Genomic DNA, 288,358 nt, shown 5'->3' with positions numbered 1-288,358 from the left:
TGCTTCTTGCATTCTCCCAGCTCTACAGCAGTCGCTGTGGGGGTGGCAGCATCCCCTGGATCACAGTTTTGGGAGCCCTCCTTCACCTTTGGAGGCCAGGGATCACTGATGCCTGTGACATTTCTTGTTCATTGGTACGACAGGCAATAGTTTCATTTCACAGAACTTGGATGCCACTGTCCAGGCAGATAAATGAAGGAAGCTCATGTCTGTGATATACAATTCTTTCCTTTTTTCTTTCATTACTCCTTCTCAGCCTCCCATCACCACTGCTTGGTTTGTACTTTTATTCATTCAACAAATACCTTTTAAGCATCAAATGTGTGCCAGGGTCTGTTCTAAGTGTTGGTGGTTTATGGAATGAAAAACATAGCTCATGACTTTCTTTAAGGGCATAATTTCTAATAAACTATATACAAATGAGATAAAGGACAGGCTCTCAATTTTTTTTTCAAGTGTCAAATAAATTTGATACAAGTTTAAAACATTAAATGAAGTAAGTGACAGATTTATGGTCTAATGTTTTTTGATTGGACTTCCCTGGTGGCTCAGACAGTAAAGAATCTGCCTGCAATGCAGGAGACCCAAGTATTTGGCATGTGTTTTACAAATATTTTCCTTTATGAACCTTCTATTGTAGTAATTTCTTTCCATGTCTTAATCTTTGGGATGGATGACAACTGAAATGAGCAAGGATAAAGCAATAGAAAGAAGTCTTGGATGAGGGACATCTCTATTTGGGCCCCTAGCTCAGTCTGTTTGCCTTGGATTAAAGTCAATTTCTGTTATATCATTCAGCCAGTGAATTAGTATGTCTCCTCCCATACTAAAGTGGGGAAAAATGTACTTTAATTTTTTTCATATATTTGACACTCTTTTGGGCAAAGTACACTGGAAAGGATGCTGTACTGTGTGTTGGAAGAAGACAATTTGAGTTCTGGCTTTGTCCCTAACTAGTTACAAGACTGAGTCCATATTGTCACATTTCTGAACTTCAGTTTCCTAAAATGCAAAATGATAATAAATGTAGTAAAATTTATGAAAGTACTTTGATATAAGGATATCATTAATCATGTAAGAAAGAATTACTGTGTTTTGGGTCTTGCATTGTTTCAGGAATAATGCTTAGTCAGGGTTGTTAGCATGAAATGAGGAAGTAAGCTGCAGTTGATGGAATTCTGCACAATTCCACGTGAAACATGTTTGAATTTGTTTACAATAGCCTCCCAAAGACCTAGAATTACTTTTGCCTAATCCTGTTTAGAATTTCCAACAACTGATCTCCTGAGTATATTTAGACATCTAACTTTACCATCAGATGACTCTAATGGAGGTCACTTGTAAGTCCAGCTTGAGGTACTGTTAAAGAGAAGAGGTTATCAATATTCAGTCCCTGCTGCACACTTTTGCAATGATTTTCTATTAACATACCAGGTAGGTATGAGTGAATAGTCAAAAAAGCAACATTTAAGGTGGCTATTCTCTTTTAGATGAGCAAACTACATCTTCTTTACTAATAAATGAAAATTATTGATTAGAATTGTTCCACTGTGCATATATAATTAAGTAAAACCAATTATTATCATCTTTTAAATTTCATAATCTTGATAAAAGGGGGAAAGTACACATAAAATGAGATATTCTTCTATTTTTATCATTAAAACTCACATTTTTGTTTGTTTTTCTCCCTGTTTGTATCCTCTCAACATTATGCTAGATTGAATTGATTGACCCTTTAGGAGAGACTGGCTTAGGAATTTATTTCCAGTCTTTGCCCAATTTTACTCTTTTTTTTAATAAAAAAAATTAATATACATGACACTGCAGTCTCTGTCTCCTCAGCTCCCTCTTTCTTCATGTCTAGCCAGTCAGAACACGTCCCTGTGTTCTGTTGCTCATCTATGCAAAAAAGAAAGAAAACTAACATTATGTTTTGTTGTGCTTTTTCATTTAATCTTCAAAGCAATGCCCAGAATTATTCATAGATGAAGACATGTGAGCATGAAAAGTGAGTCTGTGATTATGCAGTTAGTGTATTCCAGACCTTGGGTTTGCCCTGAGGTTTGACTCTTGACTCCCATCATACTCCTACACTACTTATTTCTATCCTGCTGGTCTCTTTTATTTTTTATTTTTATTTTTTAGTTTTTATTTTTAAATTTTAAAATCTTTAATTCTTACATGCATTCCCAAACATGAACCCCCCTCCCACCTCCCTCCCCATAACATCTTTCTGGTCATCCCCATGCACCAGCCCCAAGCATGCTGCATCCTGCGTCAGACATAGACTGGAGATTCAATTCACATGATAGTATACATGTTAGAATGTCATTCTCCCAAATCATCCCACCCTCTCCCTCTCCCTCTGAGTCCAAAAGTCCGTTATACACAACTGTGTCTCTTTCCCTGTCTTGCCATCTTCCTAAATTCCATATATATGTGTTAGTATACTGTATTGGTGTTTTTCTTTCTGGCTTACTTCACTCTGTATGATCGGCTCCAGTTTCATCCATCTCATCAGAACTGATTCAAATGAATTCTTTTAACGGCTGAGTAATACTCCATTGTGTATATGTACCACAGCTTTCTTATCCATTCATCTTTTAAAACTAACATGTTTTTGAACAGGAAAGTCTATCATTTAAATCACAATTACTAGGAACACCACAAGTTCTAAAATGTTAAAAGTCATAATGCAAATCCCAATCAATAAGGTACTTTAGTATTTGGTAGTTATACATTACCTCTTATACATTACCTCTTGTATTTCTCTCAACAGTAGTACAAGATGAATCTGTTTTTAAAATTTTTATTTGGAGGATAATTGATTTGCAATGTTGTGTCGGTTTCTGCCATACAACAACGTGAATCAGTGATAAGTATACATATATCCCCACCCTCTTCAGCCTCCCTCCTGTCACCCCTCTACATCCCGCTTCTCTAGGTTCTCACAAAGCACTGAGCTGAGCTTCCTGTACTATACAGCAGCTTCTCAATAGCTATCTGTTTTACATACGGTAGTGTATACTCTCAGTTTGCCCCACCCACTCCTTCCCCCCAAGAATATATTTTTAAATGGGAACCAAGGTTTAGGGGGGTAACTGACTTGTGGGAGATGGCACAGTGGTGATTTTGACAGTTGTGAACCTTGGTTTTCTGGCTCCAAATCCACAATAGCTGCACGACTCTACTATGTTCAGAGTGTTTTGTTGAGGAAACATCTGTAGCTTTCTTTCCGGGGAAGAGACCATCAGAGGAAAGACAACAAAGATCTCAGTGGTCTTAACCGTGGTTTCCTTCACTAACAATTTCAAGAGTGGTCCCTCCCCCATTTCCTTTCTATTCTCCAGTGAAGGTCTAGAGTGGTAGGTAGTCACTATGGCTGATATTTGAGGTGTTTTGTTTTGTTTTTGTCTTGGAGATATGCTTCTTCTCTCCCCTTATTTCCTTATGACCATTCATTGAGAGGTTCAAACACAGTTTGCAGTGTGGGTATAAGAGTTTTAGTAAGTAAGTGTTAGATGCCCAGTCATGCCTGACTATTTGCGACACCATGGACTGCAGCCCACTAGGCTCTTCTATCCATGAGATTTTCCAGGCAAGGATACTGGAGTGGGTTGCCATTTCCTTCTCCAGTGGATGTAAGAACTTGTTACTAACTGGGGAATGGCTGAGCCAAACTATTGCAAAAACCAGTCCCACTGGCTGCCATCATTGCCAAAGTGAGAAGGCTCTTTGTCCACTCATCCGCCATTACGGGAGTTCTTGCTCTTCTTGGGTAACCTTTTCTCTCAATTTCTTTAGTTTTCTTGCAACATTATCGATGTTTGAATTCCTTTCCTTAGTACGTGGTGACCTGAGGGCTGTGTTCTTGGCTGGGTTTCTGAAGCCTGACACTGAGTTTGATAAGAACGTGAAGTTTCACAAAGGAAAAGATTGTTGGGTAAAGGGGAAATAAAACAGAATCTTTGATAAAGTGAAGTTGTGAGTCAAGTAAACCAAACAAAATATGCATTAAAAAAGGTGAGAATGTATGTCATGGGATAAGAGGCCAGGATAATGGTGAGGAGAAAGGCAAGGGCTAGCTTAGAAGTGCCTATACAGACAAAGTATGAGGAGTTTTACTGAAGCACCCAAGGTAGAGATAAAACACTTTTAATATAGGCCAGTGTCACAGCTTCTTTACCAACTGAGCTATCAGGGAAGCACTCAATATGTTAGCAAATTTGGAGACCTCAGCAGTGGCCACAGGACTGGAAAAGGTCAGTTTTCATTCCAATCCCAAAGAAAGGCAATGCCAAAGAATCTTCAAACTACCACACAATTGCACTCATCTCACACATTAGTAAAGTAATGCTCAAAATTCTCCAAGCCAGACTTCAGCAATACCTGAACTGTGAAATTCCAGATGTTCAAGGTGGTTTTAGAAAAGGCAGAGGAACCAGAGATCAAATTGTGAACATCTGCTAGATCATCAAAAAACAAGAGAGTTCCAGAAAAACATCCATCTCTGCTTTCTTGACTATGCCAAGCCTTTGACTGTGTGGATCACAATAAACTGTGGAAAATTCTGAAAGACCTGGAAATACCAGACCACCTGACCTGCCTCTTGAGAAACCTGTATGCAGGTCAAAAAGCAACAGTTAGAACTGGACATGGAACAACAGACTAGTTCCAAATAGGAAAAAGAATATGACAAGGCTGTATATTGTCACCCTGCTTATTTAACTTATATGCAGAGTACATCATGAGAAACGCTGGCCTGGAAGAAGCACAAGCTGGAACCAAGATTGCCGGGAGAAATATCAATAACTTCAGACATGCAGATGATACCACTTTATGGCAGAAAGTGAAGAACTAAAGAGCCTCTTGATGAAAGTGAAAGAGAAGAGTGAAAAAGTTGGCTTAAAGCTCAACATTCAGAAAACGTAGATCATGGCATCCGGTCCCATCACTTCATGGGAAATAGATGGGGAAACAGTGGAAACAGTAGCTGACTTTATTTTGGGGGCTCCAGAATCACTGCAGATGGTGACTGCAGCCATGAAATTAAAAGACGCTTACTCCTTGGAAGGAAAGTTATGACCAAACTAGAGAGCATAATAAAAAGCAGAGACCTTACTTTATCAACAAAAATCCATCTAGTCAAGGCTATGGTTTTTCCAGTGGTCATGTATGGATGTGAGAGTTGGACTATAAAGAAAGCTGAGCACTGAAGAATTGATGCTTTTGAACTGTGGTGTTGGAGAAGACTCTTGAGAGTCCCTTGGACTGCAAGGAGATCCAACCAGTCCATCCTAAAGGAGATCAGTCCTGAGTGTTCATTGGAAGGACTGATGTTGAAGCTGAAACTGCAATACTTTGGCCACCTGATGTGAAGAGCTGACTCATTGGAAAAGACTCTGATGCTGGGAAAGATTGAGGGCAGGAGGAGAAGGGGACAACAGAGGATGAGATGGTTGGATGGCATCACCGTCTCAATGGACATAAGTTTGTGTAAACTCCAGGAGTTGGTGATGGACAGGGAAGCCTGGCATGCTGCAGTTCATGGGGTCACAGAGTCAGACACGACTGAGCAACTGAACTGATCTGAACTGGGTCACAACTTTCATCATAATTCCTTTGCTCTTCACTTGAGAATGGCAATTCCAAGTGAAACGGAGAGGATGGAGCTTCAAGTCAGGTCAGATGCTCCATTGAGAAACTAGAGAAAAATCACCCATGGCTTAGTCAGAAGACATTTTGTGACATTTAAACAATGACACCAGGATTTACACTTAAGAATATTTATTCTCTGGGGCTTCCTTAGTGGCACAGTGGCAAAGAATCCTCCTACCAATGCAGGAGACATGGGTTTGATCACTGATCCAGGAAGCTCCCACATGCTGTGAAGCAACCAAGTCCGTACACCACAGCTGTTGAGCTTGTGCCCTGCAATAACAGAAGCCACCCCAGTGAGAAGTCTGGACCCTGCAGCTAGAGAGTAGCCCCCTGCTCGCCACAACTAGAGAAAGCCCACACAGCAACGAAGACCCAGCATGGCCGAAAATAAATAAATAAAAATTATTTTAAAAATTTGAACACAGAACTTGAAAATCCAGAGCAGACAGTTATAAGTATAACAGATATTCAGGTTTAGACAAAAATGAGAAGGATCTGTTTACCTCAGAGAAGGATGGAGTTGCATCAAGCTTCCCTCCAAGATGGTGTTGAAAGAACCATAAGACTAACAATATGGCAGAAAGAAAAAGTTACAGAAATCATTTCACTTACAAACACTATCATCAGATGCTAAGTAGAACGCAGGAACTTGTCATATAGTAGAAGCTCAATAAACATCTATTGAGTTGATAAATAAATGAATCAAAGTCATTATCATACACGCAACAGGTGTTTGGCTTTAGCAGTGAATATAACATTTGATAGTATCAAGAAAATGGGCATCTTCTTCCTATATCAAATAATATTATTTCCAAAAAGTTAGCTGAAGCTCCAGTAATTTGGCCACCTGATGCGAAGAGCCAACTCATTGAAAAAGACCCTAATGCAGGAAAAAATTGAGGGCAGGAGGAGAAGGGGATGGCAGAGGATGAGATGGTTGGATGGCATCACTGACTCAATAGACATGAATTTGAGCAAACTCTGGGAGATGGTGGAGGACAGAGAAGCTTGGTGTGCAGCAGTCCATGGATTCACAAAGAATTGGACACGGCTTAATGATTGAAACAACAATCAAGAAAAAACAAAAGTCTTAACAACTGAGCAAAAGAAATAAATGTTAAGATTGCCCTAAGAGTTTAAACAACATTGGTAGTTGACAATGATTTATTTCTTAAATTTTGTGGGGTGGATTGCGTTTTAAATATATTACTCTTTATTCTTATAAAGCCTTTCTTAATATCTTAGTTTAAAATAAATTACAAATTTCATGAATTGAAGTAAAGCTCATTATTTTGTACCCTGCCAAAATGTAGGGTCTGCAGGGTCAGGGAGGAATTGAAGCTGAAACTGACAAGGAGTGAGCAGACAAACCCCCAGAAATCTTCCCATGCTGAGGATCTAAGATTATCATGGAGTCCATTCTGCTGGCATTTGTGAGGATTTTTCTAACCAGCTCATTTCTCTATTTTTCTATCCATCATGAAGTTTTGTTTAAAAAAAAAGTCTTAATATACATAAAATATTTTTCTGAATGCCCCTTAGGATCCAAAACACTAATATGACTCTATGAAAGTTACTATGGAGCCCTTTAAACTGACTTTCTGCTGCCACTGAACTCAGTACTGAGAAGTACAGTCTACAGTAAGGAAACCATCCTTTCTCAACGTTTAAACCAGCCAGTTAGTGAACTAGATCTGAGTTCCATGTCCAAATTTCCTATTGTTTGATCAGAGTTTGACTGAGTCAGCTATAGTCCATTAATCTGCTGGCACCTCATCTAGAAGCAATGATGAGGAAGCTCAGCATTGTCTTCCAAGGAATAAAAAACTACTCCAAACCTACATTGTTTCTAATCAATGACAAATTTATACGAATTTCAGGGATGCAGAAATTCTTGGCCTTTATTCCAAGATTGCTCAGAAGTCAACCTGGAAGAAAAATATTGTACCTTAATTGTTTACCCTTATTTAAAATTAGGCATGCAAACATTCTTGAATGTTATTTTCTATTTAAATTTATAATCACCTACACATATTCTTAAAAACAGAATTCAGCTAACATGATAATAGTGAGAACCAAAACTTTCCTGAAAAGATCAGGAACAAAGCAAGAATGTCCCCTCTAACCACTCCTTTTCAAAATTTTACTGCAAGCCCTAGCTAATGCAATAAGACAAAAAACAAACAAAAAAAACAATATATATTGAGAAGAAAAAAATAAAACTGTCTTTTTTAGAAGATACCATATGTAGGCAATCAGACAGAACTGGTAAAAATTTTCCTGGGGCTAAGAAGTGATAATTACTATGTTGCAGGATTCAAGATTCATATGCAAAAGTTAATCACTTTCCTATATGCCAGCAATGAACAAGCAGAATTTGAAAATTTTTAAAAATGCCATTTCCATTATTTCCTCCCAAAGTGAAATACTTACATATAAATATAACAAAATATGTACAAGATCTATGTGAGGAAAACTACAAAACTCTGATGAAAGAGATAAAAGAACTAAATAAATGGAGACATACTCCATGTGCATGGATAGAGCCATTAATCTTAAGTTGATCTATAGATTCAGCATAATTCCAGTCAAAATTCCATGAAGTTATTTTGTAGATAGAAACAAATGGATTCTCAAGTTTATATATTCACTAGCAAAAGACCCAGAATAGTGAAGACAATACGGCCAGAGAAGAACAAAGAAGACCAACACTATCCAACTTCAAGACTTACTACAAAGCTACCACAATCAATACGCTGTGGCAGTGGCAAAAGAATAGACAAATAGATCAGTGGAACAGAATAGAGATCCCCCAAACTGGCCCCATAAACAGATTCAGGTGATCTTTGACTGAGGAGCATAGGTAACACAATAGAGCAAAGAATATAGACACAGATCTTTCACCCTTCACAGAAATGAGCTAAAAATGAACCTTGAACTTAAATATAAAATGGAAAGCTATAAAAACCCAAGAAGACAACATAGAAGAAAAATCCAGGTGATCATGAGTTTGGTGATGACTTTTCAGACACAACACAAAAGGCATGGCCCTAAAGAAATAATTGATAAGCTGGTCTTCATGAAGATAAAAAATCTTCTGCTCTTTATTGAACACAGTCAAGAGAAAGAGAAAGCAAGCCACAGACTGAGAGAAAATATTTACAAAATGCATTGCTAATAAAGGACTGTTACCCAAAATATAAGATGAACTCTCAAAACTCAACAGTCAGACTATAAACAACCCAGTTCTTTAAAAAGTCCAAAGATTTGGACTCTCAAAGACAACTCACCCAAGAGGACACACAGGTGGCAAATAAGCACCTTTATAAACAATGAGCTACCACTATACACTTATTAGAATGGCCAGAATCTGTATACAAACAACACAGATGCTGGCAAAGACGGAGCAACAAGGGCTGTCATTCATTTCCGGTGGGAATGTAAAATGCTACAGCCCCTTTGATTTCCTAAAGGAAATCAGTCCTGAAAATTCACTGGAAGGACTGATGCTGAAGCTGAAGCTCCAATGCTTTGGCCACCTGGTGCAAAGAACTGACTTATTAGAAAAGACCCTGATGCTGGGAAAGATTGAAGGCAGGAGGAGAAGGGACAACAGAGGATGAGATGGCTGGGTGGCATCACCGACTCAGTGGACATGAATTTGGGCAAACTCTGGGAGTTGGTGATGGACAGGGAAGCCTGGCTTGCTGCAGTCCATGGGGTCACAGAGTCAGACACGATTGAGCGACTGAACTGACTAACAGCCACTTTGAAAGACAGTTTGAAAGTTCCTTACAAAGTTAAACATTTTGTTAACCATACGATCCAGCAGTGGCACTCATTCATGTTTACCCCAAGGAGCTGAAAACTTAGGTCCACAGAGAAACTTGCACACGGATGTTTACAGAAGCTCTGTTTATAATTGATAAAACTTGGAAGCAATCGTGACGTCTTTGGTGAATGGAAAAACAAACTGAGGTCCACCTAGATGATGGAATATCATGCAATGCTAAAAAGAAATGAGCTATCAAGACACGAAAAGACACAGAAGACACTTAAATGTATGTTGCTAAGTAAAAGAAGTCAATATGAAAAAAGCAACACATTGTATGGTTTAAATTATATGACATTCTGGAAAAAGCAAATGTATGAAGAGAATAAAGAATCAGTGATTGCCAGGGGCTGAGGGGAAACAGGGATGAAATGGTAGAGTACATAGGATTTTTGGAGTGTGAAACTATTCTATATGATGTATACTATATATAGTGTATACAGGGCATTGTACATCTATTGAAACCCACGGAAGGTATAGCACCAGTGAAGCCTAATGTGGACTTCGGGTGATAACGATGTTTCAGTGTAGATTCTTCAACTGCAACAGATGTACCACTATAGTGCAGAATGTTGATCGTTAGGGAGGCTGTATCTGGGGAGCAGGCAAGAATGGGAAACCTCATACCTTCTGCTCAATTTTACTGTGAACCTAAAACCAAAGTCTGTTTAAAACAACAACTACACTAAAATATAAAATCTAGAGACGGTTTCATCCCTGGGTCAGGAAGATTCCCTGGAGAAGGAAATGGCAACCCACTCCAGTATTCTTGCCTGGAAAATCCCATAGACAGAAGAGCCTGGCAGGTTATAGTCCATGGGGTCACAAAGAATTGGACATACTGAGCAACTAACAGGTTTTCACGGGACACTAGTATGAAGGAAAAAAAAAAAAAAGGACTGCGAACACATCTGTGCCTTTAAAAAGATTTGCTTTACAAGTTTTCCAGAAAGCTGCCTGTTCCTCTTTTGAGTCCCTAAGGACGATCATAGGGACTTCCTTGTGCAGAAGGTGGAAAAAAAACAGTCTTCTCTGTCCCTTGGATGAACTAAAGCAGAAAATGCTGAAGAGGCCACTGAAAGAGCGTTTCACATTTCCTGTTCTCCACTCAGGCACCCACTCATATTCTCTGAGTGGCTCTTATATGAAGATACTGTTCTGGACACTGAAAATATTGGAGTGGACAAAACAGAGAGTTCACACTTGATGTAGGGGAAACAGCAAATACAGACAAAAACCCTAATCTGTAAACCAACAGATGCCTGCCAGCAGCCAAGCTCCATGTGGTTCAACCCTGGTGGCAGGAGGAGGAGGTGGGGCTTCCAGGGAGGGCCAGCAGCAGGATACACCTCTGCCTGGTTTACATTTATTCCATCTGAACATGTTTCTCCTGATCTGCTTCCTCCCATTCATGCTCTGACCCTGACCTCAGTGCAGATGGACATTCTCTGCCTATAAGGGGAAGAGGTCTGACTTGGTAGTGCTGCCTGCCAGGAAAGTTTACTAGGTTCAAAAGAGTGGAAAGGGGAAAGAGGGACAATTGAACTCTATTTACTGAGTCACAGAACTGGCACCAGGCTCTGCTGAAAGAAGCACAAATCATATTCTTATTTTCCAAAAAGGCGCTGCCCACCAAAACCCCATCAGGGAAAAGAGTCTGGAAGAAGCCAGCCAGATTCATTTTTACCATAGCAAGTATGTGAAGGTGCTTTGAAAGTGGGAAGCATATTGAAGAGGGGTTTCTTCTTCTTCTTCTTCTTAGCTGCCTCTTGCATGAGAGTGTGTGAGTGAAGTTGCTCAGTCATGTCCGATTCTTTGCGATCCCATGGGCTGTAGCCCACCAAGCTTCCCCGTCCATGGGATTCTCCAGGCAAGAATACTGGAGTGGGTTGCCATTTCCTTCTCCAGGGGATCTGCTCAACCCAGGGATCAAACCCAGGTCTCCCGCATTGCAGGCAGAAGCTTTAACCTCTGAGCCACCAGGGAAGCATAGTTTTTCCAATTAAGGGATTTTGGCATCTACCTTCCTTGGGATCCCTAATTTATTCTCTCTGCTCCATTGAGAGTGAAGTTCCACCGTCCTCTGCACACTGTTTCTCTCTCTAGCTCAGCCCCTTTCTGTCCTGGCTTTCTCTCAGCCTCACTTTCATCAAAAAGATTTTTTTTTTTTAGATCCATCTCAGACTGACAACAGTTGGCTTCTCTTTTTGATTGCATAGAGGCTTTTGTGGACAGGAAACAATACTTACAGTAGCCTGTGTTATCACTGATGTTCTATCTACTATAGTTTTAAACTGAAAACCTTGTTCTTCTCAAACTATTAAACACAATTGCAAAAACCTTGTAAATTAAGAATTTTAGATTGGAGTTAAGCACAGTATGTACTTTATTGTTAGATTAGCTTATACATTTCATGAACAAACAGTGCATAATCTTTCAGACACAACATACAAATTTATTACTTTATTTAAACATGTAATTCAACAAATGGATGCATAAAGCCATTGATTTGAATGTTTCTATATATTTGAATACATTTTAGAGACCTGGTTACTTACATTCCTATAAATATTTCCATCTATATTCACATTTCATATAGTGAATTTCCTTGTGAGCAGCTAAGAATGCAGACATGCAAATCCCATAAACAAACCCTTCCTAAACACATACACAACTATAGTAAACCTAATTATAACAAAAACTTATGCAAATAATCCTTGAATAACATAGGCTTGCCCTTCATGAGTCTATTTAGTGTGGATTTTTCTCAGTAAATACACACTGTAATACTACATGGCTGGTTGAACTATGGATTCAGAACTGAGGATAAAGTGAGTGGGGGAGGGGGTCAGCTCCCCTAATCTTGTTGTTCAGTGGCCAACTATATATTTACATGTGATTCTCACAAGCACTTCAAAATCTTAAAGCCTAATTTAGTAAACTTCTAATTTAGTAGATCAGATTATCTCAAGTATTGAAAATTGACTATAAATATAAATGGGTAAAATACTTTAAGTGTCTCAGTAAAAATCATTTTTCTACTATGTTCAGTTCAGTTGCTCAGTCGTGTCCAACTTTTTGAGACCCCATGGACTACAGCACGCTAGGCTTCCCTGTCCAACACCAACTCCCAGAGCTTGTTCAAACTCATCTCCATTAAGCCAGTGATGCCATCTAACCATCTTATCCTCTGTCATCTCCTTTTCCTCCCACCTTCCATCTTTCCCAGCATGAAGGTCTTTTCTAATGAGTCAGTTCTTTGCACCAGGTGGCCAAAGTATTGGAGCTTCAGCTTCAGCATCAGTCCTTCCAGTGAATTTTCAGGACTGATTTCCTTTATGATTGACTGGTTGGATCTCCTTGAAGTCCAAAGGACTCTCAAGAGTAGAGAGTCCCTTTTCTCTTCTCCAACACCACAGTTCAAAATCATAGTCTACTATGTTAGTTTCCTATAAACATCTTTAATATAAGTACATGCAAAACAGTAAAATGATTTTTAAAACTTGATATATTTGCATTAAAATAAAATTTTGCAGAAACAATGTCATATCTAGTTTTTCAGCATCCATGTGTTTATTTCTCGGTACAGTCCTAGATTTGCAAATCATTTATTTAAGTAGAACAGAATCATGATTCAAGGCCCATCATAGTAGCTGAAATTATTTACTCAGAGTCCTTGATCAGACATTTTCTACCATAGCTCAGTTGATAAAGAATCTGCCTGCAATGCTGGAGACCCAGGTTTGATTCCTGGGTTGGAAAGATCCCCTGGAGAAGGAAATGGCAGCCCACTCCAGTATTCTTGCCTAAAGAATCCCCATGGACAGAGGAGCCTGGCAGGCTACAGTCCATGGGGTTGCAAGAGTCAGACATGACTTAGCAACTAAACCACCACCACTATGGGTAGGGGGTTATTGGTCATTGGTCAAAGAATTAAAACCTGGAAGGTATAAGCCAATATAAAACACATACCAAAAAAAGATTCAATTCAGGTATATAGGGTAAGACTCTTTCCATGGCTTCTGCTATGTCAGTGGAGAACCCATTGCATCAGTTTCTTGTATTTTGTAAGTCCTGGTCCTCTTTTAAGTATCATCACCCTTACTCAGATTTTATCATGTTTACTTACAACATTTTATCACATTATTTAAATAAATGAATAATGTAACACATATCCAAATTTCAATCTCTCTGCTTCCTGATGGGAATAAATACAGTTGTGCAATATTGTACATTTTATTGCTTTAGCAACCACTATTATTTAAGTTGGGCAAGGCAAGAAATGAGGACATAAATGGAGTAAAGTTCAATGAAATTATGCATATTGGCTCCCTGTAGCTACTGTAACAAAGTGCCGCAAAGTGAATTGCTTATTCTCTCAAGTTCTGGAGGTTAGCAACCCAAATTTCAGTCAGCAAGGCCATACTTTCTCTGACCCCTGTAAGGAATAAGCTTTGCTGCTGCTTCTCATCTAGCTTCTGGTGGTTTGCTAGCAATCTTTGGCACTCCATGACTTGCAGATGGATCACTCTAATCCTTTGTCTTCACAGGAGGTTCTCCCTGTGGCTCTGTCTCTTCTTGGTATTCTTTTTATAAGGACACTAGTCATATTAAAATAGAGGTGCACCCTACTTCAGCATGACCCTGTCTTAACTAGTTGTATCTTTAAGGACCCTATGTCCAAATAAATTCACTTTCTGAAGGACCAGGGGTTAGGACTTTAACATACAAATTTTTTTTGGAGGACACAGTTCTTTATATCACACCATGGTAGAACCAATGGCTTGTAGATTCTGGTCATGTGAAGCAGAGTCTCTCAGTCCTGGCACTGTTGACAGTTGAACTGGATAATCCTTTGCTGTGGAGGGCCGTCTTGTGCATTATATGCTGTTTAGCAGAAGACCTCTACCTGCTAGATGCTGGTAACACTCTCCTAGCTGTGAGAACCATAAAAGTTTCCAGACATTTCCAACGTCTCCTGGAGGTTGGATGGTAGAGGTCAAATTGCCTCAGTTGAAAACCACAGATAAAGGATAATTAATGTTGGACTACTGAGAGGAAAAAGAAAAAACAGGAACAATAGGAGGCTGTCTTATGGCAGTGGGAAGTGTGAAATGGGAAAAGGAAGTCATGAAGGGTAGCAGTTTTGTGATAACAGAGATTAGGATGTGATCATAGGAGTGTGTGCCTTAAGTAGGAATGAGAACTAGGTTAGTAGAGGAGAAAAGGCCAGGGAATGAAAGAATCATCTATACATATATTGATATAATCAATAATTATGACAGAAGTAGTTTTGGAGACCAATGACTGAAACTAAAATCTTTAAAGAATGAAGGGTAGTTACTTGATAAAGGTAATGATTATATAAAAAAGGAGAGAGGTTCGTAAATTATCTGATGATTTGAGACCTAATGAAGGGGTTTTTAATGGAGCCAAAAAGGAAAGCAGCTTGGAAGTGGCAACAAGGAGCAAAAACAATACCTCCCCACATCACAGCCCAGTCCAGGGATACAAGGAGAGCAAAACCAAGGCAGAGGGCTTCAAGGAAATGCTGTTCTCAAAAGGGCACCAGGTTCAATAAGTGCAGAAGATAAAAAGAAACTTTAAAAAAACAAAGGTTGAGGATGTAGGGAAGTTTGCTGGTTATTAGTCGTATGTTCCAGGGAACAGAGTTGAAGGCTTTCAGGAGTGGGTCATTGGTAGGAGGCATGGCCAGGAAAGGGAATTCACAGAACCAGAATTTAAAGGTTAGGTACAGGAGGATGTGCTGGAAAGATAAGAGAAAATATCAAGAGCACATAGCATTATAGATGATAATAGGAGAGAAATTTTAAAGAAAAGAGAATCTAATGTGAGATACTGTGAGAAGAGGTAAAAGATATTCATTGAACTTGATGATATGAGGGTCACCAGAGTCCTTCCAGAAAGGAAAAATTTGCTGACAATTTTAGAGGATGGTAGAGTTATCTCACCATCTACCCATGAAGCCCAGGTTAAAAACGTCTACTTGTTCCAGAAACCAGTAATTGAGAAACCAAGCACCACACTCAGAGAGTTGGAGAACTCAGGTTTATTACACCAGTGGGCCCAGAGGAGTAGCACTCTAAGCTCTGAGCCCCGAACAAAAGAGTTAGAGTTTTTATACAAAGACAAGCATGATTAAGTGGGTTTGCAGGTTTGCAGGGGCTGGGAGGGCAATTGCAAAGAGCAGGACAAGGATGAGTGAGATAAGCTCCAGTTCCTAGCATTCTGAGTCCCCACTTTCTGAGACCTATGTGATCCAGACTTTGCAAGGAGCAAGCTGAGTTACAGAGGCAGAAGGAGCAGGAGGTTATGTAAAATTTTAACTTTTCCTCTTCACTATGTGGCTTCCAAAAAGTCATCTAATCAGTAATCTACATGGGCTCAAATTGTCCATGTTAATTCTTTACTATCTCAAAAATAAGGAAAATTTTTTAGTGACTTTAAGGCTAACTGTGGGGCTTCCCAGGGGGCTCAGTGGTAAAGAAACCACTTGCCAATGCAAGAGGTAAGGGTTTGATCCCTGGGTCAGGAAGTTCCCCTGGAGAAGGAAATGGCAACCCACTGTAGTATTCTTGCCTAGAGAATTCCATGGACAGAGGAGACTGGCAGGGCTATACAGTCCATGCGGTCGCAAAAGAGTTGGACCTGACTTAGTGGCTAAACAACAAGGCTAATTGCAATTATGTGAGTTTTGTGTCCTCGGGTAGCCCCGTGGCCCAAAATAAGAGGTCATAAGAAAATAAAGAAGGCGTATTTGCCTGTAAGAAAGTCTTTTCCTCTACAAGTGTAGAAAGCATCAGATGAATCAGCTTTAGGGAGATGCTTGCATAGTTATGTTGTCTGCCAGATAGTCTCAATCTATTTTCCAAGCATGATCAACATTGACTTCCTCTGGCCCTAGAAACTAATCTTCCTGTTTGTACTTAACTATATTATTCTTAACCCAAACAGAGACAATAGACAATGATCTGAATAAAAGCTGGGTATTCCTGAGAAGTGATTCCAGAAAACTGTAGTGAGAAATATGTAAATCTGACTCCCAGTTCCATTTAGTGGACTCTCTTCCTCTTGACCCTTCACCTGCTGAACCATTATTTGAATTGACCGAAGTTAAGAATTTTTTCACCCTTGACACTCTTGAGCAATTCCAGCACTTACGAAGTTCATTCTTTTACTTTCTCCAAGTTGGTTCTAGCTCTCTTCTTGGGATTTTTGTATTCTTTTCCTGCTATCACAAATGACCATAAATTCTGTAGCTTAAAACAACATAAATTGATTTTTTTGCAGTTCTGGAGGCTAAAAGTCCAAAAGCAAGTTTGCCCACAAGGCTACACTCCCTCCAAAGTGTTTGTGGGCTATATGTTATTTACCTATTCTAGCTTTTGGTGGTTCCAGGCATTCCTGGGCTTACCGCCACATTGCTCGTCTCTGCTTCCATGGCACACTGCCTTCTCTTCCCTTCTATACATATGTCTTGTGAAGGTACTTTTCATGAGATTTAGGGCATGCTGAGATAATCCAGGATGATCTCATCTCAAGGTCCTTATCTGAAATCACACTGGCACAGACTTATTTTCCAAATAATATCACATTCTTAGGTTCTAGGGACTATGATGTGAACCTTATTATCTTACAGAAGAGTGAAGCGGACTCTTTCAGAACACCAAAGGCTGGATTTAAGTAGTAATTCCTGGAGAATTTCTCCAAGTTTTGATCAAAGTGAAGTGAAGTCGCTCAGTCATGTCCAACTCTTTGTGACCACATGGACTGTAGCCTACTAGGCTTTTCCGTCCATGGGATTTTCCAGGCAAGAGTACTGGAGTGGGTTGCCATTTCCTTCTCCATTACATCAAAAATTTATATCACATCATGCTTTTTTTTCCATGTAGTTATATCTAGTTTTGCCAGTTTCTAATTGGAAAAATTACTTAGTCTTCCCAAACCTCCAGGATTTTTGTTGTAGTTGTTATTGTTGTTTTTGTGATGGTTGTTGTCATATAGAATAATGATACCCTTGCTTCCCTGGTGGCTCAGAGGTTAAAGCGTGTGCCTCCAATGCAGGAGACCCGGGTTCGATCCCTGGGTTGGGAAGATCCCCTGGAGAAGGAAATGGCAACCCACTCCAGTATTCTTGTCTGGTGAATCCCATGGACTGAGGAGCCTGGTAGGCTGCAGTCCACGGGGTCACAAAGAGTTGGACACGACTGAGTGACTTTACTTTATAAGGTTATTGTGAATATTAAATGACATAATGTATGAACATCAATCAGCACTATGCCTGGCAAAATATCACACTACTCAATGTTAATTATTATTATTATTCTTTTATAGTACTTTGAAGTTTTTAATGTGCAACCAGTGATTCTTCTGACTTAATATTATAATCCCACAGTTGGGTAGGTATTATATCAGGAGACCTAGTCGTGGCAAGATACTACCACATTAGTTTAAATATTGATTTTTACTTGTCCCTTCTCTTCCCTAAAGTGACTTGAAGCAGTTTCAAAATATATACACTTAAAAAGCAAATTGGGAAAATCAACCAAGTGAAAGGTAAGTATTCATATCAACCATGATGATAAATTCAAATTCCATCAATTGAGTGTCATAGTTGGCTCTTATAGGAATATTAGCAGGGGCTCTGGCTCTGATGGATGGCGGAATAATGGGTTAATTATTTTTTATGTCTCTCCTTCCCCTGTTTTTACTCTTCTTTCTGTACTTTATAATTTGCTATAATGAATATGTTTTTATTATTTTCATAAACAGAAAGAAGTTCTTAACTGAACTGCTTGACAGTCAAGGAAAGAGGGCACATATATAGTAAAATCAGAAAGGAGGGAGTGTGTCATTTCCTTTGGGAAAATCAGTTTTTCTAGTATTGTTTTTACTTGGAGTACTACTCAGTATAATGTACTTTTAACTCAGAATCATTTCTCCGCATCATGCCCACAGATGCTTCTTGCAGCATTGATCAAAAAGAACAAAAGGCATACATGATTCTGTAATGAAGTAAGATTATTCAGTCCTTAGATAATCACTCCTAAAGATCACTGTGAAGAGAGCCCAAGAGTAAGTGAGAAAAGTAGGTCTGGTTCATTGGTACTGAGTCTGAAAATGTGTCCAGAGCTGGCTATAACAGTTTGGAGTATCTGGGGATGATAAGTATGTGTTTAAAGTTTTGCAATAATATTGTGTGTAGTATAATTCCAGAGATGATGAAGTACCTGGTCTAGATGGGTGGCCTTTAGCCTGTAGCCACTTTAAGAGCTGGAATACTATAGTCATTGAGGGACGCTCTAGTCATTGGAAGATTAAAAGCAGAGCACTTGAGATTATATTTCCATTGATAAAGATCTAGAGTAATTCAGTGTTGTTGATTGAGGAAGATTTTATTTGGAAAATAGATGAAAATTCAGCAGAGATGAATAAACTGTGAAAATACAGATGATGATATTATTCTTGTTCAGAGGAAAGTCTTCCCTCAAGTAGCCCATTAATAGCAAAGTTGGAATCCAGTTCTTTTTAAAATTTGATTTATGAGTTTTTCAAACATATACAAAAGTAGAGAGAAGAGTATGAATAATCTCAATTTCAACAGTTTCTACATATGGCCAATCTTATTCCCTATCATCCATATCCAAGATATCATTACATATGTAATGATGTGGAATCAAAATATAAAATTGAATTATAATAAGTACATTTATAAATTTTATTTCCAATTCATGACATCATGAATTTTCATAAGTTATTTTAAATACATGCAGGAAGGTTTATTTTGTCTATCCTTAAGTTTTAAATTTCTCCAGGAAAAGAATTTTCCCCATGCTTTCCTCGGCAACTATCTCTCAGGACCCGGGACAGCTGGTTGGTTGAAACAGCGCTTAGTAAATGCTACCCACTGAAAGATACATAGTGCTGTTCTGATCACCATAAATATAACTAGCAGAATATGGATCAAATAGCAAAGATAAATGCAGTGTTTCTAACAGCTCTATGGTTAGAAAACTATACATACTTTATCAGTACAAAAGCCAATTATCACAATTGCATGTAATGACATCATCACCTTTATTCCATCTCTTTGTTCAAGAAACCAAGTCAAACACAAATCCCGAAATTGTGAAATCACTTGTTTTCTTTCTCTTCATCTTTTTACCATTTTTTGTAATGTTCTCTCTTAACATGTTTTGCTTTTGAAAATTGATGACTGGAAATTCATTCAAGTCTGACTTTATGAGTGTTAGTTTTACATGTGATTTTTGGGGCCTTTTTATTTTAAACCTGATATATCTCAAAAATTGCCCCTCCTTAGCCAAGAATTTGCATGCTTGCCCTCCGTCTCTTTGTCTGTCTTTCTCTCTTATCAACATTCACCTCCAAAATTACCTTAGCTGAAAATAATCAAAACTCTTCTAGTCAGGGGAAAAAATTTTCCAGAATTTAAGCATCAGGTCAAAACTACATATTATCTATCAAACCAGATGTTTACCTGTTCACTGCCAAAGAAGTTGGAGGAACATCAAACACCAGTGATGGGAATAGCTTCAACTCTCACGCAGATGGAGGCAATGCAGGAAAGTTTGGGTTTCCAGTAAGCTCCGCAAGCCAGCAAATATCTTTAAACTTAGGAAATGGTTTTTCTTGGATAAGCAGATTGCCTCAGGCTGTGTAAGAGCCTTTAGTCTGTAATTATAGGAGTTCCAGCTCCTGGTTCTTTCAGGTGTCCCAGTAAAGGAGTGAAACTTAGTGATTTTAGTGAATCAGGCGGCATTCTGAGGCCTGTTTCCTTATCTCTAAAAGCTCTTTTAATTCTGACTTTCCGTGATTGTCACACAATTTCTTTCAATGCCTTTTGGCATGCATCAGGAAATGTCATCTTACCCAGGGCATGTCAGTCAGTTCTTGAGGTCTCAGGAATGGTTGCTGACCTTTGTTTACACAAGATGGTGGCTACTCATGACACTTTGGGGATAGGAGCCTGTCAAATCAAATACAACTTGGTGGGCCTGGAGTTCCCTTGAGGAATACATTCTCTCTTTCCAAGGGATTTGTAGATTAAAGTTAGCTCTAAGACAAAGTAGAGAAAAGTATCTCCTCCCAAGTGGTTCCAACCAAGCCTGGGCAGCTGCAAAACTAGCTGCGTCTCTCAGCAACTCACTGGGACAAGGGAAAAGGGAGATAAAATTTTAAGCCATCTTTGAGCTGTATGCTGTATTTCATGAACACTGGCCTGGGCCAATGCTACCCACCCCTAAAGATATCAATATGTTTCCACCTAACTGATCACTGTTTCTGAAATTGTAGTGCTTCCTGATGTTTCTTAACTAGAAACCACATGTTTATTAATCAATATACTACTTAAAAGCACTTAATTAAACCCATTGATACCTACAATATTGTAAATATTTACAATATTACAATAAGAAGGGAAACCAAGGTGAATACAAGTTTAGGGGATTATTACATACAAAGCTAAATAGCAACAGCAGATCCAGAATCACATGGTATCTGAAGTGCATCATCAGGGCAGCTAGGCTTCACTGACTTTTGCCCTTGAATTACAAAGTGAAAGCTACTTTCAGGAAAACCCAACTTGCTTTTTGAGTTCCGACTCTTGGATTTGAGCACTCCCCTCTCTAGGCTCACATGATTTAGGTGAAAAGCATCTAAATATCTGTTGAATTCTCTGGAACCTTTCAAATCCTAGAAAGGTCTTTCCATCAAATCTGGTGAAGCAACATAATTCTATGGAAAGCTTTCAGGCGTATCAATTTTTGTATCCTTTTTAAGTGTTGGAGGGCTGTTAATACTCTGGAGCAATGTGGCAAAACTGTATCCAGAAAGCTGATGCCCAGTAGTAAAGATTTTAACTTTTGTGGGTTTTTATTCTTTTGGGTTTTGTTTTGTTTTAATAGAGTGCCAACATGATCAAGGGCTGGGAGGGCTTTCTCCCTGGCTTACAGAAAACCACCTTCTTACTGACCAGATGCGCTTTGCCTGAAACGCAACAAGTCAAAATGCTAAGACACTGACTTTTGTGTGTTCTATTCTTTTGGTCTCATCCTCAGCACAAAGAAAGGCCATGTCATCCTGGATGATGTATTAGGATCCCTGCTTCTCTTGAAACAAAGCCCAGTAGGTTTTCTCTCTGCTGAGCCAGCTTCTACTGCCAGCACTCCTATCCTACCCCACATCCAATTCCAGACAAGGGTGGAGCTGACTATGAGAAGGAACTAGGAGCAACTAAGGACATGAGACATGTGGTGTTTTAGTGTGGGTTTTGAGGTCACAGAGCAGACATGCTTCAGCAGTAAGCTTGCACATGTTGAGAGCCTCAGGTGAGCCTTCTCACCTGAACCTTTATAGATACTCCATAAGACAAACTTGGTGCACTCCCAATTTATAGTTGAGGACATGTAAATTCAGAGATATTAAGTGACTGGTCAAAGATCACACATTATTGACTATCAGGGATGAAATTTAAACACCATCCTTTTGGTTCTAAATCCATTATACTTGTCTCTATGCTTCATGACCATCAATTTCTTAAAGTCCTCTTCTATTCTCTAGTTCAATTGTATTCTCTCATAGGGCAGGAGGGATGCTCCAGTGCAAAGTTGTTTAAACTACTCCTCCCTCCCTCCCCTAATGTATTGTCACAAAATTGATTTGCTCAAGAAATATTCCTTGGCTGCTTATACTAAGTGCTAGGGAAAAGCAAGCCAACAGATTGAAACCTCTGCCCTCATGAAGCTTATGATCTATTGGAAGGTGACAGATAATAAAATAAATGAGGAAAGCAGGTAGCATGCTAGATAGTGATGGATGCAAGGGAGAAAAATGAGGCAGAAGAGGGAGAGAGAAAGGACTTGTTGGGGAAAAGGCTTATGTGGCCACCTTCAGCAAGAACATTCTAGGCAGAGAGGAGAGTTAAGTGCCAAGGTTTTCTGGTGGAAATCTGTCTAAATATTGGTGAAATAGCAAGAAAAGGGTAGTGTGGCTGGCAGAGTATAAACAGGAGAAAGAGCAGTAGAAGGTGATTTTAGAGTATCAGGGAGCCCAGTCGTGAAGGGCCATAAAGCCCATGTAAAGACTTTGTCTTCTCTAAATAAGATGGGAAGCACTTGGAGATTTTATGCAGAATGACAAGATCTGTCTTGACCTATATTTTAAGACAGATATGAGAATAGTCTAAAAGGGGAAAAAAGCAGAAGCAGGGAGATTAATTAGAAAGCTATGTCAATATATACACTACCATGCATGAAATAGCTAGCTAGTGGGAAGCTGTTGTATAGCACAGCTCAGTGGTCTAGGATGACTGAGAGGGGTGGGATGTGGGGGGAGAGGAGTTGGGAGGGAGGCTTAAGAAGGAGGGGATATATGTATACTTATGGCTGAGTCACATCGTGGTACAACAGAAACCAACACAACAAAGCAGTTATCCTCCAATTAAAATAAATTTTAAATTTTAAAAAAAGGAAAAAAAAAGCTATTAATATGTAAACAGTCTATGAGAACGAGAATGACACTTTGGGCCAGGTGGTAAGATTAGAGGTAAGCGTTAAATTCTAAGTATACTGATAGAGCTAATAGGAATATACTGACAAATAGGATATCGGGTGAATGAAAGTGTAAGTGGAGGGAAGAGAGAGGGCATTGGGCAGGAAGTCTGGGATTCTGAGTTGGAGTTTTAGTACCATCTTATGTCCATAGGGTCACAAAGAATTGGACATGATTTAGTGACCGAACAGCAATAACGTGTCTTCAGTGTTACCCAAAGAAAGTTACTGAAAAACTTAGGGCTTCATTTTTCATGCTTATAAAAATAGGCTTGAAAACCTTCCCCGCTTCACAAGGTTCAAATGTATATGATGTCTATGCAACAGCTGGCTTGCTTACAACTGAATCACAGCGCTGTGTGATCTTATCCAAGTTCATTAGCCTAAGTGACTGTGGTGGGGAGACTGAAGTCAAACCTGGAGCATTTTGAGAGCAAATGAAAAAAAAATTACAGTTGTCAAGAATTACTTTCAGTTAAGTTCAGTCGCTCAGTCATGTCCGACTCTTTGCGATCCCATGAATCGCAGCACGCCAGGCCTCCCTGTCCGTCACCAATTCCCGGAGTTCACTCAGACTCACGTTCATCGTGATGCCATCCAGCCATCTCATCCTCTGTCATCTTCTTCTCCTCTGTCATCTTCTTCTCCTCCTGCCCTCAATCCCTCCCAGCATCAGAGTCTTTTCCAATGAGGCAACTCTTACGCATGAGGTGGCCAAATTACTGGAGTTTCAGTTTTAGTGTCATTCCTTCCAAAGAAATCCCAGGGCTGATCTCCTTTAGGATGGACTGGTTGGATCTCCTTGCAGTCCAAGGAACTCTCAAGAGTCTTCTCCAACACCACAGTTCAAAAGCATCAATTCTTAGGAAGCTTTATTTTTAGAAAGTTATATCTCTTTCTCGATGAGCTAAATAACCATAGAAGAAAGTCGGTCTAAGAAAACTCTTTTAGCCAAAGCCTCATAGTCCCTGGACATGAGGATTTTGTATTTTTTGTATTCTTTGAACTTGTATGTGTGAAATGTTATCTAGTTGGTAGTGAAAAAGTTCCAACCCCTCCCCCTACATTCTCATCTTGAGGTTTAGTTCTATTTAAGCACAGAAAACTTCTTTTGCTTTCCCTTATCTCTGAGCTCATTTACCATCACCCTGGAAAGTTTATAAATTTTCACTGCCAAGAAAATTTTGTGATTGAGTTATTCTAAGTGACTCAAATGTTTACAACTTTCCCAACCTTGATTAAATATACAAAGCCCAAACGGTCTTTTTCTAATTCACAAATTCAGAAAAAGCTCTCCTAATTGAAAGGGTCAGGATGAGTTAAGGGGGACCTGGTGAGCCCCTCCCAAGAGCAAGAGGACAGCACTCACAGGGAAACACTGGGACTCCACTCGGACCTGCCTTCTCGGAATCAGGCACTCTGAGCTATGCCTTCCACTGTCTCTCTTCATTCTCTATGACCCTCCCAAGTCTTTCCCATCAAAGTCTATCAATTCTAAGTCCAAGTCTCTCAGTATCCTCCAAGATAACTGATTAGCCATTTAATACATGAATTTAATTATTAGGAAGAAGGGTTAGACCAAGGCTTCTTTGCGGGGGAATTCCCAGAAAGGTAATGGCCTAAATAAAATTATGTTGGAATGCTTAGGCACTGTGAAGATAGCTATTTCATAAAGGAGTGCCCTTGGGCACTCACGAAATCTCATAAGATGGTCTCCTTCTTTGCCTGTCCTTTAAGCGCACAGTTCTTAAAATTGCCCTTGATACCATTTCAGGGGCTCCACAAAGTCAAAACTACTGTCATAATCACACCAATTTCTTATTCTTGATTCTCTTACAAATGTGTTGTGGAGCTTTCCAGAAGTTACCTGATGTATAATGTTAGCATCACTCTGATGACCCAATGAAATGTATGGTTGTAGGTTTTTGTTTTGAAAATGTATTGGTTTTAATATCAAATATGGTAAATATCAACAGACATAATTTGCTATATAAGAAAGCTCTTTGGGGTCCTCAATGATATTTTTACATTGTAAAGGGGCCCTGGGACCTTTAAATGTTTGGAGCTACTGCTTTAAATTACATGATCTGATCTGGCAACTGAGATGCCAGAATATAGCAAAATCAGAAGCAGGATATTAAATCCTACCAAATTCAAAGCTGTGTGAGCTAATTCATTTGAAAAGGTTAGTATCTGAAAGCAAAATCAAAACAGCATATATAAGGAAGTGCTCCCAAACTGACTGGGTCATATCACCAAGATGAAGGAGCTCTCACTGGTCAGAAAAGGACATCTGACTTGTGATGTTGTGAGAAATTAGAAATGTCAACAGCATCTTTTAAAAGACTAAGAGAGAGAGGGGAGGGCTTCACACACAGAGGGAAAATATAAGTATTATCATTAATCTCCACATTTTCCACATTCCCCAAGAGAATATCATGAACCAAATAGTTAAACACTTTTAATTATTTAGTATGTTAATACAAATATATGAAATAATACATAATTAAATAACATACAAAAAGCTTACTAAATATATAAATATTCAATACAACAATAAAGACAACTTAAGGTTTAGTTCCTAGGTCACTGGATACAGACAAGAAAGCAAAAGATACTGAAAAAGTCACCAGCTTGGTCCAATGATGATTTAAGAGTTCAAAACTGTTCCACTAGTTAGAACAATATGTTTATGACAAAGGAGTTTGTACAGCCATACATGCTTCCTCTGCTATTGTGACAAGTTACCTTGTGAGAAAAAAAGTTGGGGGAGGCAAAGCATTTGAATTAACTGACTGCTATTCAGAAAACTTTCTAAACACTTCTTTTCATAATATATTTCATCACACTAGGTTGAATTTAGAATGATTAAAATAGGGCTGGGTCATATTATGAGACAAATGGATGAGAAATGCATGCTTTTTAAAAAATGCAAGCTGCTGTCTAAGACTAACAATATTTAGTCTGCTATAAAAGCAGATAAGCAAAGTTAAAGTTGCCAATGTTACTTCACAATAAGTTGAGTTCCACTGCCATTGTGGTAAACATCACAGAAGTACATGAGGAACAGCAGTGAAACAGACTGCTGGAAAGACCAGTTAATAGCAAAATCAGTGAGCAGGCAGTGGACAAGATACCCAGCGATGAGGAAATAGACTTATGGACCACACAAGAAGGGGAGACGAGATGGCATATCCACAGAAAGGCAAAAGGCAGTCTCAGGAAAGTTCTTTGGTCCCTACCTTCCTGTATTCTTCTTTCTTTCCTTTTTATCATTTTTTTTTCCCCCTGGAATTGCATCTTTTTTTAGAGCAGAATGGAAAATTATTTGGTCTAACTTCTTAACTTTCTGGATGCGAATGTGAAAGTTCATTGAGATATGATTAACACAGAGTTGCCACCAGTTGGAGTCAAAGTCAACCTCCGAGCAGTGGCTCCTGGCTCCAAGTCCAGCATCCTTTCAACAGCACAATACTACATCATTTTACAAAACCAAGTCCTACAACAGACCTGAGAGGTAAAATGACTTCCTCTGGGAACTCACAGAAGCACTGGGTGGCCTACGTGGCAGTGGAAAGTCTTGAAATTCTTAGGCCTTTGACTCCTGGTTGTTTTTTTTTTTTTCTTTTTTTTTGCTCTTTTAGGTTCCTTGGAGAATGATCCTCTTTCTTCTGCTTGCCTCCTGAGTCAGATTCAAGTAGACCAGGAAATAACTTTCAGGGTTCTGTGTGACTCCTCTAGGGCTCTGGGTAAAAGAAAGATCAAGATACGAACTTTGAACATCTATAATTTCTATTCTAATAGATTTTCAGAAGATCAATAAACACAGAATTCTCCAGTGCACACTTCATCAGCAAAGAGGAGGAAGTAGATACCGCTGACCCAGTGTTCTGTGAGGCACTGTGACTCTCTTTAAAAGGATATGAGTAGTTCTAGGAAATAATAGCTTACTATTCTTAAGCAATGGAGAAGGAAATGGCACCCCACTCCAGTATTCTTGCCTGGAGAATCCTGTGGATGGAGGACCCTGGTGGGCTGCTGTCTATGGGGTCGCACAGAGTCGGACACAACTGAAGCAACTTAGCATGCGTTCTTAAGCAAGATTGTACTTGCTTAATAATACATGTAAGACTACAAGTAAAAGAGCAGGCTCAAGAATTCCAAATGATCCACATGTATTTTATTTATAAGACCTTGAGCTTTGTTTCCTGTGGATACTCACTTATTGGACATCAAGGTGGGAATGGTCAGAAACTAGACAGATAGAGGCCCTTACAAGACTACTAGCTTTCTAGCCCTTAGATTGGGAGAATGTGGGCCTCCCTACAAGGCAGATAAACAGTGAAGCAAAAGATCTGGGATTTTATCTTGGCTCCAAATCTCAAATCTCACTCTCTGTGTAATCTTAAGTAATTCTTCACTGGAACCTGAAGTTTTGCATGTTTTAACTGTGTCAACATTTCTAATACCAGTAATCTGTTCCATGGTGAAAGACACAGAACAGCTCAGGCAAGAATGCCCAGACTTGCAAGTCTGTTAACCAACTACATTATGACTGGATTTTGTTATGACATTTTGATATGATGGGGGCATTGGTACCTATTCAAGCATAAAATTTTATAGACAGATAACCTTGGGATGCAAGATTTCTCCCAGAAGTTCTAACCTAGGTTGTTCAATAATAACTGCTTCACACTTTTCTCATTTAAAGCATCCCTTCTTCTGCTTGAAACTATAATTACACTGGGATGGGCTGAGAGTTACCACTCAGCCAGCCTTCATCTGGGAAGCTTAAGTACAATTATTAGTAAAGTAAAGATTTTTATTCTTTTGGAAACATGTATCTTTTATATTATTCTTGCAATTAATCTCCAATTTCAGCATCACCAATTATTTAGTGAGTACTGCTGTTATTTGATAGAGTTCTAATCTTAAAATAGGAGAAAATGACTTGATTCTACCCAGGATATAGTGTTTTGCTAACATTGCCATTATCATCATTGCAGAGAACCCATTTATAAGGTTAGGCTATTGTGAAGCAAAGCGGGGAAAATCAAGGTAATTATATAGATATGAGTTTAAATAAATCACTTTTATCTGACATAGTTAGATATTTTGAAGAAAAATGAAGTTTGGAATATGCATTTCACATGATTGTCTAAGTCTTCTATTGGTTTCCAATTCAACCATGACCCAAACAATAGAAGACTGCTACTCACAATAAAAATTTCTAAAAATTAGGTGATTATCCATGATAATATGCCCCAAAGTGAAGTTGTTTCTGAGAAGCTTGTAATCATTGGTGGTTTGGCTAATGAGAAATAAAACATTATTCTTGACCTCAAATTTAATGTTTTTGTAGTATATGTAAGGGGCAAATTTATGACATCAACTGGGCTTTAATAGAAAAAAATTATCAAGAAATTTCCCTGGGAAATTTTATTTTTTTTTTCACTTTCTATTTAGTAATACAGTCCTGATTCATAAAAGAAAAAAAAAGTTCTTTGAAAACCTATTAATCTATTATCATATTGTAGTAGTCTCATGAGAAGCAACTGTGATGATATCACTAGAAATGGTACAAAGAGAAACTGCCTCTAACTCATCACACCTTCCTCAGACAACAGCTTTACTGTTGGAAAAAAACCCAGCATAACACTCTCTGGCACTACACCAAATCACAGGAAAAGGGGCCTGACTTCTCTATGAAAATAACATCTGTCATTAGAGATTACCCCTCTGTCTACAACCTATAAATTTGCTAATGTTTTTGTGAGCAATAAATCAGTGATTTTTGTCTACAATAAATACTTTAGTCATTTATGTAACAAAGATTTGAACTGAACTTAACAGACTTTTCTTACCAGATTTGTCTTACTACCGGCAGCTCCATGGAGATGATTCTTTGTCTACTCATATTCAATAAGCTTGAAAACTAATTCACCTCTACTTTTTCTTTCCCCACAAACTGATCTCTCTCTTTCTCTCTCTCTCTCTCTCTCTCTCACACACACACACACACACACACACATACTCACTTACTCACTCACTCACTCACTCACTCACTCACTCTCAGTTCCCCCTTTCCACTTTCATTTCTGTTCACATGACCATTTTTTCAGGTCACTGAGGCCCAGAATCTTGGGGTCATTTTGACTGATCATGTTTCCCTGTCCATCTGAAAGTTTTATGTTTCAGAAGATAATAGAAAGAAAAAGAGAGGAGGAAAAAAACACAAAGTAAGGGTAAAGAAAGATATTTTGTAATAACCTAAATGGGAAAAGAATTTGAAAAAGAATAGATATATATATATAACTGAATCACTTTGCTATACGCCTGAAACTAACACAACATTGTAAATCAACTATAATCCAATATTAAATAAAAATTAAAGATGACAAGCAAATGTAGTAGGACTATTCACTTCCATCACAAATTAACAATCAAAATTTTTTACTTAAAGAAATTTTAAAAAGTCACTATATTTGATGATTTTCTTCCTTTTCTTCCAAATTTCTGGGTTACTTAAGTTTTAGTCTTAACAAACCAGTATTTTCTCAGCCTTGAGAGTTTGTCTCCAGCATAGCTAACACTTGATTTTACTAGCTATTTAAGTATATGGGGCCAAATAACCTTAAGCTGACTCTTTTTACTTCAGCAACTGAATAAGGCATTGAACAATTCTATTTCCCAGAAAATAAGAGACTTAATAAACAAAAGACAATTATTTTGCAAAAGTCCCTTTCTAGTGAAATTTACCTTGGGCTTGAATGGACTATATTATGAGATTCTTGTTCAAGGGGACATTTTAAAATGAATGTGAACATGTCCTACATTTCTGCTTATACATTTACAGAAGTATAGAGCAATATCAGCAAACACAGGTTGAAATAAACACAATTGACAACTGTGCCTTTCAAGTCTGGAAACTATAACTGGAAGAATATTCCAGCAGAGGTCAGAAGACCAGGATTTTAATTTTAGGCCTGCTGTTAACTGTGTTAGGGGAAGGAAGTCAACTTCAGTTCTTAACTGGAAAAGCAAAATGTTTGAAAAAAGTAGAGTCAACTGGCTTTCTGCCTTTGACATTTTGCAGAGAGCTAAGGGCTTCCCAGGTGGCTCAGTGGTAAAGAATCCATCTGCCAATGCAGAAGCCTCAGGAGACTGGATTCAATCCCTGATCTCTGGGTTGGGAAGATCCTCAGGGGAAAGAAATGGTAATCTACTCCACTATTCTTGCCAGGATAATCCCATGGACAGAGGAGCCTGGCAGGCTACAGTCCATGGGGTTACAAAGAGTCAGAGCTGAGTGACTGAGCACAGGGAGGTCTGTGGGCTTAAATTTATGTGCAGTAAGATTATCTGATTTGCAATCTCCTGTTCCCTACAGAACAAATTCTTTTATCTACATCTGCAAAAGGTCATTGATGGTGGTGATCTGTTGTTTTTCTTACAAAATCACAAGAATTCATCTAGTGTTTATATAAGGCTTATGCAAAATTAAATGTTCTAAAAGCTTAGAACATGAAAGATATTAGTCTATGAGATATAAAGAGAGGGAAAAAGGTAGCACATGAGTGATACGTTTAATAGAAATATAAATAACACTCAAAGTGAACATTTTTCCTCCCCTTTCTGTCAGTCATGTGAGCAGGAGAAAACTCTCACAGCACCACTTCATCCTAAAAAATTCCCACTGCATACAACATAAACTGCACCTTTTCATTAGCTTTAATAAATTATGCAGTGTCTTCAGAAACCAAAGAAATTTAATTCTTCCCCTCTGGCTGACTCCTCTTGTTTGATAGTGTCTCTTGTTTTCTATTCTTTTACAATGTTTAGACTCAGCATCTACGAGGTACTGAATTTGCAGTTTAAAAAGTGGAATAGAAAAAATCCCTTTGAAAATCCACCCTTCCATTCAGTCATTCATTCTTGTAATGAACATTTAGTGAGTATACATAAGATACTGTGATAGATGTTGTAGGAGACGGAAAGAAATTAACAGTGTATAAGGGCAGGATGACATGATGCAGTTATTATCCCCTGTGTATTGCCTAGAGTGTCTGAGCCATAGTGAGCATATAACATAGAAAACACTATTCAGTTGGTGATCACATTGGACAAGTTCACAGTCTCTTCAGTGGGATAGCTGACCTGTTGTTCAGTCGCTCAGTCATGTCTGACTCTTTATGATCCCTTGGACTGCAGCACTCCAGGCTTCCCTACCCTTCACTCTCCTGGAGTTTGCTCAAACTCATATCCATTAAGTCAGCGATGCCAACCAACCATCTCATTCTTTGTTATCCCTGTCCCTTGCCCTCAATCTTTCCCAGCATCAGGTTCTTTTCCAGTGAGCTGACTCTTCACATCAGATGGCCAAAGTATTGGGTCTTCAGCTTCAGCATCAGTCCTTGTAATGAATATTCAGGGTTGATTTCCTTTAGGAAATTGCCTGGTTTGATCTCCTTGCAATCCAAGGGACTCTCAAGCGTTTTCTCCAGCACCACAGTTTGAAAGCATCAGTTCTTTGGTGCTCAGTCTTCTTTATGGTCCAAATCTCACATCCATACATGACTACTAGAAAAATCATAACTTTGACTATACAGACCTTTGTCAGCAAAGTGATGTCTCTGCTTTTTAATACATTGTCTAGGTTCATCACAGTTTTTCTTCCAAGGAAAAAGTGTCTTTTAATTTCATGGTTATCACCCCTTATTTAGGAATTCCCTGGTGGCTCAGATGGTAAAGAATCTGCTTGCAATGCAAGAGACCCAGGTTCAATCCCTGGGTTGGGAAGATGCCCTGGAGAAGGAAATGGCAACCCACTCTAGTATTCTTGCCTTGGAGAATCCCACGGACAAAGGAGCCTGGCGGGCTACAATTCACAGGGTCACAAAGAGTTAGACATGACTAAGCACTCATCCCTTATTTATATCTTCATTTGAACCCCAGATTGTCATTAAACAATAATTTTTTCCTTCTTTTTACTTCCCATGGGACTCACCTCGATCTTGGTTCCGATGACGTTTCCAGTAGAGTAGAATTGAGATTAAGACCAGAAGAATTACCAAGGAGACGATGCTTAACAGCAGTGGAACTGAAAACCAAAAGCCTGTGGATATTGATAGGAAAAAAGGAAAAACTAGTGATAAGGGGAAGCTGTAGAGGCAAAAAAGTAATAAAGAGATAGTTGTAATGAGTTTTTACTAGAGTTGTGCTTTTGATGAAAATTATTCTTATGTATATAAAGGTCTACATTCATGACCTTATATTATTTTAATAGCATTTACATAATAATAATAAACATGTTTTATGTGGTTAATATGTAGTAAGAGCTTTGAATGTGTTACCTCCTTTAATCCTCAAAATAGCTTGAGTTAGGTATTATTAATACTATCATCTAACAGATTAAAACAACAATTGAGGCTCAGAGAAGTTGGGTAAGCCCCAAATCAGTGTAGTAATTGGTAGAACAAGGCTTGGTCAGAGGTCTGTTTGCCTTCAAAGCACATAATCTTTGCCATACTGTCCATTAAAGTAATGTGTTTATTTAGGAATTTTTGGAAAATATAGAAAAATATAAAGGAAAAATAATGACTCTCATGATTCTAGCCTCCAGGAATAATTCATCTCCATGTTTTAATTGTGTTCCTTCTAATCAATGTCTTTGTTATTCAACTTCTTTCTAGTAGTCAGTAAATGCAACTTAGCCTAAATATCAGTTCCTCAGTGTTACTGTGTAATACAAAGTCAGAAAAAGCACTGATTTGGGAGTCTCTGGCATCTTCTCCATACCTTTATAATGGGATCTGTCATGTCATAATTTAACTGAGCACCTTCAGATTGGTCTCACTAGTGCTAGACACTAGTTAAGAGTTCAGATTTGTCTTCAATAGATCTAGTACTTGACATAATGGTTTAACTGTGAAAGATTTTTAGTAAATGCTTGCAGAATAAACAAATATACAAATGATATATAAATGTTATAAATGATAATAAGTCCATTTTTCTTGGCACTCTTGGAAAAGAAGACATGTTCCTTTTCAGATTCTTGCTTTTTAGGGAAATTTACCCTTCACCTTGGCAAAATCTGAGGATCTTGTCATAAATGTCCAAATCTAACACCACAAACATCTTGACCAAATTTACTTAACGTTTACTTTTTGATTAGTTTGCTTTTTCAAGGACCCCAGAAATGACTATAGGACATGTTCATTAGAGACTATCTGGGCTTCCCAGGTGGCGCAGTGGTAAAGAATCCTCCTGCCAATGCAAGAGACATCAGGGTTTGATCCCTGAGTTGGAAAGATCCCCTGTAGCAGGAAATGACAACCTGCGCCAATATTCTTGGCTGGAAAATTCCATGGACAGAGGACCCTGGTGGGCTACAGTCCATGGGGTCGCAAAGAGTTGGACATGACTGAGCAACTGAGCACGTGACAATGAGGCATGAACTTTTCGGGGTTCACAATGTACCCTGAAAAAAGCAGCAATATCTTTCTATAGGAGGCTTGTTAACGGAGCGCCTCATCCAGAGTCAGTGCTTCAAAACTACGCAGAGAAAAGTGACTCTGGCTGCTGTCCCTGAAGTGTCTTGCCTCTAAGACCACTCCTTTTCTTATTCTCTCTCCCATCAGCTTTACCTCTTGTATCAATGAGACTCAGAGATAGCAGTTTAGATGGAAATACAAGACAGCAAAAGAGGTCCTGAGCGGGAGGCAATTTATTTTAAAATGGGGTTGGGAAAATTCAGATTGGCCTCTTTCCTGAAAGATCTATTGCCCCTTTCCCATAGTGTAGATTATGCAAAGGTTTCGCCCCAGATGTGACTGCTTCCAGGAAAACATTGTAATCCCTCTAGACTGAGCTGATGCTCCTTCTCTGCATTCTCAATCTTCCCATGTTATACCACAGAATTCTTTTTTTTTTTTTTCCCTTTTATCAGTGAATGGTTTGTTGCAGGGTCAAGTGAGGAGAATGGGTGGCCCCTACTCAAAAACCCCAAACTCCTACCATAGCTTTCTTATTGAAGCATTTAACCTGCATTTTTACAACTACCCAGCTCCTTCTGCATTCCTTCCTGGGCTAGAAGCTTCCTGTGTTTGGGGACTGAGTCCTTGCTGTCACATTTCTGGCATAACAAATACTCAGGAGCACAGAAGAATTAATCAATGGATGGATCTCAGTAAAAGCATTCAGTGTGTGAGCAACAGACCACAATTGCCAAAGCAATAAAATAGGCTATACTAGCTTCCTCAACTCCGTTTTTCTTTCCCTACTTATCCAATTCTCTGCCTTATCAGCTTCTCTGCTAAGAGGCCAACAAGCTCTGCAGAGCATGCACCACCTTGCAGGTGTATGTCCACAAACGTACCACAGAAAATCTCTCTTACCTTTGTTCACAGTTTCCCTGTAGTCGGTCACAGTCCCCAGGTGTAGCACCTGGCAGATCACATCCTTCCCCACCTGCCTCTTGGGGTCTTTGATCTGGAGGATGCTGATGACAGATGTTGTTCCATTGGGGTGTGAGACTATCTTGGTACTGTTCTCAATCCCTGACCCAGAGACTTTCCAGGAGATCATAGGGGCTGGGCGAGCATTGGCAGAGCAAGTGATATTTAGGTGATCTTCAGATAATTTATAGTGAAGAAATACTGTGGGCTGTACTGGGACAAAAAAAAAAAATGATCTGCCATCAGTTATAAAATCCAGTGTGAGTCCCACACTCTCCTCAGAGAGATGAGAGAAAGATCTTTACAGAAACACAATGGGCTAGAGAGCTAATGTGGCACATCCAGTCCAAACTAGGGCTTTCTCTTCCCGTCTAATTCTCTGAACAGCAGGGTGGAGACTGGCCTATACAACCCTGTGACAAGAATGATCCTCTATGGAGTCTGTCTCTAAGAGAATTAGCTAGATGGACAGAGGGTACCTTTCCTCCCAAACAGTGCAGAGAATAATTTTCTTTTCTCTTTTGTGGGCAATGCAGTATCTCTGCCTTCTTCTGGGTATCCCTCTCAAGTAGCTGGACAACATCTATCAATCAGCACCTCCACCCAGGTGGTCTGCACTCCTCAGAAAAGCAGAGCAGTTTCAGAACAGAGAGCCTGTAGAGGGGCTGCCACTTATAAAAAGCCTTTTTCTGTTTGGAACTGGGCCTTAGAGATGATCTATTTCACACTTATGGTGCAGATAGACAAACTCTGGCACAACATGGACAGGACTCTTCTAGGGTCACATGACTCCTAATGGCAATGCCAGGTCTGAACCATGGCACTGCTTAGGGAGAATTTATCCTCACTATGGTCCTTAGTTTACTCTTGATGACAACAGTATTCTTCAGGGCAAAGATAAGAATAAGAGGCATATATAGTATTGTAAAGTAAAATAAAGTAAAAATAAAAATTAAAAAAAAAAAAGAATAAGAGGCATGGAGAAGACTTAGAAAGTCCCTGTTTGAAATACCTATACAAAATGCAAATTATATATTCACAGTCAGTAGTCAGAAAAATTACAGAATGACAGTTGTAAGGACCTTGGAGATCACCTTACAGAGTTAACAGAAAATAAACAGCTTATGAAAAAAGGACATTTTTAGGTCAGCTGTACCCTGTTCCCTTTCAAAAGTCCCTTGACTAATGAGTTCATTTTCTTTGGAATATACAGTTTATCTCTGCTGAGCAAATGCAAACGTCTTTCTATGTCTGGCTTTGAAGCCCACAAGATAATTAAAGGACAGTGCTAAATAAAAGCTTGTCTGTGTTTAGAAGTTCAAGAGGTGGATGGGTGGGAGTAGGCTGGAGGAAATGAGCCTATAGGAGGACTATGGCTCTGTCCAAAGTGCTCAGATTACTAACATCAGTGAGCCCTGGGGGAAGAGAAATAAAAGTAAAGGAGGGCCAGTATGGCTGAAATGGCTAGCCTGTTCTCTGGTGTCTCAAAGAATTACTTGGATGAAAGCTATTCCTTATGGTGAGAAAGTGTCATTGAGGAAAAGAACTACAGAATTACCAGCTAGAAGACACAGAGGAGTCTGCGTTTCAGGCATACAAATTATTCAAAGATCAATGAGTAAAGGAAGAGAGCAAGAGAGAAAGATGAACAAAAAAGAGAAAGGAAACAACAGAAATGAGAAAAATATGACACAAGAAGGAAAAGGAAGAAAATGATGGAAAGAAGGAAATAAGGGACCGTGAAAGGAAATGAGGGAGGGAGGGAGGGAAGGAAAAAGAGCAAAAGAGGAAAAAAATGAAGAGGGAGGAAGGATTGGAGGAAGGAAGAGACACAGAAAAACAGGGAGACAGGAGACAAAGGAATGGGAGAAATAGAAATCAAGAAGAAAAGCCTGATGCAAGATCCTACAGAGACGACTCACGGACAAAATAAGTGAAAGAAACGTGTTATCTGGTGTTGTCCTACCTCCTCTGCATTCTTATTTACTGAGCCTCTCCTTATCTCTTGTCCAATATTCTTGGTGTGTTCAAACTCTCCTTTCAACATTCCCAATAACCCTAAGTTTGGCTTTTCCCTTCTAAAACCACCACCAAGTGTGCATCCTCCAAAGCTACCCCTTATTCCTAGTTCTCAGTTCTTGATCCCAGCTAAGCATCAGTTAACAGGAAAGGAATCCTGTCAAACTAAGCCTCTTAGATTTTAGAAGAATGCTTATTTTTCAGTTAAATCACTAGCAGGCATTGGATATGAAGAACCTCTCTGCTACTTGGCTGCTTATCAATTTTGCGAAAGCTCCGCTGAAGCAAAATGAGAGGGACCCCCATAACTGGCTCCAGTTTAGCCCAATCTGGCTTTGTCCTTAGGTTAAAAAATATGAAAGCTCTTAGGGACCTTAGAGATGATCTATTTCACACTTATGGTGCAGTACACCATGGACAGGACTCTTCTAGGGTCATATGACTCCTAATGGCAATGCCAGGTCTCAACCATGGCACTGCTTAGGAAGAAATTATCCTCACTATGGTCCTTAGTTTACTCTTGATGACAACAGCATTCTTCAGGGCAAAGAAAACTTCAGGCAAGGTTCAACATAGTTCTATGAACTCTCCAAAGAACCATAACCACAGTTACATAATCGGCATGAAAGGCCAAGAGTCCTCCAAAGAACCTTTCTGGGGCTAGGATCCTGAAAGACTAGGTACTACTATCACTACATTTCAAACATTCTTCAAAATAACATTTCAAGATAGAGACAATGTATTCTCAGAGACTCTCACCAAAGAGAGTGAGGCAGGCTATTCCTGAGATCTTTCCAGAACCAAAGGTATTAAAGAGGCACTTGTAACACGCCTCATCTTCCAAGGTGGTATTCCAGAAAGTAATGGTTGAGTTCATGAGTCCCAGCTGGGTGATGTTTATCTTGTCCTTGTAGGCAGGCTGGACTACAACCCCATGGTTCTCGCTGTAGGTGATCATGTTTTCTGGGCTTACAGCCTTGATTTTTTGCCATGTCACAATCAAAACTTCCTGGGGATTTTGCAGAGAGCATCTTAAAGAAGCAGGTGTGTTCAGCAGCCCTCTTACATCCTGGGTCACCACTTTCATCATGGAATCATAAAAGAACATTTATATTTTATATTTTAATACATACACAAATATACATTTTTGATTTAAAAAATGCATGTTCAAAGTCAAATTTAGAAAGAAAGAAAAATACAAAAAGTAAAACATTTACCTACCTTCCTGATGTTGCTAGAGAAATATAAGTTCAAATATGTTTGTTCAGTCTTTAAGAGTAGCAGAGTAGAAAAATAAGAAAGCAAACTCCCAGTGACCAGAATTTACATGAAGAATCCCTGTAGGCTGGAAATTAGGTGAAATGAGGTTGATGATGGAAACTGCCAGATAGGACAGAAGTATCACCAAGTGAGTTTATGCCTGGAACAGTAACAGTTAGGAATAAGAAAGGGCCAATGGACAATATGCAGTGATTAGTTTAAGTGAAGAAGTTACAGCAGCCCTATACATTCCACACACACATCTGAAAAGGAAGGGGCAACAGTAGTGATGTCTGCCGTGAGTAAGCAGTGGTAAATATAGGCACATGGACAGAGAGATGTACAAGACAATGCTCCAGGAGGCTGATAGCACCAGAGAGCTTTGACAACCAAATTACAATCTATACAGTCCCCCATTTTTACTGAATGTAGTACAGAATATTAGGTATGGCAATAATTTCTTCCCCCTCCAAGGCTGGCTACTCATATTGATAACGATGGATGACTCAATGGGAAATCTCAATACAATAATAGACAAACACTTGAGTATGCTAACCTAACACAATGATAGAGGAATAACAAATTCTACAAATGAATAAATAAACATTTTTACATGAACAAATGTGATGTCTTAAATGTGAAAAGGAACCAGCACTGTAAACAGTAGAATCCCAGGGGCGGCAGAGCCTGGTGGGCTGCCGTCTATGGGGTCGCACAGAGTCGGACACGACTGAAGCGACTTAGCAGCAGCAGCAGCAGAGATGTATAAAATGAGAAATATAACCTCTTTTCACAATCTGGCTGCCTTAGCAGAATGAGTATCACTGAAGACTAAATGAGTAAGTAGGAAGACCAGATCATAGAATTCTTCCAGAATTGGAAGGGTTAAAAATACAGAAAAGATTAAAGAAATATTGAAAGACTGATATTTCAATATTAGTCCAAGTAAGATTTTTAAAAGGAAAGAGAAGGGGAAATGGAAGACAAAAACACTGTAAGAAACAAAAATGTATTTTTCAAAATGATAAAAGGAGGAATCTGGAATAAGATATATCCCTCATGAACCTTCATGTGCCTAACAACATAACTCTGAAATATATCAAAAGCTAATAGAACTACAAAGGAAAATGCATAAATCTGTAATCATAATGGGAGAATTTTTCACTGTTCTCTCAGAATTTTCACTTCCATCTATTAAAAAATAAGTAAAGAAATCAAATACAAGGATATAGAAGACTTTAAAAACAAATATTTGTACATGTAATATGTGCATATGAGTATGTATTTATAAAACTTTACCCAAAAGAAAACATACATGTTTTTCAAACCACATGTGAAACATACCCTCAAATTAAACTTGAAGTAGTATACCAAAAAAATGACCTTGAACTCAGTCCATAATGCAATAAAATTAGAAATTTACATACTTTTGTCTCCTTAATTACACCAGAAATCATAACAAAAGTTATAAATCACTATAAATGATAATAAGAATATATTAAAATCTGTAGAGGCTTATAAAGCAGCTATCAGGGGGAAATATTTAATCCTAACTTAATTTGTTGGGAAACAGGAAAGACTGAAAAATGAATACCTACATGCATTCAAAATTCCCACACACCAAAAGTTGATAAAAGGAGTGAATTAATAAAGTTAAAAGCACAAATTAATAGTACGCAAAATACTGACTTAAAACACCAAAATCTTGCTTTTTTTAAGACTAATAATACAGATAAAATGACTAGAGTAATTAGAAAAAAAGAATATATGCTCTACAACATCAAGAATGAACATGGGCATAGCAACAAATACAAACTGACACCGCCATTCCCATTTTAGTGAGGTACACTCTTGATAGTTACAAAAAATTCTAGGGGAATAGCTGTTGTTATACGGGATTTCCTAAAGGTTTGCTAAGTGCAGAGCATAGATTTGAATAAATTGCTGCTTTTAGAATAGAGGGTAAAAAGGGGATCAAAACTAGAGTTTTAACTTCTAGGGTGATTTTTCTCTTTGACTATGCAAGACATAATTTAATGGAAAGTTTACAATTATTTGCTGCTTATATGAAATTCCATTTAGGGTACCCCAGTTGGTAAATCCTGAGCTACACATGGTGTGAAGCATCCCTTCTGCACCCCTGTGAAGGCTGATGACTATAGTACACACCACATTGTTGTGAAAGTTGCTCAGTCATATCCGACTCTTTGCAACCCCATGGAATATACAGGTCATGGACTTCTCCAGGCCTGAATACTGGAGTGGGTAGCCTTGCCCTTCTCCAGAGGATCTTCCCAACCCAGGGATTGAACCCAGGTCTCCCGCATTGCAGGCGGATTCTTTACCAGCTGAATCACGAGGGAAGTCCAAGAATACTGGAGTGGGTAGCCTATCCCTTCTGCAGCAGATCTTCCCAACCCAGGAGTTGAACTGGGGTCTCCTGCATCGCAGGCGGATTCTTTACCAACTGAGCTATCAGAGAAGCCCATAGTACACACCACGCAAAAGGTAATAAAAGGCCAGCAGTAAGTGAGGTGTGGTCTCCTATGGAACCAAGGAGAAAGGTCTGGCAGAAGTAGGAAATTCAGCAGATAAGTGGACAGCACAGGTGTGTTTTATATAATAGACTATGTGAACCCATGTAGCTTTCATATTTCACTATTTTTAATATTTTGCTGTAAGAGGGATACACCCAGTTTTAAGGCTTATTGCCAGATTACTTGCCCTAGAGGCCAAGTTCATTCTTGTTCCACCACGCATTCCCATGTCTTCACACACATAAGGAATTATTATTTTAAACATTATGCACTTTAGTAGGTGAAAAATGATGTCTTAATTCAGAAAGAATTTTTTTTCATGTCTGGTTTTATCTGTGAAAAGTTTCTTAATATTAAAGTTTTTGAAAACAAAAATTTGGAAAGCAGAAAGAACCACTCCCAGTCTTCCAAACAAATTACACGGTTAAATAATTCATGCAGACAAATGAACACAGCATAGATAAGAGTGGTCAGGTGTCCACTCCAGAAACTGTGTTTCCTGGATTCCACGCAGGGGAATTGAGTATCTTTACCTTGTGCCCTGCATAACATCAGTGCTGCCAAGAACCAAATCAGTTGGAAGGTAGACAGATGACAGACGAGCCTTCTGAACACCTGAAGACAGAGAGCAAGTACAGAAATGGGCATTTGAATGCGGACAAGCTAAGGGGGCTTCAGTCTAATTGCTGTATCAGGAAAAATAGCAGCTCAAGTTTTAACCGCTGGAAGCCTTTGGTTTTGTGGAAGCAGAACCAGGGACTATAAAATAGAAGAAATAACAGAGGGTGCTTAGGATGGGACGGGAAAAGCAGCCATGCGGTTCTTTTGTTAGGGCCATTCCTAGCAATTTAGGGCTGTGCTCCCAAAGCCACCACTGTCAAGACTGCTGAGAAAACAAACTGCCAAAAATATACCCAGAAAACACAGACTGCAAATGTTGAAGAACATTTACTCCCCAAATAATCCAAATAATATTAAAAACGTAACTCAGGTGTAACCACTTTGCAGAACATGCCTTGATATTTGCTGAGGGAGATTTTCCTGCAAATTCTGCACAATTTCTATAAATTGTACCTTTTAAAACCAGTATTTGGCTTTTTTTCTTTCCCCTTGCTTTATTTTCATGTGTCTGGGCAGAAACCCTTGGCCTTGTGTGTGTGTGTTTGTTTTTCTTTTTTTAACAAATCATTGTAGTATTTAAGAGAGTATTACTCTGGGAATCATTTTGCTATGAAATGAAGAGTGGAATGGAGACAGATTACTCCGCAGCAGTCCCACAGTCTTGGTCTACATTAGCGTGTTCATTGTAAGGTAAATTTTCCCTATATTTCTATATTTTTCTATAACTGAGGTGTTTAAGAAATGTAGATTTCCCTGTATCTTTCTTTAACTGAACTTCAGTTTTATTTCATGTTACTATTCTACTAGAGGTAGAGACTAAATTTCAGTGAATGTTACATAATCTCTGTCTGATAGTTCAATTCACTGTCACTTCAGAATTGTCCCAGTCTCTGGCACTGCATCCAGTCTTGGGACAGGACTATTAACCCTTGGTTACAACCATCTATTCATCTTGGCATTGTGCTCCCCTCAAGTCATCCTCTGGATAATCAGTTTGTGCAATTAAATCCTGCGCTTACAGGGTGTTCTCTCATGCTTCCCAATTCTCTGGATTCTGTGCCCCTGGATCCTTCCTATGCGGAACAAAGGAGAATTATACAAGGGTCTCCACCTAGACTCCTGTGTATCTATCCGTCTCTGTTTTACTGTTCCCTTGCCATGGTGGATAGGCTTGCCTCTTCCCACAGTTGCCTCTAGGAAAGCAAGGAACAGCTATTTTCTGTTCTTTGATTTCAACACCTACCTGTAAGTTCTGTTCACCATCCTCCTAAACTCCCCACTCCTGGAGCCAGGCACAGAGTATCCTTCTCAGGACACAAACCAATGCTAATCAGTCTCTCTTTGCTCTCCCAGCCTAGGGTCAGAAAAGCTGCCTCCTCCATCACCTTGTATTCTGCCCATCAGCTTTTTCTTGGATGAATGCCTGTCCTTGGTCTTTCATCATTTAGGCTTTTAAAACTCAAATGCTTAGGCTCTTGTTATTTCAAAACCTTGGCTTCTGAAACCAGAAGTTTTCTTTGGCATTCTGATTCCACACCATCACGCCACATGGAAATCCAGGTTCTAGTAAAGGCTGTGATGAGGAATGCAAATAGTTTTAGCTCTCAGAGTAAAAATCTGTATTTTAGGATAAGAGAAAAAGCAGACACACACCAAAACACAAGATGTGGGAACTGGGAGACAGTAACATTTAAGAAACAGAAGCACAGTGATTGAGGTGAAAAGAATTAGAAAGAAAGCCTTGCTATTAATTAGGCACACATTTCTTCTGGCCAATTTGAATTCAGGCTAGCACAAATACTAGGTGTGTAAGCTTAGACAAATCATTTTACCTCTTGGAGATACAGAAAAAAAATAGTACCAATCTTCTCTGTTAACAAGGTTAAATGAGATGGTATATGTAAAGTTCCTATAAAGTGACTGATACAAATAAACACTAAATCAATGTAGCCGTTATCTCATTAGGTTGCTGTCTGTATCTCACTATTTGCTAAACCCAGAGTAGGCAAGACGTGAGTGGGGAAGCTGGAAGAAGATACAAAGACCATAGGAACTGCAGACATTCTTTATTCAGCGTGGCAAGGCAGACGGGCTTTACTCTACTGGCTGACACAGCAGCAATGACCATGCAGCTCAATGCAACTCGCTTCAACTTGATTCTCCTCGAGCTTTTTAGGTGGGACTTATATAGGGCCACACCATGATGCCTGAGTGCAGCGCCACAAACAATCCCAGCTGCAGGATTTGAGCGGAGTGAGGCGAAAGCCTGATCACTGACACCTGGCCAATTGTTCACTCCCTACATTCCACCCCTTCAGGGTCTCTCGCCACACAATCTACGTGCCCATCTTCCACGATATTCCCTTGGCGAGTAACCTCCACAGGGGCGACTCTACCCCTGAGGAGTCTCTCATTTAGGACCCACAAAACCTCCCGACAGGTGCTGGGCCCACCCCTTCAAAGAGGGGATCTTTGGGATCTTCACTGCCCACCAACATGATTACACTTTCCTAAATCTGAGGACATAACCTTTACAGTACGCTGTTAGCACATCATAGGACACAGCCTTTATAGTACACTGTTCTCTGTATCTCAAGGTCATAAGCCATATCATCAGCTCATGTAACCACCCATATCTCTTGCTATCGGTGCTTAAACTGCTGCTCTGGTTTCAGTTGCCAATGGCCTTGCTAGTAAGTGGGGATAGGCAGTCTCATCAAGGCCATGCTTCTCTTACTCCAGCATATGCAGACACTGCTCTAGCTCTTCTCCTCTCTTTGAAACTTACACACTTGCACGGCATCATGGCACTATCCATATTCGCCTTCAGGGCAGTCAGGAAAAGGCACCCCACGGTGCCAGCGGCAGTCCATGCCACCTTGTCTGGCAAGTGGGAACTCATCTCCTGTAACACCTTTTCAGTGCTAGCAGGTGAACCATCCACCGCTTCCCTGCTGACTCTCCTGTGGAGCCTCAGGATCCTCTACCTGCTGGGTATCCTGCCAACTATGCCAGTTGTCTCACTGTATCTCACTATTCATTGAACCCAGGGTAGGCAAGGCATAAGTGTAGAAGCTGGAAGAAGCTGCAAGGAGTCATAGGAACTGCAGACATTCTTTATTCACCATGGCAAGGCAGACACGCTTTACTCTCTGATGGCTGACACAGCAGCAACAACCAACATTTGACTCAGTTTTACTCTCCTAGAACCTTTTAGGCGGTGCTTATATGGGGCTACACCATGAGGTATGTGTGCGGTACCACAAATGATCCCAGCTGTAGGACGCGAGTGGAGTGGGATGAGAGAGCCTGACCACCACAACCTGGCCAATTGCTCTCTCCCTAAAGCTACTCTGAGAATTAATTAAGCATTTAAAGTACTTAATACAGTGCTTAAGATATGGTAAATGCCAGTATGTGTTACATAGCTTAAAAAATTCATTAATTAGATCACACGATAATGGAAGTAGAGAAGTCCACTTATAACCCTTGACAAGAGGGCCAGAGTCTAGAGACCTGGGTCTTACCTGACAGCTGTCCATCTGGCAGCTACACTGCCCCTGCCCTGAAAATTGTAGGTTCAAATCCTGAAGCTGCCACAGTCATATGGACTTGGAAAAACTCACCTGTCTGCCTGTTTATTTGTAAAACTGGGTAATAACTCCTTTGAAGGACAGTGGTGAAGATTAAGAGTACCTGGCACTCAGTAAACACTAGCTTAGAGGCCACCATTCTTTGTTAAGGAAGACAATAACTGTGTAGTCTAGCCAATAAACCATACGCAAAAAAAATTACCTTGAGGCATTACTTGTATTTAGATTTTTTAATTATTATTTTATATCAGTTACCAGTGTAATTGAAAATCCTCTCCTTCCTTCATTTTGTCATATACCTAGATCCTGGATAACAAAATGCCTGTTTCTCACGGATACCCTGGGTTTTAACTCTGATTTATCCGATCCTTTTGACTTCCCACGGCAAAGGCCCAGAGGATGCAGAAAGAGGCTGAAGCATCACAGGGGAGCCAGCCTGATCCTGAAATTCTGCAACCCCAGCCCAGATTTCGGGACCAAAATGGAGCCAATACAGCACCCTCTATCCACGCAGCCAGCGTCCGCCTCCAGGCCCATTTCCTCTCCAAGGATGTCAGTGATCGATCGGAAAAGCGTCTCCGGAGCCTGCACCTGGCAGCATCCTGTTTCCAGTTTACCGCGACAGAATCGCACCCCTAGGAATGGAAGTATGGCCTATAAAGCCCGCTTTGGAAGGCAAGATCCGCTTCTCTGCAAGGTTCAGAACTGAGAGGAAAGCGCAAGCGGGAATCCCAGCTCTGAATCAGAGAGGGGAAAGCCGCAGCCTAGCAGTTCGCAGCCTAACATCGCCCCCAGGGCCACCGGAGAGGAGTCGCCCAACCTGCCCCTGTTTCCCTCGCCTGGCCCAGCTCACCAGACACTCCATCCTCGCTCCTGGCCGCGCAGGTTATTTGATAGCTGCTGGGAAGCCTGGAGGGATCTCACACCGGACCAGGCAGAGCCCTTCCAGTTTCGCGGAGCGACGACGCCTTGCTCCCCACGGACTCGCTGCTTAACTCCTCCTCCGCCCCGGCTCCGGCCCCGCCCCCGCTGGGCGCCTACCTCTACCCGCCCACCCCTAGTCCCCAGCGCAGAGGTATAAAGGGAGATTAAATAGTACTCATCTTTTCCGATCTTCAATGAATTCCCCATTTTTATAGGCTGCAACTGGTAAGACTGAGCAAGTGTTTGGGAAAAGATAGTTTCCATTTTCATTGTACAGACAAAGAAAGGGAAAGGAGGGGGTGGGAAGACAGGAATCGCCTCACTGCGTGGTGCTTGCAGGAATGACAGGCTGCATTGTGGACCACGCAAGCATGAAGTGATTTTTGAGAAATGTTACAGTTTCCCCAGTTACCATCTCGGAAAACTCAAATATTTTGAAGCTAAATTTAACCAATAGAAAGTTTGCAAAGCAAATGTGTATTTATTTGTATCCAGAATCAAATTATGTATTTAAACCATCAATGCTGTAATGATCGCTCCTTTATTAATGTGACGTTTTTTGTTTTTTTTTTTTTCTCTGCTGTGAGAAATTTTCTTCCACTTGCATTGATGACGACGATTTTTCTTATTTTAACAAGCTCCGGAGTTCTTGGCTCTTAAACAAAAGACAAATCAATGAAGTGTTCAATTTCTATAGCCTTTTCTGTGTTCCCGACCACCACCCCTGACCACCACACCTACGACAAGGTATTGGGACAGAGCTTCTATTATACTTAAGGCTGCAAATTCCAGGGCAGTAAATAAAATAATAACTGATTTTTTTTTCCCAGAAAAACAAACAGTGAAAGGACTAAAATATTCATGGAGTGGCAAACAAGATACATAAGAAAAAGGTAATTTATATAGCGAAATTAAAGGTCAAATTAAGGAAACTAAAAGAAAACTCTTGAAGCTTCAAACATGACAAGTAGAGACACCACCAAAAAGAATCAAAGTGACTTTAAATGTCACAAAGCAGCGCTGGATGCAAGAAGGCAATGAGTTAACTTTCACAATATGGAAGAAAAAATAACTTTGAACTCTACTTTGTCTTTTATAACAACTACCACAAAAGTATCATTTTTTTAAATACTTAAAATTTTTTTTATTAAATGTGTTGTTCACAAGGTGAAATGCATACATCATGAGCACCCAATATTTGTCATAGAGTGAACACACGTGCATAGCCAGAAGCAGATAAAAACTTACCATTCCCTGTTCATCAGAGCCCGCCCTCTCTTTGACTACCCTTTTCGTCACTGCCACCTTTCCACCACTCTCTTACTTTCAACACCATAGGCTAGACTTATCTGTTTGTGAACTTCATATAAATAGCGTCATAGACAATGTCCTCATTTGTATCTTCGTTCTTTTACTCAACAGTAGATTTGAACATTTATCCATGTTATTGCATGTAATTGTGGCTCACTCATTCTCATTGCTGTATATGATCCCATTCTTTAAATGCCACATTTATTTATCTATACTATTGTTACTAGACATTTGTTTGTTTTCCATTTTAGGGAGGGTTATTTTTAATAGTGTGCTATAAACATTCTTATATGTGACTTTTCCTAAACATATATGTACACCATTTTTAGATTATTCTTTGACGTTGCCAGTTTTATCTTTTTCCATCACTTTATTTTTAAACTTTATTTATTCTTTTTTCCTCCCAAGTACATAGATGATATTTTGTGGGTGATATTTTGCTGGACCTCAATTCTTAAAATCTACTGAAGAACTCTGTCCTAAATTTTATTAGCAAAATATTATAAAATGACAGGATGAAAACAATATTTTGTTAAGCATAGAAATTTCAGAAATTATATTGAGATTCTCCTTTAAAATATTTTCAAAAGAAGTATTCTATAAAAAAGAAAAAATTAGTCCAGGCAGATGCTTTATGGAAAGATAAGCAGAAAAGATAACTCATCAAAACTTATAACTGCCCAAAAAAAAAAAAAGCAAATTCCCCAAAATTGTATGTTTATAATTAGATAATTTAATAATTCACATCTTCATGGAAGGGATTAAGAAGATAATGAGATTTTGAGAGATAAGTGAGAATTTTGCCAAGATGTATATGTTTAGGAAATAGACATAAAAATGTAATACAAGATGGAAAAAATTCTGAAAATGACAGATTGGTCATAAGAATTTTAAAATTGACGTTTTAACAATGTAAAGCCTTTCAATTCATAAACATGGAATGTTTCATTTGTTGTGTTTTCTCTAATTTCTTTCATTAATGTTTTATAGTTTTCACTTTAACTTTCAACCAATGAAGACCTACCATATAGCACACGGAGCTACACTCAGTGTTCTGTAATGAACTCTGCATATGTGCTAAGTCAATTCAGTTGTATCTGACTCTGTGACCTCATAGACTATAGCTCACCAGGCTCCTCTGTCCACAGGATTCTTCAGGCAAGAATACTGGAGTGGGTTGTCATGCCCTCCTCCAGTAATGACCTATATGAGAATCTAAAAATGAGTGGGTATGTGTATGTGTATGATTTATCCGCTTTGCTGTACAGCCAAAACTAATACAACAGTATTTCCAATAAAATTTTTAAAAAATTATAGTTAATTTACAGTGTTGTGTTAGTTCAGGTGTCCAGCAAAGTGATTCATTTATATATACTATACTATACATACATACATACATATGTGTGGGCTTTCATAGTGGCTCAGATGGTAAAGAATCTGCCTGCATTGCAGACCAGGGTTGGATCCCTGGGTTGGAAAGATCTCCTGGAGAAGGGAATGGCAACCCACTCCAGTATCTTGCCTGGAGAATTACAAGGACAGAGAAGCCTGGAGGGCTATAGACAATGAGGGTCACAAAAAGTTGGACACAACTGAGTAACTAACATTTTCAACTTTCATACATATATGTGTGTGTGTATTTATATATACTTTTTCACATTCTTCTCCATTATAGGTTATTACAGGATTCTGAATACAGTTCCCTGAGTTACACAGTAGGTCCTTATTGTTAATCTATTTTAAACATAGTAGTGAATATATGGTAACCCCAAACTTCTAGTTTATCTCTCCCTCTCTGTCCCCGCCGTCACCTTTGGTAACCATAAGTTTGTTTTCCATGTCTGTGAGTCTAACTCTGTTTTGTAAATAAATTTACTTATATTACTTTTTTAGATTCCACATATAAGTGATCTTATATAATACCTGTTTTTCTCTGACTTAATTCACTTAATATGATAACCTACAATTCTTTAACCTCTTTAGTTAGATATATTTCTAAGAATTTTATTCCTTTTGATGCTATTGTAAATGGGATTGTTTTTCCTAATTTTCTTTTTGGAAAATAAAATAATTTGTTGTATAACTTATATGTAGAAACACCAAATTTTTGTCTATTAATTTCATATCCTATAACTATTGAATTTGTTTGTTCCAACAGGTTTTTTTTAGGCGGGGGTGGTTTCTATATGTAAGATCATGCTATCTGCAAAAGGGACAGTTTTACTTCTTCCTTATTGATTGTTATGCTTTTTATTTCTTGCCTAACTGCTCTGGCTAGGACTTCCAGTACTATAGAAGAGACATGCATGGGTCTCCTTGCTTTGTTCCTTATTTTGGAGGTAAATATTTCATTTTTTCATTGTCGAGTGGGATGTTGTCTATGGGCTTTTCACATATGCCCTTAATTATGTTGAGATACTTTCCTTCTATTCCTAGTTTGTTAAGAGTTTTTATCATGAAAGGATGATGAATTTTGTCAAATGTTTTTTCTAGTGTGTTGAGATGATCATATGATTTTTATCCTTTATTCTGTTAATGTGAAGTATCACATTATGGTATATATTACATCCCTGTTATTTATCTTATAACTGAAAATTTGTACCTTTTGACCAGCTTCATCTAATTCCCTCTTCCCCCACCTTCTTGCTGGTGGCAACCACAAATCTGATCTCTTTCACTATGAACTTGTTTGTTTGTTTTTGAAGTATAATCGACTTACAACACTATGCTGGTTCCTAGTGTGCGACATACTGATTCAATATTTCTATACATTACAAAATGTTCACCACAGTAAGTTTAGTTATCATCTAGACCATAAAAAGATTTTACATAATTATTGACTATATTCTCTATACTATGCCTTTCATACCTGTGATTGATTGGTTTATTGTGTAACTGGAAGCTTGTTCATCCTTATCTCCCTAATCTATTTCTTTCATCCTCCCACTGCATCCCCTCTGGCAACCTTCTGTATCTATCACTATTTTTATTTTGTTATGTTTGTTCCTTTGTTTTTTTTTTTCAGATTTCACATATAAATGAAATCATGTGGTATTGATATTTCTCTGTCTGACATGTCATTTAGCATAATACTATCTAAATTCACTCATGTTGTCACAGATGGAAATATTTAATTCTTTTTATGGTTGAGTAATAAATGGCAACCCACTCCAGTATTCTTGCCTGGAGAATTCAATCCAGGTTCCAGAGGAACCTGGCAGGCTAGGTCCATTGGGTTGCAAACAGTCAGACATGACTGAAGTGACTTAGCAATAGTGCATCTGTACAAATAGTACAGATTTGTACATAGTACAAAATCTGTTTTATCCATTCATCTATTAATGGGACCTTAGGTTGCTTTCATATCTTGGCTATTGTAAATAATGATGCAGTTAATGATGCAATGAACATAGGGGCACATATCTTTTCAAATTTCTGTTTTCATTTTTTTATATATACCCATGAGTAGAATTTATGGATCATATGGTAGTAGAATTTATGGATCATATGGTTCTATTTTTAATATTTTGAGAGGAGCCTACACACTATTTTCCATAGTGGCTGTACATCTCCACAAGTGTTCTCTATTACCTACATCCTCACCAACATTTTTTTGTTGTTTTTTTTTCATAATAGCCATTCTCTTGAGCCATTCTCAAGTGTGAGGTGATATTTTACTGTGGTTGTGAGTTGCATTTCCCTGATGATTAGTGATGTTGATCCCGATGTCATGTGCCTGTTGGCCATCTCTATGTCTTCTTTGGAAAAAATGTTTATTCTGGTCCTATTCTCAGTTTTAATTGGGTTGTTTTTGATGGTGAGTTACATGAGTTCTTTGTGTATTTTGGATATTTACCTCTTATCAGATATATTGTTTGAAAAGTCTTCTCCCAAACAGTAGAGAGCCTTTTCATTTGGTTAGTTTCCTTCACTGTACAAAAGCTTTTTAGTTTGATGTAGTTCCATTTGTTCATTTTTGTTTTTGTTTCTCTTGCCTGAAGAGACAGAGTCAAAAAAATATTGCTAAGACTGATGTCAAAGAGCTTACTGCCTATATATTCTTCTGGGAGTTTTATGCTGTCCAGTTTTACATTTACATCTTTAATTCATTTTGAGCTTATTTTTGTATGTGGTGTGAGAAAGTAGTCCAGTATGATTCTTTTGAATATAGCTGTCTAGCTTTTACTACCAACATAATTTATTGAAGATGCTGTCTTTTTTGCTATTGTATATTCTTGCCTCCTATGTTGTAGATTCACTGACCATACAAGTGTGAGCTCATTTCTGAATTCTGATTCTGTTCCATTAATCTATGTATCTGTTTGTAAGGTAGTACCATATTGCATTCATGACTGTAGCTTCATAGTACTGTTTGAAATAAGGGAGTATGATACTTCCAGCTTTGTTCTACTTTTTAAAGATAGATGTGGCTATTTGGGGGTTTTTTGTGCGTTTTCATACAAATTTTAGGAACATTTGTTCTAATTCTGTGAAAATGCCATTGGTATTTTGTTAGGGATTGCATTGAAACTATAGCATACCTTGGGTAGTATGGTCATTTTAACAATTTTAATTCTTCCAATCCACGAACATGGTATATCTTTCCATTTGTTTGTGTTGTTACCAATTTCTTTATCATTGTCTTGTAATTTTCCAAGTACAGGTGTTTTGCCTCCTTCAGTTCAGTTCAGTAGCTCAGTCGTGTCCAACTCTTTGCGACCCCATGGACTGCAGCACGCCATGCCTCCCTGTCCATCACCAACTCCCGGAGTTTACCCAGACTCATGTCCATTGAGTTGGTGATGCCATCCAACCATCTCATCCTCTGTTGTCCCGTTCTCCTCCTGCCTTCAATCTTTCCCAGCATCAGGGTCTTTTCGAATGAGTCAGCTCTTCGCATCAGGTGGCCAAAGTATTGGAGTTTCAGCTTCAACATCAGTCCTTCCAATGAACACTTAGGACTGATCTCCTTTAGGATGGACTGGTTTGATCTCCTTGCAGTCCAAGGGACTCTCAAGAGTCTTCTCCAACACCACAGTTCAAAAGCATCAATTTGTCGATGCTCAGCATTCTTTATACTCCAACTCTCACATCCATACATGATTACTGGAAAAACCATAGCTTTGACTAGACGGACCTTTGTTAGCAAAGTAATGTCTCTACTTTTTAATATGTTGTCTAGGTTGGTCATAACTTTCCTTCCAAGAAGTAAGCGTCTTTTAATTTCATGGCTACAGTCACCATCTGTAGTGATTTTGGAGCTCAAAAAAATAGTCAGCCACTGTTTCCACTGTTTCCCCACCTATTTGCCATGAAGTGATGGGACCAGATGCCATGATCTTCACTTTTTGAATGTTGAGCTTTAAGCCAATTTTTTCACTCTCCTCTTTCACTTTTGTCAAGAGGCTTTTTAGTTCTTCTTCACTTTCTGCCATAAGGGTGGTGTCATCTGCATATCTGAGATTACTGATATTTCTCCTGGCAATCTTGATTCTAGCTTGTGCTTCCTCCAGCCCAGCATTTCTCATGAGGTACTCTGCATATAAATTAAATAAACAGGGTGACAGGATATAGCCTTGACATACTCCTTTTCCTATTTGGAACTAGCCTGTTGTTCCATGTCCAGTTCTAACTGTTGCTTCCTGACCTGCATACAGATTTCTCAAGAGGCAGGTCAGGTGGTCTGGTATTCCCAGCTGTTTCAGAACTTTCCATAGTTCATTTGTGATCCACACAGTCAAAGGCTTTGGCATAGTCAATTAAGCAGAAATAGATGTTTTTTTCTGGAACTCTCTTGTTTTTTCGATAATCCAGTGGATGTTGGCAATTTGATCTCTGGTTCCTCTGCCTTTTCTAAAACCAGCTCGAACATAGGAAGTTCACGGTTCACGTATTGCTGAAGCCTGGCTTGGAGAATTTTGAGCATTACTTTACTAGTGTGTGAGATGAGTGCAATTGTGTGGTAGTTTGAGCTTTCTTTGGCATTGCCTTCCTTTGGGACTGGAATGAAAACTGACCTTTTCTATTCCTGTGGCCACTTCTGAGTTTTCCAAATTTGCCAGCATATTGAATACAGCACTTTCATAGCATCATCTTTTAGGATTTGAAATAGCAAACTGAAATTCCATCACCTCCACTAGCTTTTCTTCGTAGTGATGCTTCCTAAGGCCCACTTGACTTCACATTCCAGGATGTCTGGCTCTAGGTCTGGCCTCCTTAATTAGATTTATTTCTATGTATTGTATCCTTTCTAATGCAATTGTAAATAGGATTATGTCCTTAATTTTCTTTCCAATAATTCATTTTTAATGTATGGAAAAGGAACAGATTTCTATATATTAACTTTGTATACTGAAACTTTGCTGAATTCATTGATGAGTTCTAATAGTTTGTTGATGGCATCCTTAGCATTTTCTATATAGTATCATGTCATCTGCAAACAGTGACAAGTTTCCTACTTCCTTTCTAATCTCTTTTTATGTCTTTTCTTATTTAGTTGCTGTGGCTAGGACTTCCAATACTGTGTTGAATACTAGTGGCAAGAGTGGTCTTTCTTGTCTTGTTCCTCATCTTATAGAAAATGTTTTTGGCCTCTTATCATTAAGTATGATGTTAGCTGTGGGTTTTTCATATATGACCTTTATTATTTGAGGTGTGTTCTCTCTTTACTCACTTTGTTGAGAGTTTTTATCATAAAGGAATGTTGAATTTTGTAAAAGCTTTTCTGCATCTATGAGATGATCACCTGATCTTTATTTTTCAATCTGTTAATGTGATGTATCACATTTGATTGATTTGCAGGTATTGTACCATCCTTATCTCCCTGGGATAAATCCCACTTGATCATGTTATATGATCCTTTTAATGTATTGTTGAATTAGTTTGCTAATATTTTGTTGGGGAAATTTGCATCTATGTTCATCAATGATATTGACTTATAATTTCTTTTTTATGATGCTTTTGTATGCTTTGGGTATCCAAATGATGCTAGCTTCATAAATGAATTTAGAAGCATTTCTTCCTCTGAATTTTTTTGAAATAATTTGAGAAAGATATATGTTAACTGTTCTCTGAATGTTTGTTAGAATTCACCTGTGATGCTATCTAGTTCTGGTCTTTTTTTGGCTGGGATTTTCTTTAATTACTGATTTAATTTCATGTTTGGTAAATGCTCTGTTTATATTTTCAATTTCTTGTTTCAGTCTTAGGAGATTGTATTGATGCAGTGTCAGCTATAACTTCTCTTTCATTTCTGATTTTATTCATTTGAACACATCCTGTTTTTCTTATCAGTCTAATGGTTTAGCGATTCATCTTTTCAAAGAACCAGCTCTTAGTTTCATTGATCTTTTCTGTTATTTTTTAAATCTCTGTTTCATTCATTTCTGCTCTAATCTTTATGATTTCTTTCCTCCTATTAACTTTGGCATTTATTTGTTCTTCTTTTTCTAGTTGCATTAAGTGTAAAGTTAGATTGTTACCTGAGATTTTTTTTTTTTGCTTCCTGAGGTAGACTTTTATCATGTAAATTTCCCTTTTAGAACAGATTTTGCTATGTCACATATATTTTTGGATTGTGTTTTTTGCCTCGGGTATTTTTTATTTCTTCTTTAATTTTTTCTGTGATTCATTTGTTGTCTAGTGACATATTGTTCAGCCTCCACATGTTTGTGGCTTTTGCAGCTTTTTCTTACAGTTGATTTCTAGTCTCATAGCCTTGTGGATGGAAAAGTTGCTTGATAAACTTTCAATCTTCTTAAATTTCCTGAGATTTATTTTGTAGCCTAGCATGTGATCTATCCTGGAGAATGCTCTATGTGTATATGAAAAGAATGTGTATTCTGCTGCTTTAAATGGAATATTGTATATAGATCTATTAAGTCCAATGTGTTGTTTAAGGCAATTGTTTCCTTGATGTTTTTGTCTGGATAATCTGTCCAGTGATATAAATGAGGTGTTAAAGTTCCTTACTATTATCATGTAATTATTATTATATTATTGTCAATTCCTCTCTTTATGTTTGTTAATATTTGTTTTATATATTTAGGTATTCCTATGTTGAATGTGTATGTTTATAATTGTTGTATGTTCTTGATGTTTGATCTCTTTATTATTTTGTAATGTCTTTCTTTGTCTCTTATTATATCTTGGTTTTAAAATCCATTTTCTCTGATGTAAGTATTCCCTCCCCAGCTTTTTTTCTTTTGATTACCATTTGCATGGGATGCTATTTCTCTCCCCTTACTCTCAAGCTAGTGTAGATTTGGATTTGAAGTGAGTCTCTTATGGAGAGACTATATATAGGTCTTGTTTTCTTGTTTATTCAGTTACTCTTTATCTTTTGATTGGAGCATTTACTCCATTTACATTTAAAGTAATTATTGATAGGAGAGCATGGAAACCCACTCCACTACTCTTGCCTGGAGAACCTCATGGACAGAGAAGCCTGGCAGGCTACAGTCCATAGGGTCACAAAAAGTTGGACATGACTGAAGTGACCTAGCACAGACATAGACATGTGCTTACTGGGCTTCCCAGGTGACACTTGTGATAAAGAACCCACCTGCTAATGCAGGAAACGTAAGAGACATGGGTTTGATCCATGGGTCAGGAAGATCCCCTGGAGGAGGGCATGGCAACCCACTGCAGTATGTTTGTCTGGAGAATTCCCATGGACAGAGGAGCCTGGCAGGCTATATCCCATAAGGTCACAAAGAGCTAGACATGACTGAAGTGACTGAGCATGCGCACATGCTCATGTACTTATTATCATTTTGTTAGTTGTTTTCAGGTTCTTTTATGGTCCTTTTTTATTCCTTTCTCTTTTTGCTCTGTTCCCTTGAGATATGGTAACTATCTTTAGTTTTATATTTGGATTCCTTTCTCCATTCTGTAAGTGTATCTATCATAAATTTTGGTTTTTGCTTACCATGAAGTTTATATATATATATATATATATATATAAATCTAAATATAGATTATTTATATATACACGATTATTTTAGGTTGCTGATCTCTTACGTTCAAATGCATTTTAACAACCTTGTATTTTTACTCCTCCAGGTTTACTGTTTTGACATTATATCACTTGTCTCTTGTGTATCCCTTTCCAATTTATTGTGAATATAGTTGATTTCAGTACCTTTGCCTTTTAGCCTGTCTACTAAGTTTATAGTTGATCTACTCCTTTACTGTATATTTGCCTTTACGGATGAGAGTTTTCCTTTTGTAATTTTTGAGCCTCTAGTTTTTGTTCCTTTCTTTTCTGCTTAGAAAAATTCCTGTTACATTTCTTGTGAAGCTGCTTTGGTGGTGAACTCTTTTAGCTTTTGCTTACATATAAAACTTTTGCTTTCTCCATCAAATCTGAATGAAAGCCTTGCCAGATAAAGTGTTCTTGTTTGTATATAGTACCACTCCCTCTGGCTTGCAGAGTTTTTTCTGAATAGTGAGCTGACAGTATTTTGGGAGTTCCCTTGTGTATAACTTGTTACTTTCTCCTTGATGCTTTTAATATTCTCTTTATTTTTATCATTTTAATTACAATATATCTCTTTGTGTTTCTATTTGGGTTGATTCTATTTGGGACTCTGTTCCCCCTGGACCTAGATGTCTGTTTTCTTTCTCAACTTAGGGAAGTTTTCAGCCAATATGTCTTCAAATATGTTCTCTGTCTTTTTCTCTCTTCTCCTTCTAGACCCTTATAATGACATTAGTGTATTTGATGTTGTCCCAGAAGTCTCTTAAACTGTCCTTATTTATTAAAATGCTTTTTTTCTGCTTAGCTTGAGTGATTTCCATACTCCTTTAAATTACTGCTTCTTCCCCAGGTCTCTGTTGAGTGAAATTTTGTGTGTACCTTTAGCAATGAAGTCTCTACTTCCTACAACCCTTAGGCTCTCCTGAAAGCACATCCCACTGGCCTTCAAATCCAGATTTTCTAGGGCTCATCTTCCTGGTGCAGGACCCCCAGGGTGGATTGTTCGATATGGAACTTGTACCACTCACTCTTGGGGAGAACCTCTGCAATTGTGACTCTCCTGCTATTTGTGGGTCATCTACCTGGGATATGGGCCTTGATTATAGTGAGTCTCCACTTTCCCATCCATCTTCTTGTGGTTCCATTTTTATATCTTTAGCTGTAGAAGATCTTCTCTGCTAGTCTTTGGGTTGTCCTCATTGATAGTTGCTCTGAAGATTATAATTTTGGTGTGCTTATCGGAGGAGGTGAGCTCAGGGCCTTTCTCCTCTACTATATTGGCCAAGTTCAAGCCTGTGTGAGCCTTTTAATGTGCCATTGAATTTAACTTTCTGGTATTTTATCAAGGTCTTTTCCATATATTTCTGCTGTTACTGGTCAGCTGTTCAGTCATATCTGACTCTTTGCGACCTGATGGACTGTAGCCCACCAGGCTTTTCTGTCTATGGGATTCTCCAGGCAAAATACTGGATTGAGTTGCCATTCCCTTCTCCAGGGGATCTTCCCTACCCAGGAATCAAACCCTGGTCTCCCACATTGCAGGCAGATTCTTTACCATCTGAGCCACCAGGGAAGCCCTTCCATATATTATGTTGGTGTAAAAGTAATTGTGGTTTTGCAATATTGAACTTTACTGTTTGATATTGGAATACATTCTTAAATAAATGTGGTTATATTACATATCATTTTAATTCACCTTTCTCGCCTTATGCCTTTTTCTTTTTTCTAATGACATTACTTGCTGTGTATTGTATATTTATTTTAGACTAGGGAAATGATGTTTTTTAGACAAACAGCAAATTTAAGTGATTTTCATACTCAAGTTCAAAATGGGTTGTAAAGCAGCAGAGACAACTCACAACATCAACAATGCATTTGTTCCAGAAACTGCTGGAGATAAGAACCTTGAAGATGATGAATGCAGTGGCTGGCCATTGGAAGTTGACAACAACAAATTGAGAGTGGTCATCGAAGCTGATCCTCTTACAACTGCATGAGAAGTTGCTGCACAATTCAACATCAACCATTCTATGGTCATTTGGCATTTGAAGCAAATTGGAAAGTTCAATAAGTGGGTGCCTCATGAGCCCACTGAAAATAAAATAAACTGTCGTTTTTGAAATGTGATTATATGCAACAACAACAAAACATTTCTCAATCGGATTGTGATGTGCAATGAACAGTGGACTTTATATGACAACTGGTGATGGCCAGCTCAGTGGTTGGACCGAGAAGAAGCTCCAAAGCACTTTCCAACACCAAACTTGCACCAAAAACTGGTCATGGTCACCGTTGGGCAGTCTGCTGTCTGTCTGATCCACTACAGCTTTCTAAATTCCAGTGGAAACTTTCCATCTGAGAAGTGTGATCAGAAAATCAATGAGATGCACCCAAACTGCAATGTGTGCAGCTGGCGTCGGTCAACAGAAAGGGCGCAATTCTTCTGTATGACAACACTCAACCACACGTCTCACAACCAACGCTTCAAAAGTTGAACGAACTGGGCTATGAAGTTTGGCCTCATCTGCCATGTTCACCTCATCTCTCGCCAGCCGACTATCATTTCTTCAAGCATCTTGACAACTTTTTGCAGGGAAAACAGTTCCACAAACCAGCAGGAGGCAGAAACTGTTTTCCAAGAGTTCACTGAATCCTGAAGAATGGATTTTTACATTACAGGAATATTGGCTAAAATGTGTTGATTTTAATGGTTCCTATTTTGATTAATAAAGATGTGTTTGAGCCTAGTTATAATGATTTAAAATTCGCAGTCCAAAACCATAATTACATTGCACCAACCTAATATATTTGTTATATAGTACATTTCTGTTCTTGTGTTGTCTTTACCTTTGGTATCAGGTAAATCTGGTCTAATAAAATGAGATTGGAACTATTTTCTCCTTTTTAATTTCTTGAAAGAGTTTAAGAAACATTGGCATTGATTCTTGTTTAAATGTCTGGTAGAATTTGCTGCCTGTTTGGTAGAATTTATATGTTTGGTATACTGAAGTCATTTTAGTCATGTTCAACTCTTTGCAACCCTATGGACCATGGCCTGCCAGGCTCCTATGTCCATGGGGTTCTCCAGGCAGGAATGCTGGAATGGGTTGCTATGCCCTCCTCCTGGGAATCTTCCCAACCCAGGGATCAAACCGACCTCTCTTTCCTCGCCTGCATTGGCAGGTGAGTTCTTACCACTAGCACCACCTGGGAAGCCCCAGGGAATGTACTGGAGTGGGTAGCTGGTCCCTTCTCCAGGGGATCTTCCTGACCCAGGGACTAAACCTGGGTCTTTCGCATTGCAGGCAGATTATTTACCATCTGAGCCACCAGGGAAGTAGTGAAGCCATCTTATCCAGAACTTTTCTTTATTAGAAAGTTTTTGGTTACTGATTCAATTTACATACTAGTTATAGATCTGTTCAGACTTTCTATTTCTTCTTAGTTTTGATAAGGTTGTGTTTTTAGGAATTTATTTCTTCTAGATTATCTAGTTTGTGGCATATAATATCTCACAGTGGTCTCTTATGATCCTTTTTATTTCTTTCATCAATCATAATGTTTCTTTCTTCGTTTCTGATTTTATTTATTTGTCTTCTTTCTGTTTTTCTTAGTCTAGTTAATGGCTTGTCAATATTTTTATCTCTTCAAAAACCAACTTATAGTTTTGTTGTTTTTTTATAAATGTTTTTCTATTTCTTCAGTCTTTGTAACTTCCTTCCTTGTGCTAACTTTAGGCTCAGTTTTTTCTTCTTTTCTAGCTCCTTAAGGAGTAGAATTAGGTTTTTTACATAATGACTATGAGAATTCCCATAGCATTTTTTACGTAAACAGAAAAAAAACAAATCTATAATTCATATGGAATACAAAAAGCCATAATAGCCAAATCAATCTTGAGAAAGAAGAATGAACCTGGAGGTATAGTAGTTCCTGATTTTAGAGTATAAGTACCAAAGTTACAGTAATTAAAACTTCAGAACTGTGGTAATGACAGACATATGAATAAATGAAATAGAGAACTCAGATATAAATCCATATATACACAGTTGATTGATTTTTGACAAGGGTACCAAGCATGCACGCTAGGAAAAGAATTGTCTCTTGAACCAATGATAATGTTAAAACTGGAGCTTCACATGCAAAAGACTGAAATTGAATCTTTACTTTATACCATATAGAAAAGTCAACTCAAAATCAACAAAAGACTTAAAACTTAAAATCCTAGAAAAAATAGAGGTGAAAGACTTCATGACATTGGACTCAGCAATGATTTCAAGTATGTACACCAAAAGCACAGGCCTCAAAAGCAAAAGTAAGCACAAACAAAAGTTCAGTTCAGTTCAGTTCAGTTCAGTCACTCAGTCATATCCGACTGTTTGAGACCCCATAAATCGCAGCACGCCAGGCCTCCCTGTCCATCACCAACTCCCGGAGTTCACTCAGACTCGCGTCCATCAAGTCAGTGATGCCATCCAGCCATCTCATCCTCTGTTGTCCCTTTTCCTCCTGCCCCCAATCCCTCCCAGCATCAAAGTCTTTTCCAATGAGTCAGCTCTTCGCACGAGGTGGTCAAAGTACTGGAGTTTCAGCTTTAGTATCATTCCTTCCAAAGAAATCCCAGGGTTAGCACATGAAACTATATCAAGCTGAAAAGCTTTTGCACAACAATGGAAACAATGAACAGTGTGAAAGTGCAACCTAAAGAACCTGAGAAATACTTCCAGTAGTCTTTAACAGTCACAGAACCATCACAAGCATGCAAAGGTCTTCTGCGTCATTAACGACTTTTAAAACCATAACCCATTCATGAACGTTCCAGGTGTGGGAGAGGAAACAGTTACTCAGATACACAAGCAAATAGCTCCAGAATCAGTTCTGTTAAGTACAGTCACTCAGTCGTGTCCGACGCTTTGCGACCCCATAAATTACAGCACGCCAGACCTCCCTGTCCATCACCAGCTCCCGGAGTTCACTCAGACTCACGTCCATCAAGTCGATGATGCCATCCAAATATCTCATCCTCTGTTGTCCCCTTCTCCTGCCCCCAATCCCTCCCACCATCAGAGTCTTTTCCAATCAGTCAACTCTTCGCATTGAGGTGGCCAAAATATTGGAGTTTCAGCTTCAGCATCAGTCCCTCCAAAGAACACCCAGGACTAATCTCCTTTAGAATGGACTGGTTGGATTTCCTTGCAGTCCAAGGGACTCTCAAGAGTCTTCTCCAACAACACAATTCAAGAGCATCAGTTCTTCAGCATTCAGCTTTCTTCACAGTCCAACTCTCACATCCATACATGACCACTGGAAAAACCATAGCCTTGACTAGACAGATCTTTGTTGGCAAAGTAATGTCTCTGCTTTTGAATACGCTATCTAAGTTGGTCACAACTTTCCTTCAAAGGAGTTCAGTTCAGTCACTCAGTCGTGTCCAACTCTTTGCATCCCCATGAATTGCAGCACGCCAGGCCTCCCTGTCCATCACCAACTCTCGGAGTTCACTCAGACTCACGTTCATTGAGTCAATGATGCCATCCAGCCATCTCATCCTCTGTCGTCCCCTTCTCCTCCTGCCCCCAATCCCTCCCAGCATCAGAGTCTTTTCCAATGAGTCAACTCTTCACATGAGGTGGCCAAAGTACTGAGCTTCAGCTTTAGCATCATTCCTTCCAAAGAAATCCCAGGGCTGATCTCCTTTAGAATGGACTGGTTGGATCTCCTTGCAGTCCAAGGGACTCTCAAGAGTCTTCTCCAACACCACAGTTCAAAAGCATCGATTCTTTGGTGCTCAGCCTTCTTCACAGTCCAACTCTCACATCCATACATGACCACTGGAAAAACCATAGCCTTGACTAGATGGACCTTAGTCAGCAAAGTAATGTCTCTGCTTTTGAATATACTATCTAGGTTGGTCAGAACTTTTCTTCCAAGGAGTAAGCATCTTTTAATTTCATGGCCGCAGTCAGCATCTGCAGTGATTTTGGAGCCCAAAAAAATAAAGTCTGCCACTGTTTCCACTGTTTCCCTATCTGTTTCCCATGAAGTGATGGGACTGAATGCCATGATCTTCATTTTCCAAATGTTGAGCTTTAAGCCAACTTTTTCCACTCTCCTCTTTCACTTTCATCAAGAGGCTTTTTCATTCCTCTTCACTTTCTGCCATAAGGGTGGTGTCATCTGCATATCTGAGGTTATTGATATTTCTCCTGGCAATCTTGATTCCAGCTTGTGCTTCTTCCAGCCCAGCATTTCTCATGATGTACTCTGCATAGAAGTTAAATAAGCAGGGTGACAATATACAGCCTTGACGTACTCCTTTTCCTATTGGGAACCAGTCTGTTGTTCCATGTCCAGTTCTAACTGTTGCTTCCTGACCTGCATACAGGTTTCTCAAGAGGCAGGTCAGGTGGTCTGATATTCCCATCTCTTTCAGAATTTCCCACAGTTTATTGTGATCCACACAGCCAAAGGCTTTGGCATAGTCAATAAAGCAGAAATAGATGTTTTTCTGGAACTCTCTTGCTTTTTGATAATCCAGCAGATGTTGGCAATTTGATCTCTGTTTCCTCTCCCTTTTCTAAAACCAGCTTGAACATCAGGGAGTTCGCGGTTCACATATTGCTGAAGCCTAGCTTGGAGAATTTTGAGCATTACTTCACTAGTGTGTGAGATGAGTGCAATAGTGCGGTAGTTTGAGCATTCTTTGGCATTGCCTTTCTTTGGGATTGGAATGAAAACTGACCTTTTCCAGTCCTGTGGCAACTGCTAAGTTTTCCAAATTTGCTGGCATATTGAGTGCAGCACTTTCACAGCACCATCTTCCAGGATTTGAAATAGCTCAACTGGAATAGCATTGCTTATCAACAGGATAAGCATTGACACTTGCTCAGTGTCTCGGTTTATCATCCATTTCAATCTTAAAGCTCTTGCCTCAGAGCCAAAGTGCTTGTATAGGAAACTATCCTGAGCTTCTGCACCTTATTTCTTCCATTTATTGTCATATCACCTGTCCTAATGAGCTTCTAAAATTCGTTTTCACTTTATTTGGGATGTGTTTCTAAATATGTATTTAATCAGTGCTAGTAATAAAAGATAACATAACCCTGGAAAAAAATTTTGCAGACAATATATCCAACAAAGTTAATCTCCAAAATGTTTAAAGAGCTCCTACAACTCATAGCAACACACAACAACAATAACAAAAACCCCTAGTAACCCAATGGATAAATAGGCTGAGAATTTGAATAGATATTTCTCCAAAGAAGATACAAATGCCCAACAGGTATATGAAAAAATAGTCAGTATCACAAATTATCAGGGAAATGCAAATCAGTACCACAATGAGATATCACCTGACATCTCTCAGGATGGCTATTCTCAAAAAACAAAAGACAATACGTGTTGGTGAGAATATGGTGAAGCTGCACCCTTGCTTGTTATTAATAGGAATGCAAAATGATGCAACTGTTCTGGAAAACAGTAAAGAGGTTTCTCCAGAAATGTAAAATAGAACCATATATGATCCAGTCTCACTTCTGGGTTTTTATCTAAAACAATGGAAATCAGGATCTCAAAGTGATATTAGCACTGAAATATCAATAACCTCAGATATGCAGATGACACCACCCTTATGGCAGAAAGTGAAGAGGAACTAAAGAGCCTCTTGATGAAAGTGAAAGAGGAGAGTTAAAAAGTTGGCTTAGAGCTCAACATTCAGAAAACAAAGATCATGGCATCTGGTCCCATCACTTCATGGCAAATAGATAGGGAAACAGTGGAAATGGTGTCAGACTTTATTTTGGGGGCTCCAAAACCACTGCAGATGGTGACTGCAGCCATGAAATTAAAAGATGCTTACTCCTTGGAAGAAAAGTTCTGACCAACCTAGATAGTATATTAAAAAGTAGAGACATTACTTTGCCAACAAAGGTCTGTCTAGTCAAGGCTATGGATTTTCCAGTGGTCATGTATGGATGTGAGAGTTGGACTGTGAAGAAGGCTGAGCACCGAAGAATCGATGCTTTTGAACTGTGGTGTTGGATAAGACTCTTGAGAGTCCCTTGGACTGCAAGGAGATCCAACCAGTCCATTCTAAAGGAGATCAGCCCTGGGATTTCTTTGGAAGGAATGATGCTGAAGCTGAAACTCCAATACTTTGGCCACCTCATGTGAAGAGTTGACTCATTGGAAAAGACTCTGATGCTGGGAGGGATTAGGGGCAGTCGGGGAAGGGGATGACAGAGGATGAGATGGCTGGATGGCATCACCGACTCGAAGGACATGAGTTTGGGTAAACTCCAGGAGTTGGTGATGGACAGGGAGGCCTGGCGTGCTGCGATTCATGGGGTCGCCAAGAGTTGGACATGACTGAGCAAATGAACTGAACTGAACTGATATTAATTGTAGCATGATGCACATTAGCCAAGGTTCAGAAACAACCTAAATATTCATCTGCAGATCAATAGATAATGAAAATGTGTTATATACAGTGGAATACTATTCAGCCTTAAAAAGAAAGATTCTGCAGTATATCACAATGTGGATGAGCATCATGGGCATTATTCTAAGGGAAATAAGCCAGCCACAAAAGATAAATCCTGTGTAAGTCCACTTATGTGAATGATCTAACATAGTCAAATTCATAGAATCAGAGTGAAATGGTTGTTGCCAGGGGCTGGGGGGAAAGAAATGGGAAGTTACTGGTTAATTAGTCTAAGTTAAGCAACATGAACTAGTTCTACAGATCTGCTCTACAACATTGTAGTATTATATTGTATGCTTATAATTTTTATTAAGAGAGTAGATGTCATGTTAAATGTTCTTACCACAATGAAGTAAAATGTAAAAATAGAAATGAATTTATATACATTATAAGAAATTTAAAATTGAATAATCCAGTAACTTTGAAAGGAATTCAACTGAAATCAAATAATTCCCCTGCCAAAAAAAAACTGTAAATCCAGATGGCTGTTAAGGAATGGAAATCTCTGTCTTATACATGTTTTTAAAAGGAGAAATACTATATAACTAAGCTTTCTTTGAGTTTTAATTTCAAAACCTCAATTTGGAATTTTATTTCAAAGAAAGGAAAGATGATTCAAAAAAATAAAAGTATAGTCCAGCTTCATTTATAAAGCAGACAAAATTCCCCAAATGGTTTAACATTTCAAAATCTGTCAATGGAATTTATTGTATTCATGAACTACTTTGGAAAGTTCATGTCACTATCTCAGCAAGTACAAAAACAATTACTTAAGTTCAACAACTTATATATGGTAAAACCACATAAAATGGAAATAATGAAACTTTTCCTTAAGTTGATAATAGGCTTAAATAAAGGTCAAATACTGCAGCAGATAGTTTAGAGAAATTTTAGATGTTTTTAAACTCAGAAGTGTTTTAAAGCAAAAATGTCATTACAGGCAAGCAAGATGGTGATCTATGTGAAAAATCATTAGATCAACAGAAAAACTTTGAATAAATAAACCGTTTAGCAAGGTTTCCAGCTACAGGTTAACTCACAAAATCAATAACTGTTCCTAAACCAGTAATAACAAGCTAGAAATTTTCATTTAAAAATACGTTACTATTCATTATAGCAAACAAATGTAAAGTATCAAAGAATTAACTTAGAAAAGATCCACAAAACCTACTGAGAGAAAAATTTCAAACTTCCTTAAATAACATTCAGAAAGACTTGAATAAAGGGATAACATATTTGTAGATTGAGCAAATTACACCGTAAAGATACCAATACTTCCAAAAGTAATTAGTCTATAAATTCAATGTAGGACTAACCAAAATTCAAGCTGTATTTTTTAAAGAATTTAAGCATTTCATAATACATTTATATGTTTGTGTATCCTTCAATTGAAATATCAAGTTTGAAAAGAAAAAAGGGAAACCTCTCCCTACCGCATTTTAACACATAACAAAAGACCATAGTAATAAAAAGCAAGCATTCATGAAAAAAAAACAGTGGAACAAAAGTTCCACTTTTGAGAGAGCTGAAAATAAAGCTTATCTGTAAGGAAAGGAAAGATCATGTAGTAGATGATGTCAGGAAATGTGGATCATTATATGATGAAAATTAACCTATATTATCGAGTCTACATTAGGTATAAGTGTTTAAAGACCTAAATAGAAAATAGAAAAATAGAAAGCTAGTAAATATGATTATATTTGTGTGAGTTTAGGTAGATGAGGACTTCTTAAATAAGATTCCAAACTCAAGCTATTAGGTTAAAAAGTTATGAACTTAACAGCATTAAAGCATTAAATATTTCTTTTATTTTAATTTGAGTGATGCCAAATAGGGAGAAGTAATCAATATCTTGTAGGGACAGAATCTAGGATATAAGGAATATCTATAGATGTAGACAACAAACCCGATGTCATATGAAGATGTAGACAATAACTTCTCAGATGGGGAAACCTATATAAAGCATGTTCATACTTATTAATACTCAGGAAAAAAGAAAACCCAAAATCAGATAAGCCATTCAGTTGGTGACAGTGGGAGGTGGGAATAGACTGTGAATCAGGGAATGAATTGAAACATTCAAAGACATGATTATTACTAATTTGAAATTACTAATTCATGAAACTATATATAAACAATTTTTTTCCATTTATTTGTAAAATAACAATTGCTGCAACTAAAGGCATGATTTAATATGGAAGGTTAAGTCTTAAATTTGAAGTATACACAATGACAGCAAAAGCCACACATTCGCCAATTACCTGTGTTCGTTAAGGAGTGTGGTTCATTAGGGGTGTCTCAGCTGGAGTGTGCCTGGAGAATCCCAGGGATGGAGGAGCCTGGTGGACTGCTGTCTATGGGGTCTCACAGAGTCGGACACGACTGAGGCGACTTAGCAGCAGCAGCAGCAGCATCTGGAGTGTGGTTTCAAGCACTTTCTCAGACCTACAGATCCAGACTATGATGATACATAAGATTAATACAACCCAAACACTCCCCCTAGTGTATTGTAAAGCATACTACGAATAGAAACTGCTGCTGTTGCTGCTAAGTCGCTTCAGCCATGTCCGACTCTGTGCGACCCCATAGACGGCAGCCCACCAGGCTCCCCCATCCCTGGGATTCTCCAGGCAAGAACACTGGAGTGGGTTGCCATTTCCTTCACCATTCAAACTCTCTTGACAGATCAAAATATCTTTTCAATAATGTTTTTTATCATTGATTTTTAATAATATATTGATATGGTTTGTCTCCTTGGAGAACATGTCCTGTATACTACCAAATTTATACCTCTCCGGTCTTACATGCTCTGCAAATTCCAGACTCATAAAGCTAGATCCTTCTACTCTTTTAACTACTTCGATGGATTGTTACTGCAGACACTTAAAAGCTCAAATGCCTTTCCAGGCCTGTGGGTCTCACCTGTTCTGACCCTCACTTCTATTTCTAAGTCATTGTTCTAGTCACACTGACCTTCTCATTATTCTTTGAATACTTCAAACTCATTCCCACCTGAAGACCTATACTAATTCTTCCTTTTTTGTCTGGAACATTCTTTACTAGAACTTCACTCAACTATTTTCTTACCCAGTTCTCAGGTTAAAAGTCACCTCCTCAAAGAGACCACTCAACATAAACTGGCCCCATGATTTCTTTCAATTTTATCATTCTGTTTATTTTCTAAATAGTACTTATCGCTACCCAGTATTTTCCTATTTCCTTGTATCTTTCCTTGACTCCCTCTCCCCACTGGGACACAAGCTTCTGAAAGGCAAAGAACTTGTAGGTTTTAGCTGTGACTCTGTCTCCCACACTGAGAACAATGCATAGCAATATATAGGCATTGAGGAAGTATTTGTTGAATAACTGAATCAATATTTTATTATATTAGTCTTGTAAAGCCACACCACTCTCACCTTACTGTGGCTTTGTCAGGTAGACTTACCTCAAGTTTCGTGTCCTCACCATTTTTACCACCCAGCGGTCATCCTCCCACCAGATGTCTGAAGTCCATATGATTCTCTCCCGTCAAAATCTGTCCTCAAGAATCTTAAACTCAATTTACCGTGTGTGCCAAGTCACTTCAGCTGGGTCTGACTCTTTGCAACTCCATGGACTATAGCCCACCAGGCTCCTCTGTCCATGGGATTCTCCAGACAAGAATACTGGAGTAGGTTGCCGTGCCTTCCTCCAGGGGATCTTCCCAACCCAGGGGCTGAACTCCATCTCTAGTGTCTCCTGCATTGGCAGATGGGTTCTTTACCACTAGTGCCACCTGGGAAACCTTCTATTTACTGTAAGCATGAAAGATCACTAACAGCCTGCCCCATAACAATCCCAAGTAGCATGTCATTTTAATAAGGATAAATCCTTTGACTGCAAAAAATTACCAAGAATGTACAAAAGTTTTCCATGATGATTCTTTCCATGATTAATTTCCCAGAGCCACTGGAATTTTTTTTCAGATTTAAAACTAGCCCTTATTTAATCCACCTTTTCTATGAAAACAGGTAGTAATAATACAACTTACTTTTTCTTTCTCTGAGCAATACAGAAGATGAAAAATAAAATACATGAAACAGTAAAGAACGTACCAAATGTGCTTAGCCAATTATAAGAAAAACCAGCAGTACCTGGAAAACACAAACCAGAAACATATTCTTTGGGACTATATTTCTTTTTGTATACTATACTGACATTTTGGTACCTTTAATCTGTAATGCTCTTTTGGTTTACCATTGGTTTGTTGACATTCAAATTGATACTATAAGATTATCACATTTCATTTTGTAAAATAGTATACTAATAGTATTCAAATTGAAGACAGACAATATTTACTATCATTCTATCACTCTCAAGAATTAAAAAAATATATATAGCCACCTATATATCCACTTAGATATAACTACTTTAAAAATTATTAAGCAAAATATAATATAGTCACCTAATGAAATATTATCCTGTTACTAAAATTGAATTTCCAAAGATTCTGTAATAACCTTAGAAAATAAATTTACAAAGATAATTAGTATTTAAATTAATGTACTTAGTGATGCAATAGATACTTAATAAGGATTATGTAAGGTAGTAGTATTTGCCACCCTGAAATACATCTCTTTCACCTAAGGATTATTTCAGGCTGATTTTTTTTAAGAAGCTGAAAACACAGGATATACAACTGAAAACCAAGTAGAAGTTACTCTTTGTAAGAAAGATGTTTATAAGAAAAATAAATCTATAAGACAATCTGTAAGAGAAATCTTCATTTGTACCAGGAAGAAGAGGATGATGCTAAATGTGTAGATTCTTATCAATTGAGAAAGCAACAACTTAAATCTGCATAACAACCTTACCCATGTTTACAGTGCCTTTTCTGGTAACCTCCCATAACTGACTCCCCTAACATCTCTTTTTTTAAAAAGCTGAAGATAGTGCTTAAGGTGATGGTGTCAGTCCTTTCAAAGGCTCTGTTTTCTTGGTTCTCTCCCATGTATACATCCACTGAAATTTGTTTGTTTTTCTCCTGTTAATTTGAAATATCATTTTTTTTTACTAGACTAGACAAAGAACCTAAAAGGGAAGAAGGGAAAACTTTTCCATTCCTATAATTATTTACATCAACTGCTGCTGCTGCTGCTGCTGCTGCTGCTATGTCACTTCAGTCGTGTCTGACTCTGTGCGACCCCATAGATGGCAGCCCACCAGCTCCCCCGTCCCTGGGATTCTCCAGGCAAGAACATTGGAGTGGGTTGCCATTTCCTTCTCCAATGCATGAAAATGAAAAATGAAACTGAAGTCGTTCAGTCCTGTCTGACTCTTAGCGACCCCACGGACTTCAACCTACCAGGCTCCTCCATCCATGGGATTCTCCAGGCAAGAGTACTGGAGTGGGGTGCTATTACCTTCTCCTTACATCAACTAGGTGAGCACAATTATTCGGTACAAAATGGAAAACAGAGGCCCTAAGATGTAATAAAATTGCCCAAAACTACACACTGATTAGGTGGCAAAACTGAGAAGCAAGTGTAGTTCTCTGTCTGACTCCAGGGCCTGCATACTTAAGAAAAACACAAATGGTAAAACTTTGAGTATCAACGCTTTCTACAATAGCTGTTTTGACTACAAAGTACATACGTTGTATTATAGACTTTCCTTCTTTCTATATAGCCTTCTGAATATAATTTATATTTTATATTCAGTTTAACAAAAGACCATCATTATGATTATCAATAATAGTTCTTAGGTGTAGCATAAAAGTGAACTTGTACTTCAAGGTGGATGGATCTTAAGGAAATTTTCACTTATGTTAAGTGGGATGAACTACTGTGTATTTCGCATCTTTGTTTCTGTCCTCTTCCTGTTTGTCAGATTGATGTCGTTTGTCTGCTTATTGTGACCTCTCATTCCTTTTTAATTTGCTGCTTTAGTTTTTTATTATCATTGAAAGAAAGATAAATTCTTATTACAATTACTTCTTCCCTGAGATACTATTAGAAAATCATACATTTTAGTTGGAAAGCTTTGTGCCATTTGTTTTTGATTGGGCAAATACCACTCTGCCTCAGTTTCTATTTTTAACTCTGTTTTTTTTTTTTTTTTTCCAGTGAGATACCGCATAGCTCATTCAAATGGGTGGAGGAAGCTGAATGGAAATAATCCGGCACAAAAATGTGAACACAGACCTGAAGTCAATGGCAACAAAAATGGGGTGGGGGGAGGAAACTCTTAATAAGATTTCAGCAAAATCAGGGATTTATATCCCAAATACGTTCTATAAAGCTAGTGCTACATCGCTTCAGTCATGTCCAACTCTTTGTGACCCCATGGACTGTGGCTCACTAGGCTCCTCTGTCCATGGGATTCTCCAAGAAAAAATACTAGAGTGAGTTGTCATGCCCTCCTCCAGGGGATCTTCCTGACTCAGGGATCAAATCTGAGTCTCTTATGTCTCCAGCATTGGCAGGTGGGTTCTTTTCCACTAGCCTCACCTTAAAGATAAACATGGAAAAATCCTTTTCTGAACTGACGTTATATCTTTGAAGATATTTCTATCTCAGTTCAGTTCAGTTCAGTCTCTCAGTCATGTCCGACTCTTTGCGACCCCATGAATCGCAGCACGCCAGGCCTCCCTGTCCATCACCAACTCCCGGAGTTCACTCAGACTCACGTCCATTGAGTCAGTGGTGCCATCCAGCCATCTCATCCTCTGTCGTCCCCTTCTCCTCCTGCCCCCAATCCCTCCCAGCATCAGAGTCTTTTCCAATGAGTCAACTCTTCGCATGAGGTGGCCAAGTACTGGAGTTTCAGCTTTAGCATCATTCCTTCCAAAGAACATTGAGAAATAAAAAAAAATTTTTTAAGAAAAGAAGTGAAATTAACCATAATAATCTACTCAATAGATTGATGGGACATACATATGCCATTTAGTTGCCATAACTCAATCTCATGATTTGGGGGAAATTACCAGGAGAAAAAGGCTGATTTACTTCTGTTTGAAAGGATGCATGTAACAGAAATGCTTATCTCTACTCTTTCCTGAGACTTCATTAAAATAATAGCAACAAAACTAAAATGACTAAATGAAAAATAACAAGTAGACAGAAGAGAGACCTCCATTAATAAGAAGTGTAAACAAGCATATGAAAGATGTAAAAAGTACAAAATGGCCTATGAAGGTGCAGGATGAAAGAAGCTGCAGGCTCATGTATGTACAAAGCAGACTATTCCTGCACAGAGAGCCCTGCAGGACTTGCGGGGAGGGGCTCAGGATTCAGAAGACAAAGGAAGGAATAGTGAATCACAGAATAAAGGTTAGAGTCAAAAGCCTCACTTCCATATCCCAAAGCACAACTTTGGACAGCCAAGTGCTTACTCCTCAGGCAAAAAACATGGAGGTTCAAGTAATCATTAAACATGCAGAAATAGCCAAGGTAGAGGGGATCAGAGCAGCAGAATAAAGGCTCTCCATTCTGGCTTTCAGAGTCTTCTGGTTAATTGCTGCCTGCTCTCTACAAATAAAAATTTAGCTCTTCACAAGATGCAAAAAAGCAAATGAAGATACTTTAAACTCCCATTCAAGAATCTGTAAACTTTGAAGAAAGCCTGTAATCAAAGTAGAAATTACTGAGTAAAAATAACATAAAATCATGGTAGTGGAGGTGAGGCAGGGACTGGTAGAGATAATTAAAGACAATTAAATCACCCCTAAATTATTATTCTTAGATAGATTTGAGAGATATTATTTCTGTAAAGTAGGAAGACAATTTGTAAAATTAATTTTAAATTATAAAAGCAATTCAGAATTATAAACTTGATTGTCAAAAGAAGGAAACAGTTAATAAAGAGTTTGAAGACAAATTTTAGAAACTTTCTCAGTAGTCTGAAGAAAAGGAAAAGAGATGAATGTTAAAGAAAAAATAAAATCCAAACTAAATATTTAATGGCCACTTAATATAGTTTATCAAAAGAGAATGTTATATGAATGGGAAAGTCTCAAAGAAATGAGAAGATTGTCAGAGTTGAAGGATTTGAGTCTCTGGATTGAATGAACCTACCAAATAAATGCTCATCACATTAAAGGATTTTTTAAAAGACAACTATTAAGAAAATAGCACTAGAAAGTTTCAAAAGTCGAATAGTAGAAGAGTCTATGTTACCAATGAGAAGTAATATTTACTATCACAATCATCAGATTGACATTTGGCTTCTTATCAATAACAATTGATAATCTGCCTGCAATGCAGGCAGATCCTGGTTCAATTCCCGAGTCAGGAAAATCCCCTGGAGGAGGGATAGGCTACCCACTCCAGAATTCTTGGGCTTCCCTTGTGGTTCAGCTGGTAAAGAGTCTGCCTGCAGTGCAGGAGATCTGGGTTCAATCCCTGTTTAATGGAGAAGGCAATTGCACCCCACTCCAGTACTCTTGCCTGGAAAATCCGAGGAACCATGGGGTCGCTAAGAGTCATACACGACTGAGCAACTTCACTTTCACTTTTCACTTTCATGCATTGGAGAAGGAAATGGCAACCCATTCCAGTGTTCTTGCCTGCAGAATCCCAGGGATTGGGGAGCCTGGTAGGCTGCCGTCAATGGGGTTGCACAGAGTTGGACACTACTGAAGCAACTTAGCAGCAGCAGCAGCAATAACAATAGATGGTCAAGGTAACAGAGAAATACTCTGTTCTGAGGCCAGAACAATGCTTAAAGTTGTATAACAAGCAATATATCACATGTAAAAGCATTCTAAGACCATAGGATAGATCCTGCAGTCTTTTAGCATGACCACCAGAGTCACTAGGAAAACAGCTCCTTGTTCTAATCTACAGCATTGAGTTTTGTACTCAATTCTAGACTAGTATTCCAGCCTAGAATACTAGAGTGGGTTGCCATTTCCTTCTCCAGGGGATATTCCTGACCCAGGGGTTGAACCCACATCTCCTGAATTGGCAGGTGGACTCTTTACCACTGAGCTACCTGGGAAGCCCTGAGTCTCTTCTTAATTCAGAGATTGATGAGATTTCCTAGGCCTAAATGAGGTTATATTTAGCTTGTCCGGACTGCTTACTAGACTACTCATTTCAATACTTTTACAGTTGGTTATATACAAAACTGTTAGATTTCCAAAAATATGTCTCCTTCACTCATTCAAAATTTATGATTCAACATCACCGAAGGCTAGTGATGCTTTTGTTTCTTGGGTGGATGTGACAAATTATGTAGATTCTTTACCCTTTTCATCATTTTCTTGCATTTATAAAAACCAAAAATATAGATTATGTTAAAGATATCTTAATAAAATAGAATAAGTAGGCTAGCTAATGTGACTTACTCAATACTGTCACCAACTCTGAATATAGCATTAAGTTATACTGCAAGCTGTCCAGTCAAATAAGATTTTGGTAAAGTTATTAGCTTGGGCTTTCTGCAAATGATATGCAGAGGTGCTATAGTTTTTTTTTTTCCTAAAATAATCTGTAATAAATGACTTGCCTTCTCCATGTGTATTTTGAAGAAAGAAAATATTTCACTCATTATAAAGCCTAGGCTTTGAAGTACTACTCTCTGAATAGTAAACACTTAATAGTAGATTTCTCGTGTGAACTCTAGTTGGCAGATAAGCAAAGAGCCCTTCTCCTTCTGTTAAAAAGATTTAAGGTTATACAATGAGGGCAGGAAACTCCTTTTTTGAATTTCTGGAAACTTGAATCAAAGCATATTAATTCTTGAATGTGGTGACAAGAGCCCTGTTGACACTGAAGCTGTGGAAATGCAGCCACAAAAGAAGAACAAATGATGGCCAGTGTAAAGCTTGATAGAGATTTCAAGGATATATGTTATAATCTCCAAGTCAACCATTTAAAGGGTATAGAAGGGTATAGGAATGTATAATTAACAAAGAGGGGGGAAATGAAATAAAAACAAATAATCTAAAAAAATTCAGGAAGAGAGAAAAAGAGACATAAAACTGGTCAGATAGTAAATAATTAGATGGTAGATTAAAATCTCAATATATCAGTACTTACACCAAATTTAAAGAGTTTAAAGATTTTAGTTTTAAAAGATTATCAGGTGGAACTTGAAAGCAATTATTTAAAATCTATAGAAAATTATGTTATTTTAATATTTAGAGAAGATTGCAGAGGAATAGGACAGGGAGACCACTTTCTCCCCCACAAATTCATCGAAAGAACATTTGGACGTTGAGCAAATTTCACAAAACAACTTCTGAATGCTGGCAGAGGACATCAGGCACCCAGAAAGGCAGTCCATTGTCTTCGAAAGTAGATAGGACAAAATATAAAAGATAAAAAGAGAGACAAAAGAGGTAGGGATGGAGATCTGTGCCAGAAAGGGAGTCTTAAAAGAGAAGTTTCCAAACATTAGGAAACACTCTCACCTGCAGGTCTGTGGGGAATCTTGGAATCTCAGAGGGCAACATAACCAGGAGGAAAAATAAATAAATAAATAATTAAAACCCATAGATTGCATGCTTAACAGAAACTCCCAGCGCTCGCAGCTGCCACCAGCAAGCAGGGGCTGAACATTGCTTAGGGTAAGGACTGGGCCAAATACCCTGAGGGCAATCTGAGGGAACTAACCTGAGACAGCAGCCAAACTGCTGAGAGCGAGAGAGAGAAAGAACTATCCTGTGAAAAGCCCTAACTTGAGGCACTGCCTGGCCCGCTCACAGAACAAATGACTGAGCAAACATCAGAGGAGAGCTAGCAGGCTGTGGACCAGCCCATCTCCCGCCGGAGACAAGCAGCAGTTTGGGGAGGGGGATGGGGGGAGGGTGGAGCCAGAGCTGGAAAGGGGCAATCATGGCCCCAGAGAGACATCCTCTACCAAACTGCAAACAGGCTCCATTGCTAACCAAGACTTCTTGGGATTCTGGACAGTTGACATCTGCTGGGAGGGTCGCAGCCAGAGACCAGCTCCCCAGAAGAGACACACAGCACACCTGAGAAGGTATGCTTGTTGTACACCCAGAAAGAAAAATGAACGGCTGGGATGCGGGAGGCGATAAGACGCACTGCCCACCTGGGAGTGACTGTGCTTACCAAGCACCTGGTCACCTGAGCTGCTCAGACCTGGGAAGGGCACAAAACGCAGGCCCAACCGAGTCTGCGCCTTTGGGAAGTACTCAAGAACCTGAACCTGAGCAGCTTAGACCTGGAAAGTGCACACAATCCAGGGCCCGCCTCAGACAGTTCCCGGAAGAGCAACCTAGAGCCTGAGAAGTGTAGACCATGAAAATACACACGCAGTGAGCGGGGAAAACCCAGTGAGGCTGAAACACTGTGAGCACTCCCCCACACACACCAGTGATATTTGTCTGCACTGTTCCTCCCTCCTCACAGCACAACTGAACAAGTGAGCCTAAATAAGTGACCACCTTCACCCCCTTGTGTCAGGGCAGAAGTTAAACACTGAGAAGACCAGCAAACAGAAGCAGCTAAAATAAATAGAGGGAACCACTTTGGAAGTGACAGGTGCAACAGATTAAAACCTGTAGTTAGCACTGACTACGTTGGAAGGGGCCTGTCGAAATTGAGAAATATAAGCCAGATCTGAAACTGAGGTGACCCCACACTGTCTGCAACAGCTCCAGAGAAATTCCTAGATATATTTTTACTATTATCATTTTTTAAATTAAAAACTTTTTTTCATTGTAAGTCCTCTATTACTCCTTTAATTTTCATTTTTATAGTCTACTATTACCTTGCAAAAAAAAAGACCCTATTTTTAAAGCACACTTTATATATATATTTTATAATTTTTGTGACTTTTTTTTAATATTGTATTTTTGAGAGTCTAACCTCTGCTCTAGATTTTTAATCTTTGCTTTTTGGTATTTGTTATCAATTTTGTACCTTTAAGAACCCAATCTTCAGTACCCATTTTTACTTGGGAGTGTGATTACTGGCTTGATTGCTCTCTCCCCATTTTGACCCTCTTTCTTCTCCACCAGGTCACCTCTATCTCCTCTCTCTCCTTTCGCTTCTCTACCCAACTCTGTGAATCTCTTTGTGTATTCCAGGCTGTGGAGAACACTTAGGGAACTGATTACTGGCTGAATCTGTTTCTTTCTTTTTGATTCCCCCTTTTCTCCTCCTGGTCGCCTCTGTCTCCTTCCTCCCTCCTCTCTTCTCTGTGTAACTCTGTGACCATCTCTGAGGGGTCCAGACTGTGGAGAGCACACAGAGAATTGATTACTAGCTAGCTTGCTCTCTCCCCTTTTGATTCCCCCTCGTCTCCTCCTGATCACCTCTATCTCCCTCCTCCCTCGTCTCTTCTCCATGTAACTCTGTGAACTTCTCTGGGTGTTCCTCACTGTGGAGAAACTTTTTATCATTAACCTAGATATTTTGTGCTGTATAGATAGAGAAGTCTTGAGGCTACTGTAAGAATAATTCTGAAATCCAGAGGCAGGAGGCTTAAGTTCAAAACCTGAGAACACCAAAGAACTCCTGACTCCAGGGAACATTAATCGATAAGAGCTCATCCAAAAGCCTCCATCAGTTCAGTTCAGTCGCTCAGTCGTGTCTGACTCTTTGTGACCCCATGAATCACAGCATGCCAGGCCTCCCTGTCCATCACCAACTCCTGGAGTTCACTCAGACTCACATCCATCGAGTCTGTGATGCCATCCAGCCATCTCATCCTCTGTCGTCCCCTTCCCCTTCTGCCCCAAATCCCTCCCAGTATCAGTCTTTTCCAATGAGTCAACTCTTCACATGAGGTGGCCAAAGTACTGGAGTTTCAGCTTTAGCATCATTCCTTCCAAAGAAATCCTAGGGCTGATCTCCTTCAGAATGGACTGGTTGGATCTCCTTGCAGTCCAAGGGACTCTCAAGAGTCTTCTCCAACACCACAGTTCAAAAGCATCGATTCTTCAGTGCTCAGCCTTCTTCACGGTCCAACTCTCACATCCATACATGACCACAGGAAAAACCATAGCCTTGAATAAACGGACCTTATTTGGCAGAGTAATGTCTCTGCTTTTGAATATACTATCTAAGTTGGTCAGAACTTTTCTTCCAAGGAGTAAGCGTCTTTTAATTTCATAGCTGCAATCACCATCTGCAGTGATTTTGGAGCCTAAAAAAATAAAGTCTGCCACTGTTTCCGCTGTTTCCCCATCTATTTCCCATGAAGTGATGGGACCGGATGCCAAAGCCTCCATACCTACACTGAAACTAAGCACCACACAAGAGCCAACAAGTTCCAGAGCAAGACACACCACGCAAATTCTCCAGCAACACAGGAACATAGCCCTGAGCTGCAATATATAGGCCGTCCAGTCACACCAAACCCATTGATATCTCAAAACTCACTACTGGACACTTGATTGCATTCCAGAGAGAAGAAATCCAGCTCCACCCACCAGAACACTGACACAAGCTTCCCTAACCAGGAAACCTTGACAAGCCACCCGTCCAACCCCACCCACAGCGAGGAACCTCCACAATAAAGAGGAACCACAAACTGCCAAAATACGGAAAGGCCACCCCAAACAGCAATCTAAACAAGATGAAAAAGCAGAGAAATACTCAGCAGGTAAAGGAATAGGATAAATGCCCACCAAACCAAACAAAAGAGGAAGAGATAGGGAATCTACCTGAAAAGGAATTCAGAATAATGATAATGCAAATGATCCAAAATCTCGAAAACAAAATGGAGTTACAGATAAATAGCCTGGAGACAAGGATTGAGAAGATGCAAGAAATGTTTAACAAGGACCTAGAAGAAATTAAAAAGAGTCAATATATAATGAATAATGCAATAAACAAGATAAAAAAACACTCTGGAGGGAACCAACAGTAGAATAATGGAGGCAGAAGACAGGATAGTGAGGTAGAAGATAGAATGGTAGAAATAAATGAAACAGAGGAAAAAAGAAAAAAGAATTAAAAGAAATGAGGACAACCTCAGAGACCTCTGGGACAATGTTAAACACCCCAACAATAGAATCATAGGAGGCCCAAAAGAAGAAGACAAAAAAGAAAGACCATGAGAAAATACTTGGGAGATAATAGTTGAAAAGTTCCTAAAATGGGGAAGGAAAGAGCCACCCAAGTCCAAGACCCAGAGAGTCCCAAACAGGATAAACCCAAAGTGAAACACCCGAGACACATATTAATCAAATTAACAAAGATCAAACACAAAGAACTAATATTAAAAGCAGCAAGGGAAAAACAACAAATAACACACAAAGGGATTCCCATAAGGATAACAGCTGATCTTTCAATAGAAACTCTTCAGGCCAGAAGAGAATGGCAGGACATAATTGAAGTGATGAAAGAGAAAAACCTACAGCCCAGATTACTGTACTCAGCAAGGATCCCATTCAGATATGAAGGAGAAATCAAAAGCTTTACAGACAAGCAAAAGTTGAGAGAATTCAACACCACCAAACCAGCTCTCCAACAAATGCTAAAGGACCTTCTCTAGATAGGAAACAGAAAGGGAGTATAAACTCGAACCCAAAACAACAAAGTAAAGGGCAATGGGATCATACTTATCAATAATTACCTTAAATGTAAGTGGGTTGAATGCCCCTACCAAAAGACATAGACTGGCTGAATGGATACAAAAAACAAGACCCCTATATGTGTTGTCTACAAGACACCCACCTCAAAACAAGGGACACATACAGACTGAAAGTGAAGGGCTGGAAAAAGATATTCCATGCAAATAGAGACCAAAAGAAAACAGGACTAGCAATACTCATATCAGATAAAATAGACTTTGAAATAAAGGCTATGAAAAGAGACAAAGAAGGATACTACATAATGATCAAAGGATCAAGAAGAAGATATAACAATTATAAATATATATGCACCCAACAAAGGAGTACCACAATATGTAAGGCAGATGCTAACAAGTAAGAAAGGGGAAATTAACAATAGCAAAAATAGTGGGAGACTTTAATACCCCACTCACACCTATGGATAGATCAACTAAACAGAAAATTAACAAGGAAACGCAAACTTTAGATGATAGAATAGACCAGTTAGACCTAATTGATATCTATAGGACATTTCACCACAAAACAATAATTTTCACCTTTTTCTCAAGTGCACATGGAACCTTCTCCAGGATAGATCACATCCTGAGCCATAAATCTAGCCTTGGTAAATTCAAAAAAATTGAAATCATTCCAAGAATCTTTTCTGACCACAATGCAGTAAGATTAGATGTCAATTATGGGAGAAAAACTAATAAAAATTCTAACATATGGAGGCTGAAGAACACACTGCTGAATAACCAACAAATCACAAAAGAAATTGAAAAAAAAGTCAAAACATGCATAGAAATGAATGAAAATTAAAACACAACAACCCAAAACCTATGGGGCACTGTAAAAGCAGTGCTAAGGGGAAGGTTCATAGCAATACAGACTTACCTCAAGAAACAAGAAAAAAGTTAAATAAATAACCTAACTCTACACCTAAAGCAACTAGAAAAGGAAGAAATGGAGAACCCCAGGGTTAGTAGAAGGAAAGAAATCTCAAAAATTAGGGCAGAAATAAATGCAAAAGAAACAAAAGAGACCATAGCAAAAATCAAATAGCCAAAAGCTGGTTCTTTGAGAAGATAAATAAAATTGACAAACCATTAGCCAGGCTCATCAAGAAACAAGGGAAGAAGAATCAAATCAACAAAATTAGAAATGAAAATGGAGAAATCACAACAGACAACACAGAAATACAAAGGATCATAAGAGACTACTATCAGCAATTATATGCCAATAAAATGGACAACTTGGAAGAAATGGACAAATTCCTAGAAAAGTACAACTTTCTAAAACTGAACCAGGAAGAAATAGAAAATATTAACAGACCCATCAGAAGCACAGAAATTGAAACTGTAATCAAAAACTTCCAGCAAACAAAAGCCCAGGACCAGATGGCTTCACAGCGGAACTCTAGAAAAATTTAGAGAAGAGCTAACACCTATCCTACTCAAACTCTTCCAGAAAATTGAAGAGGAAGGTAAACTTCCAAACTCATTCTATGAGGCCACCATCACCCTAATACCAAACCTGACAAAGATGCTACAAAAAAAGAAAACTCCAGGCCAATATCACTGATGAACATAGATACAAAAATCCTTAACAGAATTCTAGCAAACAGAATCCAGCAACATATCAAAAAGATTATATATCATGACCAAGTGGGCTTTATCCCAGGGATGCAAGGATTCTTTCTTCAATATCCACAAATCAATCAATATAATATACCATATTAACAAATTGAAAGATAAAAACCATATGATTATCTCAATAGATGCAGAGAAAGCCTTTGGCAAAATTCAACATCCATTTATGATTTTAAAAAAAAACCTACAGAAAGCAGGAATAGAAGGAACATACCTCAACACAATAAAAGCTATATATGACAAACCCTCGGCAAACATTATCCTCAATGGTGAAAAGTTGAAAGCATTTCCCCTAAAGTCATGAACAAGGCAAGGGTGCCTACTCTCACCACTACTACTCAACATAGTTCTGGAAATTTTGTCCACAGCAATCAGAGAAGAAAAAGAAATAAAAGGAATCCAGATTGGAAAAGAAGAAGTAAAACTCACTGTTTGCAAATGACATGATCCTCTACATAGAAAACCCTAAAGACTCCACCAGAAAATTACTAGAGCTAATCAATGAATATAGTAAAGTTGCAAGATATAAAATTAACGCACAGAAATCCTTTGGATTCCTATACACTAACAATGAGAAAAAAGAAAGAGAAATTAAGGAAACAATTCCATTCACCATTGCAACAAAAAGAATAAAATACTTAGGACTATATCTACCTTAAGAAACAAAAGACCTGTATATAGAAAATTATAAAACACTGATGAAAGAAATAAAAAAGGACACAAACAGAGGGAGAAATACACCATGTTCATGGATTGAAAGAATCAATATAGTGAAAATGAGTATGCTACCCAAAGCAATCTATAGATTAAATGCAATCCCTATCAAGCTACCAATGGTATTTTTCACAGAACTAGAACAAATAATTTCACAATTTATATGGAAATGCAAAAAAACCTCCATATGGCCAAAGCAATCTTGAGAAAGAAGAATGGAACTGGAGGAATCAACCTGCTTGACTTCAGGCTATACTACAAAGCTACAGTCATCAAGACAGTATGGTACTGGCACAAAAACCGAAATATAAATCAATGGGACAAAATAGAAAGCCCAGAGATAAATCCACGCACCTATAGACACCTTATCTTTGACAAAGGAGGCAAGAATATACAATGGAGAAAAGACAATCTCTTGAACAAGTGGTGCTGGGAAAACTGGTCAACCACTTGTAAAAGAATGAAACTAGAACACTTTCTAACACCATACACAGAAATAAATTCAAAGTGGATTAAAGATCTAAATGTAGGACCAGAAACTATAAAACTCCTAAAGGAAAACAGGCAAAACACTCTCCAACATACATCACAGCAGGATCCTCTATGACCCACCTCCCAGAGTAATGGAAATAAAAGCAAAAATAAACAAATGGGACTTAATTAAACTTAAAAGCTTTTGCACAACGAAGGAAACTATAAGCAAGGTGAAGACAGCCTTTGGAATGGGAGAAAATAATAGCAAATGAAGCAACTGACAAACAACTAATCTCAAAAATATACAAGCAACTCCTGCAGCTCAATGCCAGAAAAATAAACGACCCAATCAAAAAATGGGCCAAAGAACTAAACAGACATTTCTCCAAAGAAGACATACAGATGGCTAACAAACACATGAAAAGATGTTCAACATCACTCATTATCAGAGAAATGCAAATCAAAACTACAATGAGATACCATTTCATGCCAGTCAGAATGGCTGCTATAGAAAAGTCTACAAACAATAAATGCTGGAGAGGGTGTGGAGAAAAGGGAACCCTCTTACACTGCTGGTGGGAATGCAAACTAGTACAGCCACTATGGAGAACAGTGTGAAAATTCCTTAAAAAACTGGAAATAGAACTGCCATACGACCCAGCGATCCCACTGCTGGGCATACACACCAAGGAAACCAGAATTGAAAGAGACATGTGTACCCCAATGTTCATCGCAGCACTGTTTATAAAAGCCAGGACATGGAAGCAACCTAGATGTCCATCAGCAGATGAATGGATAAGAAAGCTGTGGTACATATACACAATGGAGTATTACTCAGCCATTAAAAAGAATACATTTGAATCAGTTTTAATGAGGTGGATGAAACTGGAGCCTATTATACAGAGTGAAGTAAGCCAGAGAGAAAAACACCAATTCAGTATACTAAGGCATATATATGGGATTTAGAAAGATAGTATGGGCTTCCCTGGTGGCTCAGAGGTTAAAGTGTCTGCCTGAAATGCAGGAGACCCGGGTTTGATCCCTGGGTCAGGAAGATCCCCTGGAGAAGGAAATGGCAACCCACTCCATTATTTTTGCCAGGAGAATCCCATGGAAGGAGGAGCCTTGTAGGCTACAGTCCATGGGGTCGCAAAGAGTCAGACACGACTGAGCGACTTCACTTCACTTCACTTAGAAAGATAGTAACAATAACCCTATATCAGTCAGTCAGTCAGTCAGTTCAGTCACTCAGTCATGTCCGACTCTTTGCAACCCCGTGAATCACAGCATGCCAGGCCTCCCTGTCCATCACCAACTCCTGGAGTTCACTCGAATCAGTGATGCCATCCAGTCATCTCGTCCTCTGTTGTCCGCTTCTCCTCCTGCCTCCAATCCCTCCCAGCATCAGAGTCTTTTCCAATGAGTCAACTCTTCGCATGAGGTGGCCAGAGTACTGGAGTTTCAGCTTTAGCATCATTCCTCCCAAAGAAATCCCAGGGCTGATCTCCTTCACAATGGACTGGTTTGATCTCCTTGCAGTCCAAGGGACTCTCAAGAGTCTTCTCCAACACCACAGTTCAAAACCATCAATTCTTCGGCGCTCAGCTTTCTTCACAGTCCAACTCTCACATCCATACGTGACCACTGGAAAAACCAGAGCCTTGACTAGACGGACCTTTGTTGGCAAAGTAATGTCTCTGCTTTTGAATATACTATCTAGGTTGGTCATAACTTTTCTTCCAAGAAGTAAGTGTCTTTTAATTTCATGGCTGCAATCACCATCTGCAGTGGTTTTGGAGCCCCCAAAATAAAGTCTGACAGTTTCCACTATTTCCCCATCTATTTGCCATGAAGTGATGGGACCAAATGCCATGATCTTCGTTTTCTGAATGTTGAGCTTTAAGCCAAATTTGTTACTCTCCACTCTCACTTTCATCAAGAAACTTTTTAGTTCCTCTTCACTTTCTGCCATAAGGGTGGTGTCATCTGCATAGCTGAGGTTATTGATATTTCTCCCAGCAATCTTGATTCCAGCTTGTGCTTCTTCCAGCTCAGCGTTTCTTATGATGTACTCTACATATAAGTTAAATAAGCAGGGTGACAATATACAGCCTTGACGTACTCCTTTTCCTATTTGGAACCAGTCTGTTGTTCCATGTCCAGTTCTAATTGGTGCTTCCTCATCTGCATATCAGTTTCTCAAGAGGCACCTATTCTCGCCATCATTGCAAAGAAATAGAAGAAAAGAACAGAATGGGAAAGACTAGAGATCTCTTCAAGAAAATTAGAGATACCAAGGGAACATTTCATGCAAAGATGGGCTCGATAAAGGACAGAAATGGTATGGACCTAACAGAAGCAGAAGATATTAAGAAGAGGTGGCAAGAATACACAGAACAACTGTACAAAAAAGATCTTCATGACCCAGATAATCACGATGGTGTGATCACTCACCTAGAGCCAGACATCCTGGAATGTGAGTCAAGTGGGCCTTAGAAAGCATCACTACAAACAAAGCTAGTGGAGGTGATGGAATTCCATTGGAGCTGTTTCAAATCCTGAAAGATGATGCTGTGAAAGTGCTGCACTCAATAGGCCAGCAAATTTGGAAAACTCGGCAGTGGCCACAGGACTGGAAAAGGTCAGTTTTCATTTCAATCCGAAAGAAAGGCAATGCCAAAAAATGCTCAAACTACCACACAATTGCACTCATCTCACATGCTAGTAAAGTAATGCCCAAAATTCTCCAAGCCAGGCTTCAGCAATACGTGAACAGTGAACTTCCAGATGTTCAAGCTGGTTTTATTTTTTTTATTTTTATTTTTACTTTATTTTACTTTTACAATACTGTATTGGTTTTGCCATACATTGACATGAATCCACCACAGGTGTACATGCGTTCCCAAACATGAACCCCCTTCCCACCTCCCTCCCCACAACATCCCTCTGGGTCATCCCCGTGCACCAGCCCCAAGCATGCTGTATCCTGCATCGGACATAGACTAGCGATTCGATTCTTACATGATAGTATACATGTTTCAATGCCATTCTCCCAAATCATCCCACCTTCTCCCTCTCCCTCTGAGTCCAAAAGTCCACTCTACACATCTGTGTCTTTTTTGCTGTCTTGCATACAGGGTCATCATTGCCATCTTTCTAAATTCCATATATATGTGTTAGTATACTGTATTGGTGTTTTTCTTTCTGGCTTACTTCACTCTGTATAATCGGCTCCAGTTTCATCCATCTCATCAGAACTGATTCAAATATATTCTTTTTAATGACTGAGTAATACTCCATTGTGTATATGTACCACAATGTTCATCGCAGCACTGTTTAAAATAGCCAGGACATGGAAACAACCTAGATGTCCATCAGCAGATGAATGGACAAGCTGGTTTTAGAAAAGGCAGAGAAACCAGAGATCAAATTGCCAACATCTGCTGGATCATGGAAAAAGCAAGAGAGTTCCAGAAAAACATCTATTTCTGCTTTATTGACTATGCCAAAGCCTTTGACTGTGTGGATCACAATAATCCTATATGCAAGACAGCAAAAGAGACACAGATGTATAGAATAGTCTTTGGATTCTATGGGAGAGGGTGAGGGTGGGATGATTTGGGAGAATGGCATTGAAACATGTATATTATCATATGTGAAATGGATCACCAGTCCAGGTTTGATGCATGGGACAGGGTGCTCAGGGCTGGTGCACTGGGATGACCCAGAGGGATGGGATGGGGAAAGAGGTAGGAGAGGGGTTCAGGATGGGGAACACATGTACAGCCGTGGCAGATTCATGTCAATGTATGGCAAAACCACTACAATATTTTAAAGCAATTAGCCTCCAATTAAAATGAATAAATTTACAAAAAAAATTTAGATATATTTAAATCATTATTTGAATTCTTTAGGAATATTATGCTCTGTTTAACTATGGCTTTGAAACCAAAGAAACAGTTGACAAAGCTTGAAACAAAGGTGGGTGGAGAGAAGTGTAGCTAAGAAAGAATTTCTATGGTACATGATACAAACAAACAAACAAACAAAAAACAGGTTTAACTATGTTGCTAAAGTTTGCAGAGGTAAGCAGCAAAAGAACTGTACTGTGAGGAAATGAACTATATTGGGAGGAACAAAAGTTGAAGGAGCCTAATCTTCAACTGTGGCAGAAATTCAGTGGAACACACGTAAGAGAGATCAATTAAAAATTTGGCACATAAGAGCAGTTTCCCCTGGATGCAGGGCTGGGTAGATCATTGCTTCATTATTTGATTCTTTTAACCATGTGTATGTGTATATGATCCTGATTTAGATTTTTTAGAAACTAATGACTATGCAAACACTTCTGAGAGTGGATTTTTAAAGGTAATAGTCCCCCTTGTTGATTATTACTTTTACTTACATTTCTTGTTCAACTGATAGAGGGATGATTTTCTCTTCATTCCTTAGAGAATGATCCATGTGCACGATCAGTTGCTGGAGTCTTAGGGACCTCACAATCTCCAAGGAAACATTATACATTTTAGTGATAGTAACTGTGCCATTGGGATTCAGAGCAAGGAATTCCTCTGGAGCATTGATCAAGACTTGTAATAGGAAAAAGATATTTGAGGAGCAGATTTTCCTACAGCTGAGTAAAGAAATCTCATAAAATTTTCAGAGTCAAGATTGGACTGGAGTTCAGTTCTTAATTCAGATACAGCTGAGGCAAAAAGAGAGAGAAACAAAATTAAATATTAAAAAGTCACCCTAGATTTCTGTGGTGTTAAAGATGGACTTCCCCAAAATTTTTTATAGAAAACAAAATGTTGAAAAGATGTCCCTCTCTCTCTCTCACAAATAGCTCTCCTCACATATTACAAAACCTCCCGATTCCATCTCTTATATCCACTATCCTTCAATCTGAGAGGAACAATTGGGATCTCCACTTCCAGTCAATCTTAAAATTACATTCTGAATACTTAAATTTAAAATTAATTAGAAATTTATTGTTAGCATTTTTAACAGTCAAATGTTAAAGTTTTGACACTATAATGCAGGAATAATAATATCTTCATTTGCTCATTGCTTAATTTCCTCTGCAGTCTTTATCTTTATTTGTGATGCTGAGTAGATTCTCATTTTCAAAGAGCATATTTAATATTTGATCAACTTTTGTGCAAAACAAAACAGAATTTTTTAAGAAGAATTTTTAGTAGCATTTTCTGTGAGAAACTTCTACCTATGTTTCATAACTTGGGCAAAATATTTTTAAAAATCATTCTTCCATTATAAAAAATTACATTATATAAACCCCTAATACTTTAAATTTATAGTAACATAATGAGGTAACACTATGACACTATTACTATTCCTTCAATGTTTTGTCAGTTTGAAGATTGGGAAATTCTTATTCTCTTAGCATCTTCTTTCTCCTTTCTTCTTCTCTACTATTTCTTTTTCTTTTCGTCTCTTTCCCAGTGAAAACCCTCATGCCATTCATGAGATTTATCCAATGGTTTGAAGCCAGTGCAATCTAGTACAAAAAAAAAAAATGTTAGATGAGAGGGCAGAAGACCTAAATGCTATGCCTGGTCTTTCACTGTGTAAAAATGGGCAAATTATGTAATCATCATTGACTTCTGTTTTTTCTTCCATATAATAAAAGACTTAGCCTGAATGGCTCTATTATAGTATTTTCTTCTCTAAAATTCTTTCTCTGGGTCTTAACCATCAAAGACCAAATCCCCACAATTTTGACCCCACATAAACATTTATATACTTATAATGTTAAGGCAGATTTATCCTCCATGGCTTCCATGTAGGAACACATTAAATAAACATTTGTAGCAGGCTTCATCTTCAAATGTCACCTCTTGGATAGTTATGAATGAGGAATTGGGTTCAATGGCCTTGCAGTGCAGCCAATCTGTGTATGGTGGAAGATCTTTTCTCCATATTTAAGGCTATATGTGCCAATATTTTGTGGCAAAGAATCTTGGATCTTCTGTGAGGTAATTTGGACATCTTCTGGAGTTGTTAAATTGCAGAAAATTGTCACATTTTCTCCCAATACAGCTGTCTCATTATTTTTGTGCTTTATCCTATGTGGATAATCTGAAAATAAAACCCAGTATGAATAAAGCGAAATGTACTTTCATACTACCCTATACATGCCTGCTCAGTCACTTCAGTCCTGTCCTATTCTTTGCAAAGCTATGGACTGGAGCCTACCAGACTCCTCCATCCATGGGATTCTCCAGGCAAGAATACTGGAGTTGATTGCTATAACCTCTTCCAGGGGATCTTTCCAACTCTGAGGTCGAACCCACATCTCCTGCATTGCAGGCAGATTCTTTACCACCGAGCCACTGGAGAAGCCCTCATACCACCCTAGACTTACCCTTATCATAGCACTTCTCTCTCTGTTTTATAATTATCTTTTTATTTCCCTCTCTTCCCCCATTATAAAATGAACCCTCCTATCTTATTTACCATTGATAAATAGTTTCTGCTGTATAATACCTAATCAACAAATATTTATCAAATTCAAAAGTTACAATATAAATTAACCAACTAAAATGAGTAATGATAATTTCAATAAATTTCTGGAGGCTGAGTGTGACCTAGGTAGGTGACAAACTCCTCAGGGCCCCAGTCTTAGGGAAGACCACCATGTTCCATAGGTTTCACCAGCAGAAATTCCACCAGGTTCTCATGATGGAGAGCCAAAAAGATCACCTCCTAATCTTTGGCAAGAAAAGAGGAAGGTCTCCATTTTTAAATAAGCCCAGTGCATTTTCCATAAAAAGACCTTCTGTCCAGAGGAAAAGACTTTACCAGAGGCCTAGCTCATGTGGGTAGAAGGACAATGACCTAATTCCAGTTTCCTTTAGCTTCATACAAAGACAATTCAAAAAAGAAAAAAGTCTTTTTAACAAATGAGGTCGTTGTGACACTTGGATGTCTAGTTACTTTCCTAGGGATGCCACAAGAAACTATTACACACTTGATTGATTAAAATGATAGAATATTTTTACATCTATAAGTTGTTATTGTTATTGTTCAGTTGCTAAGTCATGTCCAACTCTCTGTAACCGCATGGACTGCGGAACACCAGGCTTCTGTGTTCTCCATTGTTTCCCATAGTTTGCACAAATTCCTGTCCATTGAATCAGTGACACTATCTAACCATCTCATTCTCTGTTGCCCCCTTCTTCTGCCTCCAATCTTTCCCAGCATAAGGATCTTTTTCAATAGTCGGCTCTTTGGGTCAGGTGACCAAAGTATTGGAGCTTCAGCTTCAGCATCAGTTCTTCCAAAGAATATTCAAAATTGATTTCCTTTAGGATTGACTGGTTTGATCTCTTCGCAGTTCAAGCAACTCTCAAGAGTCTTCTCCAACACCACAGCTCAAAAGCATCAATTCTTAAGTGCTCAGCCTTCTTTATGGGCCAACTCTCACAGCCACGGATGACTACTGGATAAACCATAGCTTTGACTGTACAGACCCTTGTTAGCAAAGTGATGTCTCTCCTTTTAGTATGCTGTCTTGGTTTGTCATAGCTCTCCTTCTGAGAAGCAAGTGTCTTTTAACTTCATGGCTGAAGTCACCATCTACAGTGGCTTTGGAGCCCAAGGAAAGAAAATCTGTCACTGCTTCCACTTTTTCCTTTGGAGCCCAAGAAAAAAAATATCTGTAACTGCTTCCACTTTTTCCCCTACTCATTTGAAAAGACCCTGATGTTGGGAAAGATTGAAGGCAGGAGGAGAAGGGGACGACAGAGGATGTGGTGGTTGTTTGGGATCACTGACTCAATGGACATGAGTTTGAGTAAACTCTGGGAGTTGGTGATAGACAGCAAGGCCTGGTGTGCCGCAGTCCATGGGGTCACAAAGAGTCGGACACGACTGAGCGACTGAACTGAACTGAATCTTCTGTGAAGTGATGGAACCAGATGCCACGATTTTAGTTTGTTGAATATTGAGTCTTGAGCCAGCTTTTTCACTCTCCTCTTTCACCCTCATTAAGAGGCTCTTTAGCTCCTCTTCACTTGCTACCATTAGAGTGGTATCATCTGCATATCTGGGGTTGTTGATATTTCTCCCAGCAATCTTGATTCTAGCTTGTGATTCATCCAAGCTAGCATTTCACATGATGTACTCTGCATATAAGTTAAATAAGCAGGGTGAGAGTATACACCCTTGTCATACTCTTTTCCCAATTTTGAACCAGTCCGTTGTTTCGTGGCTCGTTCTAACTGTTATTTCTTGACCTGTATACAAGTTTCTCCTAAGCCAAGGTGACAGCAGTGTTGGTTCCTTCTCTCCAAGCTTCTAATGGTTTCCAGTAAATCTTGGCAGTCCTTGATTTGTAGACGCATCACTGTAATATCTGCCTCCATCTTCATATGCTGTTCTACTCTGTCTCTGTGTGTCTTATTCTATTCTTTAAGGACATCAGTTACTGGTGTCCTTAACCCTAACCCAGGATGATTTCATCCGGAGATTCTTATCTGCAAAGACCCTATTTCTATGTAAGATCACGTCTGAGGTTCCAGGTAGATATAAATATGGGAGTAAGGGGGTTGTAATTGATCTTTCAAAACATCAATATGCTCAAAAAATTAACAGACATCTAACTTTCACAGAATTAACTCAAATGGATTTACAGATCAGTAAAAAATGCAAAGTTGTAAAACTTCTAGAAAAAACAAGAGGAAATCTAGGTAATCTTGGGGTTGGTGATGAGCCATCAGATACAATATCAAAAGTATGATCCATGAATGCAAAAAAATTTGAAGAGTTGGACATCATTAAAATTAAAAACTTTTGTTCTGGGAAAGACAATGTTTAAAGACTATAAGGACAAGCCACAGATTAGAAGAACATATTTGTAAAATATGTATGTAAGGTAGGACTTTTTCTTAGTTCTTTCAGTCTGCTTTAACAAAATATCACATACTGGGTGGCTTATAAAAAACTGAAACATATTTCTCACAGTTCTGAAAGTGGAAGTGCAAGATTAGGGTGCCAGCATGATTGGGTGAGGGCCTCTTGTGGTTTGTTGACTTCTCACTGTATTTTCAAATGGTGATAGGGGCCAGATTCTCTGTGGATCTTTCTTTAGTGTACTAATCCCATGCATCAGAGATCTACCCTCATGACCTGAACACCTCCCAAAGTCCCCATCTGCGCATACCATAACCTTTGGAAGTTAGGGTTTTAATATATGAATTTGGAGGGGGTTATGAACATTTAGAACAAAGAAAATTTTTATCCAAAATGTTTTTTTAAAAATGAGAAAAAAGACAACTTAATTAAAAATTAGGCTAAAGTCTAAACAGACACCTCACTGAAGAAAATATATTAATACAAATGGTAAATGAACACAGGAAAATATGCACAAAATCTCTTGTAATCTGGAAACTGAAAATTAAAACAATAATGAAATTCTATTACAGAACTATTGGAGTGGTTTAAAAAATTACAGTACTAAAATGCTGGTGAGAATGTGGCCAAAAACAGGCACTCTCATTTATTGCTAATGGTAATGTAAAATGATGTAGTTACTTTGCATGACAGTTTCTTACAAAACTAAATATAGGCTTACCATATAATCCAACATTTGTGTTCCTAGGTATTCACCCAACTTATTATAAAACACATATCGACACAGAAATATGCATGAAAATGTTTATAACCTCCTTACTTGTAATCACAAAAAATTGAAAACAACCAAGATGTCTTTGGTAGGTAAATGTTTTTAAAAAATGACATTTATACCACAATATTTTTCAGCCATAAAAAGAATTGAGCTACTAAACCACAAAAGGACATGGATAAACTTTTGAAAAACCTAGACAGTGTGTTAAAAAGCAGAGACATCACTTTGTTCACAAAGGTCCACGTAGTCAAAGCTATGGTTTTTCCAGTAGTCATGTAGAGATGTGAGAGTTGGACCATAGAGTAGGCTGAGCACCAAAGAACCGATGCTTTCAAGCTGCAGTGCTGAAGGACTCTTGAGGGTCCTTTGGATAGGAAGGAGGTCAAACCAGTTAATCCTAAAGGAAATCAACCCTGAATATTCATTGGAAGGACTGATGCTGAAGCTGAAGCTCCAATACTTTGGCCACCTGATGTGAACAGCAGAATCACTGGGAAAGACCTTGATGCTGGGAAAGATTGAGGGCAGGAGGAGAAGAGGGAAGAGAAAGGATAAAATGGTTGGATGGCATCATTGACTCAATTAACATGAGTTTGAGCTAACTCTGGGAGATAGCGAAAGACAGGGAAGCCTGGTGTGCTGCAGTCCATGGGGTCATAAAGAGTTGGAAAGGACTTAGCAACTAAACAACAACAAACTTTAAATGCATATTGCTAAGTGAAAGTAACCAGTCTAAAAGTGATACATACAGTATGATTTTAATTATGCCATTCTAGGAAAGCCAAAACTATGGAGACAGTAAAATTATCAGTAGTGGCCTGGGGGTCAAAGGTAGGGAGTAGGGCTGAATGGATGAGGTACAGGGAAGTTTTAGGGTAATAAAACAATTCTGTGTGATACTACAGTGGATAATAAGAGACATTATGCAGTTGTCAAGATATATTCAGCATTGCAGCACATGAACCTCAATGTACACAATTTAAAAATTAATGAGAAAATTGAGAATCCCAAGGAGTAAAGATTGTAACCTGAAAATCTAACTTTATTGCAAATGTATCCTATGTAAACATAAGTTGATACTATATATACTTAACATGATATAATTAAAATGACATTTTACCTTTGTGATCATCATCCCCAGGATTCATAACCCCAGTCTAATCATGAGAAAAACATCAGACAAATTTTGATTGAGGGTAATTCTATGAAATACTCAACCAGCGCACCTCAAGAGTATCAAGATCATCAGAAACAAGTAAATTCTGAGAAGCTGCCAGTTGACAGAAGCCTAAGAAGAAACAACAAAGAAACGTAATGTATGTTGGATGGGATACTTGAGCAGAAAAAGACTTTAAATAAAAACTAAGGAAATCTGAATAAACTGTGTATTTCAGTTATGAACCATGTATCAAATTTGATTTAATAATTATTACAAATGTACCATACTAATGCAAGATGTTAATAGAGCAAACCTGGTAAGGGGTGTGCATATATATATATATATATCTTCAATAAATCCACACAGTCAAAGGCTTTGGCATAGTCAATAAAGCAGAAATAGTTATTTTTCTGGAACTCTCTTGCTTTTTCCATGATCCAGCGGATGTTTGCAATTTGATCTCTGGTTTCTCTGCCTTTTCTAAAACCAGCTTGAACATCTGGAAGTTCACGGTTCATGTATTGCTGAAGCCTAGTTTGGAGAATTTTGAGCATTACTTTACTAGTGTGTGAGATGAGTGCAATTGTGCGGTAGTTTGAGCATTCTTTGGCATTCCCTTTCTTTGGGATTGGAATGAAAACTGACCTTTTCCAGTCCTGTGGCCACTGCTGAGTTTTCCAAATTTGCTGGCATATTGAGTGCAGCACTTTCACAGCATCATCTTTCAGGATTTGAAACAGCTCCAATGGAATTCCATCACCTCCACTAGCTTTGTTCGTAGTGATGCTTTCTAAGGCCCACTTGACTTCACATTCCAGGATGTCTGGCTCTAGGTGAGTGATCACACCATTGTGATTATCTGGGTCATGAAGATCCTTTTTGTACAGTTGTTCTATGTATTCTTGCCACCTCTTCTTCATATCTTCTGCTTCTGTTAGGTCCATACCATTTCTGTCCTTTATCGAGTCCATCTTTGCATGAAATGTTCCCTTGGTATCTCTAATTTTCTTGAAGAGATCTCTAGTCTTTCCCATTCTGTTCTTTTTGTCTATTTCTTTGCATTGATCGCTGAGGAAGGCTTTCTTATCTCTTCTTGCTATTCTTTGGAACTCTGCATCCAGATGCTTATACCTTTCTTTTTCTCCTTTGCTTTTCGCTTCTCTTCTTTTCACAGCTATTTGTAAGGCTTCCCCAGACAGCCATTTTGCTTTCTTGCATTTCTTTTCCAGGGGGATGGTCTTGATCCCTGTCTCCTGTACAATGTCACGAACATCATTCCATAGTTCATCAGGCACTCTATCTATCAGATCTAGGCCCTTAAATCTATTTCTCACTTCCACTGTATAATCATAAGGGATTTGATTTAGGTCATACATGAATGGTCTAGCGGTTTTCCCTACTTTCTTCAATTTAAGTCTGAATTTGGCAATAAGGAGTACATGATCTGAGCCACAGTCAGCTCCTGGTCTTGTTTTTGTTGACTGTATACAGCTTCTCCATCTTTGGCTGCAGAGAATATAATCAATGTGATTTCGGTGTTGGCCATCTGGTGATGTCCATGTGTAGAGTCTTCTCTTGTGTTGTTGGAAGAGGGTGTTTGCTATGACCAGTGCGTTTTCTTGGCAAAACTCTATTAGTCTTTGCCCTGCTTCATTCTGCATTCCAAGGCCAAATTTGCCTATTATTCCAGATGTTTCTTGACTTCCTACTTTTGCATTCCAATCTCCTATAATGAAAAGGACATCTTTTTTGGGTGTTAGTTCTAAAAGGTCTTGTAGGTCTTCATTAAAAAGTTCAACTTCATTTTCTTCAGCATTACTGGTTGGGGCATAGATTTGGATAACTGTGATACTGAATGGTTTGCCTTGGAGATGAACAGAGATCATTCTGTCGTTTTTGAGATTGCATCCAAGTACTGCATTTCGGACTCTTTTGTTGACCATGATGGCTACTCCATTTCTTCTGAGGGATTCCTGCCCGCAGTAGTAGATACAATGGTCATCTGAGTTAAATTCACCCATTCCAGTCCATTTTAGTTCGCTGATTCCTAGAATGTCGATGTTCACCCTTGCCATCTCTTGTTTGACCACTTCCAATTTGCCTTGATTCATGGACCTGACATTCCAGGTTCCTATGCAATATTGCTTTACAGCATCGGATCTTGCTTCTATCACCAGTCACATCCACAACTGGGTATTTTTTTTTGCTTTGGCTCCATCCCTTCATTCTTTCTGGAGTGATTTCTCCACTGATCTCCAGTAGCATATTGGGCACCTAATGACCTGAGGAGTTCCTCTTTGGTATCCTATCATTTTGCCTTTTCATACTGTTCATGGGGTTCTCAAGGCAAGAATACTGAAGTAGCTTGCCATTCCCTTCTCCAGTGGACCACATTCTGTCTGACCTCTCCACCATGACCCACCAGTGCCCCAGTATACTACCGGAGAAGAGTGGAGAAATAACTCCAGACAGAATGAAGAGACAGAGCCAAAGCAAAGCCAACAACCAGTTGTGGATGTGACCAGTGATGGAAGTAAAGTCCGATGCTGTAAAGAGCAATATTGCATAGGAACCTGGAATGTTAAGTCCATGAACCAAGGCAATATCAAGGAAGTGGTCAAACAGGAGATGGCAAGAGTGAATATCAACATTTTAGGAATCAACGAACTAAAATGGACTGGAATGGGTGAATTTAACTCAGATGACCATTATATCTACTATTGTGGGCAAGAATCCCTTGGAAGAAATGGAGTAGCCACTGTAGTCAACAAAAGAGTCCAAAATGCATACCTGGATCAATCTCAAAAACAACAGAATGATCTCTTTCCGTTTCCAAGGCAAACCATTCACTATCACAGTAATCCAAGTCTATGCCCCAACCAGTAATGCTGAAGAAGCTGAGTTGAATGGTTCTCTGAAGACCTACAAGACCTTCTAGAACTAGCCCCCAAAACCGATGTCCTTTGTATTATAGGGGACTGGAATGCAAAAGTAGGAAGTCAAGAGCTACCTGGAGTAACACCCTACTTAGATAAATGGATAGATCATCCAGGAAGAAAGTAATAAGGAAACACTTGCTTTAAATGACACATTAGCCAGATTGACTTAGTAGAATTATAAAAAATATTCCATCCAAAAGGAACAGAATATACATTATTTTCAAGTGCACTTGGAATATGCTCCAGGATAGATCATATTCTAGGATACAAAGTTTGTCTCAATAAATGTAAGAAAATTAAAATCATATCAAACATCTTTTCTGACCACAATGCTTTGAGACAAGAAATCAATTGCAAGGAAAAAATACAAAAGCCCACAAATACATGGAGGCTAAACAATATGCTACTAAGCCACCAATAGATTACTGAAAAAAATCAAAGAAATCAAAAAGTACCTTGAGATAAAAATAAACACGCAAGGATCCCAAATCTATGGGAGCAAAAACATTTCTATAATGTAATTTTATAAGATCATTCACAGTAGATACTGTAGAAACAAACCATAATTATCTTCCATTGAATTTCACACAAATAAAAAAAGAAAAAAGAATGATACAGATACTTGTTCCTTGTAACTTCAGAGGTGGAAATCAGTTGGACTGGAGAAAGAGAAAATATACAGAGAACAGAAAATAAAATAAAAATATTATCCTCACAAGTAAATAGATATAGTGATTGCTTCATTTATTAATTTAATTCTAGCTGTAATAGAAGGTCTTCCCTGGTGGTTCAGCAGTAAAGAATCTGCTTGCAATGCAGGAGATGCAAGTTTGATACCTGGGTATGGATGATCCCCTGGAGAAGTAAATGGCAACCCATTCTAGTATTCTTGCCTGGGGAAATCCCATGGACAGAGGAGCCTGGCAGGCTACTGTCCATGAGGTGGCAAAAGAGTCAGACACAACTTAGCAACTAAACAACAACAAAACAATCCTCCATGTGATACTTATATTTCCATCTAAATGATTTACTCAGAAACAATCTTGTCTTTTATTTCATTAAAATGTTATGTGAACTTTATCACTTTTAAAAGCTTTACTTAATTTCTTTTGACTAACCATGCCCCAAATGGATTTACATTGTTAACTTTAGGAAGATGATTTTCTTCAACAAAGACTACTGTTTTGTGGCCACTGCAAGTACACATATGAAGGTTCTGAATGTTTTTCTGCCCACCAGAAGGATCATTTGATCAGCACTTCTTTAGGGTGGAGGAGCCTGGTGTCCATGGGGTCGCAAAGAGTCAGACAGGACTGAGCGACTTCACTTTCACTTTCTTTAGCTCTTACTTCTTCTGTCTTTGGTGAGTTCACGTTTCAATCCCTGCTCTTTGCCCTTTTTTCTCTGCACATCCCTTTTGTAGCCATCCAAATAGCCTCACAGACTTTGAGTGAGTAGAATTATAAAGAAGTATCACACATGCCAAATAAGTATTTAATTTCAAAATCATTCCACTATTCCTCCCCAAATATTTTACGATGAGAGTGGGAATAGTATTATAACTAAGCAATTTCAATGAAAACATCCTTTTCATAGTACGTTTAGAAAAAAGAAACAGGTCTATTATTATTCCTAAAAATTTCCCAAGATAAAGAACTCTGGGGAGTTAAATTCTACCTGGCCTGTCTTGATTGCATTCTCCTACATGCCTAGAATGAGATTTCCTTGGTGGCTCAGTTGGTAAAGATTCTGCCTGCAATCCAGGAGTCCCAAGTTCAATCTCCCTGTCAGGAAGCTCCCCTGGAGAAGGGAATGGCTGCTCACTCCAGTATTCTTGCCTGAAGAATTCCATGCACAAAGGAGCCTAGCCGCTACAGTCCATGGGCTCACAAAGAGTCAGACAGGGCTGAGTGACTAACACTTTCACTTTATGTTCATATGGCTAGCAGCTGCGGTTGCTAAGTCGCTTCAGTCGTGTCCTATTCTGTGCGACCCCATAGACGGCAGCCCACCAGGCTCCTCTGTCCCTGGGATTCTCCAGGCAAGAACACTGGAGTGGGTTGTCATTTCCTTCTACAATGCATGCACGCACGCTAAGTCGCTTCAGTTGTGTCTGACTCTGTGCGACCCCATAGACGGCAACCCCCCAAGCTCCTCCGTCCACAGGATTCTCTAGGCAAGAATACTGGAGTGGGTTGCCATTTCCTTTTCCATCATACGGCTAGACTAGCCACTGTCTCTCTCTCTTTTTTGTTTCCTAATTCAGCAACCTGTATCTTCATATTTCAAATTTTCTACAACTCTATTTTATCTAGGAATCTCACTTTCATTAGAATTCTGGGAAAACAGTGTCCATTGGCTCTTTGCCACTAATCTACTGTTCCTAAGCTTTAAATTAATATAGCAATACAATTTCTGGAGTTTCCTTTTCACTCTTGCTTATGTATTTATTTTTAAAATACAACAGCCTTAAAACTACAAAGATTGCCATAGATATTCAGAGGTAATGATGCTGTGTAGCACTTTCTACGACTGTACTTTGTCAGCCAATCAAGTCAGGGGTTGTGAACCTAAAGCCAATGGGTGCAGGCCAGGGGCGGGGCTCAGAGCAAGTAACTGTCAATGAGGTTGCAGTTGGTTGTGGCTGTTTCTGGATGAACGGATTAGCTACCTTCCACCTATCACATACTACATGATACTCCTCCTGAAGCTCTGGATGGTGAGTCTTTCTCTAGCTTCCCATTCAGGAAATTGCCCTTACCCGCTGGTGAGGAAACAAATGCTTTCACAGTATTGCACCTACAGATTCAGCAACCATTCGTCTTGTAGTTTCCACTTTTCCTATGGCAGCCAATCACAGACTTTCCCGAAGATCAACCAGCCTCTCGGTATGACTTTCTGTCCCTTAGCCCCTGCCCCTCCTCCATTACACTTCCCATATCAACTTTCTAAACGGCTCACCTACCTAGTATTTATTCGCTTTGCCTGACGAGGCACTAAGAGGAAACCACACTGACGCCGTGGCTAATCTTAGGTGTATGGAGCAGAGCCAAGAGCGAGGAAGGGCTCATTCTAGTGAGGAAATCAGGAAGGCAACAGACCGCCCACTTTCGCAGCGTCTGTAAGAAGCTGCTGTTTTGTGTGATCAGAGAATCCAACTCCAGTTTTTGTTTTTGTTGTTGTTGTTGTTGTTGTTGTTTTTAATCAATCCTGAGCGCTTTGCAGCTTCCTAAGATTACTGGGCTTCCACAGCACTCTTTTCAGGATACTTTTGTCACTTAATTCCTGCAAAAAGCAGTGATTAAAAGGAAGAAATACTTACCATTTTCAGGGACAGAGTGAATCAGTATGATTTCCACACCATGGGAAAGAGAATTTCTCAAGGCTGACTGATGCTGGGGACAAATCCATGTGCCATTTGAGAGGACAATTACTAACCTCACACAGAAAGAGATTTGCGGCTTTATTTAATTCTCCTGATAAGTTAATGTAGGAAACCCATGTGGCAATTTTAAGATAAATCAGTATTTTTCCTTAATACATGCGACATGGACTCATAAACATTCAAAATCGTTCAAAGTCAATTTAACCTGCATAATAATAATTGTAATTACATTGAAAATCTGTTTAATCTAAACTGCTACTTCTTTACCCATATTGTTTTAAGTGTCAAGCTTGAATAATATTAGCATTTACATGCTAACTTGAGATCATTTTGTGGGAGTAAAGCTTTGTTAGGAGAATTTGGAGTGGAGATTGAAGAAACTGATTTGAGTTTTCACAGCCAAACAGTGAAATTCTGCTGAGTTTGAGCATATATTTCCCTAAAGTTCAAGTATAATTAAGATTTGGAGTAATTTTATTCTTTTATAAACGGGATTTATTAGAATTGAATATACAAACACTTATTAAGGTTTTCAAATAAGCTATTTTAGAAATGAGAAACCTGCTTGTGGGATCATGTATCCCCGCTTTTAGTTTGGAAAACAATTGACTCCTTAACTATTAAATTCTGCGAGCATATAGGAGTATACAACTATGATGCAGAAAATATTTTCCTTTTTGTTCAAGCCCTTTTGCTTTGCAACAGTGAGAAAATTAATAGGTGACATTGACAATATTTTACTAACCAGTTTGATTCTGAGAGCAAATACACCAGTCTTTCAGTGTTCTTCCCTAATGGCACAGATTTCTCCTAGAGCAGTGCTGCTAAATAACGACTATTAGAATCACTGGGAAGATTTTAAGGTTCCCAATACTCAGGCTGCACTTTATACCAATTAAATTAACCTCTGGGGAGCCACCCAGGTAAATACCTGTATTTTTAAAACTCTCTGATTCTAATATGTAGCCAAGGTTAAAAATGTCTGTCTTAGAAGGATAACTGAGCTTACTTTGCTGTATCACTATACTATTATCAAGATCCTCTGGTCTACTCCCAGTTCTTAACATGTAACAATGAGGTTAAGGAATTTAAAAATTCTAGGGAAAACGAAACCAACAAGTGAAAGAAAAAAAAAAAGGCAGCCCCAGACGGGGAAACTGGTCTGACACTCAGGGCTAGATGTCACTCAGTGTTACTACAAGCTGGTGTGATGCTCACAGCTAGTCCATGTTGTTCTCTCATTTGACATAAATAATCTCATAGAATATAAAAATCAAATGATGTCACTATGAGATGATAATAAAATTGGACAGAACAAGTCACCATGCAACCCATCCAATACCAAACACCTCTCATTCTTGTCTAAACTAAGTGGCTGCTGCTTCTGCACTCAGCACAGCTTTGTCCCCATTCCAGTTTGCCTTCCCTGTAGGTAAGAGTTATTGAATACCCAACCACAGAATTGTCCTTGCTTTCTGACAGCACCCAAGTTAGAATAAAGTCTCACTTCCTTAGACCATCCCTCTCCAATACTACCCAGATCCATAATTAGTTCTTTCAAATATCCTTTTACTGAAACCCCCTACTACAGTGCCCCAAGGTGGATATGCCTCCCTCACTGAGACACATAATACCCCAAACTTGTCAACTACAGATGTGTTTCTGGGGTCTTCACCAGAAGGACACTGATACCCTTTCTCAAAATACCTGACTCAAGAATGTTGGAAAAAAATGTTGGCTTAGAGACAGAAAATTGAGCAAGGTTGCCTTTGAACTGGGAGAAGCACAGTGGTTACTAAACTTGGCTACACATTAAAATCGCTTGGGGAGCCAGGCTGCCACACAGACTGATTTAAATAGGAGTCGTGGGGATAAGACTCATCACCAGTGTTATCATATCTCCCCAAGTGATTTCAAAGAAAGTTATAGATACAGGGACAGAAATTACACAGACTGGGAAACTATACAAGTTAGAAAACTGAAGCCAACAACAGGTTATCCAGAGTCTTTTACGCTGTAAGCCTCAGCCCAACAGACCTTTGCATGTGCGCAGTCAGACCAGAGAGTTGCCGCTTTCACATTTGTGCTAATATGGCACAGTATTTGCAAGGCTCTTTGATGCTGGTGATATAATACCATGTGGAAAGAAGCAGAAAGTATGATTATATAAGGATGAACCCAACTGTGTAAATAAAATATATGAGCCACTAGATGACATGATTGTGCAAAATTTTTTCCTGTTTTTGAAATGTTTGTTTATATATTTATTTCAAAAATGTTCACAAAAGCATTATTTATTTAATTAGTTTTCCTTCAAAAGCGTTGCTTAGATAGTCAGAAAAGAGCATATAGAAAACGAATAAGTATATAAAATATGAAACTGAAAAAGACATTGCTGGATCACTAGGGGAAGTTTAGTAGTAACTAATTGATTGCTTAGCAAGGCAGCAAGGTGAGATGCTAAGAGATGCTAGAAAATGTTAAACCAACATTAGGAGAGATCAAAGTGGAAGAATGCCCTCCATGAAGTTTAAGACCCTGATGTAAAACGTTCCTTACCATGGGAAGCAAGTGAGATTGGCAGACTGCAGCTATCACCTATTTCTTCAGACCAAGACTCATCATGGCCCTTGTTCTTCTTCCAAGAGTAGCAATGGAAACATGTAACAATTCTCCTGTTTTAAATCATTTTGGTTTCAATATTTTTCTTAGGTCCTTAGTTGCTATAAAAATATTTAAAAATTGGAGAAAACCTGGCCCATGAATGTCTTGAAGCAGATAAAAGATGATTATTATTGAATATCATCATGGTCTATTGCTTTCTCTCTGGATATAACAAGAAATGAGATCAGAATATTCCGCCCCCCTCCACCACTTCCCCCTTTGGAATAGCTGCCTGAACATGCTTCCAGAGGCTCAGATAAGTGAGGGCAAACCCCTCAGTTGTCCATCCTGAGAACTAAGTAACCTGTAGCAGTGTGTAGTCCCAGTGACTGGCTAGATGAAAAATCCTCTCTTCAGTTGAATAGATGCAGCATGAATAATAGCTGATTAGTGCTTGGTATCATAAGAACACAGGATGACACTGAATAGTCCCAATTACTTGGGGTTGCACTTTTTCTTTATCACTTAAATAGAAAACATCATAGAAGAGGAAAGCATCCTTAATTTTGGCAGACTCTAGGAAATTACTGGAAATAAGGACAAATATAGGCTTTTTCTCTCTCTTTTTAAGAAAAGCTTTAGGAGGCCACCAAGAAGAAACATCTAACTTTGTTTTTGTTCTAGGCAAGTTTTGCAGAGCCCTGAGAGTTGGATTCAGACAGCCTGTGAGAAACCACAGGATGGATGGCCAAATTTCTAATTTAACTTATCTTAGGAAAGATTTTACTGATGAATGGCTGGAAGTTTTTAGGCGTTCATTCTTGCAAACTTCTCAGGAACTCCCGAAAATCATTATAATACTGTCTTTGATCTGTATGATTGGAGGTAGGTGCAATTCTTTTTATTTCAGTGTATTCTGTGGATGTATTTTGTATATGTCACCATATAGAATTAAGGAAGGTAACAATAGTAAGAAATTAGTGTTTTCTTCTCTAAATTCATACCTCTATCCCAAGATTTTCAATCAAATGAATCCAATAATAATCTGCCCCTAAAGAGAGACCATGTAAATCTGATTCATACTCTTCACCTCTGTTGAGTTCAGAGTGTTCATACCTTCTTACTTGCTAAGTTATGGTTAGATTTAAGTGATGTGGTGAATTGAATCAGATTAACAGAAAATCAAAGGTTAGGGATTTTATTGTTAACTTGCATTATCATAAACTATAGTTTCATCCATATTTTTAAGTTAGCTGTCCCACATCTTTCTTTACTTGGAAAAAGAATTTTCAAAGTGATAGGTCTTCTGAATGATTCAGTTACTTTTTAACCCCTTGATAAGTATTCTCTTGGGATTCCTATGTGGCACTAGTGGTAAAGAAGCCGTCTGCCAGTGCAGGAGACATAAGAGACTTGGGTTTGATCCCTGGATGGGGAAGATCCCCTGGAGGAGGACATGACAACCCACTCCAGTATTCTTGCTCGGAGAATCCCGTGGATAGAGGAGCCTGGAGGGACACAATCCATACGGTGCCACAGAGTCCGGCCCTACTGAAGCAGCTTAGCACAGCACAGCACAGATGTTTTCTTAGGCTTTATCCAAACAGTAAAATATGCTGAGAAGAACAGAACACTGTAGAAATCAAAAGAAAGCACAATTTTTGCATCCTTTGACCTGATTAGAATTGTATTACAAATAATTAGGAAACATTAAACTGAAGGAAATGCTGTGATATTGCTTATTGCACTTTGAGAGAATGAACAAAGTTAAGTATTCATTATAGGCTTTCTAATAGGTAGTGAAGTGAAAGTGTTAGTTACTCAGTAATATCTAGCTCTTTGTGACCCCATGGATTGTAGCCTGCCAGGCTCCTCCATCCATGGGATTTTCCAGGAAAGAATCTTTGAGTGGGTTGCCATTTCTTTCTTCAGGGGATATTCCCGACCCAGGGATCAAACCCAGGTCTTCCGCATTGCAGGCAGACTCTTTACTGTCTGAGCCACCAGGAAAGGTAGCTAGATTTCCTCATTGTTATACTAATTCCTCACTGTTAAATTGAGAATTAGCCAGGATATTTCATTTTAGTTATTTATTAATCCCTCATTGCTGGATTGCTTAAGAAATGAAGGCTGATTTATAGCATGTGCATAAATTACTACAAATACTTTAGTAGTAAACCAAGAACCAATGGTTATTAGAAATGTTTACTAAAGATTCTAAGGAAATTATGCACATCATAAAAGAAGTAAAGCATGAGTTTAGTAGATTACCAATTATACTGATTTTATGTGTTTAAGTGTGCAGGAGGGCTTCAGTTACTGTTTCATCACTTACTTGCTATATTTCTATATTTCATTGTCTTCATATTAAGAAGTCATATCAAATTAAAGTTCTGTTAAGTGTGATATCTCATTGCCTTTCAATAGACATATTTTTTGCAGCACTTTTGAACCAACACTTGAAAGACTTTCCAATTCCTCTCCCTGTGATATTATTTTTACTTGGATGCAGTTTTGAAATGCTAAGTTATACATCTGACCAGGTGTGTATAGTAAATATGTGTATTTTATTTTCCTTAGTATATCTAAGATTCATATGAAGATGGCTTAAGAAAATTTGTAAGCGTATCTGCTCTACCATATATGCTTGTGATGCAAATAACATTAGATCAGCTGTGTAGAAAAAGGACCCAGGTGTGAAAAAGCTGAAATCCAGCTTAACATTGTCAAAACAGAGCCTAGGTCTCAAACTAGGTAGGCAATTCAGAATGAATACACATATAGCTACTGAGAGTGTGAGTAGCTGAGTATTTAATTATAATTCAAAACCTTAGACAAGAAATTGGCTAACAACATAGAAACCCAGAAAGACTTTGAACTACCGATACAGGACTCTATTACCAAGATAATTCTGACACTGAACCAATCTATTGCCTCAGGAATGTTTCATAGGGTTCCCATTAGAATGGAGGTTCTCTCTATGCTTGGCTTGGAATATATCAAGAAACATACATTGAACCTCTTACATGGAGTTAGAGGTGAGAGAAAAAGCAAACTATATAGCCAAGGTATCTACAGTAATACTAAATAGTTGGGAACAGCAGTAGTCAGGTAGAGAAGAGAGAATATACTTACTACAAGGAATGTAGAATGCATTACTGGCACATTAAATAGTCCTCTAGCCCAGGGGTTGGCAACAAAGTTTTTTTCTATACAAAGCCATATAGTGAATATTCTGGACTACGCAGGCTGTATGATCTCTGTCACAGCTACTCAATTCTGCCACTGTAATTTAAAAGCAGCCACAGACAATACATAAGAAAATTGGCATAGCTGTATTCCAATAATACTTCATTTACCAAAAACAGGCATTGAGCCAGATTTGTTCCCAGGGACCATAGTTTGCCAATACCTGCCTTAGTTAATCAATATGTAAATAGGAATGTGTGTAAAAATGATTGACTTTCTCAAATAAATTCTATCAATGATGTTAAAAGTGATAATGGAAACCACGTATACAGGCAAAAATCAGAAGCAGATTACTACTTCATTTGTTATGAACAGGTTTCATAATCATATGATATTTTACTTAAGTGTGACTTTAAATACTTCTATTTAATACTTCTAAACTTTGCTATTTGTCAACAACTCTTTAAAGGAAAGGCCCCTATGTCTAGAACTGTGAAGGGTCTAAAATTTTACTGAGGCTTCAATCTCATGAATTAACTTGCCACAGTTTCACAATCCTACAAAACCCATGGGACTCCTGGGCTAGAGACAAACTACTCTATTACTTATAGCAATAGCAGGATCCAGAGCCCCAGGTTTTCTTGTCCCATTCTATGAACCCCATAAAGAGAAGTAAAGAGGGCAAGGTGAAATCTGCATATGCAATGGGTTGCATTATAAGAGAGGAAATCTGAGTTTATTTTATGATGGGCAGTGAGCTCATCTTCCCCCTTGCTCCAGAGAGAGATATTATCCTTATTACACTGGACAGTAATAGTAAACCTGCCCTTTGTTCTGGAGGGAGACACTTGCTGTATCTTCCAAAGCTGTTAGTACATACAAATATTCTTGAAAGAAAATATTCCTGGAAGAAAAGCAATCAGTGCCTCCACCCATAACGTACAGAGAAACACAAAAGACCAGTAAAGAATTACATTCCAAATACAAGAGTATCATCTAACCAGTAGGTACTCAGTGTTTCCTTCATGAGTGAATGCTGAATGGATGTGTTAATGAACCAAACTCATCTCTGCTCACCCTCAAGCAGGAAAGCCAGTTTACTGACAGTGGATTATCGTGAAGGAAAGCATCTATTATAAGGTGCCATACAAGGAGTACCAGACATCTAGTGCTCAAAAAGTCTTCGCTGATGGGTTTCAGCAAAGCATTTTAAAAACAAGGCAAATGAGGGGAGTCCCAGAGTATGTGATCAGCTTGTGCACAATTCTCTGATTGGTTGATGGTGAGGTAAAGTAAAATCATTGCAAATATTTCCTGTTGCCAACCAGACTCCTGAGGGGATGTGTTTATTTCTTTCATTTGGTGAGAGTTTAGCATCTGTAAAATAACTCAGCAGATATTCATCAGACTCTATTATTTAGATACTTCAGAGAGGAGCTAAAGCAGAGGCTATGAGGGAGGGGTCTATCTGGGGAAGGCCCCATAGAGTCCTGCTTAGTTACAGACACCCATAATAAAGTTTTTAAAATTGCAACTAAATATTTTATGATAAATCCACTAATTAATTATTTCATGAACTGCATTAACTTCCTAGTCTCTTGGTCCCACTGTTCTTTCATACACATCTACACAAGCCATGACTAATTATGTAATTTCTGGAATTTGATGTACCTGTTTACTCCTTTGTGGATTTTGTGCATGATGATCCATCTACCCCAAATCTCTTTCTCTTGTATGCCTGAAAATCTCCTCCATATCCTTTAGTACCTGTGTCAATGTACTTCCTATGTTTTTTCTTTAAAAAGAAAGACTAGACATAAAGATGTCCATTAACTTTTTGCTGTAGCTGGTAATGATCTGATGAAAAACAACAAAAATCCAGCAGTTAAGACTTAAGCACTTACTATGTTGTGATGTATCTTTTTATTTTTTGCTAGAGATAGGAATGCCTGACACGTATTCCATGCTAATAGACTAATGGGAAAGTGAGAAAATAACAGTCTTATATTATTAGGTCCAAGAATATGCAGATGCCATACAATGGATGGATTCCCACTTATTTTTTAATCTATTTACACCAATAATCATCTTTACTGTTGCATTTGATATGGATGTTTACCTGCTCCACAAGTTATTTTGGCAGGTAAGAAGTTATTTTGGAGAGTAAGAAGTTATTTTGGCAGATGTTATTTTTAATAATATTATTCACTCATGAGCTACTACATGTTATCTATGTTCATGTTTTTCTTACATTTTAAAAACTTTAAAATTTTTTCTTATAAAAAAATTTTTCTTACATTTAAAAAACTATTTTGAGATATAATTTACATGCAGCAGTGTGCATACATTTTGAGCATATGGTTTGATGAGTTTTGACAAATACCTGTGTAACCATCACCCAATCAAGATATAAAAATTTTCATCAATCTAGAGAATTCCCTCAGAATTTCTCTGAAGTCAGTTCCTTACCAATGTATCAGTGAGTCAATCCCTAATCTAACCTTTTTTTTAAATAATTCAATTTAATTTGATTTACCTTAGAAATTTGTCCAAATATTGATGTGACTTTCAGCATAGACAGTAATTTCCAAGGTCATGGGGTATAAGTAGAATGACTAACTTTCTCATTATTTGTTATTTCCATATACTATATTTCTTTTGAATATTAATTAATAATCAGAAAAAATTAGGAGATGATTTCTATAGCTTTATTCTTAAAGTCTCAAATAGATGCCAGGTGAAAAAAATTACATAGTGACTTCACAGGCATTATTTTAAAAAATCATCCCTAAGAAAGATAAATTATATTCAATTAAATTGATTTTAAAAATCCATTACATATTGTTTTTAGCTGGTTCTTTCATAATTACATAATAGTTTCATTGTCTTCCATGTATGTCTTAGATTCACGATCAAAAATAGTAAATCTCTGCTTTGGTACCATTGTAGTCTTCTTTTTTCCAAAAGTTTTTATTTTTGATAAAGTCCAATTTGACCAAATATTGAAAAATTTTTCTTTTAGAATTTGTGTTTTTATGTCATATTAAAAAATTATTTCCTAATTCAAGGTCACTAAGATTTTCTCTTATGTTTTCTTCTAGAAGTTTAATAATTTTATATTTCACATTTAGGCCTATGATCTAATTTGAGCTAATTTTTAATGATATGAGATGTATGTTCAGGTTCATTTTATTTTTTCATTTGGACTTTCAATTTTTACAGAATCTTTTTGTTTCTTCAGTTTTATTATGATATAATCAACACAGATCACTATATAACTTTAAGGGCTACAGCATAATAATTAATATGCATCATGAAATGATTATCATAATAAGTTTAATGAATATCCATCATTTCATGCAGTTACAAAATTAAAGAAATAGAAAAAATATTTCTCTTTGTAATGAAAATTCTTAGGATTTACTCTCTTAACAACTTATATAACATACAGCAATGTTAATCATATTTATCATGTTGTTATACATTATATTCCTACTACTTATTTATCTTATAATTAGAAGTTTGTAAGTTTGTATCTTTGTACTGTCTTCATCCAATTCTCCTTCTCACTTCCCCTGTGGTTACCCCTATCTCTGGTAACCACAACTGTGATCTCCTTTTCTATGAGTTTGTTTGCTTGTTTATTTATTTTTGAAGTATAATTGACCTACATCACTGTGCTAATTCCTGTTATACAATATAGTGATTCAATATATATACTTTTCAAAGTGATCATCACAATAATTCTAGTTACAGTATGTCACCATACAAAAATATTAGTTATTGACTGTATTCCCAACACTGTACATTTCAAACCTGTGACTCATTTGTTTTGTACTGAACGTTTGTACTTCTTAATCTCCCACAGCTATTTCTTTCCTTCTCGCAATCCCCTCTCCAGGTGGTTACCTGTTTGTTCTCTTTATGAATCTGTTTCTGTTCTGTTGTTTGTAGTTAGCATACTGTTAGTAGTAGCATACTACCCTCTAGGTCCATCCGTGTTGTTGCAAATGATGAGATTTCATTCTCTTTTGTTGCTCAGTAGTCCTCCATTGTGTGCATATGTATGTATACTCACCTTTTTTATCCATCTATCAATGAACACTTCGGTTCGGTTCAGTTAGGTTCAGTCGCTCAGTCGTGTCCGACTCTTTGCGACCCCATGAATTGCAGCACGCCAGGCCTCCCTGTCCATCACCATCTCCCGGAGTTCACTGACACTCATGTCCATTGAGTGATGCCATCCAGCCATCTCATCCTCTGCCGTCCCCTTCTCCTCCTGCCCCCAATCCCTCCAGCATCAGAGTCTTTTCCAATGAGTCAACTCTTCGCATGAGGTGGCCAAAGTACTGGAGTTTCAGCTTTAGCATCATTCCTTCCAAAGAAATCCCAGGGCTGATCTCCTTCAGAGTGGACTGGTTGGATCTCCTTGCAGTCCAAGGGACTCTCAAGAGTCTTCTCCAACACCACAGTTCAAAAGCATCAATTCTTCGGTGCTCAGCCTTCTTCACAGTCCAACTCTCACATCCATACATGACCACTGGAAAAACCATAGCCTTGACTAGATGGACCTTTATTGGCAAAGTAATGTCTCTGCTTTTGAATATGCTATCTAGGTTGGTCATAACTTTTCTTCTAAGGAGTAAGCGTCCTTCAATTTCATGGCTGCAATCACCATCTGCAGTGATTTTGGAGCCTAAAAATATAAAATCTGACACTGTTTCCACTGTTTCCCCATCTATTTCCCATGAAGTGATGTGTGAAAGTAGTACAGTTTAATTCTTTTGCATATAGCTATTCAGTTTTTTCAACACTATTTATCAACTGGGCTGTCTTTCCCCTATTATATATTTCTTCCTCCTCTGTCATATATTAATTGACCACAGATTAATTGCATATACAATAATTATTTTTCTTTTCTCAGATTAGGGAAGTCTTCCCCTATTATTTCTTTAAATATATCCTCTGTTCCTTTCTCTCTCTCTCCTCTCTTTCAGAGACTTTATTATGCTAATGTTAGTATGTTTAATGTTCTTTCAGAGGTCTCTTAAACTGTCCTCCTTTCTTTTTGTGTGTTTTTCTTTTTTGCGTTTGGCTTCAGTGATTTCTAGTACTCTGTTTTCCAGTTCGCTGCTCCATTCCTCTGTTATCTTCTAATCTACTGTTGATTACTTCCGCTGCTGCTGCTAAGTCGCTTCAGTCGTGTCCGACTCTGTGCAACCCCATAAATGGCAGCCCACCAGGCTCCCCCGTCCCTGGAATTCTCCAGGCAAGAACACTGGAGTGGGTTGCCATTTCCTTCTCCAATGCGTGCAAGTGGAAAGTGAAAGTGAAGTCACTTAGTCGTGTCCAACTCTTAGCGACCCCATCGACTGCAGCCCACCAGGCTCCTCCATCCATGGGATTTTCCAGGCAAGTGTACTGGAGTGGGGTGCCATTGCCTTCTCCAATCGATTACTTCTACTGCATTTTTAATTATTACATTCTTCATCTCTGATTCTTCTTTATATTTTCTAACTCTTTGTTAAAAACTTCCATCTTCTCACTCTATTCATTTAATCTTCTCCAGGATTCTTGGATCATCTTTTTCAGGTAGATTGCTTATCTCTACTTCAGTTCAGTTCAGTTCAGTTCAGTTCAGTCGCTCAGTCATGTCCAACTCTTTGCGACCCCATGAATCGCAGCACGCCAGGCCTCCCTGTCCATCACCAACTCCCGGAGTTCATTCAGACTCACATCCATCGAGTTCGTGATGCCATCCAGCCATCTCATCCTCTGTCATCCCCTTCTCCTCCTGCCCCCAATCCCTCCCAGCATCAGAGTCTTTTTCAATGAGTCAACTCTTCACATGAGGTGGCCAAAGTACTGGAGTTTCAGCTTTAGCATCATTCCTTCCAAAGAAATCCCAGGGCTGATCTCCTTCAGAATGGACTGGTTGGATCTCCTTGCAGTCCAAGGGACTCTCAAGAGTCTTCTCCAACGCCACAGTTCAGAAGCATCAATTCTTTGGCGCTCAGCCTCTTCACAGTCCAACTCTCACATCCATACATGACTACTGGGAAAACCATAGCCTTGACTAGCCAGACCTTTGTTGGCAAAGTAATGTCTCTGCTTTTGAATATACTATCTAGTATATACTAGTATATACTATCTAGTATATTCTAGTAACTTTTCTTCCAAGGAGTAAGCATCTCATAATTTCATGGCTGCAGTCACCATCTGCAGTGATTTTGGAGCCCAAAAAATTAAAGTCTGACACTATTTCCACTGTTTTCCCATCTATTTCCCATGAAGTGATGGGACCGGATGCCATGATCTTTATTTTCTGAATGTTGAGCTTTAAGCCAGCTTTTTCGCTCTCCTCTTTCACTTTCATCAAGAGGCTTTTTAGCTCCTCTTCACTTTCTGCCAGAAAAGTGGTGTCATTTGCATATCTGAGGTTATTGATATTTCTCCTGGCAATCTTGATTCCAACTTGTGTTTCTTCCAGTCCAGTGTTTCTCATGATGTACTCTGCATAGAAGTTAAATAAGCAGGGTGACAATATACAGCCTTGATGTACTCCTTTTCCTATTTGGAACCAGTCTGTTGTTCCATGTCCAGTTCAAACTGTTGCTTCCTGACCTGCATACAGATTTCTCAAGAGGCAGGTCAGGTGGTCTGGTATTCCCATCTCTCTCAAATCTTCCACAGTTTATTGTGATCTACACAGTCAAAGGCTTTTGCACAGTCAATAAAGCAGAAATAGATGTTTTTCTGGAACTCTCTTGCTTTTTCCATGAGGCAGCAGATGTTGGCAATTTGATCTCTGGTTCCTCTGCCTTTTCTAAAACCAGCTTGAGTTCTTGCTTATCTCTACTTCACTTAGTTCTGAGCTTTTATCTTCTTCCTTCAAATATATATTTGGAACATACTCCACTGTTGCTTCATTCTGCCTCATATGCTATTTTGTTTATATGTATCTGATAAGTTCATTGCATTTTCCAACCTTGGGGAAGTTTTTTTTTTTTTTTAGGAGAAGTCCTCTGTGCCCCAGTGACACTCTCCCCTCTCTTCACCAGAGCTACATGCTCTAGGGGTTCTTCTTACATGAGCTACATGGGTCCATCTCTTGCAGCAGGCTGACTACCATGGAAAGTCTGACAGATGTGGCTGGCCCCAGTTCAGTTGTTTTCTAGGCTCTGCCTTGTGTAGATGCTGCCAGCTGCTGGTGGGAAGGGCATGGACTCATGCAGCTGGCTGCAGATCCCTTGGGGGTCCTGGGGCTAAGGCTGGCCCACTGGTAGGCAGAGCTGTGTTCTGGAATGGGTTTCTGTGGGACCAGGGATCTTGTATCTAGTGTCTGCCTGCTGGTTGGTAGGTCCAGTTCCTGATACAGCTGATTACAGGGTCTGGGGTGCTCCAAAGTTCATGTTGACCTGTTGGTGAGTAGGACTGAATCCCAGGGGTGGGCAGCTGAGGCATCAAAAGTGTCTTGGAGCTGGTATCAGCTTGCTGATATGCTGGGTGCTGGGGGTTCCAGGGCTAGTATTAGCTTGCTGATGGGCAGGGCCATGATCCAGGGAGGACCTGGAGCAAGTGCTATCCTGTCCATCTGGATGGCTTTGGTGCTCTTGTGGTTCCTGGGTTCATGTCTACCCACTGGTGGGTGAGGATGCATCCTGGGGCTGGGGCCAGCTTGATAGTGGGTGAAACCCGGTTCCTCCAGCTGACTGTAGAGACTCAAGAGGATCCTAGGACTAGTGCCAGTATATGGATGTATGGGGTTGGATCCTAGGCTTTTTGATGAACAGGGCTGTGTCCCAGGCTAGCTGTGTACTCAAGGAGTCTTAAGGAAACTAGCCTACTGGTAGGCAAAGCTGTATCCTCACCCAGGTAGCTGCTTGTCCTGAGGTGTTCCAATACTTTTGCCAACAAGCAGGGCAAGATTCTGCAGATCAATAAGCTAGACGAAGGACTCCCAATTGACACTTGCCAGGACCAGTGTCCACATGGTAAAACAAGTTCCCCGAAATGGCTACCAGCTGTGTCTATGTCCCTGGGGCATCATTCCACTCTGAAAGACTTTTCAAGATCAGCAGATGGGGCTGACCCTGGCTCCTTTCAAATTATTGTTTCTGCCTTGGGTCCCAGAGCATCTGAGATTTTGTGTGTGCCTTTTAACAGTGGAGGTTCTATTTCTCACAGCCATCTGTCTATTCCAAAAGCAAGTCCTGCTGGCCTTCACAGCCAAATGTCCTAGTAATATCATCACCATGATGCAGTACCCCCAGGCCGGGGATCCTGATGCAGGGACTGGACTCTTCACTTCAAGAGAGAAACTCTGAAATTGTAATTCTCCTTCTAGTTGTGGCTCACTCACTGTGGGTATGGGTCTTGGCTCTATAGTGTCTCTGGCCCCTCTTCCCATCTCATTGTGTGTTTTCTTTTTTTAAAAAATATAGTTGATTTAAAATATTATGTTAATTTCAGATGTACAGTGTAGTGAATCAATATATTTTGAGATTAAGAGATAATGGCTATAATTCTCTGTGCTATACAGTATGTTTTTGTTGCTTATTTTATACATTCCGTCAACCCCATACACTTAATTCGTCCCTACCTCACTTACCTTTCCCTTTTGGTAAGCACTAATTTGTTTTCTATATCTATGAATCTATTTCTCTTTTGCGTATATATTCATTTATATATTTTTTAGATTCCACATATAAATGATAATACAGTATTTATCTTTCTCTGATTGATTTCACTAAACATAATGTTCTCTAAGTCCATCCATATCGCTGCAAATGGCAGAATTTTATTCTTGCGTTGGTTGTATAGTGGTGAGCATAGCTGCCTTCCATTCTTTTTATGGCTGAATAATATTCTATTGAATATAAAATACACATCCCCTTATCTATTCATCTGTTAATGGGCACTTGAGTTGTCATGGTTTCTTTATATCTTTAGTTGTAGATCTTTTCTGCTAGTCTTATGGCCTTTCTCAACAACAGCTACTCTGTTTTAAACAGGAATGAGTGATCAATATACTGTTGGCTGTATTTGAAATACATTATTGCTGTTAACTGTAGTCACCATACTGATCTTATGTCCCTCTGCTTTACTTATTTTATAACTGGAAATTGGTGCCTTATGACCAATTTTATGCATTTCACACCTTCATCTCCCAACTAACCTGATTGCCTGCCTCTGTCAACCATAAATCTGTTCTCCAAATCTATGAATTTGTTTCTTTAGATTCCACACATAAGTGAGATTATATGGCGTTTGTCTTTCTCTTATGATTTGTTTCACTTTGTATATGCCCTCAAGACCCACTTGTATTGTGGCACATGGCAAGATTTCCTTCTTTTTCTTATGATTGAATAATATTCCATACAGGTATATGCGTACATAATGCATATTCCTTATCCATTCATCTATAGGTGGACATTTAGATGCTTAATATTTGGCTGTTGTGAATAATGCTGTAGTGAACATGGGAGTATATTTGTGAATTCTCACAGGTACTTTAAGGAACAATCAGCATATTTTCCCAAGTCTGTTTGGTCATAAAATCATGCTAAATAACCACCACAGGAGAATAAGAGAAAATAGAAGGCAACTTCCCAAGAGTGGGAAGGCAGAAGGCCAGGTTCCAGTTCTGAAATAATAGAATTTTCCTTCCTATCTTTTCCCTGGTCCTCTGCCATTTCCATGCACTCTTTCTATTATTTTCTTTTCTCTTTCCTCCCCCCACCCCCACTCTTTTGTAACTTCTTTCTAAATTTTTTTCCTTTTTTTGTGTTAATAAGCTATGTTTCAGTTTTTCTCCATTGTTAAATGTGTATATATATTATACATATGTAACATATAGTATATTTATATGGTATCTATGTATATACCTTCACACATACATATCTATATTCAGTGTCTTTATCAAGGTAATTAAAAATTTATTTTTCCCTTATGGTTTATTACAGGATATATAATATATATATATATATATATAATATATATCCTGGGAATATATATATATCCAGGGAATATAATTCCCTGTGCTTTATAGTAGGACCCTGTTGTTTATCTATATGTAGTAGTTTGTATAAAAGTTGCTTTTTAATTATAATATTTCCTATAACTAGGATTTCTAAGATTCTAAGACTCTCACTGCAATTTTTTCCTTATTTCCAGAGTTTCAAGCACATAGTTGTTAAGTAAGATAATTGAAAATATCCCTTTGATGGATTTAATGTGATTCTAATGTGATCCTACATCTTCAGTATCTTGATTTTGCTTTTAAAAATGGAATACAAATGCAGTTTGATTTTTCTATCTATGAAATTTCTTTGCAGATAGTTTTCATTACGATTCCTGGCTTTCTGATTAACTATACCTTAATCCTTTGGTATCTGGCATCTGTGAATAAATTGCTTTTGAAAACCACCCCATGGTTATTATTTTCAGCCATCCTTGTGAGTTTAGATCCCATGCTGACTTCATCTGCTATAAAAGATCTGGGTAGGTGTATTTCTCTCTTTTCCTATATTTAAAATATATTCCATGTTTAAATTGTCTAGTTTTAAGATCTTTGTTCATTATAGCTTCTTACTATGTGAAGTGGGGTGCTGGGACACTAAGGTTTGAGCATAGAGATTCTTGTGGTGATTCTTAGAATAGAATGAAATGCCAGTGATGGGCTTACTTAGTATTTTAAGTCTTACATTCAGCTGTGGAATGAAAGTGAAAAGTGAAAGTGAAAGTCAATCAGTCATGTCTAACTCTTTGTGACCGCATGAACTATACAGTCCATAGAATTCTCCAGGCCAGAATACTGGAGTGGGTAGCCTTTCCCTTCTCCAGGGGATCTTCCCAACCCAGGGATCAAACCCAGGTTTCCCACATTGCAGGCAGATTCTTTACCAGCCGAGCCACAAAGGAAGCCCAACGAAAATAATCTGCCTTTTGCATAGGCTGGGAATCGATCCCCAGCCTCCCATGTGGCAAGTGAAAATTCTACCACCAATGCCTTGGTTAGGGCAGGGCATTATTTGGAATGCTTGACTTTATGCATGCTTCTTTCTTGAGCCAATAGGATAGTTTTGGGAGCATTACAATATTGTATGTATTTCATGGTAATATTTTTATTGCCCAACACCTCTTTTCTGTTGAAAACACTGTTCTTTGGATAATGCTATCTGTAAAAAAAAAAAAAAATTATCTATTAAGTCTTTGTCACCATTAAGACAAAAATTCTAGAGTCAAAAACAGTAAAATCATTAATGATATAGTGTTTTCAGTGTGCACTGTTTTAGGAGAAAGAAACCTCTTTTGAAAAGTAAAATGCCAAGTCAGTGTAACCCAGAAAAAAAAAAAATCCAAGAGTCGCATTCAAAAACAGGAAAAATTACCTAATTTATGTTTGCTTGACTATTTTTATAATAAGAATGGAAACATTTGTTTTAAGATAGAATTTTAATGTGGCACATACATGCACACACACCCTCACACAAACACTTTTTATGGACAAAGCTAGTGGAGGTGATGAAATTCCAGTTGAGCTGTTTCAAATCCTGAAAGATGATGCTGTCAAAGTGCTGCACTCAGTATGCCAGCAAATTTGGAAAACTCATCAGTGGCCACAGACTGGAAAAGGTCAGTTTTCATTCCAATCCCAAAGAAAGGCACTGTCAAAGAATGTTCAACCTATCACACAATTGCAGTCATCTCACATGCTAGTAGAGTAATGCTCAAAATTCTCCAAGCCAGGCTTCAGCAATACGTGAACCGTGAACTCCCTAATGTTCAAGCTGGTTTTAGAAAAGGCAGAGGAACCAGAGATCAAATTGCCAACATCTGCTGGATCATGGAAAAAGCAAGAGAGTTCCAGAAAAACATCTATTTCTGCTTTATTGACTATGCCAAAGCCTTTGACTGTGTGAATCACAATAAACTGTGGAAAATTCTGAAAGAGATGGGAATACCAGACCACCTAACCTGCCTCTTGAAAAATCTGTATGCAGGTCAGGAAGCAACAGTTAGAACTGGACACGGAACAACAGACTGGTTCCAAATAGGAAAAGGAGTACCTCGAGGCTGTATATGGTCACCCTGCTTATTTAACTTCTACGCAGAGTACATCATGAGAAACGCTGGACTGGAGGAAACACAAGCTGGAATCAAGATTGCCGGGAAAAATATCAATAACCTCATATATGCAGATGACACCACCCTTATGGCAGAAAGTGAAGAGGAACTAAAAAGCCTCTTGATGAAGGTGAAAGAGGAGAGTGAAAAAGTTGGCTTAAAGCTCAACATTCAGAAAACGAAGATCATGGCATCTGGTCCCATCACTTCATGGGAAATAGATGGGGAAACAGTGGAAACAGTGGCAGACTTTATTTTTTGGGCTCCAAAATCACTGCAGATGGTGACTGCAGCCATGAAATTAAGAGACGCTTACTCCTTGGAAGAAAAGTTATGACCAACCTAGATAGTATATTCAAAAGCAGAGACATTACTTTGCCGACTAAGGTCCATCTAGTCAAGGCTATGGTTTTTCCTGTGGTCATGTATGGATGTGAGAGTTGGACTGTGAAGAAAGCTGAGCGCCAAAGAATTGATGCTTTTGAAGTGTGGTGTTGGAGAAGACTCTTGAGAGTCCCTTGGACTGCAAAGAGATCCAACCCGTCCCATTCTGAAGGAGATCAGCCCTGGGATTTCTTTGGAAGCAATGATGCTAAAGCTGAAGCTCCAGTACTTTGGACACCTCATGCAAAGAGTTGACTCATTGGAAAAGACTCTGATGCTGGGAGGGATTGGGGGCAGGAGGAGAAGGGGATGACAGAGGATGAGATGGCTGATGGCATCACTGACTCGATGGACGTGAGTCTGAGTGAACTCCAGGTGATGGTGATGAACAGGGAGGCCTGGCGTGCTGCGATTCATGGGGTCGCAAAGAGTCAGACACGACTGAGCAACTGAACTGAACTGAAAAAGGAAAGAGCTATCTGAGGCAAGTAGGAGGAGAGTAGGGGAGAAATACTAAGAGTATCTATATTAATAAAGAAAAGTCAGATCTTTAAGACAAAGAGATTAAGATTGTATCAGCATCTATCCCCCAACCCTGCTGCTATGGGACTCTGTCAATTCCTGCTCCTTTTCATACTCATGAGATTTGGAGCAGTTGTAATGAGAGAGAGAATTCCATAATCCTCCTAACTTTATAACCTTAGAGTTTAGTTATTCCATTGACTTCCTGATTTACCATTGTTGAATTTAAATCATTTCTTTGGATTTACTTACAAAGTTATTCTTGTAATCTTTTGCCATCTTGCTGTTACTTTTGTAATTTTGCATTTCTCCTCATTTTGCATCATTTTTAAAGTATAAAAAATTTATTTTTCTCTTGGAAATATTTTTGCCTGAGTTTTCACAGAAAGACTTTTATATATGTTTTATTTTATTCTCAACAATAAAATCTGGCCAGGCCTATGTTTGGAGTACATGGATACATTCACATTGTTTTGAGCTTTTTATGATCTATTGACTCCTCTTATGCTCCTTGTCTTTATTTCCAAATATTCATTTTGTTATAGCTCTATTTTCTAAGATGGAATAGTTATACAACAGTATCAGTTAGGGTTTGTTTTTTGTCTTTGCTTTTGACTAAAATAACTCCCAAGTGTAGTGGCTTAAAACTACAATCATTTTTTATTTCTCATGAGTTTGGTAGCTTTGATGGTATGAACTGGGCTCTGCTGATCTTGGCTTGGCTCACTAATGAATCTGCAGTCAGCTAGAGGGTCATCTGGGAGCTAAGTGATCTAGAACGACCTCACCTGGAAGATCATTTTTCCTATTATTTCTCACATTCCTCCAGAAGAGTAGCCAGGAAATTGTGCCATGATGGTGGCAGGGATCTGAGAGAGTAGAAGCAGAAATCTTTCTCAAGCCTCTTCTTGTATAAAGTCTCATTAAAAAAAAACTCTTTGGTGATAGAAACTTCAGTCTTCTAGCAGAAGGCATGAATGCAGAGACAGGTGAGGAATTAGATCAAGGCAATGAGTTTCTACAGGGACAGACTGCCTTGGCCTTGCTTCTTTTCCAGTAGCATACTTACTGTATTAAATTGTGATCAGAAGGATAGGCTGATTGGTTCACAAGAAAGGTTTTTACCCTTTCCTTAACAATATTTCCTTCCTATGGACATTTTGAAAATTATTAAAGAAGTTCATTTCTAGTGTTGCCCCACAGGAACATTGAATGGCAACAAAGAAATAATAATTGGTAGATATCTAAACTTGAAATAATATCATAAATGGAGGAGATTAAGATATGCAGAGTACATCATGAGAAACGCTGGGCTGGAAGAAGCACAGGCTGGAATCAAGATTGCCGGGAAAAATATCAATAACCTCAGATATGCAGATGACACCACCCTTATGGCAGAAAGTGAAGAGGAACTAAAAAGGCCTCTTGATGAAAGTGAAAGAGGAGAGTGAAAAAGTTGGCTTAAAGCTCAACATTCAGAAAATGAAGATCGTGGCATCTCGTCCCATCACCTCATGGGAAATAGATGGGGAAACAGTGGAAACAGTGTCAGACTTTATTTTTGGGGGCTCCAAAATCACTGCAGATGGTGATTGCAGCCATGAAATTAAAAGAATCTTACTCCTTGGAAGAAAAGTTATGACCAACCTAGATAGCATATTCAAAAGCAGAGGCATTACTTTGCCGACTAAGGTCCGTCTAATCAAGGCTATGGTTTTTCCAGTGGTCATGTATGGATGTGAGAGTTTTGGACTGTGAAGAAAGCTGAGTGCCGAAGAATTGATGCTTTTGAAGTGTGGTGTTGGAGAAGACTCTTGAGAGTCCCTTGGACTGCAAGGAGATCCAACCAGTCCATTCTGAAGGAGATCAGCCCTAGGATTTCTTTGGAAGGACTGATGCTAAAGCTGAAGCTCCAGTACTTTGGCCACTTCATGTGGAGTGTTGACTCATTGGAAAAGACTCTGATGCTGGGAGGGATTTGGGGGCAGGAGGAGAAGGGGACGACAGAGGATGAGATGGCTGGATGGCATCACTGACGCGATGGACGTGAGTCTGAGTGAACTCCAGGAGTTGGTGATGGACAGGGAGGCCTGCTGTGCTGCGATTCATGGGGTCGCAAAGAGCTGGACACGACTGAACGACTGAACTGAAGTGACGATGGAAACAGATTATATCAGAATGCTCTCCATTAATGGAGCTTGATTTCTAAAACCATTGAAAGTGATATATGAGAAAGTCAGACAATTACTAATTACAGTCTGACTACCTGGACAACTGCATTAATACTTTGGTTAGTTACCATAGTATAGAGCTTTGCTTTATAAGTTTGCCTTATCCCTCTACTATCATTATTTTTTTGTCTTGTCTTAAATGCATGGTGCACATATTTATATAGACCAAGTCTCAGAATTAAAAAATAATAAATTTCACATTTTCATCTGTACTTTGAAATAAGAAATGAGAGCTCTAGTTGATTATCTTACTTACATAAAACAAGCTCCCCCTGGTGAATCCGTGGTGAAGAGTCTGCCTGCCAATGCAGGCAATGCAGCTTCTATTCCCTTGGAAGATCCCTTGGAATAGGAAATAGTAACCTGATCCTGGGACCCTTAAGAGTCTTCTCCAGCACTAAAATTCAAAAGAATCAATTCTTTGGCACTCAGCCTTCCTTATGGTCCAAGTCTCACGTTCATACAAGACTACTGGAAAAACCGTTTGTGTGCGTGCTTAGTCGTGTCCAACTCTTTGTGACCCCATGGATATATCCCACCAGGTTCCTCTCTCCATGGGATTTTCCAGGCAAAAATACTGGAGTGGGTTGCCATTTCCTACTCCAGGGAATCTTCCCGACTCAGGGATTGAACCCATGTCTCTTGTGTCTCCTACACTGGCAGGCAGATTCTTTACCACTGTGCCACCCAGGAAGCTCCCTTATTGGAAAAGCCATAGGTTTAACTATACAGACCTTTGTCAGTAAAATGATGTCTCTGCTTTTTAATATGCTAGGTTTGTCACAACTTTTCTTCCAAGGAGCAAGCATCTTTCAATTTTATCATCTACATTGATTTTGGAGTCCAAGAAAATAAAATTTGCCACTGTTTTCACTTTTTACCTATTTGCCATGAAGTGATGGGACCAGATGCCATGATCTTAGTTTCTGAATGTTGAGTTTTAAGCCAGCTTTTTCACTCTCTTCTTTTATGCTCATCAAGAGACTCTTTAGTTCCTCTTCAGTTTCTGACATTAGAGTGGTATCATCTGCATATCTGAGGTTGTTGATATTTCTCCTGGCAATCTTGATTCAAGCTTGTGATTTATCCAACCCAGAATTTTACATGATGTACACTGTATATGAGTTAAATAAGCAGGGTGACAACATACAGCCTTGAGGTACTCTTTTCCCAATTTGGAACCAGTATGTTTTTCCATGTCCAGTTCTAACTGTTTCTTCTTGACTTGCATACAGATTTCTCAGGAGGCAGATTAGGGGGTCTGGTATTCCCATCTCTTTAAGAATTTTCCACAATTTGTTGTGATCCAGAAGTCAAAGGCTTTAGCAGAATCAGTGAAGCAGAAATGGGTATTTGTCTGGAATTCCTTGGTTTTTCTCTGACCCAATAAATGTTAGCAATTTGATCTCTGGTTCCTCTGCCTTTTCTAAACCTAGCTTGTACATCTGAAAGTTCTCAGTTACGTACTGTTGAAGCCTAGCTTGAAGGATTTTGAGCATTACCTTGCTGGTATGAGATAAGCACAATTGTATGATAGTTTGAACATTCTTTAGCATTGCCTTTCTTTGGGATTGGAATGAAAACTGATTTTTTCCAGTCCTGTGGCCATCCCTGAGTTTTCCAAATTTGATAGCATATTGAATGTGACGCTTTAACAGTATCATCTTTTAAGATTTGAAATAACTCAGCTGGAATTCTATCACCTCCAATAGCTTTGTCACAATAATGCTTCCTAAAAGTTCACTTGAGTTCACACTCCAAGATGTCTGGCTGTAGGTAAATGACCACACCGTCATGTTTATCTGGGTCTTTAAGACCTCTGGGTATTCTTGCCACCTCTTCCTAATCTCTTCTGCCTCTGTTAGGTCCTTACCATTTCTGTCCTTTATCATGCCCATTCTTGCATGAAATGTCCCCTTGGTATCGCCAGTTTTTCTTGAAGAGATCTCTAATCTTTCCCATTCTATTATTTTCTCTATTACTTTGTATTGTCCACTTCAGAAGACTCTCTTATCTCTCCTTGCCATCTCTGGAACTCTGAAATCAGTAGGGTATATCTTTTCTTTTCTCCTTTGCTTTTGGCATCTCTTCTTTTCTCAGCTATTTGTAAGGCCTTCTCAGACAACTATTTTGCCCTCTTGCATTTCTTTTTCTTGGGGATGGTCTTGATCCCTGTCTCCTGTACAATGTTATGAACCTCCTTCCATAGTTCTTGAGGCATTCTATCAGATCTAATCCCTTGAATTTATTTGTCACCTCCTCTGTATAATCATAAGGGATTTAACTTAGTTCATACCTGAATGGTCTAGTGGTTTTCCCTACTTTCTTCAATTTAAATCTGAATTTTGCAATAAGGATCTCATGATCTGAGCCACAGTCAGCTCCAGGTCTTGTTTTTGCTGACTGTATAGAGCTTCTCCATCCTGGCTGCAAAGAATATAATGACTCTGATTTCGGTATTGACTATTTGGTGATGTCCATGTGTAGAGTCATGTCTTGTGTTGCTGGAAGAGGGTGTTTGCTACATCCAGAGTGTTCTCTCACCAAAACTCTATTAGCCTTTGCCCTGCTTCATTTTTGTACTCCAAGGCCAAACTTGCCCATTTTTCCAGGTATTTCTTGTCTTCCTACTTTTGCATTCCAACCCCCTGTGATGAAAAGAACATCTTTTTTTTTTTTTTTTTTTTTTGGTGTTAGTTCTAGAAGATCTTGTAGATCTTCATAGACTGTTTGAGTACAGCTTCTTCAGCATTAGTGTTTGGGGCATAGACTTGGATTACTGTGATGTTGAATGGTTTGCCTTGGAAATGAACTGAGATCATTCTGTTGTTTTTGAAGTTACATCCAAGTACTGCATTTCATACTCTTGTCAACTATGAGGGCTACTCCATTTCTTCTAAGGGATTCTTGTCCACAGTAGTAGATATAGTGGTCATCTGAGTTAAATTCACCCCTTCCTCTCCATTTTAGTTTGCAAGAATACTGGAGTGGGTAGCCATTCCCTTCTCCAGGGGATCTTCTCAATGCAGGGATTGAACCCAAGTCTCCTGCACTGCAGGCAGATTAGTTACCATCTGAGCCACTAGGGAAGCCCTTTCTTTGATTCCTAATCAACCACAATTAATTTGGTACCTACTCATGATGGTCTAGGCTTGTAAGTTAATACATAATGAAATCTTCTTGAACAGATTTTACAAACATGACTAACATATGTTTAAGTATGTAGAAAAAGTACATGATATAAATCCATAGCTGAAAATATCCTTCTACTTGTTGATAAAATTCTGTTTTTTAATATTTATGAAATTTTCCCCTCCTTAAACAATTTTTTTTCCCCTCTGTAGGTCTTTCTAGAAGCCTCGTCAGTTTAATTAATGGAGAAAGTCTGATGACCTCTGTAATGTCTTTAATTACATTTACTGTTATTGTGGATATTGACCTTAGCTTGCACAAAAATATGATCCAGTCCTTAGGTAAGGATCTATTTTTTCTTAATTTTTTAAATTCCAAAAGTCGACAAGCAATAAATGCTGGAGAGGGTGTGGAGAAAAGGGAAGTCTCTTACACTGTTGGTGGGAATGCAAACTAGTACAGCCACTATGGAGAACAGTGTGGAGATTCCTTAAAAAACTGGAAATAGAACTGCCTTATGACCCAGCAATCCCACTGCTGGGCATACACACCAAGGAAACCAGAATTGAAAGAGACACGTGTACCCCAATGTTCATCACAGCACTGTTAATAATAGCCAGGACATGGAAGCAACCTAGATGTCCATCAGCAGATGAATGGATAAGAAAGCTGTGGTACATATGCACAATGGAGTATTATTCAGCCATAAAAAAGAATACATTTGAATCATTTCTAATGAGGTGGATGAAACTCGAGCTGATTATACAGAGTGAAGTAAGCCAGAAAGAAAAACATCAATACAGTATACTAACGCATATATATGGAATTTAGAAAGATGGTAACGATAACCCTGTATGAGAGACAGCAAAAGAGACACAGATGTATAGAACAGTCTTTTGGATTCTGTGGGAGAGGGAGAGGGTGGGATGATTTGGGAGAATGGCATTGAAACATGTACATTCATATAAGAAATGAATCACCGGTCTAGATTTGATGCAAGGTGTAGGATGCTTGGGGCTGGTGCACTGGGATGACCTGGAGGGATGGTGTGGGGGGGAGGTGGAAGAGGGGTTCGGGATTGGGAACACGTGTACACCCGTGGCGGATTCATGTTGATGTGTGGCAAAACCAATACAATATTGTAAAGTAAAATAATAATAATAATGAAGAAAGAAAGAAAAAAATAACGAATAAAAAAATAAAATGAGAATCCCATATTTTCTGAAATCTTAATTTCTTAAAACTAGAATACTGTATTTTCTGACCTCTGACATGGATTTTATAATACCAAAATTGCACTTCTGCAAATATAATCATATTAGTATAATTATTGGCCATTTACAAGAAGTAACAAACATCCCTTATTTAATATTGGTTATGGTTTTGTTGTGAGGCTAAGTTGGGACTTTTCATGAGGATGCCTATAGATGCAACATTCCTCAGACCTAGACTGAACCAGAATTATTGATAACAAGAATGAGAGAATTTTTTTATCTGCCTAAGATGAACTCAAAAGATGAGTTGAGTAGGGAATCCACCAGTACCAAGGGGAGATGTCTTCCCTTCACTCTGTGACTATCTCCCTGCAGGCAACACAGAAAGCTGTCAGCTCAGGGAGAAAGTGTGAGTTATATGGCCATCTACAGGGCCAGAGTACAGTGCTTGTAAGCAGAGAGACTGCAAAATGTCTAGAAGTTCATTTGCCACATTCAGATAGTCCTGAACCATACGTACTTTGTCCCTTACCATGTGTATGTGTATGTATGTGTATATGAGGTAAGTGATGTGTGTGCACTGTAATGAGTGATTATAAAGTACACAGATGAGTAATTATGGCTCAGGACAAAAAATAGAGTTGTCAGCACTCCTGTGAGCACTTTATATGCCCCTTTCTAATCAAAACCACATCCTTTCAGTAGTTTAGAGTGTAGTCTCAACAAAATTGGAAATAAAGAAGTTATAACTGGCACCACAGAAACACAAAGGACCATAAGAGACTACTTATTACAGGCAACTATATGCCACTAAAACGGACAACCTAGAAGAAATGGACACATTCTTAGAAAGATACATTCTCCCAAGATTGAACCAGGAAGAAATTGAAAATATGAATAAACCAACTACAAGTATTGAAATTGAATCTGTGATTTCAAAAACCAAAGAAACAGAAGTCCAAGACCAGATGGCTTCACAGGTGAATATTATGGAACATTTAGAGAAGAATTAACACCTATCCTTTTGAAACTATTTCAAAAAATTACAGAGGAAAGTACACTTCCAAACTTACTCTGCAAGACCACCATCACCCTGATACCAAAATCAGACAAAGATACTACAAAAAAAGAGAAAATTACAGGCCAATATCACTGATGAACATAGATGCAAAAATCTCAGCAAAACACTAGCAAACCAAATCAAGCAATGCATTACAAAGGTCCTATACCATGACCAAAAGTGGGATTTATCCCACAGGAATGCAAGGATTTTTCAATATTGGTATATCAATCCATGTGATACACATTAACAAATTGAAGAATAAAAACTGTATGATCATCTCAATAGATGCAGAAAAAGCTTTTGATAAAACTCAACATCCATTTATGGTAAAAAAAAAAATTCTCCAGAGACAATCCCATTTACCACCATATCAAAAAGAATAAAATGTTTAAGAATAAATCTAACTAAGGAGACAAAGACTTGTACTCTGAAAATTATAAGAAAGAAACTGAAAATGACACAAGTAGATGGAAAGATAAAACAAGTTCTTGGATTGGAAGAGTCAATATTGTCAAAATGACTATGCCACCCATGGCAATCTACAGATTAAATGCAATGCATATCAAATTACCAATGGCATTTTTCACAGAACTAGAACAAACATTTTTTTCATTTGTTTGAAAACTCAAAGACCTTGAGAGCAACTTTGAGAAAGGAAAATGGAGCTGGAGGAATCAGCTCTCTGACTTCAGATTATACTACAAACCTACAGTAATCAAAACAGTATGGTACTGGCATACCATACCAGAAGACTAATCCTTGCCCAATAGAATCACCTTCAGTTCAGTTCAGTTCAGTCACTCAGTTGTGTCCGACTCTTTTCGATCCCATGAATCGCAGCACGCCAGGCCTCCCTGTCCATCACCAACTCCCGGAGTTCACTCAGACTCATGTCCATTGAGTCAGTGATGCCATCCAACCATCTCATCCTCTGTCGTCCTCTTCTCCTCCTGCTCCCAATCCCTCCCAGCATCAGGGTCTTTTCCAATGAGTCAACCCTTTGCATGAGGTGGCCAAAGTACTGGGGTTTCAGCTTTAGCATCATTCCTTCCAAAGAAATCCCAGGGCTGATCTCCTTCAGAATGGTCAACACCGAAATCAGATTGATTATATTCTTTGCAGCCAAAGATGGAGAAGCTCTATACAGCCAACAAACACAAGACCAGGAGCTGACTATGGCTCAGATCATGAACTCCTTATTGCCAAATTCAGACTTAAATTGAAGAAAGTAGGAAAACCGCTAGACCATTCAGGTATGACTTAAATCAAATCCTTTATGATTGTACAGTGGAAGTGAGAAATAGATTTAAGGGCCTAGATCTGATAGATAGAATGCCTGATGAACTATGGAATGAGGTTCGTGACATTGTATAGGAGACAGCGATCAAGACCATCCCCTTGGAAAAGAAATGCAAAAAAGCAAAATGGCTGTCTGGGGAGGCCTTATAAATAGCTGTGAAAAGAAGAGAAGCAAAAAGCAAAGGAGAAAAGGAAAGATATAAGCATCTGAATGCAGAGTTCCAGAGAATAGCAAGAAGAGATAAGAAAGCCTTCTTCAGCAATCACTGCAAGGAAATAGAGGAAAACAACAGAGTGGGAAAGACTAGAGATCTCTTCAAGAAAATTGGAGATACCAAGGGAACATTTCATGCAAAGAATCACCTTACTCATGTCTTTCTCAACAGAGCTGGTCCAGGTCGTGGACAACTACCCAACTTGGGCATAAAAAGCACCTACTTTCACCCTTGTTTTTTGTATCCAATTAGTTTACTCAAACCATAGCAATTTGGAATATCTGTTGTGATCCTAGAACCCCAGTTTAGCATAGCAAGGTACATCCTCTTTAAATGCTTCATATAACCTTTCTGTGGTGTGTGGGAAAACCAAACTACATACATAGAATATTTTCCAAAATGCAGAGTACAAAATGAGGTGACAGAATACAGTACTCAGAGAGTTTTTACCATAAAACCTGCTGCAGATATGGCCTTCCCAAAGATGACTGAAGTGAGGAAAAGGAAATGTTTATGTTCAAAAGCATCTTAAAAGCTCAAAAACCATCTTTGGGGGAAACTGAGAAATGTAAAGTGTAGTCATACATGCTTGTCAGAAGGATCAGAGTCCAACCTCTATACCTGATCTAGTATTGTGTGCAAGCTGCTCAGTGATGTCCAGCTCTTTGCAATCCCATGGACTGTAGCCCATCAGGCTCCTCTGTCAGTGGAATTCTCCAGGCAAGAATCCTAGAATGGGTTTCCATTCCCTTCTCCAGGGGATCTTCCCAACCCAGGTAACGAACCCAGGCCTCCTGCATTGCAGGCAGATTCCTCACTATCTGAGCCACCAGAGAAGCCTGATCTAGTGTTATACCAGGTCCCATTTAAGATAGTAAATACCATTCATATTACTGAGTCCAAGCTTACTCTGCTCACCACATAAATAATCCAAAAGACAGGTATTGAGGCAAGGAATGTGACTATATTTAGAAAGCCAGCTGACTGAGAAGATGGCAGACTAATGTCTCAAAATAACCATCTTATCAGGGTCTTGATGCCAGGTTCTTTTACAGAACAGGAGTAGGGGGAGGTAAGGGGTAAAGTAAAAGGCCATTAATCTTACAGATATCCCTTGGAATGGCTAGCCTCAGGGAGTGAATGTGTCCATTTTTTCTTTCCTGTAGCCATCCACAGGTGGACAGGGTCCTGAACAAAGGCATTTTGGTTTAATATTCAGGCAGAGAGGCAGGGTTCCCTGTGGCAGGCCACTCCATGTGAACAGTATCCTTTTAAAGAATATAAGTAGTGGGAAGCAATGGTTAAGGTTAAGGTTAAAGAAACAGATCCAACATGGAGTCAATTCTTCCCTATAACAATCACAGAATTTCAGGGAACTTTATCAGAGATGATATCCACAATATAATCAAAAGAATTTGCTAGTCAATGGGGAGTGAAAAATAAAAAAGAGACAAAGAAAAGTACTTATGTGGAAGATAATTCACTCAATAACCCAACAATTATTTGTTATGTACTATGTGATAGCTCCTATTGTAGGCCCTGATGTTTCAGCCATGAACATAACTGTTCTTGCTTTTGTAGAGCTTGTACCTCACAATTTTGACAATAATCAACGTAATAGAATTTTGCTTTTGTTTAGGTTTCAGAGGAGTAAAAACTGTTAAGTAATCACTCTTAAAATAGTAATAGTAACAACTACAATAAAGCAGAAGTTCTGCTCTAAGATGAAGAGAACAATGAACTTATTTTCTCCACCATTCAGACTTTCTCTGAATTTTTAGTAGAAGAATTCCTCTTAAGAAAGATTTGTGATAAGTTTTACTGGTATTTTATTTATCCATTGGCATGATTGTGAAACAGTAATTTTCCTAGTATTGTATTGCATTGTTTGGTCACTCAGTCGTGTACGACTCTTTGTGACCCCATGGACTGTAGCATGCCAGGCTTCCCTGTCTTTCACCATATCCTGGAGCTTGCTCAAACTCAGGTCTGTTGAATCAGTGATGCTATCAACTATCTCATCCTCTATTGTCCTCTTCTCCTCCTGCCTTCAGTCTCTCCCAGCATTGCAGTATTTGCTAATGAGTTAGCTCTTCGCATCAGGTGGCCAAAGTATTGGAGTTTCAGCTTCAGCATCAGTCCTTCCAATGAATATTCAGGATTGGTTTCCTTCAGAATTGATTGGTTTGATCTCCTTGCAGTCCAAGGCACTCTCAAGAGTCTTCTCCAATACTGCAGTTTCCTAGTAATCATTATTTTATAACTTGTAGTTATTGAAACAGTGTTGCTATATCTTTGAAAGTGTTAGTCTCTCAGTCATGTCTGACTCTTTGTGACCCCATTGCCTGTAGCCCACTAGGTTTCTCTGTCCATGTAATTCTCCAGGCAAGAATACTGGAGGGGGTAGCCATTCCCTTCTTTAGGGGATTTTCCCAACACAGAGATCAAAGTCAGGTCTCCTGCACTGCAGGCAGATTCTTTACCATCTGAACCACCAGGGAAGCCCAGAGTCACCAGAGAAGCCCTACTGTATCTTTGAAGTGAGCATGTTTCATAATAGGAAAAAACAAGAAGAGTTACTATACTCAGAGTTCTTACCTTTTCCTTCTTGTATGTTAGAAGTTTAAGAACATTGTAAGAAATAATGGATTTGCTTTGAGGCATTTCCTGGCCTAGTAAATCCATCCAGTAAGTATTTTATTCTTTAAGAGGTCTTTTTCTTTTTTAAAAGAGAAAGCATCTTTTAAACTTGGTCTTTTAACACCAGTTCTCTGCATCTTCTAAAACCAGTGTCAGCATCCAGCATATGTTTCATTTATAGGAGGTGCTGGATTCCTAAAATTATCACCATAGTCAACCCCATACCTAGATTGGACAGGACCTAGAGTCATTCACAAAATTCTCTCAAGTTCACACTATCCCTACAAGTGTTAAATTTTTCTGCTTGGCACATCTAGAAACCATGGCTCACTCTCAGTCATAGGAATGAGACTAGGTAGAGAAGGAATTTCTATAACCTCAGGAATCTTAACAGTGCCATCTCTACCAGTGGACATCTATGATCAAGGATTCATAAAAGGATTCTTTCTCCTTCATTTTACTACCTCAGAGCACTGTTCTGGTGCCGGGGTCCAGCCCTGGTGGATCCAGGGTGATTCGAAGGTGGGGACGGAGTCGGCGTCTCTGGAAATAACTTACTTAATTACAGATAGAAAGGGATTAAAAGATTAGCGGAGAAAAAGAGGCTGAATAACTTGGTTCACATGGGATACCTATCACCACCTACGTAGGCCGCAGGCGTCTTCCCATTCTCCAGAAGGAGAGGTGGCACTGAGGCCCCCCCGGTCCGATCTTATAAGCCCAGGCAAAATTAGTAGGCTTGGCAGGTACCCATGTACCAGATGGGAATTCGGCCAGAAAATAGTAGGAGAGAAAAAGGGGGCTGAATAACTTGGTTTACGTGGGATACCAATAAAATTCCAAGACAAGGAATTTGCATCATCTACGTTGGGCCACCGGTGCCACTTGAATATCGGAAGGTGCCCCTCCTTGGGCTCCTTCTCGCGTGGTCTTGAAAACCGGGGCAAATAAGTAGACTTGGAGGACACCCACGCTCCAGATGGGAATTCAGCCCGAAAAATGGGGAGCAGAAAAGAACGACATGAGGGAATCAGTCTTTCCAGAAACTGATCCGATTTCTTTATTTTTGGGTTTGCTTATATACCTTTTGTTACACATAGGGATGAATACAGAGTCATGCGGGGGTCAGCAGTCCTGACCTTTATCAAAATCAGATGCCTCACATAAATATATAAAAAAAAAAGGTCTTAGGGATATTACATCATCTTCTGGCCATGAGTGAGACCTGCTGACATTTTATGATCCTTTCTTTCTGATAACCAAAAAAACTTATTTCTTCCAAGGGTGTTTTTTCTTAAACCAGGCACCACCCTCCAAATAAAGTTACATTCCTATAGGGTGAGGCTGTAGTGAGTTACAATCAAGAAAGGAATTTATTTAATCCAAGGTTACCATGATTAGTCTTAAAGGTTAATACTTATTTCTCCTATATGCTTAAAGGTTAATACTTATTTCTTCCTATATGCTAGTTATATTCATTATAAGAGTAGGGAACATGGAGATTTAGCAGCAAACATCAACCCAACAAATGAAAATCCTTTCACCAATGCTCCCCTTAAGATCTATTTAGTCTTAAGATATGATAAAGTTACATTCTTACACAGCAAGGACACAGTGATATATAACAAAGTACAGTGATCTATTACAAAAGAGAAAATCCATTAACTCAAAAGGTCTAGTATTGCTAACATCAAAAACTACCATATTTCCTTTGCTATATTCCAAATACATTGATTAATATATTCCCAGGTACCTAAGGATATAGAGGCCTGGCGGCGATCATTGACTCAACAAGAAAACTCCTACGCTAATTAAGACTCTCAAAGTACTCCAAAACTCTCTGTGCTGTTTATGGTTGAGAGGTAGTAAACAATCATGTGCCTAGTGGCGGCAGTAAGGATAATCCTGTCACACAAGCTAGTCTGTCAGCAGAGAGGTTTGACCTGAGACATCCTTGTCCCACCCAGAGCAGGGAATTAGCAGCAATTATTGACACAACAAATGAAGAGACCCTTCACCAATATAATTCCTAACCAACTATACTAATAATTTTAACTCCCCAAAATAATTTGCCTTTAGTAAGTCTAAAACATCTCGTGCCTCTCAGGTTGGGAGGCTGTAAGCAATCACATGTGGCCGGACAAACCTATACAGGTGGGCTAGATAACCTTCAGAGGAGTCCGTAAGCTGAAACACTCTTGTCACGCCCAAGAATTTTTATTGCCTTGGAGCTGCACGTTTACTCCTTCTCCAAGAGAAACGGTTATGGGGGAGAGCCCCCGTAAAGTCAGAGGTGTAGGTGAGAGCATAAAACAGACTCTGGTTTTGGGGTTAGATGCTTGGGAACAGGGGGTTTCCTGAGGCTTGATCACGCCTTTGCGTATGCCAAGCCTCCTTCCTCATGACCTTTGCCATGGGCGGAATTCCTCACGCTGGCCCCCGGCATTCTGGGATTTACTTCCCCAAATTTAGCCTTGTTTTTTGATGTGGTTGCTATTGCTGTTTTCTGTTGGCCATTCCTTGTTTTGGTTTTGTTCTTGCTCTTCACATGTTCTATTGAAGTTGACCCTTCAGGCTTTCCTGCACCTAAGACCCACTTTCATCTGTGATTTAAAACTTTTCTCCTTTGTTCCTCACCCTACAAAGATGAGAAGGACTTCCTCATCCACTGAAAATGCCCGATTCCAGCAATCAATGCCTTCAAGAGTTTAGGCTTCCTGTTTACCTGGGAAGGGCATCATAATGACTGTTGAAAGAAATTTGGCAAAATACAACAGTATCAGTAAAGGCTCAACTATCCTTTAGTGTAGTAATTCCACTTCTGGGGCCTAAGGAAGCAATCAGAGAAGTACAAAAATTTATGTATAGAAATATACATCGCAACATTGCTTATCAGGAGAAAAACTGGAAACAATGAAATGTCCAATAGTAAGGAACCAATCGGATTGGTTTGGCAGGCCAATACAATACAGGAGATTCACTTAGCTGTGACCCAGAGGCATTCCCTTTTTTTTTTTTAATTTCTTGTGTATATAATTTTAGACGTAGATTCTAAATTCCATGAAGTTAGAGAGCTTCTACTTCTTATTCATTATTGTAAATAAATATGTATTCCTGAATGGGGACTTAAAAAGCTCTTAAACTAAACTGATCAAATTTTATCAATTTAATTGTGACTTTTGACATTTGAAAAGAAACTCTTTCAACTTAAGAATAAGAAAATACCCTACATCTATCCCAAAGGCTATGAGCTATTTTAAAAGATAATGTCAGAAACATAAGTTGACCCAGATTATCGTTTAAAGTTAAAAGCACATGAATTCTATTAATTATTTTTTTATTGATTCCCTTTTCTTTCAGCCTATGTCATCATGAAAGAAATTTGGTTACATCTTATAGTAAGTTTCTCGTTTGGACTTGCTAGTTCAAAACTGATTCAACTATGGATGTCTACTGTTTTTGGAGAGGATGTCAATCATATAAGTCTCAGCTTTTCATTTCTGTACCTCATCTTTTATATTTGTAAGTAAGGGGACTATGCCTAAAATTAAATAATATAAAAAGGTTCAAATTAAATATATAAAGATATGGGAAATATTTACCAGGTGAAAAGCAAAAACAAAAACAAAAAACCACCATGCAACTGATCAAGAAGGAATATTTTTGTAAATAATTTATCAAAAGACATTAAAAATATTAATATGTATACAATAGGAAACAATGTACCAAGGTACATAAAGACAATTATAGTAAGAGAAACTTGACAAAATCATAATTACAAGGAGAAACTTTAATAGGCCTTTCCTAAATAATTTCATAACCAATTGGATTAAAAAAATGACTATGGCTATGATTTATATAAAAACTTAATTGCTTGGCTCCCAAGATATATAGAGTTTTATCTTCCAAAACAGAATGCTTATTCTTTACACATACCTGTGGGCATTAACAGAAATCAACTAGACTAGAAGAACATATCAATAAAATTTCAAACATTATTCAACTACAGTTCAATTTAATGCTTACTTCCAAAGGAAGATCTTTAAAAATGAATATTCTAACTGCCTGAAATTGAAAAAAAATGTTCTTGGTAACTCTTAGATCAAGAAGGTAATAAAAATAGAAGCTACAGATCAAGGAAGGCTAATATTAAAAATTCTGTCACATTGCTAATCCATTTACCACAACTGCCCTCTCACAGAGGTACAGCAGACAATGATAACCATGTCGCTGTTTCCTGATACTGCCTCAGAATCACTTTCCATTCAGCCCTTTAGATAGCTCTACAAATGACTTGAAGTTGGCATGTGTGATAATACCAACTTCCCAAGTGACTCGATATCTTTCCATTACATTTAAGAATAAGACAATATTGCCTAGCCTCATATCGATGATTAAAAATAATTCTGGAAGCTCTAGGTAATATAGTAAGAAAAAAAAATAAAGGTTATGCATATTTTAAAGAAAAAATGGTTACATTAGTCACAACATTTTAGAGTATATAAAAACCCAAGAGACTTAATTAGTAAACTAAGATAGCAAGGCTCTTTAATGGTTTGATAAAAGATAAATATTTTACAAATTAATAAATCAAATGACATTCTTACAAACCAGCAGTAATTAGTTTCAAGAGCTTCCCCGGTGGCTCAACAGGTGAAGAATCCACCTGCAATCCTGGAGACACAGGAGAGGCAGTTCTCTCCCTGGGTCAGGAAGATCCCCTGGAGAAGGAGAGGGCAACCCACGCCAGCATTCTTGCCTGGAGAATCCCACAAGAAAGGAGCCTGGCAGGCTGCAGTTCATAGGGTCAGAAAAATCTGGACACAACTGAAGTGACTGAGCACACACACACACAACTAGTATAAAACACAATGAAAAGTGATTCTCTTCACATTGACAAAAAGTTAGGAAACATCAAGGAATAAACTTAACAAAAGTTTGGACCCAAACAGAAAACTACACAAGTTTTCTGAGAAGTAAAAATTTCAGTAGAGACAAAGAAAAACTTCTTTGTAGAAATGCTAGAGCACCAGAATTCATTATTTTCATGTCTGAGAAAGGAAAGGCATAACACAGATATTTGAGGTTTCCAAACCAATCTGGATTTAAGCCAACTACAATCTAGTGAGTTTACAGAATCCGTTAATGAATTAATAGTGACAGAATGATCAGCCAGTACAAATGCATTCACTATGCACTACCTTGTACATACCTAAACCTACAAAACATAGATTTCAACAAATATAATTTGTTTTAACATCATCAAGTAAGAGTAACCTCAAGATTAAGGGTTAAAATAAACGATGAGAAACCTTCTTAGGTTATACTATATGGGTGAATGTTATTAATATAACTGTTCTAGAAATTACATGAAGTTCCAAAAAATCTGATACATCCTGATACAATGTTATTATAATTCTAATTATCCTAAAATGTTGTATGTCACAGAAATAACTAAATATCCTTGTAACAACGCCATTGTAATAAACTCTCATCTGATCTTTAACCATTAAAACAGAAAGAGTAAGGGTTATGCTCAAGGAAATAATTTTATTTATTTAATTTTTAAAATTGAAGTGGAGTTGATTTACAATATTATATTATTTTCAAGTATGCAATATAGTGATTCAATATTTTTATAGATTATATCCCATTTAAAGTTATTACAAAATAATGGCTATATTTCCTTGTGTGGTACAATAGACATCCTTGTTGCTTATTTAGTTTATACATACTAGTTTGTATTTTATAATCCCCTACCCCATCTCCAAAAAAATAATTTAAATTTTTTAGAGTCAAGATGTCTCAATAAATACTTTAGAAAGCGGATAATGAGTAAGTATAAATCTAATGTAAAAAACTTTTACTCTGGCCTGTCAAATAAGTGAATATTTTTAAAAGTTATCACAATATGAATCAAATAATGATAGAAATTTGGAGGGAAGTGAAATTTTACAGAAAATTTTTAAAAATTCATCTGGAAACATAAACTGTGAGACTATGTTTATGACATATGTCATATGGCATGACAATCTATTTAAGTGAAGGATTTTTCCTACTAAGTGGATAATAAACATTTAATAAGCCTATAATAATTAAAATACAACTGCTATAACAGAGGAATACAAAGTAAACCAAAGAAACAGATCCATTTGATAAATGTGTGCTGTGCATAGACGCTCAGTTGTGTCTGACTCTTTGCAACCCTATGGACTATAGCCCGTCAGGCTTCTCTGTCCGTGGGGATTCTCCAGGCAAGAATACTGGAGTGGGTTGCTGTGCCCTCCTCCAGGTGATCTTCCCAACTCAGGGATCGAACCCAGGTCTCCTGCATTGCAAGCGATTCTTTACCATCTGAGCCATCAGAGAAGCCCAAGAATACTGGAGTGGGAAGGGTAACCTATCCCTTCTCCAGGGGAACTTGCCCCAGGAATCAAACCGGGATCTTCTTCATTGCAGGCAGATTCTTTCCCAGCTGAGCTACCAGAGAAGCCTATGAAAAGTGGCCTATCCACAATATTCTTTAATATTAAAACAAAATTTTAATTTGCAACTGTTACCTAGAACAATGTCTGCTAAACATTAAGAGAAAAAAAAAAACTAGCCCATTATAGAACAGTATTGCTCTACAACCCCTTTGGGTGCGTGTTCAGTCATTCAGTTGTTTCTGACTCTTTGGGACCCCATGCAATGGGGCTCACCAGGCTCTTCTGTCCGTGGGATTGCCCAGGCAAGAATAATGGCAGGGGCTGCCATTTCCTTCTCCAGGGATAATCCCTCTGTAGATTTTCTTAATGTGTGACTTTATGTATATGTATGCTGGATATGAGCTTCTGTGTGTTCACTGGGTACTCCACTCCTAAAATCCTGATCCAATTATCTTAAGCTTCCAATAGACACGCTCAGTTATGTCTGACTCTTTGTGACCCCATGGACTATAGAGTCCATGGAATTCTCCAGGGCAGAGTACTGGAATGAATAGCCATTCCCATCTCTAGGGGATCTTCCTCACCCAGGGATCAAACTCAGGTCTCCCACATTGCAGGCAGATTCTTTACCAACTGAGCCACAAGGAAAACCCAACCTAAAGATACCTCCTCAAAATTTCTGAAAGTTTCTGGAGTTTTCTTCCTCATAATCTCTGCTGCCTCCTCCTAAATATATAAAAATTTCTGCTTCTTGGTGAACTTTAGTGAAGGTGAGAACAAGGGGAGCTCACAGAGAAAATTACACTGTGCAGTTCACAATTCTAAGATCTGACAGCTACCATTATCTCCTCACTTTTCTGTATTTCCTGCTTAATTACCACTTGTCTCCCATATAGAAATTCAGCAAGCAGTCTTTAATGGTTGGAGTTGCCTTTTCAGTCTCATACTGTGCTCTCAAATAGCTTATCAAATGACTTCTTCTAGGCAAATATAGTCCTCTCCTCAATAGAAATTTCAGTCAAAATTTTCTTCAAGATTTTACCTGAATTCTTGGCAGTGGAGTTACGGGTGTTCCCTTTTTCTAATCTGCCTGCAATGCAGAAGACCCCGGTTTGATTCCTGGGTAGGGAAGAATCCTGGGAAGAATTCCTGGGTTGAGAAGAATCTTGGAAAGAATTTCTGGGTCAGGGTGATCCTCTGGAGAAGGAAATGACAACCCACTCCAGTATTCTTGCCTGGAGAATCCCATGGACAGAGGAATCTGGCAGGCTGCAGTCCATAGGGTTGCAAGAGTGGGACACAACTTAGCAACTTAACTACCACCTTTTTCTTAGAAAAATATAATATCTATACTATATCATTTGAATTTTTCACGATGATAAGATGTCACTTTCATAAGCTACTTCCAAAACTATGTTTCCCTCTAATTCCTGAAAGTTGACAGTATTCAAGAGTTTCCACAGTTTTTTACACTTTTCCATCTCAGACAGTAAGTGTACCAAACCATAATTAAACTGGGAAGCAGATCTGTATTGGGTTTCTCTTGGCTCTACTCTCTTAGCCTTGCCACAAAATCAAACCATTTCTATCTCCTGCTGTCTCCCAAGAAGTAGTATGTGAAGTAGGCTAGTCCACGGCGAGCGCATCAGCTTACTTCCACTTAATTCATCCAGAGCCGCTCTGGAAAAATCAGACCTCTAGAGGGTGCTCTAGCCTCACTGGGGTATCTGGAAAGATTTGTGAGTTCCTCATTGTTGCTGATGATCAGAAACCAAAGCGGTGCAAGGTTGTCCAGTACAGACTTTTCTGCACACTGAATGTGGACCTGAGGAGGAAGGGCAGTGCGTGGTGGTGATCATTTGTGACATTTTTTAGTGGAAACCAAGTGGGAGAGCCTCTTTATGAAGTCCCTACTATCAGATATCAGGATGTTTTCATCTCTGGGAGTATTGGTACCACTCTTGATGTTAAATTAATACTTTTTATTTATTTCCTTAAAAAAATAGGTGAGCTAACTGAAATGTCTGGAATATTTACTCTTGTCATTATGGGACTCTTTTTAAATTCTACAAGTTTTAAACCAGGAGTTGAAGCACTTCTTCTTGAGTAAGTGACTAGCATACGTTTACTTTGCTTTCATATATTGAAGTTATAATATTATAACTGTAACTACATCTACATGGCCAAAATAAGATACTGACTTGGAAACTAGCCAACTGAAAATAAAACCCCCCTTTCAAAAACTCTATTGCTTATGTTCTCTAAACCGCTGATTTCAGGTAAAATTTGTAACCTTACCTTGAGCTCGCATTGACTGTATTTCACTACTAATTCCCTTATGTCCCTGACCATATTACTCAGTAATGTTCAGTCTGATCCCCTAGACAGGGCCAGGGTTAAAATCAGGCAAGTGAGGCCCTCATCTCAGGCACAAAATCTGAGAGGATGCCAAAAGACTCAGTAATCAAGATAAATATTTTAATGTAATATTTAATCACTGAAATTAATGCAAAAAATCCATGGTGAAAATACAAAATTTTTAAAGATCAATATTACTAATAGTTCCTTTTGCCTCAAGCACCAATATGGATCAGTATGGCAATGCCTCTAGAATGAAAGACCAATATTTTAAGGACAGTGAAGAGAGGCCATGCAAAGTCAATTAAAAAAGTAATCCAGGGCATTTAAACACAATTGACAGCATTGAAAAAAGAAAATAGAAAAGTACAAATTGTACCTTGCTGGAGGGCACCTACCTGAGGGGTCAGTGGAGTCTGTGTTAGTCTTAAAGAAAGATACTTTCTGAAAAGTTTCAATATATGGGATGGGAACTTAGCCTAAATGACACAATAGCAACATATGTGTTAACAGAGGCCCTGAACTTAATCAGTGATTTTTTTGAACATTTGGGAGAACATTTTGAAAGATGAAATAAGTTCAGAAGTTAGAAACTTAAAAATACAGATTACAAGCTTTGAGAGCATGTCACTAAAATTTCATGTCAATTATAATGGAAGCCAGTTGTATTAGCAGCTAGGTAGCATCAGCTGGGCCACCACTGTAGGAAGAATTAGACATGTTATGCATGTATTTATATCTATGGGGAGTGATTCCGAAGGCTCCCTTCATTCTTGCTGTAACTGAAACCTGGATCTCCCCTAAAGATGTGATTTCCCTTGTGTTCCTTAAAGGTTATAGTGTCTTTCTCACCTGCATCCCTGGTACCACAAGCCTAGAGTTGAGGTGGGTGATCTTTCTGTACCTCAGTCATTTCTATTCTATTTCTCTTCTTCCCCAGAAGCAGCCAGTTTCACACTCTCCATTTTGTGATGATTTTGGCCCCCTCTCACTGTGACATTCCAACATCACCCTGTCACCATTCTTAGTGATGGCAGTCAATATTTCACAGTTAATGCTTCTATTCCCTCACCTTTCAATTCCAGGACTTCTCCTCCTGTGATCACATTTCCCACTCTGCTTCAGCCACCCACTTTATGCTCATACAAATAATCACTTCATAATTTCAATTTCAACAATTATAATATTTAAAATATAATATGTAAGATAATAATGGTAAATCCTACTAAACCCTACAGTGGTTTATACTGTCTCCCATCTTTTCAGTTTACCCCCCTAGGACTCCAATTCTAACAATTATATAGTCACACCAAGAAGACAATGCATTGATCCTGGGCTATTTTCTGACCATCATCCACCTCACTCCCTCCTTATCCAGATCATTTCTTGTGTTTCTAATAACTTCTCATCTTGTTTGGCTACAAACCAAGGTTGTTTTCATGGCAAACAGGGGATCTGTTTGTCCTCTTGTTACTATGGTAATTCATTTCTGCCACTCTCACCCTCGCCCACTCTGCTCTAATCACACTTGGCTATTCCTCAAAATGCCAAAGAAGGTCCCTGTTTGACCTTGTGTCCTTGTGCTTCTGCCCTTGAAATGTGCTTCTTTACATATTAGCAGAAGTGGCTGCCTTACTTCTTTCATGCTTCTATTCATACATCACCTTTTTAGAAAGAAATTCCCAAATAAGAGATATTTCCTTGTCAACTTGTATAATCTTCTATTCCTGGCAAACTGATGTTCCTAAAATGTCCAGGCCATAAGGTCTTCTCACTCCTCTAGGCTAGGGGCTATGCAACATTAAGATATAAAAATGACACATATGCTTAGATCCATAATATCAAAATCTATGAGGGTGAAGCATGGGATGTCTGATTTTAAAAAACTCTTCCTAGATAATACTTAAACACAGACAGTGTTGCAACCCTTTGCTCCTATAAAAGATCTAGATTTGTTGGGACAACTCATGATCACCAAATAAAGAAAAGGGACTTTTTTAAAAAATTCAGAAGCTTTTTTACTGCGTGGCTGACTGATTGCACACGTGCACACACATGTGTACATGCACAGGTATATTAGATGGTTTTGGAGCTTGGTTATTTGGCTCATATATACTCTGAATATAATGGGCACTGATTCCTCTGAGAATCTGGTTTCCTCCTCGTCCAATTTCTCCCATTAATTCTATTACATATGAAAGAGTTTTAATAACTCCTCAATATTTGTTGCTTAATTGATTTGATTACATTTTGTGCTAATTAATGAGACTGAGTTTTTTTCCCCCCTCAATGTTTCATAATGAAATTTTCTCTGGTAATACCTAGGTATTTGTTTTTCAATGGCAGCATATGGGTAAAACCAAGCTCTATTTCCTCTCATGAAGTAATATTCATATACCCTTGTAAGCTTTTCAATTTATTTTGCTATACATATAATGTCAAATTAAAGACAGGAAATATACAAAGAGATAACGAGAAGTAAGTTTTAAATAGCTATGATCCCAACACCCAAAATGACAAATAATGGTGTCTGAGTGTGCTGCTTTTTCAAACTGTTTTGCCTGCAACTGTTGAGAACATGAGTTTTGGGAATGATGCCGTCTTCCTAGGCTCTGGAGTACTTGAATAAGCACAGACTCAGAAACCACAAAGAATCTACAAAGGGAATAAAAGATTCATTCACATTCTCTAAGTGCTAGCTAGATATTGGGCAAAGGCTTTATTCTATCACTATGTAAATCAAGCTAGGAGTTCAGTATTTCCATTTAAAATAAATAATTTTAGTTCTTCCCAATGAAACTAGGACTAGCTACTTGAACCACAGTTTCTAACTACTTGAACCATAGTACCTGAATGAGTTTTGTCAAATAGCATAGCTACAACTTAACATGTCTTTCAAAGTCAACCCCAAAAAGAGACACTAATTTATATTCAGTGCAAACTGGTTAAAATTGCTTTAGAAGTATTTGTTTACTTATCTTACTGCTCCTTTCTCCCCAGTTAAATTACAAACTCCTACTCATCTTTATTTTCTTCAAAATGCCTAGCACAATGCCTCACATAGATAAGCCTTGCATCGACTATGTTAACTTAATTAACTATACCAACTATATTTAATTTTTTTCTAAAAATTGCAGATTCTGGAATTGTCTATCATTTGTTGCTTTTCTTATGGTGTTTACTTTCACTGGACTTCTAATTCCTGCACATACATATTTATATATATCATTTTCTGATATATATTATTCATTAAATATCTACTTAACACTTATTATGTTCAGGTAAGAAAGCCATTTGAATTTTTCTATTTATGTAACATTGACTAATCCTGAAGATATTCTTTAAATGACAGAAATGTTTTATTCTGGAATGAAGAATTCACTCAAATTTTCCAAGGAATCATCAGCAAATTAACACTTAGTGTTTTTGATTTTTAACAGCATTTCAAAACAATGCAAGCATATTGTAAAGTTTTTGAAAAAAAGAAAAAACTCTCATAATCTTTACTACCTAGAGGCGAACACTACTAATATTTCACATACTTCCTCCAGAGTTTTATACTGTTTTTTATTCTATGAGGTTTCATGAAGTTAGACACCTATTATAAATTAAAATGTTAACTTGTTTTATTTGCTTAATATTTTATGACAGATAATTTGTATTAATAAAGTATAGTTGGAAATAACTTTTTAAAAATCAGAGTGGGACAAATTGGGAGATCAGGATTGACATTTACACACTGCCTGCAATGAAGGAGGCCTGGGTTTGATTCCTGGGTTGGGAAGATCCCTTGGAGAAAGAAATGGCAATCAATTCTAGTATTCTTGCCTGGGAAACTCTATGAACAGAGAAGTCTGGTGGGCTACAGTACTGGGGTCGCAAGAGTGGGACATGACTTAGCGACTAAACCACCACCACCAGATATAAAATAGAGAATTAATAAAGACCTACTGTATAGCACAGGGAACTCTACTCAGTACTCTAGAATGGCCTATATGGGAGAGAATAAAAAAAGAGTGATATTTGTATATGTATAACTGATTCACTTTGCTATATACCTAAAGCTAACACAGCATTGTAAATCAACTATACTCCAATAAAAATTAAGAAAGAAAAATAGTCTTTCTTTCCTTTTAAATGATTATTCACTATTATTTCATATCATTTATCTGCTCTGTTCAGTGTTCTTATGATTCTGGCATTCTGCTGTGTTGTTACTTTTCGTTAAGATAAAGTATTGAAGATCAAGGTACCATTTTTCTAGCTTTGATTTATAAAAGATAAAAATAAAATTATCTCATGTCTAAATAAATAAATAAAAATGAAAATCATAAGGAAGTCCTCCTTGTAAATGTCATTTTTGCCTAAATAAGTTTTGTGGCCCCTTTTCCAATGTTAAAAGGCTTTCAGAAAGCCGTCTGCTTACATAACTGAAAAGGAGATAATATAGAAGAGGAAAACCACTATAACAATTATATCACCCAAATTGTTAGCATTCTAGGAAAATTAGTTGGGACTCAACATTAAGTTGGGCTTCCCTGGTTGCTCAGTGGTAAAGAATCTGCCTGTCAATGCAGGAGATGTAGGCTTGATCCCTGGGTCAGGAAGATCCCCTAGAGAAGGAAACGGCAACCCACTCCAGTATTCTTGCCTGGAGAATTCCATGGACAGAGGAGCCTAGCTGGCTACAGTCCATGGGGCTGCAAAAGAGTCCAACACAACTTAAGGACTAAATAACAACATTAAGTCATCCAGTGCCAAGTAAATGGAAATTCATCGCAAATTATCTGGTACAGTTAGTATAAAATATAAGAATTATCTGTGACTGAAAGAAGAAATAGAAATGAATTAACTGATACTGGGCAAATTCAGTATGATTAAAATCTATGAAGAAAAAGAGAGAATATTGTTTTCTCTCTCATTTATTAAATTTGCTTTTATCTGTTTCTGGGATCTAGAGTAGAGTAGATCTATAAAAATTTTTAGCACTTTCTTTTCTACCTGAAGAAGCACCACTTAATGGTGATGTGGAATTATTCTACTGCTTAGCTAACAGAAAGAAAGAAAAGAATAATCCCATTCCCTTGGCATGTTTGTGCATGGGATGCCCTTCTGCTTTCCTTTGGTGGAATGCCAGAAGTGTGTGAAAGATGGCTCATTCTTCTGAGAGTTGGCAATTTCACAGGGAATAGATTGGAGTAGTATAGAATGAGATGGAAAGAAATTTCTACGACAAAAATAACTTTTTAAAATCTGTTTTGCCTTTTAGACTTCTGGTCTTTCTATTACTGAGCCCTCTTTTGTCTCAACTTGGTCATGGTTTCAGCTGGCGCTGGGCATTCATAATGGTCTGGAGCGAAATGAAAGGGACTCCTAATATAAACTTGGCTCTTCTGCTTGCCTACTTTGAAAAATCTTTTGGATCTGAGAGGGAGAAATCTCAAGTAAAGAAAGATGTGGTTTTTCTATTTGAATATTTTATGAAAACTGTTTCGGTGTACTAAAGTATGCTATTGTAGTAGATGGCTCAACCCCACTTGGACTGTGGGATTAATTTAGCTATGATGGGGAAACCAGGGAGGGAAAAAACAACTGGCAACCTTCCTCTTCCTCATTCTAGCTTAGATACCCTTAAACTCCTTCATCACACTCCTAAAAAATAGGTTTACTGTGAAAGTTAAGGGAAAACTTACAAATCATTTAAAATAGTACCTGATACAGAGTATGCACTCAACAAATGTTTCCTTTTTTAATTTACTCCTAATACCTACTTACAAGCAGAAACCTATTTATGAATGGTTGTATTGCCTTCTGTAACTTTATAAAGCCACATCTAGAAACCAAAACATTTTAATTATTAGAGAAAGTTACCTCTTAAGATAGAACCCCCAAATTCTTCCCAGTAGAACATAAAGTGTGACTATCCCTCTATCATATCTCAAAATAAGATGATTTCAAGGAACTCTTTAAGAAATATTCTATGTAGACATCACAACACATCTAACACTTCCATTGTGAGTTTTTTTTTTTTTAACGTAAATTCTAAGAGTAAAGGGAACTGTGTCAAGGTTATTATTATGTATCTAAGTAAATAATAAGCATTTTAAAAAAACTAAATATTCAAAGACTGTTTTAAAAACCAACGTACCTAACATTACATGACCTCCTCTTTCTTTTTAGTCTTCCCTAGTGGCTCCTGCAATGCAGGAGACTCGGGTTCAATCCCTGGGTTAGGAAGATCCCCTGGAGAAGGGAATGGCAACCCATTCCAGTATTCTTGCCTGGAAAATCCCATGCACAGATGAGCCTGGCGGGCCCCAATTCATGGGGTTGCAAAGAGTCGGACACGACTGTACAACTAACACATTCACACCCCTCTTTCCTTTTAACTAATTTCCGCTTTGTCTGGACAATCAAAATCAGTGTCATCATCATACGTCCTGACCAGTGTAATGGTGAACACTGCACTTGGATCTGGGTTCTGAAATTTTTAATTGCTATTTATTGTGTGGTCATCCACAAGTTATTTAATTCCGATCCCCTACTCCCTGCCACGTGTCTGTTTCCTCATTCCAAAGCAGTCTGCAATAATACCAATGGTTTGCTAGTAAATATTTAACAGGTAACTATCTTGGAAAGGGGGAGTGTTTGCCAAATTTCTATTCCATAATCATTGGCACCAAGAAAACATAAGTCAGCCTATAAACTTCCTGAAAATGTAATGATCAGCATTCACAAACTGGTATGAGCCAGGCCTATCTGGCTATCTTACTGTCTCTACTATCTCAAAGGGGTATTATGAGAAATTGAAAATATACACAAAAAGCTTAACACATTGTTTCAGTTCAGTTCAGTTCAGTCGCTCAGTCATGTCCGACTCTTTGCAACCCCATGAATCGCAGCACGCTAGGCCTCCCTGTCCATCACCAACTCCCGGAGTTCACTCAGACTCATGTCCATCGAGTCAGTGATGCCATCCAGCCATCTCATCCTCTGTCATCCCCTTCTCCTCCTGCCCCCAATCCCTCCCAGCATCAGAGTCTTTTCCAATGAGTCACCTCTTCACATAACATGGCCAAAGTACTGGAGCTTCAGCTTTAGCATCATTCCTTCCAAAGAAATCCCAGGGCTGATCTCCTTCAGAATGGACTGGTTGGATGTCCTTGCAGTCCAAGGGACTCTCAAGAGTCTTCTCCAACACCACAGTTCAAATGCATCAATTCTTCAGTGCTCAGCTTTCTTCACAGTCCAACTCTCACATCCATACATGACCACAGGAAAAACCATAGCCTTGACTAGACGGACCTTAGTGGGCAAAGTAATGTCTCTGGTTTTGAATATACTATCTAGGTTGGTCATAACTTTTCTTCAAAGGAGTAAGCGTCTTTTAATTTCATGGCTGCAATCACCATCTGCAGTGATTTTGGAGCCCCCCAAAATAAAGTCTGACACTGTTTCCACTGTTTCCCCATCTATTTCCCATGAAGTGATGGGACCGGATGCCATGATCTTCGTTTTCTGAATGTTGAGCTTTAGCATCTAGTAAATGCACAGTAAATCTGACTTCTGATGACAATGACGATGATGCTATGTAGACATCTTTTGAAATAAAACTTTGGTCAACCAAATCATTTCGAGGGATGTTTCAGTAGCGGTAATTAGTTGAGAAGAAATTAGCAGTCCTTTAATTTAATTTGGGTGACCCCTACAGCTAATTTATTAATACTCAAAAAAAGGCACTACAATGAAAGCTTAAATTATTAACTTAATCCTGTCTCTACTACTCACAAGTTAAGTGATTAAATTGAATATGTTCCAAACAAGTATATAGAATATATGAAGCAAAAATTGAGAGCTAAGAGGAGAAATAGACAAACTACAGTTGGAGACTTTAACACTCCTTTCCTTAATTTGTTTATGAAGTATTTTTTGTTTGTTTGTTTAGTCACTAAGTGGTGTCTGACTCTTTTGCAACCCCATGGGTTGTAGCCCACCAAACTCCTCTGTCCATGGGATTTCCCAGGCAAGAATACTGGAGTGGGTTGCCATCTCCCTCTCTAAGGGATCTTTCTGGCCTAATTCCACATCTCCTACATTGGCAGGCAAATTCTTTACCACTGAGCCATGAGGGAAGCTAGAACTACTAAAAAAATTAGCAAGGATATGAAAGAACTAAACAACACCATCAACCAACAGGATCTAACTGACATTTATAGAATCATATCAACTGATGAAGAAAAATCACTTAGCATAAAAAAAATCAATATCCATTTATGATAAACCTCTCAAAAAGTAGAAATAAGAGGGAATTTCCTAAAGTAGATAAAGAACATCTACAAAAAAAATCTACAAGTATAATTAATAAATTATTATAATTAATAGTGAAAGATGCTTTCTCCTTATAACTGGGAACAATCCAAGAATGTCTCAGTTAATTAATGAACAATCAAGAATCTCTACCCTCATTCTTTTTACTGAGCATCATGATAGAAATTCTAGCTTGCTCCATAAGACAAAAAGGGAGAAAAAAAACATGAATATTCAAAAGGAAGAAAATAAACTATTCCAATTGCAGATAGTATGATTATCTATATAGAAAATTCCAAGGGTCTTCAAAAAGAAGAGGGGAAAAAACCTTCCTAGAACTAATAAATGAATTTAGTATGGCCTCAATGTATAAGTATAAAAAATCAAGTGTATTTCTATATACTAGCAATTGATTCAAGGAATCAAAAATTAAAGACACAATGCCATGTACAATAATAAAAAGCAAAGGAACTAAAACAACAAAAACAATTTTGAAAGAGTAAAATAACTGGGAAAAATCAGTATACCCAGTTTTAAGGTATTATTACAGCCATGGAGATTACGTAGTATTGCCAGAGAGAGAAAGAAACATGGACAGGATAGAGAACTCAGAAATAGATTCACACAAACATCCCCAACAATTTTTGATAAATATGCAAAAGTAATTCAATAGATGATGTCTTAAAAATGATGCTGAAGAATGGGACATTCATATATGAAAAAAAAGAAGAACCTTGACCTAAGTCTCACTTCTTCTATAAATATTAATTCAAAGTGGATCACAGAATTAAATATAAATTGTAAAGCCAGAAAACTTTTTTTAAACTTGGGGTAAAATCTTTGGGACCTATCGTAACACAAAGATACCAAGAGCATAATCCAGAAAAGAAAAAAAAAAGAAGTTACACATCTTCAAAATTAAAAACTTTTAACAGTACAACACACAGAACACAGAAAGAGGCATTTCACTGAAGGGGATATACAGATGACAAATAAGGATAAAAAAGGTGGTCAGTGTCATTAGCCATTGGGGACATGCAAACTGAAAAAACAGTAAGATACCACCTATTAGAAGGACTAAAATAAAATATGGTGATGACACCAAATGCTGGTAAGGATGCAGAGAAACTGACCACTCAGAGACTGCTAGTAGGAATATCAAATAGTACAGTCACTCTGGGAAAGAATTTGGCAAGCAACACAACATTGTAAAACAATTATCCCCCAATTAAAAATAAATAATAAGAAAAGAATTTGGCAGCTACATATGCAACTACCATACAGCAATTGCTCTCCTGGGGATTTAGCCTGGAAAAGGAAAATTTACGTCTACACACACCTGTACATGAATTTTTATAGTAGCTGTATTTATAATAACCAGACATCTGGAAACAATTCAGATGTCCTTCAGTAGGTAAATCTTTCTTTAATACATTGTTGTACAACTGCACCTTGGAATGATACTCAGCAGTGTAAAGGAACAAACTATTAATATAAGCAACAACTTTGATAAATCTCCAGAGAATTATTCAGAACAGAATACATACTTTGTGATTTGAATTATATAACATTCTTATGAAAATGTAGAAATTGAGAACAGATGAGTGGAGGCCAGACAAAAATATAAAAATTGAGAACATTATTAGTGATTAGAATAGGAACTAAAGAGCCCCTTGATGAAAGTGAAAGAGGAGAGTGAAAAAGTTGGCTTAAAATTCAACATTCAAAAAACCAAGATGATGGCATCTGGTCCCATCACTTCATGGCATATAGATGGGGAAACAATGGAAACTGTGACAGACTTTATTTTATTGGGCTCCAAAATCACTGCAGATGGTGACTGCACCCATGAAATTAAAAAAAGCTTGCTTCTTGGAAGAAAAGTTATGACCAACCTAGACAGCATATTAAAAAGCAGAGACATTAGTTTGCCAACAAAGGTCCATCTAGTCAAAGCTATGGTTTTTCCAGTAGTCACGTATGGATGTGAGAGTTGGACTTTAAAGAGGACTGAGTGCCAAGGAATAGACGCTTTTGAATTGTGGTGTTGGAGAAGGCTCTTGACAATCCCTTGGACTGCAAGGAGATCAAACCAGTCAATCCTAAAGAAAATCAGTCCTGGATATTCAATACTGATACTGAAGCTGAAGCACCAATACTCTGGCCACTTGATGTGAAGAACTGACTCATCGGAAAAGACCCTGATGCTGGCAAAGATTGAAGGCAGGAGGAGAAGGGGACGACAGAGGATGAGATGATTGGATGGCATCACCGATTCGATGGACATGAGTTTGAGCAAGCTCTGGGAGTTCATTGCCTTTCTTTGGAATTGGAATGAAAACTGACCTTTTCCAGTCCTGTGGCCACTGCCAAGTTTCCCAAATTTGCTGGCATATTGAGTGCAGCACTTTCATAGCATCATCTTTCAGGATTTGAAACAGCTCAACTGGAATTCCATTACCTCCCCTAGCTTTGTTCATAGTGATGCTTTCTAAGGCCCACTTGACTTCACATTCCAGGATGTCTGGCTCTAGATTAGTGATCACATCATCATGATTATCTGGGTCGTGAAGATCTTTTTTGTACAGTTCTTCCATGTATTCTTGCCACCTCTTCTTAATATCTTCTGCTTCTGTTAGGTCCATACCATTTCTGTCCTTTATCGAGTCCATCTTTGCATGAAATGTTCCCTTGGTATCTCTAATTTTCTTGAAGAGATCTCTAGTCTTTCCCATTCTGTTGTTTTCCTCTATTTCTTTGCACTGATCGCTGAAGAAGGCTTTCTTATCTCTTCTTGCTATTCTTTGGAACTCTGCATTCAGATGCTTATATCTTTCCTTTCTCCTTTGCTTTTTGCCTCTCTTCTTCTCACAACTATTTGTAAGGCCTCCCTAGACAGCCATTTTGCTTGTCAGACTTTATTTTGGGGGGGCTCCAAAATCACTGCAGATGGTGACTGCAGCCATGAAATTAAAAGACGCTTACTCCTTTGAAGAAAAGTTATGACCAACCTAGATAGCATATTCAAAAGCAGAGACATTACTTTGCCAATAAAGGTCCGTCTAGTCAAGGCTATGGTTTTTCCTGTGGTCATGTATGGATGTGAGAGTTGGACTGTGAAGAAGGCTGAGCACCAAAGAATTGATGCTTTTGAACTGTGGTGTTGGAGAAGACTCTTGAGAGTCCCTTGGACTGCAAGGAGATCCAACCAGTCCATTCTGAAGGAGATCAGCCCTGGGATTTCTTTGGAACGAATGATGCTAAAGCTGAAACTCCAGTACTTTGGACACCTCATGTGAAGAGGTGACTCATTGGAAAAGACTCTGATGCTGGGAGGGATTGGGGGCAGGAGGAGAAGGGTATGACAGAGGATGAGATGGCTGGATGGCATCACTGACTCGATGGACGTGAGTCTGAATGAACTCCGGGAGTTGGTGATGGACAGGGAGGCCTGGCATGCTGCGATTCATGGGGTCGCAAAGAGTCGGACACGACTGAGCGACTGAACTGAACTGAACTGGGAGTTCATGGATAGGGAGGTCTGGCATGCTGCAGTCCATGGAGTCGCAAACAGTCAGATGCGACGGAACTGAACTGAATTAGTGGTTGCCAGGAATAAAGAACGGAGAAGGCAATGGCACCCCACTCCAGTAATCTTGCCTGGAAAATCCCATGGATGGAGGAGCCTGGTGGGCTGCAGTCCATGGGGTCGCTAAGTCAAACACAACTGAGCGACTTCACTTTCACTTTTCACTTTCATGCATTGGAGAAGGAAATGGCAACCCACTCCAGTATTCTTGCTTGGAGAATCCCAGGGACAGAGGAGCCTGGTGGGCTGCCGTCTATGGGGTTGCACAGAGTTAGACACAACTGAAGTGACTTAGCAGCAGCAGCAATAAAGAGATGGGGACAGGAGGGAAATAAAAGTGACTATAAAAGGCAACATGAAGAATATTTATGGTAAAGGAACTGTTCTGTATCTTCACTGTGTCATTGTCAATATCCTGGTTGTGATACTCTACTATAGCTTTGAAAAATGTAACCTTTGGGGGCAATTGGCTAAATATTACACAGGACCTATTTCTTAAGACTGTATGTGAATCTACAACTATCTTAAAATGTTAAATATTTAAAAAGAACAAAAGAGGGAGAAAGAGGAAACAAATGATTGATATCAGTAATGAAAAAGACCATGACTATAAACTACGCAGCTATTAAAGGAGTAATAAATAAAAATGGCACCCCACTCCAGTACTCTTGCCTGCAAAACCCCATGGACGGAGGGGCCTGTTAGGCTGCAGTCCATGGGGTCGCTAAGAGTCAGACACGACTGAGTGACTTCACTTTCATTTTTCACTTTCATGCATTTGAGAAGGAAATGGCAACCCACTCCAGTGTTCTTGCCTGGAAAATCCCAGTGACGGGGAAACCTGGTGGGCTTCCGTCTACATGGCTGCACAGAGTCGGACACGACTAAAGCGACTTAGCATGCCTAACATTTGTCCAAACAATTCAACACCTTAGGTGAAAGTGGTTAAATTCTTCAAAAAACACAATGTACCTAAACTGACACTAAAGAAAATATAAACTCTGAATAGCCCTCTAAGTGTTAAAGAAATTATATGTATATAAATTAAAATTTTCTCATAAGCTAGAAGCCGAGATGGCTTGACTGGTGAATTCTTCCAAACATTTAATGATTAAATGATAACAATTCTAAACCAACTCTCTCATAAAATAGAGAATGATGAAACACTTTCTTATTTTATGTGGCCACCCAGTGTGATACTAGACACCAACAATGATAGTTACAAACAAAAAACTGATTAAATCACTGATTAAACATGACGCAAAAATTCTTTAAAAATATATAGCCAATTAATTTTAAATATATAAGAAGTATAAGACATTATGGTCAAGTATTCATCCAAAAATATGTCCAAAAATTTTAGTTTAACATTCAAAAAAGCGTTTGTTAAATCTAAAAAAAACTGAACTCATAGAACGAGAGAACATATTAGTGATTTCCATAGATGGTAAGTGGAGATAGAGGAAACGGATAAAGGCAGTCTAAAGGTACGAACTTCCAGTTATAAGATAAATAAAAGTAAAATCTTTTATTTCTTACCTCAAACCATATGTAAAACTGATTGGAGATGGATCATAGTCTTAAATAAAATGAAAAACTCTGAAACTTCTGGAAGAAAACAAGAGAATACCTTTGCAGCCTTGGAATAGACAAAAGGTTTTAAAACAAAAAAACAGTAATAATTGGAGTTCTCAACTTTAAAAATGTTTGCTTATCAAAAGATAACTTTTGAAATGGAAGGTGGTCACAAACTGAGAGGAAGTACTCATAATACATATGTCATATATCTGATATGCACATTTTCTGTAGTTTTTTTAGATTCCACATATAAATGGTATCATATATTTGTCTTTATTTCACTTAGTATGTTAATCTCTAGGTCTAGCCATGTTACTGCACATGGTGTTCATTCATTCATTCTTATGGCTGAGTAATATTCCACCATATATATGTACCACATTTTCTTTATCCATTTATCTGCCAGGGGACATTTAGGTTGTTTCCATGTCTTGGCTATCATAAATAGTGCTGCAGTGAACAGTGGGGCACAGGTATTTTTGAATTTGAGTTTTCTCCAGATATATATTGAGGAATGGGACTGCAGAATCATATTGTAGCTCAATTTTTAGCTTTTTAAGAAATCTCCATACTGTTCTCCATAGTGGCTGCACCAATTTATTGATATATTCCCACCAACCATGTAGGAGGGTTCCTTTTTCTCCACACTCTTTCCAGGACTTATTATTCATAGACTTTTTAACTATGGCTATTCTGACTGGTGTGAGGTGATTGAACTGCAGTTTCAATTTGCATATCTCTAATAACTGGCAATATTGAGTTTCTGTTCATGTGTCTGTTGTCCATCTATATGACAACACACTTCTATCCAGAATATAGTTTTCAAAATTTCTACAATTTTGTTACAAAAAAGCAACCCAATTTTAAAAACAGGCAAAAGAGTTGAACAAATGTTTCAAAAAGAAGTGTATATACCACTAGGCATATTAAAATGCTCAACATCATTACTCTAGGGAAATGCAAATTAAAACTACAATGAGAAACATAATATTTAGTTTAAATGAAGATTCTAGAATTGGCATATCCCATCTATAGAAATAGAAACAGTAGTTGTCTCTTGTCTGGTGAGGATTGATTGGAGCAGCCCTGGGGAAATTTAGAGGATATGAGAATATTATACATCTTGAAAGGGTTGAGGGTAATATGGATGTATGCACTGTCAAAACTTATCAGATACACAAGTACATTTCACTCTGTGTAGATTATACCTTGATTTTCCTAATGACCAGTGTTGGAGTGGCCCCCCTGAGGAATTAAATGGAATATTCAGTGAGAGCGTCCTGTGCACCAATATTTAAAATTTCTCAAGTGATCCTAGTGTGCAGCCATGAAAGCCTCTGGTGTGTTTCACATTCTGTCTCTAACTTCCATCTGTAGCCAAAGATAGAGGACTGGCTAAGAGTTTAAAATAAATTCTGGAAGTTAGAATTCCATAAATCAATGGAAATATGTAATATCAGACTGAAGTGTTCCTTCATCTGTCTGTGGAGACTAACTTGAGATATAAGAAGAGAAAAAAAAAAGTGACACCAAAGGCATCAATTGCTCCTCCCTTCTGGTAATGATGGTAAAGAATCCGCCTGCAATGTGGGAGGCCTGGGTTCGATCCCTGGGTTGGGAAGACCCCCCTGGAGAAGGGAAAGGTTGTCAACGCCAGCATTCTGGCCTGGAGAATTCCATGGACTGTACGGTCCATGGGGTTGCAAAGAGTCAGACATGACTGAGCAACTTCACTTTCCCTTTTTTTCTGGTAATGAAGGGATACCAGAGAGGCAAAGTATGTGGTAGAACAAACATACCAAGGCCTTGTATTGTTTCTTCTAGGTGGGGAGAATTATTTAACACAGATGTGCTGGTAATGTTGAACAGAGAACTGTGTGGCTATGTACACGGAAGTGTATGTGGTGGATGAGAACTGATAAAGTACAGGGATATTCCCAGGATGCAAGAAGTTCAGAAATTGAAATTAAGAACAAAATTTTTTTCCTAATGTCTTTATAAGTATACAAATACTTGTCAAAGCAAGTCCTTATATTTCCCGAATATTGACACAGTACAACTTAGCTTAATTTACGCTGGTAAATATAGAGTATATTATATAAAATTATGATGAAAACTTACTTTGGTTTGTTTTTCTATTCCAGATATTATTTCATGGAGTGTCAGTATCCTTGATTAGCTTGATTGTCAATAGATTTATTTTGCCAATGGCAGTTACTAAACTTGGTAAGCCCTGCTAATTCCTGAGTAAAAAGAAAAATATTCCAAATATACTAAAGAATTGCTAATAATGAAAAAGGAAGCCATATAAATACAAATCAAAAGTGTCTAACTGAAAAGGAAATTGGATCTCAATATAAAGTCACATGAATCATTAAGGCTGATAAGTTCATTAGGCCAATAAGCAATAATCTTATAAATAAGATTACTTATTTACATTAGTCCAGTTTAAGTGAAATAATACAATGTCTATTTAATTATTCAACAAACTTTTTATTAAGAGCCTCTTACATGCCAGGCACTATTCTAACTGATAGTGATGCATTATGAAGACAGACAAGTCTGAATTGTTGAAGCTAAATTGGAGAGAGGAGAGACAGACTGTAAACAAGTCAAATAAGGTAATATCAGAGTGTCATTTGTGTATGAAACTACTCAAACCACATATAAAGAAAATAGAAATACAACATGTGGTAGATTCCTGAGGAAGTTAGAAACCAAGCGTGTTCACGGAAAGGAGGTAAGGTGCTGGAACCTTTGAGAACTATGTCAATAGTGGAGGAAGTCCAGATGGGAGAGGTAGGGAAAGAGCTAGATCGTGAAAGACCTTGAATTTTAAGATTTTATTCTAAGAGGTAAATGGATTTCTTGGTTGGTTTTAAGCAAGTAAGTATAATTTTATGAATAAGGTCCTTAAAAAGACAACTCTGGGTAGCTGATTGGGGCCTATGAAGAGCGTAGAAGCAGAAATACCAGTTTTAGGAGGCAACAGCTTTATGCAGTATGACTGTTTCAACCTCCTACTTTTTAACGATCCAAAAATTGAGATCTAAAGAGTTAACATTTCTTGTCTAAGATCACACAACTCAGTAATGGCAGTTAACAAATTAAACATAAATTCCTCTAATGCTTTTAAGCTGCTTTACTCTTAACAGCTCTATCACCTTTTCTGTTTCATTCATATGGCATCTTCTTAACCAATCTTAAATTTCATCTTTATGGGTAATATTGAATCTTCATTCTCATGTTTGCAACCATATCCTTTTTGCCATTTACTTTTGTCTTTTCTGGGCCTTAACATAGTAAAATGAGAAGAACAGATTAAAGGGGTAACATTTTGCAGAGTATCAGATCCTGTCTATGGGATTTCCCAGGCAAGAATAGTGGATTGGGTCGCCATTTCCTTCTCCAGGGGATCTCCCCAGCCCAGGGATCGAACCCACGTCTTCTGCATTACAAGCAGATTCTTTATCACTCAGCCACTGTGGAAGGCCTTCAGATGTTCTACTTAGTAGCTAAATAAACCTAAAACTCTTATTGTAGAGCATCTGTTTACTTGTACTGAGGAAAGCGAACATTTGCTCATGGAATATTATTGCTTTTCAAAGAAACTTCTATGTCTCAAAAACAGGAAATCTGTGTTTGATAGTAAGAGTCCTTCAAACCTTAATGAGGTCTGTATACATAGTATATATCACCACTGATCCTGGATCAAAATGAATTTGAACTATGTCAGTCCACTTATAAGTGGATGTGAATTTTTTTCATACGTACGTCAGTACAACCCACCATCAGTTTATTGAATCTGAGGATGCAGAACCACATATATGGAGGCACAACTGCAAAGTTATATGCAGATTTTCAACTGCATGGAGGATTGACATCCCTGAATCCCATATTGTTCAAAGGTCAACTATATATATCTGGAGATAAATAAATATATATCAAATATATATATAATCTTACATATACATAGGAAATAAATATAAGTGCACATATTTCTATGTACACATATGTATATCTTTACCTCCTACATATGTATCTCCTACACATTTATGTGTGTATATGTGCATATATTCTGTACATACTATCAAAATGATATCCACTATTTATAAAATGTGTTCTTTTTATCAAAGGTCTTCGTGATGTCACATCAACAAAGTATAAGTCACTGTATTATACATTTCAACACTTTCAAGAACTAACCAAATCTGTAGCCTCTGCACTCAAATTTGACAGAGATCTTGCTAATGCAGATTGGAACATAGTTGAGAAAACAATTATACTTCAAAACCCATATGCGGTAAGCAAGTAGTATTTTTTAAAGTAATATCTTTTGTTTATTCCTTCAAAGTGGATATGATTCATCTTAAGTATGAAGGTTATAAATGTTAATTCACAGTTCTTAGGGAATTTTATTATCACTGTGAGACAAAGTAGAAGTGACAACCCTTTTGGGTATATGAAAGTGAAAAGTGAGTGTTAATTGCTCAGTCACGTCCAACTCTTTGCGACCCCATACTGTAGCCCACCAGGCTCCTCTGTCCATGGGATTCTCCAGGCAAGAATACTGGAGTAGGTAGTCATTCCCTTCTCCATGGGATCTTCCCTACCCAATGATCGAACCTGGGTCTCCTGAATTGGAAGGCAGATTCTTTACTGTCTGAGCTAGCAGGGAAAAGCCCCCCAACACACACTTTGAGAATATAGCAAATGTGTATTGTTTTCCCATTAGTCATGTATGGATGTGAGAGTTGGACTATAAAGAAAGCTGAGCACAAAAGATTTGATGCTTTTGAACTGTGGTGTTGGAGAAGACTCTTGAAAGTCCCTTGGACTGCAAGGAGATCCAACCAGTTAATCCTAAAGGAAATCAGTCCTGAATATTCATTAGAAGGAATCATGCTAAAGCTGGCCACTTTGGCCACCTGATGAGAAGAACTGACTGATCGGAAAAGACCCAGATGCTGGGAAAGATTGAAGGAAGGAGGAGAAGAGGTATACAGAGGATGAGATGCCTGGATGGTATCACTAACTCGATGGACATGAGTTTGAGCAAGCTTTGAGAGTTGGTGATGGACAGGGAAGCCTGGCATGCTGCAGTCCATGGGGTTGCAAAGAGTCAGACATGGCTGAGTGACTGAACTGAACTGAATATTGTAAATTCAAAAGAAAGAGCTACTTTAAAAAGATAGTATAAAAATAAAAGAGTGAGCTTTAGAAAGCAGCTAGATTTTTTTTGCTAGACTGAGGATGGACAGCATTTATTCAGTATTTATTTAGGCCATTATATATTGAAGTATTTGCTAAGCCTTGGTTTATGGTTACTGTTACTTTTTATCATAAAATAGAATTAAAAGCTGGTATCACAGAGAGTCAGACACGACTGAGTGACTAACACACACATCATAAGATTAGATATAGTGAAATATCACCTCTTGCTTCTGAGACATACTTTAGAATCTCCATGATCAGACTTCTTATTCATATATGAGAACATAATTCATCAGCAGTCATGACTGCTGGAGAAATAATAAAAGTTGTCCTGAGATATGCTCGTTGCTTTTTCTGGTTTGTCATTGCCTATCATGTCCAATTTTCACTGCAGTGTTTTTCTGCATCACACAATATGAAGGGAAAACTGCTAAGACTGTGGACAGAATTGGTTGCTATGAAATAGGATTTGCAAAGCTCCATTTTATATCCTGTAAGAGGTGCTTGAGGCTTCAGATGGAGGCCCAGAATCAAGGCCTATGTTTGCAGAAATACTGATAGGATTTCTGCTTAAGAAAAGTATCAAGTCAAATCTAAGGATTTTTTTAATAGTAGTTCTCAATATCTAACTCTGGCCTTTTGCTAACCTGGTTGCATTAGAATCACCTGGAAAGCTTATTCAAAATATGGAATCCCTGCTGGTTCAGCAGGAATGAATCTGCCTGCAATGCAGGAGACCACCTGCCGATGCAGGAGACTCCGATTCAATCCCTGGGTGAGGAAGATCCCCTGGAGAAGGAAATGGCAACCCACTCCGGTATTCTTGCCTGGGAAGTCCCATGGACAGAGGAGCCTGGCGGGCTACAATCCATGGGGTTGCAAAGAGTCAGATATGACTGTAGTGACAGAGTACACAGCCTTGATTTCCCAACCTCTATCCAGGAGGTTCTGATGCAGTTGGTCTGAGGAATATGTATTTTTAATCCATTTACCCAGCTAATTCTAATGCAAACTCAAAGTTAAGGTCAAACTCTGGTACTTGATCTGTTTCAGAAGGCAGATAAATAAACAACTACATTCTCTTCTTTATGATGCAGACATGAGAGATATTCTAGTATTACAGATAGAATGTTGGCCTTGGACTCAGAAAACCTGGGTTCATATCTTAGTTTTGTTACTTAATAAATAGCTTTGTGATCTTTTATAGAACTTGTATTTTATCAAAGCTTCAACTTTTCTCATCTATAAAATGGAGGTATCCGTATTCCCATCTCCTAACAGCCATGTTCACTTGTTATTCTACTGTAAGTGGTTAATTTCAAGTGTTGTCACACTTTAGCTGTAGCAGAATCATGGAATGTGTTTATAAAATACAGGACAGTTTCTGCTTCAGCAGATCTGTGGCAGGCTTTGAGAATGTGCCTTTCTAACAGTACCTAGGTGATGCTACAGTGCTGGGGTACCACACTTTCAGAACGAGTGCTTTAAAGTATGATCAAAAATGTAGTCGTTTTTGTAAACTTTTACCAATGCCATGCAAAGGTAAAGATATGATACAATTCTTTCCCCAAAAAACTGGCAGTTATTTGCCTTCTAGATGACTGTGTAAGTACAAAAGTTATCCGAACATTTTTATGTAACTAGCAGATTTTCTGTGAGTTCTTAAACCAAACTGGTATGTGAATTGCTTGAGGTTTATGCTAAACAATACATTAATGTTCATGTACTATTTTTTGGTTTTCATCTGTATTTTATTTAGTTGGGCCAAGGAGAAACAAAAGAACATCAAAAAGTGAAATGTCTACACTGCAACAAGGAAGTAGATGATAACCTTAACGTTGAAGCAACAGAGTTGGCCAACAGACGTCTCTTGTCGGCACAAATAGTTAGTATTTTATTACCCAATTAAAAAAAATTGGCCTGTCGCTCATATCATTTGCAAATTTTTCTCCATTCAGTAGATTTTTTCATTTTGTCAATGGTTTCCTTTGCTGTGCAAAAGCTTTTAAGTTTAAATTAGGTCCCATTTGTTTATTTTTGGTTTTGCCTTTGGAGACAGAGCCCCCAAAATGTTGCTACAATTTATGTCAAACAGTGCTCTGCCTGTGTTTTCTTCTGGAAGTTCTGTGGTTTCCAGTCTTACATTTAGGCCTTTAATTTTGAATTTATTTCTGTATTTTAGGGTGTGAGAAAATGTTCTAATCTCATCCTTCAACATACAGCTGTCCAGCTTCCTTAGCACCTCTTATTACAGACACTGTCTTTTCCCCAATCTTGCCTCCTTTGTCATAGATTAATTGGCCATAGGTGCATGGGTTTATTTCTGGGCTCTCTACTCTGTTTCTTCGATTTGCTTGTCTGTTTTTTGTGCCAGTACTATACTAAAAATTTAAGTTATTAGCTAAAATTATACTGAAAACTTTCTCCCTTGTTTAATACATCTTGGTTATGCTTACCTGCACAGCTTAATAGATTGTTTGCAAAGGTAAAGGGAAGTTTGGCATTGTCTTAGGAATTTGTTTCACTGCAGAAAGAAAAGAGGAAAAAAATCCACTCAAATTAGCTTAAACAGAAGGTGTTTTATTTTGAGGAAAATATAGTATTCAGGAACCCTTAAAATCAATGCAGGAGACTCCATTTTGAGTCTTGCTTTCATTATTAATATGATATGTGGCTCAGAACTTATTCTTTTTTCTTTATTTTCCCCATCTGTAGAAGGAGAAACATGCTACCAAAATGACCTCTTAGAGTCCTCCTCCCGTGATATCCTATGTTTTATATAATATATACTTTCTGTATCTTTTTTATTTATTCCCTTTAATTTTTTTCCTATTTCTACTATTATATCTTCATTGATTTTATGCTGTTAGGTCTTAATCCAGAAGTCCTATTTTCAATGTAAAAAAACTAAAAAAAATAAATAAATAAAATAAAATAAAATAAAAAAACAAAGTGCATTGAATCTCTCTGTTCTATTCTCCAGATCTTCATCTCACCTTGTACATTTTTAGTTCTTCTTTGTACTAGATGTATTTTCATGTGTATCTTGGCTTGTTGATTTGATTTCTGCAATCTCCATCCTAATATTCACTGGTCCCAACAGTATTAATTAGCTATTATAGTTTTCAAAAATTTGAGAGTTCTTTGTTTAAGTCTCAGCCAGTTCAGGTTAATGGAGCAATATCTCCTCCACTCCATGGCAAGACAGTGGCGAAGGAGAGACGGCACAGTATAGCTAGAGGAAGGGAAGATAGGCTTTCAGTTCAGAAAGAACTGAGTTTCTAATATGGTCTTGAGAAAACTACTTAGCTCCTTGAGGATTCTCATCTTTCTCATCTATCAAATACAGATTTGAATACCTTCATCATAAAGCTGTTGCAAGAATTAAATAATTTTATGTAGAACAAAAATTATTATGTTAATCCAATAGTATATTAGGGAGCTCATAGATGGCAGTTATTTTTAGGCATCAGCCATTCTCTAAATTCTTACATTTTGGTACAAATGATCATTTAAGAATTAACATTTTTCTAGTACTGAACTGGTAATTACTTGTGTTGCTAAGCTTTCATGAGTTCCATATTACTTTCAGCTTTCTTATTTTCCCTACAGACTGCAGTGTTTGTCTTTGAGAATACTGAAAATATTTTACTTTTACATTATTTTATAGGTATTTTAATGAAGTTTAAGAAGAAATGATGCTCTATTGAATTCTTGTTATTATGGACAACTAGCATTTTGATCTTTCATCCTAAAATTTATTTCTATCCCTTTCTAGTATCCTCCAAGAGCAAAACATGTTTCAATGTTCATAAATTGTGCAAACAGAATGTCTTCTATGGAACTGGGAATCTTTAGTCATTTCATACGTTCCAAATCAGGAAATCGATTCTCAACAGTGCTCAGCACACAGAAGCTGAGTGGGCTCTCAGTATATGGCCTGAATGAATAAATGAATGTGTTTTGCACCATAACAGCAGGTCATCTCATGCTGGGAATAGATTGGAGACAAGAGAGTTCTGTTGTCAAAATATTTGGCTAAGTGAAGTTAAAGAAAGACATAAACCAAGATCCCTTACTGTAAAACTTCTCAGAGGCTTTAAAATTCAAATACGTATTATAAACTTCTAAGGTGGGGGTAGTTTGCAGCAGTTCCCATGCTTATTTGACCACAAGAACTCCACTTATTTTTGAAAACATAATTAACATCTATCGGGAACCTAGTTTCTTGCATAATCTGTTTCACTCCACACAAAGCTCAGACATACCTTCTGCACTGACCTCGTGGTCTGGACTCCACTGAAAAAAATTTTTTTTAATAAAGATACTGTTATTTTGGGGTTTTGACTTCTCTCTCATGGATTATTTTTCCATAAGTTGTCACTCTGATCCATGTTATATAACGATTTGATTCAACATTCCTTTTAGGCGAGCTACCAGAGACAATACAGGAGTGAGACTCTGTCCCAGAGCGCAGTCCAGGTGCTGGTAGGTGCAGCAGGAAGCTTTGGAGAGAAGAAGGTAGAGTAAGTATGATTTCAAGAGAAAGCTTCATCCTAAGCCATTGCATTTAGGAAATTGTGTGAGTGAGTTTCTGCTTTTGTCTGGTAACCTGAGATCCCCCAGTCTGAGGCGTTTGAGCCACTGCCTGTTCTCCATCCCACCATCAGGCCAAGTCACCTGCTTCCAGTTTCCCAGACTTGCTCCAGTCACTCACACCTCTGTGCATTTGAACAAGCTGCTCCTTCTGACTGATACCTTCTCTTTCTCCTTTTGCCCCGCTCCTAAAGCTAAACTGTGGGAAACCACCCTTCTTTTAGACACCTAGCTGAGGTCAAAGACTTCCTTCAACCCTCCAGGCACATCTTCCCAATGCACACCCTCTCTTGACATACTTACATTGATTTCTTTGGATGCGAGCCTCCACAGCCAGCAGTGAGTTCCTGAGTCAGTGTGTTAGCGAGTGCCCTCAGACCATCCCCCGCAGGAGGAGGAAGGATGCACGGTTGGGCAGAGGGAAGAGCTAAACTGCGGCGCAGCTGCAGCAGTGACCACCCCAGACCCAGACATGCCTTCTTGTTCTAGATCTCTCTTCTGGTGCCATGAACACCAAAATTTCCTGCTCAAATGGTCCTAGGATTGCGTGCACCTTTTCCCTAGGTCATCATCTTACAAGCAAACCGGGTCTTTGGTGTCCACTCCTCAAAGCCTAAGAGGTGTGGCAGCCCGGTGTCTACTCACATACACTGGCTTGAGGCTTGTTGTTGTTCAGTCACCCAGTCATGTCCAACTCTTTGTAACCCCATGGACTGCAGTACACCAAGCCTCCCTGTCCTTTACCATCTCCTGAAGTTTGCCCAAGTTCATGTCCATTGCATCAAAGATGCCATTCAGCCATCTCATCTTCTGATGCTCTCCTCTTCTGCCCTCAATCTTTCCCAGCAATAGGGACCTTTCTGATGAGTTGGTTGTTCGCATCAGGTGACCAGACTACTGGAGCTTCAGTTTCAGCATTAGTCCTTCCAATGAGTATTCAAGGTCGATTTCCCTTAAGATCGACTGGTTTGATTTCCTTGCTGTCCAGAGGACTTTCAGACATCTTCAGCACCACAGTTGAAAGCATCAGTTCTTCAGCATTCTTTGGGCTGGAGGTTTAGTAGTGAGAGATAAACCCCTGTGTGGGAAGAGAAGCAACCAGATACTGGGGCATGTTCCCATTGCAGTGCGAGTACAGATTGTCAAAGAGCCTAAGAGTTTTAATTTCAAGCCTAGCCATACAAATCATTATCACATTATATTTCCATATATGATACAAGAGCCCCAACCTACCTTCTTGCTCTGAGCCCCTCCAGAAGCTTAGGGGACCTGATGGATGTTAGTGAAGTAAAAGGAGAGGGCTGGGCAGATGTGATCAATTTAAAAGATTCATACTTTAAAGACAGATGCACTGTGTACAGCAGAAATTTTTAAATGAATGGAAAATGACATCTGAAAGTGTCCTGGACACTGCATTTTCCAAGAGAGGTTAACATATATAGAACACATATAAAACAGTATAGATTTTTCCTCTTAAAATCCACAAAGGCAGAATCAAATTCTGCCTCTGAGGACCCAGAGTAAATGGATACAAAAAGGAGGCAAATTGTGGGGAAAGGGGGTTAAGGTCGAAATGGTTCATAGCAGACAACAAAGGCAAATTTTGAAATGTATTACATTTTCATTTGGACAAGCAAGAGATAAATACTGAATCCTAAATGCATGCAAAACTATATGCCAGCCCTGGGAATATCGAGATCAGTGAAATGGCTTTCAAATCAGAGCAGAAGTCTCTCTTACTTACTCTTAAGTTCAGTACTTGCTTCTTTGCTGGGCTGCCTTGGAGCTGATTCTACCATTTGCTGATCATTCCTATCTGTAACCCCATGTGTTGAGGGTATCTTGTGGCAAGGAAACAAGTCTAAAGATAAAAAGAGTAGGGAGTTTAAACAGAGGTACCAGGACCTGTACTAAGCACCTGTGTAATTACCTAAGAAACAATCCTTTGAATAGAGATTATGTTTATGGTCTTATGTCAGATACAGTTTTAAATATATTACATGTATTACCCATTCAAGGTGGTAAAAATCCTATAAGTGCTATTGTTACCTTTATTTTGCAAATGGGGAAAGTGAGGCACAGAGATTAAATAATTTACCCAAGGTTATTTGACTAATTAATTACAGAGCCCAGATTCAAAGCCAGGCTACCTCACTATCCAGTTAAAGAGATCATACTGTTTTCCTAAATCAAGTCTAAACAGTGAACATGTTTAGAGCATATCAAATAGGAACCCAGGAGCCTGATATACATGATAATTTGGGCTGTTAAAATATCACATGCACTGATATCACAGAATTTTAGGATCCACAGGAACTCGTAAAATGATCAAATCTTAACTTAGACATTAATTTCGGTTTCCTGGTTTCCCAGGACTATATTAGACAGCCCCTGTGTGGATCCAGAGTGCCCCTTTATTTATTACCTGTGCAGAACACTTACTACACTTAACTGCAATTGTTGTTGGCATATTTCACTCCACTAGTCTTTAGAAGTCTTGCGAACAGAGTCCAGTAATTTTTTTTAATGGTTTACCCCATGCATTTATCAAGCATAATAGTTGCTCAATCAAATATTTTAACAATCAGAACTGAATCAAGTCATATATACATTCATGATTTTCCATGCCATTACCACATTGTTATATTAATCACATAAAACAGATTAACTTCCTTCTTTTTAATTATGTCAGTATCTCTGTAACAGAGAAATTGCCCACCTTTTAGGGTGAGAACATTATAAGCTATAGGAAGAACAAGACCTTCCTTTGAACTAAAGTCAGAAATGCCCTTCTATTAAGCTGCATTTTAAGGTAGGGCCTCATACCCGGGGATGGAGCCCTAACCTCCTTCTGATGAAGAGTAAGACCTACATGTAGCACACAGATCTGAGCTGTCTCAAAAAAAAAAAAAAAAAAAAACAGAAAAAACCTACAGGCAACTTGGGGACAAAAGTCTTTGATGGGTTTATGAGCACCAAGTCTTCCAAGTAACCATTTTTACTCTTTTACTTCACCACTTGTATTTCCCCCATAAATTCCCTGATCACTTGCCCAGAAGGTGAAAGAAAAGAGATGGGGGGATATGTGAGGTGGGCCAGATGCCTCCTGTGGATGTTCTCATTTAATTTTCCCAGGCTTGCATTGGTAATCTTACCTCCATTCTACAGATCAAACAATTTAGTGAGGTATTTAGTTCACTGCTACCCAGATAATGGAGGATCCAACATGAAAACCCACATATATTTGAATCCCAAGTATTTTAATCATGATGTGCTTTCTCTTCCTGAAGCACGACTTCTCTATTTTGAACCACTTTTTTATACTCTGATTAATAAACCAATTTTTTATGGAACCTTTTTTTAATACTCTGATTAATAAACCAATTTTTATTGAATGATTTTTTATACCCTCTGATTAATATTGAACCATTTTTATACTCTCTAATTAATAAGTGAATTTTTATACTTTCTAATTAATTAATTAAAGCTCTGCAACCTAACGTCACAATTATATAATCCACCTTTATCAACATCTTTGTGACTTGGACCTACGCCTATGAAAGTGTCTCACTTCCTGTCATCATGGAACAAAATAGTTTTCCTGCCTTCTGATAATTCTGCATTAAAATTATCTCAAAAATTTTAAAGCATGTTTAAAGATTTCTTCTTCCTTTTTTAAGGTATATGAATGCTGAGACAATAAAGAATTATTCTGAAAGCAAAAAAATTCTTGTCATTACAAGAAGAGTATTGCTCAATTGGGTGTATAATACGAAAAAGGAAAAAGGGATCCCATCAAGGTCAGTGCTTTTAAACCTTACTAGACATGCTATTATATTCATTTGCCATTTCTATTTATTTTTTAAAATTTATATCCTGGATACTTTGTAAAATATTTTGAGGTAGTTTACAACTAAGTTATCTATGTAAATATATATAAAAGTTACCTAAAGAAAAAAAGATAACAGTGTAATAACTTTTATTATAGATGTAAATTTCATACAAGATTAAACATTAACCATTTTAAAGTGTACCATTCAGTGTTATTTAGGACATCTGCAAAATTGGACAACCATTTCCTCTATCAAATTTCATAGCATTTCAATTGCCCCAAATGTGAACCCAGTACCCATTAAGCAGACACTCCCCATTCACTCTTCTCCCCAACTGCTGGAGAGCACTAGTCTGCTTTCTGTCTCTATGAATTTACCTATTCAACTGTTTCATATAGATATAATTATACAACATCACACCCTTTGGTTTCTAGATTCTTTCACTCAGCATAAGGTTTCCTCCATATTGTAGCATCAGTAGCATAAGGTTCATCTACTTCACAACAATAACAATACTTTATTTCTTATGGCTGAATAATAGTAGTCTACTGTATGGATGTGCTGTATTTTCTTTATCCATTCATTGGTTGATGGATAGTTGAGTTATTTTCACCCTTTGACTACTGTAAATCATACTCCTCTGAACATTTATTGTAAACAGTGCTCCTGTGGTCCTATATACAGATATTTGTTTGAATTCTTGCTTTCCATCTTTTGGGTATGCACCTAGGAGTAAAATTGGTGGATCATATGAAAATAAAAATTATTTAATTAATTTACTGAAGAAACACCAAATTGTTTTCCACAGTTGCTAGATAATTGTGAAATCAGGAAATGTGAGTCCATCTACCTTACTTTTCCTTTTCAAGATGGGTATAGCTATTCAGGATTCCTTGCAATTCCATATGAATTTTAGGATTAGCTTGTCTTTTTATGTACATAAAAATTTCATTTGGATTTTCATAAGGATTGCCTCTAACTTGTAAATTGTCATCTTAAAATATTAAACTTTCTGATTTATGAAATAGAATGGCTTTTCATTTATTTAGATCTTAATTCCTATTAGAAATGTCTTATAGTTTTCAGTGTACATGTCTTCAGTAAAATGTAATCCTATGTATTTTCATGCTATTTTAAATAAAATTTTGTTCCTAATTTCATTTTTGTACTGTCCATTTCTCATGTATAGAAATATGAATCATTCTGTATATTGATCTTGTATCTTGAAGCTTTGCTGAATTCATTTAATAGTTTTACTTTTTTGTGTGAATTCTCTAGCATTTTCTATATTTAAGATCCTGTCATTGAGAAATAATTTTACTTCTTCCTTTTCAATTGGGATGTCTTTTCTTTACTTAGATTCAAGAGAGGTTTTCCTCTTTTCAACAGAAGTATCAATAAATACACAATGGTTCTTTTAAAGCCTTCAATAGTGACTTAAGCTGCAACTACCTGAGTAATCATTTCTGTTGATGTGACAAAGAAATGGAGATTCGAAAAACTAAGATTTATAGTCAATCTACCTTTTAGGCTGTCTCTCAATATCATTCATCTCATAGTGGGTCATACAGATTCTGGAGTCAGGTGGCTTAATTTGGAATCCTAGTCTTTATTAAATCATTTATTGGCTGAAGGAGCTTTACAGGTCTCAGTTTTTTCACTTGAAAAATGGGTAAAGTAATATCTATGTCATATTCTTAAAGCTAACTGATAAAGCATTTGACACATAGTAGGTACTAGTATATGCTAGTTGAGTTCTCCTTTGCCTACCTTACAGGATTGTTGTAAAGATGACATAAATTGTGTGTGTAGAAGCACTTCAGTTCAGTTCAGTTCAGTTCAGTTCAGTCGCTCAGTCGTGTCCCACTCTTTGCGACCCCATGAGTCGCAGCACGCCAGTCCTCCCGGTCCATCACCAACTCCCAGAGTTCATTCAGACTCACGTCCATTGAGTCAGTGATGCCATCCAGCCATCTCATCCTTCGTCGTCCCCTTCTCCTCCTGTCCCCAATCCCTCCCAGCATCAGAGTCTTTTCCAATGAGTCAACTCTTCGCATGAGGTGGCCAAAGTACTGGAGTTTCAGCTTTAGAATCATTCCTTCCAAAGAACACCCAGGGCTGATCTCCTTCAGAATGGACTGGTTGGATCTCCTTGCAGTCCAAGGGACTCTCAAGAGTCTTCTCCAACACCACAGTTCAAAAGCATCAGTTCTTCGGTGCTCAGCCTTCTTCATAGTCCAACTCTCACAGCCATACATGACCACAGGAAAAACCATAGCCTTGACTAGACGGACCTTTGTTGGCAAAGTAATGTCTCTGCTTTTGAATATGCTATCTATATCAATATCATGGTGAGAATAACGATAGCTAAGCACTTAAATATTAGCATTTACCGGTAAGCGCTAAATAGTGCTCGATTAAAAATTGAATTCTTTAGCCAATGGATGAAGTCACTATCAAAGATGAACAAGCACACTAGAAAAGAAATAATCATGAAAGTGAATCAGCAGAAATAACAGCAGCAGATTTATATCCCTAAGATTTCAGTTATTAAAATTATCCAATAAGGACTATAAGTATTACTGAAATGTTGAAATTAGCAAGTGATGGAATCACAAACATGAGCAAGGTCAATCACCAAAAGAAAATGAATAGAAAAATGGAAAATAGATATAATTCTTAAAATTAAAAATTCAGCTTAAGTTTTCAGAATTAAAAGATAATACGCTTGTGTGCTTAGTCACTCAGTTGTGTCCAACTCTTTGCGATCCCATGTAGTCCACCAGGCTCCTCTCTCCATTGAATTTCCCAGGCAAGAATACTGCAGCAGGTTGCCATTTCCTGCTCCAAGGGATCTTTCTGACCCAGGCATGGAACCAACATCTCCTGCATTGGCAGGCAGATTCTTTACCAGTGAGCCACCTGATATATCTAATTGGAGGGATGCAGGTAGAGCTGTACAATGACAATAAATGCAGGGCCTCTCTATCAGTGCTGGGCCTCTGACAGGAAAAGATCAGGACTATGAGATCTGAAGTGGTGGCACTTGGGTGGGTAAACCTGAGAATCTTGAACTTCCGCATTCTCGTGAATACCCTGGCTTGACAGAAGTAGCCATCGCTCTTCTGCTGGAGAACAATAACCTTGTATCACCTTTAAGCGCTGCAGAGACATCATGAGATAAAGCTTGTTCTTAGTTTCTACCACCTTTCATTGCTTCCATGGTAATTACTGAGGTCAAGTCTCAACATAGCTGGAGGGGAAAATATAGTGGCTGCTTCAGGCAGAGTCAGTTCAGTTCAGTTCAGTTCAGTCGTTCAGTCGTGTCTGACTCTTTGTGACCCCATGAATCGCAGCACCCCAGGCCTCCATGTCCATCACCAACTCCTGGAGTTCACTCAGACTCATGTCCATTGAGTCAGTGATGCCATCCAGCCATCTCATCCTCTGTCGTCCCCTTCTCCTTCTGCCCCCAATCCCTCCCAGCATCAGAGTCTTTTCCAATGAGTCAACTCTTCGCATGAGGTGGCCAAAGTACTGGAGTTTCAGCTTTAGCATCATTCCTTCCAAAGAAATCCCAGGGCTGATCTCCTTCAGAATGGACTGGTTGGATCTTCTTGTAGTCCAAGGGACTCTCAAGAGTCTTCTCCAACACCACAGTTCAAAAGCATCAATTCTTCGGTGCTCAGCTTTCTTCATAGTCCAACTCTCGCATCCATACATGACCACTGGAAAAACCATAGCCTTGACTAGACGGACCTTTGTTGGCAAAGTAATATCTCTGCTTTTTAATATGCTGTCTAGGTTGGTCATAACTGTTCTTCCAAGGAGTAAGCGTCTTTTAATTTCATGGCTGCAATCACCATCTGCAGTGATTTTGGAGCCCAAAAAGATAAAGTCTGACACTGTTTCCTCATCTATTTGCCATCAAGTGATGGGACCAGATGCCATGATCTTCATTTTCTGAAAGTTGAGCTTTAAGCCAACTTTTTCACTCTCCTCTTTCACTTTCATGAAGAGGCTTTTTCGTTCCTCTTCACTTTCTGCCATAAGGGTGGTGTCATCTGCATATCTGACGTTACTGATATTTCTCCCGGCAATCTCGATTCTAGCTTGTGCTTCTTCCAGTCCAGCGTTTCTCATGATGTACTCTGCATATAAGTTAAATAAGCAGGGTGACAATATACAGCCTTGACATACTCCTTTCCCTCTTTGGAACCAGTCTGTTGTTCCATGTCCAGTTCTAACTGTTGCTTCCTGACCTGCATACAGGTTTCTCAAGAGGCAGGTGAGGTCATCTGGTATTCCCATCTCTTTCAGAATTTTCCAGTTTATTGTGATCCACACAGTCAAATGCTTTGGCATAGTCAATAAGGCAGAAATAGATGTTTTTTCTGGAACTCTCTTGCTTTTTTGATGATCCAGCGGATGTTGGCAATTTGCTCTCTGGTTCCTGTGCCTTTTCTAAAACCAGCTTGAACATCAGGAAGTTCACTGTTCACATATTGCTGAAGCTTGGCTCGGAGAATTTTGAGCATTACTTTACTAGTGTGTGAGATGAGTGCAATTGTGCAGTAGTTTGAGCATTCTTTGGCATTGAAGAGTACAACTTATCAACTGAAAGAATTACAGGATTTGACTGATATCAATAAATACTAATAGAACATATAAGAGAATGGATCTTGAGGATACTGGACCAGAGGGCTGCAACATAAGGCCAGATTGGGAAGAAATTTATTGGCACAGAGTTCTTAGCCATAATTCAGTTTTCAACATTCTGCTGAGGACATTTGGAGCTGGTGCAATTATATTCCTGAGATGGTTCCTGTTTGGAAGAAGAACCTTGATTCTTGGAAAGAAGGTTGTGACAAACCAGACAGCATATTAGAAAGCAAAGACAGGACTTCCCTGGTGGTCCAGTGGTTAAGAATGCCACCTGCCAATGCAGCGGACACGGGTTCAGTCCCTGTTGTAGGAAGACTTCAGATGCTGCAGGACAACAAAGCCTATGAACCACAACTACTGAGCCTGCAAGCCCTCGATATTGCCCATGTTCTGCAACAAGAGAGGCCCAAGCACTGCAACAAAGAGTAACCACCGCTCACCACAATTAGAGAAAGCCTGCCTGCAGCAACAAAGACCCAGAGCAGCCAAAAGAAAATAAATAAAATTTTTTTAAAAAAAGGCAAAGACATCTCTTTGCTGACAAAGGTCTGTATTGTCAAAGCTATGGTTTCTCCAGTAATCATGTACAGATGTAAGAGCTGAACCATAAAGAAGGCTGAACACCAAAGAATTGATGCATTCAAATTGTGGTGCTGGAGAAGACTCGAGAGTCCCTTAGAGAGCAAGGAGAACAAACTTGTCAATGCTTAGGGAACTCAACCCTGAATATTAATTGGAAGGACTGATGCTGAGGCTGAAGCTCCAATACTTTGGCCACCTGATACAAAGAGCCAACACACTAGAAAAGACCCTGATGCTGGGAAAGACTGAAGGCAAAAGAAGAAGAGGGTGGTAGAGGATGAGATGGTTGAATGGCATCACTGATTCAATGGACATGAACTTGGGTGAACTCTGGGAGATGGTAAGGGAAAGAGAGGTCTGGCTTGCTGCAGTCCATGGGGTCTCAAAGAGTCTGACATGACTTAGCGACTGAACAACAACATACCTGATAAGGGGTTAGTATCCAAAATATATAAGGAATTCATACACTGAATAGCAAAAAACAAGCAATCCAATTAAAAATGGCCTGAGGAACTGAATAGACATTTTACCAAAGAGGACATACAAAACGCCAATACAAACATGAAAAAGTGCTTAGTGTCACTAATCACCAGGGAAGTACAAATCAAAATCACAATGAAATATCATCTCATACCTGTTAGAATGCCTATCATGAAAAAAAAAACAAGAAGTATTGGCAAGAACATGAAAAAGAGGGAACCATAATACACTGTTGGTGGGAATGTAAACTGGTACAGCCACTGTGGAAAACAGTACGGAGCTTCCTCAGATCATTAAAAATGAAGCTATCATATGATCTAGCAATCCCATTTCTGGGTATATATCCAAAAGAAATAAAAACAACATAGCAGAAAGAAATCTGCAATCATATTTTATAGTAACATTATTCACAATAGTTAAAATATAAAAATAAACTACCCATCAAAGGATGAATGGATAAAGAAAATACAGTGGAGAAAGAAGGAATTTTTGTCACTTGTGACAATATGGTTGGATTGTGACAGTTCTATGCTAAATATAAGTCAGACCATAAAAGACAAATACTGCATGGTATCACTCTTATGTTGACTCTAAAAATAAGTAAAATGAAATGAAATAATAGGTTTTTAAAAGTCAACTAATAGAAACAGAGAGTAGAAAAAGAGCCTACCAGACCTGAGAGTTTAGGGAAATTGAGATTAGTAAAAGGTTACAAACTTTCAGCTATAAGATGAATAAGATCTGAAGATGTAATGTAAGACATAGTGACTATAATTGAGAAAAGAATTTAGTCATACCTCAAAATAGTCACACATCATGTGAGGTGATGAATGCATCAATTAACTAAATGGGAGGAATCCTTTCACAAAGTATACGTATATTAAGCCACTAGGATAGACAGTTTCAATATCTACAATTTTACATGTCAGCTATACCTCAATAGGACTGAATTTTTTTTAAAAAGAAAAGAAAAACAGTCTGAAGAGACAGCTGAGAGGGAAGTGTTACTTTGACGTTAACAAGGTTTATATTCTATAGGTCTCCCTCTCTCTGGCACTGCCTGAGACCTTGGAGGATTTTTGCAATTTGATGACAGGATCATATATGCATTTATGATGTATCTCATTTTTATTAAATAGGGATCCAAATCATAAAGATTGTAAAAATTTCAGGTCCTGCATAACATGGGTCTAACTTTAAAAAAAAACGAAGTAATCAGCACTCACCTGCTCTTTAGTCAATAATTGATTAATCATTTCGTTTGAGTTTTAGCAATAATAATGCATTATTATACTACTTGAATAATTTAAAAATAAAATTAAAACTCCATAAAGTAAATCCTTTTACCCACAATTCTACTCTATAGCATACTCAGTATAAAAATAATTTTTCAAAGCACGTATGTTAAAGTTTTTGATAAAATGTGGACCTATCCTGTTTCACTCCCACACATATTAGGATTTGTGCCAGATTATATCCCTTGACAAGGAAAAATGCTCATGATCCATTGCTAAGCAGGTTATAGAACAATATACATGATACAGTTCTTTTTGCATTCATAGATAATGATTATATAAACAAAAATATTGGAACAATATTAAAACTGGTAATAGTAGCCATCTCTGAGAAGTGTATTGATTAGAAGGTGGGAGAGATTTTTTAAAATTAATGTCTCTAGTTTGAATTATCTCTGTTTTATGATCTGAAGTATTTCTACTAAAAGTATAAGTAAAAATGAATGAGAGGTGAGGAAAGAAGGAGAGAAAAAGGGGAAACTAGCCTGAGGACATTTACAGAGGAGGAAATTAAAGGACCAGTATCTGAAGCAGAATGCCAGCAAGTGTTTGGTAGTGACGGCTATTTCTCAGAATTAAGCTGGGCTTTGTGGCTATTGATGATTAGATCAGGACTGAGTATATGATGAAATTAATTCAGTGTAATTATTTTATCAGATAAAATTATCTCTTTTTTAAACTTTTTTTTGCAGACATTGTTTTCTTCGTGCATGCCATAAAATAGTATTTACTGATGAATTTGAGTGCATCGGATACCTTGTTATACTAATGAATATGTTTCCTATTATAATTTCTTGTATATCTGTGTTAAACGATATCTATGAGACAGAATTAACATATGCTAACTACTCTTTTCTTGCATTTTACATCATGGAGGCACTACTTAAGGTAAAGCTAAATGGGCTTTTGTGTGTGTGTGTGTGTGGTATGTCTAACAGGGAGGTTTCATAACTTCATTTTTTACCCTAGCTGCACAGACAGTTTTCTATAAGATTGTATAAAATTCTCCCTCACTCCTCAAACAAACTTTATTTCTTAAAGGTGATTTTTACAGTGACAATAATAAATATTCATACTTTAAGGACTGATTTTGTATATGTTCAAATAATGTGTGTCAAAGAAGTGCAGAGTGAGTTACAAGGGTATTGGCAATGTCCTTCAGCTTAGCAAAGTGGTGAGCACCTGGATTTTTTTTAAATTTATTTTTATACTAGATAAATAAACAGATGGATAAGTAGACTGATAGAGATTCATTTATACTTAAAAAATGTTTCATAGTTTGATTTTTTTAATTTAGTGTAAAGATAGCTGTTAAATGATGGAAATATATGTCCACAAACTGACAACAGTATTGTGTTATATGGGGCTTCCCCAAGGGCTCAGCCGCAAAGAATCCACCTGCCAGTGCGGGAGACATGGGCTCAATCCTCGTGTTGGGAAGATTCCCTGGGGAGGAAAACAACAACCCACTTCCGTATTCTTGTGCCTGGGAAATCCCATGGACAGAGGAGTCTGGCAGTCCACTCCATGGGGTCACAAAGAATCAGATACAACTTAGCGATTAAACAACAACAACAAATTGTTTCATATGGATCAAACTGTATATAAAATATTTTTATCCAGATGATTTAAATAGAGGAGTTAAATTTGATATTTGGACAAAATGGATGAATCTCAAATCATAACTGGAAAATTAAAATACTAGAGCTATGATTACTGGGGAGGAGTGGAATGGATTCACATTTAATCATTGTATGTAATAAATTCCAACTAGTTGGAAAAACCATAGGAGATGTCACAGAGTTAAGAAAAAATAAAGCAATTAGAGTTAGCATTAGTACTAGGGTGAGGGTGAGGGGGAGAGTAAAGTGTTCCCTAAAATCATTTAACACGTACTATACTGGAAAGAACAATGAGCCCAGATGCGGACCTGAGTCGGGATTTGGCTTTCTCCAACAAAATCTTAGCTGTTCACCAAGTCACTAAACTTTTTTCAGCTTCAGTTTCTTCTTCTGTAAAATATCAAGGTTGGCCTAAATCCTCATAGCTGAGAGGACACTCCCAACTGTTCAATCCTGTGTTTGCCTCTCCTTTCTGTTTAACTCAAGATTCATCTTCACTGCCTAGTTTGCAAACTTGCCTTCACTTATTTTCTTTGCCCTTTTTTCTATTTAGTTCAGTTCTTCCCCCTTTGTAGTATGCCTTTAAAAATATTCATTATATCAGTATCACTGCAATTATAACATTTCAAATCCTTGTTTACACTTTAATGTAGATATTATGTCTTGCATTTTACAGATGAGGGACCTGAGTCTCTGAGAAGTTTTGTAACTTGTTTAAGGTCACACAGCTAATGAATAGGAGAGTTGGGATCCAATCCCTCAAAGTTTGTGTTCTTTCTTATATATAATTCTGCCTTAAACTTTCCTTCTTATATTTTCAAACTTTTCCCCAATATTCCTCAACCTATTAGAGTAATGAATATTTTAAAACTTTCTCAGAGGAAGGATAATCACTCTTCTGCATTGGAGTGCCAGAGGCTTTAACAACTTTATATTTGACAGATCTCTCTTCCTTTGAAGCTTGTGCTATCATTTTATACCAAGCTCTTCCTCTCCTATGGCAGTATTCTCTCTCTCTCTCTCTCTCTCTCTCTCTCTCTCTCTCTCTCTCTCTCTCTGTGTGTGTGTGTGTGTGTGTGTGTGTTAGCAGCTCTTTGCAACCCCATGGACTGTAGCCCACAGGTTCCTCTGTCTATGGAATTCTCCCAGCAAGAATACTGGAGTAGGTTGCCATTCCCTTCTCCAGGGGATCTTCTCAATCCAGGGATCAAACCCTCCTTTCCTGTGCCTCCTGCATTGCAGGCAAATTCTTTACCATCTGAGCCCCCAGGGAAGCCCGAGTGGCTGTATTCTTTGACCTCCAAATAACTCCTTCATGTTTCTGAATACTTGGTATCTTAGATAAAGTCTTACTATTTATAGCAGTTCTTTCAAGCTCCTAAAAAAAGAACTCACCTATACTCTGTTGCAACAAGAAGGAAATGAGACTTAGAGTAGCTAAATTGTGTCTTGCACAGGACCTCACAGGGACCAGGATCTGACCTTCTGCTCCCTAGATTCAGACATTGACTTTCTTCAGCCTGGCCAAACGAGAGCATACTCAAGAGAAATGACTCTATACCATTAAACCCTCTACCACTTGACTGTTTACAAACAAGTATGACAATTTCTTTGGCCACCCGACGCAAAGAGCTGACTCATTGGAAAAGACCCTAATGCTGGGAAAGATTGAAGGCAGCAGGAGAAGGGGACAACAGAGGATGAGACAGTTGGATGGCACCACTGACGTGATGGACATGAGTTTGAGTAGACTCTGGGAGTTGGTGATGGATAGGGAAGCCTGGCGTGCTGTGGTCCATGGGGTCACAGAGTCAGACACAACTGAGTGACTGAACTGAACTAATGACATTTTCTTAATTTACAATGAAGCTTTTGCTCTCCCTGGCATAGATATGTCTATCTCTTTCACTTTCTCTGAATTATAGTGAGTAGGAAGATCAGGTTGCTAAAAACAACAAATTAATCAAAATTACAAATTAGTATAAGTATTATGATAAAGAAATACACAGGGTGCTATTGGAAAACACGGGAATTTCTTATACAGAATAGTAGAGTCAGAGAAACAAGTCTATTAAGGAAAGGAGATGCTTGAGCTGAGCTTTGAAGAATGAATAGGAGTAAAAGTAGAGACGGAACATCTGAGTATGGAGTGGAATAGGCAACAGGAACAAAGGAAAACTCAGAAGTGACAATGGGACACACACAAGGAACCCTATTCCTAAGGACAGGAGCTTAGAGATGGGTTGGTCAGGATGAAGACTGGAGAGATGTTAAATCTGCGTGGAGGATATGGAAAATAAAACAAGAGGCACGGACATGACTTATAAGATAGAGTCTCATGGGCCAGGCTATCTCAGTCACTTCTCTGGCATCAACTACCATTCATAGTCTCATGACTCCCAAACTTATGTCTCCTGCTTGGATTTTGTTCAGAGCCTCAGATCATATAGACAACTGATGATTGGGTCTCTACAACAAAATAATACCTGAAATAATTTATTCAAAATAAATTTATCATCTCTAAACCTACTCTTCCTTCAAAGTTCCACTGGATATCTAATTTCCCAGGCTGGAATCCACAATCATTTTTGACTGTTCCCACTCTCTTAGTTACAGTTGCTGTTCTTCAGTCACTAAGTCCTGTCTGACTCTTTGCGACCCCATGGAACCTGCAGTACACCAGGCTTCCCTGTCCTTCACTATTTCCTGGAGTTTGCTCAAATTCATGTACATTGAGTTGGTGATGCTATGCAACCATCTCATCCTCTGTCACCCCCTTCTCCTGCCCTCGGTCTTTCCCAGTATCAAAATATTTTCCGATGAGTTGACTCTTTGCATCAGGTGGCCAAGGTATTGGAGTTTCAGCTTCAGCATCAGTCCTTCCAGTGAATACTCAGAGTTGATTTCCTTAAGGATTAAGGAGTTGATCTCCTTGCTGTCCAAGGGACTCTCAAGAGTCTTCTCCAGCACAATTTGAACACATCACTTCTTTGGCCCTCAGCCTTCTTATGGTCCAACTCTCACATCTGTACATGACTACTGGAAAAACCATAGCTTTGACTATGTGGACCTTTGCTGGCAAAGTAATATCTCTGCTTTTTAATATGCTGTCTAGGTTTGTTATAGCTTTTCTTCCAAGGAGCAACATTTTTTAATTTCATGGTTGCAGTCAGCATCCACAGTGACTTGGGCTTCTTTGGAGCCCAAGAAGATAATACCTAACACTGTTTTCACTTTTCCCCCACCTATTTGCCATGAAATGATGGGACCAGATGCTGTGATCTTTGTTTTTTGAATGTTGAGTTTTAAGCCTGCTCTTTCACTCTCCTCTTTCACCCTCAACAAGAGGCTCTTCAGTTCCTCGTCACTTTCTGCTATTAGAGTGGGTATCATCTGTATATCTGAGGTTGTTTATGTTTCTCCCAGCAATCTTGATTCCAGCTTGTGATTCATCCAGTCTGGCATTTTGCATGATGTACTCTGCATATAAGTTAAATAAACAGGGTGACAATATAGCGCCTTGATGTATTCCTTTCCCAATTTTGAACCAGTTCATTATTCCATGCCTGATTCTAACTGTTGCTTCTTGACCTGCTTATTTATAGTAAGATTTCAATAAAATATTTTTAAATAAATAAAGAATGAATGAATGAGTAGGTATTTTGAATATTTTCTGTCTTGGAATAGATGCTTTAATGTTTTAACCATTTAATTTCAAGTTGATGTGATCACTTACTAGTATTTCAGACAGGTAGAGTCTTAAGGTAGATCAGAGAAAAACTTAACTATTCATGTTTCAGTTATTATGAAAAGTAATGTTGTGAAAGCAAAAACAAATAAGGTAGTACAATTTATTTTTAAACCAACAGATTGCAGCAATGAGGAAGGAATATTTTTTCCATGCCTGGAATCTATTTGAGCTAACAATTACATTAGTTGGCATCATAGATGTAATGCTGATTGAGACAAATTCCATTAATTATTATATTTTTGATTTGGTACAAACAGCCATCATTATGAAAGTTGTTAGATTTCTTCGCATCCTACGCATTTTGAAGGTAAAGAACTATTAAATCGAGCAGCTTCAAATTTCTCCTAACTACTTTATGAAATATGGATGAAAATCAGCTTACTAGTTTAGTGGTTTCCACTTTCTGTTGGGCTGATGTTTATATTTAGATTCTTTTGACAAGTTAAGTCTCATAACAGATTGTATTATGAATATCTAAATTACAGTAGAGATTCATTTAGCACATGAAAGTACGGAAATACTCATCACAGCCTTTCCTTTTAGTAGAAAGCATATGGAAACCCCAAAGTAACATTTATTCTTATGAATACCTGAAATAAATGATAGGAATTAGCAAAGCAAACCATGTATGTTTGTAGTGACAATGCAAGTAGTATATATTCATACAAATTAAGAAACTGAAAAATACACGTTTTGTGTTATATAAACTCATAGTATCATAAAATCACAGCATCTAAAATGACATTTACTTGTCTAATGTGTCTTTCTATAGCAATATAACAAGTAACTATTTTCTGTATGAGTGTGGAGCACTGTGGAGCAAAGACAGGAAAATATAGGGACCGGCCAGTTCTGCTGAAGCTAGGAGACAGACAGTACAGTGGTGACAGATAAGCTGGAGACCTCAGCAAAGAAACAATGAGAAGTTAATTGTGGGGTCAGATAAGGACCATAGTTGTGGTGAGCTCTAACTCAAATGAACTATGAATCATCTAGTGAAAAGTTCAGTGGGAGGGTTAGTAGGTAAAAGTGGCAGCACTTCACAGACAGTCATTTTGTGACCTAAGCCCAGAGGATTAACCACGTTGTTTTCCAAGAATAAAACCACTTAAAATATGATGCAATTCTCTACAATGGAAATAAGTAAAAACTAAACATGGGCATCTAATATTACTAGTTATGGGGAAATAGCTCTAGCCACAAAGTTACAGAGATTCTGTGAATAAAATAAGAATCTTGACAAGTTGCTATGGTTACCAGAGAGTATGTCATTTCTTATTACCACCTATTTTAAACTAGCTAACATAAAATCAACCATAATTTGTAGAAATTATATTAAATATAGTCTTGTTTTTTCAGCTTGTAACACCAAGGTTGCTGCAAATATTAGATAAAAGGATGAGTCATCAGCTGTCCTTTAGATATGCTATACTAAAAGGATATGTCCAAGGCGAAGCAGATATAATGACTATAATTGATAAGATTGCAAGTTCTAAACAGGTTAAACAGGTGAGGGAAACTTTAAATACTAAGAAAATGGTTTATTTCCCTCACTCCTCAGTTGCCCTCACGCATCATGTCTTCTTTCTACATATGTAGAGGTGATCTCTGACTCCTGGTTTGCTGAGAAATTTTTGCAAAAACAGAAACCAATCTACATTTATATTACTCAGATGACTCCTTACTGAAGTGTCTATGACACATTAGCAAGTTATGAGGCTCCTCTAGGTCCATCTATGTTTCTGCAAATAAGAGTATTTTCTTCTTATTATGGAGAAGGAAATGGCAGTCTGCTCCAGCACCCTTGCCTGGAAAATCCCATGGACGGAGGAGCCTGATAGGCTGCAGTCTATGGGGTCGCAAAGAGTCGGCTTCCATTGTGTATATGTGCCACATAATCTTTATCCATTCATCTGTCAAAGGACATTTACGTTGCTTCCCTGTCTTGACTATTGTAAATAGCATTATTCATACCAGCCAAAAAGTTGAGACAACCCACATGTCTACCAGCTGTTGAACTGATAAATAAAATGTGATGTAATTGCACAATGGAATACTAAGATTATTAAGCAATAAAAAGAATGAAGTATCAATACTATGGCATGAATGAACTTTGAAAGCATGCTAAGTGAAAGAAGATAGTCACAAAGCACTTACAGTATGATTCAATATATAAGAAATGTCCAGAACAGGCAAATCTGTACAGACAGAAAACAGACTACTGGTTGTCTATGGCTGGGGGTAGGGGGTGGGTGTGGATGAGGAGGAACTGTAATGGTTATGAAATTTCTTTTTGGAGGATGAAGATGTTTTAAAATTGATTGTGAGGATGATTGCACAATACCATGAATGTATTAAAAACCATTTAATTGTATACTTTAAATGAGTAAAAAACAAAAAAAAACAAGTTATGAACCTCTTGGAGCACACATTTTGGTCCTTTTGGAGCTATCATGAAACCCATGTGCACAAATCAGCTTCTCTCAATGCAAGTTCCAGGATCTATCGGGCTAAGATGTATTAAATAGGAAACACTGGTGAATGATAAGTGATGGCAGGATTGAGCAGACAGACCCTCCTCATAATTTCCAAAGCTCCTTCTGTGTCTCTATATGCTTGATTTTCCCACAGTAAATAGTGAAAATGAAGGATGGGGATCTGATAAGTCAAAAGAAGTACCAGTAACTTATTTAGAGGGAAACCATATCTAATTCCCCCATTTTACAGATTGTCAGGGAATGTTTAACAGGAGGATTCCTACGTGCGGTTTCTCACAAGTCCTCTGTTTCTTTTTAAGCGGAACACCACGCTGTTCCTAGGAACTGGGGTCATTGTGTGAGACAGGCTTGAATCTCCTTTAGTAAACATTCTCTTTACGACAAAACTGCTTAGTCTCGATCCCCTTTCTTGAGATATGGATTGTCTCCTGACCTTGTGGCCATCATCATCCCTGTTCCCTTGGTAACGGTTACTGTACATTTGGTTTTCTGATCTTTATCATTGACGAAAGAAACTTCTTGTACTACAGCCTATATATACTCAGAAAAATCATTAAAGCACCTTTGCTCCATCAGGGCTTTCTCTCTCTCTCTCTCTCTCTCTCTCTCTCTCTTCAGCTGATTCCTTGGAGTGCAGAGACCCGTCTTGCTCACTCTCCTGCCTGGGCTTCTAAGACTCTCTCGAGAAGGCGCCCTGTGCCTTCACCCCACCTCGAGAGGGCGCCCAGTGCCTTTGTGAGAGACACAAGTCCTGTGTCAGGGACTTTATTGGTTTTCTGCGTAAACCAGGGAATATCAGCCCCTTTCTCTCTTTCACTTTCTTATCATCGCCTCCAGACTGCCAGGTCCAAGTCCATTAAAGGACCCCAACAACAGATGAGAAAAATGAAGCCAAGAAATGAAGCTAATTTAATGATTATGTCCAAAGTCACATACACAACTAGTAAACAGAAAACAGAATGCTAGGGCCTAAGTTCTATATTTTATTTTTCATTTTCTCAGTTGAGTCGGATTAACACTGAAGTGTGCCCCTAAGTTTGCCATTGAGTGAAATTAGACAGTCATCAAGATAATTTAGAACATTTTAATGCTATTTGTCATATGCCCAAAGTTCTGTAGTTGAGAACATTGAACACTCAATATGTAGTTGAACACAAATCACTGTACCTTTTCTCTCTTCACCACTTGTAACTTTAAAACAACTTTGCTGAATTTTGTTACCTTTTATACTCACTCATACTGAGGATACACAGTAGAAGATACAAAAGAACTTGAATATTTAAGATAGTGGCCAGTTTCAGTCTTCATTTCTGCTCCCACATATTTTTGTTAAAACTTCTATCTCATTTAAGGTTGAAAACCACATGTATTTCCTAAATTCAGAGGTTCTCAAAAACTGAATGGGAAATACCTCACATGCCTGTATTTTTCAGAATCAACAGTATCCTAGAGTAAGTTATTTTAAGAAAAAATATATGACTTACTTTAGGTTTCTCAAAATCAGCCTAAGTAATGCCACTTCTCATCCTCTACACCACTCTTGCAGGAGTAAAATAAAATTCATTGCACAAAATTCTCAGGTGGCGCTAGTGATAGAGAACCCGCCTGCTAATGCAGGAGACACAAGAGACATGGGTTCAATTCCAGAGTCAGGACGATCCCCTGGAGGAGGACATGGCAACCCACTCCAGTATTCTTGCCTGAAGAATCCCATGGACAGAGGAGCCTGGATGGTTACAGTCCACAGCATTGCAAAGAGTTGGACATGACTGAAGTGACTTGGCACACATGCACAAAATTCAATTCTAATTCCAGAAAAGTTTCCATCATATTTTTCTTTACAGTTATTAATTTATGTAAAAAATTAATCTGTTGCAAATGTAAAGGCTTTTTATGCCAGTTTGTTTTCCAATAGGAATAACATTTCTTTTGTTCCGTAGATGTTATTAAGGAGGGTAACGAAGAACACAGGATATGCTATGAAAGAACTAGGTAGGTACCTCTCACCTTAAAGATCTAGCAGGACCGTCTGCTTATCATCATTCCTTTAGAGAGGAAATGGTTTTGAGAACTAAACCGATCTTTGAGGAGATCTACTTCTTATCAATAATAAAGTGAATATCTCCAACAATCAACATGATCATATCCTTGACTGAATGAGAATAGTGTAGTATTACCCCTCCACATTTGTTTTTTCTGCCTTATGTGACAATGAAGACCTTTTCATTTCTGTTAAAAGAAAACACATTAGCATGCCATGATTGTACATGTCTTTATCATGCTATAAATTCTATTTTCTTCCAAACATACTATCCTGAGCCACACAAGGAAAGAAGTTATTTTTTTCTCCGTTTGCCACAGAGTTGCCATCTGAGGATTTAGGCTTTAAAATGAGTTGAAATCAGAACAGAATCTCATGGAATTGCTGGTTTGGCTGCTAGAAGGCTCAGTGCTCAAACATGACAACAGCGTGTTCTCTGAATTGTGCCAGGTCATGATCCTAGTGCAAGACAAATCCTGGGAGTGAGATAGACATCTCTATGGCATAGTGTTTATATGTTCAGAATAGAGAGTTTGGTACCAGATGGTGGACAGTAAAAGAACACAGCAAACCTGCAATGAGCCCAATCATGCATGGCAGATAGTTGTCAAGCCAGACAAGAGGTCATGACCAAGAAAAACTCCTAAGTGGATGAAAAGGCAGGATGGGTGGAAATGACCCAGAATGAGGAGAGGACTTGATCAGAAGCCATGTTTAGGCACACAATCCATCATCAGAAGTCTTAATTCAAACAGAATAAAAAATTGGGTCATAAACTTTAGACCTAGAGCCCAGGAGAGCCTCTCAGTGTCCAGAGTAGGTGCATTAGTATAACTGTTAATCCTAGGACTAGGGTTGTCTGTCCTTCTTCATGGGCTTAGACATAGTATGGGCTGCCGACAAGGGAATGTCAGGCAGAACTCTGCAATTATGGGTGAATTTTGATCGATTGCAGAAATCTCTTTAGGGAGAGATACATTTCCCTGGGATAAGAATTGTGCTACATGGGTTTAGAAAATAAATATTAGCTTACTGTCCACATGAAATATTTAAGCAATGTCCTATTTCATTTGAAAATATTTTGTTATTTTTCAGGCTACTTAGAGTATGATCACCCAGAAATTGCTGTCACTATGAAAACAAAGGAGGAGATTAATGTCATGCTCAGTTTAGCGAAAGAAATTGTTAAAGTTTTCAGATTAAAAGGCATTCTTCATAAAATTGAAGGTTCTGAAATTAATAAGGTATGGTGGAATATTTTCAAAGCAAATATACTTACTTGATAGTCATTTATGATCTTCTAACCTGCTTTCAGTCCTTTCCAATATAGGCCATTTCTGCAATGTAAACACATAACTTGAAATAATTGTCTAAAGAAAAATACCTACTAGAAGAGCTTCCTTCCTGCAACTCTAGTGGTCAACTTCTCTTTCCTTTCTTGCCACAATGAGGGACCACATCTTTCTATGCTTTGTACCCAAAACAAAGGTATAAGGAAATCGTTCCTCATCCTAGGCTAGACTGGGTATTAGTATGTTCCTGGCAATTATCTGTGACACCGAAATAATTTTCCCATAGAAACTGTGATTTATAAGAACACTCAATTATAGGGTAAAAATTAATTAAATTTTCTTTCTTCAAGTTGTTTAAATGGTATTTGGAAATGTAAAAAGATAGAGAGGGTCCCAACTCATTCTGTAAGTATAAAATTTATGCCCCAAATCAGGAATAGTATAAGAAAAAAAATAAAGCTATTATACTTGTGAATACATACATAAAACTTTTTATCATAATAGTAGCTAATTGAATCTGGCAGTATAGGCAAAGCATGATATGCTATAACTAAAAAGGTTTTGTCTCCCAAAATAGCTATATAACTCACTCATTGAGAGATCGAAGAAGACAAGTCATTTGATAAAATTCAACTCTTATTCAGAATGTCCAAAGGCTAGTAAAAGAAGTAGCATTCTTAACTAGATGAAGAATATATATTAAAAATATGGAGCAAACATTGTATTAGATGGTAAAACATTAAGCAATATTCCCATTAAAGCCAGGAAAAAATAAGAATGAATAGTTCATTCCAAGTAGTGAAAGCTGTGTTTGTAGGTCTTAGCAGAAAAACAAAAGGAACTTGAAACATGAAAGTTTTGGAGAATGGAAAAACTATTATTGCTTATTGATTGTTTAATCTAAAACCCTGAGAATTAACTTCAAATCGATAATATGGGACCAATAAAATAATTCAACAGGGCTTCCAGAAACAAGATCAACATTAAAAATATTCCACAACTAAAGAAAATGTGGAAAAATATTGTATTCACAGTAGTAATCAGAAACTCTAAATCTTAAGCTGAACTGAAGGTAAACTATATGTAACACACATGTAGCAGGAACTAAAAGGCACATTTAAGCAGGTAGAAAAACAAGTCGCCTTGAAAACAGGACCATGGAAATTATATTATGTGAAGAATAGAAAGAAAAAAATTGAAGAAAAGTGAGCAGAGTCTAAGGGACCAGTGAGAAACCATCAGTGGACCAACATACGCATTGTAGATGTCCCATGAAGACGAGAGAGAGAGAGAGAGAGAGAGAGAGAGAGAGAAAGGAACAGAGAGGAAATTTAAAGAAGTATTGGCTTAAAACTTTCTAAACTTGACACTAAGCATGAATATTAACATCTAAGAAGCTCAGTGAACTTCAAGTAAGATGAACTCAAATAGACCCACACGAAGACATATTATAACCAAATTGCTGAAAGACAGAGAACTTTGAATTCAGCAAAAGATTAAAAAATCATCACATACAAGGGATCCTCAGTAAGATCATCATCAGATTTCTCATCAGAAATTTTGGAGACCAGATGAAAGTGGGCTGATATGTTCAAAGTACTAGAAGGAAAAGAGTAGTCAACTAAGAGGGCTTCCCAGGTGGCTAAGTGGTAAAGAAGTTGCCTGCCAAGCAGAAGACACAGGTTTGACCCATGGGCTGGAAAGATCCTCTGAAGAAGAAAATAACAACCCACTCCAGCATTCTTGTCTGGGAAATCCCATGGATCCAGGAACCTGGCGGGCTAGTCCCTGGGGTCACAAAGAGTCAGACACAAATTAGTGACTAAACAGCAGCAGCAAAAATCAACTAAGAACCTTATATCCAGCAAAACTGTCTTTAAGAAGTGAGAGGAAAATGAAGACATTCTCAAACAAACAAAAGCTGAGGGAGTTCATTACCACTATACCTGCCCTGAAAGAAATGCTAAAATATGTCATGCAGATGGAAATGAAAGGACACTGGATAATAACTCAAATCTATATGAAGAAATAAAAACCTCAATAAAGGTAAGTACATGGGCAATTATTAAAGCTAGTATTGTTGTAATAAGGATGTCTGACTCTACTTTTTGTTTTCGACATGATTTAAGACACTAATACATTTTTTAAAGTAACTATTTGTCCAAAATCTAGCAATTTTATATCTTTGACTTATAATGCTATACTTTGTTTTCTACATAATTGAAGAGATGAAAGCATTTTAAAATATTCATTTATGTTTTGGATAGACAACATACAAAGATATAATTTTGTGACGTCAACTACAAGGGGTAAGGATGGAACTGTTAAAGGAACAGAGTGTTGTATGTTATGGGAGTTAAACTGGTATAAATTCAAATTAAAGAGTTATATTTTAGGATGCTAAATGTAATTCCCATGGTAATAAAAAGGGAAATAACTAAAAAATTACATAAAAATAGGCAAGAAGGGAGTTTCTAGTGTTTCACTACAAAAAAAATTAACTAAATACAGAAGACAGTAATGCAGAAGATGAGAGGCAAAGAAAGATACAAGATAATGATAAGACAGTTCACAAAACAGGTAGAGGATATTTTCAAAATAAATATATCCAACAAAGGGCTTATTTTCATAATATATCTTACAAATCAATAAGAACAAGACAGAAAATTCACGTTTTTAAAAAAACAGCAAAAAGTTTAAACAGGCACTTCCCAACAGAGAACATTCTAGTACCCAGTAAATATAAGAAAAGATGCCAAGTGTCATCATCATAAGCTTAATGCAAATAAAAAACTAAGATAAAATACCAATACATAATCATCAAAATACTTAAAAAAAAAGAGCCTGACAATATCAAATGCAGGCAATGATGTGGAATAACTGGAACATTAGAAAGAGAGTATAAACTGATGCAATCACTTTGGAAAATTGTTTGGCAGAATTTACTAAATTTGGACATATACATATCTTAAGACATAGAAATTAAATTATATAATCAGGTATACAACAGAAATGTGTACATATGTACAGTGAACAAGCACTCATAGCAAGTGGCATTTCAAAAGTTCCAAACTGGAACAGCCCAAATGTCAATCAGCAATAGATAAATAAAGCTGTGGTATATTGATAAAACATAACACTACACAACAGTGAACATGGAAAGAATTTTTGCTCCTTGCAAGATTATGGCTGGATGGCATCACTGACTCAATGGACAAGAGTTTGAGTAAACTCCGGGAGTTGGTGATGGACAGGCAGGCCTAGTGTGCTGCAGTCCATGGCGTCGCAAAGAGTCAGACATGACTGAGTGATTGAACTGAACTGAACGTTATAGATGAACTTCAGAAACATAACGTTGAATAAATGAAACACAAACAAGTACATACACTGATTTCATGCAGATACCACTCAAAACTAGACAAAAGCTAAACCATGGTAATAGAAGAAGAGTGTTAATTTGGGGTAGAAGTAATGACTAGAGAACATAAAGGAGGCACCTTAGTGCAATAGATGTTTTTAATCTTGGTTATAGTTACGCAAATGCTTTTATGTTGTAAATGTTCTTTGAGCAGACGTTTAGGGCTTGTGCACTTTTGCATATCTGCTATACTTCCGTAAAAAGATTTACTTTTAAAAATAATCTATGACTTCAGAATAAAGATAACATAGAAAAATGCTCCAAGAGGGGATAGGTTGAAGTTTTCCATGGAAGAACAGAAATCTCAGGAGATCAAGAAAAGGAAATGGTACAAAATCATAATTGTTTTAAACATTTCATTAACACCAGTTTTGTTCACCTCCTTTCTTAACTTTGGTGGTTTTAGATAATAATGGCCAAAAAAAGAGACATACTTGATTTTCAACCTACATATAAACCTCTTACTGTTGATGAAGCACTCTATCATATCCCATGGCTACATAAAGACAAAGAACATATAAGCTTCATTCAGGTAATATTTGTATTTCCTGCTAACAATATCTCTAATGTACCAATAAATGATCTTTTAAAAATTAAAGATTTAGCCATGATACTCTTTGTTATTCTTGATTACCTATAGAGTAACATCAAAATCAAAATCCCTTTGAATGACATGCAAAGTTCTCCCATAATCTGCCCCCTACTTATCTCTCCATCTTTACCTTTAGTTATCCATATGTCATATACCCCAACTCAGAGGGTAAAGAATCTGCCTGCAGTGCGGGAGGCCCTGGTTTAATCCCTGGCTCAGGAAGATCTCCTGAAGAAGGCAATGGCTACCCGCTCCACTATTCTTGCCTGGAGAATTCCATGGACAGAGGAGCCTGGCAGGCTACAGTCCATGGGGTCGCAAAGAATTGGACATGACTGAGTGACTAAACACTTTCACTTTTGTTTCACTCATGATACCCCAAGAACTTTATGCTTTTTAAATTCTGTTTCTCTATGAGTGCTATATACTGATCGTAAAATGTTTTCACCAACACACCCCCACCACCACCACCACCAAACGGCCTCTGCTGATTTCTTCTCTGGAAACATTCTCTAAAAAGCAGGCTTTAGAGTCAGATACCAGTAAAAGACCAACCTATGTTTGGAGGACAAAAGATGTCACCATTGCCTCCATTATACACCTTTATTATAGCATAATTACAATTATTACCTTTACACCTCTCCTCCCTTCTATAATTTTTTCCTCATTAAACTTTGACTACTCAGTGCCTATCATGTTGTATCTCCCATACTTGGTGTTCAATAAGTGTTTCTGGGATGAACAAATAAATGGATTTAACCTGTTCTTACTATATCTAGTAAGTTCCAAAAGACCAACTATATTTTTTTTCACCTGGTTAAAATATTTTGAATGATTAAATTTTTATTACCTCATCAGCTGTTTAGAGCATAAGTATATCTAAGACATATATGTGCCATTAGCTTGTATGTGTCCAGATTATTTTTCATCCAAAGAAATATTTTCACCTTTCCATACATTCTAATTCCTAAGTTAGATTGTTTTCCAATTTATGTATAAATACCCCACCTGAAATTACATATATTCATTAATATCCACTTTCTCTTTTTTAGCCATAATTTCTATTTTCGTTTACAATTTATTACTAATACAATGTCTCAGATCTTTTTGAGTAATATTTACTTTAAAGCATAAAACTTTTATTAAAATGTAAACTCAAATCACTGCTAAAATATTATTTATAGCTTATGTATTTGGTGACACTTTTTAGGAAAGATCCAGAGTTGTAACATTTGATTGTGGAAATGATATATTTGAAGAAGGTGATGAGCCTAAAGGAATTTATGTAATTATTTCAGGCATGGTAAAGGTAAGGCAGAGATATTTATAAATGCACTTGTGAGCATTAGTTAAAAACATTACATAATTGGGAATAAATCTCTTTCAATGGTAAGAATTCTATTAATCCTTTTTTTAGGACAGCAGCTACTATCCAAACAACAGTTCTCTTCCTCAAACACAATGAATAACACCAGCTATCACTTGTTAAGCCACACTGTCGGGGTCCAGCCCCAGTGGATCCAGGGAATTCAAAGCAGGAATGGAGTCGGCGTCTTAGAAAGGACTATTTAATTAGAAAAGAGAGATTAGGAAAGAATAGCGTAGTAGGAAAATTAGTGGAGAAAAGAGGCTGAATAACTTGGTTTATGGGAAGCTAATAAAGTCTCAAGACAAGAAACTTGCACCACCTACGTAGGCCACCGGTGCCCGCTTGAATAGCGGAGGGTACCCCGTCTTGGGCTCCCTCTTGAGTGGGTCTTAGAAGCCCAGGCAAATAAGTAGACACGGCTAGCCTCTATGCCCCAGATGGGAATCAGCTAGAAAATAAAGTAAGAAAGAAAAGAAGACATGGGGGAACCAGTCTTTCCAGGCACTTGCCCATCCTTTATTGACCAGAAAAGCTTTTTATACTTTTGGTTATACATAGAGATCAATGGGTAATACAAAATTATGCAGTGTCAGCAGACCTGACTCTTATTGAGACCAGGCTTTCTCTCTGTATACCTAGCTGTATACACAAGTCTTAGGTGATATACATCATCTTCTGGCCAGGAGGCCTATTAGCATTTTATGGCCCTTTTCTGATAAGGGTCCGTCAACCAGAAAACTTATTTGCCTTAAAAGTGTTGTTCTTACTAAAGTCTGGTGCCACTCTCAGAAAGCACTAATTAAGGTTACATTCTTACATAGCAAGGACACAACAATTTATAACAAAAAAAGAGGAGTGCAGTGATTTATAACAAAGAGAAAATTCATTAACTCAAAAGTCTAGTGTTGCTAACATCAAAACTACTATATTCCTTTTTCTATATCCCAATTACATTGATTAATATCCTCCAGGTGCCTAAAAGATAAAGAATATGGAGGCCTGGCAGCAGTCATTGACTCAACAGTGAAATCCATCACCAATATAATTTTTTGCCTTTTAGAAAAGGCTCTATATCTTTAAGATGCTTTAAGCTTCGTGCCTCTCGCGGTTGGGGGCTGTAAACTATCACAAGTTGTAAAAGTCTCTAACTGTCAGGCAAGTTAGAGAGCCGTCAGAGGGGTTTGAGCTGAGACACTCCTTTTATATGCAGGAGACTGTTATCTGGATCTCTAAGCTAACTCTTTCCAGAGAAAGGTGGTAGGGGATAGTCCCCTGTTACATCAGAAGAGTAGGTGGAAAGCATAGCGCAATAAAGCAGGCAGACTTTGGTTCTAGGGGTAGATGCTCAGGAAAATCCAGGGGTACCCCTGAGGCCTGATCTCAGCCTTTGCTTTTTGCTAGGCCCCCTTCCTCATGACCTTTGCCATGGGCAGGATTCCCCATGCTGGCTCCCAGCATCATACTTTCCCATAGATAACAAGAAACTTTAAAAGGATCAGCATTAGGGTTGAAAGTTATTAAGATAAGCTGTTGTTTATCTTATATTTGAGTTAGGCATTTAGCTATTCTATGACAGGTATTAATTGGTTGAGTTGGTAGAATCAGAAAGATGTGAGTATTTAAGAATGTTTTAAATTCACTTTAAAAGTTATGAGTAATACATTAAATATTAAAATTGTTAAAGGGAAAAGCCATAAATTAAATACTTTTGGTAAGTTAACTGGTACATGTATTTTTTTTTTCTTTGTTATTGAACAGCTTCAAAGATCAAAGCCAGGTTTGGGAATTGATCAAATAATCTGGGAGTCAGAGGAGAAAGATTACCAGATAACTTATACAGACTTTGTGATCAGTGGGGCAGTAATAGGAGAGCTAAACTGCTTGACTAATGCACCCATGAACTATTCTGCCACCTGCAAAACTGTAGTAGAGGTCAGAAAATGTCACCTTATGTCTTATTATTATAGCTTGTTAAATATCTAGTACCAAATTTAAAGTTATTTTTGTATTTGTATGTATTTGTAGTCTAATGAAAATATTTTAAGAAATAAGAATAATAAAGGAATAAAACTTGTTACAGAACTTTATGTACACAATGTAGTGCCCTAGCAAAATGGTTTGCAAAAGTTAACCTACCATATTGGAACAAGGATTTAACGAGAGAAACTGGTTGTATGAGATGTCTCATGGGAAATTAGATGGGATATGTTAAATGTCAATGCCATAATTTGGAGGGCAAAGAAGGGAAAAAGTCAAAGAGCTGGGATTTATTAATAGAAAGTTGAGCACAGTGAACAGAAGTTTCTGACACACAATTCACAACAAAATCCTCAAAGCAACAGGAGCTCCCACTGGCCTAATGTGAATTCAAAAAGAACATGACTGTAAATAATGAAACCACAAACATATAAAAATTCATAAGTTGATAATGGTATCAAGTTTTTTATTTTAAAAAGATTGCTAGGATATCAACTTATGTCTCTAAAAATGGATTGCTTATTTTAAAAAAGAAATAATTAAACATTTATCTTGCCTTTCCTCTATGAACTCTTTCAAAGAAACTACAAAAAAAAATAAGATGAGGAAACTTATTCTGATAGAAGAATTCAAACCAATAAGTGTAGAATAAAAGAATTAAAATATCTCCATTTATCCAGCCCCAATGAAATAATGGACCTACGCAATAACCACCAATTGATACTAAAACTACTGAGTGGAATGTAAGTAGCACACTTTATAATGAAAAAGCATGCTAACATCACCTACAGACAATCTTAGCATCACTAAAACAATGGCAACTGGGCATCACATGCTTCAGGATCTGATGCAACAGAAGTACTAGCACCATGGACTCTTCTTGCACAAGAAAAGAGAAAACCTGAAGCCTCTAGGTCCAACCAGTTTACAGAAAATGCAGGAAACAAGTTAACTGACACCAAGAGAGAATAATTAGCTAAATCTAGAGTGTGGGATGTCAACAGGCCAATAACCCATTTATTTTTTAACAAATCAAAGGAATAAAAAGGGAAGAGGAAGGGGAGGAAGAAGATGGCAAAGGAAAATTTTGTCTCTATCATTCAACAATGCATATTAGAATATTTATGTGAAATTATATGATATCTGACATTTGCATAAAAATACTCTAGCCTTGTGCTTCTGGATATAAGGAAGTTACTAAGAACATAGGGGCACACTTACCATAAATAACCATAACTTGACAAAATATATGAGGCAAATATTTTCAACCATTGGAAAACAGGCAGTGTTAAGTCTGGAAACCTCAAGAGAAGAAAAATTCACTAGATGAGCTCCACATCCACCTCCACCCTCTGACTGGGACAGTTCCTGACTGCAGTTCAATAAGAATCCAAATGGAAAATAATGATTCTGCTGCGCTGAGATGGGAGAGATTAGAAATTGCGGCAGCTAAAGTAGATTGGAATCTGTAGAGCGGGGCATAGGATCAGAGTTCACAGAGGGAGACCTGAGGAATCTGTGTGGTCCACAAGTCCTTGGTTGAGGGATAGGCTGCAAATGCACAAGGTAAGACAAAACTAAATTGCCAGATTGGTAAGAATGGAACAGAGATGTTAAAGGTCAAGGAGTATCAGGGATTTGAGATAATTTAAGGTTCTGTTCTGATAGAAAAGAGAGACTTTTTAAAACCTCTGGCATGCAGGTGAGCGACCAGAAGGAATACACCTTAAGAGCAAGTATCATGGCCTAGGAAGACTAACTCTAAATTTACTAAAACAAGCCTGAGAGCAAGCCCTGGCAGACTTCAGTTTGGAAGTTAAGTACCATGAAATTACACAATCATGGAAAATGCCTAGAGTTTTCTACTGATTAAACGAAACAAATCGTAAAACACAACCTGTACAAAGTCAAGGTTATCAGACAGTAAATGAAGGGGTCTACTGCAACAAACATCAGCAGTGATCACAGGGAGATAACAGAATCTGGAATATCAACAATTTATCTTCAGGAATCATGAATTACTAAGCGAGCAAAGAAACATGAAAACGTGACCCTTAATGTGGAAAGGGGGAGTGGAACAACCCTGAAATTACCCAGACTATGGACTAAATGAAGACACTAAAGAGCTAAGGACAGATTCAAAGAACTAAAGGGAAACATGTTCAAGCAACTAAAGAAAAAGATAGTCTTTATGAGAGAAGACGTAGGAAATATTGAAGAAAAGAATCAAATGAACATTTTAGAACTAAAAAGAGTTGTTTGGGGATGGCAGTAAAAAAGGTCAAGAAAGGAAAAATAACTGACTAGTAAAGGCAAATATATAGTAAAGCCTGTGGATCAGTCAATTAAGCTATTATAAGATTAAAAGACAAAAAAAATGTAAAGTTAACCAGGACTAGAATAAATAGTTAGGGATATGACATCAAGGACATAAAGCCTGGGAGAAGAGAGTAAAGAAAGTAATTTTAGGATATGTTTGAACTTAAATGACTATCTGTTTAAAACAAGTAGATCTAGTTACAGGTTAACATATATGAACCTGATAGTAACCACAAGTCAAAAACCTAAACTAGACACACATAAAGCTAGAGAAAAAGGGAACAAAGCATACCTCTAAAGAAAATCATCAAACCACAAAGGAAGAAACTAAAAGGAGAGAAAGGGACAGAGAAGAATTGAAAAAAAGAAAAAAAAAAAAAAACAGAAAACAAGTGGCAGTACCTAGACAGTATATTCAAAAGCAGAGATATTACTTTGCCGACTAAGGTCCGTCTAGTCAAGGCTATGGGTTTTTCCTGTGGTCATGTATGGATGTGAGAGCTGGACTGTAAAGAAGGCAGAGCGCCAAAGAATTGATGCTTTTGAACTGTGGAGAAGACTCTTGAGAGTCCCTTGGACTGCAAGGAGATCCAGCCAGTCCATTCTAAAGGAGATTAGTTCTGGGTGTTCATTGGAAGGACTGATGCTAAAGCTGAAGCTCCAACACTTTGGCCACCTCATGCAAAGAGTTGACTCATTGGAAAAGACTCTGATGCTGGGTGGGATTGGGGGCAGGAGGAGAAGGGGATGACAGAGGATAAGATGGCTGGATGGCACCACTGACTCGATGGACGTGAGTCTGAGTGAACTCCAGGAGATGGTGATGAACAGGGAGGCCTGGTGTGCTGTGATTCACGGGGTCGCAAAGAGTCGGACATGACTGAGCAACTGAACTGAACTGAACTGAACTATCAGTAATCATTTTAAATGTCAATAGACTAAATGCTCCAGTCAGAAGATATAGGTTAGGTGATTGGATAAAAAACAATGCTAATTACCAGAGACTCACTTCAGAGCTAAAGATATACACAGACTGAAAGTGAAGGGATGGGAAAAAATATTTCATGCAAATAGAAATAAAAAAGCTGTGTAACAATACTCACATTAGGAATACAGACTTTAAAACAAAGTATTGATTTGTTAGGAATGTTAGGTCCATGAATCAAGGTAAATTAGAAGTGGTCAAACAGGAGATGGCAAGAGTGAACATGGACATTTTAAAAATTAGTGAACTAAAATGGACTGGAATGGGCAATTTTAATTCAGATGCCCATTATATCTTCTACTGTGAGCAAGAATTCCTTAGAAGAAATGGAGTAGCCATCATAGTCAACAAAAGAGTCCAAAATGCAGTACTTGGGTGCAATCTCAAAAATGACAGAATGATCTCTGTTCATTTCCAAGGCAAACCATTCAATATTACAGTAATCCAAATCTATGCCCTAACCAATAACACTGAAGAAGATGAAGTTGAACAGTTCTATGAAGACCTACAAGACCTTCTAGAACTAACACCCAAAGAAGATGTCCTTTTCATCATGGGTGCCTGGAATGCAAAAATAGGAAGGCAAGAGATACCTGGGGTAACAGGCAAATTTGGCCTTGCAGTACAAAATGAAGCAGGGCAAAGACTAACAGAGTTTTTCCAAGAGAACGTGCTGGTCATAGTAAACACCCTCTTACAACAACACAAGAGAAGACTTTACATGTGGACATCACCAGATGGTCAATACCAAAATCAGACTGATTATATTCTTTGCAGCCAAAGATGGAGAAGCTTTATACAGTCAGCAAAAACAAGATTGGGAGCTGACTGTGGCTCAGATCATGAACTCCTATTGCCAAATTCAGACTTAAATTGAAGAAAATAGGGAAAACCACTAGACCATTCATGTATGACCTAAATCAAACCCCTTACGATTATACAGAGGAAGGGAGTAATAGATTTAAGGGATTAGATCTGATAGACAGAGTGCCTGAAGAACTATGGACGGAGGTTCATGACATTGTACAGGAGGCAGGGATCAAGACCATCCCCAAGAAAAAATAATGCAAAAAGGCAAAATGGTTGTCTGAGGGGGCCTCACAAATAGCTGAGGAAAGAAGAGAAGCTAAAGGCAAAGGGGACACAGATTAATGGAACAGAGCAGAGAATCCAGAAATAAACCTATGTACTTGTGGTCAACTAATCTAAATCAAGGCAAAAATATACAATGGAGAAAATACAGACTCTTCAATAAGTGTTGCTGGGAAAACTGGACAGCTACATATAAAATAATGAAATTATAACTTTTTCTCACACCAAATACAAAATTGAAAATTAATTAAAGACCTAAATGTAAGGCTGTAAACTGTAAACTCTAGTCGGGATCATAGGCAGAACACTCTTTGACATAAACCATAGCAATATTTTTTTGAATATGTCTCCTAAAGCAAAGGAAACAAATGCAAAAACAAGCAAATGGTACCTAATTAATCTTAAAAGCCTTTCCGTGGAAAAGGAAACCATTGACAACATAAAAAGTCATCCTATTGATCAGTAGAAAATATCTGCAAATTGCATGACCAATAACAGATTAATATCCAAAACACATAAACAGCTCATACAACTCAATTTCAAAACAACTCAGTTACATAATGGGCAGAAGACCTGAATAGATACTTTTCCAAATAAGATATACAGAAGGTCAACAGGCACATGAAAAGATGCTCATCATTGGTAAATATCAGAGAAATGCAAGTCAGTATTACAGTGAGTTATTACCTCACCTCTGTCAGAATGGCTCTCATCAAAAAGTCTACAAATAACAAATATTGGTGACGATGTGGATGAAGGGAACCCTCCAAGGTCTCCCTGGTGGCTCAGTAGTAAATAATCCATCAGCCAATGCCAGAGACATAGGTTTGAGCCTTGGGTCAGGAAGATCCCCTGAAGAAGGAAGTGGCAACCCACTCCAATATTCTTACTTGGGAAATCCCATGGACACAGGAGCCTGTCAAGCTGCAGATCATGGGGTCACAAAAGAGTCAGACATGACTTAGTGACTAAACAACTACAACACCACCAACCTACACTGTTGGCAGGAATGTAAATTTGTGCCACTATGAAAAACAGTATGGAGGTTGGTCAAAAAAACTAAAAATAGAGCTATCATATGATCCAGGAACTCTGCTCTTAGATAGGTATGTGAAGAAAATAAAAACATGAATTTGAAAAGATCCATGTTCCTCCATATTCACACTAGTATTATTTATAACAACTAAGATGTGAAAGCAACCAAAATGTCCATCAACAAATGAACGGATAAAGAAGATTTGAGATATACAGTATTACTAAACCAAAAAAGAATGAAATTATGCTATTTGCAACAACATGGATGGACTTGGAGGGTATTATATTTAATGAAATAATAGAAAGACAGAGAAAGACAAGTACTTTAAGTTATCACTTTTATGCAGAATCTAAAAAAAAAAACAAGTTAATATGACAAAACAGAAACAGACTTATAGAAATGGAAAACAAAGTAGTGGTTATCAGTAGGGAGAGGAAAGGGGGTAGGACAAAACAGGGCAACCCACTTCAGTATTCTTGCTTGGGGGTTAAGAGGTACAAATTACCATGTGTGAAGGATATATTGTACAGCACAGGAAATAGGGTCAATACTTTGTAATAACTTTAAATGGAGTATAATCTATAATAATATTGGATCACTATGTTGTACACCTAAAACTAATAAAATATTGTAAATCAACTATGCTTCAGGATTTAAAATTGCGCAATGGATTTGAACAGATACTTCATAAAAGAATATACAAATGGCCCATAAACATATGAAGAAGACGCTCAATATCATTAGTGCTCAGTTCAGTTCAGTTCAGTTCAATCGCTCAGTCGTGTCCGACTCCTTGTGACCCCATGAATCGCAGCACGCCAGGCCTCCCTGTCCATCACCAACTCCTGGAGTTCACTCAGACTCACGTCCATCGAGTCTGTGAGGCCATCCAGCCATCTCATCCTCTGTCGTCCCATTCTCCTCCTGCCCCCAATCCCTCCCAGCATCAGAGTCTTTTCCAATGAATCAACTCTTCGCATGAGGTGGCTGAAGTACTGGAGTTTCAGCTTTAGCATCATTTGCTCCAAAGAAATCCCAGGGCTGATCTCCTTCAGAATGGACTGGTTGGATCTCCTCACAGCTTGGATCTCTCTCAAGAGTCTTCTCCAACACCACAGTTCAAATGCATCAATTCTTCGGTGCTCAGCTTTCTTCACAGTCCAACTCTCACATCCATACATGACCACTGGAAAAACCATAGCCTTGACTAGATGGACCTTTGTTGGCAAAGTAATGTCTCTGCTTTTCAATATGCTATCTAGGTTGGTCATAACTTTTCTTCCAAGGAGTAAGCATCTTTTAATGCTCAGAGAAATGCAAATTAAAATCATGATAAGGTATCACTATATACATACTACATTGGCTAAAAATACGTAGATTGAACACAAAGTATTAGCAAGGATGTTAAGCAACTGAAATTCTCATACGTGGCTAAATAAAGGGTAAAATGTTACAGCCTCATCTGAAAACAGTTTAGCAGTTTATTTTAAATACATATACAGTATACTAACACATATATATGGAATTTAGAAAGATGGCAATGACGACCCTGTATGCAAGACAGCAAAAAAGACACAGATTTGTATAACGGACTTTTGGACTCAGAGGGAGAGGGAGAGGGTGGGATGATTTGGGAGAATGGCATTCTAACATGTATACTATCATGTAAGAATTGAATCGCCAGTCTATGTCTGACGCAGGATACAGCATGCTTGGGGCTGGTGCATGGGGATAACCCAGAGAGATGTTATGAGGAGGGAGCTGGGAGGGGGGTTCATGTTTGGGAACGCATGTAAGAATTAAAGATTTTAAAATTTAAAAAATAAAAAACTAAAAAAAAAAAAAACATATTTACTATATTACCCAGCAAACATACTCATGGCTGATTACCAAGAGAATTTAAAACCAACAAACACAATCTCATGTGTCTTCATAGCAGCTTATTCCTAAGAGTCAGTAGTCTAATCACTGTTAGTATGAGAATTTTATTACTGACCAAAATATTTGCTCCCCCCAAATAATGTTTTTAGAAATATTTATGTCTTTATTTAAAAGGTTAAATGATCTTTGAGTCTTTGTTTTCTATTTTATTCAGAATCTATAAGATAATAAAGAAGTCTCATTAAATCATACAGCCTTTTAATACTTAGTATATAACAACACTGCACCAATATTTACTAAATAGATACATTTCACTAGGTTTTCAGGCAATAAAATGAATCTGCATAATTTAAGTATTATTAACTTTAATATTACATGTATATGAGAAAATTTCATTTCATTGAATCATGAATGCACAGAATGAAATAGTAAGTTTATATCCTCTTTTTTTCCAGACATGTTTTATCCCCAAAAATCACTTGTATGAAGCTTTTGAACAATTTTGTCCTCACATTGAATACAGAATGTGGCTAAAACTTGGACTTTCTATTACTGCCAAAAAAATCAGGGAACATTTATCTTATGAGGTAAGAGGTGCTTATGTGAAATTGTCCTTCTCTCTGAATGAAAATGAATTAAAGTATTGTTAGAAATTAATTATTTAGGAATTTATATTAATCTTTATAAACAATAGACTGTGAAATTATATTTTTCTTATAGGATTGGAATTACAAGATGCAATTAAAACTCAGTAACATTTATGTAAAAGATATACCAAAGAATACCAAAACCGACATCTATGATGAAACAGTAATTTATGTCATCCTCATCCATGGAGCTGTGGAAGACTGTCAGTTACGCAAAGCTTATAAGGCTCCTTTCTTAATTCCTATAACATGTCATCAGGTAAAGAAATATTGATTCATATCTTCAGGTCAATATTCCATTTGTCCAACAATGAGTTAATAGTAGAAAAAGTGTCACTTTCCCACCTTCCCATTCTCTCCCATTCCCCTGCCACGCCATGAACACACACACAGCACACACGCTCCAAGTTCACGGATTGCTTTAGCACTGGGTAGCCCAAACACCAACCTGTTCCTATTCACTATCAATGAATCAGGCCAAGCTATACATTTTGACCACAGTTATATTTTGGTACAATTGTAAATAGCAAAAGAGGACCTATTCAGTTCATGTACATATTGCAGGACTACTCTCTCTGGATTATTTCAACAGTGCTGTAAAAAAAGTTCTCTCAGTCCTAAGCTGAAGTGAGTATTACTGGTATTTCTTCAGCTACTTTGAAAGTGAATGTAACAATGAAGGACTTTCTCATATTTAAGCTGTTGAGTTACGTGTGTGGTTAGTTGTTCAGTCATGTCCATCTCTTTACAACCCCATGGATGTAGCCCACCAGGCTCCTCTGTCCATGGGATTCTACAGGCAAGAATCCTGGAGTGGGTAGCCATTCCCTTCCCCAGGACCTGGGTCTCCTGCATTGCAGGCAGTTTCTTTACTGTCTGAGCCTCCAGGGAAGCCCAATTAAAATGAAAAACTGTGCCATAAAAAGAAAGAGAGAATGAAGGAATATCATAGTATATGTGTGTGTTTGTGCATGTATGTGTGTGGACTTGGGTAGAGTAAGAGAGGTACATGTCTACGGGAATCAGAGGACACATAAAATACTGCTAAAGAAAGTAAATTGAAAGAGAGACCTAGATTTAATTAAAGTATTTTTTAGGCTTGTGGCTTAGACGGTAAAGCGTCTGTCTACAATGTGGGAGACCTGGGTTCGATCCCTGGGTTGGGAAGATCCCCTGGAGAAGGAAATGGCAATCCACTCCAGTACTAATGCTTGGAAAATCCCATGGACAGAGGAGCCTGGTAGGCTACAGTCCATGGGGTCGCAAAGAGTCGGACACAACTGAGTGACTTCACACACATGACAGACACAGTGCTAGATGCTAGAGCGTTCAAAACAAATGAGTCTTGCAACTTGCCCTCAAGAGATCTCTCAATCAAGCAAAAAGAAATATGTAAAAATAGATCCATAAATGTTTACAGCTATGATCAGTTCAGTTCAGTCGCTCAGTCATGTCCAACTCTTTGTGACCCCATGAACCGCAGCACGCCAGGCCTCCCTGTCCATCACCAGTTCCCAGAGTCTACCCAAACCCATGTCCATCAAGTCGGTGATGTCATCCAACCATCTCATCCTTTGTCGTCCCCTTCTCCTCCTGCTCTCAATCTTTCCCAGCATCAGGGTCTTTTCAAATGAGTCAGCTCTTTGCATCAGGTGGCCAAAGTATTGGAGCTTCAGTTTCAGCTATCAGTCCTTCCGATGAACACCCGGGACTGAGCTTTGGATGAACTGGTTGGATGTCCTTGCAGTCCAAGGGACTCTCAAGAGTCTTCTCCAACACCACAGTTCAAAAGCTTCAATTCTTTGGCGCTCAGCTATCTTTATAGTCCAACTCTTACATCCATACATGACCACTGGAAAAACCATAGTCTTGACTAGATGGACCTTTGTTGGCAAAGTAATATCTCTGCTTTTTAATGTGCTGTCTAGGTTGGTCATAGCTTTCCTTCCAAGGAGTAAGCGTCGTTTAATTTCACAGCTGCAATCACCAACTGCAGTGATTTTGGAGCCCAGAAAAATAGTCAGCCACCGTATCCACTGTTTCCCCATCTATTTGCCACGAAGTGATAGGACTGGATGCCATGATCTTTTCTGAATATTGAGCTTTAAGCCAACTGTTTCGCTCTCTTTCACTTTCATCAAGAGACTCTTCAGTTCTTCTTCAGTTTCTGCCATAAAGGTGGTGTCATCTGCATATCTGAGGTTATTGATATTTCTCCTGGAAATCTTGATTCCAGCTTGTGCTTCCTCCAGCCCAGCATCTCTCATGATGTACTCTGCATATAAGTTAAATAAGCAGGGTGACAATATACAGCCTTGATGTACTTCTTTTCCTATTTGGAACCAGTCTGTTGTTCCATGTCCCGTTATGATAGAAGTGCTTAAAAGGTAAATATGGGACACAAGAAAAATGTATTGGAGGTAAGAGGAATCCTGAACTGAGAAATGGTCATAAGAAAATTTTCCACGTGGATACCACTAATCTGATAGCCAGTGAGAGGAAGTGAAACATTATTCTTAACTATGGTACTCCCTACCTCTATTCCTGAATACGTGATAATAGAGCTTAGTTAGGGATTCTGGGTCGGGAATTTAGATAACCAAGAAAGAGAGTCTTTAGGCAGCCCAAACCTGCCCAACTCTGTGTACTGTCCTGGGCATAAAGCTCTCCTCACTATGAGTTTGGACTGGAAGATGTCTTGAAATCCATTGACATTCAGACTTTCTTTTTGCCACATAGAAAAATACTCTGGGTGATATTTTAAAGGGTCATGGATAATTAAGTCTTCACTGTTTTTCTCATTTGTAATAAAAATGGACAAAATAATTTAAAATCAGTGAGAGTATAGAGAATATTGACTTTCACAAAGCTAACATATCCAAGTATTTAGCTATATCTAATGTTTATTTGGGCTTCCCTGGTGGCTCAGATGGTAAAGAATCCACCTGCAATGCGGGATACCTGGGTTCAATCTCTGAGTTCAGGAGATCCCCTGGAGAAGGGAAGGGTTACCCACTCCAGTATTCTGGTCTGGAGAATTACATGGACTGTACAGTCCATGGGGTCGCAAAGAGTCAGACAGAACTGAGTGACTTTCACTTCACTTCACTTCAATGTCTATTTACAGTGTCAGTTTTCAGGCCCAGACATTTAGAGAAGGTCTGAGATAGTAGCTTACTAGAGAACATTTCATTGTTAGATTTTTACTTAGAAATTAGCTTGTAATCTGTCGATTTTCAGATACAAGGCACTGAAGATTTCACAAAGGTAACAATTGTTCAAACTTCGATATATTCGAAAAGATTCAGGTGGAACACTAGAAAGTATATAGCTTCACATAAACCAGCTCATCCAACAACATCAGGTATGTAAGTTAGAATTCTTTGAATAATTGGGAACTTATTTTTCTTTTATGAAATAACCCTATAGTATTTGGAAACTTGTATGCACTCTGCCTAAAGTATTGAGGAATCTTTTAACTACCATATTTGATATCCAATGTGTGAACTATGACTGAGAATATCTAAGTTATAGTTAGAAATTATTCTATACTTAATCTATAAAATAAATACATAACTATAATAAGTATCATATATTATAAACATTATAAGTATATAAAAATAAAATGAAGAAAAGATTGATGAGGAAATTTCTAGTTCTTTCCAAAAGTTAAAACATTTTATATAGCAGTAATAATGAAAATGTTGTTGTGTTGTCTGAATAACAGAGACATAAATCATAGACCTGAATAAATAACCTTATTATAAGCCTATTCTCCATACAAATTTTGCATGAATGAAATTGAATCATAATATAAATGATTATTTAATAACTGCTATAAGCTATTGATTAAAATTTGGAAAATAAATTTGAGATAGTTTTAAAAATTGAGTTATATTTGAATTATGGAATAAATATTCTTTAATATTTTTTACTTCTCTGAAATATTACCAATCAAGAGATCAACAAAGGACAGTTCATGGAAGAAAAGTTTTATTGAAAACAAAATGTAGACAAAAGTTCAACACTACTAATATTTAAAGAAACAGAAATTAAATATTAGCCTATTTCATTATGAGATTTTTAAAGTATTATAATGACTAAGGCTCAAAAAATGTAGTGAGTGGGAGAGAGGTTTAAGAGAAAGGGGGATTTATGTATACTTATGCCTGATTCATGCATATGGATGGTCATGTATGGATGTGAGAGTTGGACTGTGAACAAAGCTGAGGGCCGAAGAATTGATGCTTCTGAACTGTGGTGTTGGAGAAGACTCTTGAGAGTCCCTTGGACTGCAAGGAGATCCAATTTCCTTTAGGACTGATCCTAAAGGAAATCAGTCCTGGGTGTTCATTGGAAAGACTGATGCTGAAGCTGAAACTCCAGTATGTTGGCCACCTCATGAGAAGGAGTTGACTCATTGGAAAAGACTCTGATGCTGGGAGGGATTGGGGGCAGGAGGAGAAGGGGACGACAGAGGATGAGCTAGTATGATGGCATCACCAACTTGATGGACATGAGTTTGAACTCCAGGAGTTGGTGATGGACAGGGAGGCATGGCGTGCTGTGATTCATGGGGTCGCGAAGAGCTGGACACGACTGAGGGACTGAACTGAACTGAACTAACTGATGCCCGATTCATGTTGTTGAATGCAGAAACCAACACAACATTGTAAAACAACTATCTTCCAATTAAAAATAAATTCAAAAACTTTTTAAAATGTAGTTTTTCTGATATACATTCTTATCTTGACACCAGTACAAATTGATCAAATAAGTTTATCACAAAATTCCAAAAGCCCTAAAAGTATTTATACCCCTTGCTTAAATCATGGAATTTCTAAATATGTCAATTATATCTCAATAAAGATAAATTAATAATATAATTTCTAGACATTTATTGTAAATAAATAAAGCAAAAAGTAATTAAGGTAATTAAGCATTATTTATAAGAATAAAAATTAGAAGTTATCAAAATGTCTATACAGTAGTAAAGATTAACAAAACTAAAGCTGGTTTTCTGAGAAGATGAATAAAATCGACAAACCCTTAGCCAGACTCATCAAGAAAAAAAGAAAGAAGAATCAAATCAACAAAGTTAGAAATGAAAAAGGAGAGGTTACAACAGACAATGCAGAAATACAAAGGATTATAAGAGACTATTATGAACAGCTATATAGCAATAAAATGGATAATCTGGAAGAAATGAACAGATTCTTAGAAAAGTTTGATCTTCCAAGACTGAACCAGGAAGAAATAGAAATTATGAACAACCCAATTGCAAGCACTGAAATTAAAGCTGTGATCAAAAATCTCCCAAAAGACAAAAGCCCAGGACCAGATGGCTTCACAGGAGAATTCTATCAAACATTTAGAGAAGAGCTAATGCCTATCCTTCTAAAACTCTTTCAAAAATTGCAGATGAAGGAACACTTCCAAACATTCTACAAGGCCACCATCACCCTGATACCAAAACCAGACAAAGACAACACAAAAAAGAAAACTATAGGCCTATATCACTGATGAACATAGATGCAAAAGTCCTCAACAAAATTTTAGCAAACAGAATTCAGCAACACATCAAAAAGCTCATACACCATGATCAAATAGGATCTATTCCAGGGATGCAAGGATTCTTCAATATATGCAAATCAATCAATGTGATACACCATATTAATAAATTGAAAGATAAAAACCATATGAAAATCTCAATACATGCAGAAAAAGCCCTTGACAAAATTCAGCATCCATTTATGATTAAAATCTTCAAAAATGGGCTTAGAGGGAACCTACCTCAACATTGTAAAGGCCATATATGATAAGCCTAGAGCAAACATTATTCTCAATGGTCAAAAATTGAAAGCATTCTCCTAAGATCAAGAACAAGACAAGGGTATACACTTTCACCACTATTATTCAACATAGTTCTGGAAGTCCTAGCTACAGCAATCAGAGAAGAAAAAGAGATGAAAGGAATTCAGATCAGAAAAGAAGTAAAGCTCTCACTGTTTGCAGATGACATGACATAGAAAACCCTAAAGATGGTCTCGGAAAATTACTAGAGCTAATCAGTGAATTTAGTAAAGTTACAGGATACAAAATCAATACACAGAAATCACTTGCATTTCAATATACTAAAAATGAAAAATCAGAAAAAGCAATTAAGTAATCAATCCCATTCACCATTGCAACAAAAAAAATTAAATAGCTAGGAATACACTCACCTAAGGAGACAAAAGACCTGTACACAGAAAATTATAAGACACTAATGAAAGAAATCAAAGATGACATAAACAGATGGAGAGATATTCCATGTTCCTGGGTAGGAAGAATCAATATTGTGAAAATTATTATACTAGCAAATGCAATCTACAGATTCAATGTGATCCCTATCAAATTACCAATAACATTTTTCACCAGAACTAGAATAAAAATTTCACAACTCATATGGAAACATAAAAGACCCTGAATAGCCAAAGCAGTCTTGAGAAAGAAGGAAGAAGCTGGAAGAATTAACCTTCTGATTTCAGATTATACTACAAAGCTACAGTCATCAAGACAGTATGGTACTGGCACAAAAACATAAATATAGACCAATGGAACAAGATAGAAAGCTCAGAAATAAACCCATGCACCTATGGGTACCTTATTTTTGACAAAGGAGGCAAGAATATACAATGGGGTAAAGACAGCCTCTTCAATAAATGGTGCTAGGAAAACTGGACAGCTACATGTGAAAGAATGAAATTAGAACACTTCCTAACACCATACACAATGATAAAATTGATTAAAGACCTAAATGTAAGACCAGAAATTATAAAACTCTTAGAGGAAAACAGAGGCAGAACACTCGATGACATAAGTCAAAGCAGGGTCCTCTATGACCCACCTCCTCAGTTCAGTTCAGTTGCTCAGTCGTGTCTGACTCTGCAACCCCATGAATTGCAGCACGCCAGGCCTCCCTGTCCATCACCAACTCCTGGAGTTCACTCAGATTCACGTCCATCTAGTCAATGATGCCATCCAGCCATCTCATCCTCTGTCATCCCATTCTCCTCCTGCCCCCAATCCCTCCCAGCATCAGGGTCTTTTCCAATGAGTCAACGCTTCGCATGAGGTGGCCAAAGTACTGGAGTTTCAGCTTTAGCATCATTCCTTCCAAAGAAATCCCAGGGCTGATCTCCTTCAGAATGGACTGGTTGGATCTCCTTGCAGTCCAAGGGACTCTCAAGAGTCTTCTCCAGCACCACAGTTCAAAAGCATCAATTCTTCGGTGCTCAGCTTTCTTCACAATCCAACTCTCGCATCTATACATGACCACTGGAAAAACCATAGCCTTGACTAGACGGACCTTTGTTGGCAAAGTAATGTCTCTGCTTTTGAATATGCTATCTAGGTTGGTCATAACTTTTCTTCCAAGGAGTAAGCGTCTTTTAATTTCATGGCATAATGGAAATAAAAACAAGAGTAAACAAGTGGGACCTGATGAAACATAAAAGCTTTTGCACAGCAAAGTAAACTACAAGCAAGGTGAAAAGAGAACCCTCAGAATAGGAGAAAATAATAGCAAATAAAACAACTGACAAAGGATTAATTTCCAAAATATCCAAGCAGCTCATACAACTCAATACCAGAAAAACAAACAACCCAATCAAAAAGTGGGAAAAAGACCTAAACAGACATTTCTCCAAAGAATACATACAGATGGCTAACAAACATATGAAAAAATGCTCACCATTGTTCATTATTACAGGAATGCAAATCAAAACTACAATGAGGTATCACCTCATACCAGTCAGAATGGCCATCATCAAAAAGTCTACACTCAATAAATGCTGGAGAGGGTGTGGAGAAAAAGGAATGCTCTTGCACTGTTGGTAGTAATGTAAATAGATACTGCCACTATGGAAGACGGTATGGAGATTCCTTAAAAAACTAGGAATAAAACCACCATATGACCCAGCAATCCCACTCTTAGGCATATACTCTGAGGAAATCACAATTGAAAAATACCCATGTATCCCATTGTTCGTTGCAGCACTATTTGCAATAGCTAAAACATGGAAGCAACCTAGATGTCCATTGACAGATGAATAGATAAAGAAGTTGTGGTGCATACACACAATGAAATATTACTCAGCCATAAAAAGGAACATATTTGAGTTAGTTTTAATGAGACTGATGAACCTAGAACTTATTATACAAAGGGAAGTAAGTCAGAAAGAAAAAAGATAAATATCATATTCTAATGCATATATTGGAATCTGGAAAAATGGTACTGAAGAAATTTATTTACGGGGCAGCAATGGAGAAACATAGAGACATAGAGAATAGATTTATGGACATGGGGAGAGAGGAGGAGGTGAGATGTATGGAAAGAGTAACATGAAAACTTACATTACCATATGTAAAATAGATATAGCCAATGGGAATTTGCTGTATAGCTAAGGAAACTCAAACAGGTGTTCTGTGTCAACTTAGAGGGGCGGGATGGAGAGGGAGATGGGTAGGAGCTTCAAAAGGGAGGGTATATATGTATACCTATGGCCAATTCATGTTGAGGTTTGACAGAAAACAACAAAATTCTGTAAAGCAATTATCCTTCAATAAAAAAATTAATTTAAAAAAGAAAAAAGTAATTAAGGTAATTAAGCATTATTTATAAGAATAGAAATCAGAAGTTATCAAAATGTCTAATGATAAATGAATGGTTAATTAAATTAACACAACTGAATGCTTAATAAGCATTAAACAATTAATTTCCCAGGCAGTACCTTGGAAAAGACCAATGATACATGTCACGTAAAAGTAGCACTGATACAACATTGTCTTGCTAATTTTAAACAAATTTTATCTTTATTGCGTTACAATTATAAACTTTTGAATCCATGTGAACACAATACTGTCATTCCATGGGTCCCCACTGATCTTCATATTAAGCAGAATTAGGACATAGTACGGGAAACTTCATCATCTGCTCATTCTTCAGACACCTTCCCTCCCCACAATCGAAAATGTGGCCATACCAAATGGCTAATGGTTCACATAATATGAGAGACCTCATGGTCTCTCGTTCCTGAACCTTTGCACATTTTTTTCCCTTCCTTCTGCCTAGAACCCTCTAAAAGTGCTTGCCCCACATCTCCCCATTCCGTGGAGTAAAATTATTGTTCCTTAAATCTCAGCATCACCAATACATCCCAAATTCACAGAACTGCACTTTCCCTGTGCTCCCATAGCCCATTATGCACACAGTCCTATTTTCCCATCATGTATTTTTTTGTTCGTATGTTTGCTGATCCATCTTCTCCAAGAGAGCACAGATGATCATTTATTTGCTTTCTTATGTATCCCCATTGCTTACCAATGGGCCTGGCATGCTCAATACATATTGATATAAAAGTACTTTGGCGATGGTAGGACAGTAAAGTCTCTGTACTTTCCAAACTTTCTGCACATTTGTTACACAATCTCTATAATAAAAGACTTTTAATCTCTTTTTTTTTAAGTGACCCCATTTCCTACCAGCTGAAATTGCCACCAATTTCAGATCACAGTGACTTGAACTTGGCTGAATTGGATAGTTGGACTAATTAATATGGTTGTTTGTTTCAGTGTTTGAATTAATGCAGTCTTTTCTGAAGGAGCTGAGTCCAGAACATGTGAATATCCCCTTCCAGAAGAGACACATACTCAATTTGAAGCAGGTGAAAATGGAACACATGAAGATCTCTCTCAAGAAGAGACACATATTGATTTTGAAGGAGCCAAAAGTGGAACAAATGAAAATCTCTCTCAAGAAGAGACATATACTCAGGTAAACTGAGAAATAGAATGAAAATACAGTCAGTTCTTCATATCCTAGAACACGGAACATGTGGCTCCTGGGCCCTGACTGTACTATGTCATTGTACATACGGGACTTGAGCATCCCTTGATATTGGTATTCATGGGAAGAGGGAGTGCTGTCCCGGAACCAGGGCCCTGCAAGTACCTAGAGACAACTGTACCTCACTAGATCTCCACCAGCCTACCTGGACCTCACTAGATCTCCACCAGCCTAACTGCAGACTGGATTTTAGTGAGTTTCAAGTGAGGTAGAGAATTTATTTTTATTTCTAGTCTTTTCCAAGCTTGTAGTATTGTCCCAGGAGATGCTAATTATAATACCCAGAATATGAGAAATAGCTGCTACAAATGAATACATCAGAAAATTGTATATTTGATTGTTAAAGACATTTTACATCGATTCAGTCCACTTACTCTATTAGCAGAAGGCATCAAACTCAAAACACGTTCTTCTTCTCCCCCGAAACTTGCCTCACGAGTACATGTTGAATGAAAGGTTATTAAAAGTTCCATGAGGGACATTGAAGGTATTTTATTCATGTCTGTCTTTAACTCAAATGTGTCCAAGTTCTCAGGTCTTGAAGAGCCCAACACTCTTCTTTAATACATAAGTTCTCATTCTACATAAAAGCAGGAAGTTCAGTTTATCCTTGAGTTTTAGAGTCTTCCTGGGGAAGTTTTCCCTCAAACCCTCCCTAGTTGTTGCTTGTTGCCTCAAACTGCTGACTCAGTAGCCTAGGGGTTGAGAGTGTGGGGTGTAGCATGAAAGTCTCTGGTTTGCTTACTGATTCCATCACAGTTAGCCATGTGACCTTGAACAAATCTGTCAACCTGCCTTAGCATCACTCTCCCTGTCTATAAAACAGATAAAATAATAAGTCACTTTCATATGGTGCTGCTATGGAGATTAAAGAAATGGGAGGTACACCACAAAGTATTTGAGACTGCTTCTTAACATTGTAAACTGCTTCTCCAAATGTCTTTTGCTCTTCCCATATTAACTTCCTTAAAAAAAACCATGAATATAATCACCTCCTCTAATTCTCCCAAACATAGTTTCTGCTAAAGACTAGGAAATAACAAAGGGAAATTACAGTTAATAAATAAACAAAAAATGATGAGTAAGACACTTAAGATAAAATACAAGATGGCTCCTTCCTGCTTACTGATTAAGCCATCTTTCTCCTTAGCCTTGGTAGGCTGCCAAGCTTGTAGGATTTATCTTAATAGCGTATTTGGGGGAACGAAGGGAGGAGCCAGGAAAGCTAATGCTCTCCCAGTATATAATGTCCCAAACTGCAGCTTTTATTTAATTAAAAAGAAAATGATTTGCATGAGAGTTGTTAACACAGAAGAAGTAGTTTGAAAGTGAGAGTCCATTAAATGGTAGAAACATCAGCTAGTTAGACATACAGAGAAGATCAACAAATTCTGTTATTTAATAAATGCTTGTTCTCCCTGATGGTAAATCTTGGTTGTGTTTCTGAGCCAACTCCCTTCCCTCTCCCCTCAAAGTTTTCCCTGATTACTGCCAGCCCAGAACTGTAGCTTTTCCTTTACATCATTAAAAAGCCTGTCACAACATTAAGTGGTTCCTTACAGAGCATTTTGGTCCCCATACAGTGCTGCCACTGCCAGGAGTCCCAGCTGTAGGTCCCCTGACCTACAGACCAGATTTGACACCAGCTCTGTTTTATACATCTTATTAACTTAGCTCCTATCTCCATTTTTAGAATCAAGAGCCTAGGAAATCAATTGCTAAGATCATGATGGATAAGAGCATCTATAAGAACACCTCAAATAAGCCTAAACGGAAGTCTGGTAAGCAGGTTCAGTTTTCCCAACATGAGTGGGTGCATACGTCTTCCTGGAGATGTAGAAGGAAGACAGTTTATTTGCCTTTGTGTGATAATACGCTTATACCACCTTCTGCTAGCCAGAAGATTCTTCTACTGGCACTAATTCTAAATTCTAACTGGGAAAATTAACTTTAAAATAAGATTCCTTTATCTGAATTTCTGGAAACTATAGTTTCATGGTTCCCTCTCTTTATTCTGCTATTTAATCTCACATGCAACACTAGTTGCTCCCAGTTTGGTAGGTTGTTTTACAGGCAGCCATGTAATATGGAAGATATAAGCAGACAATAAGCTATGACTTCATGCTCAAAAATTTATGTTCTAGTTAAGGAGGCAAAACATACCACACAGAAGGCAATTAAATCACAATACCAGAAACACGGTGGACAGTGTCAACTGAAGTTAAATGAATTCAAAAGAAACAGATAGCTACTAAGCATAGCAAAGTCTTCCTAGAGAAAAGAAGCTGATGCTTAGAACAGAAGACGCAAGAGACTGACTTTTAGAAACAATGAGTAGACCAACCTGGCTGTTGGCAGTACAAAATGTCGTGTCTGGGGAAATATTTCTGTTTATAAGTGCTCTGTATGACCTTCTCTTACCTCGGACCTGGGGAATCTCTTCACGGCTGCTCCAGCAAAGCGCACCCGCTGCTTCTTACCTTGGATGAGGGGTATCTCCTCACCAACCGCCCCTCCTAACCTTGAACGTGGAATAGCTCCTCTAGGCCCTCCTGCACCCGCGCAGCCACCGCTCCTTGGACCTGGGGTTGCTCCTCCCGGCCGTTCCTGCACCGTCGCAGCCTGGCACTCTCGGCCGCTGCCCCCGACCTCGGTCGTGGGGTAACACCTCTTGGCCGCCGCCCCTCGGGCATGGGGTCCTCCCGGCTTCTGTCCCTGGCCTCGGACGTCGGGTAGCTCTTCTCGGCCGCGCTATGTGCGCCGGTTGCAGCCGCCTGCACTATGTGCTGTTTAGACAGGCTGAATTAGACATGAGCCCTGGCTACAAGATTTTCACAGTCTAATAAATAAAAGGATATGGCAGGGTGGGGAGCAGAGAAGACTATAGTCCTGTGTGCTAAGATAGAAGACTGTTTGAGCACAGGCTTCAGCAATACGTGAACCATGAGCTTCCAGATTTTCAAGCTGGTTTTAGAAAAGGCAGACAGAGATCAAATTGCCAACATCCGCTGGATCATGGAAAAAGCAAGAGAGTTCCAGAAAAACATCTATTTCTGCTTTATTGACTATACCAAAGCCTTCGACTGTGTGGATCACAATAAACTGTGGAAAATTCTGAAAGAGATGGGAATACCAGACCACCTGACCTGCCTCTTGAGAAACCTGTATGTAGGTCAGGAAGCAACAGTTCAAACTGGACATGGAACAACAGACTGGTTCCAAATAGGAAAAGGAGTACCTCGAGGCTGTATATTGTCACCCTGCTTATTTAACTTCTAAGCAGAGTACATAATGAGAAACACTGGGCTGGAAGAAACACAAGCTGGAATCAAGATTGCCTGGAGAAATATCAATAACCTCAAATATGCAGATAACACCACCCATATGGCAGAAAGTGAGGAGGAACTAAAAAGCCTCTTGATGAAAGTGAAAGAGGAGAGTGAAAAAGTTGGCTTAAAGCTCAACATTCAGAAAACGAAGATCATGGCATCTGGTCCCATCACTTCATGGGAAATAGATGGGGAAACAGTGTCAGACTTGAGCTCCAAAATCACTGCAGATGGTGACTGCAGCCATGAAATTAAAAGACGCTTACTCCTTTGAAGAAAAGTTATGACCAACCTAGATAGCATATTCAAAAGCAGAGATATTACTTTGCCAACAAAGGTCCGTCTAGTCAAGGCTATGGTTTTTCCAGTGGTCATGTATGGATGTGAGAGTTGGACTGTGAAGAAAGCTGAGCACCGAAGAATTGATGCTTTTAAACTGTGGTGTTGGAGAAGACTCTTGAGAGTCCCTTGGACTGCAAGGAGATCCAACCAGTCCATTCTAAAGGAGATCAGTCCTGGGTGTTCTTTGGAAGAAATGATGCTAAAGCTGAAACTCCAGTACTTTCTCACCTCATGAGAAGAGTTGACTCATTGGAAAAGACTCTGATGCTGGGAGGGATTGGGGGCAGGAGGAGAAGGGGACGACAGAGGATGAGATGGCTGGATGACATCACTGACTCGATGGACATGAGTCTGAGTGAACTCCAGGAGTTGGTGATGGACAGGGAGGCCTGGCGTGCTGCAATTCATGGGGTTGCAAAGAGTTGGGCATGACTGAGCGACTAAACTGAACTGAACTGAACTGTATGACCTTCAGATAAATTTTTTATCTCCATTTAAAATACATTAACTGTTGAATACCACTTTCTCTGACAAAGATCATATTTTAAAATAGATTTAAAGGCTAACTAAAAGGTGTTTGAAAGAATTATTTGCAACACAATGAATATCTTTACCTTGGGAAAACGTGTACAAAATGATGAGGAAAACACTATGATACCAACAGGCAAACTTATGAACAGCCAATTCAGGGAAAAGACGATACCCAAAATGTGGAAAAAATTAAAAAAGCAAAACTAAACAACAACAAAGAATTAACATTTTTTAAAGAACCATTTTTATTAAATGGTAGAATTATTTTCTTTGAAATAAATGAAAATAGAATGATACTTATTTTCTCATATTTAGCTGGTAGATAAGCAATTTGTCAACAAAAGTCATAAAAATGCTCACACAGTTTGCCTCAGTGATTTCTCTTCTGAAAATCAACTCAAAGAAAGTAATACAAGGCATGCTGCTGCTAAGTCACGTCAGTCGTGTCCGACTCTGTGTGACCCCATAGGTGGCGGCTTACCAGGCTCCCATCCCTGGGATTCTCCAGGCAAGCATTCTGGAGTGGGTTGCCATTTCCTTCTCCGGTACATGAAAGTGAAAAGTGAAAGTGAAGTTGCTCAGTCCTGTCCAACTCTTCGCGACCCCATGGACTGCAGCCTACCAGGCTCTTCCGTCCATGGGATTTCCCAGGCAGGAGTACTGGAGTGGGGTGCCACTGCCTTCTCCAAATACAAGGTATACAAGTAGACAAATGTGCAAAATGTCTAATACACTACCATTTCTAGTGACAAAACATTTTAAATCGCCAAAGTGTTCAACAAAGAAAAAATGTATAATTTCACTACAGAACATCCATAAAGCAAGGGGTGTCATACTACTATGGTTGAGTAGTTCAACATAAAATGTAAAAGCTGAATTCAAAACTGTACATATAACATGTTTAGTGTAAACAAGGCCAGAAAAGTAAATCCAAATGATGTAATTAAGAAAGGGAGACTAGGGATGGTCTTATTTATCTCTCTTATTTTATGTGGTTTTATTACTCATAATGAAAAATATGACTGTAAAACCATTAAGAATTATTCAAATATAAATTACTTGAAAGTTGTCTGTTGTCTTTTGTACCACATTTTACACTCAGAAGTCCATATTGTTAGGAAACGTGGAAGTGAAAGTGTTAGTTGCTTAGTCGTGTCCAGGTCTTTGCAACTGTAGCATGCCAGGCTCCTCTGTCCATGGAGTTCTCCAGGCAATCCATGGAGTTCTCCAGGCAAGAAGACTGGAGTAGGTTGCCATTCCCTTCAGCTGGGGGATCTTCCCAACTCAAGGATAGGACCCTAGTCTCCTGCATTGCAGGCAGATTCTTAACCATCTGAGCCACCAGATGGTAATAGACAGAGCCAAAACTCAGTGAGTGATAATGACTCCAGTCAGTTATTCCCACAATAGTAAACCCTCCTCCTGCTAGTCCATAAACTTCCACACCCAGTTCAACAGATCCCAGGGGTTTCTTGGATTCATACTCCCTGTTTAAATCATGTTACCACCCCTTATGATGACAAGTGATTCACATTCAATTGCTCAGCTTCCTTCCTTGGTGTCATTAATAATGACCAGATATTTCTTGTGGCAATAAAACTGACCCTCCAGGACATCCTATCCTGGGTTGTGGGTCAGTGCCAAAAGAGTCCGGAGTTCTTTTGGGTCTGATTGTTTTCTTTCATTTCCGTTTCTTTTAGAAATGTTTTGACAAGGCTGTTTAGAAGACTGGCACGTGTAGTAGCCCTGCTGTCATGCAATGCCTCCTGTTTTTGAAGCACCTTTCCCTACCTCAAGAGGGAGCAACTTTGAGTTGAATCCTATGTGGATATTCTTGGTGCCACACTGAAAGAAATTTGGACTTTGCAACTGTTTCATTCAATATAAATATATATATATATTGCAAAATTTCCTGGATTTAAAATATCTATTATTTAAAATATATAAAACACCCCAGAATATCTTAGAGTAAGTTTTAATTTTAGAACCAGAAAATAAGCTTATGCTACCTGGATAGTTTGTATATTACTCTTGGAAAAAAAATGGTTTGATTCACTTTATGAAAATTAAATGCAATTAAAAAGTATTTTAAGTGTTGCTCTTGAACCAAGTGTTGATTTTTGTCATTCATTCAGTGAAGTGTCATTGCATTTCACTCATCCTGGAAGCCCTCAGTGATTTAAAATAACAAATAGAAAGGATTTAACCATAGAAAGACTTAACCATGTAAGTTAGCCTTAAATAAAACTTTTGGTGTCCATTTTGTTCATGATTATATTTACAGTAGGCAGCACATGATTTTTAAAAATAATCTTAACAGTGAAGAGATACTGCATTGCTTCTGTATGCTCTTATATAACAAATGCTCTACAGTTATAAACTTATATAATCTTCACAGTAATCATATAAGGTAGGTACTATTATTTCCAATTTACAAATGAGTAAAGAGTGAATTCAGTACTTTGTGGAAAACCTCATAGCTAGTAAGAGGCAGAGCAGAACTTTGATAACAAGTCTACAATTAGTGATTGTACCATATACACCTGCAGTATGGTAGGTCCTAAATAAACACCTGAAGAATTAATAAAAATTTAAATATATATCTTTACAATCATGCCTCCACCCAGAGGTTGGGAAATGTTATTCCAAACTTTGTTCTTGCTACAACTGGTGGTAGGCACATTTTTCAAAGAAGCCAAGTGTAGCGATTCCATTCATAAAATGTGCTTGTGGAGGAGATAGTTTGGTTTGTTGCTGTTGAGAAGTCAAATCAAACTGCTATTAGACTTCTCAGGGAGTCCAGTGATTAAGAATCTGCCTGTCAATGCAGAGGACGCAGGTTCAATTCCTGGTCTGGGAAGATCCACCATGCCACGGGGCAATTAAGCCCACGCACTCCAACAACTGAAGCCTGTGAGCCCTAAAGCCTGTGTTCCACAACAAGAGAAGCCATCACAAGGAAAAGCCTGCACACCACAACTAGAGAAAGCCCACATGCAGCAATGAAGACCTAGTACAACCAAAAATTTAAAAAAAAAAAAAAAAAGAAAAACTGCTGTCACTTCTCTCCAAAACTAACCTCAACAATTTTTTTTTCCGGTGATAGTTACATGACAGCTGTTTTAATATCTGAAGGACTTTTTTATTACTGAGATGTAGTTGATGTAGGATATTATATATTACAGGTATACCTCATAGTAATTCACAATTTTTAAGGTTATATTTCATTTTTAGTTATTATAAAATGTTGGATATACTTCCTGTATTGTAGCTTATTTATTTTTAAACATAATAGTTTGTATCTTTTAGGTCCCTACCCCTATATTGTCCCTCCCCTCTCCCCCACCTCACTGGTAACCACTGCTTTGTTCTCTATATCTGAGAGTCTGTTTCCTTTTTTTTAATAGTCATTAGCTCATTTTATTTTTAGATTCCACATATAAGTTATATGTATTTGACTTTCTCTGTCTGACTTATTTCACTTAGCATAATACCATAAGGATCTTATTAATGAGTACCCTTTCCTGAATTCTGAACCAAGTGAAAATTAAGACAAAGGATTGAGGCAATTAGAACCTAAAACAAACATATCCCACCCTGCCCTCCCCACACATACTTCTTTATTAGTGACTGAATTGACTTACAATGCATGGTTGCCTTTTGACCCCCAGATTTGGACAGTTTTACTACTGTGAGCATTTGTCATTAAGCTTACTACATAGCTGAGAACAGCAAAAACTAAGGTTTCTAAGGGTGAGATCACTCCCAATAGAAATCATAAAGAAGGGGCCAAACAAGAACATCCAGATTCTGCTTCCAAATTCAACCTGATAAGCCAGCCACTCCACCTCAGCAGAATGAATGAGGAGGTGGTGACAGGCCAGGAATGCTAAGGCGACAGAGAGTGAAGCCCTTGATCTGGAACCAGACACCAGGAGGGAGAAGGGCTGTCCAGTGGTAGTCACCACTGAAAGTGAGAGCAGTGTGCACGAGACACTCTTCTGAGAGCTTTGCCCTCGTTTCAGCTTGGGCAATCACTACACAAACTGTGGGGGGTAGGCACTAGTAATGGAGCTTAAAGAATTCAGAAAATTACTCAAAGTCACAGCTAGACGTGAGGATACTTGGACTTACATCCCCCAAATGAATTCAGAATACTTTACAATGCTTTTTAAGTTCTCTAGATTTTATTTTGGAAATCTAAGCCACTGGAGAAGAGAAGGACATATTCCACAAATATTAGTCATTGTCAGTGTCTGACTAGGAACATGTCCTTGAGTGTAAACATCTCCACGTGGGGAAAGAAGCCTGCACAAGGCACTGAGATGTGAAATAAACTCAGTACCTTGCAAGGTGTATACCACCCTGCTCAGCATATGATGGTTGTGTGCCCAGAACTCCTCCTTCACCAGAAAGAATCTAATGCAGATTTTGGACTGAGAAGGGCGCTTAGAGCTCATTTCCACTAGACTCCTCAGAGGAAGCATACCTGTCTGCCTTTAATATTTTTAGACAAGGGCTTTACTTGGTCTTTTCACCCTTGGGACTTCATTTTTGGCTTAGCTTTTAACTTTTACAATGGTTAAGCCTAGTTTGTATTTTTTTGCCATGTATATAACTTAATTTTCCATATTCCATGTTAGTCTTACTAACGAAAAATAGGAAACTTTGCAGAAAAAAAGAACATTCTTCCCAAGGGTCATCCATTCTGAAAAAATAGTCCAAACAATGCCAAGGAAGAGTGCTATACCATCCACCTGATTGGGTACATTGTAGGAGCCCTCTCAGTGAGCTGAAAAAATTCCCATTTTGTTTCTAAACCATTCCCTTATTATTAAAAATAATCTTTTGTGGTATTATTGCCACCAGGAAGTCATATGCTAACACCCCTTCACCAGATAGCAAAATTCCAGCCCCAAATTCACTTAGAGGGATTGGAACTGTGTTACTGCCTCCTTTTAAAACTAGAATTGCGATCATTAAAATGTCTACAAATGACAAATGCAGAAGAAGGTGCAGAGAAAAGGGAACCCTCTTACACTGTTGCTGGGAATAAAAATTGGTGCAGCTACAATGGAAAACAGTACAGAGGTTTCCAAAAAAACTAAAAACAGAGTTGCCATGTGATCTAGCAAGTCCACTCCTGGGCAAATACCCAGACAAAACTATAACTCAAAAAGATATATGCACCCCTATGTTCGTAGTAGCTCTATTTGTAATAAATAAGATACAGAAACAAACTAAATGTCCATCCACAGATGAATAAAGAAAATACAGGGTCTTACTATATAGCACAGGCAACTATATTCTATATCATGTGATAAACTGTAACGGAAGAGAAGATGAAAAAGGACATATATATATATATATATATATATATATACACCTGGGACTTCCCTGGTGGTCCAGTGGTTAAGACTCTGGGGTCCCAAAGCAGGGGGGTCTGAGTTCGATCCCTGGTCAGTAAACTAGATCCTGCATGCCACAACTAAGACCCAGTGCAACCAAATAAAAAAAAAATTAAAAAAAAAAGATATTGTGTATAACTGAGTCACTTTGCTGTATAGCAGAAACTAGCACATCGTAAATCAACTACATTTCAACAAAATTTAAAAAAATAAAAACAGTTAAAAACTCCTTTATGAGGAATAATAGCAATTAACAGTCATAGTTTTCCAACACATAACTCTCTGACATTAGCTAGGACTCCTAATCACCTCATATTCTGTACCCAAAAGTATATAGAAAACTATACTCAGGAAAACATCTCAATATTAATCCATCACACAGCCTTCACTCTCTCTATGAGACTTTTTTAAGGAAAAGAAAAATGGTCTTAACTAAAACTTAACTAAGTCTTAACTAAGCTATTATATTCCTGACTCTACAAGCATTCTTAAATAAACCAGTTCTTTCCCTGTCATAAAATGTTCCAAAATTATTTTGCTTAGCATAAATAGCTTTCTCAGCTTCTATTTCTAATTGCAAAGTCTAAAAAGGACTACCTAGAGCTAGATTTATACCATCTAGTATTTTGAGACTGAAAAAGTTCAAAGAATCACTGTTATCCAAAAGGCCTCTAACCTGCCTTGGCAGCTAAAGTCAGATTGGCGTTGAAAGCTCCAACTAAAAGTCATTCGCCATCTGGTTCTGCAAGAATTGAATCATTAGCCAGTGCAGTTGCTGACCTTCAGCACACCCTGAAAGGAGTTCAGGGTGGAGATCAAGAATAAGGTACTCTGTGCTCTGGGAAAGCTGGCATATTGAATAAATATTAAACCAGAATGTAATGAGGATCATTGGCTATCCACTGAGGATAGCTTCCAGGCTTCCCTGGTGGCTCAGACAGTAAACCGTCTGTCTACACTGTGGGAGACCTGGGTTCAATCCCTGGGTGGGGAAGATCCCCTGGAGAAGGAAACGACAACCCACTCCAGTACTCTTGACTGGAAAATCCCATGGGCAGAGGAGCCTGGTAGGCTGCAGTCCATGGGGTCGTGAAGAGTCGGACATGACTGAGTGATCTCACTTCACTTCAAGGAGATTACAAAACTAAAGAAATCTTGCCCTTTTATTAATATATAGCCAAACTAATTCAAAATGTTGTAAACAGTTTTTTCCGAATAAATAATGTCTAGTCTTCAAATAAGAGGACTTGACTGCATTATCTGTCACACATTAGTTATCCTGACTTCATTTGGTAGTATGTTTGCTGATTGTCCTTAAAAGATAAAATTTCCTCTTACCGTTTTACCTGGGGGTAGGTTTGCCATCTGGAGCCAGGAACTAGCTAAAGTTTGATGCCTCTCCTCCCAGGAAAACTGGGAGATAAGAGCCTTGTCTTCTATGGAGATTGAATTTTCAAAAGATGGCCCCTAGGGCCTGGAAGAAACGTTCCTGGATTGCTTGTCCACCTCTCAGTCAGTTTGTGAGAAATTGCTCCAGGAAACCCCTCACAGAGACAGCCTGGATTGATCCAGGGGGGCAAGAGTGACGGGTCTGGTGTTATACAACTAATACCCAATTTCTCTAACATGATTTCTTCTGAGCTGCCTCCCCACACTGCCCTCTGTTGTAGGTATGACCTCTACATTACTCTAGGACAAGCAATCAAGTCTTCTGGCCCTTTGTTTCATTTCAAGGAGATCCATGAGGGTAGGCTTATATCTGCTTTGTTCATCACAGAATCCACAGTGATCAACATACAGTAGGCACTCAACATATAGTTGCTGAAGGAGTGAAGAACAGATAAGCGACCAAACTGGAACCAACCACCAACTATAAGAACAACTTTAAAAATCCATAATCCCTGTCCCCAAGTTAACTTCTTTCACTTTTTAAATCTCTGTCTGTTGAGATATAATTATTACATATAGTAAAATGCACACTTTGGGGTATACAGCCCTGCGAATCATGAGAAATGAAAACAATCATGCCTCCACCACCAGAAGATACAGAACAACAACAACAACAAAAAATTCCCTGGTCCTAGAAGTTCAAACCTTCTCCTACTCCTTTTCCTGGCCACCACTGGTGTGTTATCTGTCCCTACAGTTTTGCCTCATCTTGAATGTCACAAAAGATAGGCTTTAAGACTGGATTCGTCCACTCATTCATTTGAGATTCGTCCATGTTGTTGTATATATTAGTCGCTGTCGTTCAGTCCCTAAGTCATGTCTGACTCTCTGTGATCCCATGGACTGCAGCATGTCAGGCTTCCCTATCCTTCACTATCTCCCAGAGTTTATTCAAACTCAAGTCCACTAAGTCAGTGATATCATCAAACAATCTCATCCTCTATTGCCCCCTTCTCCTCCTTTGAATATACATTATAAAAAGTATAATATTAGTAGCCCATTCCTTTTTATTACTGGGCCAAAGCCCATTGTGTGAATGTGACATGGTTTGTTTAGACATTTACTACTTGAGATTATTTGGGTTATTTCCAGGGTTTGGTTTTATTTGGCAATTATGAGTAAAGAAGCTATAAACATATGCATACAAGTTCTTAGAGTTCTTGATTTCTTATTTCATTTGGGTTAATGCCTAGGAGCTAGGTTGTATGGTAAGGCTATGCCATACTGTTTTCCAAAGAAGCTGAAACATCTTGCATTCCTATCAGCAATATGTGAGACTTCCAGATGTTCTGCTTTCCTTGTCAGCACTTAGTATTATCAGTTTTTGCTTTCATTTTCAAATGTTAGCCTCTCTAATAGGTGTGCAAAAGTATTGCTTTGTGGTTTTGGTTTAAATCATTACACCCGCAATGACTGTGATGTTCAACATCTTTTCATGAATTTGTTCGCCATCTGTATATTTTCTTTGATGAAAATCTTTTCAAATATTTTGCCCATCTTATTTGATGTTTGTTCTATTCCTAGTGAGTCTTGAGAGTTCTTTGCAAGCTTTGGATAAAAATCTTTTTATCAGATGTATGTTTTGCTAATATTTTTCTACTGGTCTATGCCTTGATTTTTAAGCTTTTTTGTTTTAAAATCAAGTTCCCCTTCTGATGTTTCTAGGACTACTACAAAGTGGTTTAATAAGTTTAGATGTCTGAAGTGAAAAGCCCCTATGACCTGTTTACAATTGCAGACGGGGCTTCCCCATTCTTTCAAAACCCTCACTGACTAACGGCTTCTGGTTAAAAGCAATAACCGGGTTCGTTCAGCCTCTGACATTTTAGGAAGCTGTGCCTGTGTGCACTTCTGAATCTCCTCCCCCGGGGGGGTTCCTCCTCCCCTCCTCCCCTCCTCCCCTCCTCAGAGGATACACTCCCCTCAGCTCCCTCTGCCCTGGTGGCCAGAGCAACGCAGGCCGTCTCTAAGTCAGGAGCAGCCTGCTGAGGGGAGGGCGCCAAGAGGACTGAGAGGATGGGGAACTTGCTGCCAAGGGAAGACAGGTGAGTCCGGACTCCCTAAGGGGGAGCAGGAGAGATGGGTTGGGGCAACATGGCCAGAAAGAGAAAAAGAGGTTTGCTCTTTGGGAGAAGGCAACCAGGTAAGGGATTGACAAGAATGAAGTGCCTACTACATGCCAGGGATCATGTTCAGATCCTTATCAGTTGGCCTTCTTCCCAGAATCAAAGTAACCACTGGTGCAGGACAGCTGAAAGGCAGGACTTTATCAGGGAAGTTCTGTGCAGGCTACTCTAAGAAATGGAGCAACTTTCTGGGGCAGGAAGGGGATACTCTTTTGAGCTCTTAATGCCCCACAAACAGCATAAAACCACCACCACCCTGGTAGCTCAGCTGGTAAAGAATCTGCCTGCAATGAAGGAGACCTCAGCTTGGGTTAGGAAAACTCTCTGGAGAAGGGATAGCTACCCACTCCAGTATTCTTGGGCTTCTCTAGCGGTTCAAATGGTAAAGAATTTGCCTGCAGTGCCGGAGACCTGACCACCCACACCAGTATTCTTGGGCCTCCCTGGTGGTTCAGATGGTAAAGACTCTGCCTGCAATTCAGGACACCTGGATTTGATCTCTGGGCTGAAAAGATCTCCTGGAAAAGGGAACAGATACCCACTCCAGTATTCTTGCCTGGAGAATGTCATGGACAGAGGAGTCTGCCAGGCTACAGTCCATGGGGTTGCAGAGTCAGACACGACTGAGCGACTTTCACTTCTCTTCAGTTCAAAGCTTGAAACAGCAAGCTTTCTGATAGCATAAGACCTTGGCTGGTATACAATCCTTGCAATGGGTAAGCAGAGGACATTGAAATTGGTAGGGAACTTGGCTTAACATTTCTAAACCTTAGTTTCATTATTTTAAATGGAATTAGTAGCACAATACTTATTCGGAGGATTCTAGTGTGTGTGATGCTAGCACGGTACCTGGTACTTCAACTCAGTTTAGTTCAGTCGCTCAGTCGTGTACAACTTTTTGTGACCCCGTGGACTGCAGTATGCCAAGTTTCTCTGTCCATCACCAACTCCCAGAGCTTGCTCAAACTCATGGTACATAGTCAGGTTCAGTAATTAAGAGATACTAGTTAGTTTGACCATCACTTTCATTAACAGCAGTCACTGTAAAAATGGCTTCCTTGGTGGCTCAGATGGTAAAATTGTCTGCTTGCAATGCTGGAGACCCGAGTTCGGTCCCTGGGTTGGGAAGATCCCTTGGAAAAGGAAACAGCAACCTACTCCAGTACTCTTGCCTGGAAAATTCCATGGATGGAGGAACTTTGTAGGCTACAGTCCATGGGGTCGCAAAGAGTTGGACATTACTGAGCGACTTCGCTTTCTTTTTCTTTTACTGTAAAAATTAGTATCACTCTAAACAGAAGTCCCTCCAGTACAAAGTGAGATGGTGATAATCAGTTAGCTGGGGAGGTGGAAGGTAGTCTTTACAGGATTATGTTCGGTGTCCCAGAGCTCAGTTCATGCTACTGAGATCTTGAACATCGGATCCAAAAAGCTACCTGACAAAAGGAGTCTTAGCAAAGCCATGGAATGTTTTCTGGCCCTGCATGAGGGTCAGTGTTGTCTAGGACTTCTTTCCAGATACTCCCAACCCTTTGTCAATCTGAAACTCTCGCCTTCTTCTATCAGATTATAAATCCCTATTTTTATGTCTAGATGTGAGGTCCTTAAAAGTAGAGACTGTTTCTTATTCATCTTTGAATCTGTGTTTTCTAACATTGTTTCTGACATAGAATAGGCACTCAAAAATGCTGAATGAATGCTTGGAAACCTAAATAAATGTCTTAAAAAGAAAAACAAAACAAAATACAGATATGATGGACAGAAAGTTAAGATTGATGTTACATCTGTAATTTCGTTTTTTAGAACTTTGATAAGAGGGTGAAGGATGACCTTAATACATGTTTGTTGTAAAAGAAATTGGAGAATAAATAAAATATAAACAAAAAAGTAAACTGGAAAATCACAGAACTGCTTATACCATTAGAAGTGTTATCTTTATTTTACTGTATTTGTCAGAGATTTGTATTTCTTCATCTATGAAGGGCTAATACACCTTTTGCCAATTTTTGTTTTGGATTTTGGTCGACTTTCTTTTACTGATTGTAAAAGATATTTTTACTTGAAGAAATTAGCACTTTTTCATAAATATTACAAAAAAGTTATTTTTCCAGTCCATGTGTCTTGTGTCATACAGAATTTTTGCTATTCTTATATATTTAAACATAACTGCATTAAATCTAGAAAGTGTCGGGAGCCTGTGTGAGGAATCCTGCCTGTAACAAAGGTCACGAGGAAGGAAGCCCGACAAAATGCAAAGGCGTGATCCGGCTTCAAGGGTTCCCCCTGGGTTTTCCTGAACATCTACCCCCAAAAACCAGAGTCTGCCTGCTCTATTGTACTCTGCTTTTCACTCTTCTGACATTCTCTGGAAAAAAGTTAATTCAGGGCTTCAGTCTCCTACATATGAAAGGAATGTTTCAGCTCAGACCCCTCTGATGGCTCTCTAACTTGCCTGACAGGTTCCCCTGGACTTTTTACCACTTGTGAATTGCTTACAGCCCCCCAACCACGAGAGGCACAAAGCTTAAAGCATCTTAAAGATACAGAGCCTTTTCTAAAGAGCTAAAAATTATATTGGTGACGGGTTTTCACTGTTGACTCAATGACTGCTGCCAAGCCTCCATATTCTTTATCTTTTAGGTACCTTGGAGGATATTAATCAATGTAATCAGGATGCAGAAATAGGAATATAGTAGTTTTGATGTTAGCAACATTAGACTTTTAATTACTTTTCTCTTTGTTATAAATCACTGTACTCCTTTTACTTGTTATAAATTGTTGTATCCTTGCTATGTAAGAATGTAACTTTATTTAGTGCTTTCTGAGAGTGGCACCAGATTTTGGAAAGAACAACATTCTAAGACAAATAAGTCTTCTGGTTGACAAACCCTTATCAGAAAAGGGCAGTAAAATGTTAATTGGCCTTCTGGCTGGAAGATGATGTAAATCACCTAAGACTTGTGTATACAACTAAGTATGCAGAGAAAAAGCCTGGTCTCGATAAGAGTCAGGGCTGCTGACACTGCATAATTTTGTATTATCCATTGATCTCAATGTACAATCAAAAAGTATAAAAAGCCTTCTGAACAATAAAGGATGGACCAGTTTCTCAGACTAATCTCTCGAACTAGTTTCTTGGAAATCTGGTTTCTCCCATGTCTCTCTCTCTCTCTCTCTTTCTCCCTCTCCCTCCCTCTCCTTCTCTGGCTGAATTTCCATCTGGAGCGGGGAGGCTTGCCACATCTACTAACTTGCCCCAGCTTTTAAGTCCTGTGAGAGAGGGAGCCCAAGGCGGGGCACCCTCTGCTATTCAAACGAGCGCCGGTGGCCTAACATAGATGGTGCAAACTTCTTGTCCTGAAGTTTTATTGGCTTTCCCTGTAAACCAAGTTATTCAGCCTCTTTTCTCCACTAAATTTTCCTACTATACTATTTCTTCTTAATTTCTTTTATATTTCTAAATAAATAAGTTTTTCCTCGCCTACTCCGTCTCCCCTTCGAATTCCCTGGATCCACCAGGGCTGGACTCCGGCAAGAAAGCTTTTTGCTTTCTACCAATTTATGCTTAAAATTATTTCCTCATCCCAGGATAAGACAGATCCACAGTATCATTTTCATGGTTTTATTGCCTTACATTTTAGCATCATACACTTATTATATGATGTCAGATAGAAATACATATTTTTCCGCATAATTACTCAGTTGGCCCAAAATCTTCATTTCTATACTGATTGAAAATATCTTCCTTAATATAGTCAAAAGTCTTATATTTACTTGGATCTGATTTTCAACTTCACCCTTACCACCTGGTTGTCATCCAATCAGCACACTCCACTTTTTCTCTCGAGATCAAGACTGTTACAAAAATTCCCCCTCATCAGGCAGAATGGCACCAATTCCCTTCATGAAAGGAGCTGAGTCTCAGAGGACGATTCTGCTAGAAGCGAACTCAGTTTTCCCACTTACTCTCACTTGTCTCCTCAGACAAGTTGCATAAGCTTTTTCATTTCAGTTTCTTCATGCACAAGACATAGACTCATAATATGTCTACCTCATGGATTTATTCTGGGATTAAATGAATTATAACATAGAAAATGTATATGTTACTTATACTTAATAAGTAGTATGCATAGTAAGTAATGTATATATAAAAACAAGTAGTATTTATAGTTTATGTGCCTATATATATAGTAAAGTGAAAGTGAAGTCGCTCAGTCGTGTCCGACTCTTTGTGACCCCATGGACTATAGCCTACCAGGCTCCTCTGTTCATGGGATTTTCCAGGCAATAGTACTGGAGTGGATTGCCATTTCCTTCTCTAGGGGATCTTCCCGACCCAGGGATCGAACCCGGGTCTCCCACACTGTAGACAGACGCTTAACCACCTGAGCCATCAGGGAAGTCTATATATATATATATATATATATATAGTAAGCACATAGTAAATTGTGTTTAACATCTAGTTTCTTTTTCTCTATACCCCACACTTCCCACAAATCAAAGGACAGTTACACAGAAACCCAACCCAAACCTTGAGTCAATTTCTTTTCTTTATTTCATTTTTTCCTTCCCATTTATCGTGTGCTCTCTGCCTTGGTACTTTCTACGAAAACTGCAGTGTACGTGAGGCCTGGGTCCTTCTCAGTTCCTGAGTGCAGTCCCTGAAACTGAGCTGAGCAGACAGGCCTCATAAGGATGCCTGGATGTTTGGGAACAAACGATTGGGGCCTGGTTGTGTACAGCAGTTATTGGAGAAAACTGGGGAGGGGGGGCTGTTGCAGTGGCAATGGAGAGGAGGTCGAGTCAAGGACAGATTGGGGGTTGTGCTTTAGAAGGGCATATTAACAAATGGAAGAGCAACAAGAGAAAGCCGAGGCAATGCTGGGGCTTCACCCACAAATAGCAGAAGTGAGGAAAGCTGGAAAAATTATCAAGTGAGGTGGGAAGCCTGGAGAGCAAAGACAACTCATTCTTGATATGCTGAGTTTTAGGTGGCAGCAGAACACTCAAGAGACACCCTGGAATCTGAGAAGTCAAAGCCCCAGACTGAGAATATCCAGGTGAGACCAAATCCAACAGCAATTCTCCCAGGCTTTACCTGTGAGGAATGAAGTCTGTTAGGTCCTGGGCTGCACACACCCCAGAATGGAAGACCTTGCTTCAACCCAACAGCAGTTGTAACAATAGCAAATGCAAAGACACAACAAAAGACAAAAACACTCTGAGCCTCTGGACAGGAGATGTGCCATTTTGCTGGGAACCGAGTCCAGCCCATAGGACCGGAAAGAAGACCCATATTTCCTGTTGTCTCTTTATCTGTTAATCTCATGTCCCTTTCTTCTCCAGCCCCATTCTGGCCATTTCACTTTAAGCTCCGAGTTTCTATTTCTGAGGTAACCACATTCCCCACATGGCTACAAGTGTTGAAAGTTTTGTGGAGAGAGACACTTGTGATTACCGTGATGCTCTTAAATGCAGTCTTCCTCATCAGTCCCTTCTGATCAGGCCTTTTTTCCCCCTTAATTTTATTTATTTGGCTTCATCAAGTCTTAGTTGCGGTATGCAAGCTGTTAGTTGTGGCATGTGGGATCTGGTTCCCTGATCAAAGATTGAACCCGGGCCCCCTGTGTTGGGGTCACAGAGTCTTAGCCACTGGACCTCTAGGGAAGTCCCCTGACCAGGACTTTTGAGTGTCAAGGAATCACTAAAATATGAAATGAGTGTCCCTGAATCCAAGAATCCCAAAGTGTGGTAGAACCAGTTGTTCAGTGGCTTGAAGAGTTATCTGTACTTTTCCCATGGTTTCAGGAGAAGCTTTTGAAAAAGCCACTGCACAGTCAAAGCCTACATAGGCACCCTCCCCCACAAAAGGATGTTTTTCTTCAGTACAAACAAAGGCTCATATATTTGGTGTGTATCACTGGACATATGCTAAAATAATCAGTCCAAATGATGAAACAGACAAGTAGGGCCATGGGCATTATAAGGAGGGGGAGACTGGGCAGACTTCAGGGGCTAGGGAAGCTTTGTGTCCTGGAATTGCTAGCATGTAGCCCACGTTGTAGGACTTCCCACATGGGTCATTTGGTAGAGAATTCGCCTGCAATGCAGGAGAACCAGGTTTGATCCCTGGCTTGGGAAGATCCCCTGGAGAAGGAAATAGCAACCCACATAGTATTCTTGCCTGGGGAATTCCACGGACAGAGGAGCCTGGCAGGCTATAGTCCATAGAGTCGGACATGACTTAGTGACTAAACCACCACAAGCCCACGTTGTGGAGATTCATCTGGTTTCCGAGGAGGTTGTCTAAATCTACCCTAGACCAAAACTCCAAACTGAAATGCAAAAATACATTGCAGAAAAGTTGACTAGGGGAAGTAACCAGTTTAAAAATATCTTTTGTCCATAATTAATTTTATTTGACCCTTACACTTAGTGCAATATATTTTTGCCTTCTAGGCAGGAATACTGAAGTGAGTTGTCATTTCCTTCACCAGGGGATCTTCCCAATCCAGGGACTGAACCCCAGTCACCTGCACTTTACCACTGAGCCACAGGGAAGCCCTTACATAGCTGCCTTGGGGTCAGTAAGGCAGATCTGGTGATCTGAACCAGTTAGAGTTGCTCTGTTCTTAGCTACTCCTTCATTTATCAGATACTTACTGAAAATATATTTACTATGTGCCAGACACTGTAGCATATGCTGGTAATCTGTACCATGATGAACAGACAAATATGGTCCTGGCCTTGTGACACTCACGTTCTAGTGTAGGATATAGACCAATGAGAAGACAAATATTGATACAGTAGTTCAGTCACTCAGTCATGTCCGACTCTTTGCGACCCCATGGACTGCAGCATGCCACACTTCCCTGTCCATCACCAACTCCCGGAGCTTGCTCACACTAATGTCCATCAAGTCAGTGAGGCCATCCAGCCATCTCATCCTCTATCGTCCCCTTCTCATCCTGCCTTCAATCTTTTCCAGCATCAGGGTCTTTTCCAGTGAGTCAGTTCTTCACATCAGGTGGCCAAAGTTTTGCAGTTTCAGCTTCAGCATCAGTCCTTCCAATGAATATTCAGGGCTGATGTCCTTTAGAAGGGACTGGTTGGATCTCCTTGCAGTCCAAGGGATTCTCAAGAGTCTTCTCCAACACCGCAGTTCAAAAGCATCAATTCTTCAGTGCTCAGCTTTCTTTAAAGTTCAGCTCTCACATCCAAACATGACTGCTGGAAAAACCATAGCTTTGACTAGATGGACCTTTGTCAGCAAAGTAATGTCTCTGCTTTTTAATATGCTATTTAGGCTGGTCATAGCTTTCTTCCAAGCAGCAAACATGTTTTAATTTCATGGCTGCAGGTACCATCTGCAGTGATTTTGGAGCCTAAGAAAATAAATTCTCAAAATTAATAAATATATTAAATATTAATATAAATTAATATTAAATTAATTTAAATAGGAGTATAAATAGGAGAAGTTCAGAGTTGAGCAGGATCCTATGCAAATATTGCCTAATCTATGCCTAGAAGAAATTTCTAAAATGTCCACACACTTTTACTTAGACTTCCTGGGGACAACTGTGTGCCCCTCCTCACAAGAGGCCACATAAATTACTGGAACTGGGGATGTGCAAGCCTTTGCTAGGAACACACCAGTAAGTTCCTTCTCTGATTAAGAGTTGATAAGGGCACATTTCCAAAGGTCCAGTTAGTGTCATGTGAGGATGAAGGCATGATAGATGTGTCCAAGTCACCTAGAATGAAGTCTCTTGGGGAGGGAAAAAAGTTCTTCCACAGAAATGACAGAGGGAAGGGAGTCACTGTAACAAAGTTGCAGAAACTAAATTTGTGACATGGATCATTTCTTGGGTATTTTAGATGCTCGGACTGCCGCATCGCTGAAGCGTGTTTCTGCCTTCCGTGGTGAGTGGAGAACTCTTCAGGGGTTATTTTTCTGTAAGTGTGGTTTCAGTGTGGTGTTTGCTGTAAGTTACCTGTGAATTTCCCACTGTCTGTGGCCACCGTGGAAGCAGGCACTGACATCTGAGGGTCAGTCAGAGAAAACCACACTTCAAGTTTGGTGAGAAACAGGAACAATAGTCATATGGGTGGTTACACACCCTTCAAATGGGAAAGCCTCCGAAGCAAGGATGAAACTGGCTACAGAGGTAAAGAAAGGCCCCTTAATCACACTGCACATCCCAGCCAGCTCCTGGGACAGAGGCACAGAGAAGGCATAGCCAGAATGATGTATAATTCATTGTCCAAACCAGGAAACTTCTGCAAATGAAAAGGAGGCTAAAAATAGTTAAGGGTCACTAAGTGATTGATAATGACATAACTAAACTGTCTGTGCAAACCAGGACATATGGTCATTCTGCTTAGAGCAGATGTTGCCCTGTCCCCTGAGATGATAACTGGCTGCCATGATATTTACACTGTGTTTTTCCGAGGGCTCGTATGGGAGGTGTTGGCTTGCTGGCTTGATTGTTTGTTTAGATATCACAGATTGAGACTGAGGTTGAGATTGTATATAACAATGGCTCCTTAATATAACAGAAATTGACATTTTGTCAGGAAAGAAAACTCCAAAAACCTACATCATCACCATAGTTCTCTACTTATAAGTCAATTCCATACCAGCCTCAGAAAAGGGAGAAGGGAGGTGAAAGAGGGAGAGAGAGAAACCCAAAGGAGTAGATTTCTACTCAGTCTTATTTCCAGTTTTCCCTTTTTCCTATCCTGTTTTTTCTCTGGCTGAAGGAGGTGTTATAAAAGCATTATAACTTGAACAAATGAATTAAACATGAGCTTTTATAGTTGAGTATAACTCCCTTTGAGAGTTTCTGAATAATAAAACAACCAATTTACTTTCTTTTTCTTTTACAGGAAGAAAATACACCTTTTTGAAGAAAGTCAAGACTCCCGAAAGCAAAGTAAGTCATTGCTTTCACATCATTTTTACTTCTGACAGACTTAGCTTTTCTTCTTCCCTCCACTCCCAAAGCACCTTGGGCATACATCAGGTATAATACGTACACATTTGCTGCCATTTGTCCAATTGCATGTCTCTCTCTCCGCTGAACCAGGAGCTCACTGAGGGAAGAATTGACTTATTGATCTCCATAGCCTTCCGATATCTCCCGAGGTCTGCTGGCTGAAGGAGTTAAGTGGGAACAATAAAAGCCAAAGGTGGAGGCACAAGTCACCTGTAAGAAAATGCAAGGAGGCCAGCGCGGCACAGAGCACGCGCAGGAGGAGCAGGACCTTGGGATCATGTTTCTTGTTAGGATCTTTTCATCTTGAGAGTTACAGGAGGTGCTGAACGGCTTTAAACAAGGGCCAAGTATGATCACATTTGCATTAAAGACATCACCCAGTCTGCTCTTCAGAGAACAGATAACAGTAGAGGATGGCAAAAATGGATGCTGGAAGACCACCTAGGGGGCCAGTGGTGATCGAAGCAGGGTTGAAATGAAGGAAAGAAAAGCATTCAAAGGAGAGGGTGGTGAATGAATAGTGCCCCATCTAACTGGGAGATTGGGGACGGTGTGGGGGAGGGGGGGCCAAAGTACAGGCAGGAGGAAGGACAAGGCCACAGTGTTTTTAAGGAAGAAAAGGAAACGAGTTTTGCTTTTGCCTTCCTGGGTTTAAAGAGGAGAGCATGGTTCATTCACCTTGAATTTTAAAAACGAGCCCTGTAGGTGTGTAAAAAAAATAGTACAGCCCTCTCACCTCTTGCCACTTCACCCAGGGGAGCTGCGGGTGTCAGGAAACCCCAGTCACAATCAAAGCAAAACAGAAATAGGAATAGACCTCTAATGGTATAAATAAGACCTCTAATGCCAAAACTCACAGACACTTTTTTTAAAATTCTTTTGAAGCTGTTGACTTACAACATTGCATTTGTTCCAGGTACATTTATTTTTACACATCAAGATGATCTAGTTACTCTCTGTCTGTCACCATACAGAATTATTAGTGTTATAGTTCTACTCACAGCATTCCCTATACTGCACAGCATGTCCTCATGCCTTATTTATACTTGGATGTTTGTACCTTTTAAGCTCTGTTACCTACTAGCTCGTACCCCCACCCCCTTCCCTCTGGTAACCACCAGTTTTTTCTCTGTATCTATGACTCTGTTTCTGTTTTGTGGTGCTTGTTCATTTGTTTTTATTTCTAGATCTACATATGAATGAAATCAGATGATATTTTTCTCTCCTTGACTTCACTCAGCATAATGCCATCTAGATTCATCCATATTGTTGCAAATGGCAAAATTCCATTCTTTTTATGGCTGAGTAATATTTCCTTCCACAGTTTATTGTGATCCACACAGTCAAAGGCTTTGGCATAGTCAATCAAGGAGAAATAGATGTTTTTCTGGAACTCTCTTGCTTTTTCCATGATCCAGCGGATGTTCGCAATTTGATCTCTGGTTCCTCTGCCTTTTCTAAAACCAGCTTGAACATCTGGAAGTTCACGGTTCACATATTGTTGAAGCCTGGCTTGGAGAATTTTGAGCATTACTTTAATACCGTGTGAGATGAGTACAATTGTGCAGTAGTTTGAGCATTCTTTGGCATTGCCTTTCTTTGGAATTGGAATGAAAACTGACCTTTTCCAGTCCTGTGGACACTGCTGAGTTTTCCAAATTTGCTGGCATATTGAGTGCAGCACTTTCACAGCATCATCTTTCAGGATTTGAAAGAGCTCAACTGGAATTCTATCACCTCCACTAGCTTTGTTCGTAGTGATGCTTCACTTGACTTCACATTCCAGGATGTCTGGCTCTAGATGAGTGATCACACCATTGTGATTATCTGGGTCGTGAAGATCTTTTTTGTAGAGTTCTTCTGTGTATTCTTGCCACCTCTTCTTAGTATCTTCTGCTTCTGTTAGGTTCATACCATTTCTGTCCTTTATTGAGCCCATCTTTGCATGAAATGTTCCCTTGGTATCTCTGATTTTCTTGTAGAGATCTCTAGTCTTTCCCATTCCGTTGTTTTCCTCTATTTCTTTGCATTGATCACTGAGAAAGGCTTTCTTATCTCTCCTTGCTATTCTTTGGAACTCTGCATTCAGATACTTATATCTTTCCTTTTCTCCTTTGCTTTTCGCTTCTCTTCTTTTCACAGCTATTTGTAAGGCCTCCTCAGACAGCCATTTTGCTTTTTTGCATTTCTTTTCCTTGGGGATGGTCTTGATCCCTGTCTCCTGTGTGGATCACGATAAACTGTGGAAAATTCTGAAAGAGATTTCAGACCACCTGACCTGCCTCTTGAGAAACCTATATGCAAGTCAGGAAGCAACAGTTAGAACTGGACATGGAACAACAGACTGGTTCCAAACAGGAAAAGAAGTACATCAAGGCTGTATATTGTCACCCTGCTTATTTAACTTATATGCAGAGTACATCATGAGAAACGCTAGGCTGGAAGCACAAGCTGGAATCAAGATTGCCGGGAGAAATATTAATAACCTCAAATATGCAGATAACATGACCCTTGTGGCAGAAAGTGAAGAGGAACTAAAAAGCGTCTTGATGAAAGTAAAAGAAGAGAGTGAAAAAGTTGGCTTAAAGCTCAACATTCAGAAAACGAAGATCATGGCATCTGGTCCCATCACTTCATGGGAAATAGATGGGGAAACAGTGGAAAGTGTCAGACTTTATTTGGGGGGAGATTTTTGCAGATGGTGATTGCAGCCATAAAATTAAAATGCTTACACCTTGGAAGGAAAGTTACTACCAACCTAGATAGTATATTGAAAAGCCGAGATATTACTTTGCCAACCAAGGTCCGTCTAGTCAAGGCTGTGGTTTTTCCAGTGGTCATGTATGGATGTGAGAATTGGACTGTGAAGAAAGCTGAGCACCGAAGAATTGATGCTTTTGAACTGTGGTGTTGGAGAAGACTCTTGAGAGTCCCTTGGACTGCAAGGAGATCCAACCAGTCCATTCTAAAGGAGATCAGTCCTGGGTGTTCTTTGGAAGGAATGATGATAAAGCTGAAACTCCAATACTTTGGCCACCTCATGTGAAGAGTTGACTCATTGGAAAAGACTCTGATGCTGGGAGGGATTGGGGGCAGGAGGAGAAGGGGACAACAGAGGATGAGATGGCTGGATGGCATCACCAACTCAATGGACATGAGTTTGAGTGAACTCCGGGAATTGGTGATGGACAGGGAGGCCTTGTGTGCTGTGATTCATGGGGTTGCAAAGAGTCGGACACAACTGAGCGGCTGGACTGAACTGAACTGAATATTTCCTTGCATATACATATACCACATCTTCATCCATTCAGCTATCGAGGAATACTTAGGTTGCTTCCCTATCTTGACTTTTGTAAATATTGCTGCAATGAACTCAGGTGCATATATCTTTTCAAATGTTTTCTTCATATCAGTACTCAGAAGAGGAATTTCTAGATAGTATGGCAGTTGCATATTTAATTTTTTGAGGAAACTCCGTATAAAGTGTCTGCCTACAATGCAGGAGACCCGGGTTCAATCCCTGGGTCAGGAAGATCTCCTGGAGAAGGAAGTGGCACCCCACTCCAGTATTCTTGCCTGGAAAATCCCATGGACAGAGGAGCCTGGTAGGCTATACAGTCCATGGGGTCGCGAAGAGTTGGGCACGACTGAGCGACTTCACTTCTTCACTTCATACTGTTTCCCATAGCCGCTGCAGCAGTTTACAATCCCACCAACAGTGCAGAAAGATTCCCATGTCTCCACATCCAAACAACAAGTGTTATTTGTTGTCTTTTTAATAGTAGCCAGAATGACAGTATCATATTAATCTTAGTACCATAATACTACTATATCAATAGCATGTTGGTACTGGTTTCAGTGCTAGGTACTGTCCAACTCTTGGGACCCCATGGACTGTAGCCTGCCAGGCTCCTCTGTCCATAGGACCTCCCAGGTAAGAATTCTGGAGTTGGTTGTCATTGCCTTCTCCAAGGGATCTTCGCAACCCAGGGATCAAACCCGCATCTCCTGCAATGCAGGTGGTCTCCTGCATGACAGAGGGATTCTTTACTACTGAGCCACTAGGAAACTAGCAGTAACATAGTATAGCAATATAGTCTAGTTTGAAATCACTGACCATGATACCGCCAGCTTTGTTTTTCTTCCTCAAGACTTGGCTATTCTGCACCTTTTGTGGTTTCATACAAACTTTAGGGTCATTTATTCTAGTTCTGTGAAAAACAGTATTAGTTCTTCTAATTCATGAGAACAGTATATCTTTCCATTTTTTATGTGTCATCTTTAATTTCTTTTATCCATATCTTATAGCTTTCAGAATACAAATCTTTTTCATCCTGGGTTAGATTTATTCCTAGGTATTTTATTCTTCTTGTTACAATTGTAACTAGGATTTTTTCTCAATTTTGGATAGTTTGCTATTAATGTATAGAAATGCAACAGATTTCTGTGTGCTAATTTTGTATCCTTGCAACTTAATGAATTTATCTATTAGTTCTAACAGTTTTTTGGTGGAATCTTTAGGGTATTCTATATATAATATTATATCATCTGCAAAGAGTGATAGTTTTTCTTTTTCCCCTTCTAATTTGCATGCCCTTTATCTGTTTTTCTTTTCTGGTTGCTGGGGCTAAACTTCCAGTACTATGTTGAATAAAAGTGGTGAGTGTTGGGGATACTTGTATTGTTTCTGATCTTAAGGGAAAAGACTTCAGCTTCTCATCACTGAGCATGACGTTAGCTCTGGGCTTGACATGTATGGCCATTATTATACTGACGTATGTTCCTTCTATATTCAGTTTACTGAGAGTTTTTTTATCATAAATGGATGTTAAATTTTGTCAGATGCTTTGTTTGTAACTGTTGAGGTGATCATATGACTTTTATCTTTCATTTTGTTCATGTGGTGTATCACACTGATTTGCGTATATTGAATTATCCTTGCATCCTTGGAATAAATTCCACTTGAGCATGGTATATGATCTTTTTAATGCATTACTAAATTTAGTTTCTTAATATTTTGTTGAGGATTTTTATATCTATATTCATCAGGGAAATTGGCCTATTTCTTTTTTCATGTGGTATCTTTGTCTGGTTTATGGATCAGGGTAATGCAGACCTTGTAAAATGCATGTGGAAACATTCCTTCATCTTCAATACTTTGGACTAGTTAGAGAAGGCTAGGTATTAACTCTTCTTTAAATGTTTGATAAAATTCACTTGTGAGGCCATCTGGTCATAGGCTTCTGTTTGTTGGGAGTTATTTTCTTTTATTACTGATTCAATTTCTTTACTATTAATTTGTCTGTTCATATTTTCTATTTCTTCCTGAACCAGTCTTGGAAGATTAGATGTTTCTAGGAATGTATCCATCTCTCCAGTTAGTTTTAAGCTGACAGTCCCTTAAGTTTGAATGCATTCTAAAAGCACTATATTTTTACCACTCCACACCTACGTTTATGTTTTTGTCATCATATTTTACATTTTTATTCTGTGTATCCCTAATCTCTTACTGTAGTTGATTTTACTACTTTGGTGTTTTAAGCTTTATACTAGCTTTTTAAGTTGCTGATACAATGGCTTTGCTATATATTTGCCTTTACCAATGAGATATTTTCTTTTGTATATCCTCTTAAGTTATAATCTTTTCTTCTCTGCTTAAAGAAGATCCTTTAATATTGCCTATAATGTCAATCTAGTGGTGATAAACTCCTTTACTTTTTGCTTGTCTGGGAAATTTTACCTTTCCTTCAATTCTGAATAATAACCTTGCTAGGTAGTTTTCTTGGGTTGTAAGGTTTTTCTTTTCAGCAGTTAAAATATATCATGCCACTCCCTTGGAAAGTTTCTGCTAAAAAACCAGCTGATAGTCTTATAGGAGCTCCCTTGATGTGACTTCCTGTTTTTTCTAGCTGCCTTAAAACTCTCTCTTTAACTTTGCCATTTTAATTATGATATGTCTTGGTTTGGATCAGTTTGGGTTCATCTTGTTGCTTCCTGCACCGGATGCCTGTTTCCCTCCCCAGATTAGGGAAGTTTTCAGCTATTATTTCTTTAAATATATTTTCTGCCTCTCTCACTCTTCTCCTTCAGGGATCCCTAAAATGTGAATGTTAGTATGCGTGTTTTTTTCAGAAGTTCCTTCAACAATCCTCATTTTTTAAAATAGGCACATCTATCTCCAGGGTAGTGATGTCATGAGGCTTCCAGTGAATGCTCTTGTTTGCCTATTGAGCTGGTGTATTTCCCTCTTTGCTGAGTGGCCAGAACCTACTGGTTTTAAGTACATTGACTTTTTAGCAATCGGCCTGCTTTTGTTTGTTTCTGTCACCAGTCTCAAAAATGGTTCGGTTTGAGAGTTTCCTTTTCTGTAGAACTATTTTTGAGCACCAGCTTCTACTCCGCCATCATCCCCTATCACCTATAGCAGAAATAGGCTTCCTCTGCCTTGTGGGTCTCTCTTAGGTCCTTGTCTGCCTCCTATGCTAGCCTATGAGCAACTTGAGGACAGGATCTGACTCTGATTCTTCTTTTTCTCCCTAATTCTTGGTACACAGTAGGCATGCCCTCGTGTCTCAGTTGGTAAAGAATCTGCCTACAATGCAGGAGACTACCTGCAATGCAGGAGACCCAGGTTCAATCCATGGGTTGGGAAGATCCCCTGGAGAAGGAAACTCCTATATTCTTGCCTGGGAAATGCCATGGACAGGGAAGCCTGGCAGGCTACAGTCTATAGGGTCACAAGAGTCAGACTCGACTGAGTGACTAATCACCACCACCAGGCACGCAATGAATTTTGGGTAAGGAAAGGAGTGAGAAAGGGAGGGACGTGTGATTTCCTGTCCAAGACCCACTGAATGTCTTTCCTTCCACTTAGCCTCTCAGCACAGCTTTGACTGTTTCTTGTTTAGATGACCCTGTTGCTCCCCGGGGATGTGTTGAAGATCAGGATAGCCCAAGAAGGGCTACCCTATCTCTACCTTGGTTTTCTGGTTGCTTATCTTTCAGTGTCCCTCTTCTACCCTCCCAGAAATCTCCCCATGACCTGAAATTCATTAAGTGTATTTTCTTTCTCCAGATGAAGAAACATCATCTGCTCCCATCCAGGTAATGCAAACATCTCTGAGACTTTTTCTGAGATGACAGTAGAAATGCAGGCACTTCAGTTAGCAGGAAAAGACCTCCAAGACCCCTTATGACCTTAATACTGAATCCTTTAGATGCCAGTGCTTATGAGTCCAGGGCATATGCAGAGTCTGGCAGCAGAAGCTATGGCCACTTCTGTTGCACAATTCATTGAAAGGAACTTGTATTTATTGAGCATTTAGTTTATGCCAGGCAGTTTATGCCAGTTTATGTGGGCTGAATGCTTCACATGCATCATCTCATGTAACTGTCACATGAGATGTGACAGTTACATGAGAGTGGTACTATTATTTTCCTACCCATTTTATGGAAGGGTTAAGTGATATTCCCTCAAAGCCAGACAGCTGACAAGATGGCAGGAGCATGGATCAAAAACAAGTCTTACTTCCAAGTCCACGCTCCTGCTCCTGTCCCTTGCTGTTTTGCTGCTTATCTCCTGAGATTTCACTGAAGGAGACCTTCTCTTGAGTGCATTCTCCTTTAATAATGCAAATATCTCTAGAGTGGGTGGTTAAATATCATAACCCAAGCATTTTAAGCTGTCTTTAGATTGTTCTCTTATACAAGGATGGATGCACTCACGGTCTTGAGACTTTGGGAATTGTATAGGGAGGTCACTCTGGGACATGGGGAAGAGAGGACATGCCTGAGTAAGCTGAATTCTCTGAGTAGCATGGGAAGTTTGGCAGCTTGGGCTAGTGGTTGGGGTGGGGCTGCCATTTAGGAAAAATAAACAAGAGGTGCAGGGGAAGTGGTCATGGAGGACAGACTTTGCCCGAGGCTGAGCCTGTGTTGAGATGAAGTAGAAGGAGAATGACAAGAGGCCAAGTCTTAATGCTGGCTCTCCTTTACCCAGCAAGACAATGGTGACCACGGCTCCTCGGAGGATCTGTGCTACACCCTCATCAATCACAGCGTCCTCGGGAAAAGGCCGTCGGGAATCTCTGCTGAGGAATCTTATGAGAACGTTTCCCTCAAGGCTGAGAGGCCCAGAGCATCACTGGGAGGAACCGAGACTGAGTACTCACTCCTTCGTGTGCCCTCCACCCCTAAGCACCCACCCTCCCCAGAGGACGAGTATGAACTTCTCATGCCCGACAAAATCTTCCCTCACTCCCTGAAACAGCCACATCCACTTGTGCCCCCTTCTCAGGCTCAGTTTTCTCATTTCTAATGAAGCGACTGGACCAGCACTTAACTTGTGCTGTTTCTCAGTCACTCGGTTGTGTTCGACTCTTGGCGACTCCATGGACTGAGGCATGCCAGGATTCCCTGTTCCTCACCGTGTCCCAGAGCTTGCCCAGACTCTTGTCCACTGAGTCAGTGATGCCATCCAACCATCTCATCCTCTGTCGTCCCCTTCTCCTCCTGCCTTCAATCTTCCCCAGCATCAGGGTCTGTTCTAATGAGTCAGGATCTTTGTATCAGGTGGCCAAAGTATTGGAGCTTCAGCCTCAGAATCAGTCCCTCCAATGAATATTCAGGATTGATTTCCTGTAGGATTGACTGATTTGATCTCCTTGCAGTCCAAGGGACTCCCAAGAGTCTTCTCCAACACAATTCAAAGGCATCAGTTCCTCGGCACTCAGCCTTCTTTATAGTCCAACTCTTACATCCACGCATGACTACTGGAAAAACCATAGCTTTGACTATATGGATCTTTGTTGGCAAAGTAATGTCTCTGCTTTTTAATATGCTGTCTAGGTTTGTCATAGCTTTTCTTCCAAGAAGCAAGTGTGTTTTAATTTCATGGCTCCAGTCACCCTCTGCAGTGATTTTGGAGCCCAAGAAAATAAAGTCTGTCACTGTTTCCAGCAATTAATACCAGCAAATAAACCCGTGAGTGGGGAACTTTGGTTGAAGCAGGTCTGGGGGGACAGAGCACTTTCAGCTTATCTCCCCCGCTCCCAACACACACATAGCAGGAGGTCCCTGTAGAAAGTGGTTTGCAAACCTCAAAGCCTCCTGAATCCTCCATGATGTCCAACATCCAAATATCACCCAACTATCCCGAATACTTACTCTTTGAGAAGGAAGTGACCATCTTTGGTTCTACGTGGCTTGGGATGTAGGCCATTCTACTCAGTAGTGGGAGGGACTTCCTGGTCCCTGGCTCCTTTGTTCAGCTTCTTCCTACAAAATGTCCATGTGATTGTGCTCTGAAGTCACAGGGGAGCTTCACTCATCAGATTAAGCGCCCCTAGGTTGCCCAAAGGGGCAACCTCATTCCACGTATGTTTGTGTACACAACTCCTCGCTCATAACCTTCCAAGTAGGTGCCTGTGGCATTCCTCTCACTCCATGCCTCGAAGCAGTGTCCTTTGCCGTGGGGGACGGGAAGGAGAGAGTGGAATGAATGGGAGAGTAATAATGACATATATACACTACCATGTGTAGAACAGACAGCTTGCGGGGCCCTGCTGCACAGTGCAGGGAGCTCAGCTTGATGCTCTGTGATGACCTAGAGGGTGGGATGGCAGGGGGGAGGAGGCTCAAGAGGGAAGGGATGTATGTATATATATAGCTGATTCACGCTGTCCAGCAGAAATGGATACAACATTGCAAAGCAATTGTACTCCAATAAAAATAAATGCATATTAAAAAAATAATAATAAGTAGTGTCCTTTGCAGAGTGTCTTTGACTCATTGACCCTGGTGCCTTGGTTGGTTAGGTTACATGGGTTAAATTGGTACATTCCAGGCCAGATTTTTATATATACTTTAATCCATATTTTTTAACATTGTATTTCTTGGTATAGGAAAAACCATAGCATCAGAGAAAGACAGACTAGCAAGTTCACTGGAGATCCTTTAATTCCACTATCTTTTTTGGCCCAGAAAGGATAAACTAGCTCACTGCAGCACTACGAGTGGCAGAGCTTTACCTGGAGCCTGATTTCCTGGCTTGCACTTTGGTGCTCTTCCAATATACTCCACAGAAGGGCTCTACTACATTGCATGTGTGTTATGTACTATGTCATGTATAAACTATGAATAAAGTGTCACACTGGAAAAAACCTCACACACACACACACCTTCTCTAATGAGCACGTCTCCCTCTGCCTCAATTATTTATTTCCCCTTCTTTCTTTTAGTGTTTCTAGAACTATGCCCAGCCCTTAAAACAGGGTCAGCATACTATGGCCCACAGGCCAAATCTGGCTAACTCACTATCTTGATAAATAAAAGCTTGGCAGCCCACAGCCTGCTCATTTATCCACGTGCTCGCTGTGGCTTCTCAACCTCTGGAGAGCTGAAATGTTGTAATTCACACTGCAGGTCCTTCAAAGCCAAAAATATTTATTTGGGGGCCCTTTTCAGAGAAAAAAAAAAAAGTTTGCAGACACTTTTCTTAATCATAGAGATAAACTAAACAAAAATGTGTTTTGGGTCTTGGTGTAACCATAAGAGTTGGTGCTAATAAAATGGCATGGAAATATTAAACCACAATTTAGGGTGAGAGCAAGAACAATCAGCAAATTAGACTATTTCTATATGCACACCTGTGCTCTCAACTTCCCGTTTTATTTAACCCATAACCATTGTCCTAATTTGGGGGATGTTAAAATAGTAAGAAGCTTGTTGAGACAAGTAGTAGATGCATTATGAGTTTAATCACCTTTTTGCTCCCCAGTGAACCAAAGTTAAACTGTGTTGCTATTTAAAATGTGCTAAGTGCCCTGTTGGGATAAGTCTAGGGACTTGAGGTTGGACGTATCAACACAGGTTTGATGAGGCCTCAGTCAGTCCATGGTCTTGAGCTAAGCCAATCACAGCTTAATATCGTGTCTTCTGCTAACTTCCTAGTTTCTGCAAAATTCTTCCGCATGGAATCCTAACTTTGACGCTTGGCCGAGATACACTCAATTTCAAAAGGAGGCATGCACGGTCATGGAGAATACAGTACAAGATGTAACGTGGTTTAGGGCAAAGAGTGCGTATGTTAGAGTCAGATGATTAATGATTTGAGTCCTAGTTTCACCTCTTCCTCGATCTGTGAACTTGAGCATGTAAGAAGCTCAGCTCCATCACCCATGAGCAGGAGGATTTCATTCAATGTATGTACATCATCTACCACAGATTATGAACAAATTTTGTCAACAAGCAAAAGGATATAAAAATCTTTATCATGTATAGAGAAAAATTTGCACTGATGTGTCTGGTGATTCAGGGCCACTTGGCAGTCTTCCTTCGAGGCAGACATATAATTACTGGGGTTTACACAGGGATTTTTCACTTAGATATCGGACCACTGTGGAAGTTGATTAGTAAGTATTTGTAGTTACAACATAATAAGTTATTGAGTCTTACCTGGTAAAAGTATTATCTGTCCCAAATACATTTTATTTGGGGAACATATTAAGTATAAATGCTTAATCAAAGAAAACTGTCTTGTAATGAAATTTAAAGGAATTATGAAAGGGAACTATTTTTGAGCAAGAGAGTCTTTGAAATACCTACTATGGCTGTATTTAATGCTGATCTGTTTTCCATAGATTTCAGGATTTCTAATGAAAGCAGCGTACTCTTTTTACAGAAAATGTACCTGCAGACACACACACACACACACACATACACAAATTTGTATACAACTTCATTTGAGGATGCAATCCCTAAATTAAAGAATTTCTGTTCTTGATAAGTAACTGAGCCTAAGAATTTAAAATGCCCCCTTAAGTCACACATACAATCAGAAAACTCCCCTCCCCCATGCTGATCTTAAAACTACACATAGCCAAAGTTCACAGAGGCATACGCAGTATCTGCAGGCTTTGTGGTTTCTGCTTGATGCTCATACTAGTAGCTATAAATAATCTCTTAGTCTGTGACTAAAGTCTTACGTTACAACACAAGAGAAGTGCAAGAGAAGAACAAAGATAGGTCAAGAAAATCTACCGTTGACTACATATAAATTCAAATGCTAATGCTTTTAAGACAACCTTGGGTGACAGGGGCTTCAACTATGGAAGGAATGGAAGGGTGTAGGTAGAACAGGAAAGTTGAGGCCCCAAGTTTCCACAGGAGCCTTCAGAGAAAAAGGAGATTCTGTTTACAGTTATTTGATTCTGTTCTTTTCCAAGTCACCTTACTGAGTTCAGAAAGCTAACTGCGAGCCGCTTGATCTGAGTGTGCCTTGGACCTGTCAGCTGTTAATTGGATCTGTGTAAGTTCCACTTTCTTAACAGAGGCACCTGGTAAAGTGTTGAGTGGTCATGATCACCACAGAGAGTCTTGCTCAGTCTGATAACCCACCTCTCAACCCATCTCCTTCCCTACCTTCTGTGCTCTTCATGAATTTCCAGAACGTAGCCAAGACTGACCCTGTAGCCTGCATGACCCTGGGGTGCCCACCGGTTGGGAGGCCATTGATCATGTGTTTCCCACTCAGCTAGACTTTTCTCCCCACAACTGTGGGATTCTGGGCTGGTCCTTCCACCTTTCCGTACCTTGGTTTCCTAAGATGAAAGAACTGCCTTCTGCTGCTAAGAGGATAATGGACTCCGATCATAAAGGAAAAGTTGCTGTTGGCAATGCAGTAATTGTGTGAGTAAGCTTATTTTAAAACAATGAAACAATAATCTGAGCCGAGAGGGGAAGATTCATAGAGACTGCTCCCATTTTTCGCAGCACTAATCAGACTTTGAATAAAGCAGGAGTCCATATCTAAAGGGAAGAGAAAACACGTGTCTCATCCTAAGACACAAACGTGTAAAAAGAAAGAAAATCTGTCTACTCAAATCTCACCATTGCTTCAAAGTTCAGCTCCAGTCCTACTTGCTAGCAAAGCCTCCTCCAGTTAAACTAGACTTTTCCCCCTTTTCTCTGACCATCACACAGTCCTACTGTTTATCTTTAACATCCTGTTTTTCCTGCTGTTTCCCATTTCATCTGTGCAGAGCCTGACTCGCTAACAAGACCTGCAGTTTTTTTCCTTATTATCATTCTCATCTTCATTAGCCTTCTGCAACTCACATCATTAAAACCAATCTGCAAAACTAAGGTAAATTGAAAGGCAGAAAAGAATGGGACACAGCTAGAGTTTTCTTTGGAGATGGGAAGAGGGCGGGTTCCATGATCTGTTGTGTACTTTCTGTCTGTGCTTAAGTGACTCCCAGTTTTTCTTCTCAAGCCCTTCAGTGAGAGATTTCCCAGTGGTCCAGTGGCTAGGACTCCATGCTTCCACTGAAGAGGGCTCAGGTTCGATGCCTGTCAGGAAACTAAGATCCTGCAGACCGCACAGAGACACCCCCTCAAAATGGTTCACTTGGGAATTCCCTGGCTGTCCAATGCCTGGGTTCCATTCCTGGTCAGGGAACTAGGATCTCACAAGCCTCGCAGCCAAAAAAAAAATGCTGGTATACCACTGATATTTGTGGAAACCTTCTTATGCACCATGTGATATGAAGATGTGTGGTAGCCAATCAATTCATCTCCTATAGCATAACAGTATAAATACCATTTCCCCCCAAACACCTCAAAATGCTCTAATCACAAAGTTCATTTCTTTCCACACCATTTGGGCAGAAGGGTCAAACCAACAGAAAATCCTCTCTATGACTTTCAAGTGGTCAAAACCTGAGGCAAGGTGCTTGTATCTTGGTGGTTTCCAACAGTGAAGGGAAGATCAGAACCAAACCCAGTCCTGCCTCCAGACAGGAACCAGCCCTTCCTTCCAGCCCCAGGTTCTTCAGACACCTGGTCATGCCCACAGGGCCCCAAGGGAAGTGGAGAAAAGAGACAGCCCCTCTGCAACAGGAACAGGGAGAGGACCCAGCCCAGGCAGGTTCAATCTTATTCACTCAGAAGGGGAAGCTGCCCTCATGAAAAGGTCGCTTCCAACACCAATTACTGCAAGGACACGCCAGTCCAAACCCAAGCCCTGGAGAGTCAATGCCTACAGAGCAAACATTAATACAGCAAAATGGAAGCAAAAATAATTTATTGTCAATATTTTAAATCCTCTCCAAAGAAGTTCTTCATTATTTTCTTAAAAGTACAAACATGAAAGTTTAGGTTTGACATATAAAATATAAAGAGGAAGAAGGGAACTTCACCTGTTTCACTAGTTTGAGGAACTATGCTCAAAAACGAGACACCGAGTTACAATAAACATATCTTCCAGTTAAATAACAAAGCACTTTCACATTATCCAGAGTCCTGGGTCATAAAGAACTCGACAAATCTAGCCTGAGATGCACACTCTGATGCATCCCCATACACAGCTGCCCTCCCCTGACATCATCCACTGGGGCCAACTGAGATCCTGAGGCTGTGAACCTCTCATTACATGACCACAGAACTTGCCTGGAAATTTTCGAGCAACATCGTTTTCCTAACAAGACACTCTGTTCCCTCTTGACAGGTAATTCTATGTCTGTATAGGACCAACACAGTCCCTCTTGTTCCCCCCAACCCTCACCTGCCAAAGGATCTGGCATTAAACTTCCAGCAGTTTAATTCTGAGTGGCTCTTCCTATTTCACAACCATCTTGAATAAGATACACAATCAGTGCTTGAAGACACTGAGTCCTACAGGAAGGCTAGTGACCCCAGATAATAAACAGTCAACATGAACTACCTCTAGCAGATGGTAAGCAGTCTTAATGATTGTCTGATGGAAGCTGATGAAAATATAAATGGACAAACTATCCAAAATGAAGAGTCGTGTGTTCAAAGTTCACAGGGACCCGTGTCTCCAAAAGAGGTGTTCAGGAGTCACAGTAATTATGCAGGGAAATAATCAAGAAACACACATCTCATTTCTGTAGTGCTACATAATGCAGTAACATTGGGTGATGTGCCAAGGCTGGTTTCCTGAGATGTGACAAGTCAGCGTGTCTTGGAAGTGGACATGAACAATGCTAATTACCTTTGACAAAGTGCATGCCTTTTCCTCACAGCCTTGTCTGGGGGTAGATCAAATGTAGGGTTGAGAGGGAGGGGAGTGACTGGCTGAACCCTCCCTCGCTTGGCCTCTCCCTGTTCTCTCTCCTCCTGCCCAGGCTGGAGGGATCCTGCCTGGAAGAACCCTTGGCCCTAAAAAGAAAGTGTCCATTGTGGGTGGAGGGACCTCTCCTTGCAGGTCTGCAAGCCGCCCCATCACGCCACCCTATCCGGACCCAGCTGGGGCAGAGCTGGAGTACTGTTTTGTTAAACACTGAAGCAGACTCTGTAACTGTGCAGAAGCTGGAGAAAAAGGACCGCCTCCACACCTCTAGTCATTCTGAGTCCTTCTATGTTAATTCTCAGGATCTCTTCTGTAAAGTGGAATGAACTCTCCGCATCCCAAAGTTCAGCAGAGTGCTACTGTCAGACATAGATCAACCTTCATCATTCTGAAAAGGAAATACAAACAAGAGTCACCATTTAAAAAAGGGAATAATTATTTTAAACATTTATGTTTTTATTTTATTTCACTGGGTTTGATTATGAACTCCAATGTAAAACTGGAATATTTGTAAACTCTTAACAGAGGAGGTTTACTCTCCAGGTAACATACACACACACACACACACACACACACACACACACACACACACACACAGGTTCACAACTCCTGAATTCCTTTCAAAAGGAAATAACACACTGTTTGCTTATTTACTTTGGCATAATTCATGATAAATACCATTTGGATGAGGCCTTTTGGATTCAGAGGACATTTTAACGGTCAGTCTTTTTCCCACAGTCTAATCATAAAAATATTTCTAAATTTTCTTTTTTTTTAATATAAGCACAATATACAGAGAGAAATTCTAATGAGGGAAATGGTGCAGAGCTGGCCTAAGGCCGAGGCACTTGGGCAATGAGGACAAGACACAGGGAGCCCACATACTCCACAGTGGGGTTCTGGTGGTTGATGTTTGAGGCTGGATCTTCCTTTGTTGTCAGAATCTGTCCTGCGCTTTGTAAGAGGTTTAAAGAATCCTGGGCCTCTGGCATTAGATGCTAGGATCCCACATACACTCCCAATTGTGACAATTGTCTCCGGATCTTGCCAAATACCCATGGGGGACAACATTGCACTGATTGAGAAGCAATGTTCTTTGGATAAACTCTGCGCTTCCTGGGGAATCTGTGAACAACCTCAACGGCTGCCCTTGACACCCCAGGTGGTCCTTTCAAGGGCAGCATGCACACACTGGCCTCTCTGCCAGCAGCCCATGCTGCTGCTACTGCTGCTAAGTCACTTCAGCCGTGTCCAACTCTGTGCGACCCCATAGACGGCAGCCCACCAGGCTCCCCCATCCCTGGGATTCTCCAGGCAAGAAGACTGGAGTGGGTGCCAGCAGCCCATGGTTTACCCCAAATTTGTACAAGCAAGATTCATCATTCTCATTGCCTGGAACTTTTTCCTCTTCTCTCTCACAGCGATCAGTTTTTGCTTTCGTTCCTTACTCAGTCTATTGGTCGACTCCTTCACAGGTCAGAAAACAGTACAAAGTAACTACCCCACGTCCAAAATAACTCACAAGGTTCAAAATAAGTCATACAGCTGTTTTACATTGTAAAACAGATCTCTCCTCCTTATCTTGGGACCCTACCCTCCACTAGATGAAGAAGCTCAAGGAATGGGGGGATGGGGAGGGAGCAATCCATCACCAAAAAAAAAATTCCCTTAACCTTGAGGACATTATGCTAAGTGAAATACCTCAGAGAGAGAAAGACAAATATTCCAAGGTCTCATTTACACACAGAATCTCCAAACTCATAAGAAAAAGAGATCAGATTGGTGGCTGCCACAGGCAAGGTGTGAAGGAGGAGGGATTGAATGAAGGTGGTCAAAAAACACAAACTTCCTGTTATAAGACAAATCAGTCCTGGGAACTGGTTCTCACAAGGGGAAAAATAGTTTTGTAACTTACAAGGTGATGGTGATGGATGTTAACTACACTTATTATGGCAATCATTTCACAATATATGGGTTGAGTCACTATTCTGTAACCCTTAAACTTACACTGTCTTATTTGTTAATTACATCTCAATTAACACTGCAAGAAAATATAAATTTAAAATTTCCCTTATGACTATAATGTTAAAGGAAGTTTTTCTTTGTAGAAGGCATCAAAATGCCTGCAGTTAGGTCAAGCAGTCATAGTCCCCAATTAGAGAATGAGAAATACACACACAATCCCTAGGGATCCAAATTACAAGCTAATTTAAGGTTCGGGTTCTCTAGCACACACGTTGGAAATTCCAAGGAACTGCAGACGGGCTCCAGGGAACCCTTGGAATCCCTGAAATTGTAAAATTCTGTCCAGGGGGAAGAGTGTGTGGATTTTTCCCAGGGAGAAATTACATGGCTGTCTCCAAATCCTCTAAGAGGCATTTGAACCAAGCAGTTTTAAAAACCACTGCCCTTTGTAGAACAGACTTGCAGCTGCCAAGGGGGAGAAAGAGTGGTGGAGTGATGGATCAGGAGCTTGGGGTTAGTGGATACAAACTATAATATAAGGTCTGACCATATAACACAGGGAACTCTATTCAATATCCTATGATAAACCGCAATGGAAAAGAATCTGAAAAAGAATATATGCATATAAATAGATAGATATGTGCTGTGCTTAGTCGCTCAGTCATGTCCGACTCTTTGATAGACAGATAGATATAGGTATAACTAAATCACTTTGCTATACAGCAGAAATTAGCACAACATTGTAAACTGACTATACTCCAATAATTTTTTCTAATGGCCAAAAAAAAAAAAAAGAAGAAGCTTTGCTCTTTGAAGAATTAGAACATGATCTTTGTGGGAAACCAGCTGCCTAGCTCATCACAGAAGGGGCTACCCTGCCAAGCCCACAGTGCCTGGGAACATGAGAGCCAGCCTCAGAACCCCCAAGCCTTGCTGGTCCCTCCTGGGGGCCTCTCTGGTTCCTGCCACCCCTCTCCACTCTCCCTCTGGACTGTGCCCGGAGTTGCCCTTCCCTCTGCCTCCCTGCCCTCTAGACTCTCTTCGTCCTTTCTTGCTTTCCAAATGGTCACTGTCTTCCCTTCCATTTGAGAGGACACTGACACTCACACTCCTGAAAATATCACTGTCCAGGTTCTGCAAAGAGGGTGTGGGGTCATGGAGACCCCTCCTGCCCAGGAGAAATGCCCGAGAGAAAGAGTGTGGTCTCCAGAGAAGCAGAAACGCTGTTGCTCACGGCTGCATCCTGGGGGCCACGCAGAGTCTGAGGCTCAGCTCCAGGTCTGTCAGGCCTCACAAGCAACCTGCTGTTTGTCATACTCTGTGTGGACTTCCCAGCTTCATAATCCTCCTCAGCTCTTTCTCACCCTCCTCCTAATCCCTCATCTCCATTTGGAAAGAGCTGGGGACCACAGTTTCAGAGAGGAGGCTCAGAGAGTCAAGGCCAGTCACTACACAGCAGGCTGGAGGGCCTCTTCTCTCTTTCCGCTGAACACAGGACGGGGCTGAAGGATCCTTTCTTCCTCCCTTCTTCTCTCCCTTCTTTCTTTTTAGAATTCCTGTGGAGGAGGCAGAACCTTTTCACTCCACACAATATGTTACTGGTCTGGCCCACAGACACACTCCATCTATTCAGATGCTCAGTGAGGAAACCATTCACTATGTGACTTTCCCAGTGAGCTCAAAGTTGGCCCTCTGAATGTCATTCCTTTTATTCATTTGGGGAAAAGAATGCTTTAAGAACTGCTTTATATAACTCTCTGCCCTCCCAGGCCAAGGTTCGTCCACTTCCACCTCTCGTCCCCAAGAATCAAATGTCATCACAGTAAACACCGCTTCTCACACCGCGTGGGGATGTGTGTGCTCTATAATCTGTTCCAGTCTTCTGACCCTTGGCAGTGGCCCCATGCCTGCTGCTCAGCACATCTCCTTCGTGACTGCCTTTTTCATTCATTCAGCTAGTATTTACCCCTGCTGATGTACAGAATGTTTCTGATGGATTGTGGATAAGGAACCATCCAAAACTGTTAGCACTGTGGACTAAACAAGATCCAAAACCCATCCAAGTGAGCAATCAGGAGTGGAACAAGAGAATGGAAACTGAGGCCGACAGTACAGACCACAGGGAGGAGGTCTCGGAAGCTAGCGGTAATCTCAACTCCACCTTCCTTCCTGATAGGTTTTGTACAGTGTGCTCAGATTCTGACAAGTGGGGTATCATCTGTGCTTATTAAATAACGTCCAGTTCCTCATTCCACTCTTAGTTTTAAACATCGATGCACATTTTGCTTATAATCTTCTAAGAAAGAGATGAACTTGCCTTTTTATGTCCCTCTGTTAGTATCTTAGACTAGTGGCCTTCAACAGAAAAAGATTTTCTCCAGATTGAACCGTCTTTCAACAATTTAATATACCATTTACTTCAAATTCTTCAGTACTTGCTTCTCCGGTGAGACCACGGCGTTTCCATGAAGGTGTTTAATGATATTGTGACGTGGGATTCAGAACTTTGAATGTGGGTGAACCACAGCGAGGAAACCATAGCAACCCTCATTTTTATAGTTTGCTTCCATGACTTTTTTTTCCAGTTTCTCTATCTGCTCACAAAGGGTAGGGACTGGGTGACCTCCACGGACACGGAAGATCGCCTGCTCAGAAATCAAAGCAAGCTCTCTGCCCCACCTGGCTCTCCCATTTACCGTCACAGCTCTGCTTTCCAGACGTGCTCAGCTTATCGTAGAAGCAGAGGGATCCTGGATCAAGCCCCAGAGTCTCACAACCAGCTATGTTCTGATCATGGAAATTCTGCTGCAAAACTCCCAGCACGAACTCCTCACTCATCACATACTTCATAAAACTGGCATCTTCAGGAGGAACCCTGAAGTGCAGGTGGAAGATTATTGTGGCGTTTTCACCACTGAAAGGCAAACCAGAGACAATAAACATATCAACAGAATCACACTGCAACTCAGGAAATTGATTTTAGCAAAAACATCTTTTGAGTTCTACATGCTCTCCCAGCATAAAAAAGCAAAGAGTGTACTACCCGAGAAGATTCCTTGTCAAAGCACCCATCACACAAAACTGCAGTTATCCGAACCTCCTCCTTTCACCTAAAACCCAACCCCGAGAAGCCCGCTGTGACAGGCCATGCAGGAGAGGCTCCAAGAGCTGCCTAACACCACGCTTTGCCCAGAGGCAGGCCAAGGCAGCCCTTGTCTCCCTGGTCTCCTTTCTCCCACAGGTGCTTGTCAAAGATATCCAGTTTAACCAGTTCATCACTTAACCTATAAAATGGCCCAAGTAGGGCCCAAAGCTCCCTGCCATTGGCAGGATACACAATCCTAAACTCCCCAGATGGCCCTGGGTACCAGCAGCATATCCTCCCTGGTTTGTCCCCAAAGTGAGAAACTGTTTCTGTCCTTTTTCTACTTCCCACGGTTTTGCAACTCTCAGGAAAGGGACCTAGGAAAGGGAGTTTTTCTCTTTCTATAACATATTCTCCTACTTCTAAAAGAAAAATAATCATATGGCTATCCTCAGCTAATCAATGGTCTACACAGCTTGTTAAATGTTACCTCCCCATTTAGAATTCTCCCAATTATCCTTTGGTTCAAGAAGGCCAGATTCTTTTTAAAAGGCCTAGTTTAAGAGGTAGCAATAAAATTAAGAGTGGTCACATCTGAGACTCTCAGCCAAGGGTAAGTTTTGCAGTCAAGCCAGCTGCTGCTGCTAAGTCACTTCAGTCGTGTCTGACTCTATGCGACCCCATAGATGGCAGCCCACCAGGCTCCCCCGACCCTGGGATTCTCCAGGCAAGAACACTGGAGTGGGTTGCCATTTCCTTCTCCAATGCATGAAAGTGAAAAGTGAAAGTGAAGTCACTCAGTCGTGTCTGACTCTGTGCGACCCCATGGATTGCAGCCTACCAGGCTTCTCGGTCCATGGGATTTTCCAGGCAGTCAAGCCAGTCCCAGTAATGAGTCAGACCATTCTCCCTGCCAACAACTGGCAAAGAGCTCCCTCTTGTGGCCAGAGATCACATAGCCCAAACGAACGGAGATCATTCTGTCGTTTTTGAGATCACATCCAAGTACTGAACTTTGGACTCTTGTTGACTATGACGGCTACTCCACTTCTTCTAAGGGATTCTTGCCCACAGTAGTAGATATAATGGTCATCTGAGTTATATTCACCCATTCCAGTCCATTTTAGTTCACTGATTCCTAAAATGTCCATGTTCACTCTTGCCATCTCCTGTTTGATCACTTCCAATTTGCCTTGCGTCATGGACCTAACATTCCAGGTTCCTATGCAATATTGCTCTTTACAACATCAGACTTTACTTCCATCACAAGTCACATTCACAACTGGGTGTTGTTTTTGCTTTGGCTCCATCTCTTCATTCTTTCTGGAGTTATTTCTCCATTGATCTCCCATAGCATATTGGGCACCTACCGACCTGGGGAATTCATCTTTCAGTGTCCTACCTTTTTGCCTTTTCATGCTGTTCATGGAGTTCTCAAGGCAAGAATACTGAAATGGTTTGCCATTCCTTTCTCCAGCAGACCACGTTTGTCAGAACTCTCTACCATGACCCAGCCATCTTGGGTGGCCCTACCCGGCATGGCTCATAGCTTCATTGAGTTAGACAAGGCTGTGGTCCACGTTCCAAATAGGAAAAGGAGTACGTCAAGGCTGTGTATTGTCACCCTGTTTATTTAACTTATATGCAGAGTACATCATGAGAAATGCTGGGCTGGAGGAAGCACAGGCTGGAATCAAGATTGCCGGGAGAAATATCAATAACCACAGATATGCAGATGACACCACCCTTATGGCAGAAAGTGAAGAAGAACTAAAGAGCCTCTTGATGAAGGTGAAAGAGGAGAGTGAAAAAGTTGGCTTAAAGCTCAACATTCAGAAAACTAAGATCATGGTATCATCCCATCACTTCATGGCAAATAGATGGAGAAACAGTGGACACAGTGGCTGACTTTATTTTTCTGGGCTCCAAAATCACTGCAGATGGTGATTGCAGCCATGAAATTAAAAGACGCTTACTCCTTGAAAGGAAAGTTATGACCAACCTAGACAGCGTATTCAAAAGCAGAGACATTACTTTGCCAACAAAGGTCCATCTAGTCAAGGCTATGGTTTTCCAGTGGTCATGTATGGATGTGAGAGTTGGACTATAAGGAAAGCTGAGTGCCGAAGAATTGATGCTTTTGAACTGTGGTGTTGGAGAAGACTCTTGAGAGTCCCTTGGACTGCAAGGGGACCCAACCAGTTCATCCTAAAGATCAGTCCTGGCTGTTCACTGGAAGGACTGATGTTGAAGCTGAAACTCCAATACTTTGGCCACCTCATGAGAAGAGCTGACTCATTTGAAAAGACCCTGATGCTGGGAGGGATTGAGGGCAGGAGGAGAAGGGGACGACAGAGGATGAGATGGTTGGATGGCATCACCGACTCAGTGGACATGGGTTTGGGTGGACTCCAGGAGTTGGCAATGGACAGGGAGGCCTGGCGTGCTGTGGTTCGTGGGGTCGGAAAGAGTCAGACATGACTGAGCGACTGAACTGAACTGAACTTTGTGCTTTGGGGTTAGGGAATTCCTGTTGGGTAACTCATGATGACTGTCAACCTCCAGAGAGAGACTGTAATACTCTACATTCTTACCTGATGTCCATGACTTCAACTGAAGTGAAATAGCGGTTCAGAGCTGGTGAGTCAGTGTACACGTGTGTCACCTAAAACAAACAGGGACGAGTTAACAACCACACCTCACAGCCAGACCATACTGCATGTCACCTGGCAAAGCAAAACTACTCCTCGGTGATGGAAATTCCACCCTAGGGAGGAATGAACTTACCAAGAGGCTCTGGGTGAAGAAACAGGAAGGGGTGGGCCCCACACCAACCTACATTCAAGTTGGCAGTCATTTAAAGGGACCTCATTTGTAAGGACCAAGTGATCAGGCTGGGATTTTCAGCATCTCTTACACGCTGCACTGTGACTTGCGGTCTGACTGGTCAACAGCCTGAGCTCACACAGACCCAAGCACCACGGGAAGGAGAGAATCTCTAAGGGGCTGGGAAGACTGAGAACAGGCGACTCAGGGGCCTGCATATCAGCAGACAAAGGAAGGCCTCTTCTCTCCTTTCCCTGGAACTTCACTCCAAGGAGGCACAGCCATGCGGTTTCGGGATAACGCAACCAAATGAGTGGTACAATTGCAAAGACATAAAGTTCTTATTTTAGCCATCAAGTGTTGCAACCGTAAAAAATAAGGACACCTGGGTTCCCACTACCCAAGTTTCATGCCTTCACATTTTACCGTATGTCGCCGAGCCCTTTACCTGAAGAAACTCAGCACAGCTAAAGTTATTCTCACACACGATTCCGCTGTCCTCTCTCCCTGCCCACTACTAACCACTGTCCTGAAGCTGTCATGTATCTTTTCCGTGTTTTTATGAATGTAACACTCCCTTGTGTGATCATAACTATACATAATTTTTTTTTTGGCTGCTCCACACAGCATGCTGAATGTTAGTTTTCCAACCAGAAATAGAACACAGGACCCCTGCACTGGACATGTAGAGTCTTAACCACTGAACTGCCAGGGAAGCCCCCAAAGACTTGATCTTTTTGGAAATATATATATAAATTCAATGCGTGTTTTTATTCAAATAAAACATACCATATTCTACACCTTCTCTGATATGATTTTTTTTTCACTCAAAATCACATTTGCAGTTTACCCACAATGGTCCCTTGGAGAGCAAGGAGATCAAACCAGTCATTCCTAAAGAAAATCAACCCTGAATATCCATTGACAGGACTGATGCTGAAGCTGAAGCTCCAGTACTTTGGCCACCTGATTTGAAGAGCCAACTCACTGAAAAAAGAAAAGACCCTGATGCTGGGAAAGATTGAAGGCAGGAGGAGAAGGGGATGACACAGGACGAGATGGTTGGATGGCATCACCGACTCAATGGACATGAGTTTGAGCAAGCTCCGGGAAAAAGACAGGGAAGCCTGGCGTGCTGCAGTCCGTGGGGTGGCAAAGAGCTGAACACAACTGAGCAACTAAACAACAGCAACACAACGTAGATGGAGGTCATTCAGCCTGACTCCTAACTCTGCAGAGATTCCGTGAAATGACAGCTCCGCCCCCTCCCTTCCCCTCCTGGTGGCTGTGTGCTTTGCTTCTGACTGTCTCCTGCCACGACTGTGCTGAGGTGATCTGCTTGAACATCCCTAAGCCTCTCTTCTCATACAGGTATGAGATTCCCTGGGCCATATACCAAGAGGCGGACTGGGGTCTAAGAGTTAGCACATCTCCACCTTAACTCTTTCTGAATTGCACTCCATTTCACTGCCTCCCAGCAATGCACAAGTGCTCTCTTGCCCACAGCCTTGCCAACATTTCAGGTTACCAGACTTTTCAATTTTTGCCAATCTGACGAGTTTTCATTGTGTTTCACACTGTCACATTGTGTTCTAGTGAGGCTGAGTGTCTTTTCATGAAAAGATGGAAGGATGTCTTTCATGAAAATCCTTAACTCTGTGGGATTTCTCTCCTTTGTTCCTTTTTGTTCACTTTTGTCTGTTGGTGTTCTTTCTCTTGGGTTAGACTTTTCTTACCCAAACTGATTTACACTCTGGATACTAGCTGTTGGTTTTATGTCACAGATATCTTCTCCCACTCTTTGATTAGTCTTTCCATCATGTTTCAGAGATGTAAATCTTAACCTATAGTACCCCAGAACTCATGGCTGAACGTATTTACATTGCATCTCTTTAAAATTACTAGTTTGAAGTTTAAATGCCTTGTTCTTAGCATGCAGGAGGACAGTGCTGGGATCTGGGTACACCCCCAGCATGAATCCAGCTCTGAGGCTGGAAGCAAGCCTGAAGCTAGATCCACTCCTGCTGGCCTGAAGCCTCAGCCTTAACATTGTCCTGGAAATTTCGTTCCTCTGTGCTGAGTTCGGTGTGCCCAGCGGCACCTATCATGGCTTGTCGCCTCACTGCTTTATTCCGCAGCAAACAGCAGAACTACCCCCAAGGAAAACCTGCCCATCGTCTCCCACCAGCCCTCAGCAGAATCTCAAGGAGGCTGCATCCGTTGTTTGCTCCCACTACACTCACTGGTGACAATCAATTTCTCCAAGGTAGAGCAGAGGGGTTTCGAGCACTTCCTCTAACCCTGTCACTACAGCTGTCCTCTGCATAAGAAACTGACATAAGAGGCACTGCTATCTCTGCTCTCTGTTCCCTTTGTGCTGATTTTAAAAAAAAAAAAAATCTAGGCATTCAGGAGGTTACAAAACATGCCCTAGGTCACTCTGCTAGTCAGGAATCTAGTCCTAGGTGTTACAGACACTAAGCCCAGCGTCCCCATGTTTTACCACGCAACCCAGTGGAGGTGGAGCGAGGAGGGAAAGCATCTCCTGAACAAGGACGAAAGTAGCATAAAGTGTTAAGAACTCTGCGGGGAAAATGACTGGGCCATCTTAGAGTTTTTGAGCCCCAGAGAAAGCTGCCAACAGGCCAACAGTCATTTAGAAAACCCGGAGGTTGGAGCAGCCCCAGGACTGCTCAGAACAGGGAGGAGGATGAGGATGCTGGAGAGGGCATTTTTTTCTCAAGCGCTGAAAATAACAACACTATCCCTCTCTTCCTTTTATTTTTTTATTTTAATTGCTGGATAATTACTTTACAATATCGTGATGGTTTTTGCCAAACATCAGTATGAATTGGCCATAGGTATACATGGCCCCCACCCACCCCCCTCCCCACCCTATCCCTCCAGGTTGTCACAAAGCACCAGCTTTGGGTGCCCTGCGTCATACATCAAACTCCACCTGCTTATCCCTCTCTTCCTTTTAGATTGAGCTTCTTTTGTCAGAAGTTATGTCTGTCCTTCCTTCTTTGTTCCCTCCCTCTCATTCTTCCTTTCATTAATTCTTAGGGGCCTAAGCACTGTGTTTTGCACATTGATATTCAGAAAAAGTTTTAAAATTTCATGTTAAGAGATGGAGTGGTATACTAGATCAATTTCAGTGTCCACTCTAACATTTTTGTTGGTGGCACCATCATCTACTATGATTAGGAAATATTTACCTATTTAGGAGCTGTCAACCACACTACTTTGGGATCCAAGAAGTGAAAAGAGGCGCTCCTCACCCCTCGCTCTGGTGTTTCCCAAACTGTGCCAACGAGGCTGAATGCAAACTGAGCTTTGAGCCCAGTGAGCTGATCACCAGAGGCAGGCACAGTGGCTCATCAGAAACCAGTTTCCATTATTTACAATGGGGCTTTCCAAGTGGTCCAATGGTTAAGAATGCCCCTGCCAATGCAGGAGACTCAGGAGACAGGGGTTCAATCCCTAGGGGGGAAGATCTCCCGGAAAAGGAAATGACAACCCACTCCAGTATTCTTGCCTGGAAAATTCCACGGACAGAGGCGCCTGATGGGCTACAGCCCATGGGGTCACAAAGAGTCAAACATAACTGAACACACACACATACACAGTTATTTACTATAGCCAAGATATGGGCACGACCTCAGAGTCCATCAACAGATGAATGGGCAAAGAGACGTGGTACATGTAGACAATGGAAAAACTACTCAGCCATTGAGAAGAGTGAGATTCTGCCATTTGCAACAACATGGATGGGCTTGGAGGGAATTAGACTAACTGAAATAAGTCAGAGAATGACATACTGTGTGATATCAATTACACGTGGAATCTAAAAAATAAAAGAAATGAACAAATATAACAACAACAAAAAAGAAACAGACTCACAGATGCAGTGAGCAAACTAGTGGTTATCAGGGGAGAGCCAGAAGGGGGAGGGGCAAGGTGCGGGAAGGGGGTTAAGCAGTACAAACTACCATATATAAAATAAATGGGCGACGAGGATATATTATATAACACAGGGAATATAGCCAATATTCTTTAGCAACTATAAGTGGAATGTGACCTTAAAAATTGTCAATCACTATGTCATATCCCTGAAACATATACTGGAGTGTGTATCAACTATATCTCAATTTTTTTTAAGTGATAATGTTAAAAAAAGAAAAAAAAAAAATCTTCCAGAGGAAGAAGATACGTCCCCTGCATTATCAGAGGGGCCACTGCTGATTCTGGCATCGAGCAGGTAAGCTGAGCTATGATGCCAAGTAGATACTGGGCTAGCTTAAGCTGAGTTATCAGCCCAACCCAAATAGAAGGAAACTGGCAGTGAGATATGAGAAGAGCCAGGAAAACTGTGCTTAGAAAAGCAAGACAATAAAGCAAAAGAGAGGGCGCAGTGTTTCAATATCCATTCCCATTTACTTTCCAAACCTGGAAACTGGCCTAAGTGGAAGAAAAGGGTTCTCGATCTGACAATAAGATAGTAATATCTCCAAGTTCCCCATTTTTTTTTCTCCTGAACATTTGTTGGGAAACCAGAAAGCAGAAGTTTCTTCACCTCACCGCACCTTATGTTTATCATCTGCAAATCAGATAATTCTTTTTAAAAATGCCTTACAAAGTTCTTTATATGCATCTGTGGGTATCCAGGAAAAGTGAGGTGATTTCCATTTATCACAGTAGGAACCAACTCAAAGAGGCCTGTGAACTTGCCCCGGAGACCCACCAGTTCCCTGTTCCTCAGCCATTATACCACGATGAACTAAAAACACCAGGAGAATCTGCTCACATCTGCTTCTATGACCAGAGAGATGGCTTATGAGTGACAGATACCCATTTCCCTCTGACACAGAGGCCAGTCTGAAACAGTGACACCTGCGGATGCTGGCTTACTCGGTTTCTCCTCGGCCAATGCAAAATCCCTCAATCAAAACAGTAAAAAAAGAGGAGACTTCCCTGGCCATCCACTGGTTAAGACTCTGCCCTTCAGGAAATAAAGGGAACTCATTCCATTCAACCTATCTACCATAGGGACAAGAGTAACAGACAGCAGGCTGGTCACGCTTAGATTTTGTTCTCAGAAACTTTCCTGGGTCTGACTGTGAACCACTCTGTCTTTGACAGGATAACCAGGGCTGCTCTAACCAACCCTTGTGGTCTTACTGCAGAGCCCCCGTAACACACAGAGGCTCCTTCTCCCGCATTCCCCGCTCCATGAATGATGTCACCATCCACCCATGTGGTCACCCAACCGGAGGTCTGGAGCCATGCTCTCCCTCAGCCCACATCCTACCAGCCATGAAGTCCTGTTGAGGCAACAGGCCTCTGAAATCTCACCTGATCTCCCCTGACATTGCCCTAATTCAAGGCTCCCTCACTTGTCATCCAGATTATTGCAATACCTTCTAACTAAGCACTCCACCTCCAACGTTTTCCCATCACCACAGGAAGACTAAAATGAGAAACTGACCATGTCAGCCTGCAGATTAAAATCTTCCAGGACCTCACCAAAGAACCAAAAACCTTCATGATCTGACCCCTTCCTTTCCGTTCAGCCTCACCTCTGCATTTCTGCTATGCAGTATGTGGAGGTCATAGCACACTGCCGGGCAGATACCCTTGCGTTCTCTGCTCTCTAATCTGGAATGCCCCTACTTCACATTTCAAGACTCATCCTGAGTATCGCCTCCTCCAAGGCTCCATCCCTCCTCTGTGGCTGTAAATCACACTGTACATATCTCGGTGATGGAACATACCACACTGCTCATAACTATTTAATTGCTTCCTCTACTTGGACTTTGAGCCCCCATCACTAAGCATGTTGTCTAGCACCTCACAGACACTCAATAAAATTTCAGGTTGAATCAAACCTAAGACCAGAGTGAGAAACAGAACACTGTCCTCCAGGACACATTCAGCTAGAGGCCAGGGCTCCTCCTTCCGGCTCTGCACTACAGAAAATCTATTTCTAAGCACTGGTTTCTGCCAGTATCCAAAGAATCCAAGCTTGAAGCTACTTCCTGGCTCGCTCTAACCCAGCTACTCCAGAAGAATTCACACTCTAATGCTAAGAACTCACTAACAATGCATAAGGTAACTTACTCGCTTCTTGATTATGTCAGGTAATTCCTCTTCAGAAACACACTCCTCTGGAATCTTTAGCATGACCGAGAATGTTTCATTTGATGACAATTCAAGTATTTCATTTTCATCTTCATCGATATAAGTTACTAAACAGAATGGGGGGTGGGTGGGATAAAAAGTAAAAGTAAGCACATGCATAAAATAACAAACATTCATCCCATTGGCTGCTATACTTAAGAAATAAATGAACAATGAGTAACCATCAAGCCTAGTCACAGTAAGCAAGTATGAGCAGAAATGCTTCCTTTTTCTCAGGTAGGCGGAATAAAGACAGGGGCATGCCTCCATCACAATAAAATTTTGTTTCTTTATCTGATGCCAGAAGGGGCTCAGATTCCATTGAACAGACCGGGTGAAGGGCAGCTGGAAGAGGTGGGAAGAACATGAATTTCTTTGTCAAACTGACTGTTGCAGCTTAACTACTTTCACTGGTGTCAAGGCAGGTGCTAGAGATGGTCAACAAACAACCGGAGATGGGGGACAGGAGCAGAGCAAGGAATTTCCCTGAATCCCCTGTGGTTGTGTACCCACGCTGAGGACGTGACATCATTGAGAACTGCTCCTGGGTTAGAATCTGAGCTAGTGAGCATGAAGTCATCACTCTCCAGGGTGTCTCACGGGGGGAATGTTGACACACTCTGTTTGTAGAAGGAACCCAAACTGCACTCAGAGTCCCAGGGCCCAGGGGACTTACGTCCTTAAGACAACAGTTCTGTGCTGCTTGCGTTCCAAAGACTGTGAGCTAATTGATTGTTAAGTAGTTGGAGCCAAAGGAAAAACACACAAAGTCGGCAGCCAGGAACTTGAAGCTGGCACACTGGCACCAATTAAGCTGCCCTGGCTCCCTGCCAGCACCACTTGGGGACCACCTCTCCAACCCTGAGAAAAGCGTGGGTGGGAGGAACCAGGTGTTTGTGGGCCATGGACTTCTCTGTAATCCCATGTCTCAAACATAACATTATCAGTCTCTTTACTGGACTTTGCAAAGGCCACCGTGGCATCGATTCTGGGTTTATGATGCAAGTGAGAGTCCAGCTCCTTATTCCCTGGGGAAGTCTGAAATGTGAGCCACAAGGATCAGGGAAGTTGCAGAAGAGTTAACAGAGCAGGTCAGAGGCTGCCAGCCTTGGCAAGGCCGGTGCAAGGTTGACCCCTTACTGGAATCTGGAACTTGGATTCCCAGAGAATTCCCACATTCTCTGGTAAGAGTGGCTAGCTGTGCCTCAGCTATTTACAGAAACAGCATGGCTTGTTTCCTGAGCCTCTCCTTTTCTTCTGGGAGTCTGGGGTTTTAGTTGGTGCCAGGCAGAGCCTGCCCATGTGACCAATCCTAATATAAACTGAATCTCTAATGAGCTTCCTTGGTGGACAAGACTTCACATGTTGTTGTCACAATTCATTGCTGGAGGAATTAAGTACACTTTGTGTGACTGCACTGGGTGAGGATTCTTGGCAGTTTGCCCCTGGTTTCCTCTATATTTTGCTTTATATCCTTTCAGTTCAGTTCAGTTGCTCAGTCGTGTCCGACTCTTTGCAATCCCATGAATCGCAGCACGCCAGGCCTCCCTGTCCATCACCAACTCCCGGAGTTCACTCAGACTCACGTCCATCGAGTCGGTGATCCCATCCAGGCCATCTCATCCTCTGTCATCCCCTTCTCCTCCTGCCCCCAATCCCTCCCAGCATCAGAGTCTTTTCCAATGAGTCAACTCTTCACATGGGGCGGCCAAAGTATTGGAGTTTCAGCTTTAGCACCATTCCTTCCAAAGAACACCCAGCGCTGATCTCCTTTAGAATGGACTGGTTGGATCTCCTTACAGTCCAAGGGACTCTCAAGAGTCTTCTCCAACACCACAGTTCAAAAGCATCAATTCTTCGGTGCTCAGCTTTCTTCACAGTCCAACTCTCACATCCATTCATGACCACTGGAAAAACCATAGCCTTGACTAGACAGACCTTTGTTGGCAAAGTAATGTCTCTGCTTTTCAATATGCTATCTAGGTTGGTCATAACTAAAAAGAGTAAGCATCTTTTAATTTCATGGCTACAGTCACCATCTGCATATCCTTTAGCTATAACAAATCATAATCACCTTTACAATATATGCTGCATATCATGAGTCTTATCAGCAAATCGATGAATCTGGGAATAATCCTGGGGACCCCAACACAGGGAATTATCCCTGCATCATTATTTGTTGTAAGTCATCATGTTATTTTGTCTGAGAATAAAAAGTTATGCCCTCAGGAATTTCCTGGTGATCCACTGGTTAAGACTTGGCACTTCCACTGCTATGGTCCTGCATTCAATCCCTGGTCAGGGAACTAGGATCCCCCAAACCACTAGTCAAAAAAAAAAGACTTATGGCCTCAAAGCAGAAAACTTGCAAAGTATAGAGAACTGCAGCAAAGCAAAAAAAAATTACTAACAATCCCTTAATCAAAAAGTCTCCCCCCATATTTTATATATTTGAGGTCTTAATGAAAAGGCAATTTGTATATTGCTTTTTATTGTTTGCTGCCCTCATTGCTTTGGAGAAGGCAATGGCACCCCACTCCAGTACTCTTGCCTGGAAAATCTCATGGACGGAGGAGCCTGGAAGGCTGTAGTCCATGGGGTCGCTGAGGGTCGGACATGACTGAGCGACTCCATTTTCACTTTTCACTTTCATGCATTGGAGAAGGAAATGGCAACCCATCCAGTGTTTTTGCCTGGAGAATCTCAGGGACGGGGGAGCCTGGTGGGCTGTCGTCTATGGGGTCGCACAGAGTCGGACATGACTGAAGTGACTTAGCAGCAGCAGCAGCCCTCATTGCTTATCTGTCTTGATTCTTTTGTTGCTGTTATTAACATATCAAAAGGCATTTCCCATGTGTTCAAAATTCCTTGCAAAGATTATTTTAATGGCTACATTATTGTTCTAAAATAATTTAATGTTTTCAGCTTTCCAAAGTTATAAATAATGCTGCTTTGGGTATCTTTGAGCTCTACACCCACCATGTGCATTTCCAAAATAGATATCATTACCTCAGAAAAGAATAGGGATGCCAGAGAATGGATACAAGAGTCACAGAACTGCTGAACTCAAGGGCACTAAGAAATGCCAAGTTCACCATTGTATACTCTTGCCTCCTTTGCCATAGGCTAACTGACCATAATTGCATGGGTTTATTTCTGGCTTTCTATCCTGTTCCATTGATCTATATTTCTGTTTTTGTGCCAGTACAATACTGTTTTGATGAGTATAGCTTCAAAGTATAGTTTGAAGACAGGGAGCCTAATTCCTCCAGTTCCTTTTTCCCTTCCCAAGGTTGCTTTGACTATTCAGGGTCTTTCCTGTTTCCACACAAACTTAAAAAATTTTTGTTCTAGTTCTGTGAAAAATGTCATTGATAATTTGATAGCAATTGCAGTGAATCTGTAGATTGTTTTGGACAGTATGGTCACTTTGACAATATTGATTCTTCTGATCCAAGAACACAGTACATTCTTCCATCTGTTTGTGTGTTCTTTGATTTCTTTCATCAGCATTTTATAGTTTTCAGAGTAAGGGTCTTTCACCTCCTTAGGTAGGTTTGCTATTGCTAAGTCACTTCAGTCATGTCCGACTCTGTGCAACCCCATAGACGGCAGCCCACCAGGCTCCTCTGTCCCTGGGATTCTCCAGGCAAGAATACTGGAGTGGGTTGCCATTTCCTTCTCCAATGCATGAAAGTGAAAAGTGAAAGGGAAGTCACTCAGTCGTGTCCGACTCTTCGCAACCCCTTGGACTGCAGCTTACCAGGCTCCTCCATCCATGGGATTTTCCAGGCAAGAGTACTGGAGTGGGGTGCCATTGTTATTCCAAGGTATTTTATTCTTTTTGGTACAAAAGTAAATGTGAGTGTGTCCTTAATTTCTCTTTCTGATCTTTCATTGATAGTGTATAGAAATGCAACAGACTTTTGCATATTAATTTGCATCAATAACTTTACCAAATTCATTAATGAGCTCTAGTAGTTTTCTGGTATTGTGTTTAGGATTTTCTTAGTATCATATCATCTGCAAACAGTGACAGTTTTACTTTTCCAATTTGGATGCCTTCTGTTAAGAAATGCTGAGATCAAAAAGAGGTCTCCAATAATAGCTCTACTGTAATAACTTGTATTTTCTGAATAATGACTCTGTACAAGAACTAGCTAAAGACTTGTGTTTGTTAAAATAGTAACAACAGCCACAACAGGCTCACCCAGTCAGCAGAATCTTTATGTCATTAATGAGATTTAATCTGGGCAGTGTTTCCAGGTAGAGAAAATGTCTTTTAAAAATCATAGTACATACACAAAGTACATTGCTCTTGTTGTTCAGTGGCCCAGTCGTGTCCGACTGTGACTCTGTGGACTGCAGCATGCAGGGCCTCTTTGTCCCTCACCATCTCCCAACGTTTGCCCAAGCTTATGTCCATTGTTGAGATTTAATCTGGGCAGTATTTCTAGGTAGAGAAAATGTCTTTTAAAAATCATAGTACATACAAAATTACATTGGAAATACACAAAAATAGCTCTTTGGCAGGAATATAAGAAATGAGCCCAGAGAGGGAGGCCTTAAATGCCAGATGTCTTCAGGAGATAATGGAAGTTGTTAAATGTCTCCCAGGAAGGAGACAGGGAAAAATCTGTTGGTGACAGATGGGATGAAATGGAACTGGGGGAGAGTGGCGGTAAAGAGGCCACTGGACACAAGAACAGGAAAGACAGATTTCAGTTGGCAGCAGTGAGAAGAGGCAGGAAGATTTCAGTTGACAGCAGTGAGGAGAGGGAAGAGAAAGACCAGGATGGTGGAAACAGCTGACTGTAAAGGTAGCCAGACTTAGTTTGAATTCCACCTCAGCCAGTCACAAGCCATGTGACTTAAGTCATTTAAACCTCTGAAGCAGTCTGGTCAACAGAAATATGGTAAAAGTAAGAATGGTAAAGGTAAGAGCCACCACATCCAGCAGGGAGCCTAGAAGTAGGTGGGTAGTCAATGTTGAAAGTTACTATCAAGACACTACCAAGGAATGATTGATAAGACCTAGTCATTATCTAGCTATAGAAGAGAAGAAGAAATCAAAAATGTTCCAAAGAATCAAGCGTGGGTAACAGGAAGAATAATAGCTGCTATATTAAGCATTATACACAGACATCCTGCTATGCACTTGTAGTTTTTAACCTCATGTAATCCTCCAGTCAACCTTATGAATTAAATATTCATGTTTTCGTTTTTAAATGAAGACATTCTTAGAAAAAAGGCATAATTTGCTTAGGTCAATTGAGCTAGTTAAGTAGGAGGGTCAGGGTACATTTATAGACACAGATTCAGAAATCACTTATGTTTTACAAACGAGGAAACTGAGGCCAAGAACATTGAAGAATTTGCCTAAAGTTACACAATTGGATGATATAAACCTAGCTTAATGATTCACCATGAAAATATAAAGGGTGAAGAAGGAGATTTCCACAAACAGTAGTTTCAGATGAATAATGATTAAGACGGTGATAGTTATTTCCAGGTAGAGAATTCCAGCAAAGAGCATGACTAAAACTCAGGAAAAACGTGTGTATGAACTTCCTGGAGTCATCTCCAAACTGGGGATGGCCGCGGCCTTGGGACTAAACAAACTTCTCAAGGGAAAGAACGAATGAGAAAAGTCAGAAACCTGAAGATATGCCTCCTGCAACTACAACACAGAGGCCCAAAACAGAAATAAAGTCTGGGAGTTCTGAAGGCCTGGAAGAGTACAACACAGCTGAGAGAGCTGGCAGCTGCAAACAGGGCAGAGAGGTGAAGGGAGACAGACCCTGGGCTTCATCAGCAGACACTTGCTGTTGACCTTAGGAAGAGAATTTGGGACCAATGGATACAGTGGTTTAGGAGTACAGATGTCTCTTTCTAGAAGTTTGCCAGTGAAAAAAGAGAGAAAACTATGTAAATGAAGTGGCTAGATGCTGATGGAAGACTGTTCTGAAGGAGAGACTATGAGCACATTTGAAGAGGCCCAGGAGGATGCTTTTAGAGAGGCTGTGCAATATCTGGAAGTCCACAGGTCAGAAGAAGCTGGAGAGAATTCTATGCAGAGCACAGGTGAAGAAGTTGTTCTTAGGAAGGCAGAGAATCATATGATACATGAGGGAAAGAGAAGCAGGGGAAAATGCAGAGAAATTTCAAGGTTCTGGACTGTGAAGTTCCTGCTCCCAAGGACCTTGCTGTCTGCCTAGGATTTTCCCAAAGTCACCCTATACCAGGGAGCAACCTGTGCGACCTGTTTATCTACCAGGACTGTGTGATGTTGTAAGATGCGGTTCTTATTCCCAAGATCTGGTAAGAGAGCTGGGAGACATCACATAAGGGTTTCTAAACTATTAAAAATGATCACCTTTGAATCACATTTCCAAGCATCTACGTACTTGTCACAGTTTGCATTCTGTAACGTTTAAAATATTTTTGCCCAAACCAAGGAAGGGTTTCATTAGTTAAAGGTGTTCCTAGGATCTTTCCTCTGCCTGGTTGGGACAGATTAGTAAAGAAAGCAGAGTCCTTGAGGATGCTTAACTGATTCTTCAAATTATCCAGACAGGAAAGGACTTAGAGAGAGGAAGGGAGGGAGACAGAGAGGAAAGCTTGCCCTCCCCACCCCACCCCCATCGCCTTTACCCTTCATAAGGAATTTATAACTCCTTAGGGAGAAAGAGAATCCATCAATATTTTTTTTAGAGCTGGGACAAAACTAGGCCTCTAGATTCAACAAGAAGGATTCTCTGAGCTATGCCCCTACCCCCAAATTGTCCATTTTAAGAAGGCCTCAAAAAGAAAAATAATAATAATAAAGTTTCATTGTCTCCGTGAGCCTGGAGGAGTGTTAGCCTCTGCTCCACACAGCTCAGGGTCAATGCCTTAAGCTGAGCTGTGATCCTAACTTTCCATCACTTCAGTGGCATACCAAGGGCAGAGTGGAGGGACAGCTCATCCCAGGTGCAGGCAAGAAGGGGTGCAAGGTCTGTACAGAATTAATAATAATGCAACTGACCACAGGATGGTCTGCTTGTATTATCACCACATCATAGTCATTCCTATCAATGTCAGTGACAAGATATAGCTCCCCCAGGCATCTCATTCTGGGTACCCTATTGTCCCCTCCCTAGAATTGGATACGCTTCCACACTGGGATACAGTTAATGTCCCCTCTTTGTGCGCACCAGCTCCATGGTTATTATCATCTTCATCTCTGAGCCTCAGTCTGGGGACTAAAGAGCCCTGAGACAGTAAAGTCAGGAGGCGGGAGGAAGGGAATGGCAAACAAGGGCCTGAGAAGCTTCACTTCCGAATGAAGAGACAGCATCACTTCTTAACAAATGGATCCTCATTCCTTTTTTATATATATTGAAGTATAGTTGCCATACAATATTATATAAGTCATGAAAAGCAAGTGAAGTGAAAGTGAAGGTTGCTCAGTCGTGTTCGACTCTTTGCGACCCCATGGACTGTACAGTCCATGGAATTCTCCAGGCCAGAATACTGGAGTGGGTAGCCTTTCCCTTCTCCAGGGGATCTTCCTGACCCAGGGATTGAACCCAGGTCTTCTGCATTGCAGGCAGATTCTTTACCAGCTGAGCCACAAGGGAAGCCCAAGAATACTGGAGTGGGTAGCCTTTCCCTTCTCCAGGGGATCTTCCTGACCCAGGAATCAAACCGGGGTCTCCTGCATTGCAGGTGGATTCTTTACCAACTGAGCTATCAAGTGTACAATATAGTGATTCACAATTTTTAAAGGTTATATTCCATTCATAGTCATTATAAAATACCAGCTACATTCCCCGTGTTGTACAATATATCCCTGTAGCTTATTTTATACCTAAAAGTTTGGATTCCTTTCCCCCTTCCCCATATATCGCCCCTCCCACATTCACTAATGAAGGCACAGCCTTCGACTTTCCCACCTGCCCTTTCCCCAGGCAGCAGCATCTTCCAGAGTGCCAAGACGTTCTATCAACATTCGATTCATATCAATGGGCCTGGTAATTGAACAATGGCTGATTACTGCAGATTATCATCCCAGACACACCCACAGAGCTGCTCTGGGTGAGGCTGGGAAGCCCAGAGGGAGTCCTGTCCTTCCTCCTTCTTACCTACCGTACCCACTCACCACCCACACTAGACTCTCCCCACAGGCCCAAACCCTTGAAAGTTCAGGTGCCAAGTAAAGTAAAAGTATTTCCCTGATTTAAAAAAAGTAAAAGTTTGAAAATCTCTTGGAGCATCAACACTTTTAAACAATTTTATGACCAAATTAAAAAGAAAGTTTGCACCACAAGTGTTAAGAAAAAGTTCTTCCCTAAATCTGATCCTGTAAACTCTCACGTCCCCTGAGAAACCATGGAGGGAGATGGAATCCTTTCCTCTGCAGGTTGGTCTTCATGATTTGATGTCAAATGACTCTGAGAATGGAAGACAGCTCTTGGGTCTTGAGTCTTTGGGGTTTTGTTTGTTTTCTTTTTTGTCCACACACTTGGTGGGATCTTAGTTCCCTGACCAGAGATCAAACTCATGCATGGAGTCTTAACCACTGGACCACCAGGAAAGTGCCTGGGTCCAGGGCTTTAGAATCCTGAATATCAAACCAACCAGATCTTTGGCATCATGCTCTGTTATAGGCTCCCGATGCTAGCAGACAGATCAGACAACTTTCAGGCCAGCACTGGCTGGTTGTGACAGGACAAGATTGTGTGACTCAGTTCAGTTTCAACATCTACACGTGGGAGTTGATCGGAAGAGGGAGTACCAACACTCACACTAAACCTACTGTCCTCAGTGTGATGGAGGAGGGGCAGTGGCACCCCTTATCAGCTTCTCCCTACCTCAGGACCAGTCTGTGGCCACAAAGCCACGAAGTGTTTAGCCATCCCACCTAAACACTGCCCTAAGTTACTAAGCAAACATGGTGGCCGCCTGGGAGGCTCAGATGCTGAGTTTTCCTATTCCTTCAAGCACCATAAAACCTTGCGACAGGAGATGAAAGGGCTGGGACAAGGTGGAACAGGAGGTGAATAACGAATGCAGTCCCTGAGAATTCCCAGGGCCCCCTCTGGAGAAACTCAGGGGCTGACATTCTTGCTCTCATTCTGTGACTGGGTTTGCTATGGACAGCCCGGCTCAACCTTAATCCTGTGGTGACCAGATCACTCTCATGATCCACTTCAGAGTGAGTATGCCCGCTTCAAAAGAGCCCCCTCACACCGCTGCAGCCTGCAACCACCCCTACACACAAATGCTTTAAAGCATTTTTCTTCTTTCCTTTTTTGAAACAGAAATGATTGAGTATCCCTGCTTCAGAAGAGCCCCTTCACACCCCTGCAGCCGGCAACCACCCCTACACAGAAATGAAAGCATTTTCTTTTCTTTTTTGAAACAGAAATGATTGCCCACGAGGGGGGTGCTATATTTGTCATCATAAAAATCTTAATACTGATAATCATAAAAAAAATAATAGCAACTTCCTAAAAGACTTTTTCGGAGAAGGCGATGGCACCCCACTCCAGTACTCTCGCCTGGAAAATCCCATGGACGGAGGAGCCTGGTAGGCTGCGGTCCATGGGGTCGCTGAGGGTCGGACACGACTGAAGGACTTCACTTTCACTTTTCACTTTCATGCATTGGAGAAGGAAATGGCAACCCACTCCAGTGTTCTTGCCTGGAGAATCCCAGCGACGGGGGAGCGTGGTGGGCTGCCGTCTATGGGGTCGCACAGAGTCGGACACAACTGAAGTGACTTAGCAGCAGCAGCAGCAGCAAAAGACTTGTTAAAAGTGTGGAAGAGTACATCATGCAGTAATTTAAAAAATATATATGTGTGTTCACACATAACTTTTAATGAATTGTCAAAATGATTGCAATGTAACATTAAAATCTTACAGTTAAGCCACAAAATTATAAAATTTAAAAAAAAAAACTGACCTCAAATTATCCTTAAAATGCAAGTAAGAAAAAGACTAGAGAAAAGTGTAACAAAATACTAATAATGTGGATGGGCTTTATGGGTAACTGAACATGTACTATTTTCATATTCAGAATAAAAGATAAAATGGGATAATATATGTAGAATACATAGGCAACACCAGCACCGTATGAGTTTTTATTTTGCACACCCATAGAACACAAACATAGTGATTTCTAAAAGAAGTTAAGATAATGACAGATAACAGATACATGGTTCTACAGTTTTTAAAATGCTTTCAAATACGTTACTCATCATTTTGTCATTACAATGATGTGCCAGGTATATCAGATGAAGTTGGCTTTATACAATAATAACCCTTTATAATAATGATCTCTACTAAGTAAATTATTTTAAAAAATTTTCAAACACACATGTGTAAGATACAATAAAATATCAATTTATGTTTAAGCAAATTAAAATTTTAAGAAATCTTCAACATCCAGGGCATAGAGTTTAGGGCAAAACAATGGTCCCCATACTTCTACCAGAGTTTATAAAACAAACAAACCAAAAGTAAAATTTAAAAAAAGCAAAAATCATGTATATCGCCCATCTATACAACATAACCCAAAGCAGTTTTAGACTTCCCTGATGGCTCAGACGGTAAAGCATCTGTCTACAATGCAGGAGACCCGGGTTCGAGCCCTGGGTTGGGAAGATCCCCTGGAGGAGGAAATGGCAATCCACTCCAGTATTATTGCCTGGAAAATCCCATGGACAGAGGAGCCTGGTAGGCTACAGTCTATGGCGTCACAAACAAACAAACCAGAAGTAAAATTTTAAAAAAGCAAAAATCATGTATATCGCCCATCTATACAACATACCCCAAAGCAGTTTTAAATTCATATTATAAGTGATGAAGTAGCAATGAGTACATCTTCAATTTCAGCATTTAAGTCATAAGCATTACATAAGTTCTTAAAACACATCAACTTAGGCACATTTAAAACTCTCTTACCTCCAGTTAGACATAAGCTTATGATGATGACTAGAATGAAACTCAGGAAAACAGAGGCAAGGACCATCCAGAGTTTGCACTTTCCAATCAACTTCTTATTACAAGAGCTCCAAGGGCTTTCCTTGTCAGCCTGGAAAGCAGAGGGAGACTGTGATGCAGTCATTTGGTTTCAAGAAACATTTTTTAATGCTTACTATGGGCCAGTGACACAGAAATGAAGGCAGCAGGATCCTGATCTCAAGGAACTCCACTCTACTGAGCCAAGTTTATGGAGCCTCATAAAGAAGTTAAGGAGAACATGCTCTGGGGACTCTGAGGTGGGAAGAACAGGCAAGATTTTGAAAGATGAACAGAGAAAGGCATTCCAAGCCCAGGAAAGAACATCCTCAGCATTGATTCATACTGAAATTGGCTAAAAGATTCATCTGATGCGAATGCAGGTTTCAGAGGCAAGTAATGACAGTTAAGATCGGAGAGAATGAAAGGCTGGAGCGTCCCTGAAGAGGGTCTCGAATGCTGCCAGAGTGGTGTTGACTTACTCTGGTCTGTACTGGGAACCCACTGAAGATTTTTGGTACGCAAAAGCTGAGTAGACGATTAAGAGAAAAATAATGTATGGTTTAGACCAAGAAAAAGCTAAGAACCTTCTGCTGTGGCCCAGACTCTGGGTAATAAGCAAGGAACACAAGGAAATAAGCCTGCAATGTGTTCAGTGATGCAGAGGGTGGGGTCAAAGTAAATAATTACAACCAATATGGTCTACAGAACACCATTTCACTTATCTAAACAGCCCTGCAAGGGAGGTGTTGGTGTTGTTACTTAGTCGTCAATTAGTGTCCAATTCTTCTGCAACCTCCTGCACTGTAGCCCTCCAGGCTCCTCTGGCCTTGGGATTTCCCAGGCAAGAATACTGGAATGGGTTGCCATTTCCTTCTCCAGGGAATCTTCCCAACCCAGGGGTTGAACCCTTGTCTCCTGCATTGGCAGGTGGATTCTTTACTACTGAGCCACAAGGGAAGCCCTAACTTGAAGTTAGGATAATAGAAATTACACAAAGTGAAAAGCAAAGAGAACAGAGAGAATAAATAACAGAGCAATGAAGAACTGGGGGACAATATTAAACAACGCAGTACAAAGATAACTGGAATCCCAGAGGGAGAATGAAAAACTGGGGGCAGATAAAATATTTGAAGAAATACTGGATAAAACACATCCTAAGACTACAGACAGGCAGAAAACGACATACTTGAGAAACTTAAGAGTCCAAACTTAGGGAAAACAAACTGTACCTAGACAAATATTCAAATTGCTAAAATCCAAACACACAAAAAATCTTGAAGGCAGCTGGAGGAAACTCATCTTACCTACCCTTGTGGCTTTAATGGTTTTGTCCCTAGATTCACATGTTAATGTCCTAAACCACCTGACCCACCACTCCAGTGCAACTGTATTTGGACATGGGCCTGGTAAAGAAGTAATAGAGAATGAAGTTCTAAGGTTTGGATTAGTGTCCTTATGGGGCTTCCCAGGTGGCATTAGTGGTAAAGAACTTGCCAATCCAGGAGACATAGGAGATGCTGTTTCCGTCCCTGGGTGGAGATCCCCAGGAGGAGGGCATGATAACTCACTCCAGTATTCCTACCTGGAGAATCCCGTGGACAGAACAGTCTGGCGGCCTACAGTCCAGAGTCACAAAGAGTCGGACACGACTGAAGTGACTTAGCACACACACACACCATGCAGGGTCCTTATAAGAAGAGATACCAGAGAACTCACACTGTCTCTCTCTCCCTCTGTGTACATGCACCAAGAAAAGGACATGGGACGATACACTGAGAAGGTGGCCTTCTAGTGCAACCACGCTGGCACCCTGATCTTGGACATCCAGTCTCCTGGACTGTGAGAAAATTAATTTCTGTTGTTTAAGCCACCTGCCCTGTGGTGCTCTGTCACGGCAGCCCGAGGAGACTACAACACCTACAAGGGAACAAAGATAGGTCCACTTCGAAGAAGCAGTTTGGGAGAGGTCAGCCGGGTTGGGGTTGTATGCTGGCTGAGTGTCACATGGCTCTCCCGCTAGTCCACAGCATCCCCGCATCAGCGTGTGGAGCTCCACTTACGTGTGCACCCAGCTCTCTCCTCTCTCAGTACTGTAGCTAACCCCTAAAAGGTTCCATTCCTCTTCTCCTATGTCCTACATGAAAACCATGGGAAACAATGGAATATGATGGACAAAAAATGTGGATCTGTACCTGGATCTCAATCCCAGTTATACTACTTAAAGGCAGGCTGACTATCAGCAAACTTCTTACTGAAACTCACTGGCCCCGAGGTTCACAACTGTAAAACATATTAAGTAATAAATCTGGCTCACAGGACTGTTGTAAACACTAGAGATCACGCAGACGAAGCACTCGCTGGACAAGGGCAGAATGGAGGTCGCTCTGTGGCACCCCGGAGCGCACTCGACATTGGCTCTCGACATGGGAGCCAGTGGGTAACACTGAGTGTTCACCTTCCCACCACGCAGCAGCAGGCACCTCCTGGATTGATGCCTTGTTAACTTTCTCTCCCGTGGTGACTTTAGCGGGAGCCATCAGGAAGGGAAACTGTCCACATAAGGACAATGCAGTTTCTCTTACTGAGTGGGTCCCAACCCTCGGAGTCTCCTGAAGGGGAATTTAAACAACACACACCTAGGCACAGATTATAGGGGAAATGGACAGCCCCAGTTTGAAAATGTAAATCTCTCAATGTGAATCAACTGCTTTATCAGAGGTGGGTGGGGGGCCCTGGTCTGGAGCCTCCTGCTCTCCGGAAACCAGGGAAAGTCTCTCCCTTTTGTGAAGGCCTTCCTACCAGGCTGTCTTCAGAGAGCACCCAGTATATGAGCTGTCCACACAGCTAATCTGCTGTGGCCACCACCTGCCTTGTCTGGTTTCAGGTCCAAATATAAACAAATACTGGCCTTGTTTCCCTAGGGAAAGTGAAACCACCCAGAGTGAGGAGTGGCTCTTAAAATTCCCCTGTTCTTATATCCCACACCTCAAACAGGTAACAGGCACTTAATAAATGTGTGCTCCTGAGTTACAGTGGGTGCCCCAAGTATTGAAAATGTACTTGAAAAGTTCTAGAGTAGAGGTCACACTTTGGAGCCCCTGCGTGCACTGGCCCTTCAGGTGGTGTATGGTGAGGGGACGGCGTAAAGGCCCCAACATCTAGACAGAGGCAGACCCTCTTGAGGGTGTCTGGAGTCCGAGCGTAAGCCCCTCTCACTCTCACCTGAAGCCTGAGCACTGCTCCAAGGTCACCAAGGCTAGGGCCTCAACAAGGCACACGGCAAAGGGGAGCCCAATACAAGAAGCCTTGAACTTCTCAGGGGATAGAAACCTATCTTCCTGTTAACAGAGGTCCTGAGACATAGTTTTAGTTCTCAAGAGACAGCAGGGACCACAAGTCAGTTCTGTTCAGTTAAGTCACTCAGTCGTGTCCGACTCTTTGCGACCCCATGGACTGTAGCACACTAGGCTTCCCTATCCATCACCAACTCCCGGAGCTTATTCAAACTCATGTCCTTCGAGTCGGTGATACCATCCAACCATCTCATCCTCTGTCTACCCCTTCTCCTCCCACCTTCAATATTTCCCAGTATCAGGGACTTTTCAAGTAAGTCAGTTCTTCACATCAGGTGGCCAGATTATTAGAGTTTCAGCTTCAACATCAGTCCTTCCAGTGAACATTCAGGACTGATTTCTTTTAGGATTGAATCCCCTTATAGTCCAAGGGACTCTCAAGAGTCTTCTACAACACCACAGTTCAAAAGCATCAATTTTTCAGACCTCAGCTTTCTTTATAGTCCAACTCTCACATCCATACATGACTACTGGAAAAACCATAGCTTTGACTAGGCAGACTTTTGTTGGCAAAGTAATGTCTCTGTTTTTGAATATGCTGTCTAGGTTGGTCATAGCTTTTCTTCCAAGGAGTGTGTTTTAATTTCATGGCTGCAGGTACCATCTGCAGTGATTTGGGAGCCTGAAAAAATAAGTCTCTCACTGTTTCCCTTGTTTCCCCATCTCTTTGCCATAGGACCAGATGCCATGATCTTATTTTCTGAATGTTGAGTTTCAAGCCAACTTTTTCACTCTCCTCTTTCACTTTCATCAAAAGGCTCTTTATTTTCTTCTTTGCTTTCTGCCATAAGGGTGGTGTCATCTGCGTATCTGAGGTTATTGATATTTCTCCTGGAAATCTTGATTACAGCTTGTGCTTCCTCCAGCCCGGCATTTCACATGATATACTGTGCATATAAGTTAAATTAGCAGTGTGACAATATACAGCCTTGAGGCACTCCTTTCCCAGTGAGCTGTTCCATGTACAGTTTTAACTGTTGCTTCCTGACCTGCATACAGATTTCTCAGGAGACAGGTCAGGTGGGCTGGTATTCCCATCTCTTGAAGAATTTTCCACAGTTTGTTGTGATCCACAGTCAAAGGCTTTGGAATAGTCAATAAAGCAGAAGTAGACATTTTCTGGAACTCTCTTGCTTTTTCGATGATCCAATAGATGTTGGCAATTTGATCTATGGTTCCTCTGCCTTTTCTAAATCCAGCTTGAACGTCTGGAAGTTCATGGTTCAAATACTGTTGAAGCCTGACTTGGAGAATTTCGAGCATAACTTTGCTAGCATGTGAGATGAGCGCAATTGTGCGGTAGTTTGAACCTTCTTTGGCATTGCCTTTCTTTGGGATTGGAATGAAAACTGACCTTTTCCAGTCTGTGGCCACTGCTGAGTTTTCCAAATTTGCTGGCATATTAAGTGCGGCACTTTCACAGCATCACGTTTTAGGATTTGAAATAGCTCAACTAGGATTCCATCACCTCCACTAGCTTTGTTTGTAGTGATGCTTCCTCAGGTCCACCCAACTTCGGATTCCAGGACGTCTGGCTCTAGGTGAGTGATCACACCATCGCGATTATCTGGGGGTCATGAAGATCTTTTTTGTACAGTTCTTCTGTGTATTCTTGCCCTCTTCTTAATATCTTCTGCTTCTGTTAGGCCCATACTGTTTCTGTCCTTTATTGTGCCCATATTTGCATGAAATGTTCCCTTGGTATCTCTAATTTTCTTGAAGAGATCTCTTTCCCATTCTATTGTTTTCCTCTATTGCTTTGCAATGATCATTGAAATTTTTATCTCTCCTTGCTATTCTTTGGAACTCTGCAGTCAAATGCATATACCTTTCCTTTTCTCCTTTGCTTTTCCCTTCTCTTCTTTTCTCAGCTATTTGTAAGGCCTCCTCAGACAAACATCTTGCCTTTTTGCATTTCTTCTTCTTGGGGATGGTCTTGATCACTGTCTCTTGTATAATGTCATGAACCTCCGTCCATAGTTCTTCAGGCACTCTGTCTATCAGACGTAAGTCCTTTAAATCTATTTCTCACTTCCACTGTATAATTGTAAGGGATTTGATTCAGGTCATACTTGAATGGTCTAGTGGTTTTCCCTACTTTCTTCAATGTAAGCCTGAATTTGGCAATAAAGAGTTCATGATCTGAGCCACAGTCAGCTCCTAGTCTTGTGTTTGTTGACTGTATAGAGCTTCTCCACCTTTGGCTGCAAAGAATATAATCAATCTGATTTTTGTATTGACTGTCTGGTGATGCCCATGTGTACAGTCTTCTCTTGTGTTGTTGGAAGAGGGTGTTTGCTATGACCAGTGCGTTCTCTTGGCAAAACTCTGTTAGCCTTTGACCTGCTTCTTTTTTGTACTCCAAGACCAAATTTGCCTGTTACTCCAGGTTTCTTGACTTCCTACTTTTGCATTCCAGCCCCCTATAATAAAGAGGACATCTTTTTGGGGTGTTAGTTCTAGAAGGTCTTGTAGGTCTTCATAGAACCATTCAACTTCACCTTCTTCAGCATTACTGGCCAGAGCATAGACTTGGATTATTGTGATACTGAATGGTTTGCCTTGGAAACGAGCAGAGATCATTCTGTCGTTTTTGAGACTGCATCCAAGTATTGCCTTTTGGACTCTTTTGTTGACTCTGATGGCTACTCCATTTCTTCTAAGGGATTCTTGACCACAGTAGTAAATATAATGGTCATGTGAGTTATATTCACCCATTCCAGTCCATTTTAGTTCACTGATTCCTAAAATGTCCATGTTCACTCTTGCCATCTCCTGTTTGATCACTTCCAATTTGCCTTGAGTCATGGACCTAACATTCCAGGTTCCTATGCAGTATTGCTCTTTACAACATCAGACTTTACTTCCATCGCCAGTCACATTCACAACTGGGTGTTGTTTTGCTTTGGCTCCATCTCTTCATTCTTTCTGGAGTTATTTTCCCACTGATTTCCAGTAGCATTTTGGGCACCTACCAACCTGGGGAGTTCATCTTTCAGTGTCTTATCTTTTTGCCTTTTCATGCTGTTCATGGGGTTCTCAAGGCAAGAATACTGAAGTGGTTTGCCATTCCCTTTTCCAGTTTTGTCAGAACTCTCCACCATGACCATCTTGGGTGGCCCTACACGAAATGGCCTGGAGTCTCAAATGAGCCAGAGAATGAGGGTCATGTACCTCTCTGGTCTTTGGGGCCTTCATATATGCTGTCCCCTAAAGACTATAACCAGGACCCTAGTGGTTTGATGAGACCAATATTCTGACTTTCTGGGTGAACTCGGCTCAGAATTACACAGCCCTCCTCTGTAGGAAATGCCTCTTCCAGTCCAGCCCATCACAGCCATCCTATATGCAGCCCCCTTCACCTGCCTGCTGTCAGCTCCAAGGCAGAGACCACGATCCTTTGAATGACTCATCTTCACATCCTATAAGTCATAGTAAAATGGTCAGTTAGCCACACACAAGACAACAACTGAGTACAGGGCTTCTCAGCTGTCTCTACATTAGAGTCAACCCAAGAATTCTTTTTAGAAGTGCCCCCAGGGGATTCCACTGGACCTTGAGGGTGCAGAGCCTCTGACACAAAAGATGTGTGCTACTCGTGCACACTGGGTCATGAAAACACACTGCCTCCTTCACTGCCTTCTTTAGTCTCTCTTGCCCAAGTTCTAGGTCATTAGAAGAGAGGCCACGGGAAGCTTTTTCTCCAGAGTGACTTTCAAAGATTCTTACAAACTGCATCTCACATTCAATGATTGAAGTATACAGCCCAAGAATTTTTGTGATTTTCCTTTGCCTATTCCCCCAGATTTTCACATCCCTCTTCAGATAAGGTTCAGATACATGACATACGGTCCTGCAACAATAGCAGGACTACATAGCTCTTGGATACAAAAGGCTTTTCTTCTCTTTGGCTCAAAGAGAAGCAGAAATTATACGTGTGCACACTCAGTCTTTTCAGTCAGATCCAACTCTGCGATGCTATATACTGTAGCCCACCAGGCTCCTCCATCCATGGGATTCTCCAGGCAGAAATCCTGGAGTGGGTAGCCATTTCCTCCTCTGGGGGATATTCCCAGCCCAGGAATCAAACCCATGTCTCCTGCAGCTCCCGCATTGCAGGCAGATTCTTTACCACTGAGCAACCAGAGAAGCCCAGATATTACACAGATGAGGGGGAAATTTTCTTAGCACACAGTACAATCTATACTTTAATGTTCATTGTGGGACTTAATCTACTTGTTGACTAAAGCACAAAAGAGCCAGTTGATCCTAGTCCTAAATTCTAAACAACACATGGCAATGGGCTAATTTTTATCCAACTTATTCAAATCTGCCTTGCCCGCCTCAAAACTCTCCATGTACTGAATTAATAGTTCTTATTATTATGAGGCTACTATCCTTAAAAATGTCTCTGGGACTTCTGTTTAAAAACTGAGGTCAGAGTCCATGTAATAAGCCATAACAGAAAACTAGTCTTGGGACTTCCTTGGTGGTTCAGTGGCTAAGACTCCATGCTTTAAACACAGGCGGCCCGGGTTTGATCCCTGGTCAGGAAACCAACAGGCTGCAACTGAAGATCTCATATGCTGCAATGGAGATCAAAAATCCCATGTGTCACAACTAAGAGTAGGCACAGGCAAACAAATAATTGATTAAAAAAAAAGAGCTAGTCTGGCTCAATTATTCCTGATGGCTTTTCCAGTTTTGACCCAACTTCACTGCCCTGTTTACACTGACAGTAGGCAAAGTGAAGTTCAATGGCGTACAATTTTCCCTTCAATTTCCAAACCCAAATTAAGAAAGGGAAAGAACTTCTTCCCATGACCCTCGAATACTCTCAGATATCCCTTCCAAGTAGGAAGATACTCCATGATATGGGATGTCTTCTTCCCAATGATGCCCAAACTGTTCCCTGCTCCTCACCCATCTACCCATCTGCCTGCAACTCCCTCATCAGTCCCAATTCACCACTCAACTCCTCGTATTTCACCTACGTTCCATCACTTACAGAATCAGTAATAGTATACAGCTTAGGCAATTATACACAAATGAATATAAATTATGCGATTATGCCTATACATTCAAATTAGATGTACATATTAATGTGTATATATATATATATACATACACACATATGTGCTTCCCTCGTGGCTCAGATAGTAAAGAATCTACCTGCAGTGCAGCAGACCCAGGTTCCATCCCTGGGTCAGGAAGATCCCCTGGAGAAGAGAATGGCTACCCATTCCAATATTCTTGTCTGGAGAATCTGCTACAGTCCATGGGGTTGCAAAGAGTCGGACAGGACTGAGAGACTAACACTTTCACTTTTCATATATGTGCACACATATAAAATAAATCAACAAAAGCAGCATAAGTCTGAATCCTAAAAAGCCTGGGTTCAATCTCAGAGCCAACGAACTTCAGTATTTTGGTAACTTCTCTGAGCCTCAAGTTCTTCACTCTTTGTCAAATCAGAATGAAGTTAGTTGTGCTAATTAAATGCATTTATGTAGCAGAAGTATTTGACACATGATAGGTACAAAACATATGGCTAATAAGACCACATGGTCTTATGCTACATTTCAAAACTGGAAATCTTAACATACAGTATAAAGAGACCTACACACCAAATTCTTAAGAGTCTGTATCTCATGCTTATGCTACACTTGTTGACTTTTCTATTTAAAATACACTTCCACTGATGCTATGGAACCAAAGAGAATGATCAACACATTAGATGAGGATTTTTTCTCTTTTCTAAAGTTTTTCCTCTTCAAGCATTTCTAGAATGTTCTCCAAATGCTGATGTAACCTTCATCTGCACACCATTCTGTTCCTCACACAGCTATCCTATTCAGTGGCCTACAAAGCTAGTTCACAAGGAAGTCTCAGATATCTGTATACACCTGGCTAACAAGGAAGTAATTAAAACATGAAAGAACAATCTCTACCAAGCAGGCACTAAACAATAATAAAATACTGACACCCTATATATGTCCGGCTCCTCCACTGACTTAATGTGCATTCCCAGGCTCACAGAAGACTGGTTGGCCACATTACATTACCGTCAGTTGACAGCTGGGAAAAGAAAACGTACACCTTAGTTCCTTGCCTCGGGACACACCTTTTAGTAGGGAAGGTGTCACCAGAACTCAGATGTCTGGATTCAGTCCCAAACCATGGAGTCCCTGGGGTTCCTGGGTCTACCCAACATGAGGCAAGTACTCCCAGTTCCCACTCCCTGACATTGCCTTGGAGGACCCATACAAGTCCACCCAAGCAAGTCCACCATTACAACCACATACACAGAGATCAAATCATCTTTCTTCAACATTCCTTGTCCTATGGCATTCATCTTTCATTCAAATATAAAGTACCAAATTACTCTCCAGGGTACCTATAAAAGCAGACTTTACATTATTTCCAGGAATCAAGAAGAAGGCAAAAGCAATGCTTTCAACTTCTGAATTTCCTGTTTACCCCTCAAATTAACAGCTGAACAGTCAAAGAAACAGGAAGTGGAGGAGAGGGACCCAGAAAGGTCAGGTTGTAAGCATATGTATATACATGGGGAGGTCCATATACCTAGTAAACATCAAGCCACTTTGAAGGGTTAATCAGAAGGTAGAATTCAAAGTCTCTGCTGTTTTACAAGCATTTGATGAGAATGAATAAGTTTCCTGTCACTGTTAGGGCTGAATCAGAAAAGAGTTCTGTCTAAACATCACCAGCGACTTTCTCAGAAACTGAAATGAGGCCAAAGCAAACGACCATAGTCTAGTTCTTTGAGACACGAACCTGGAAACTGAGCTAGGCAGGGCAAGTTCACTCCCATCCCACCCGCACCCCAGTCCTCTGTGCTAAGTGCTCAATCGCTTCAGTAGCAGACTCTTGGCGACCCCTCGGACTGCAACCGGCCAGGCTCCTCTGTCCGCGGGATTCTCCAGACAAGAATACTGGAGTGGGTTGCCATTTCCTTCTCTTGCCCTTTTTCTCCCTTCTCCCCTACATCTCTTTCTGCGAAACCAAATGTCCAGACTGGGCGAAGAAGACATAAAAGTGTGGACCCAGGGGATGGTTAGCCAAGATGGATGATAGTGGGCAGTGGGTGAAGGCTGGGGGTGGGGGAGTCGGAGGGGAACAAGTGGCAAGGCAGTATAGAAAAGGAAGGCTAAGAGATTCTCAAGAAAAGAAGGCTCCGGTTATCATTCTAACTCTTTGCACCGGGGGTGGGGGTGGGGGGATTTTTGAAAGTTAAAAAAATTTCCAAAACCACCTCTGCTGCTGCTGCTGCTACTAAGTCGCTTCAGTCGTATCCTACTCTGTGCGACCCCACAGACGGCAGCCCACCAGGCTTCCCCGTCCCTGGGATTCTCCAGGCAAGAACACTGGAGTGGGTTGCCATTTCCTTCTCCAATGCATGAAAGTGAAAAGTCAAAGTGACGTCGCTCAGTCGTGTCTGACTCTTCGCGACCCCATGGACTGCAGCCTACCAGGCTCCTCTGCCCATGGGATTTTCCAGGCAAGAGTACTGGAGTGGGGTGCCATTTGATTCTCTCTCTGAAGAGAAGAGCGCACACTTCGCTGATAAAACTCCTTAATCCCTGAGTCGGAGGGATCCGAGGGCAGGCTCAGGCTGGAGGGCACTTCTGTGTCTGTTCCATTCAGAATGTTCCAGAGAGCACCAGGGGCGCTGGGGGTCGGCTGCGCCCCGGGAGCTGCCTGGAAACCTGAAACTGTGCCCTACCACGCCCGGGTCCTGGCCTGCAGCCAACAGCGGCCAGCGCCAAGGAGAGCTTACCTGGGCTGGGCAGGGCCCCTCGGCTAAAGAAAGGATGCCCTGGACGGCTCCGTTGAGAGGCGTCTGCTCGTCTGACTGCCCCTGGATCACCGAGAGCTCCAGCTCATCTCGGGGAGATGGGGGACTGGCCCCCTCCATGAACCGGCAGAGGGGGACTAAACAGCCCGCCAGGAAGCAGCACGCGCACACCCGCGGGTGCAGAGTCCAAAGTGGCCCAGCGAGCTACTCACTCCACCCCCGGGCGGGGAGGCCTCGGGTGGTAGGCGGGACCCGACTGGGCGGGGCGGGCCGGCCGCTGCCTTTAGCGCGGAGGAAGCGCGCCTCGCTCCCTCCAGGCGCCGCAGGTATTCCCAGCTGTGAGCTCGAGAGCACGGCGGAAGAAGGCTGTTTTTCTGGTTTGTTCAGGGCGCTGCCTGCTCTGCCATTTTCAATTCGCACAATTCAATACAAAGCAGAAGCTGAGTGGGTGGCCTGATTGGGCTTTGGGCTTTGGGCTTTGACATGGATGGACATTCCACCCTCCCCGAGCAGTCGTCCGTTGCCAGGGCTTGCTCCAGCTTTCACTGCCTAGCAAAATTTCATTCATTTAATCCCATCACTTAGTGTCAAATAGATGGGGAAACAACGAAAACAGTAAAAGATTTTATTTTCTTGGGCTCCAAAACCACTGTGGACGGTGACTGCAGCCATGAAATCAAGAGACTTGCTCCTTGGAAGAAAAGCTGATAAACCACATATAAAAGCTAGACCACATATAAAAAGAGACATTACTTTGCGGACAAAAGTCCATATAGTCAAAGCTATGGTTTTTCCAGTAGTCATGTATGAATGTGAGAGTTGACCATAAAGAAGGCTGAGTGCCAAAGAACTGACACTTTCAAACTGAAGTTTGGAGAAGACTGTTAAGAATCTCTTGGACTGCAAGAAGGTCAAACCAGTCAATCCTAAAGGAAATCAACCCTGAATATTCACTGAAAGGACTGATGCTGAAGCTGAAGCTCCAATACTTTGATCACCTGATGAGAAGAGCCGACTCATTGGAAAAGACCCTGATACTGGGACAGATAGAAAGCAAGAGAAAGGGACGACAGAGGATGAGGTTGTTGTATGGCATCACCGACTCAATGGAGGTGAGTTTGAGCAAGATCTGGGAGATGGTGAAGGACAGGGAAGCCTGGCATGCTGCAGTTCATGGGGTCGCAAAGAGTCGGACAAGACTGAGTGCCTGAACAACAGCAACAATGAACATATAACTGTCTCCTGAGTGCCAGCCATCGTACAAGGTACTAAGCAAATGAAGGTGACTAATACGCACAAACCCACCCTTTCTTATGAGTCTAGAGTCAGACAAAGACCATTGATGAGTAGAGGAGGGGACTGCAGGCTCAGGAACCAGGATGCCTAGACTAATCCCTTCTCACGGCGAGAGGGGTTCCAAACTTTGAGACCTTGGGCTTCAGCTCTCTGTGCTGAATTTTCTCATCTGGAAAGTCGACCTAATGTTAATACCCACCTAATGGAGTTGTTGCCAGGATTAAAAGAGTTGATGTCAGCAAAGCAGTCAGACATATGTAGCTAACATTCATAAACCTTGGTGATTATTAAATGCGTTTGAGAAGAGGAGTCGCAGGTACTGAGAGGGTAACAGGCAAGAAAGGCCAGTTCAGTAGAGTCCCTCAGTCCTGTCCGACTCTTTGCGACCCCATGAATCACAGCACGCCAGGCCTCCCTGTTTATCACCATCTCCTGGAGTTCACTCGGACTCATATCCATTGAGTCAGTGAGGCCATCCAGCCATCTCATCCTCGGTTGTCCCTTTCTCCTACTGCCCCCAATCCCTCCCAGCATCAGAGTCTTTTCCAATGAGTTAACTCTTCTCATGAGGTGGCCAAAGTACTGGAGTTTCAGCTTTAGCATCATTCCCTCCAAAGAAATCCCAGGGCTGATCTCCTTCAGAATGGACTGGTTGGATGTCCTTGCAGTCCAAGGGACTCTCAAGAGTCTTCTCCAACACCACAGCTCAAAAGCATCAATTCTTCGGCACTTAGCCTTCTTCACAGTACAACTCTCACATGCACACGTGACCACAAGAAAAACCATAGCCTTGACTAGACAGACCTTAGTCGGCAAAGTAATGTCCCTGCTTTTGAATATGCTATCTAGGTTGGTCATAACTTTTCTTCCAAGGAGTAAGCATCTTTTAATTTCATGGCTGCAAGTCACCATCTGCGGTGATTTTTGAGCCCAGAAAAATAAAGCCTGCCACTGTTTCCACTGTTTCCCCATCTATTTCCCATGAAGTGATGGGACCAGATGCCATGATCTTCGTTTTCTGAATGTTGAGCTTTAAGCCAACTTTTTCACTCTCCTCTTTCACTTTCATCAAGAGGCTTTTTAGCTCCTCTTCACTTTCTGCTATAAGGGTGGTGTCATCTACATATCTGTGATTATTGATATTTCTCCTGGCAATCTTGATTCCAGCTTGTGTTTCTTCCAGCCCAGAGTTTCTCATGATGTACTTTGCATATAAGTTAAATAAGCAGGGTGGCAATATACAGCCTTGACATACACCTTTTCCTTTTTGGAACCAGTCTATTGTTCCATGTCCAGTTCTAACTATTGCTTCTTGACCTGCATACAGATTTCTCAAGAGGCAGGTCAGGTGGTCTGGTATTCCCATTTCTTTCAGAATTTTCCACAGTTTATTGCGATCCACATAGTCAAAGGCTTTTTCATAGTCAATAAAGCAGAAATAGATGTTTTTCTGGCACTCTCTTGCTTTTTCCATGATCCAGCGGATGTTGGCAATTTGATCTTTGGTTCTTCAGCCTTTTCTAAAAGAAGCTTGAACATCAGGAAGTTCACGGTTCACATATTGCTGAAGCCTGACTTGGAGAATTTTGAGCATGACTTTACTAGCATGTAAGATGAGTGCAATTGTGCGGTAGTTTGAACATTCTTTGGCATTGCCTTTCTTTGGGATTGGAATGAAAACTGACCTTTTCCAAGTCCTGTGGCCACTGCTGAGTTTTCCAAATTTGCTGGCATACTGAGTGCAGCACTTTCACAGCATCATCTTTCAGGATTTGAAAGAGCTCAACTGGAATTCCATCACCTCCACTAGCTTTGTTTGTAGTGATGCTTTCTAAGGCCCACTTGACTTCACATTCCAGGATGTCTGGCTCTAGATGAGTGATCACATCATCATGATTATCTGGGTCGTGAAGATCTTTTTTGTACAGTTCTTCTGTGTATTCTTGCCACCTCTTCTTAATATCTTCAGCTTCTGTTAGGTGCATACCATTTCTGTCCTTTACTGAGCCCATCTTTGCAAGAAATGTTCCATTGGTATCTCTAATTTTCTTGAAGAGATCTCTAGTCTTTCCCATTCTGTTGTTTTCCTCTATTTCTTTGCATTGATCGCTGAAGAAGGCTTTCTTATATCTTCTTGCTATTCTTTGGAACTCTGCATTCAGATGCTTATATCTTTCCTTTTCTCCTTTGCTTTTTGCCTCTCTCCTTTTCACAGCTATTTGTAAGGCCTCCCCAGACAGCCATTTTGCTTTTTTGCATTTCTTTTCCAGGGGGATGGTCTTGATCCCTGTCTCCTGTACAGTGTCACAAACCTCATTCCACAGTTCATCAGGCACTCTATCTATCAGATCTAGGCCCTTAAATCTATTTCTCACTTCCACTGTATAATCATAAGGGATTTGATTTAGGTCATACCTGAATGGTCTAGCGGTTTTCCCTACTCTCTTCAATTTAAGTCTGAATTTGGTAATAAGGAGTTCATGATCTGAGCCACAGTCAGCTCCTGCTCTTGTTTTTGCTGACTGTATATAGCCTCTCCATCTTTGGCTGCAGAGAATATAATCAATGTGATTTCGGTTTTGGCCATCTGGTGATGTCCATGTGTAGAGTCTTCTCTTGTGTTGTTGGAAGAGGGTGTTTGCTATGACCAGTGCATTTTCTTGGCAAAACTCTATTAGTCTTTGCCCTGCTTCATTCCGCATTCCAAGGCCAAATTTGCCTGTTACTCCAGGTGTTACTTGACATCCTACTTTTGCATTCCAGTCCCCTATGATGAAAAGGATATTTTTTGGGGGTGTTAGTTCTAAAAGGTCTTGTAGGTCTTCATAAAACCGTTCAACTTCAGTTTCTTCAGTGTTACTGGTTGGGGCATAGACTTGGATAACTGTGATATTGAATGGTTTGCCTTGGAGACGAACAGAGATCATTCTGTCGTTTTTTAGATTGCATCCAAGTACTGCATTTTGGGCTCTTTTGTTGACCATGATGGCTACTCCATTTCTTCTGAGAGATTCCTGCCCGCAGTAGTAGATATAATGGTCATCTGAGTTAAATTCACCCATTCCAGTCCATTTTAGTTTGCTGATTTCTAGAATGTCGATGTTCACCCTTGCCATCTCTTGTTTGACCACTTCCAATTTGCCTTGATTCATGGACCTGACATTCCAGGTCCCTATGCAATATTGCTCTTTACAGCATTGGATCTTGCTTCTATCACCAGTCACATGCACAACTGGGTATTGTTTTTGTTTTGGCTCCATCCCTTCATTCTTTCTGGAGTTACTTCTCCACTGATCTCCAGTAGCATATTGGGCACCTAATGACCTGGGGAGTTCCTCTTTTGGTATCCTATCATTTTGCCCATGAACAGCAGGAAGGTCAGGGGTCTCCAAATGGAAAAAATAACCTGCAAGTGTCAACAACAACCTTTCAGTACCCTACCACCACCACTGCCACATATACACATACACACACACAGTCTTAGGAAAAAATTATGCACCAACCCACAATACAAGTCCATGGTTCAGAACTTCTGGTCTTATGAGCGTGAAATTGTTTGCTAAGCAGGGTGTGTGCTGAGAGCCAGCTTGCTTCCCTAGTTCTCATCCCTGTCTCCAACAAACACACATAGTGAGATAAGTTTGTGTTGCAGACACATTGCATAAAAATTAGCTCCATTTCAGAAGACACTGACTTGTGTCCAAAAATCCAGCATCCTTGATGCCTGCTCTTCAGACACTGCCTAGATATCCGATCTCTCTAATTGTTTCTTGCCTGCTACCGACTCATTTGGACTTGGGATTCCATCAGCCTGCCAAATGGGGTCCAGCTAACTGTAGCCGGTCAGCTGCTGGCTGGCACTGGCTTCTCCTTTTTCTACCCTAAAAGGCAGATCTTGCAAGACTCAGTCTGCATTCTCAGCTAGAACTCTTTAAGAGGATTTTTAATGGAGGAGCAAGGGTTAAGGGAACCAAGAAGGGATGCTGAGGCACCCAAGTTCTAGCAACAGCAGAAAGCCCTCTGTACCCTAAGGCCTAAAAGGGAGTAGAGCCTGATTAAAAACCAGAGCCATTAAGTTGTACCATTGTGACAGGATCTGCATTTGTAGCCACTGCCAGGACCATGGTCTAACAGTGCATGTGTGCATGCTAAGTCGCTTCAGTCATGTCCAACTCTGTGCAACCCTATGGATGGTGGCCTGCCAGGGTTCTCTGTCCCTGGGATTCTTTAAGCAACAATACTGGAGTGGATTGCCATGTCCTTCTCCAGGGTATCTTTCCAACCCAGGGATGGAACCTGAGCCTCTTACATCTCTTGCATTGGCAGGTGGGTTTTGTTTTTGTTTGTTGTTGTTGTTTTTTTTTTTAAACCACCAGTGCCACCTGGGAAGCTATATGGCCCAACAAGAAGGAAAAATACTCTGATTTTCTCCCCAACTACCAGGAGCCTGCCTGTAACTCCCACTGGAAACTGGTGATGGAGGATAGGGATCAGCCTCCCAGGCTCAGAGCAGAGAATGAATCAGAGGTGCAAATAGGGAAGAACCCGCTCATATACCTTTCCCTGCAATAACCAACTTCCAGTTTATCTTCTCAGACATTTAGTAGTCGGTAGTCTCCTCTGACCTAACCACATTCCTCTTCCTGGTTGGCTCTCACCCTCCCCCATTCTGTTGCTTCCCCTACTTCTTTGTGAATGGTGTTCCCTCTGCTTGAAATGCTTTTTCTTCCACTCCAGCCCATTTCTGTATGGAGAACTTCCATATGTCTTTAAATCTTAGCTGAAACACACTTTTTCCCACTAAACTTTCTCTGATTCCCCTCCTCCATAAAAAGTTATCCACAC

General features: G+C 39.5%; 4 protein-coding genes across 8 annotated transcripts; 2 read left to right on the top strand and 2 right to left on the bottom strand.

The window, feature by feature from the left end:
• Positions 1–11,861: 11,861 nt before the first annotated feature.
• Positions 11,862–45,534, bottom strand: CD200 (CD200 molecule). Of its 2 annotated transcripts, XM_004002915.6 has the most exons (6): positions 45,422–45,534; positions 40,888–40,969; positions 37,317–37,637; positions 34,479–34,751; positions 32,090–32,197; positions 11,862–26,827 (listed from the first exon to the last, which is right to left on the bottom strand). In XM_004002915.6, the coding sequence occupies exons 1-6, from the start codon at positions 45,431–45,433 to the stop codon at positions 26,820–26,822; spliced, it is 804 nt and encodes a 267-aa protein (XP_004002964.1). In that variant the 5' UTR covers positions 45,434–45,534; the 3' UTR covers positions 11,862–26,819. The 2 variants fall into 2 exon arrangements, with proteins under 2 accessions (XP_004002964.1, XP_060260283.1); XM_060404300.1 differs by lacking the exon at positions 11,862–26,827 and having other exon boundaries at positions 28,520–34,751.
• Positions 45,535–97,991: 52,457 nt separating this feature from the next.
• Positions 97,992–208,634, top strand: SLC9C1 (solute carrier family 9 member C1). Its single transcript, XM_027962312.3, has 27 exons — positions 97,992–98,080; positions 102,035–102,235; positions 103,793–103,893; positions 106,554–106,682; positions 114,877–115,042; positions 123,150–123,278; positions 132,729–132,890; positions 137,803–137,902; positions 141,292–141,435; positions 143,424–143,598; positions 153,773–153,854; positions 155,765–155,931; positions 158,602–158,727; positions 161,271–161,368; positions 165,119–165,238; positions 172,986–173,181; positions 177,785–177,973; positions 179,026–179,175; positions 182,105–182,156; positions 183,301–183,449; positions 187,322–187,447; positions 188,718–188,816; positions 190,635–190,808; positions 198,622–198,753; positions 198,887–199,072; positions 202,054–202,177; positions 208,429–208,634. The coding sequence occupies exons 2-27, from the start codon at positions 102,091–102,093 to the stop codon at positions 208,632–208,634; spliced, it is 3,627 nt and encodes a 1,208-aa protein (XP_027818113.2). The 5' UTR covers positions 97,992–98,080; positions 102,035–102,090.
• A 13,074-nt stretch (positions 208,635–221,708) lies between these two features.
• On the top strand, positions 221,709–240,652 carry GCSAM (germinal center associated signaling and motility). Of its 2 annotated transcripts, XM_004002914.6 has the most exons (6): positions 221,709–221,806; positions 226,879–226,947; positions 229,766–229,810; positions 230,777–230,823; positions 237,962–237,990; positions 238,886–240,652. In XM_004002914.6, the coding sequence occupies exons 1-6, from the start codon at positions 221,778–221,780 to the stop codon at positions 239,201–239,203; spliced, it is 537 nt and encodes a 178-aa protein (XP_004002963.1). In that variant the 5' UTR covers positions 221,709–221,777; the 3' UTR covers positions 239,204–240,652. The 2 variants fall into 2 exon arrangements, with proteins under 2 accessions (XP_004002963.1, XP_060260272.1); XM_060404289.1 differs by lacking the exon at positions 226,879–226,947.
• Positions 240,653–244,952: 4,300 nt separating this feature from the next.
• Positions 244,953–282,410, bottom strand: C1H3orf52 (chromosome 1 C3orf52 homolog). 3 transcript variants are annotated; one of them, XM_042231274.1, is made up of 6 exons: positions 282,200–282,410; positions 270,986–271,115; positions 259,974–260,101; positions 253,622–253,692; positions 250,622–250,856; positions 244,953–246,365 (listed from the first exon to the last, which is right to left on the bottom strand). In XM_042231274.1, the coding sequence occupies exons 1-6, from the start codon at positions 282,335–282,337 to the stop codon at positions 246,351–246,353; spliced, it is 717 nt and encodes a 238-aa protein (XP_042087208.1). In that variant the 5' UTR covers positions 282,338–282,410; the 3' UTR covers positions 244,953–246,350. The 3 variants fall into 3 exon arrangements, with proteins under 3 accessions (XP_042087208.1, XP_012045745.2, XP_060260267.1); XM_012190355.4 differs by having other exon boundaries at positions 250,639–250,856; XM_060404284.1 differs by having other exon boundaries at positions 244,953–250,856.
• Between the last annotated feature and the right edge of the window lie 5,948 nt (positions 282,411–288,358).

Source organism: Ovis aries, chromosome 1, assembly GCF_016772045.2.
Source record: "Ovis aries strain OAR_USU_Benz2616 breed Rambouillet chromosome 1, ARS-UI_Ramb_v3.0, whole genome shotgun sequence".
NCBI classification, from domain to species: domain Eukaryota; kingdom Metazoa; phylum Chordata; class Mammalia; order Artiodactyla; family Bovidae; genus Ovis; species Ovis aries.
Note: the sequence above shows the minus strand (reverse complement) of the source record. Positions and strands in the feature narration are given on the sequence as shown.

What these genes read in the sequence shown, in the direction of transcription:
- CD200 (XM_060404300.1), bottom strand. An exon ending in GATGTTATGCAGGGCACAAG is followed by an intron (nt 37,638 to 40,887) that starts GTAAAGATACTC and finishes CCATGATGAAAG; the next exon opens with TGGTGACCCAGGATGTAAGA. An exon ending in AGCCTGCCTCACTCTCTTTG is followed by an intron (nt 34,752 to 37,316) that starts GTGAGAGTCTCT and finishes TTTTTGTCCCAG; the next exon opens with TACAGCCCACAGTATTTCTT.
- SLC9C1 (XM_027962312.3), top strand. Translation starts at nt 102,091, where the DNA reads ATGGATGGCCAAATTTCTAATTTAACTTATCTTAGGAAAGATTTTACT. An exon ending in TAAGTTATACATCTGACCAG is followed by an intron (nt 103,894 to 106,553) that starts GTGTGTATAGTA and finishes TTATATTATTAG; the next exon opens with GTCCAAGAATATGCAGATGC. An exon ending in ATATGCTATGAAAGAACTAG is followed by an intron (nt 182,157 to 183,300) that starts GTAGGTACCTCT and finishes GTTATTTTTCAG; the next exon opens with GCTACTTAGAGTATGATCAC.
- GCSAM (XM_004002914.6), top strand. Translation starts at nt 221,778, where the DNA reads ATGGGGAACTTGCTGCCAAGGGAAGACAG. An exon ending in GCGTGTTTCTGCCTTCCGTG is followed by an intron (nt 229,811 to 230,776) that starts GTGAGTGGAGAA and finishes TTTCTTTTACAG; the next exon opens with GAAGAAAATACACCTTTTTG. An exon ending in TCAAGACTCCCGAAAGCAAA is followed by an intron (nt 230,824 to 237,961) that starts GTAAGTCATTGC and finishes TTCTTTCTCCAG; the next exon opens with ATGAAGAAACATCATCTGCT.
- C1H3orf52 (XM_060404284.1), bottom strand. Translation starts at nt 282,337, where the DNA reads ATGGAGGGGGCCAGTCCCCCATCTCCCCGAGATGAGCTGGAGCTCTCG. An exon ending in AAGCTTATGTCTAACTGGAG is followed by an intron (nt 260,102 to 270,985) that starts GTAAGAGAGTTT and finishes CATTCTGTTTAG; the next exon opens with TAACTTATATCGATGAAGAT. An exon ending in CTGACATAATCAAGAAGCGA is followed by an intron (nt 253,693 to 259,973) that starts GTAAGTTACCTT and finishes TGTTTGTTTTAG; the next exon opens with GTGACACACGTGTACACTGA.